The 288,358-nt window shown below is 38.9% G+C and overlaps 2 protein-coding genes and 5 long non-coding RNA genes across 15 annotated transcripts; 5 read left to right on the top strand and 2 right to left on the bottom strand.

Moving 5' to 3' along the window:
• The first annotated feature begins 51,673 nt into the window (after positions 1-51,673).
• LOC132330794 (uncharacterized) lies at positions 51,674-147,662 on the top strand. Its single transcript, XR_009487436.1, has 6 exons — positions 51,674-51,798; positions 135,434-135,485; positions 139,732-139,863; positions 145,411-145,534; positions 147,293-147,365; positions 147,579-147,662. It is a non-coding gene; the product is annotated as an uncharacterized LOC132330794 (long non-coding RNA).
• On the bottom strand, positions 58,494-69,076 carry LOC132330793 (uncharacterized). Its single transcript, XR_009487435.1, has 4 exons — positions 68,644-69,076; positions 63,990-64,071; positions 59,664-60,146; positions 58,494-58,993 (listed from the first exon to the last, which is right to left on the bottom strand). It is a non-coding gene; the product is annotated as an uncharacterized LOC132330793 (long non-coding RNA).
• Positions 147,663-147,824: 162 nt separating the features above from the next.
• On the top strand, positions 147,825-166,585 carry LOC132331243 (uncharacterized). Its single transcript, XR_009487520.1, has 5 exons — positions 147,825-147,883; positions 149,698-154,767; positions 159,862-159,996; positions 160,408-160,577; positions 166,294-166,585. It is a non-coding gene; the product is annotated as an uncharacterized LOC132331243 (long non-coding RNA).
• LOC132331239 (beta-1,3-galactosyltransferase 2-like) lies at positions 161,781-164,305 on the top strand. Its single transcript, XM_059854485.1, has one exon. It carries the CDS (start codon positions 161,785-161,787, stop codon positions 162,895-162,897), a length of 1,113 nt encoding a protein of 370 aa, XP_059710468.1. The 5' UTR covers positions 161,781-161,784; the 3' UTR covers positions 162,898-164,305.
• Positions 166,586-167,051: 466 nt separating the features above from the next.
• Positions 167,052-282,409, bottom strand: KCNT2 (potassium sodium-activated channel subfamily T member 2). Of its 9 annotated transcripts, none has more exons than XM_059854482.1 (30): positions 282,265-282,409; positions 254,054-254,133; positions 248,524-248,623; positions 245,737-245,793; positions 244,990-245,038; positions 243,651-243,710; positions 240,297-240,371; positions 239,723-239,806; positions 239,052-239,146; positions 219,057-219,237; positions 216,832-216,996; positions 215,173-215,309; positions 213,260-213,323; positions 208,491-208,599; positions 203,128-203,236; positions 200,855-200,911; positions 199,618-199,767; positions 198,272-198,501; positions 197,357-197,573; positions 196,008-196,113; positions 195,606-195,778; positions 191,015-191,149; positions 186,379-186,490; positions 182,568-182,669; positions 179,834-179,917; positions 178,400-178,528; positions 176,740-176,760; positions 172,488-172,833; positions 170,574-170,658; positions 167,052-170,250 (listed from the first exon to the last, which is right to left on the bottom strand). In XM_059854482.1, exons 2-30 carry the CDS (start codon positions 254,112-254,114, stop codon positions 170,139-170,141), a joined length of 3,405 nt encoding a protein of 1,134 aa, XP_059710465.1. In that variant the 5' UTR covers positions 254,115-254,133; positions 282,265-282,409; the 3' UTR covers positions 167,052-170,138. The 9 variants fall into 9 exon arrangements, with proteins under 9 accessions (XP_059710465.1, XP_059710458.1, XP_059710461.1 ...); XM_059854475.1 differs by lacking the exon at positions 282,265-282,409 and adding an exon at positions 281,690-281,928; XM_059854478.1 differs by lacking the exon at positions 282,265-282,409 and adding an exon at positions 281,690-281,921 and having other exon boundaries at positions 172,533-172,833.
• On the top strand, positions 170,183-185,137 carry LOC132331242 (uncharacterized). Its single transcript, XR_009487519.1, has 5 exons — positions 170,183-170,299; positions 171,132-171,197; positions 171,669-171,769; positions 172,914-173,071; positions 185,072-185,137. It is a non-coding gene; the product is annotated as an uncharacterized LOC132331242 (long non-coding RNA).
• LOC132331240 (uncharacterized) lies at positions 193,734-228,438 on the top strand. Its single transcript, XR_009487518.1, has 8 exons — positions 193,734-194,880; positions 199,089-199,131; positions 204,525-204,866; positions 204,980-205,102; positions 210,121-210,240; positions 217,752-217,823; positions 225,564-225,653; positions 226,906-228,438. It is a non-coding gene; the product is annotated as an uncharacterized LOC132331240 (long non-coding RNA).
• Positions 282,410-288,358: the final 5,949 nt, after the last annotated feature.

The raw sequence follows: 288,358 nt of genomic DNA, 5'->3' as shown, positions 1-288,358 counted from the left end.
GTGAAAATTTCCAGTCTTTCTGTAGTGAAAAGGATAAAACTAGAATTAATTATTCTAGTTATTCTAAACCTATAATGGTTTGGGGTTTTTTACTTCCTGAGTAGTGAGAACAACTTCTTTTTTGTGTGCCTTTTTTCCCATGAAAAAGCTTGATTTTTTTGGAATATATGATTTGCTGCTACAGTAAATAAATAATTTAAAATATAGAAAAATAAGCTGAGAAGATACAAAATCATGTGATGTGACCAACAGCATTTATCATCTGGCCAGTCTTATGGCAGACCTGTAATTGAGGACAGCATGGTACTTGAGGGGTCCTAAATAAAAACTATAATAGTCCTCAAAAATAAAACTGTTTAAGGTACAGAATTACATTAAGCATTTTATTTTTTCAAAAACTTGTGCACAGCTTTACATTTGCAGGTCTTACTTGAAGTCTGCAAAGATAAAAGTGCCAACACAGAGAGATTAAAAAAAATTTTCCAGGTACTTCTGAACTGTCTGGAATTTGGAAGGACTGTAGATCTTCTGACACACACTGGTCTCAGGAAGTATGGGCAATTCAGATAAGCTTTGAATAATCATCAAACATTTTGCTGCTTACAGCTTATCTTCCATTTCAAACTCTGAAATATTTTAGGCTTATCTGTCCCAACAAAAAGGGAAAGGAGTCAAGGTGCTATCATGGTCAAAACATTGTACAACCATCAATAAAAAGAGGTTTCTCAGTGCTCTGAGACATTTCCTGGTACCTGCACTCTCAGGCTGGGAACTGAAAGTAGGGAGAGGTTTGGGTTGTGCTAATTTAACAAAAGCATTTAAAAATATCAGCTCTTATCTCTAGAAGTGTTAGTCAGTGTGGAGAGAAGATAAGATTTCAATTAACTGGAGGTGAAATATTGGTTCAGTGTGTTTTCTTCCTTGTTTCTGATTGCTTCTTGTTTTCAGGATAGTAAAACATATTTAATAATCATTATCTGAGTATTAAGCAATTATTTTGAATTTGTGCTGAACTGACCCTTTTCCCAACAGCTCTGCTTTGACACTTGGTAATCAGGCAGTCTGGCCAAGCAGACCCAGTTTGGCTGAAGCAAGGGCTGTAATACTCAGTTCTCAGGTAAGTTACAGTGATGCTGTTTTTAGGATGCTTCTTTCTTATATATTCTTATAAATTTCTGTTAAAATGAATTATAAAGTTTTTTTCTTTGTTTTATTTGTTAGTGTACTTCTCAATTGTAGAGAATCTATCCAAATAAGAGTATCAAAAACTCTCAGAGCTATTTATCAGCTTTCAAAAGCAGTTCAAACAGTTCAATGATATTTATGATGAAATTCTTTTGTGATCAGCATTTTGGGGTGGGAATCTGTTTGTTGGGATTTTTTTGGGGGGAAAGGGGATTCAGTTTGGATTTTCATTGTTTGACCAAAAGTTTTCCTAAATAACACAACAGGTGTTTGAAAGTCCAGTGGTTTACTGGTTCTGATACTTTTCAGTGAGTCTGCTTACTCCTGAGACCACTTTGCTCACACCAGTTTTGCTCATGATGATTAGGATGGGCTCAAAGTGGTCAATAACTTGTGACATGTTTCCACAATCCAAGCCATCTTAGACCATGTTTCCATGATGGCTTTTACCTTGTGTGCAGCAGAATCATGATTTCCCTAAATCTAAAGAAAGCCAATTCATCCTCAAAATCAGGCAGCAATGTGTAGAATAGGTGTTTATACATGAAGGAAGAACTCATCTGGATGTCATGAGTGCTATGCTAAATATCATAAGTTCAATTTGGCTTACAGAAATAAGCACATTATTCAAAACTGCCCTGTTTTGCTTGCACTTTCTGTGGGAGAGCAATGGAAATCCCCAGGCTAAAGACACACTGCAGGAATATGTGTGTGATTGCTGACAGGACCAGGGAAGTTACAGCACAAGGGCAAGGGATGAGCTGAACATCCCTGGTAATCAATTGCTCCCTCTTGTCCTCTAAAAAAGGAGAAGGCCAAAATGTTTTATGGTAAGTTTAAGGAGCATAAAGTAAGAACATCTGGAAGTTGAACTTCTTCACCCTTTTATTCCCCATATTGTTATTTATACATTATTATTGTTATTATTAGGTTAGCCTTTCATCTTTCTCAGGTAAAATAAGTAGACCCAAATGCTGCAGTCCTGCAGGTTTTCCAAACCTTCAGTGGTATTTGCTGTGGAGCCCTCCCAGTTTCTGCAACACCTTTTACACTGTGGAACTTGGCCACTATTCCAGTAGAAATTTTATCCTGGCAAGTAAGGACACAAAGGAGATGTTGTGTCTCTTCAATGTGCAGCAAGACTTCTGCCTAACACCTTTTCTGCACTGTCATTGTCAGCTTGGGCTCAGGATTCCCAGAGCTCTCTTTGGCATTACTTCTTCCCAGTACCCTTTCCTGCCCCTAAGAAACATGAGCTACTTTTTTTTCATTCAGTATAACACTCTATACTTAGTCAAAACCAAAGATTAATGTTTTCTATTTGTGCCTGGTTTAGCATCCAGTAAAGATGGCTTTTTGTCCTGACTATTCCACTGCATTACTCTTTGTCTCAATCTTTATGTATCTGCAAATGTGACAATAATTTAATTTCTTTCTAGTGAGAAAGTCACTCATCAGAGTATTAGTCTGGTTATAATATCCAAACTTGGAGGAACTTCTTAAGTGACACCTAATTAAAAGTATTATCAGTCTGTAGGGTCCTTGAGGGACTTGTGATACCCTAAAGCAAACGTTTAGTTTGAGATCTGTTTTGTCTCCATTGGTTTGTTGTATATTCAGATTCCATGCCAAGAGAAAGTTTGATATGACTCAAACTTTCTCAATGACACCTCTATCACATCATACAGAGGGTGATGATGTGATAGAGGTGTCATTGAGAAAGTTTTTTTGGTAAAATGTGAAAGACAGCTACCAAAGACTGGGCAGCTGCTCTTTATTCCAAGTTCATTTCATGATTGAGTCCTTCTTAAATTTTCACATTTATATCTTGTGTTAGGTGTTATCTGTACGTGGTTCTTTCAGAAGAAATTTGTAGCCACTGGCTGCTGTAATTTACTTATTCCTCTCTAGAAAGTAATCAAAAGCTGTCCAGACTTAATGGAACACTTTAATAACTTTAATAACACTTTTAATAACTTTAGGGGGAAAAGGTTAAAAAAAAGAAATCACATGCAACTTACTACACGTGAACTGATAAAACACTAGCTATAAAATATTTTGCAAATTCAAATTTAGTGACTCTTGCATTGTTACAAAAAATATTGAATATAATTTATTTATTAAAATTAAATTTTCTTATTTAATTCCTCTTGAACCTATCCTATTTCCAAAGTTTTGTGAAAGTGTGATTGTAAACACTGCATATTTATAGTTTTTTATATAAAAATATGAGGAAGTTTGGAGGAAAAAACCCTCTTCTGCATAGCAAAGAGAGGGACATTAGCAGTGGTAGGAGGAATGGGAGTTATTGGGCAGGTGGATATCTTCCCAGATCTAAAGGATGATTATAACTGACCTATATTATTAACATCAAGAAGACTTCACCTCAGCTCTGCTCCTTTCTTGTTAGATTTGAGGATTCCTGCCAGTTAAATGTTAAGTCTTCACTGAAAGAGCACCAGTGCTGAACAATAGACCACAAATGGTGCCAGCACCTCTTGCACTTGGTTTTGTCAGGATATCCCAAGTGCCACCTCTCATGAATCTGTGTAACTTCACACTCTAACAGTTTATATCTGTGTAAAGGTCGTTTTTGTAGACTAAATAAGTTTTACAGAAGTAAATCTCTCTTACTTCCTCACTGTAGGCAAACTCAGACCTCTGTTTTGTCCTCTGGAGTTACTGATGTATTTACCATCACTACAAATCCTGGCAGAAGCTGCTTTGCTTAGAGCCTAAGTGCTCTGAGGAGCACTTGAAAAACTGGCAGGGCCCTGAAAAGAGACAGTGGTGCCTTGAGCAGCTCCTCCCTGTGCCCTTTCCTGGCTGGCACAGCCTGAGCAGCACACAGCTGGAGTGTGCTGCTGTGTTTGCAGACAGGCACAGAGGCTTATTTATGTCAATATATACAGCCAGGATTTACATATGTACCTGTAGTATGGAGGTGCAGTGTAGGTACCTCTCACTGACACTCTGCTGTGTCATCTGGCTTTTCTGGGCATGCACACAGAGCACAGCTTTGTGTAAAATGAAAATGAGAGCTAGGCTGTCCCAGGGAAAAATGCTTAACTCATGGCTTAGGAGAAGTAAGGTTTGGAGCAGCTTCCTGATTTCTTAATTGCATGTTATTAACTGTCAGTGAGCCAGTCATTCCTGACAGCTGTAGCAGCCTGCACAAAATGTTAACCCAGACCTACAGTTCCATAAATGCTCTATGACCACTCCTCAAATGTTCCAGAGCAAGAGCAGGCTCCCTCTCCTGCGGGCCACGGCAGCTGCAGGCACCCCTTTGGCTCCTGGGGGAACAGCTTCTGCCCTTCTCACACAGCTCTGTTAGAGCTTGGGCCTTTATGCACCTTGTCCCCACCTAAAACCTGTAAATCCCCCAACCCTGCTGGGGACAAAGACACCATGGGCACCTGCACACCCGGGGCTGGCTCCCCAGCACTGCTCCTCTGGCTGGCAGCGTTGCTGGGGTGGCTTCTGTCAGTGCAGCCTTCTGCTCTCTTGTCCTCTTCTCACTCCAGTATCCCCCCTGACTTGGCAAGTTTTCATTATTTCAACTCTGCTTTTCTACTCAAGTTCAGCTTTATTCATTCACTGTGTGAGAAGTTTAAGGAAATAATAGGAACTGGACATGTCAAAGCATGGCTCAGTCCCAGAAAGTGACCAAGAACCAGTCTGCTGAGCTGTAACTAAGCCTGACTGCCTGGGTGTTCCCTTGCTAGAGGGCACAGGAGAATGGGGGTGAGCTGACTGGGGAACCAGAAAGCATTAGAAACTTCCCCTGGAGTTAAGTAAGAATGGAATTATTTGCCAGGTCATAGTGTCATTCCTCAGTGGCAGTCAGTGTCACTCAGGGAAGCAGTCTTCCTGCATTCTCCCCCAGTTTACTCAGAAACAAGAGAAAATTTCTGGAATTGTTCTTTAGAATATTCATTTATACTTATTTGTATAGCTTTTGGGGCTCTGCAGTTGACAGTAGTATTACAATTGCATTGGGAACGTGGGACTGGACTCACAGTGTTTCACTAAGTGGCTGCCTTCTCCTGTAAATGTCCTGATGCTGTGTGCTCTGGAAATTGAAGGTATTAACTAAAATAAAAAATTATAATTGTTTTTGAAGAAAGAAATCCATAAACTTGGATGAGATTATTTCATTTCCTAAGAATGTCATTTAATTAAACAAGAGATGTAACAGGTTAAGTGAATCACCAGGAGAAAAGAGAAAGACAGCTGCAATGGAAATGCATTTAATTACCAGTAAAAAGTTGAAGAACATTCTAGATATTTCAAATGTATATTTTGTTGAGTAAAGATATGACTCAAAAAAATAAAAAGTAAAGTGGCAAATACTTGTCTGCAAATGTATTGTTGTAGCAGGTAATTACTGTAAAGTCTCAGCTTGTTCCATACCTGTGATGGGTTTGACAAACAAGTTTCTAAAACATTCCCAGCAGAGAGGGCTGTCAGTACCACTGATGTGTGTCTTGTACTTTTATTACTCTGCAATTCTTTTAGGGGAAGATGAAGAGGCCACAAAATGTGAGCATACTGAAATAGGCTCTGCTTGTCACTCGTTTCTTTACTATAGAACAGGCATTAGGAAAAAGTTATTAATTTTTGCAGTGTTGGCATGGTTGTTTTGTCCCTGAAACAATTGATTTTAACCTGAGAAGACAGACTGGTTTGAGCAGCTTCCTAAAAGCTTTCAATGACCATTATGCTTGCCAGAATTTGATAAATCCAACCAAATTTTTCCTTTTGTGAGAAAACTGTGTCAGGCTATGTGTATTCTTTCTTCTGCATATCTTGAGCCACCATTTCACATTGTTGATGTTATGAAATTTCTTATGAAAACATTTCAGAAATGGATTTGCATAATAAAAATTGTAGAGTATAAAATCATAGATAGTATTAGCAGGGCTGAGGCAAATGACATCTTTTTTTGTCTTTTTGTATCTTCCTTTTTAATGCACAGTGAATTGTTGATCTTTCCTACTTCAGAAGATAGATTTGGGGTTATTCTCTACCTTGTACCTTGATATCTTATTGACTGCAGTGCATTATGAATCTTCCTTGGTAGCACAGTCTGGCACCCTACCAAGAACAAGCCATTCCTTCCCTACTCCAGTTCATTGCAGTGTCTGCTTTGGAATGGAGCAAAAGTCCCTTGACAGATGTCCTGACAAAGCAATAATGAAAAGGTCATACCACATTTCCTGCAGCACTTATCTGGTTTTTTTTAGTGGCTGTGTACTGAAAACTAGAGCAAGTTACACCTAATTAGGGAGGCTAAGTTCTGCAATGAAGTGAAGTGTCTTTTATCAAAGTTATTACATGTTGTATTTGAAAATCCTAAAACTCTTAAACTGCATCTTGACAACATTCTTATTCAGATCCAGTCTTAAAACGTTTTACCTTTTCTAAAGATCAAGGTCACAAACTCAGCAGTTCTTTTTTTATGGGGCCTTGGGGCCGTTTTGAACTATGACTACTGCAGGAATTGTTGATTATGATTGAATACTGAAACAAAAGCACATCACAGACATTCTGAGCAAGTCTTCCCTGACAGCACTGTCAGCATATGGAACCAGAACTGCCCAATATTTAATGACAATCATGAAAATACTTGCTTATCAATTATTTCATTTTCCCTTGCTGAGCCATAAATAATTAAAGGCTAATTCTAAAAATACTGCATGTTGGAGCAAATACACCGATTTTTTGGTTTCTTTTATCAAAATCTGATTTTAGAGAAAAAAAGTAAGACTAATTGATGATGATGAGGAAAGTATTCTGTGTCACTATAGAAGAGTAATTTGTTTAAGCTTGGAACAGACTATCTGGAAAGGCTGCAGAAGTCTTGCAGCTGACTTAATTAGTTTTGCTAGACCCATAGGCTGTTAATTATAGTGGCAACAGTGTCATCATTATTTCACCAGTAAAATAGGGTGCTTAATTGTGCAGTTATTACACTGCTTAAAAAAGCCTTATTTATTTTCCTTGATGTCAGACCTTTTCTGCATTACCAATAGCAACAGTAAACTTTGTTACAATCCAACTTGTTCCATATTTTAAAATGCTTGGAAAATAAGGTCCAAAATCAAGCATGAGTTACAAGTCACTAAGATTGTTTCCATCACATTTTCTTCTAAATAGGAAACATAGATTATGATTAGCAAACTTGGGGAGAGTCTGCTCACAGTGAATCTTCTTTTCCTTCTGCTCTGTGTAACAAGTGGAGGAGAGTCAGAATAGAGTGTTCTAATTAAACAGATGCAAATACTGGCTCAAAAAATTTTTTTTTTTGGTAATTAAATTGTTTAGTAATGGTAATTGTTCCACTAAATGCTTACATCTTTCTTTCTCTCTGTTTTTTCTAATCTGGTGATTAATGTGTGACATACTCAGGTCAGTGACCAATCAAAGTTCTCCCTGTGTTCAGGTACCTTTTTTACACAAAATCCAACCAAAATACACAGACTGAAGAAACCAAAAGACCTTTCAACCCTACTCTGTCAATGTCCCTCACAAAAAATATTTGTATGTTCATTTATGCTCTATTCTTAATATAATGTACACTTAAACATGACCTGCTTATATCCTGTGAGAATCTTTTTATTATTGAAAAATAATAAACATTTCCAACACTGGAGATTACACAGCATCAGGACTGATGAACTTGGTTTTCAATAAGCATGAGGGAGTGTAATAATTGAAGTAAAACCAAAGCTGGTGAAATGAAGAAAGTGGAACAAATGCAGCTTTGATACAGTTTCCTAATTCCTCTTCTTATTCTTGACAAGAAGCATACTTGGTTTATTTACAAAGTGAATTTATTGTTATGTTCTTATAATCTGAAACACAGGATTAAATTACAAATAATTTATATTTGTTTAATTTTATTCCAAGAAGATGCAGTGGATTTTAGGACTGAATGTTTCCATGCAGGTGAAGCTTATGTTCACTTCTGCTTTTGTGGGTTTGGTTTTACTGCCTTGACTTTATTTCCCAAAGTTTTTCATCTTTGAGCTAAAGACTGAGATGTCCTGCTGGGGGCAGGGGAGTTGGCTGGTCTGGAGAGCAAGAGCTGCCAAGCAGTGGTGTGAAAGGAACTCTGTGTGACTGGAGCAAGCAGAACTCTCTGAGAGCATCTGCAGAAGCTGCACTGCTGCTGGGGTGGTGATGGTGCTGATGCCCATCATCCAGACTGAAGAGCAGCCAGGGAATCACAAAAAGACTTTTGAAACAATGTAGAAGTACCTTGAAAAGAAATACCAAAGATATTGTGGGGTGCCTACCTTTTGGGAGAGGGAAAAAAGTAACTCTAAAGAAATTCTTCCCCCTCAGACATCACTTACTTGACTTGCTTTTTCTGAAAAGTTGTAATTTCCATCAGTGTCACTTCTACACAGTCTAATCCTAGAGGAGGAAGTGTGAGGGTTATAAAAATGACTGAAGATACAATAGATATGATAATAATGACTTAAGACAGAAATCATAAATAAGAGGAGAATTATAAATAACTGTATTTATTTTTTTTCTCTGACACAGCAAACTAGGGACTAGATTCTTAGTAAAGGAATTGTTTAATGCAGACTCATTTTGTACAGTGGAGGGGGTAGCCTCATCTACCTCAGTGCTGTTCTGAAACAGGCTCCTGAAATTCTTCCAGTTCTCAAATTCCAGGTGCTGTGCTCTACTGAGTTATCAACAATTGAAGAAACAAATCATGTCATGGCATGGAGGCCTATTGCACATCAAGATGAATTTCAAAAGCAAATTATGGCACCAAGGTGATAAAGGATTAGGATTTTATGTGCTGCCAGTGTTGAACCACAATTATCTTAGCCAAGAAAGAGTAATTATTCAAAATAAAACACAATTTGCTGTCAATGCAGACTGCTCAGAATATATGGGGTGTAAGTCTGTCTTCTGTGATGTAAAATAGTTTGGCTCAAAGGCTGAGTTTTGAGAATCACTGTGACTTTTTCCTGTCCTTCAGTTATCAGTCTCTTGGCATGGATAATTTTTCAGGCACTTTAAAAATGAGTCTGCAGAGGGAGAAACTGGTTTTACTCTAAGCTTCTCTACTATCAACACTCATGTTTTTTTCTGTCATGCAATTTTGTTTGGTGCTTTGTTTTTTGGTTGGGTTTTCTTGTGTGTTATGCTCTGTGAATTGGGGGTCAGTGACCTTAGACAGCCCCATGTTTGAATGTTCCTGGTGGACACAAATACAGAGATAGATACAACTGCAGGTACTGGGCACGAAAAATTCTCCTTGAGAACTTGAATGGAGCTGTCAGGGTGCTGTCAATTTGTCCTTTTTAAAACAACAAAAGCAAAACTCTGTACAGAGCACAAATAATTTCTCTCTTGCTAGGTATGGCATTGTCAATAGAAGCAGTGATCCCCTGGATTTGTGCTGGACCAGAACACCTCAGTAAGAGATGAGGGGCTTCTGTCACCTTGGGGTCTCCAGGAATGTGAGGTGCAATGTGTCCTGGCCCAGACATTGCCAGGGAGTTCTTGTGCAAATTCCTCTCTGGTCAAAAACCCAGTGAATCTAACTGAAATATCCTCACCTGAGCTCCCTGCCAGCTACAGGGGAACCCTTTACCTTGATTTTTTTTTAGGCATGAGCATTATACATTATCACCAAAAGAATATAGGGTAATTCAAGTAGGGAGACTAGGCATCCACTAAGTCAGAAAAATATAAGGCAAAAATGTAAGGAAAGATATTGAAATTGTGCCTTAAGATTATCAAATCAGCTTGATAGGTTCATCATGAAGGCACCAAGAGTTTCTTTTCTTCCTCAGTGAATTTCCTATTGGGAGTGCATGGAATTTACATCAGGTACTCCATCATATCCTGCAGACTCTGAATGTCAGGATGCTGTTGTGGTGTTACTCCATGGCAGCAGGTGACAGAAAGAGCATTTCTGAAGTGGCATTCTCATGACATGTATTTTGATAAAGGGTTCTTTAACAATTTTCACTTTTGTGCATAATGTCATTTCATTTTAGTTATATAATGCATTTCAAAAGTTAGTGCATTCTCTGTATTTCCATGCTCTAATAAATTCATCCTCTACAGTTTCTAAAATACAAGAAAAAACTACTTTTCACTGCTAAAACAAAGCCTCTGGCTTGGCATTTTCCTCAATACTAATGTGGTCTGACTCTACTGTTAATAGAAGTTAAAGGCAAACAAGCATGTTAAAGCTATCCAAACTTATCACCAAATATCCTAATCTGTTTAATTTAACTTATCCTTGGATTGTGCATATTTCTTCAGCTGCAACAAACCTAAATCCTGTGATTGAACTAAATAATCCCTTTGTTATTTTATGATTTGGGTATCCTACTCATGCATATCAGTGGCATGACAAATATGAATATTATTTAACAGAAATAAACTTCTAAAGAAGAATTCACGATATAAGAACTCAGTCTGGACAGGTTTGGGTTTTTTAAATGATACTTTAATGGCTTGATTATTGTTCATATATTTCAAAGTAGATGATTAAAACTGAAAGCACCTGTGGTGACTGTACAAGAAAAAGCCCCCAAATTTGTGAAGTGATACTTGGCTTTTTTGCCTAATGAGAAAAAAGCTGTATAGAGTAAATTTACTACTTAGTGTTACACCATCTAGGACAATATTCTAGGGCTGCAGTTCCAGTACTTTATCAGAGAAAATGGAACTCTTGGGGGCACATGCACAGATCATGAAACTTATGAAATGTTGATGTTCCCACAGCCACAGTGAGTTGGAGTTGGGGCTCAGCCCAGCTGCCAAGCTTGTTTTAATATTCACTGAACACAGAAACAGCTTTAGTTTCACAACCAAAGAGTAATAAATTGTTCCTACTGTAGCTGTCACTGTGAGTGGTGTCTCCAAGCAGAGCAGCCTCTCATTAAGGGGAATATCTGGGAGAGCTTACACTACATGTACAGTAATGGATACAGCAGTTCATCTCTGTGGGTTTGTGTGGGGATTGAGTAGCTTGGATCTTTTGCAGTGATTTAAGCACAGCTGTGCTGACAGCAGAGAAGTGTTAGTGATGAAGTCTGGGAGGGATTAAGGTTTATTACTGCTAATCTAATCTAGTTTAATGGAACTCAGATTGACTGCTGTACTGTTAGAACCTTTCCATCTGTTAATATATGGAAGGAGGAGGACAGATCAGTCTTCCTGTTCAGAAACCATAAGTGATCAAAACAATTTCAAGTGGGTCTTTCCTCCCCTCCTCCATCATGTGAAGGGATTCTGGGTACATGAATGGATGAAAAATGCAGAGTACCCTTGGCTCATTCTAATGCTTCCTGAGCAGAATATCAATGGGCAGTGCTGATTTGTAAATTACTCTTTTTTATGTCATATGACAATTTATGGTGTTGTCTCAAAACAGGCTTTAGCAAAAAGAGCTCTTTGCTTTCTCAGATGTTCTCAGGTGTATCAGGCCATGGTGCCAATTGGATTTCAAACCTGCTGGATTGCAGTGGAACCCCTGTGGAGGAACCTGTGACATTCACAGGAACACCACATAAATTCTTAATAATCGGCAGGTTATGCTGAGTACTGATTAAATTATTAGGACAAATATAACTATATTCCATCTTTGTGATCTGGGCAGCTGTGTGAGTAGAAAAGCATTTCCTTGGTAGAAACTGTAGGAGAACTTGTAAAATCACAAAGCAGCACCTGTAAGGAAGGAGACAGATCTGCTAGGCAGCTGTGGGGGGAATGAAAAAATGCAGGCATGCCACTGGTATATTGTGTGTGTGTCTGTAGGTAATAGAATGAGTTATGGAATATCATGCTAAAATGTAAAAATGCCATCCCTAAAAAATTTCCAAGACCAGAGATCTTGTCTTATCATTTATTAGAACATTGCAAGTACACTATTACTGCAGGGTACACAGAGTAAAATGAGAAAAAGAACAATTAGTCTTTCCTGGTTTTTGAATTTTGTTGCTAGTAAATTTTTTTCAGGATGTTTGTGGGGGAAAAGAATGGCAGCTCCTTGGTGAGTGAGTCAGGGCACTAGATGGAGCAGAAGAAATATAGTCAGTGATAGTCAGCATTATGTGGGGCTGAGGGGGTGGAATTTTGGCTGTGCTGAAAAGCTTGGAGACTTCCTGTTAATTTATGTCATTCTTGGTGTTTGTTTCATGAGCCAAAGCTCCCTGGTGTAACTGAGAAGGAAGGGCAGTAGAAGGCTTCTCAGTGGCTGAAACCCCACTCTGCTGACACCTTGTCCTTCCTCAAACGTGTGACCAACAAAACAGTAAAAGATTTTCACTGAAAAAAAATGTCTGTGAAGCTGTAAAATATCATCTTTTTGTTAGAATATTTTCTCCTTGATCTATATATTCTCTTAATGTTTTCCCTATAGAAAACAAAGAAAATGTCCAAGGAAACAGTAAACTCTATTTCATTTTTTAAAAATACTTTTTGAAGACAAGTTTCTTTTTAATGCTTGCCTTTGATCTGGTTGAAAGCTGTGAAATACCAGCAACCCAAACATATATCTGAAATCTTTGAGTCACCCAGTAAGAGAACTTCTCACCTCTCCCCAAAGGTCCAAAGTTCAGCTTTCCTTATTACTATGGAAAGATTGTTAATGGTTCTTATTGAGGACTTAACTGTTCAGTATTGAAATAACTTCAGTACTGAACTTGCACTGTTAACAGGAGCCAGTGCAATGCACATTCATCTACTGCATAGATAAAAATGAGTAATTAACATGGTGCTGTGTTTTGTGCTATTCACTTCAACATAATCCAGTCAAGAACACCCACAGAAACTCAGAATTGTTATAGCTCCATAGGCATTTAAATTCATAGTCTGTTTTGCATAGATAACCTATTTATTGGTGCAAGGGGTATAACTGTGTAGCATATATGCTGTACATAATTAGGATTTTCCAGAGTTTGGGGGATTTTTTCCTCCTTGATTTTAAAAGGACAAAACTTTTCAGAAATTTTTATCCTCTGAAAGTTTGGGAATTTTTGTCTAACTTTTTGAAAATCTTGACCCAAATGTATGGAGGTATTTTGTACCTTACTGTTGTATACCTGGCCATAACAAAGTAGCAGCAAACAAGAGCACCACATAAAGTAGGAATGTTCTTAATCATGAAGATGTATTTATGATTCTCCTCTTGTCTGGTTTTGCTCTTAATCTGCTTTATCAGACCTGGCAATTCCTACTCCTTAGGTTGTAATATTTACAAGAAACACTCTTTTTTTTTAAAAAAAGAGGTTAAAATAAATTCAACTTTTTAATGATTTGTAAGTTTATATAAATGGCAAGTTTAAAAAGAGCTTGATGTGTTTGGATGCATCCACTACTCAAGGCTAGCATTAAGTGTTCTCTGCAAATCTTATTATATGCAGCTCATGAGTGTAATTAACATATTAATCTATGTGCAGATACCCATCTAAATGCCAACACATTTTTATACAGCAATTTCCTTTCTACTCTTGAATTGGTCTTGGGGAAAAAACGTGAAAGAATCTTGGTGAAGTCACAATGGGAGGCATTGAGACTCATCAGTAACACTTTTTTGACTGTTCTTAGTAGATGCACTTTCAGTTGTCTCAGTTTTCAGGAATTCTGAAGAAAAAAAATGTGAATTTTAAAAAAAGAAAGAAATTGTGCTTGAAAATTTTTTTGTCAATTCTTCAAACAAAAACCACACTTCTCTCAGGTATTAGTAGACTTATTTTTGTGTTTGAATAAGGCACTGCTGTTCATTGTTACCTCAACCATTCTGTGATTCTGCAATATCTCTAAATACCCTTTAAAAGTCATCCCCTATAAGTGAAACCTGGAAATCTCACTCCAGTCTTGTACTGTAATGGCAAGTGGGGAGCAAAATGAATCAGAAAATGCAATTGGGTTATGCTCATTTCTTAAATAAAATACAGAGTTATCTGCTGCTTTCCTTAGAGCTTGTTCTGAAAAGTGGCACCAAGGAACTGCATGTATCCTTTTTGGAAGCAGATTGGGGATGTCTGCCAAATCTGTGTGGTCCAGTTAATTCCAGTGGAAACTGCACCTCTGTATGTAATGTAATGTAATGTATTCCTGGCCATGGAACCCAGCACAGCTGATAATGCTTCAGCCTTTTACAAACAAACCAGCTGCAGGAGAGTTACATCACTCTGCTGTGATTTTCTTGAACATGAACAAGAGACAGCAGAGCACCAACAATCAATGAGAAACTGGGACTAAAAGCTTTTGCATTTCTGTGTTAACTGGCATACAAAAGTTCTGTCATGGGGGTGACACAAGGAACTGGTGAAGAAAATTTGAGAATTTGTTATCCCAATTCCTGAGCAAACACCCTTTCTCTCAGAAAATTGATGATCTCAGAGAGCCAGGACTGTTTCCCAGGGTTACCTGTTTCCTCTGTGTGCGTTATTCAGAATCAGTACTGAGCTCTGTGTACTACTTTTGGGGTTTCTTGGCTGGTTGCTTGGTTATTTTTTTCCTCACCTTTACTACACTGAGTCTGAAATGCACTGTTTTGTTCCATCTCAGTATTTTCCTAAAGCGTTTAGTGGATAATATCAAAGAATAAGTAAGTTTGAGCTGCTCAGAGAGCTAATCATTAGCTGCTCCAGAGAGTTCCCAAATGGAAAAGAAATTTGCATTAGAAAGAGAAGATCCAATCATAAAAGTTATGTAATCCAATTATAAACACTTTGTGATTCTGGAGTTCATGGACTGTTTGCCTTATTTACTAATGAGCCTAATTAAAAAGATCCCTGAAGCCAAAAATAATGGGGATAACAACTGTTAAAACACCATATAGTTGCCAAGAAGAAGTGTGAAGCTCTACCTCAAGTCTCCAGTTCTGAAAACAGTCCTGGTTTTAGGATCTACTGTTTCAGAAGGAGAGCAGTTGTACAATTTTGCATCCAGTCTTTATTTCCAAAAGTTTGGAGTGACTGTGATTCGAGGCAAATGACAGCAACTTTTTGCTGCCTTGATTTAACTAAACCAAATGGGTGACTTCATAACTCTGTGCCTCTTGACTTTCTAGCCCTTTATGGTTATTAGTTCTTCCCCTTCAGCATAGTTATATACCTTAGAATTTTTAATATTTTTTTTTTACTGTTTTTGACCAGCAGTTCAAGCCCAGCTAAAATTTTTACTTTTAAGATCAGGGGATATTATCTTTGTTGACTTGGTTAAGGGCAATTTTCATCATTAAACAGTCAATTTTTTCCAGTTTTTTTTTCCAGAAAAAAGAGTATAACTCTCTCTCCCTCTCTCTGATATGAAGACTTGTCTGTCTGACCCACAGACTGGATAATCTGGGGTCTTTCACTCTCAATTCCAGAGAATAAGCAAATTGTCAGAGTCAGAACTGAGATTACTATGAGGAATATCAACAAATAAGTTATAGCTGAGTTTCTTAATGACCCTAAGTACTAAATGTTTGAAAACTAGGGATGCAGGTTCATTTCTAGGTTTAAGTTAGGAATCCTATGAATTCCTAAATGTAAGATTTAAAAAATAGTTATCAATAGTTTAGAAACTGCCTTAGGCAGAGCTGGATATAGCCTTGGGCAAAGGAAGAGAGTATTTTCTCCAAAGAGTCTGTTGTAATAAAAACAGAATAGTAGATGGTTTTATCTGACTCTGCTCATTTTATTCTTTCACTGTATCTCAAGAAGTTGTGGTGCCTGCAGTCTCACTAATTTAAGATTTTTATCTATTCCTACCAAATCTTATCATGGAATAGGACTGAAAAAAAGTATGAGGTAAACGTTGTTCTCATTAAATGGATGTGTTAAAAAGCTGATATGTTTAACTAGTCATTCCAAATAAATTTAGGGTTAAAGGAATCATGTAAAAGACCCAGAAGTGTATAATGATGTTTTGTATGACAGTTAGTGCACCATCAAATTATTGAAAGTGAACATTCCAAGATACTCTTTTGGTTATTTGATTTCATTTTATTTTATTTTATTTTTGATTTTTTTAATCTTTTATTATTTTCCTTTAAATTGCCATGGATTCAGTTTGGTAAATTGATTAGTATGATTTATGGGCTGCAGGATCTATGATCAAACTCAAGCCTGCATTATGAAACAACACTGAACACTGGGCTCATGACTTACTCTGACTTGGCATTGCTGCCCTTTTTTATTGACTTGCCATTCAATCCAGAATATCACTGAGAGAAGAAAAGCACTTCATTTCACTGTGCTAAATGCAATCAGATTTGTACTTTATTGCTGTCTATTGAGAAATTAGAACATAGTTCTACAGAATCAACCAGAGAGTTGCTAAATTTCTGAAATGTATGTTATTTCCTCTGAATATATATTTCAACTCTGTTTTTATAAAGAATTAGAGCAAGTTGGATGAATTTCATACACTGATTGCAGCATTGTCCCAATGCACATGCTTAGAGAAACCTTACAATTTATTGATCTGTTATAGAAATGTTTGTATAAAACTTGTTTCCTCCTGAAAACGCTGCCAGAGCAAGAAGAAAGTGAATCCTCTTAGGAAACAATGTGCATTTGAATGGATTTCACAGGAAAACTGAGTGCTAGCAGAGATGTAGTTGTATAACTGAGTGGCAGAGGTAATACACTTTTTAAAAGATGCATTCAAATTGCCACGCTCTGCACTCGGGGGATTTCTACAAGCTGTCTTCAGAAAAGCTTTGGCAGTGGTGACCACTTTTAGAATGGGGATGTTTGCCATCTATAACAAGCTGTAATATGAAGACAAAACTTGTGCAGCAGAGGCTTTGAATGAAGTGACACCTCTCGTTGGTAGAGTTAGATGACTTGAGTGGCATTCCATTCAGAGCTCAGCGTTTGGTGTGCAGCCCTCAGGAGCCAGCTGGGTGTGCTCTTGGCTCAGTGCAGTGGCTTTCCTTGGAGCAGGAGTTCAGGTTCCAGAACAAAGCCCTGCTGCTGGCTCTGTGCCACTCTGAACCCACGGGGGCAAATCTCTCTGTTCTCTCAGGTGCAAATCACCTCTCATCTCAGTGCTCTGAGGCTCTAATGATTTTGATCAGTGCCGTGGGAGTTGGAATTGCAAACTCTCTGTGTCTGAAGGATACAAAGTTCCTGTGATGAAGCTCAGGCTTTTATAACCAGAACTGAATGAGCCTGCTGAGTACTTGTACAATATAGAGCTCCACAGTGAAATGCATCTTACAGGCATTATAAATCAATTTGGGTAATGGAAAACAAACTACAGGCAGCTGCTATTTGGAATTTATGTATTTTTATTCTTTTTGTTGCTGTCTCTAAAAACATAATGGGAAAGTCAGAAAAACACATTATGTCAGGAAAATAACACTGAGGGCCTGCAGGGCAGTCATAAAGGTGTTTAAATAACCATCTCAAGTGTTTGTGATTAGTAGAAGTAAGTAGAAAAATAGATTGTTCTTAGCCTGTGAATGCACTTAAATCAAACAAAACTTCTAATCAATCATATGGCCATTAGTTTTCTGATCCTAATGTCATTAATATCAGTGAATTGGAAAAACTATTGACATAGCCTAATTCTGGCTTCACACTGTGACAGATTCTTTGCCCTTTACTTACTGGCTCAACCATCAGTCTGCAACTTGTGACCCAACAGAATTTTCTTCAGAATTTACAATGCTCACACATTTGGTATTACTGCTTCTGATTCTTGTCATGTGAACAAGAACTGTGTACTAACACAGACTTTATTTCATCTACTGGCTTCACATTTTCAAGAAAAGTTTTCATTGTTATAAAATTTAATGTGAAATACATATCTGTGGATTATAAGTTCTTTTTTCAAGCAGAAATAAATTATTGTATTATAGTAGCTGGCTATATAAGCTACTGCATGGTGAGAGGAGGCAAAATCTGCATAACTAACCAAAGAGGAAAGAGAAAAGAAAAATTAGGGACCAGAACAGGTTTATTTTTTCTCTTAAATATTCCTAGGTGTCTCTAATATAACATATGCTTTGTTGTGTTATTTTTTAAGCATTTTCTGGATGCAAGCACTTAATCCAAATAGCACATGGTACAGGAGGGTCTTGAATTTCAGGATTAAATCCTACTTATTCTAAGAAAAAGGTAGAGTACACAGATACTAACTAAGCAAATAGGGGAGGAGGAAAGAGGAAAGAACATTTTCACAAAATTTCAGCAGTGAAAGGTACATGTGAATAGACTTGATCACATGTGTACTTCTGCATAAAGGCTCCATTCCTACAGGCTGTTCTGGAATGGCTGAATTTAACTGTGCATTGAAACAAGCCCAGTGATAAAATCACCACCTTGATAGGAATGATTGATCAAATAGTTCCCAAATAGATGTTTTGTTTTACTTTATAGTGGATTTCACAGTTCATGATGGGCATGATATATCAAAAGAGAGAGTCAGATCAGAGAGATAAGGTGACTCAGCAGTACCACAGAGCCTCTGTGGGTTTAAATATAATATCCAGTTCCAGAGAGACTCCCATCAGGTCTGTACTCTCTCCAAGCAATGATGGTAAGGGAGAAAGAACATGAAACACAAAAGATTAAGGAGACTGAAAAGTAGAGTAATAATGGGAAGCTTCAACTAACTTCATAAATTTTGAATAAATGCCATATCAGGACAGAATGCTTGCTTCTGACATATCTAGAAATTGAGTCAGTCCTTTTCAGAGAAATAAGTCAGGAAATGTTCAAAAGTAGATGTAGCACTCAATTATCTAGATCTGACTCAAGATGTACTGGAGATCGTGATGGACTTGCATTTAACTTTGCTATGTAAGAATGGCATCCAGGAAATTTCATTCCTAAAGCATTTTTAAGAGAAGAAACTGCTTAAAGGAAAATGGGAAGAGAGAGATAAAAGGTTAACCTGATTAACCAGGTTGATGATTCTATATGTCAAAGAGCTGTTTCAGAGTAATGTATTTGACATTCTATTGGAGTTAATGTGTGCCACAATTTAGCAAAAAGTGCTACAGGGGTGACAGGCCAGCAAAATTCATCCAGCAGCTTAAGGAGGATTTTAAGGCCAAGCTTAGAGAGTGAAAATCATTTGTGGAAAATAAGAACAGAAAATTGCATCCAGTCCATCAGGTTCAAAACAGTTCAATTAAACAGATTAATTGAACACTAATTTTGAGGTTGAAGATGTTAAAGTCAGAACATTTTATGACAGCAAGTGTTGTAAACAGCAGGAGCTCTGAGATTTGTGGTGCACACAAACACACAAGTTAAATGTGTAGCATGGGTAAGGCAGTAACCTATGTTACATGACAGACATAATTTGTTATATATTATCTGTTACATGTTAGATACATAATATATTGCAATTATGTTCTAAATCTGCTGTACATAACCATATATAGCATGTTACAGCTGCATGAAGCATATAAATAATATATCTAACAGATCCACTGCATATAATTCTATATCATACTTTCTAAATTATCTCTCACCATGCTCACAATAGAAGGCTGTGGCAAGTGCACTCAGGCTCTGGGCTTAGTATTGATTGGACAGTTCTGACCCATCGAGGGCTTTTCAGCTTCAAATCTCATCTATTCCTTTTTTATATTAGTAACTTTTTACTTTTGTGAGTGGAGAATCAGATGCTTTATGAGGAAATTGAGAGTTTCCATTTCTAGAGATTACCTGGATTTTTTCATTCTTTGTCATAGAATCTTATATTTTCAGCTAAAGAAGATTCTATTATATCCTGTATATCACCCCATGTTTGCTTTATGGGCATCTTTCCATTCTCTCTGTGCTATATAAACATATGGAGTGCAGATAAAACTCAGAGGAACAGATCTATAAAGTAATGAGGAGGTAATATTTAAGTCATGGGAGGGATTGCTTGGAACTCCTCCAGAAATGGCTGCAGTCTTCAGTCATTATTAAAAAAAAAAACAAAAAAACAAAACCAGCTATTGCTGCATAGTTTTGTTCCTCTTCAACACCACCAAAATCAGCTTTTTAAATGTACTATCAAGATTTTGCATTCAATGACAACCAATACAATTGTTTGAAAAGAGGTGAGCTGAAGGAAAGAGAATGAAGAGAGAATGAGAATGAAGAAAAATAAGAATTTTTATCTCAGAGAATGATTTGTGAGGTAACATTAAGAAGATAAATACATGCAATCTGAATAAGTGATGTCTGAGAAAGAGCAACAAGCTGAGGGCAAGGGTGAACACTTGGATAAGATGAAATATATTCACAAGAAATGTAATGGCATAATAGAGTGATGGAAGGTAGTGGAATTTTAGTCTGGCTCTTATTGTATTTCTTTGCACACCTCTTTGATGGAATAAAAAATGATGGCTTGATTTAGCAATCTCAGTGAGTTGAAGTTGGCAAAGTAATGACCTGCTTTTGTTAGCAGCTGAGTTTGGAATGAGTTCTCTAAGTAGTTCCAGAACCTTGGGGATTTTTCAATTTTTACTGCTATATTTCTTCCCAGATGTTAAAAACTCCCAACCTGTTATATATTCTTCCCTATGAAGAAAGAAGTTTTCAAAATAATTGGCTCACTAAAAATAAGTTTGAAGAATTTGAAAATATTAGTATTTCATTTTAAGATGTCAGTTTTAATTTTTAGAAAGATCTGTAAAATTTCTGGTTCATATTCCTTTAGAGTGAAGATGGATGGCCCCAGGAGACAGTGATAACAGCTCAACTTGGCTTTTTCTGAAAGTATAATACCAGTTGATTTTTATACCCTGTTTCTTGTATAAGCCTGATAAGCCCAAAATATATGAAACCATTTGATCAAAAAAAAAAAAAAATCTGAATATTTTAGAGCAGGTCCAGAGGAGGCCACAAAGAGGGCTGGAGCTCCTCTCCTATAGAGACAGGCTGGGGCTGCCTGAGGAAGAGAAGGCTCTGGGGAGACCTCAATTACTTCATCTCTTCCAGTACATGAAGGGGAAAGTGACTTCTGATGTGGGCAGGCAGTGACAGGACAAGGGAGAATGGTTTCAAACCAAAAGCTGAAAAATTTAGATTAGATGTTGGGAAGTTCTTAACTCAGAGTGTGGGGAGGCTCTGGCACAGGCTGCCCAGAGAAGCTGAGGATAACCCAACCCTGGAGGTGTTCAAGGCCAGGTTGGATGGGGCTCTGAGCTGCCTGGTCTGGAGGGAAGTGTGCCTGCCCATGGAGGAAGGGTCTGTTGGAATGACATGAACCTTAAGCTCCCTTCCAACAGAGGCCTTTCAGATTTGTGCACTGAGAATTGTGAGAAAGTGAAAAATTGACTTTTAATCCTGGAAGTAACAGGAAGAGAATCTTGCTCAGGATATCTGTATATACATGGGGTTTTGTGATTAAAATCAAAATGGAACAAAAAAATTTCTTTGGAATATTTGCCTTCCATTTTTCAGTGAGATTGAGAACTATTGTCTAGACAATCTCTCTCCTCAAATGCTTTTGTCTGTAGTCAATTTACTTTCATTTAATTATGCTTAGACACATCCTCATAAGGCCACAGCAGAGTTGAAGTCGCTGTTTGCATCTGCAGAGTGATACCTGAATGGGGATTAGCATGGGGATGCAAAATATTGTTATAATTGTACTTTCCAGTATTCTTCTTGGGGTTTGAGTTAGCATATATTAATTGATTTCAGCATCCCTTTGTAGGCAGGCAGTTTGTGGGAATTGGGAGTGGGGCTGCAGCTGAGCCTGGTCTGGAATTGGCTCCAGCTGTGCAGGACAGGTGACTGTAATTAATGGCAATGAGTGCCCAGGTGCTCTGACCAGTCCCAGGGGGACCAGAGGGCACACAGGTGCAGTGCATTTAGGTGGAGGGTATAAAAGGCTGCACTGAAGAACAATGAAGAGCTGGTAGCCTTCGTTGGTGTCAGTTGTGCCTCCACAATCATCCCTTGAGAAAAATCAGTCTGCTGGGAGGTTTTTCCTACTTGTTGTAGACTGTAAGTAGTCCTTTGTTGTCTAATTGTTTCAATCCCTTTTGTCATTTATCTAAGAACTGCTGGAATTTAAAATTATTATTGCAGTTGTTTTCAAACACAATTGGGTGTCAGGTTCATTGCCAAATTTGTGATTAGATCAAAGATGCTCCATTTAGTATATTTAAACAGTGAAGCATCATGCACTGCTGATGAAGTGGGGAAGAGTTGCTCATAATTTATTCTACATTTTGTTTTAAACATAAAATACTAAACCAACTGAACCACAAGCCTTAGGTGAACAGATTTCTCTACTTGTGGTATTTACAGCTTGGGTAAATTAGGTGTACATAATAACCAGCTGTCGACCTCCAGATGTAGTACAGTCAAGCTGTGTAAATTCTGCAGTCCCAGACTCTGTGACTTCCCCTGATGCAGGGCTTGGAGGGCTGCTGTAAATAATTTCATACTGTGTAACCTAATTTCATGCAAGCTTTGTTTTTATTTTTATTTTTTCTAGTAATTTAATGAAAAGCATGTATGAGTAGCAAAGTCTGATTGCAGTGAAACTGTCGGAGCTCTACTTCTTTACAACAGGAGAATGTGACATTGCAACTGCAATGCTTGCAGCCCATGACAGAAAATTAATGAGTGAGGAGTCCTCCCTTTTAGGAAAATGCTTGGTTGTGGTTTCAATATTACAGCACCATTAATAGAGGCTGGGCTGTTCTTCTCCCTTTAGTTTTGTTGCTCAGGGTAATGGTGGAGTAATTAATTTTAGTGAAGTTGGTGAATAAATTGGATTGTCTGACTGACTATCAAAACAGCTGTTCTTTAATGAGAGAGTTTCAAAAGCCTGATTTCTGAATAGGTCAAAAATCCCTTAATATGTCATTTACAGGTTTCTATATGTTCTCTGGTAGGAGATTACTTCCTTGTGGTGTCACACTCCCTGCACTGTTCTCCTATCAGCCCATTTTCCTGCTGTTATTGGTCATGTAATGAGTCATTAATTCTCAAGATTTCCATATCTTTCAGACCTGATGTAGTCTAATTTGGACCTCCCTTGTCATTTAATCATTAAGAATTTTGTGCTTCTTTCTTTTCCTCCTCTCTAGATACCTTTCATAATTTTGAGTTCTCTCCTACTTCTTACTAAAAAACTTCCTCTTATATGAAACACATTTTAAGTTCTGGTTAGACTTTAAAGCATAAATTAAATACCTTTATTAAAAACTAATTACCACATGACCTGCTAGGGCTTACTAAAAGCCAAATGCCAAAGCCATTTGTCCTCACCTTGTGCTTCCACGTGTCTTACTACAATCAAATACAGTATTTCTTGGTCTAAAAGCTGTATTGAATCTCTGATTCACTTTCCAAGTAATGAAGTTAGGATTGTGTTCATTCATCTTCATGTCTTATTACTGTTTTTCAAATCTGTCTGTGGTTTGTTGTGGAAATAAATGAGGAAATAATTACTGATTTTTAATTGCCTTATTGTGCTGTAGTGTCCCCAGGTTCTCAAAGGAAGGGGTTTGCTTCTTGAGTCCCCCTTCTCTCAAATGTTTAATTTGCTGTGTCAGTCTTTGTACTTTGCTCTGCAGTTTTCCTAGAGAACTTGTAATCAAGCCTGACCTTTCATCTTTTTGAAGTAAGATAGAAGTGCAGATTCCAACTGGTTGTCACTCAGTGTGAGACTAAAATGTTGTAGGGAAGAAATTACAGTATGCCTTCTAGCAGTCTCTTTTAAAACCTGCTTGTATGGTAAATGCTCCAGTTTCCCTGAGCTGTAGCCATGCAGTGGCTGAATTGCAGAAGCAAAGCAGCATTAATCTATTTCTACATGATCCTGTACACAGTTTACAGTATAAAACTGTGTGAGTTCTGACTCCTGGGCTGAAACACAAAGAGGGGGCAGTGCTGGCAGTGTAACCTCACAGCCCACACTGCTGCAGTTCCATTGTCAGAGCTGGCAGGATGAGGTGGATCTGGGTATGTTTCTATCAATTCCTTTGGTTTGCAGCATGTACATGAGCTAGAGTTCCTCATTAACTCCTGGAATAATGCAAATTGTTATGTGCTCCATTCTCTCTGACAAATGGCTCTTCATAACCTCTATGAGTTTTTCACATTTGGAATTGAATCCATCCTGATTCTGTGTAAGCTGAAGGTGCTCCAGAAGCATTTGCTGTACCAGATGCAGCTGGAGTTTCCTGACAGGAATTTACTGATGTAGCTTCAGCTTGAGATGAAAGGTGTTGCTCTAAGTGGTTTGTGCTGTTCTTTCAGACATTTCTGTGAGTTAACAGAAAATTGATGAGCAGCTTCCATGCCCATGTAACTATGCATACTGGAATAAATTAAGGGTAATTATATACATGATGATGTGATGAGTGATCAGTGAGGCTCAAGGTGCTCTGTATTAGACCCTCCCTGGCTTTCTTCCATCCTAGGAACCTGCCTCAGTTCCCTACGTTTTGTAACGATCCAGATTCATAATTCATGTTCTTCTCTGGGTGAAATAGCAAACACAAAGCTTCTGCAGAGCTCTAGCAGAAAGCTGTGCCACCTGTTGGTGCTTCACATTCTTCCCTGTTCTTGGGTACCCCTGGGTGAACTCATTTCCCCTTCATTAACCTCTGCCACTGTTTCAATCCAAGGCATTATGTCTTCATGTAATAAGGGACTATTGATTCTTTTTCCCAGTCCAGTGAAACAGCACAGATGAAAAAATATTGTCCCTGTTTCACAATACTGAAAATTGTATTAGAGATGGGTTTCAGTAAGCAGCTGACCAAAAGCACTTGGCAAGTAATGAAAACCTACATTAAAAATAAAAAAAAAATCACTGTTTTTCAAAGAGATAAGATACACCCAAGATAAATGTAATAATTTTTAAAAACCATATGTATTATTGAAGCCAAAACTCTCTCTTAGTACATCTTTTTGCTTTTTTTTGTGTCACAGATTCTGATCAGCAGGTAGCACTAAAAGTTTATGTGTGAGTGAAGTTAAAATAGTGGCATATAACAGGAGTGCCTAGAGAGATGATTTTGGTTTGAGAACTCAACAGTATTTGTTGTATTTTTAAAGTTAATCAAGGAACAAAACCAAAAATTGATGGGTTTTTGTTTTGGTGTGTTTTGGGGTTTGTTTTTTTGTTTGGTGGGTTTTTTTGGTTTTGTTTTTTTTTTTTTTCTCTTTTTTCTTTTGTATTTGATATAACCAGAGGAAATTTCCCTTCCTTTTAGTCTGATACTGGACATGGCTGGAAGGTTTATAAGTGTAGTGTAAATCTCACTTCAGCATGGTACATAAGAGGTTTATGAGTTTATATTTAAATATATGGGCTTATATTTAAATATTTTCTCAACTTCTCCTGAAGTTGAGAAAATATTTAAATATTTGCCTGAGCTTTGTTTCATTACCAAGTGTTGTGTGCCATAAGTGCAGAGCAGATCTGTGACAGGACCAGCATTCAAATACACTTCAGAGGGAGAAGCAAGCCTTAAGAGCAAACTTCCTGCTTCTGTTGTAATACATTTATGAGGTCTGCACTATTAGTTTAATGTAGATTTCTGGGGTTTGAGGGGTGTTTTTCAAGTAACAGTATCAGGAAGAGCTGCCTGTTAAAGACCCTAATCAGCCCCAGTCTTCAGACAAGCAGAGTTGTCATTGTGCTCCAGCTGTTTTGATTCCCTAGCAGCACAGAGCAGATCCAAAATCCACTCAATAGGTTTGTTAAATCGATTTATAGTTGTTTGGCAGTGCCAGAGTGATGGTAAGTGTTCTGCAACACCTGAATACGTACTGAGAAGTTCCCTTTCCTGTTTTTGAATTTATTTTAAATTTGACTCCTAATGAATTCTTTTATGTGATTGCAAATCCAGATAGGATCCTTGCAGTGATCTCAAAACATTGGTATTTCTGGATTAATTTTAGCCAGGATTTTTCTTTTCTGCACATTTCAAAGACAATTCACCTTGAAATAAATGATTTTTGATCACTTAAGTTACTTTGATTTCTGCTCTGAAATGGGAATGGGTAGGTCTGAGAGAGTAATTTTAAACCCTTATTTGTAGCCCTGTTAAGCAGCAGGAAAGAAGAGAAAGCAGATCAGTAATTGGTCTGTGTCCAGCACAAACAGCTGAATTGATTGTGCTGCAGGCTGAGAGGTAAAGGCAGGCAGTGCAGGGCTGGATCTGAGGTACCTGGTGTCAGTGCACACCCCGGGGGCTCTGGGTGTCCTGTGTCACAGCCAGCTTTAACCCCCACGCTCCCATCCTGCTGCTCCTCCAGCACATCCCAGAGCACAGCAGCCATGGCCCCGCTGCACCCACCCTGCACCAAAGCCCCGAGCCAGAGGCTGTGCCTCAGCCCCCAGAGCTGGCTTTGTCCCTCTGTGCCTCAGCACCCAGAGCTGGCTTTGTCCCTCTGTGCCTCAGCACCCAGTGCTGGCTTTGTCCCTCTGTGCCTCAGCACCCAGTGCTGGCTTTGTCCCTCTGTGCCTCAGCACCCAGAGCTGGCTTTGTCCCTCTGTGCCTCAGCCCCCAGAGCTGGCTTTGTCCCTCTGTGCCTCAGCACCCAGAGCTGGCTTTGTCCCTCTGTGCCTCAGCACCCAGTGCTGGCTTTGTCCCTCTGTGCCTCAGCCCCCAGAGCTGGCTTTGTCCCTCTGTGCCTCAGCACCCAGTGCTGGCTTTGTCCCTCTGTGCCTCAGCATCCAGGAGAGCCCAGTGCTGGCTTTGTCCCTCTGTGCCTCAGCACCCAGAGCCCAGTGCTGGCTTTGTCCCTCTGTGCCTCAGCACCCAGAGCCCAGTGCTGGCTTTGTCCCTGTGTGCCTCTGCACCCAGAGCTGGCTTTGTCCCTCTGTGCCTCAGCACTCAGAGCTGGCTTTGTCCCTCTGTGCCTCAGCACCCAGTGCTGGCTTTGTCCCTCTGTGCCTCAGCACCCAGTGCTGGCTTTGTCCCTCTGTGCCACAGCACTCAGAGCCCAGTGCTGGCCTTGTCCCTCTGTGCCTCAGCACCCAGAGCTGGCTTTGTCCCTCTGTGCCTCAGCACCCAGAGCTGGCTTTGTCCCTCTGTGCCTCTGCACCCAGAGCCCAGTGCTGGCTTTGTCCCTCTGTGCCTCAGCACCCAGTGCTGGCTTTGTCCCTCTGTGCCTCAGCACCCAGTGCTGGCTTTGTCCCTCTGTGCCTCAGCACCCAGGAGAGCCCAGTGCTGGCTTTGTCCCTCTGTGCCTCTGCACCCAGAGCCCAGTGCTGGCTTTGTCCCTCTGTGCCTCTGCAGAGGGCATCAAACCCTCTTGGGTTTGCACTGATCACTGAAGAATTCCCTGCTGTTAGTGCACTGTGTCATTGCAGTGGTTGCAATAAAACAGACTGATTGTAAAGCTGGGCAACCCCAGTGTCTGGCAAGAATGATGCATCTGACTCCATGATATCAGAAGGCAATTAATTACTTTGTTATTCTATAATATTCGATACTATATTGCACTGCATCTAAACAAACTGCACAAGCACTCAGCTGAATGAGCTCTCCTGACTGTCTGCTGACCCACAGTCTGGACACGTGCTTGGCCAAGGAAACAAAACACCATCACTGTGGGTGAACAATCTCCACATTGCATTCTACTTGGGCACAACACAGGAGCAGCAAATGAGATAAGAATTGTGTGGCTCATTCTCTTCTTTGCTTCTCTCGGGTTCAGAGAATGTGAACCCCACACAGAGTTTCCTCTGTAATAGAAAGATGTCATTTAATTTTACATGAAACAGTCATTTATGGCTGCTAGTCTTGCTCCAATGAAACTGCTAAAGGGTTTTTAAGATGTGTTTTAAAACTAGTCTGTGTTGGTTCTGATGGGTGGATTCCTTGTGGTCTTCTCTTGGTTTCTGATTGGATCTGGTCAAGCATCCTGTCTGACATCTCCAGATATCATTTCTGTGGCAAGTGTTTGAAGCTTTTATACTGAGTACACACACTGCCATCACACACAGGGAAACCATCTAGGTCTGATTCAGAGACAAGCTTGTCTGAGAGCAGCCTGTTCTAAGAGCTCTATTTTAGTCCAGTTGTTTGTTCTGGGCTCTGTCAGATAAATGTGTACTGAAACCTCTCACAGAGCCTTGCTGAAGCTGAGAACCCTTCTGTATGACTTGCTGCAGCAGGATGAGCCAACACACAGAACAAGACCTGTCTAACAGTCCCATCCCATTGAGCACACCTTAGGTAGCTCTAAATGAAGGATTTGGAGTACTGGAGGCCATGGAGTCACTTCAGGAGGGTGTTTTCACTGAACTGATATATCTGGTTTGTCAGCTCAAAGGAAATCCTCTGCTGCTGAGGGAGAGCTGTTTTTGACAGGAGAGGGGTGAGATGGACTTTGAGGGAGCTGGAATTCTCTTCAGGAACTTTCTCCACTCTTCACCACAAACTCCTTTCTTTCCACTTTGTCTGCTGAGCCAAATGAGAGCATTTGAATGGCAGAAAGCAAACTCCAAGAACAAAATAAAGGTGCTAAGCGAGGAGAGGGCATATGAGGCAAAAGGATTACTTTTTTTAAAGATCAGGGATTATTACGTCTGTTTAGCTATTTAATCCTCATTAATGTTTATGACTTTAGTTTCAGTGAACAAACAAGCTGAAAAAACCCAAAGTGACTGTGTGGAGCCTTTAAACCTTACCATTGATATTAAGGGTTAGAATAGAAGAAGTTACATCTCAATGAATGTTCTGAAGGGAGCCTTCCTTACCTCCCACAGTGCTCTTTGAGATTCCCCTTTATGAGATTTCACAGTAATTTCCTGGGAACCATGGACATGGGGTGTTCCCCCATAGGTTTTGGTATGTGTACATGCCCCTCTGTTTGAGCTGTTGAAGAAGGCTAAAAAGGTTTCCTCACTGAAGAGCCTCCATCAGCTATCACTCACATTTTACAGGTGACTTCATTGCCAGAGTGACCTGACAATGGTTCCTCAGTCCCAGTGCTTACATTTTAGAGTAACTACATGGTCAGTGAAACTGCTCTAAGTCAGTGAGCAGGGATTATCAGCCTTATGACAGACACCCTTAGGAACTGAAGTTCAAGACAGACTAAAGGGAGCAGAGGCCAGCTTTCTTCTGGAGTCCCAATGATGTTTTCAGCTTTGCATATATACAGAGTTCATGGATTTGAATGGTTTGTGACTGTAATTCCACAGATAACCTCACAGCTCCATTTCATAATTATGCCTGTTTCCATAATCAACCAAAGCTTTTATAAATACATTGCATTTCAGGGAAATTTCATAGCATGGTTTCAGTTGGAGGGGAACTTAAAGGTAATTTCATTCCAACCTCCCTTCGTGGGCAGGGACAGCTTCTAGTAGGCAGGGGTGCTCAGAGCCCCAGCCCAGGCACCCTCAACTTCATCCTTATTTTGCATTAGAAAATGATGCATAGAATGCTTTTACATGATTAGCTAAAATGCATCCTTGAGAGAAACCTCTCTGCCATTGCTTTGTGCAGCCTGGAATCACTATTTGTTGTACAGGACCCTCCTTGCTTTAAGAACCTGGCATTAGGACAGTGTGTTTTCCATTACAATGACAAGTACATGTAAAACACAAATCCCACTTGAGAGCCTGAACTGTTTAAAGGGGTTTAGTGTCAGCCACTCATTTCTGGGAGGCTGGATTAGGAATTGGAAAAGATGTTTTTACTAGGGCATTGAGCTGGTACATTACTGTCTATCTGCATGTCAGGAATACAAAGTGTACTGAAAGGCCAGCCTTTTTTATTGCACATTCCAGCTACAGAGAGTCCTTTTTACACTGAGACACTGATGGGTGCTACTTTGAAATGGCTTTTTTTTTTTCCTTGACAAATCCCACTGGATTAATTCATCTTTAAAATAAAAAAAAGAAAAGGCCGTTCATCAAAATGATGTTATCTGACAGTGAAGAGAAAGAAAATCTGCCTTTTGGCTGTTTTTGCTAATCTGTATTTCTTGATGATGTTTTCCTGGACTTGCCTCTCTTCTCACTTGCATGCTTGTGAATCAGGACTGTCTCAGAAATCAGTGATACTACAGCACCCTAAATTTAATGTGAAAAGAGTTTCCAGGCCAATGTGTTTATTTGTAGACATTATTATGTAAGATACTTAAAACTTCTAAATACTTAGTTCTTAATGCATTATTGCACTGGCCAGTGACTTTTAAGATTTAGTAGTATTTCTTAAGAACTGATGTTAGAGAGATTCTGTCATTCTATGTTTTTAAAATTGATCTATTGGTACTTGAAAAAGACTTAAAGATCCTAATTGATTTATGTACCTGGACAAGAATATTCTTCTTTTCCCCTAAACTTTATTAGAGGTGCTGCAACAGCAAGGTTGTAAATGTGCATCTGTTGAGGAGGTAACCTGCACCTGACCAGTGTTGGTATTACTTAATACAATTTCACTGATAGATTATCCATTTGTTTTGAAAGTTTGAACATGTCAGACAATTAAAAAATTAGAAATCTAATCAATAAGAAATTAGAAATCTCCGGATTCTTTTACTGTGCCTGGGGACAAGCAACCTGTGTTTGTGCTCCTGCACTGCTCCAGTAAGAGGGCAGATCTCTCCTGTCCTCAAAACTCAGATTAAAGCTTGCATAAGTAACTCAGTTGCAATCTAGTAATGCTGAATCTCATTAGAAATTGTGTGGAAATTACTTTACTTACTTAAATATTCATCCAAAATAATTCCCACTGCAGGTACCTTGGTGTCAGTACTTTTAAGTCAGATATGTTTTTTCACTCAGAACACTGGCACTGCATCAGAGTGCAGGATTCTTTTATGGACCTTCACTGTCTCACTGGGCCAAGTGTCCTTTTGTGACATTTGGCCAAGACAAAGCTGCTTTTGATAACACAACTCAGCAGAGTTCTAAAAATAACATTTTTCCAGTTAATTTTGGTAACTGCTTGGATCTCGTGGCATAGCAGGTAATAAATTTGTTTTTAAAAAAATGACAGCAGATATTTGCTCAGAAACCTATTTATTAATTTATATTTTCCTCTCACCTTTATCTGCAACAAGTGTAGGTACAGGAATATCTTGGTCATGCAGGTTTGTTTAAATAGCATAACAAGTATGTAATTAATTAATTTAGATTAAGAGATAAAGAAAAACTTGCATAGCTAAAAATTTCAGGGAAACTTGGCATAAATAAGATTAACATGCAGAACTAAAATTAAAGACAGAACTTATTCTTCCAAATCATCATCCCTTTCAATGAAAAAAATGTGTTTTAATAAAGAAAGTTTCCACAGAGTTTGTGTCCATTTATCAAAAAGCTAAGCGCGAGTGGGGACTGTATTATAGATATCTCAAATGCAGTGTATTTTAATGTTATAAATCAGCCATTAGTTTAAAATATGTTCCTCTGGATTTGTTTTTTACAGCTTTACACTTCATCAGACTGAATAAGAAATTTATTGCAAATTAATCATGCTTTACTGTCAAAGAAAAAGGCTGAATTTATCAATTATAAAATGAAATTGCAAGAGAAAGTACATGTGGTAGAACTGTTTCAATTTTTTCTAGGGGTGTATTTAAGTTCCCTCTTGATGGCACAGGGAATAATTTTCAGATAAGTAAGTGCTTTAAAGTCAGATGTAATTCTAGAATGTACTGAAGCTGTTATTCACTTGCTTTGTCTACATGATAGCTTAGCTGCTCTTGGCAATATATGGATGAATTTTGATATAACCCCTAACACATCTAAATACTGTTTTATTTTCCAGGGGGTGTCCAGGTCAGCAGCCTCAGGATTCCAAGGTCAGTTCATATTCTAGAAGAAATTATTAAGCATGGCAGAGATAAAAATAGGATTGTCTCTGATTTTTAGATGAGCTGTTGGTAGGAATACCCTTGTCAGTCCTACCCACAGCTGTAATCTCACGGTGTCGCCTTTTCTTGACAAACATGAGCAAACTTTTCCTGCCTTTGCAGGGTAGAATAAAGTTTAGATCTTCATGCAGGATAATACTGAATAATTGAAGTCCTGCTGACCTCAAAATGAACACAACTGACCATTTTTAATCTCTGCAGAGGTGTGAAGCACTACCTGCTGGTGTTAAGGGTGAGAAGCATGGCATGTATTAATGCCATGTTTCTCAGTCTTTGCCATTTTGCTAAGTTTAGAAATGCTGATGCTTTAAGTACCAAAACCATCTTCCTTCTGACCTGCTCTCAATTTCCTCAGACCAGGCTTGTCCTTTACCCAAGCAAAGCTGAGCAAACCTTGCAGAGCAATTATTATCAGCACAAAGTCATAATCTAAACTGGTAAACTGACTCCAGCCTGGAATACACCACTTGCCAGCACAGTGAAATGTCTGATAGTTTTGTTTCTGGAACTGCTATTAGGATGCTGTGGCAAATATATCACCATCTGAGATGTTTGGAATACCTTTATTATGTGGAAGAACATAAAATATTTTTTAAAATAAATACATTAAAAAATTGGCTATAATAAATATGATTGAGTTCTTTGACTTTCAAAACCAAGCAGAACAATAAGAGATGGAGATTTTCAGAATTTGGATGACTATATTAAAATATGAAAAGCTTATATATTAGAAGATGGGTTTCAGGATAGTCTAGGAAATATTCTGTGAACAAGTAAAGACAAAAACAGGACAGAAATTGAGCAAGAAATAATAGAAACAGATTAATTATTTTTAAATCTTTTTAGTTGTCAGTGGACTGAAATTCCCAAACTATTAAGAGAAGTGGCTGCTAAAGTATATGACTTCTGATTGTCCATTACAGAAAATTGAACTTGAATTTGAGAGCAGACCAGATGTAGTTGGTTCCTTAGTTTCAGGTATTTTATCTGTTCAAATATTTTACAAGGTGCTTATAGTTCTGTTTGTTCCCATCCATGTAGCCCAACCTGGAGATGGCTTTTCTGGGTTGGTTAAAGCCACTTTGGTTGGCTTAAGGAAATGTGTCCTCCTGAGCAGAGCTGTGCATCCAGCTGACCTCTCTGCCCTTGGTCCAAGTGAAAATGGTACATGTCTCCTTTCTTTCTGGAAAAAATATTTATACAAAACATTTTCAATTACTCTCAGTTAAACGTGGGGCAATTTTGCTACCCATTCTCTGTAGCTGTCCCTAAGCTTCAGCAGCTGCCCTGTTTTTAAATGTTGGTATTGAAGAATTTTACTTTTAAGGAATGTACAGTGACTTGGGAATATGAGCTGTGCTGCCAGTGAGTAAGGTGAGCACCTCAGTGAAGCAGCAGCTTCCTCTTGGATCAACTGCTTTCCCTAGAAGTGTGTTAGGAATAGATCTGTGTGGAATTTTGTGATGTCCAGTATTTTGGGTTTGGTTGTTTTGCTTTGTTTGGCTTGTTTGGAATCAATCACATTTGCTTTTGGGCTGCTTTCTGTGTTGAAATCAGTCCAGGCAGTAGCTATCACTATATAGAGATATTTTACTGTTATGTAATGTCTTTTTTCTGGACAGGTACATGCTTGTTCTCCCCTTTCTGAAATAGGTTGAAAGCTGTGTCCCCACAATTCCAAGTGTGAATCCCAAATATTCTGTTTCATTCTGGTGTACCTTAGCAGGGATCTGGTGCTGTTTGTCCCTGATATTCTTGGATTTCAGACAAACTGAGCATATCCAAGGCTGTACTATAGTACAGAGTATGACAAAATTCCCCCTAACAGCTCTACCTCCAGCAGTTTTTCCTTCCTTAATCTCACAGAGAAGGTGGAACTTGCTAAACTTTGCTATGCAGATTATTTATGATAAATATATATTCTATTTAAACTGCATTTTAATAACAACATCAGTTTACATCCTTGACATTCATGGCATAAAATGAGCAGTAGATGAGTAGCATTACCAAAATTTCTTTTTTTGTAGCATATGACTGGGTTTATCTCTATTTTACAGCAACTTCAATGTCAATTCTGTCAGGAAAAATAGTATTTCTGTAATAATTTGATTTAGGGTCATATGTGACTCAGTGAAGGTCAGATGTTCCTGAGTGAATCAGGGAGTTGCAGGTATGAATTTTTGCAAGAAAACACACAAGCCAAGTCCAGTGTTTGTTCACAATGTGTGTCCTTACTGGATCTCTGATGAGTTGTTCTAACTGTATCCAAGCATTGCTTTTTTCCCTGCTGATCTTATGTTGTCTTAATTGATTTCATTTTGACTTCTCTGCTTGGTTAACTGTCACTCACTGCTGAAAAGAGAAGTGGGGTTTTAAAAGATTGTTTTCATCTTTAAAATAGTTGAAATGCTGAATAAGTTACCATCTCTACAGATTAGAAAAAATCCAAAACTAAACCACTGAAGTTCTTCAAGAGGGATTACCTGTCCTCATCGAACTCGCGGGAACTTGGGTGCACTGACAGAGCCATGACTTGCCATTAACAAATGAATGTTTTAGGGAGCTTTTGGTATTCCCTTTACATCAAGAGCTGTCAAATGAAAATCATTTGCTACCACATCTGGACAAGCAATTTAACAAAACAAAGTACATTTTTAGAGTAAATTGTTTTTAGGTAAAATGCTTTGGTTCCTTGCTACTGGTGTTATTGCTGCCTAAGGTTCAGAACCATGAAGAACCAGGATAGCCTCAGTAAACTGGAATTAAGGCTAAAACCAGTTATGATGTAAATATTTAGTCTCATTTTAACATATGTAACTCTTTAGCACATTTTTTCAATGAGATAAAATGGTTGCAAAGTTTTAGAAATGTGTTCTGGTTTATGACTTGAAGAATATTTGCTGTGACAATTCTGTTAAATATAGTTCTTGGTTGGTAAGGAGAGTTTCAGAAACCCTAGGTAAACTATTGATAAATGTAGGCTCAGCTGATAGAAATTTATGTTCCAACAAATATAAAAACTCATACTTCAGTGTTTGCTTCCTAAATTTTACTGTGCCTTGCTTTATTTAACTGATGTTCTTAACTGTAAATTAATGTCAGACCTCATATTTTTATATATATGGAAATTACTGATAAAAAATGCAGTGATTTTCATCATTGCACAGGAACTTTATTTCCCAGTAAAAACACCACGGGTCCTAAACTGTGTAAAAATTCCAGAGCCCATTTAGATACTGTTCTCCTGTGCAGATTACATTCAAGATGGTGAAGAAAATCAGCATCATCGTGTAAAAGCATTGATTTTTTTTTTTTTTTTGATATGTGCCAACTTTGATTGCTGCCAGTGGTGCCAGGAGTAAATATCTGCTTGATGTAGTGCAGGCTCAGTGTGGCTCTCTGTGATCTCTGAATGGCATCTGCTGGCAAGCACTTATGCTGAATTTAGAAAGGAACTCCCAGGAGGTCTGTTAGGAACATGGATATAGAATATTTTCTGACTTAAGATCTCCTTAAAGAAAGGAATAAATCCCACAAGATTTTTATGTTGCAAAACCTACCTAGGAAAAAAATTTGAAATGGCAGTTTTCTGATATAGTCAACTCCAGAATGAAACTTGTCCATAGATATTTGTGTGCATAAAACGAGGCACTGTTTGTAACTCAAGGGATCCTGTTTGTTGTGTTTTGGGTTTTTTACATACACTGGAAGTTGTGAGAAGATATGCTTATGAAACCTCCAGTGTGATAGAGATAGAACTCTTAATATCTACCTCACTTGAATTAATAAATAATACCACAGATATTGTATGCTATCAAATATTAAGCATCTGATTTTGGCAGCTATATCAGGTGGCTGAACCAGCAAGACAGAAACATGACAGCAATAGAACATATGAAATGAATTAATTTTTAAAAGAAAAAGTAAAATGGCCAATGAATTTCTGTTAGGGAGTTAATTCTTTGTTCAAAATTCTTGTATGAAAATAAATTCTTTCACAAGTTTCTTTTGAAATTTATTTAGACTGCAGAAATAAAAATATTTGCCTCCAGGGGTGTAGGTGTGACAGCAGAGATCACTAGAACAGCAATCAGCTGGGTGCTGCCTGCTTCTGCTTCAAATGCTCCTGCTGGGAGAAATGGCTGCACTCCTTGGGCAATGCCAAGGGAATTATTCTCTGCAGAGCAATGTCTGGATAATTTAACCAAGGGGAATTAGCAGTGTGCAGGCCAGTGAGACATCTCAGCCCACCTCTTCCCAGGTGTGAATTTCTCACTGTTACCCCTGGCTGGGACCAGATTCCCTCAGATCCCCTATTCCATTTACATTCCCACATCACCCTTCCTGGAGGAATGGCTGGCAGGGCCTCTGTGTGCTGTAGTGGATAAAGGTCCAGCATTATTCTGGGAAGAGATGTCTGTGACAATGGCAGTGATTGGTCAAGGACCTGTTGTACTTCTCTTTGCAAACCCCAGGCAGGTTCCTGGCAGGCAGTGGCAGATTTCAGGGCTAGAGGGGACACACAGTTCTGCCTTGCAGCAGGAGGACACCTGGGTCTGTCTCTGCCTCTGTCTTTAGGTGCACCAGTTCCATCACATAATGCACCATTTCTGGGCAGAGCCTTCCTGTTGTCATCTTTGGTCTCCAGCTGTGTAATCAGGTCCTTTTAGGTGTGCTTTACAGGTTTTTCACCATATAAAATACAAATGAACAGACTGCCTCATTTTTCAAGATTTCATTAGATCAGAATGAATAGCATTGAGCTGAGTAACTGCAGAAGACACAAAAGTAAGAGGAACCTCCCCCCAGCACCAGTATAATTTTAGTAGTGCTTGCCAAGAAATAGTCATTCAGTAGCTTACTATCTATAATTCATAGAGATACAGTTTATAGGGAAAAGTAATGGGGGTAGTAGAAGAATATGTGTAGATTTATTTTAGTAAATAGTGATTCATCTAAAGGTAGAATTACAACACAACCTGATTTATAACTGGAAATAAACTCAAAATAGTAAATATAAAAGTATATTAATATACTTTCCCTTTTCTATTTCAGAACAACAGCTCTGTTTATTCTGTGACCTCCCATTTCCCTATCTCCTTTTCTGTTTCCTTTGAAGTTTTTGAAAATATTCCCATTGGACCAAATTAAATATTACTATTTAAGAATCCTCTGAACCAAATTAGGCATTTACTCATCTAGATTTTAAAGTATAGATGAGTCACTTCTTTGAAATTCACACATGTAAAATACCATGGGATTATTGATATGGACAGCTCTGTAGAATTCCCTTGTTTTCCTACGGGGTAAAAAAAGGATAAAATTGTAGTTCTTATACAAATATGGCCATTTCACTAAATTCCACAAGCAGCTTGGAGAAAGTGCAGTGGGACTGCAGATGTTGTTTTGGTGCTTATATGTGCCACTGACACAACTATTCTTAGGAGTTTTACCTCCTCTCTGAGGGGTTAAATTCTTGTTTTGTGGATGCACTGGGACAGGGGCCTGCCCTGCCCTTGTTCCACTGCTGTTAAACAGGGATGGAAAATGCAGTGGCCTGGCTCTAACACTGTATTTTCCTGATAGAATGTCTTAGCTCAAATCTGCTGGCTGTTAACTGGTGGAAAAGGAATAGGAACTGGTATAGGAATAAAAATTAGGAGCAGCCACCATGTCCTCTCTTTGGTCTGTAAATGAACATTTCTGATCCACACCTGTTATTTTTATAGAGCAAACTGCATTCTGCAGTAGGATATGATGTAGAGTCCTTGCTCTTAATGCTGGTATCATGAATAAATTAATTTAGACTGAAATCATATATAAATAATAGTATGAGAACTGTGCACTTTGTAGATATTTTTATCACTCCTAGCACTTGACACATTGAAGATGGTACAGAAATCAATGGACATACCTGGCCCAGGGATGCAGCTTGTGAGAGAGTGATCCCTGGATCTCTGATCATAAAAACCACAACATTCAGAGATGTCTGTACTACAAATGAGAATGTTTGTACAGGTGTAGTGGAATTGACCCAGTGAGATATCCTAGCTAGTTAATACTGCAGTAATTAATTTCTGTGACTGGTTTGTTTCTGGTTGAGTGGAATTGTGTAGCCAGGCTGCTGGAGAGCAGGCAGCCAGAGGAGCTGAGCTGGGCAGCACTGCAGACCTTTGGGGGAGATAAACTCCAGGTGAACAGGAGTGAGGACACCATGTCTGGGCACTCTAAACTCCAGGTGAACAGGAGTGAGGACACCATGTCTGGGCACTCTGCCCCTCTGACAAGGGCACAGCTAACAAGGACTTGGCTGGTGAAAGACAACAAGGACATCACCAGTGCAAGGAGAGTAATCAGGAGGTTGTGTTTCTGAAGGGGACCAGGACAAAGGGCTTGGAGTGGAAAGTCTTGCACAAACACAGTGATCTATGAATACTGGTAAAATGGTGCAGTAAACTGGCTTTGCCTTGCTGGCAGAGCAGGGTCTGTGTCAGTCAATCCCCACAACAGGCCTGCTGGCTTCTGGCTGAAGGCAGGAAATCCAGCCTGATCCTACAGCCTAGATAAGGCATTGGAAAGCTTCATCACTGTTAATTATCTACCAACCCTTTGTTCTAAGAGATAAGGAAACATTATTTTCCTTGCTGACATATGATTAAGTAAGATATAAAAAAATATTGTTATTCTTGTGGGGTCATGTAACTGATCAGGTACAGGCCAGAAAATTGAAAATGGGTTTCAAATTTATTAGCAAAAAGTATTGTCATTGTATCAGTTAATCTGAAAAGACTGTGTCCTGAAATGCAGCTTGCCTTTGAAATTACAGACCTGTCTAATTGAAACTTTTATTAACTACAACAGTATGGCTGGAAGGCAGGGAAACACAAATCTGCTGTGTAATGTGCTGGATAAATAGGATACCAAAAGAGCCTTTAAATTTAAATGGGCTACCAAGATCTATGAAAGAACTGACTTTGACTTGCACAACATCAGCTCCTGTTAAATCAGGGCTCAATGAAAAGCTGACTTCATAAAAAATCAACTTTTTTGTTGTTTTTTTTTTCTTCTTCTCAAAAAGAAAGCAATCTTTAGTGAGTTTTAGTGTTTTGGTTTGGTTGCTGTTCTGTTGGGTTTTTTCCCATGTCCCCTAAAGACAAAAGAAATACAGGTTGTAATCTCTCACATGCACTGAACGTGTGTGCCTGCAGGAAAGGAGTGCTAGAGAAGCTGGTAAAATGAAAGCTTGACTGCATATGTTTTTATTAGTTTTCCCTAGTTTTTCTGTATCATTACTCTGTGGTTAAAAATATGTTGATTGTGGCTTTCTCCATTCTTAACAAGCTACCATCTTTATATTTGACTTAATTAATTAATTATGCACACAAAATGCCTTTTAGTAAACAACATTTCATGCAGTACTTTGAAAGCTTTACTTCTATATGTTTACAGAAGGAACTGTCCCTTGGTATATCATCGAAGTCTGATTTCTCTGAATGATGTAAGAAGTTCATGTATTGTGTAAAATCTCCTGAATTAACTGGTAATTTTGAGTTCATTCCAGTAAAAATGTGTTTTTATTTTCCTAACTTTCAGGTGTCAGGCTATAAAAGGGATATAAATTTAGAAATAACTGTTGACTTCTAGTAGAGAACAGCAGGCGTTAATTAGGTGCTGCTGAGGATAATTGGGACATAAATGGTTCTGAAATATGAGATACCATGAGGGGTGTTTACAAAACTGTTGCTCTGAGCAGATAATCAAAATTGTGAGCAGAGCATATCTTTGCTTCCATTTGTTTATGATTCCCTAAACTATTGACTGCAGGTAAGATGCTACACTCAAAATCTAGTTTAGAGGCCAAGGGAAACATGCATTATCTGTGATATAATATAGATGGAAAGATGAGTGGGAGCAAAATTGGTGATAAACACTCAACTGGAAAAACTGTTGTTACAGCTGCTCCAAGTGAAGCTCAGGCAGGGCACACCTGAGAAGCATCTGTTAGGGGGCATTGCAAGTCTCCACACTGAGCTTACAGAAATTCCAGGGTCTGCACCTGGAATGGGCTTCACTGGAGGCACTGAGCTGGGGCACTAGGTGGATCACTTCAACAAAGCAGTGCTGTAGTGCCTCTGAACAGGACTAGGGTTTGGGCCATGATTTGATATTGCATTCACAGGTTTAATAGAAAGTGAAGTCATTTTGGTGTTTTTGTGTAGATTTCTTCATTTAAAGTGGGGAAGGTTTTTGTGGGGTTTTTTTTGTTGTTGTTGTTTTTTGGGGGATTTTTGTTGTTTGTTTTGTTTTTTGTTTTTTTCATTTGCTTCACATACAGTTTTAGTGTATCAGTGGGATTTTGCTGTCAGTGACTGCTCTCCCTCTTTTGGCCAAGGGTACCTGTGCTCTCTGCAGAGAAATACCACCATGTCCAGGGGCACGAGATCTGATCCCCCAAACCCATCTCTGTGGCAGCCTGCCAGCTCCCCCAGGAACTCTTGGTCACTAACAGGGGTCTTGGGCAGACCCAAGCACCCACCCTGATCCTCTAGGGCTGCTTTGTGGTGGAGCTCATTCCCTGCCCCAGGTGCAAGAGTTTGTCAGACCCAGAACTGCCTCCCTCCTTGGGCTGTGCCTTTTCACTCTGCCCTGGCTCCTTTAGTAAACTCTAAACTGAGCCCTCTTCCAGTGCTCCATGGGTTGGCACGATGGCATTATGGCATCTCATCTCCTGGCTCTGCTTCTCTGAAAGCAGTGACAGTGAATAGTGTCTGGTTTGCTATCTGAACACTGAGATCACTCTTTTTCCTCCACTAGAACTATGTATTTCAACTCCTGAGTCTCTTTTTTGAATGTTAATGTTCAGGCATCATTGTGTTCAGGCATAAATTGCAGCTATCTTTTTCTTGCATGCATCACCTTAAAATGTTCAATTACAGTCAATTTTGATTACTGGTTTTATCACCAAATCATTTGTTGTTGTGAAGACCCTGGTGATTTCTAGAAACTTTTGCAAGCCCATTATGTTCCAAATCAAGAAACTGAGCCAGGAACAAAACACAGGGATATGAGCAAATAGCATTATCTCTTCTTGCCTTGAAGTTTCCATGTGGGAAGTGAGCTAGTCATAATTTGTCTTCCAGCATAATCTGCTCTGTATCTCAGAGAGCTCCTCTCAGTCCTGTTAAAGCAGGGTAACTACAGCTTGCCAGGTGGAATACTTGCATGAGCTTGCAGGGTGCCCTTCTGAGCAGAGTGTCTTCCATCTCTCACCTGAATGCCTAAAATCCAGGAAGTACAGTGTTTGTTAGCACATTGTACATTGCCTTTTCATTGCAAATCCTATTCTCAAATGTTCTAGTTTGCCCTAATAGCCAATTGCTAGCTGAATAAAAGCTGTGAGACAGTCTGAGATATGAAATTCTTCCTGCTTGGCCATTAGTTTAATAATTTTTCTTTTCATTTTATTCAGCATTGGTGCAAAATATCCGTGTAAACAGAGATATCTTCAAGGATGGCTCTATCAGCATTGTGTAAAGTCTGGAAATTTATAATAGGAAACAGCAGCATGGGTAACAATGTAAAGCACTTGACATCTGTCCATATTTATAAACACACTTTTCATTTGCTGCAGTTTATTTACTCTTGGCACACACAAATGAAATGTGACAGACACCCTGTGGCTTCTATTGATGAGAGGATTAATAAAGCTTGTTCTTTGATTATGACATCCTAAGCCATGGAGCATGAAGACTTCAGCAGTCATTATTGAGCATTGACACATACTGCATCAGTAATCAGAAATGACAGAAGACAAGGAGCTGGCACAAACAGGGCTTTCAGCTCTCTCTCAGGAGTAGGATTTCATATGACTTTAATGTCATATTGAATGAGTTTCAGACTCATTTTTAGCTGTATTTGTTCTTCTCTAAAGGTGTATCATCTCTGTATACCCATTTTATTGGGATGAAAGCAGTGCATAACACCATGTTGTTAGGTGGTGATGCAAACCATCGTGGCATTGCATGCTGGGGGGTCTTCTATGGGTTTATTCCAGCGTGGAGACTTCATTAAATACCCTTGGCAGGCCTGTGTCTTTTCCTGCATATTAGCAAGGAAAAATATGGGAACTTTGGGCAAAGTCCTGTAGAGTTTGTGGTCTACATTGTATTTCTCACCTACTGCTAGGTTAGTAGTTGGTCTTGTCCAGATCAGCTCACCTCTCTGAGCAGCAAATCCATTCTGTTTTGAACAAACCTCTAAATTAGCAGTTTTAAAGCAAATAAGAAAATCAATTAAAAAACTAATTGAAGTTTCAAGGGTCAGCTTTATTAAGAAAAAAAAAAGGCAGTCCTGACTCTGTATAAGTCTGTAGAACTTTTGCTGCTATTGTCTATGATTCCGCTTAAAATTTTTAGATAAATGCAGTTTGTTGGAAAAATCTTAATGAAAATAATATTATACCAAGGCTTCCTAGTGGCTGTGCAGGGTATTATTTCTTACAACTGTTAAGAACCATCGAAAAGCTGAAAAGTTAATTTTAATTAATTTCTTCCTTTCACAAATGGATGTAGCTGTTCTGAAATGCTGGCTTTTCATCTTGCAGCTATTCTTCAGTTTCAATCTTGAGCAGTTTCTATTGCAAACAAGTTTTTTTTTCTTGAACTTTTTTTTTTGTGCTGTCGTCTTGCTGTAGAGAAACAGGCACAGGGATGACATACCTTCAGCCTATCTTTGGTTTTGACACTTAGGTTTCTGTGGGGTTTTTCCCCCTCTGATTGGAATTTTTTCCCTGTGGAATATTGGCTTCTACACCTGAGAACAATGTCCATTCAGTTGGTACTGCTTTGTTGGCATGGCAAGGTTCTCCACAGGAGTGGGCAGTAGAGCAGGCAGAGCAATCTCCCTTTGGTACTTCCAGTTTAGAGGGGGAAGTGTTGGAAGAGAATTCCCTGCAAACGCCAGCTGCAATTTAACCTGCATGGATAGTAGGGAAAAGGTGTGAATCAGAGCAAGGTGACAGCCTTTTTCTGCCCTGTGAAGCTGCAAACAGATGGCAAGAGCTGGACATAGGTGTGCACCTTCAAGTGATGGTCAAATCGGTGACAATGAAGTGTTTTGCTGATTGAGGCTGCTTGCTCCAAGTGTTTGCTGGGGGATGAGCTGCCAAATGACAGCTGGGTGAAACAGGCTGAGCCCTGGGCCTGACAGTGCTGCATTTATGCAAGTTAGAGGTTTTCTTTGTGAGCTGAGGCCTCTCTCCTACATATGACTGCTCTGTTTACAAATGTTCAGTCCCTAAGTGTCCAAGTTTTCTGAAGCAAATCCACAAGTGCTATCTTAAGAATAAATGTCTTTGTGCTGTGTACAGGGAGATGAGATTCACCTCCTTAGCAGGGAGGAAGGGAAAATAGTGTGAGGAAGCTGTCCCTGTGCCAAACACACACCCACACAAAAAACCCAATAGCCAAAATGAGGAAAAACTCTACTACAATCTTGCTCAGAAATCATTGTATCCAAGTTCTGTCACGCTACCAGATGCTGACATTTGTTGACTACCTACTTGCTAGATAAGAAATGCTTTCCATTTAGGGACAGCCCACTTTTATAGGTGCTACACATCCTTGCAGTGTGATTGTAGCAGGGAACAATAGTACCTAATTTCCTCCCAAAGATCTTTTTCTCTCTCCCTTGTGTCAGAGTGCAAGGCAAGCACCCACAAGTGCATTTATGACTGCTTCATAATCTGGAAGTTCCTCTGTGTGGGGTGAAGGATGTTCCAGTGAGGCTTTATCTAAGCTATCCCTTTGGTAATGTTACATGTTTGGCTCTCAGGAGCTTTATGCAAGGCACTGTCTCTTGTGTCTCTCTCTTGGAATGATTTGCTCAGTGAAATACAGATGTATGTGCAGTCTAATCCTATAAATCTGAGGGTTTTTATGAAATATAGCAAACATTATAATGAACTGAAAATATGGCACTTTTTATTGACAGTGTAGAGTAAAATTTAGGAACCTCACTGTTCCTCAACCCCTTCTTCCCCCACACACCCCTGGCCCTTGATTTTGAAAGACAGGATACTATGTGTGGGAAGAGAAGTGAAGGCAAACAGGCAGGGGCTGAGAGACAGAGGGTGCAGGAAGCTCCTTCTCTGCCTTCTGAGCAGACAGCACAGCTGGCATGGCTCTTACCTGCTGTTACACAAATGCCTGCAGTATGGAAAACAAGAATTAAGTCTGTGTACAGTAGCAAATCTGAATCCCAGCTCAACTTCTAATCCTTGTTTAAATTCATGAATATCACTGATGTGCTAGGAAAAAAAAGCTCCTATTTTGTATCAAACTCTGGAGGTGAGAGAACTCTATGGGTGTGTCATCTTTCTTGAAATGGAGCTGAGCAACTGGGCTTGAGGAATCAAAGGAGCTCTTGTGATACCTTAATATGTTCAAGTAGCTTCTATTGTTCTTTTCTGTTTCTCCTTTCTACATGTTTAGTGGTTTACATATTTAGTTTAAATATAAATGTCATGAGAACTTATTGTGTCATTTGTCACCTCAATCTGAAATTGGTTCTCAGTTTGAGGGTAGTGTCATGTTTTCCAAAAATGTGTCTGTGCACACAGTTACAAATGTAGCTGTACTGAGTTTTCCTTTCATTCACATCAACATGGCTTTTTTCTCATCAATGACTGATCAAAGTGAGGTCTCTTCATAGCTGGGTCACGTTGTCCTTTAGTATCCCCAAGTGTGTAAGGAGCTTTTTTGTTCCAGTAATGCACCACTAAGAGTGAAGCCCCTTGCTTCCCTGCAGTTTAAAGTCATCAGAATTGTTCCTTGAAGTTCAGTGGAATTTATATGCAGAGCTCTGATGAATGGCATATCTGGAGGATCTCCTTTTCTGCAGATTATGTTCATAAATCTCTATCTGTTCCTCATTTTCATGGTTGTTTATTCAATATCTCCTGCAGGGTTTTGTCAGACAAGCACTGAACTTGACAAATGACACGAGGAGTCCTCACAGGGATCAGAGAGGTTATTCCAGCATTCAAAACTGAATTAAGACCAAAATTCTTGTGAAAGGATAATACAGGGTGCTATCAGATGCACTTGTCTTTCTCTCATTCCTCTTAATTAAGGCTGAATCAATTGAAGATGGGCAGATTTATTTGCTCTTGCCCTGGTTAATCTCTTCTCAAAGAGTGGAATAAATGCTCAGCTGATGTCAGTCACTGCCATTCTTGCTAAGGGTCACTGAAATCTTCTGGGCTCTTGTCAGTGCTTTTGCCTTGCCTTCCTGAGTTGGGGCTGCAGAAATCCAGCAGTAGGTCAAGTGATACAATTTACATCTCTTTGTTGTCTTTTGTCCTGTTGCTTGGGCACAATTGGTTCTATTACCAAGCTTTCCTTAAGAATGTTGAAAGGGAGGCAAGCATCAGATGAAAATGGATGATGTGCAGTTGTGGGTGCTTGCCTTGCACTCTGACACAAGGCAGAGAGAAAAAGAATGATTTATTTGTTGGTGTGTGCTGTTACTGTAGAGACTAAATTGCACAGAAATATTTTAGCAAGAGATAAGGAAAGGTGTTTGATCATATAAGAGAATTGGGTTTTAAGGTCCTGCCCATTCCTATCTGCATCTCAGATTAGAATTCCAGAAACAGATCAGGCTGAGATTTTTTTTTCAATTTATTTTTTAATAGAACTATTTTCTGGAACAATAATAATTTGAAATGGAACCAAGGGAAATGCCATAAGGTTTAAAAGTTGATGTGTATGTGTTTATAGCACAGTCAGGCCAGGTGTCTTTAAACAGAGCAAATCTATTTACCTTTATGGGTAGGGTACTTACCAGGCAGCTCAGTAAAATTCTTGTTTGCAGGACAAAGTATCACTGACACTGACTGGGGCAGAGGCTGTGGCTGCTCATATTCAGACACTGTTTATTAAATAAGGTTTAGGAGGTAAACTTGAGTTTCTGAGCTCCATCAAAGCTTTGCTGGGATTCTTTTTTTGTTGTTTATGAAGGATTGATATGTCCAGTCACTTCATCTTTTAGCAAGTTCTTTTACTCTTGAAACAGTAATTTAGCACAAGTGTGATGGACTTTGTGTAGGAGAGTTGCATATGAAATAAACTGTTGTGAGTTACAGTAATGCACTTTGCTTTTATACCTTGACTAGCCTTACCAAGTACTGAAAGAATCTCTCTTGATCACAGCAGACTAACTCAGGTCAGAGTGTGACAGTGCCTTCCAGGGAGAGCAAGAGGGAGGTTGGATGGTGGAACCTTAGTGCTGTTTTCTTGTGGAGGTAATTCCCAAAGGGATCCAAGAGGCTCTCAGACAGCTCTTGGCAATTTTTGTTTTTTCTTGTGTTATTTCAGTGATATTATCAAACTATTGGGGGGGACATAGACTGTTCAGAGCAGCACTAGGACTTGAAGCTTCTTCTGGTAACAGTCCTCATGACCCTGCTGAATTTTTCTGTTTCAAAATATACTTGTAGATAGAATCAGCAATAAATGTTATGTAAAAACACTTACAACTCTTTACAATGCAGGTAGCTAAAGCATTAGTTTATGCCTTGGAGGAAAAGTTTAGGGTGTGGCAATTGCCACAATTAACCCTGCCAGATTTACCTTTAGTTTACCTGTTGAAATCAAATGTGCAGAGCAAAAGTTTTCAGTTGCACAGTCAATACATACATTCTACATTAGAGCCATTAATTTCTGTTTATTTTGTGCCAAAAAGAGCACTTTAGTTATAGGCTGTGACATCTGTGGCTCGCTTCTGTTTGTCAAAGACCTTCCATGTTCTGTTGCTCTCTGTATTCCTTAGCATTTGCTTCTCCATTAAGGTGCAGAATTTTGAAATGCCAATCTGATAGGAGTGAGATCAGTTGTCCCCTGATAGTGTTCTGTTTTGACTATCAGTGGATGATGATGATACAGGTTATCAATATTTGATAAACAGTGCCATTCTGATGTGTCAACAAATGAGTGTTTTGGCAAACACTCACTGAATGATCCTGAGAATAACCTTTAGACTTGAATGACTCAAATTGATTTTACGCTGCTGCAATGCAATCCTTCCAGAGTCACCTGATGCATTATTCTGAGTTCTCTTCTCTCTAGTTCTTGTTCATTTGGATTGTTACTCTCTTTGGATTGGTATTTTAGTAGTGCTCATAGTTTTGGTGGAACATTTGTGTGTGTAGGGGTAGCTGAGGTCATAAATGCCTGCAGCACAAACATTGTGTCAGCTAATCTCTAATCTGAGAGGAGCATCTCCTCAGCTGATGGCAAGTGAAACTCTGAGTGGGGCCATTTCATTCCATCAGGAGCCCAAATGGTCCCTGTTCTCTGCAGGGGTCCATGAAGGATGTGACAGAAGTACCACAGCCAGCCCTGAATTAGCAATGCATGCTCTGCCAGCCTCAATGAACCTGAGACTGCTCACAGCAGCACCACTCAGGTCCCAGGGCTGCATTTACAGTGCTTAGGCAGTACAGAGTGTTTAAGAGGAAGATTTTGCTTCAGTCCACTGCCAATGCTCCTGTTGCAGGGGGACTGCACTGCAGCAGGGCCTTCTTGCTGGCAGTGGAGGAAATTCAGTTCTCAGTCGTGCTCTGTGGATGTTTCCTACGGTCTGTGGGGAATTTAAAAACAACCTTTAATGAGGGGACATGAAATGACAGGTCCAGAGCTTAGAAATAGCTCTATTGCTGACTGTCTGCTTGGAACTGGAGAATGTGGTGCTAAAATAGAGACTCTGGGTGGCAGTGAGCATTAAAAATGGGATCATTCAGAGGCCCTGCCTGCTGCTGCCATAGGGTTACTGCTGTGACAACAGAGCTAACTAAAATGTCTGCATCTGAGCTTCCCTGAGCTCACTGGCATTGATGGCACATATAGGGAAATAGAAAGTCAGCTACAGCTGTGGAATAAGAGAAAAACAAGTCCTAAGTGCAGATTGGGGAATACAATAAAGAGGGATCAAGAATACCTTACACATTATTTTTAGGTCTGTGAATGCAAGGTAGGCTGCACAAGTGTCATTGTTATACAAAACAAAATTGCAAAAAAAACCCAGGAATTTGATAGATGTTGAAACATCATTGCAAGAAAAGAGAAGATGAATACTGGAGAACAGTACAGGCATGAAAAAGATTGAGACTGGGGGGGGCAAAAAATGTGCATTATCTGAGTGAAGAATATAGTTCAAATTAGAGGAAGAGGTAAATCATTACATGAAGATACTGCTGAAGTGGGTAGTTAGGATTTCTCAGTACACAGACAAGTAGTGACATTTACAATTTTTTTAACCTTCACCTTAAGCATCAAAACAAATTCCTAAAGATTTCATAATATTTCATAAATGCCCAGTAGAAATCCAGCATCTTAGTTAGGAAAACAGTTGTTAGCCCATTTTCCTTTAAAAACTCGAGTTCTTCTCTTCCAGAGTACAATCCAAAAAATCTGAAGCCTGGGAGGCAGTACCATTTTTGGGGGGGGCCTTGTAAGGTGATGAAACCCCTGAAGGTGTGGATCCCTGATGGAAGTAAAATGCCTTGAAGTACTTTTTCAGCCAGTAGTGTGCTAAATACAGAATTACATCTTTGGAAGGCACAGTAAATTTATTTGAAATGCCAACCCCCAAAAACTTCTGGGAATATTTCTTTGGGCTTGCATACATTTTTGTGTTCTCCACTCTGGGTGGAGAGGGTAATGAATACACAATTCTTTTTGCCTTCTCCATATTTTTATTTAGTGAAAATATATGCTAGCTTGAACTATGTTTCAAATCCACCAAAAAGTAATATAAATAATAGCACTTGTCTTTTGAAAGGTATAATTTCAGTGTCTCTAGGACTGAGCCTCATCCTTACATTGTGCCAGTGAGGTACATAAGTGAAAGCTGAGACTGAATAAGAAAGTAGATGAGTAGAGGACTAAGGGGAAAACCTGATGTACAGCATGAGAAATGACCAGTTGAAAAAGATGGTTTAAAAAAAACCTGTACTGTTTAGTGTGTCTTTTAGAAATAAATATAGGAAACAGCGATACAGCGAAGAAATTTAGACATCTGTTCACTTATAGACTGAAAATGCATTGAAAGGTAGAAAAAGGCAGTTGTAGTTTTAAATGATTTGTTTCAAACTCAAGTATAAAACTCTAAAATCTGAACAATTTTTTTTTATTATGAAATTTGTAAAAAACACCATAAAGAGAGCAGAACAGGATGCAGAGTAAAGGAGTTCATGCAGGCAGCTGCAGGTTTTCAGTTAACAGACTTCCCCTCAAACTTGTCTGGCTGCTGTGCACAGTCTACATGCTGCACAAATTTATTTTTGTCTCTTAATTTATTCTAACTTCCCCATTATCTAGCCTGTCCTTGCAACACTTTTGAGAAATTGCTAAACCCTGTGAAGCACAGACTAGACTCCTAGATCAGGTTATTTTATGTCTTTATTAGACAATCCCATTAGAACCTCACCAGTGGCAGAGGAGGGAAATATAATGCCATCAGCACCCGTATAGTGCTGCACTCTCCCAAAGTTACTGGCATCAGTAAACTCATCTTACTGCCAAAACCTTTTAAAACAGTCTACAAGCTAATTTCATTGACTTATAAAACTATTTGTACTGAGCAATTCATTTTATGTTCTGCACTGAGGAACAAATACCATCTTAGGTTTGAGTTGACTGCGTTGCTGAGATACCACCCTGAGCTAACTTTGTGTTTTTATGTCCCTGAGGGATTTCATTAAGGTGGTAGAGCAGTCTCTATCAAATATTCATAACCTCCAATAAATGAAGTAATATCTTCCTTTTCATTGCAGTTTGACACAGATGTGTTTGTAGCTGACAGTGCTTGCACAGATCCACAAATTTTTTGCCAATTGGAGCTCTCCTTCATAATATTTTACATGTTGCCATTGTTTTGTAAATTTTTGAACAATGCAAAGATTCCACCCTGTTATAAGGTCTGCATCCTTCCAGACCAGAAGCATCTGACAATTCATATTCATCTATCATTTCTGCATTTAACTACTTTGGGGGCTTTTTCTCATGCAAGATCTTTGTGGGAATGTAATGTCCTATTGCACCACCTCTAACTCAGGCTGACTCAGGTGGAAGCCTATGATCTTCTGAGAGGTCCAGAAATGGGCAAATGAATTGGGTATAAGAAATAATGCTAAATAACCTTGCCTGGAACTAAAGTATGAGGCAGTACCTTCCTAGGATTTCCCATGGCCATGAAGTGTGTGTAATTCAGTTCTGAACCCAGCTGGTTTCAGAGTGCACTTTCAGGAGATGCCCTTTGAAGTTGATGAATCTGATTCTCATTTGCATTTTTATATAAAGGTGCCATCATGCAAATAAATTGAGCTGGCCTACTTAGATGTTTGAAGTTAGGCATGTATTCCTGCACCTTGCTGAATAAGATCCTGACTCTGCACTTCATTGACTTCAAAGCCTTTCTTTTGAATCTCTGTTTTTTCAGCTTTTGCACTGTTTTCAGCCAGAGCTGTCAGATACTCTTTTTTAGCTGACCACCAGTTGTGAACAACAATAGGCTTTTGTTTTTTGTTTTCCCTTTATGTGTGAGATATTGTCTGTAATGTTACTTCATTTTATGTCTTTCCATTGTCATTTTATGTCTTTAATTTATGTCTGTTACACCAAATGCACAAAGTGGGACATAGAGAATTTTCTGGCTCTTACAAGAGGTGGAACAGAACTTTCTACAGAGTTAGACCTTTTGTGCTATTATAGCACCATTGCAGTGATCCCATAAAACCAGTGAAAGGGATGGTTGAAAATGGCCTAAAATGATAAAAATGTAATGTAGCATTGTTTCCTCAGGTGTAGTTTTTGGTTATGCTGTACAAGTGGGTGAAATAGGAAAGAAAAGAAATATTTGAGAATTATGGAGCTGTGAGAGGACACAGACTCTAAATACCTTGTGAACAGCATGGGAGTGAACAATTGTTATGAACACATAATACTGAACCCGTCAAGCTTTACCTGCATGAATCAATGTAAGACACCTGCTGCACCTTGCTGTGTCCTACTGGAATGGCAGGCACTGGGTGCTGCCCTTGGGTTCAAATGCTGGGATGAGCAGATGTCACCAGCCCTGTGAACTGCTGGCTGAGGGGCTTGCAAGGAGGACTGGCTCATGAGCAGTGATTCCAGCATTCCTGATGGACCATCAAATCCAGCTAAACAGGCCTGACCTGATACTTATGGAGGGAGGTCAGCTCTCAGGGGCCTCCAGTTGTGGGCACACAGTGTGTGGTGATTGGGAGTGGGGCTGGCCCAGCCTCATCCCCAGTGGGCACAGCTGTGAGCAGCAGGTGAGCAGCACTGACAGCAATGAGCCATGGAGTGCCCAGGGGCACTGAGCAACACCAAAGGGAACAGAGGGCACACAGGTGCACTGCATCAACAGGAGGGGATAAAAGGCTGGGCTAAAGGACAAGGGCAGAGTTTGCAGGCTCCTGAAGTGCCAGGCTGTTCCTCTGTGTGGGTGAATGCTTGGAGCCCTCTGATATTGTGTGATGATACTCTCTGTGTGTACTGTGGCCATCTCAACTGTGCCATGTGCTGTGACCTCCAGTGGACATAAATTCCATCCTCACTCAATCCTGAGGAGCAGGTCTGGCTGGTGATGGATGCCAACAGTGCTGTGATGGCAGCTGCAGGCTCCTGTCTGAACTGGGGCTCTTGAGGTGCCTGGGGCTGGGCTGAGTTTCTGTGTGATGGTGAGAGGTTCTGGGGACACACAGCTCTACAAGCTCTGGGTAAGTTACAATGAGTAACCTAATGGTTTAGTTTCATAGTTCCTCAGTTTACCTTTGCATGCTTTACTTTATATATTGTTATTTTTAGCTATTGGGTGGTGTATTTCATATTAATGCAAACCTTTAAGGCAGTTGTACAATCTCCTGCTGTCTCCAAAAGACTTCCAGTGAAACCACAACAGGTCTTAAAGCAGCATGCTGCCCCCACAGCTGCTTACAGGCATTTATCTTAGGTAAATATGAAACCACTGCCAAGCACTTTTCAGAGAAATAAGCCATGATGCCCTCTCTGATGCTGAGCTCCTCTCTGGGGCTGACTGAAGAGCAGAATAGTGCAAATGAGCTGCTAATCCCACTCATAGGAGAGAATCCCTTATGGAATTAATTGGGAGGGCAGTCGCCAGGGGTGGCTGTGAGTTTTTGCTGGAGTATGCCACATATTTCAGTTTCACTTCCTCCTGAGGCAGTGTTTTCTTTCAAATCTTGGTTTCCACTGATGTCTCCCTGGTGCACTTTCAGCAGCATAAGTGACACTGGGTGTTTCATCTCCACATTTTCAGGCTAGGTGCAAAACCTGTACGGATTTTTATTTTTTTTCTTTTACAAATATGTTAAATAGATGCATGGGAATTCCTTGACTGCCTTCTCCAGGCATGTTTTGCTCTGGGGAGTAATGCCAGAAATTAATCTTGTAATGAGTAAACTAAAGAAGATTATGGCTCTTGTCCTGTTCTCATTTCAAAGCAGGGTAGCTGCTACAAGTGCATCAGTTAGTTGATGTGAGTGTAGGGAGAAATCTGTTCAAGTGTTACAAGATTGGCATGGATGACTGCTCTGAAAATGCACAGGACGTGGCAGGATTGGACATTTTCTGAGCTACAGAAAATTTAATTTCATTCTGTGAGAGGCAGGAAAGGGAGATGGATCCATTTGACATGATTTTAAAGCACTAGAAATTACTTCCAAATGTGTGACCAGCTGAACAAACAACTGTTGTGTTTGAAAAACTGATCCAGATTCTGATTTCAATTACTGCAGTGTGAACTCACGAAAATTGCAGTGAGTGTGTTAGAATTGCTCTGGATTAAAAAAGGAGTAGGAAAACAATTACCTGGCCTGCTGTGCATTTGTGGGGTGTCCTTTTTAAAGGTAAATGTTATTTTGAAAACTTCTGGAGAAAAAAACCCCAATTTGTTTATCAGCTGGATGTTACATGCATGAAAATATTTTACTCAGTGGCTAATAGTTCTATTATAAATAATAAGTAGTTGTTAGCTTATAGATGGAGAATGCTTCTGGGGGAAAGGTGAATTCAACTAACCTATCAACAAGCAAACAAAATGTAATTTAGTTCATAATTTCTAAGAATACAAAATCCTATTCTACTTATGTGGCTAATAAGTGCAGTCAGAAAGCCTTTCAAAAACTGACAGTACTGCAAATGCCACTGTCCTTATGTTGCTAGATTCCTGAATTAGAATGAATACATTTTTATGATTTGAATACAAATGATATTTGCCAGATGAAATCTGAGTTGTCATTCCATTCCATCAGGCTTGTGTTGTGACTGAGCTGAACTCCAAATCATGCTACCATAGAAGCTGAATAAGAAGGATGAGTTTAGACCATATATTGAATAAGAGCTGCTCTGAAAATATTCAGTGTTTTATAGACCATAGCATGCATATCAGAAAATTTATGATATTGCAACTCATATGCACTGATATTTCCTAACAGCCTTTGGGCTTTTCCAAATTAAGAGTAATGGTTTCTTAAATGAGAACTGTGTTGCACCTCGGGCCAGAATCTCAGCTTGGTTTTGTTTGTTGAAGAGATTTTTGTAGGTGAATGATAGGATAACTAGCATCCAGAGAATTTTTTTACAAAGGATTAATGAAGTAGTTTTTATGTGTTAATAATTTTTAGGTCTCTCTATAACTAATTTACTATATCCGTTCAAAACCCTGGAGTTGAAACGTAACTCTGGAAATTGTCCAGTTGTGTCCTTCAAGTTCCCCAGGAGACCAGTTGTAAAAGAGCAAAAATTCATGGAGGTGGAAGGATTCCATGTATCCTAAACCATAACAAGCACTGTAGTATCCAAAACCCCTTGGTGCCTTCTAATAGAGGTGTACTTTTATGCTGTGCTTGTCTTGAGACCAAGCTGCCAGCATGGAGACTAAATGGAGCTGATGGCAGGACACTGGAATGTCAGGCACAAGGAATGAAATAACCAAGAGAGGTGGTGTGCTCTGGGAGGAAGGCCCAGTGGGTCAGCACAGTGGTTCCAGCTGTGCTGCTCAAAGACAGATGCTTCAGGGCTGTGGGGTTCATTCTGCTTCTGCTCAGGGTCTCTCCCAAAGTTACTCCTGACCACACTTGTTGCAGGGTTAGGTAGAAGAAACTGAATTCGGACTTGTTCATTCTGAAACTCCCCAAAACTGACTCAAAACCTTTGGCTTGGAGACCTGAGACCTCGCTGATGGAGATGGAGATAGCATTGGTTGGCTAGGTGACAGACACATCTCTGCTAGGAAAAAACCCTCAAACCAACCAATGAACCCCAAAACTGAGGCACCATAAGTGAATGGATCTATCTGGATGATTTCTTGCTCTCACAGGGTGTGTTTCCTTATTTCCTGCCTTGTTCTACACGTTTGCCTAAATCCAAACCACTTTGAACCAGCACAGAATTCATAGTTCTGAGTAAACAGTGGAGCTGTTTTCAGAGTCCAGTTTTCTGTTTTATGCTGAATTATGAGGTGCTTCCCTGAGAAAATGCCTTTTATTTCTCTCAGAAATCAATACTTGGGGACCTTTGCAGAGGACAGTGCTGTCCCTGTTGGGAAGCACAGCAATCAGCCAATGACAGCTGGCACAGTCCTTTCGTGGGTTCTGCCCATTCATCAGCAAACTTCTCATCACATGGTCCTTTCACAAACTAAAGTAGCTAAATGGCTTTTTTTCCTACTAGCTGTCACGTATTTCAAAATGTATTTTATTATTATTAGAATATTTTTCCTTGTTTCCACCCCGTTTCCTCCTACCTGATCTACATGCTCTGATCTTGATTTATGGTACTTTGTTGCAGAGCTTTCCCTGTGTTCCACAGGTTTTGTTCCATTTATTTCTATTCCATTGTTTCACTTCCTTGGATGAAAATTTTTCCCTTTTCACTCAATTTTATTACTCTTATTTCTATTTACCTTTGTTCTCCTCAGCAGCTCATCTGTCTTTATTACTTTTTGGGGAGGAATTCACGGTTCATGTTGCTGAAATACTTGTAAATGTCCTGAAATTAATTTTTTTTTAATTAGGATTATGAACTATGTTTGCAAGAGGGAGTTTTGCTGCTGAAAAATATAAATATACTATGGGCCAGGGAAATCTTTTTTTCTTGGAACTCACTCCAAGTGGTCTCTGTCATCACTGGTTCTTAGAGACACAAAATGGAATTAGCAAGGTCTTCTGAGTCTGAGCACTGCTAGGAGCTCATTAGGGGGCTTAAACACCAAGCCCATATGTTTTCTTTGAAATTTAGCATACAATTTCCTCAAGCATCCTCATAATTTCCTCCTTTTAAAATGACGGTTTTTTGGAATATCTGTTGCCTTATTCTGGCCATGATGATGTCTCCTGGTGTTTATTAAACACATTGTGTGTGCAAACCAGACCTAACTGCACAGCAAATTAGGAAATGCTCTGTGGCACGGTAGCACAGCTTTACCTGAAGGTGGAAGATGTGCTCTGGTCTTCAGACTCCCTACATTAACAATAAATCACATTATATGTATATATATATATATATATGTATAAAATACAGGGCAGTTTAGTAGGCCTTCCATAGTATCTTCCTTTCCCACTGGCATGGGGAGAATGAGGAGCACGTAGCAGAGGATTTGTTCAGGGATGCAATGAGGCTGAGTCCCTGCACAGAAAACAGAGCAGCAGGGCTGATCCCATGTGGCTTGCTCAGGGAGCTGGACCCAGGGCTGGGGCTGGAGCTGTGCAGCTGGGACAGGGCTGCACTGCACAGGAGAAGGAACCCTGGCAGAAGCAGGGATGGCCTGATGTTTGGATATATGGGGGCATGAGGCTATAAAAATATCTGAGTGATACCAAGGAGATGGCTGTGTAGGATGTGTGCAATAGCAGGATTTATAAGAGAGGTAACTGGAGCAGCACTCAGAGGCTCAGAATTGACACTGGACTAGTCTGTGGTGCTCAGCAGGTCTCTGTGCTGCTCACACCCTGGATCATGGTGGGGTTTTATAGAACTAGGCTAAGACCCTACAGCTTTGTGTTATGTGCCATAATGCTGGGTTTAACCTCAGCTGTTTAAAACACATATGGAAATAATATTTTTGCTTTGAGATTTTATTTCAGAAGGATTAGGTCAGAAGTGTGTTTGGTACTGAGTTGTTGTCAGGCTGCTTTGGAGGATGCCACTGCCCCTGGGGCTGCTCAGGAGGTGCTGGAGCTGGAGCCAGCCCAGTGGCACTGGGTGCATCCTGCAGAGAGACCTTCATTCAGCACCTTGCTCCAGGGGATCAGTGTTTGCAGTCCAAGGCAGCCCCTAAGTCTGATTCAGCTGCCTCTGCTGAAATGAGGACATTTTTTTCTGCTTTGCTTCGTGGTTTATTTGTTTTGGGTTTTTAAATTGTATTTGTTGGTTTGCATTAATCCTTGTTTTTAGAAGGAAGAAACCAGTAGTACCTTTTCATGCTTTCATTCCCTAATTTTCCCAAATCTACCACACAAGAAGGTCGTCAACAGAGGAAAAAGGTGTAGGAAAATCACATGTAATGTACATAAAACATTTAAAAGATAAACAAATATTTACCTAAGATTGATTAAATTTGCATCTAAATTTGTCAAGGGGTTTACTGGTTTAAGCTATATTGCTATGCTGGATAAATCAAATGAGTAGGCTGACCTTCTCCCCAAATATTAAATACTTTATATAATTTCTTTCTCTAGCTCAACTAAGCAAGAATAGGAAGCACATTATTAAGTGACTTAAATACTCATAGAAGTTGAATTAGACTACTCAGTTTTCTTTAGAAACTTCTTTCCAAAAGAAGTCCTTATTACCTTCCACCTCTTTTATTCCTTAATATTTCTTCCTGTTGGAGACAGGAATGTGGTTACTGCTGTATTATTACACCCATTGCTTGCTCAGGCTCTGTTATACTTCAGAGGATTCTTTTTGCCAAATATTTATAGGAAAGTTTCAGATCCATTCTAAAGCCCTACAAATGGAAAGAGTTGTTTCTGTAGCACTTCCCCATTTAATTGCTTTTAAGGGACTGCTAAGTCCATTAGTGAGGGTTCTAATTGAGAGGAATTGCAGGAAGAGTGACAGGACTTTTTTTTTAAATGCAGCTCAAATTAAAGCAATATTTTTTATTTAATAGTTGGATTGGGGAAGCATAAATATAACTTCTCGTGTTTTGCCATATTTTTAAGGTAAAAAGATTAATATAGCAATTATTTTTCATGTCTAGCATACACATTACTGCACTGCTGTTTGTGAAGCTACAAATTTAGCTCTCTGTTAATCAAAATATTTTAAAAAATGCAGGTAAATAAATTATTACTGCTACGAATCACAAAATTTCAATAAGGATATAATATAGAGTGTTATAAAGGTTCTTGCATTTAGAATATTTCTAAATTGGCTGCATCTATGACATTTAATTATGTTTAGAAACAGGAAAATTTTATTTGAGTGCTGTGGGGAAAAAAAACCATAAAATCATACATTTTCACATGGAAATTACAAAGTAGTAGGAATTAAATATGAGAAGATAATTGTTGCTGTCTCAAATTATAAATACAGCTATTCTAGTAAATATTCTCCTATTGTAGTAAATGTGAACATTCTATTGCAGTAGATGTTGTCCAATTCTAGCCAGTGTTGTAGCCCCAGCAGACCCTGAGCTGGTGTAGCTGCTGCCTCAGCCCTGCCCAGGCTGTGCCTGCCCTCCAGGCTGGAATGGTGAATAAGGGAATTCATGTCTTGGACCAGTCTGGAGCAAAGGGGGCTGAGCCCCAGTGTGTCAGGTTTGTTTGCTGCATTCATGAAGCAAAGTTTAAAATCACAGAGTTCATTGCCATGTGAATCTGAGATGCAAATGGACTGTGACAGCCTTTCCTGGAAAACAAACAAAAAAGTGTGGGTTTTGGCAGGTTGTCCTTATTGTCAAATTTATAAGGCATAATTAAACTCAGTAGGATTCACATTGTAATTAAAATAGGGCAAGAATTTATTCTGTTATCCCATGACACTTTCATGAGATACCCTTCTAGTTTCATCAAATTTTTTTTTTTAAAAAACCAGAAGCCAAAGGGGAAAATGGCAACTGAAGGAAATTTAAAGATGCCAAAATTTGAGAGGCTCAGATGAGATGGGGACATGAGATTGCACCCTTGCAAGGGGTTATGGAATGAGTTCTTCTGACCCACCTTTTCTTTTTTATACTGAAGAGAGGACAAATGGGGGATTGGTAAAACAGGCAGCTTGTGATGGAGGACTGAACACAGATGTGGTATCAGCAGCCAGGAGCTCTTTGTATGTCATATTTTGGTACCAAACAAGTTTGGAGAGACTTAGAGTTTGAAAAAAAAAACCTGGTCTTCAGGATAAGGATGCAAAAGTTAATGCAGAAAATTAAGAGATAAGAAGCTAAATCTAAGGCACATTTATTTGTTTATTCCATGCTTTGTCTGATTTTCACAGCTTGACCTTTGTTTATGAAGCATTCCCATCTATCTGTGACATGAAAGGCACTGAATCTTGGATTCAGGCAAGAAGTGAGAAGGGAGTAAATATGAATTTTCCTTGCTATATAAAAATTCAGGTGTAGAAATAGGTGTTGGTTGAGGACAGTTTAGTGCAATGCCACCCACACATCATCTCCTCCCTGAGCTCAGCATGCATTGAGTGATTCAGAAGGAACAGAGCTTAGAGTTGATCTGCACTTCCTAGCTGGGTTGAGTAAAGCTGACTGCTGGGGTAGAGCAGGAGTTTGTATTCCTGTCTAAAGGAGAAGGAATGCAGTAGCACAGGGTGACCTGCTCTGCTGTGAGAGGCAGGCACCTGTTTGTAGGCCATGAAAAACAAGGAGGGTGTAAGGAGGGCACACTTTCCTTTCCTTTCCTCTTCCATTTTCTCTCTTCTGTCCCAGGTTTCCTAGGGAAGAATAAGGAATGATATCTCAGTCTTTCTGTAGGAAAAGAACTGTGATGGAAAGGCTGCCATCATGAGCACATGGCAGAAGACAGATACCCGTGATTGCCTGGAGAAACTGCTTAAATATGGTAAAGTTTCTTTCCTGCTCAGTTGAGAGGGCAGTAATGTTTTCTCTCAGCAATTTTACGTACCTAGAACTGTATATATTTAAATTTCTGGAAGATGAGCAAAAAATGAATGGACCTGGTAATCTTAATTTGGCTTTTCCAGCCAAAATGCTTCTCTCTCCTATGGTAACCAGTTGTTGTCCAGTGGGCTGTAAGATTCCACCCAGGGGCTGAAATGCAGAGGAAGAAGTGCAGTTCTGGTGTGAGTGAAACAGCAAGAACAGAGCTATATACTCCCCTTGTGCCTGGTGTTTCTGATAGGTGTCCTCTCTGTCCCCATGTGCCTCAGGAACATAACATGGGGTGTTGTGTGTGAGGGGTGCCTCAGCAGTGACACAGGTGTGACTTGAACAGGACTGAGGGGCTCTCAGCAATAACACATCTGAGCCTTCCTTTGGAAATGAGGGCAATAAAGAAGTCTGGCTGTATTTCAGAAGGTGTAAGTCAGGAAATACAGCAGTGCAAGGTAAACTCTCCAGAGTTTCAGCACCTTAAATACTCACCTGCTTATGCACAGCAGTGCTAGTGGGAGGAGGAAGGGTGCCTTCATTGCATCTTGAGAATTGCTTTTGCATTCGTTAATTCAATTTATTTTTTTCCGTGGCATCTTCTGTGTTTGTTCCTGCAGCACCAAATAACACTAAGACTATAGTTACTTTTAAGACCCTCTTGGAAATCAGATTTGTAAAAAAAATTTCATAAAAACATGAGTCACTATTGCAGGAAAATTCCTTCCAGATTAGTTTTCAAGAGCTGTGTTTGGAGCAATTTGGCAGTTCCTGAAAAAGAGCTGGACTTGCCATTCTCTTTGCCCCCATCTTCCCTGCCACATTTCCTAGTGGCTGGAAAAGGTTGGGTTCTTTGGGAAGGTGGCAGTAGGAGATGTACATGTTCTGTTTCCAGTGCAGACTCCTTACTGATTCAGTTTGACTGCAAGGAGCTGTAAAACCAACAGCCTATTCTTCCTCCTCCCCATCAGCATCCTCCTGTGGAAAATGAGACAGGAAAGGAAGCAAGGCAGCAGCATGAGACCCTGTGTCAGTTGTACTCAAATTCCACATGTGAAAGCCCCCAGCTGTGTGGGGGGTTGTGGTCTCTGGTGCTTTTTTCACCATGTTTTAACAGCACTTTTCCATTCATGGTTGCAAGTTTACCCAAATGTTGTTTCAAAAGGCTGTTGCTGGTTATGTAGACTGAGTATAAGCATTTGGGGTAAAAATGCTGGAAATATTTTTTTTTTCCCATTCAGAACTTTGTGTTATGAATTTCAAAATTTTCCAGGACAGCCACAGTGTATTCCTTTTCAGCACAATCCTCCAGAGCCTCCAGAATCAGTGGCTGGCCCCAGCTCACCTTTAGCATGTGTGGTGCTCAGGTGTTTAACCCCAGCAGTGAGATGCAGCTGTTGTTTTGTTAGCAAACCTCCTGCCCCACACCTTCAGGAGTCACAGCTCCCCAGCACATCAAGTCCTGTGCAGCCTGGTGGAAGAGCTCATCAGAATTAAGTGGTGCAGCTCTTGTAATTGCTTTAGTCTTAACCCTGTTTGAGGAAAGTGAAAGCAGATTTGTTGCCTATGAGGAAAAGAGACAAGCAGATTGTTAATGTGCTGTGCTGCCATCTAAAGACCCCAGGAGGTTGTAAAGTATGTTGACACCTCAGAGACTCTGCCTCTGGAAAGTTGAAATCTGTAATTTGATAATTCCTATTCTGTAGCATGCTCTGATCCCTTTAGGAGCAATCACCAGCATATGAATTCCTATGGCTTAAAGAAAAAAAAAAGTACAAACCCCTCAATTTTCCTCCTCTTTTACAATGTGCTCAGGACTTAATTTAGCAAATTGTTCTTCCTGGACCTGCAAGTACCCCAAAACTATCATCAGCTCTACTTATTGCCATATATTTTTCCCATATTTTCATTAAAATAGCCTTTTCTGCAGTTGTTATGGTTGCACCATGCATAGGTGCAGGATTATGGTACTTCTCCCTCTCCCTGGGCCAGGCAATTGCCACTTGCAGCAGGTTCCAGGGCACACCTGTGAGTGACCCAGCACCCACAGGGTCCTTGGGCTTTGTCCTTGGGAGGCTCAGGGCTGATCTGCAGAGTGGCTGTGGGGAAGTCACTCTGTAAGTCACCTCATTATTGCATGGATGCTTTTATCCATGCCCAAAGACTCCAGGGTTCTCTTGCTTGTGAACTAGGCAGAGAATACCCAGGGGTTCGACAGTGATGCACAGAAGGTAATAATAATGATAATATTAGTAGTAATCCCTTTAATTAGAGTGTTCTGTCACTGTGCTGACTCTGTTCTGAGGGGGTGGGACAATCCTCCAGGAAAGACTTGCCAAGTACTTTGTGTGTGCAGAAACATCAGAGAGGACTCAGAAAACATTTTAAAAATACTTAGGTTTTTCCTTTACCTTATGTGTAACCTCTGGTTTCTGTTTGATTCCCAGAATTTTAGTGTACTTTTTTTCTAAGTGTACTTCTTTTTTCTTGGGAAAAACTCAAAAAGGGAACAAAAACCCTTAATGTAAATAATTCATGGGAGTGTATAGTATAGTTGGTTAAAAACAAAACCAATTTTATTTTTAGTTTATGAGCAGGAATGCCTTGTCAGGACAGTGAAAAGTTGAAGAGATTCAGTCAATTCAAATTTGGCATGGCAGCTTTAAAATTACATGTGCATTTGTTTATTAAAGGATGGCTTCTCAGGCAAGCTATTCAAGCCTTTATTGTAATTCCTAGTATTTTTTCTTACTATGAAATATAATTTTATAGTGATTTACATGCTGTTTTCAGAGGAACATTTGAATACTTGCAAGAGAGCCCTTATTAAATTGGTAAAATAAGTGTCATTAAATACACAGCTTGTTGCCTGACATGCCCAAAATGTTTCACATTAATGGATTAGAGCTATATTTATAGGAGCATTAAAATATGTCACTTTTATAAAATTAAAGTTTCTTTACAATCTCACCATTTTTTTCCTCAAACCACAGGCAGACTCATTGGATATTTTATTTTAATAGATCTTCCATGGGCTAGAGAAATAAAGTTCTGTTCTTTGTTCTACTTAAAAATCTAAACGTGGATGTAATTAAAAGCTTGATAAATTCAAAAGAATCTGAGACTTTTCATGTGTGGGAGATGGCTGGAACTGCAAGGATAAATATTAGAGATAAATACAATGCAGGTCCTGATTTGGATAAATTATTCTTAAACGAGGCTGTGTTTAGCTAAAACAACTCAGAGGCCTGTAAATATACAATGTACTAAAGAGATTAAGCCAAGAAAGGGCCAAGATTTATAGATGAGGTGTCTGGACTATAGTGCCTTAATGCTGTATTTTATAGCCAGCCCTCTGCTTTACTTGCCAAAATCATTGCAGGAGATTGTCACAATATTTCATTCTGAGATACACAGGTGTGCCTTGTGGTGTTTTCAGGAATACACTCCCTACAGTCCAGGCAGGGTTCTTTCATTTGGGCATCTCAGTCTGGTTTTGCTTTCAGTTTGTTGGACACGTTTCAGCTGGTCTGTTTTCACGTGGGGCATTGCAGAACAAAACCAGAAAAAGCAGAGAGTTCTGTGACCATTCCCTGTCTCTTTATTCTGCAAACCTCCCGACTGAAGTTTGTACAAACCTTTTTCAGGCATGGTGTAATGTTCTCCCTTTAAAGAAAGCTGGGAGGTGCAGAAGCTGTGCTGCTGAGCAGGTCCCAGTATTCTGCAGCAGCCCAGAAACAATCTGTCATACCCACTGTCCATATTCCCAGCTCTGAAGGAGCTGATTATTCATTCCCTGTTTGTGACTTTATTGATCTTTTGTCGTTCCCACCGAGTGAAACTGATATTTTCTAACAAAATGTAATTTGCTGGAACAAACAAGCAGTCAAGTGCTGATGAAAAGGATTCAAGGCAATGGCCACTGTGCCACTCCACAGGAGTTATGTGGGCCAGTTCTGCTTCCTTGATGTCTGCTTTGCATGCACTTTGTGATGCTCACGGTCCTTATTAGCACTGTGCCTTTTAATTAAAAATAACTGCATTTTCACTTATTAGCCTCCGTGTTCCCAAGCCCATTAATTGGAATTTTCCAGAGTTCTGATAGGAATTAGTCATCTAACTTCTACTGAATTTTAATGCCATTTTGATGCGTGCTTGCAGCAATAAAATATTTCCTGAAAGAGCCTGTTGGCTGAGGCAGCTCTTTGTGTGCAAGTTTGGTGCTGTGCTAAGGAAACTGGGTTTTCACAACTGAGAGTGGGCCCTTAGTCCCAAGAATTTGTAGATTCCTGGGTTGTAGAAAAATTCAGGTATTAATTCTAATAACTGAGACTCAGCCTCTTCCTAAGAGTCTTGTGAGAGACACAAAACCCACATCTGGCACAAATTATGCCAAGTATTTTGTTTGCATCCTTCTTTTTTTTTTTTTTTTTTTTTTTTTTTCCCCTTGAAAATAAAGCTCTAAGAGCAGGAGGGACTGTCCAGGCCAAGTTCTAGACAAAGGTTTTTTTTTGGTTTTTTTTTACTCTAATTCATACATATTTCAGAAACAAAATTAAAATTACATCTCATACAAACTACCCTGCCAGAGCCTCTGTTCCTCAAAATTTACTGCTGTGCTCTTTCAGAGTGGTCAATAGGAGTATTGCTGCTGTAGTAAAAATGCTTTGCCTGACACGTGGAAAGGTTTAGTTATATTTGATCCTGATTAGGAGCAAGGTTATTTATGTTTGATGCTGGTTAGGAATGAGCTGGTTCCTGGAAAACTTCTGCTGAAGGTGTGTTGTGGAAAAAAGAAATAAGAAAACAGTAAGGAGTTACCTGTTTCTTCTCCTGAAAGAAGAAGAAATAGAAGATGGTTTGTATTTCTTGGCAGTGGTACAGCTAAGATAGTATTTTAAAGCTGAAAAAAAGCAAAGTAAAAGTAGTTAAAATTACTTTGAATTACAGCAATACAATGAATAAAAAAAAGACTTGAGTACTGAAGACTGCTCTAAGAAATAGAGAAAAAAATCCTTTGATGCCTATATTCAATATTCATTGACAATTAAGTTAAATTTTTAAAAAGGGAAATAATTTCACAGGTTTCTAAAAATCACTAGAGTGTGCTAGTTCTTCTTAGTTTATATACGTGCAGAATATTGTCCACATTTTTCATTTACCCTCAAGACACAACCTAAACAAATTCAAGAGAAGAAGGTTAATATTATTTTTGGTCCTTTGGAGCGTTTCTATTAATCATATTACTGTGTTTTATTTCATCATTACTTCTACTTCAGTCTTTTTGAGGCAACTTTGGCATTAATGATTTTGTTTGTGGTGACTCTTGCTTTACATTATATTCACATTGCATTTTTGGTATTTAGCATGAAACACCTGGAATTTTTAATTGAATGAGTAACTGAGTGGTTCCTCTACTATTTTTTTTTTGCTTTTCCTTTGTTCTCTTTCAAATCTAGCAATGTTCTTGTCTCTCTTAAAGAAGTTGAATGTCTGACAGCAGAAATAAGGCCATTAAGCCTGATGTGTTTGTAACTGCTAGGAAGCTGCTGCAATTGATTACAAGCCTTGGCTTCATGTTAGTTACTCATTAATCTAAGATTAAAGAAACCATTTTGCACAGGCAAATCCAAGGCTCAGTCTACTCAGTGTATTCACAAACCTACTTCTGTCTTCATGTATGACTTTTAGAATTATCTGCAGTGTTAGAAGAAATCTTACCACGATGTTTTCTTTGGCTGAGGCTGGGGGACATCTCAGGGAGGTCATTTAGGCTCTTGCTTAAGCCCACCCTGTACCCATTTCTTCCTTCCTGTAGCCATTGCTCCTACCTCTGTAAGGAAATTAAGACTAATTTCTAGCATTTCTCTCTGCCTGATCTCTTTGACCCAAGTCCTCCACTGATGCTTTGTGTTTACCAAACAATGCAAAGCACAGAGCTGTTCCTTGTACCACCCTAAACTGGAAATTGGTAAGATGGTATTATCCCATATGAAATAAAAACTAAATAGAAAAGTCTGTATTTTTCTGTTACCTCCCTTCTGCAGTTAATATTTGAATTCATGTTCTTACCCAAGTACTCCAGCAAATAAGGATAGAGTGTTGTGAAAGGAAACAGTGTTGTGAAAATGTGTTTGGGAAGGGCAATGGCATGAGCTTGTGTTCCTTTCTTACAGACAAATGCAACGATTTAGAAATAGGAGACAAACTCCTGACTGAAACAAACTTACTATTTTGTGAGAACAAGGGCTGGGAAACACTTTTTTACCTGATCTTAAATATTGAGATGCTGTCTTACTTCACTGCATATGCATGGACCATTTAATTTCATACAGTTTGGGAATACAGGCATCATTTAGGCTTCTCTGGGACCCTAGATATCAATGGAAACATTAAAAAAATGAAGTAATTGCTCATTTGTCTTAGGTAATGCATTCCCAAATTTGTTTAGTTAATATGTATATGTTGTTCCAAAGCAGATTGTGAGTTTTGTTGCTATATCCTGGTAAATTTCTGCAGATTTCTGTATTTGACATGCGAGTGAAACACTGCCACTCCCAGTAAACAAACATGCAGTCAGGCAAACTGCAGCAAGGAAATTGTCAGCTGTGACTTGATTAGATTTTGGTTTAAGCTAAAAGCTGAAATTTGATTGGCTCACAGCAGAGCCAACTCAAATCACACATGCAAGGAAAATGTAAAGATTTGGTCAGGTTTTTGAATGTTATTCATGCAGAAGTGATTTTAATAATCCTCCTTCTCAGAGGTTAAAAGAGTTTTCATTATGCACACACAGAGTGCTCAGAAATAATCTGTGAATATTTACTGTAAAACCTAATGTTATTCTGTGTGTCAAGGGTGGCTTGTCCAGCCACAAATATTGTCCTCAGTGGGTTCTGCATTAAAGGTGTAGTGGGGTCACCATGGCATCCTGTCCCTTTCTAAATTGTCTATCTTGTCTTTGCTTCTTAGTGGTGGTTTTTGTAGAACCCAGCCCTATTGCAGCCTGAACTAACACACAGTATTGGTGCATTTACTCAGATCTGAAGTTCAGAATAATAATCACTAAAAAACAAAACCAAAAAACCAAACATCTCAACAATGACATCTAAATCAAATTTAGGATTTCTGTGTTGTAATTAGGAACTTCAGGAAAGAGGGACAGCTATTTGGTCTGATTGACCAAACAAAGGCAGCAGTGTGCCACAGTGATTGCATTGTAAGATTAAGTAAAACTGAAAAATAGCACCCAAGAACCATATTGCCAAACATGGATATGCAGTTTTTGGTGTAAAGCAAAGAGGAAATAAACCACAGTGCCTGCTTAATTGCACTTTAAGTGGTGTTTTAAGTTAGGATTGTGATTCTGATTTTGAAATAATTAAAAAATGAATAGCAGATTTAAAAACAATCCAAACCCACCTAACAGAAAACCCCAAAATACCACAGATTTCAGTAAAGCCAGACTTGAGGAAAGTGATGTAGTTGGAGTTTCCTTTAGCTTTCTCTGGAGCCATCAGTGCATCTTCAACCTTTTTCAAAGGAGAACTCTCCAGATGTTCTCAGGTGAGCTCTCTGCCCAGCCTTGTCTTTTGTCCCTAGCTGAGGTGTAGAGGAGTTTGAAGAAAGCAGTCAGAGTGAGGGCACACAGAATGACTCAGGGACCTGGAGGAGGTGTTCAACAGGACAACATGAAAGGAAATACTTGAGAACAAGAAGAGATGGAATTTTCTATCAGTGCCCAGGTCACAAAGGGACGAGGCTCAGTAAAAGCCATCTGAGTTTTCTCTTGTTGCATTTCCTTGCCTAGAGAGGTTGTTGATCCAGTGAAGGACTCTTGGATAGGATGTTCCAAGCCCATTAAATTCTTTGCAGGAATTATATCTGTGTATTAGATACAGAGCTCTATAGTCAGGTTTTTTTGTTTGTTTGTTTATTGGGGATTTTGGGGTTTTTTGGGGGGGTTTTGTTTGTTTTGTTTTGGTTTGGGTTTTTTTTTGGTGATAACTCCAGGTCCAAGCTTATTTTTGTACAACATCACTTCATTAGGGTGTTCAGCCATCTGCTGTAGGACAGTAATGTCTGAAAACTGTCAGCAGAAAGAGCAGGGTATTGAGTTTGGCATGTTTATGAATTGCTAACACGTGTTCAACTTCAAAGTGGTCAGAAGTCATCTTTTGCAAAGTTAATTAAAAAAAAAAAAAGCCTGCTCCCTAATGAATCTGACACAAACCATTAAAGCATTAAATTAAATTTGCCTACTTTGTCACAGCTGGCATTCTCCAGACAAGAAGGTGAAGACCAGCATGTGTCTGGAAAGATCCTGAAGGATCTGTCAGCCTGAGCAGGAGCAGTTTATGCACTGCAGCTTTTGCTGTTCCTGGCTGCAGCAGCAGTAAGCACAGACAAATGAAGTTGTGTGCATCCAGAGTGAAATCCAAGGGAGTCAGCTGAACTCTCCTCTTGAGGAAAGACAGAGGGCACCCTTGGAGCACAATCCCTGCTGGAATTGTGATAGCCTGGAGACACTGGAAATGTCATCAAGAGGCTTTTTTCCCTCCTGCCCTGAGAGAAGAAACACCCTTGCCAAAAGCCTACCTCACCAGTGTGAACAGAAAAGAAAAAAGTTCTATTCAAATGTATTGAACAATAGCATCAAAACAAGACTTTTGTGGAAGGGGGGAAAAATCATTATGCAGTGCTTTACCATCAACCTCCAGTACAGATCTGATTAGATACATAATAATACAGCTTTGAATGCAATAGGTTTAAATTTAGAAAATATCTCCCAGTCTGACCCTCTGCATCATGCTGAATATTGCCTTTTATTGATGGTCTTTTTTTGCAGGGCAATATTATGTCTAATATATTTTTGGTAGAATAATTTTTCCACCAGTTCAATGCTTTCTGCATGAACCATTATCTGTTCAGAGCTTAATTTATTTCACTTAGAATACAAAAAAATAACAGGACTGAAAATTCAGGCTTGTCTTATCAGTAGAGTTTTACAGCCAGAGGAAGGACTAAATCTCCTTAATAAAAATTCTGGTAGTTAATGCTTGAAATGGTACTTCCTATAAAGGCTGTAGATAATTTGATTGTATGAGAATGGTTTCTATTAGTACACACATACTCGGTGATATTTAGCAAAAAAAAAAGAGAGAAAAGCAACACAAGTGTTGTGTAAGTTAATGGTCTATGGTTTACTTTTTTGTTTAAGTTGGAATTCAATTTACTTTTACTTACTTTTTAAAAAGTGCTAATTTTTAACATCTTGAATGTTGATTTGTCAGATGGTATTTTTAATGGAGCCTAGATTTTAAAGCAGTTGTCAGTGTGTTTGTGAGCTTAATGGCTGATCCTTTGAACTTCTGCATTGAGGTGTAAGACATTGAATATCCTTCTCAGAATTTGAATTATAATAATATTAGAATTCTGAGTCTAGGTTTCTTAATTATCAAGGCATGTCATTTACCTTCTATTTGTGACTGCAAAAACTCCACTCCAAGAGCTTGCAGGATAATTTTCTTCACGTTGTAGAAAGAGCTTCTAATGTATGATTGGGCACCTTACAATGAGAGATTTAATTACAAAAATCTGATGAAATACACTTTTACAGTTTTTATAAAAAGAATGCCATAAAAAGAACCCTATCTTTGAATAGGAAAGATTTAGGTAAACCTTTTAATCATCTATTGTCAAGCCTTTAATATTCCCTTTTGTTATCTGACTGGAAGAAATTTTCCATTTTTCTTTTCTTTTTGTGAGATTCATGAGCCTTACTAAATGTTGGGTCACCCAGGGCAGAACCTTTTTCTGCACTTTGAAACAAGAATATGAATGGTTTTTTCACTTGTAATCTGGGTAATGATAAAGAGAGAGATGAACACCAACACCTGCAATGCTGCCTTCATAAAAGAAGCATGCATTTATTATAAAGCTGTGACTTTGAGCAAGTTCCTGAGTTGAAACCCATAAAAATGTGCTGCTGTGCCAGGGATTTTCAATCAACAAGAAATTGCTGTCCTGTAAAAGGTTTCAATTCATGACATAATGCAAAGAGTGTCGTAATGATGTACACTGTATTTCTTGTCTAGAAAAACAAAACTGGGCTGTAAATTTATGTTTATTGACTACAAAACAATGAAAAGATTCTCAGTGTTTGTAAGAAATCCCTGTTGCCCTTTGCATGACTGTTGTGGTACATCACATGAATGCACATGAAGTGACACTTGGGACAAGTGGGTGATGGAACTGTGAAAGGTACTTGGCAAATCCAGAGCAATTACATTGGACTTGCTTTTTGTGCTGGCATATCAAGATATTAGGGTGTGGTTTCATTTGTAACTTAAGCAGGAAGGGCTTTAGTGCTAAAAAATAAGCAATATTGTGACTTTGACATTATTTTGACATCTGAAAATGTATTTTCAGTGTTGAAATACCATTTTAAAAGGAAATTTTCAGCAGCAGTGAAACAATATTCTGAATTCATAGGTGAAAATGCCCCAAGGCCTCTAATTTCTTTGAGCACAAGTAAATAGAAAGCCATAGTTTAAATTTACTCTTTCCTCATTAGTTCTAACAGAAATTATCAAAGACTCTAGGCTTCATTTTGGTTTAGCATTTCATGAAGCACAGGCAAGATGTGCTTCAGAGCCAGCAGCCTATCCTTTAGCTTGCTCTTGGTACTTTCATTTGAGGAGGGCTAAACTCTATTGGTTATCCTACAGACTTTAAAGGGTCTGGAAACACAGATGTCCTCTAAAAAATTTGGCTTTCCAGCAGAGTTCTTTATGCAATTGGTTTGTTTGACTGTATTAGTATTATTTATGTAATCAATATTATGAGTAATTATTATGAAAAAAGGCTCTTATTAATCTGATGTAGTGGGACTGTGTTCCATTAAACTAAAAGCATTAACTAATTTCCACTCTTTTAAATTATTACCTGAGTTATACATTTGTTATCATTAGATGTGATTGTCCTCTCAAAAAATGGCTGTAATCTGTTTCTCCATTGATGGCTTGGGTTTCAAATCATCAGCTTCTTTTAAGGTTTTTCTTATGCCATCAGCTCAGCTTCTGAGATCCTTTCAAACACTTCTGAGGAAATATTAACTTATTTCTCTTTCCATTTTAGTAGGAGCTTTCTGATTGATCAGTACAGAGTGTTTATTAGTACTGTGTGTCCATACAGCTTCTCAAGGGAAGGCCAAGCTCAAGAGATGCCTTGTCTGCATTTGGTGGGTTCTGTAGTCACTCCTAGGTCCTATGTAACTAAGACAGTGTTAGTTTTGTCTACTTTTAATCTCTTTGTGTTTCCTGTGAGTATTCCATCAAAAAGAAGCAGTTTGGTAAGTCCCATGGGGTTACCAACACCTACCAGGAGTTCCTGCACACACAAAGAGGGAATATTTAGTCCTGCTCAATCCTTTCTAGGAGTCTGCTTGAGGAGGAGGTTTGGACATGGAATGGCCTTTAGAGGTCTCTTCCAACCTCAGCTCTTCTGATTTTGTGGTTTTCTGTAGAATCCTATAATGGTTTGGGTTGGAAGCTACCTTTAAAGGTCTTAAAGTTCAACCCCCATGCAGTCAACAGGGACATTTTCAACTAGATCAGGTTGCTCAGAGCCCAGTGTCTGACCTGACCTTTAGTATTTTCAGGGGTGAGACATCTACCCTGTCTCTGGGAAATCTTTCAGTGTTTCACCACGCTCATGTAAAAAATGTCCTTTTTCCATCTAGTCTGAATCTACCCCTACCCTGTGTCCTGTTGCCACGGGCCCTACTAAACAGTCTGTCTCCACCTCTGTTGCAAGCCCCCTTGGAGCAGGGAGAGTGTTGAGTGCTCCCCAGAGGCTCTCATCTCCAGGCTGAACGAGCCCAGCTCTTCCAGCCTGCCCCCACAGCAGAGATGCCCCAGCCCTTTGGGCACCTTGGTGGTCCTGCTCTGCAGCCCCTGACAGATCCCTGTCTGTCCCACACCGAGAGCTGGGCTCCAGGGGGGCTCTCACCACAGTGGAGGGGGTTTCTGGGGTTTCCTCTCCATCAGCCACGCTGCAGGAAGGAGCAGCCCGGGGCTTCTGCAGCATGCTTGGTCACCTGCTGCGCCGAGGTGCGGCGGATGTCACCTGACGTGCGGAGGTGCAGCGGATGTCACCAGACACGCCGAGGTGCGGCGGATGTCACCTGACGCGCCGAGGTGCAGCAGATGTCACCTGACGCGCCGAGGTGCAGCAGATGTCACCTGCTGCGCTGAGGTGCAGCATGCTTGGTTACCTGCTGCGCCGAGGTGCAGCGGATGTCACCTGGCGTGCCGAGGTGCAGCAGATGTCACCTGGCGTGCCGAGGTGCGGCGGATGTCACCTGACGCGCCGAGGTGCAGCAGATGTCACCTGATGCACCGAGGTGCAGCAGATGCCACCTGACGCGCCGAGGTGCAGCGGATGTCACCTGCTGTGCCGAGGTGCGGCGGATGTCACCTGCTGTGCCGAGGTGCGGCGGATGTCACCTGCTGTGCCGAGGTGCGGCGGATGTCACCTGCTGCGCCGAGGTGCAGCAGATGTCACCTGCTGTGCCGAGGTGCGGCGGATGTCACCTGACGCTCCGAGGTGCAGCGGATGTCACCCGCTGCGCCGAGGTGCGGCGGATGTCACCTGCTGTGCCGAGGTGCAGCGGATGTCACCTGGCGTGCCGAGGTGCAGCGGATGGCTGCAGGGAAAGAGCTGAGATACCCAGCCCCATTCTTCTGAGCACAAAGATGGTGTTCTTCTGGTAATGGGGCTTGCACAGGGATTATAATGAGCTCTCTTTAGCCCAGCTTCTCAGCATACCGAATCCTCTGTCCCCACAATCTATTCCTGTGTTTCATGGCTTTGTTTATCCCAATAAGACCATGAAGCTTTGAGAGTGTGCACCATCTGTTTCACACTGTGGAACACGCTGGTGCCAGCAGAAGACAGTATGGATATAGCAGAGATAATTATCTTTCCCTGAAGGATAACCAGTTCTTTCCAAGCCATTTGGTACAGATTGTTGACTTTCTCTCATTTTTAAATCTCCCTTCCTACATCTCCTTTTCTAAATCATAGGATAGGATGTCAAGATTTACAACACATGCCTTCTTAGCAGTGATTTACTATCTTTCTTTTAAATGATGATCCTTGTTGTCTAAAGAGAAAAGCAGTTAAATACCTGTTTCATAGTCTGTTTCCTAGACTTCTTGTATCATTGTCAGCTGAGTATGCTTCGCTTGTCTTTTGCCAACTTGTCTTCAGGAAGAAAAAGAGAAAAAGCTTAGCTGTGCTCCACTGAAAGGATTTTTTTCTTCTATGTGTCATTTCTAAACTATGGCTTTCATTGATAAAGTCACAAAGCAAATTACCAGGTATCAAATAACAGATTTGAAATAGCAAAAGACCAAAAGTATAGATAAGTGATGCTTATCTAGTGCATAAATTTATGAAAGCCTTGTTTATCTATTGCAATAATGGATCTTTTCAAAACCACAATCAGTGTTTTTAGAACACTGGGGGGCAGACAAAGGTTCTTCTCCTGATGTCCAACTCATAATGCTCTCACCAAATACCTTTTTATGGTTTTGGATAGTGACTTGTGACACACTGAAATGACAGTGCAAGTTGGTTGATGTTTTTGTTTAACTCTCTCAGGAAAAATCCTGAATTTGCTTGGTTAATCCCCTCTCACAGTAAAGGAGTCACTTTCTGCTCCATTCTGCTATTCAAACTGCTCCTGTCTTACTGACTCTCCCTGTGCACATCTTAGTAGGAGGCTCAAATGAGCTGCTTTTCTTCCTTAGACACTGGAATAACAAAGTCTCTCTTTCAATAAGTGTGCTTAGATTCTGATTCACTTTACAGTTACTCTATTTTTTTTTCCCTGACATGCTTCTGCAGTAAGGCAGACATTTTATTTGAATTGAAGAAAATTAAATATGAATATTTTAAAAAAATAATCTGTACTTACAACTTCAAGTTTGGAACAGTAAAAATGCAATACATTAAAATGCATTTCTCTGATCCCTATAATGATGTGAGTCCAATAGTATTTGTATGTTCTTAGCTCTTTATGCCTGGAGTAAAAGGCTGGATGGGTGCTACAAAGAGTTGAGCTGGTTGAGAATGAAGTTAGATCATCAATCTTGTTTGTGTTGAGTAAGGTCAACACCAAAGAAAACAGGGAGAATTACACTTTTCCATCTCTGTGTTCTGACTTTTGGGAGACTGTGAATTATTTCCTATACAGCAATTATAAAAAGCCACAGCTTTTACTGTCTCCAAAGTGGAATACCTGAGTGACAGTCAGGCTATGTGCATTTTGGAAGTGGCAGACAAAATCCTCAGCTGCTGTGTGCAGTGTACAGCCTGCTCACTAAATAACTGTAAGCAGTGGAAAAGGAGCAGGGCCCTGAAGCCTGGAAAGCTTCAAGCAAACAATTTGAAATGTAAATGTGTTTGGGTTTTGAAAGTAGGAATATGCTTTTTGGGGTTTTTTGTTTTATTTACTTTTGAATTTTTTTGGTTGTGTTTGTTTGTTTTTTGTTTTGATTGGGAGGTTAATTGGACAATTGAGATTTTTCGGATAGTCTAAAAACTATAGAACTCTCTAAGCCTTCCCCCCCAGTTATACCCAATTATTGTAATTGATGTCATTAAAGGAGTGCTCCAAAAATACTGATAATCACCATTTAAAATTCTGATCTTTGAAGCTGGACTGATGCACTAGTGAAAAACAGAAGATACAGAATTTTGAGCCATGAAAGAAAATACGATTTTTCTAGTTTGTCTTATTTTTGGCAGTCGGGTTTTACACTTTTTTCCTGTAGGCTTTATTAATACTAATTGAACTTGATGAATGTTTATAAAAGACCCCACTCCTAAGTATTTGGTGCTTACATAACTTCAATTAAAGAACATACCCTCCCCACCCACTGAACAGGCACTATTATAGCATAGCTTTGAAGTCTCAACACTTGTGAAATGAAAAACAAGGTGGAAACTGTCCTCCACTTCTCCTCCTCTTCTCCAAACCACTAAATCTCAAAACTTTTGCAGTGCAAAATACTTCCAGGCACTTTTCAAGCATCACAGAGAATATTACTTTGAAGAGAGAATCCTTCTCTCACCTTGGTCTATAATAGTTTCTGCTTTTGCAATTCACCTTGAAATAAATGGTTTTTCCTTTTTTTAATTTCCTTTTTCTAGACCTGTCACCAGCTTTTGTAGGCTCATGTCCATATCACAGTGTCACAATTTAACTTACTCTTTAATGGTTTTTAGTTTTAGTAGAGAGGCTGGCATTGACTTTGGGCTAGGAACCAACCATTTTCTGCTTCTCGAGTGTTTGTTTCCATGACATGGTGTAATGCTCTTGTGCACTGTTTTTCTCACTTTCAGGCTTCCACCCTCCAGCTTTATATAGCACCAGCTTTAAATAACTCTATCTTCTTAGTAAAACCTATAAAAACTATATCCTACAGTTGTTCAGAAAGTTCCAGTGTGAAAAATTGCTTTTCAGACTCCCATATACATTGACATACCTAGATTTTTGTACATAATAACAAATTAAGTATTTGTATTGTGTACATTCAGTTCTCCATCAATGAATTGAATCATTTAGTGAGGAATAAGTCAGATCATGTTTACAACTGCCTTTGACCAAAACAATAAAAAAGAGTTTCAAGATTCTCAGGAGAACCTGAAGCTTCTCAAGGGCTGCTTGTATTGAGCTCACAGAGTGGGAACTCATTAAAAATAAGAAGCTTATTTAGATCATCTTATGATTCTGGCATGGTGACTTGATGGATTGAGCCAAGACTCCCTGGACAGTTTTGTTGTTCTGCTGGATTCTTGTATCCAGCTGGCCTGGGGTTCTGCCTGATGACTCCAATTCATGTGTGATGTTTCCTTCAATTATTTGAAGTTCTGTGCAAAACATCACCAGGAGAGAGCCATATGGGACAATTCTTTCATCTGCAGGAGGTCTGTGCTCACAAAGTGTCTTCTCTGCTGAAAAAGGGTAGAATTTGCTTCTAAGCCAGGAGCTACCTGGGGAAGCTGCTAAGACACCCCCGTGCCTCTCTCAAGGTTATTGAAGGATTCAGGAGTGCCTGTCAGGTGGTAAATGCCTGGCACAGGCTGCCTGAGGGAATCTCTGGGACTGGCTGAAGGTCTCACCTGGAGAGTTCCTGTCACAGTCGTGCTGTGCCAAGTCAAGTAGGGTATCAGTTAATCACCTCCTCTCAAGCTGCTCCATTTCCTCCCATGGAGGTGGGCTGCTAAACTTCCTAGGTAATATCCTGAATTTCCCATGTGTTTGCTGACAGCATTTTCTGGTGCTAGCTCTGGTATTACCTAGTACTTTCTGGAGCTTTCAAAAGCAAATACAAAACCCCACAAAGAATAATTGTGTACTGCATTGGGATACCATGTTTCTCCGTGCTTGGACCTGATTCTTCTCACACATACAAGCAATGATGCTATCTCTCACTGTATTTTAAGGGGTGATTAATGGCCTCTAAATGAAACAGCTTTGCATTCCTCAGCCCACAAAATGCAGGAAAAAGTAGTCATATTGAATAGCATGCTACTCTGTTCATCCTGCTTAGCTGCTCCAAATGAGAAAAAGGTGGTGTAGAATACAAATTCTTAGGTTTGCCTGCCTATAGGATTTGGATTTGCTTAATGTGAAAACTGACATTTTATACTCCATAATCTGAGGGTTTTCATCTAACATGACTAAAACCCCCCACGTAATTATGTATTCCAGGTAAAAGTTGTTTTTAATAATGCATTGAAGGTTTCAGAAAAATCAAACAAAAGTGAGCTGAAAGAAATTGCACTAGCAGGAAAACCTTCGAAGCAAACCCAATAAGGAGATAGAAAAAAACCAAAACATTGTGACTTGGATTTCTGATAATATTTTTTATTTGCAACTAACTTAAGGTTTATTGCTTAAAAAAATGAGCTGAATAACATGAAGAGAAAACGAAACTTTGCTTGTAGTCAAAACAAAAAATTCCCATCAATTCAGGACTCTTATCAGCATGAGAGATGTTTCAGAACAGGCTGTTTGGGGAAACAACTGTCATGTTTATGATCAATATCTGTAAGGAAGCATGATGTCATGGTTGATTCCAAACCGTTTCCAGTCAGTGTTTCTGGTTCAGTAAATTTCATTAGTAGATACTTATCAGGCTGCTGTGCCAAGCATTGGAGCTGTGCCCTTCCAGCACAGCTCCCAGGCAGGATGCAGTGTGTTTGACATCTCCCAGGCAGGATGCAGTGTGTTTGACAGCTCCCAGGCAGGATGCAGTGTGTTTGACAGCTCCCAGGCAGGATGCAGTGTGTTTGACAGCTCCCAGGCAGCATGCAGTGTGTTTGTGTTTGCAGCCCTTCCAGCACAGCTCCCAGGCAGCATGAAGTGTGTTTGTGTTTGCAGCCCTTCCAGCACAGCTCCCAGGCAGCATGCAGTGTGTTTGTGTTTGCAGCCCTTCCAGCACAGCTCCCAGGCAGGATGCAGTGCATTTCAGAGCTCCCAGGCAGGATGCAGTGCATTTCAGGGCTCCCAGGCAGGATGCACTGTGTATTTCAGCAGGTGTTCCACGCCCCACAGAGTGCTGGAGAGTCACTTTTGGAACTGCTTGCTTGTGCATTTTCTCTGCATGGGGTGGATGCCTGCAAGAGCAGGCAAATGGAACGCATTTCCTTCCCACAGCTGTGTTTGGAGTTGTTTGGATGTGAATCAGAGCATGCCGAGTTGCTGGGATTTCACTTTTAGTTTTTCCAGCTCTGATTGTAAGCTCATGATTTTAATTAACTACTTCTCTTTGCCTTGTAATTAATTCTTTCTTTTGCTTTTATGATCCCTCAGTCTCATCCTCTATTTTTGGGTTCCTGTAATGCATATATCATTGTATTTCCAGCCTGCATACGCAGTTTGTAATTTTGGTGCTAGTCCAAACCCTCAATTAGGTAAGCCATATGTTCAGAAAAGCAGTTTCAGAGCACAACACGTCAAGAAATCAGAGCCCTGAGCTAACGTTCAGCTGATGCAGTCATTGCTGCCTACCTCCCTGATTTGAGTTTGGCCAGGTGCAGAGCATTTGGGGTGCCTGATAAACTGTTCTTTGCAGCCCAAAAACTTTAACCTCTCACACCAGTACGAGTGGTCACTGAGCCAGTAAGGGTTTGTTGTTATGCAAATTGTTGTGCTTCTGTTGCAATCCTGAGCCACTGCTGTTTGCAGTGCCCCACTCTTCCATAGTGCTTTCTGGTAGTATTAAACCAGGAGAGGGAGTAAAGACCTGGCTTTAGCCCATAAGAAAGCCAAGTGTCTCTGGCAGGGCTGTGCAGCTGTGGGAGGTAATGCAGGTGTTGATTCTAGGAAGAATTTAATGCTTTGCTCCTGATTGGTGGCGTGGGCTGAAGGCAGCTCATACTACCTAAGGAGAACTTTATTTTTCCAGTGACCTCCAAATCTGAAAAGTGGAATTAATCTATTGCTGCTCCTGTGTGAATAAATGATCAACTGCACATATGCTAAAAGCTGTTTGGTGACCTGCACCTGCTTGAGCAATGTTCCTAAAATCAAGTTCAGTTTCTCTTAAAAAAAAATTCATTAAAGAAAAATGGGGTTCCTCAATGAAAATATCTAGATAATAGGAGATAATTTGTTAAATCTCACTGTTATAGAATTGCAGTTCTGGCAGAAAGGCACACAGAAGTGCAAGAATCAGCTCTCTAGGGATGCCAGTGGAGACATTTTTAAACTAAAGGGTACTTGATTAGCATTCTTAAGTAGACAAAGGAGATCAATAAAGGCTATACAAAATATTACAGGACATTTAATTAATAAGGAAATTAAGAGATCGTTATAGGATCTTTCTTTGGTGAATTGAAGTACAGCAGAAAACCTCAGAAAAGGAACAGAAGTGGATTCCCTCAAGAGGCAATACTAAATTTGCTCCCTGGAGTATTGTGGTTGATAATTGCTCTGGGAAATTTCTGCATTATGACAAGAACAAGAAATTAATTTCATTGCAAATATTTTTCTTTTATAAATATTTTTTCCCAGTTTTCTAATAAAGGACTCCAGCTACTCTTGGCTAGAATATGGTAAATTTGTGAGAGATTAAGATGATTGTATAGTGTTTGCCATGTTTATGTATCTGCTTCTGTAGAAAATGTCACTAAAGGAATGGGGTTTAAGAAAACTTGGGCAGTCTAAAGCCCACAGCATTCTTGGAAATATTATGGAGGGAAAAATGGGTGTGAAGGGCAATATTTACCTGCAAAGATTATTTTGGGAAGTAGTGTCATGAAGTGCCCAGACATAGAAGTAGTCTGGTGTTATTTGTCAGTTTTATATTGGGTATTAGGAGAAATTCCTTCACCTGAAGGGTGATGTAGCACAGGAACAGGTTTTCCCAGGAAGAGGTTCAGTCACCACTCCTAGAGGTTTTTCCAAGAGGTTCAGGTGTGGCACTTAGGGACAGGGTTCTGTGGTAGCCAGGCTGTGTTACAAATGGGTGTAATGGATAAGTCCTTGCCTTTTGCCCAGGCCTCTGGCAGCAGGCAGGAGCTTTGCTGAGGCAGCCAGCACCCCAAAACACCCTCTCTTTGCCAAGTTCTTTAATAATGGCTGGTTCAGTTTATTATAGAGTGAATTATTTATTTAATAGACACCAAACTAACAGACATGAGACTTAATACTACACAGGAATAAGGACAAAAAGAATCTACTAGGAAACAAGTAGAGCACTGAGTTGAAGGTACCTGTTGATGTTACAGCTAGCAAAGAATTAATGTAACTTAGCATTCAGTGTCCCTTACCATCCAGTGGTTGGTGGGACACACATCAAGATCCTCACCCTCATCCCCAGGGAAGTAACCATGGGATCTGTGTCCACACTCTGGGAGAAGTCTTGAGCTCTTGTTAGGGTGTAAGAGGCCTCTGTGATAACTCATGTGTTTTTTATAGTTTGTAAAACAGCGTCTCTCAGTCAAGAATACTCCTTGTATCTCTTCCTACACCTGCTACCCTGACTAGGATGTTGATTCTGAGCCCTTTTGGGGCCAGAGATGCCCCCTGGCTGGGCCTTTGAGCCCAGGTTCTGTCTTTGTGCCCCAGCTGTCTGTGGTGGGGAGGAGGGGGGGGTGGATGTCCTGCCACACTGTGCTGGCTTGGCACTCGGAGGTGGAGCTCCATGATCTTAAGGGGTTTTACAAGCCAGGTGATTCTGTGATTTCCTTCTGCAGGGTCACAGTCACTAAGCCAGCCCAGGATTTGGATTACCAATTGTCATTTGTCTCTGGAGAATGTCCTGCACTTGCAATCTGCATGAATATAACATTTATGATTGGAGATTCAAGAAAGGGATGTGAGGTTCTTCCCAGTACAACTGGATAGAGAAGGTTATACATGATGTTCTTTATCTAAACATATAAGTTTTATTTTCCCAGGGAGAGTGGGGGAAAAAGGTTAAAAAGAAGAAATTTTCTCAAAGTTCAGCTCATATGAGCAAGCCAGAAAAGCTAGAAAGGCAGGAGGTTAACTTCTTTATCACATAGAACATTTCATATAACATCCTTTAAATCTCTGTAAATTAGGAGCTATAAATGATCTATCAAATGATTTATTTTCAGAAACAATATTTTATATGTCTGTTATAATTTGTACCTCTTTTAACCTCATTAAAATCCAAGGAGATCTATTTTTTATGGCCAAGGGAATAGTGAAGGACAAAGTAGTGTCTGTCATTTTAATACAGCAAAAGAGTTCTGCAAGTCATTTCTACTGAGAGATATAATTGGTGTGCAGTAAGTCTCATGAATTGCCATTGTTATGAGAACTAAAGGACATTGGATCAGCTAATTAGGACTTTACAAAAGTCTCTCATATAGCAACCCCAAAAAATTAATTGGAAAAATATCTATGTGATAATGTTATGCCAGTATATTCACAGTATATTCTAATTACTTCCTTCATTTCATTTGTTTCACTATTTCTTTTTGCTTTCTCAGCAAAACTGACAATTTCCATTTACTCACACACATATTGCTGTAGGCATGTGTGCTGTATTTGAGAAGGTATATTTTATTGTGGAATTTACCAAATGTTAACTTTTATTGTGAAATTATATCCATTGTTACAGAGGGATTATTGTTAAGTCACCTAAAGTTCCTCCTGTTCTGGTTCCAGTAAAAATGGTTTTTTTTAAAAAAATCAACCTGTTTAAATTAATGCAGAAGAAAGAGAACAAGAAAGGATTTACTTTATCTGTAGGAAATAGCCAAGTTTGTGAGGAAATGTATTTTAAATCTTAGTTTTGTAAATCAATTTAGTTTGACATTATGACAAATGCTTGATGTGTTATGATCTTAAAACCCTCTAAAGACAAAGCTGCTGCAGAACTTGGTGGTTTTGTCCACTAGGTGGGATGAGAATTTTGAAGACCTTTGGAAATAGGGAGCAGAGCTCATAATGTTTAAAGGATCCTTTGAAAACTCAGTGCTGAATACATACCCAAAGTAAAAATAAATATTTTGAGGGTTGGGTTTTGTCTAAACTTTTGATGTTGATCTGGTTTTCCCTGATGGTCCTTACCTGTCCCCAGTCTCAAATCTCTTTTCCTGCTGTTGTCCACAAAGGTATCAAGAAATCCCCAGAGTGCACTGTAGGTTTGAAGAAATCTGTGAGCAAGTTGAACTCAGAGGTTTTACAGCCTCCAAGAAAAGCTTTTGGCTGAGGCAGACAGTGCAACATTGGTGATGGCAGCACTTGTAGACACTGAGACAGGAACTCTTGAAATGAAGGGGAGAAGCTGATGGGAGCAATGAAATGCAATTGTGTGCAGTGTGCTCTGCTCTGACCTGCTGTCATCACCCCCTTCCTAAAACAGCTCCAGCTTATTCACTTTTAGGTCAATTCCAACAGGGAATTCTTGACTGGATTTGTTTCCAGGGGTTTTTCTGCTGTGCTCTCCAAGACCATGGCAGGCTGGGAGGTGCCTGGGGATTGTCCTCCCGGGGTGACCCTGGAGCACCGTGGAGCTGCTGGAAGGCTCAGAGGGATGGGTGAGCGAGGGCAGGGGAGAGGGGAGCTCTCAGTGTGAGGGGCAGCATCTGTCAGAAGAGCAGAGAAACCCTGGCACATCTGAGATCTGGCTAAACTGGGACTGTCCCAGGTCCTTGGACACGCTGCAGGCTCTGCAGTGCCAGGGTCAGAGCAGGAATCTGAAGGGAAGGTCCTGTTCTGTGCTTGCAACAGGCTGAGGAGAAGGGGTCCCCTTCCCACTTTTGTTTCAAGTCATTTCTCTAGTTCATGGATTGTGCCTCTTGTCTGTCATGATGAAACTTAAACTTGAGATTTTCAGCTTTGGTGAGTCTGATGCCTGTAAGGACAAAAGGAAGGGCACAGGTACATCAGAGCTGGGGCTTGCTGAAGGGAGCATCAGAGACACTTTTCCCACATTTGAAGTAGTCTGTGTCACAGTCTGGCAGATTCTTTGCATAGCTCTGCATATCAGCAAACTGAAATGTTTGAAAATTGACTGTGTCCACATGGAAAATGTTTGGATTCACTTAAAACTTCCAGCAGCTTTATTCAGTAATTGAGGTTTAGTTTTTCTGGAATGTTTGTTCAGTATCAAGCCCAGATTCCCATTCTTTATAGAGCTATAACTGGAGAAAATAATCTGGAGCCCTGAACAGGAACTGTAGTCAAATTTTGTCCATGTGACAGACAAGCAAATGACTTTTGCTATTCCTTTCAGTGTCTGTGACAAATTAAATGAGCTGCAAAATAGCTTTGTTCATCTCTGAGAAGGAAAATAGGTTTACAGCTATTTTAAAAAGTTTGTGTGAGTACTAAGGTAAATTGACTAAATTAGTTTTAGGATATAAATGAATTCTAAGCATTTGCACAAGAGATTAAAATGTACTTTTGCTGTCAAACATTCTGCTGATAACTGGAAAGGAAATAAATGTAAGTATGACTGATTCTGAAGAAGCTGTTTGCAAGACAATAAAGAAGCAAGAATTGCTCTTTAAAAGTGAGTTGCTCAGTTTCCTGCTACAATATTCTCGTGTTAATGCCAAAGCAAAGTTACTAGGTATTGCCACACAAACTTTTATCTTGTCAAACTGTTTGTTAGATCACCTTGTAAAATAACTATTATTTTATCAGTTGTGCCTGGCTGCTCCAAAATGAGTCCCCTTTCAGGGACCTTAAGAGTGCTTTCAGCATCTCCTTTTCTGTCACCAGGCAGGTTCTGTGTTAGAGCATGCTGATACAGTCTGTGGAGAAAGGTTGTGCCTAGAATTAAGGACACTCTTTTCCTCCACTTTGCAACTTCCATAATTTCATTGAAAAATCTCCATTTGTTCTAGAATGGCATTTTCACAGTGTTTGAAAACATGGAGAAGTCGCTGTTCAGTTTTAACTGGAAACAAAGCCATTAGCAAATCATTATTTTCACCCCTCCTCCTACCAGAACCATTTCCTTTTCATAAGACTTGTATTAGGATTAGTAGCAGCATAGAGGAGGAACATGTGATTTTGATTATGCAATAAATAAGAATTTTTGTTGTATTTAGGGCATATGAAAGGTCTTATCAGCTGCTATACTAAATAAACTTTCTTTTGATGTAGTCCCAATAGCCTCTATTATGATTGCAGAACAGCCCTTATCACTTGCTAGTTGCTCTACCATTATGTTTAAAGAATATTTTCAGGTTATTAAGTGTTCTCCTAATTAGTGATCTGCTTGCTCATACATTTAATTATTGTTTTATAACTGGATTAATCTTCTTGCAGAGTTACCCAGAGTTGTTTTTTTTTCCTCCCTTCCCTTGAAGAAAGGCTTTATTTGGTACAGTTTTCCATGTGTGGATTTACAGAATCAATCTTAGAGAGTTAAACTGTGACCTCAGTCCAAAAGTGGAGTCATGCACTTAATTTTAACTGTGTAAGTGCATTTTTATACTTCAGTGGCAATGAATAGATGCTTAAAGCATGCAATTGGGAATAACTGATATGGTGTGGTATGGGATTTAAATCTGAGTCAGAAGCACATAAATATTATGGGTCTTGAATAAGCAGAAGTTGATTTAACAAAAAGTGGTAGTAGGGAAATTGATTTTGGCATGTGCTTTATTGATATGTTAAAGTTGATATCAGGGAACCTTACAAATTATAAGGACTAATATAGTCCAGAAGCATGGTGTGAATGAGTTTGGTAAGTAGGAGAAAGAAAAGAAGAAAACAGAAAAATACACTCTTGCTATTAAGTCCATTAAGCAGACTTAATGCCCACAGCTTTCCCAGTGGCTCCTTTATTCCAGTTTATTTATTTCCTTACTTACTATCGATCTCCCAGCCTGTGCTATGGGATTAGTGTCTCTTTGAAATGCAGGTTTACAGGCCAGGCTCTGTCCTGTCTCTTTGAACATTTTCTGCACTTGGATGTTTCATTCCAGGCTGATGACTTTGTACTCCAGAGAGCACTTTTTCCTTTAGATGCATTTGTTTTGAATGTTCTCACTAAACATTGGTCTCTCCCTTTGCACCAGGCTTCTGTCTCAGCTCTTTGCCAGGTCTTGCTGTAGCCATGGCATCCCACTCTTTGTGACAGTGTGGCCCTGAGTCAAGCTGCAAGCTTGTCCTTGTCCCAACACTGTTGTCATGAACAACGGTGGCACCCCAAATTTTCTTTGGGTATTGTTTATCAGTCCTTATTAGGCCATTTGTTCTAACATTCCTTGCTGTTGTTTGAAAAGTTAAAACCATTGAAGGCATTTCTTGGAGTCCAGCATTCCTGCCTTCCCTTTGAGAGGCAGGTATTCACTAAGAATCATCCACACATTTGATTTTGCACAGGACAAAGGGAGTCAGTGATGTTTAATGGTTGAAGAACTACAAAGCATGACAGCCTCCGAGACCTAAGAATCAGGGAAGCCAGCTGTTACTCTGCTGAGCTGCAGGCATAAAACTTCTTTTTGTTGGCTGTTTCTGACATGCCCATGTGTTTGGGCACTGCTGGAGAAGCCACTGGTGTGTTCTGAAGGGCACAGCAGCTTGTGCAAGGCGCTGCAATGCAATGGGTGGGGTGTTTGCCATCTCCTTTATGAAAGGATTCCTGTGTGTGCTGTGCAATGCAAGCAGGCTGCCCGTGCTCACAGAATGCTCTGAGCAATCCCAACATTTGCTCTGCTGGGAGTACACTGCTCTGTCACTTGGTGTCAGCAGCTCAGGAGGCACTTTGGGCGCTTGTGACAATTTCATCTGCAGTGCTTCACTCGGCAGGAAGCCTTGCTGGGCCACCCTGGCTCCCCTGCGTGTCACCTTGTCATCTCAGAGTACCACATCATAATGTGGCTGGCTCTCCACGTGCTTTTCCCCTGACAGCAGCTGAAAGTGCCTTTCATCTGGAACATGACTTCTGCAGCACAAAGGGCCATCTTAGTAAACAAAACAGTCTGTGTTTCCTGCCACACCTACTTTGTTTCCTACTGATTTAAAAATTAGTTTGCCACTTGACTGGCAGGAATATCCTGAGTAACACTTACTGGTGAAAGGTTTAAATAGTTTCTACTGAGAACCATATTTTAAGTCATTCACCAGTTTACATCTGACTGTGCTAAAGCAGTCTTGTTCAGTAATAGAAGATGCTCTGCACTGCTTGCAAAACAAACCGTGGGTTCTCTAAGGTTTGGGAGCATCTCCAGGTATCTGTGTAGAGCCTATGGAATGTGCTTCTGGACCTCAAAAGGGAGGGAGAGCAGTGAAGACTAATCTGAGTTGTTCTCAATCCTAAATATGTCAATCTGTGATGGTTCAGCACTGGGTTCTTTTGGTTTGGGTTTTTTTTTTTCAGAAATTATTTTTTTTGTGTCAACAAGTAGAGATGCCAGTGAATAATTTGCAAGTAATGCTTAACAGATGGTCATGATCTTTTAAATTGCTTGAGGTTGGAACAGCATAGTATTCCTACATATGGATTAGTATCTAGGGAGAAAGGGGGTTCATTTGGTCAGGAAATGCATCTTCAGATAAAACCAAATCACACTTAATGTGGCTGCTTGAATGCCAGTAACATATGAAACAAACCAATAAACAGATTTTTATGCACAATTTTTGGTGGAGAAAGGAGAAGGTGACAATCTTGGAATTGTTTTTCATTGGCAGGGTTTCTTTAGCTCAATGGAAAGTAAAATGAGATGGTGATGATGATTTTAAGAAAATCTTTGTACTTACTTGTAAAAGATTTATTCAAGATAATGAGACAAAAAGTACTCATAAAGATATGCAGTTTTAGGAGAAATGTCCTATACCATGTTTGTATAATGAGGGGTAATGAAGTAAATATTTTTGCCTATTCCATAAATAAATGTAAATCCCAGGTACCAATAACTCTCTTTATTACACTACCCTTCTCTGTCCTAGATTCAGGTTCTAAGAAAGCAATTTTTGTAATTTCCCAACTAAGAATTAGGATACAGTGGAGGAAAGACCAGTGGCTTCTCTTCTCTGCCCTGCTGTAATCAGAAAGAAATCACTGAGTGTTTCCCTCTCTCATATGTGAATCTACTGAGACACAGAAGATAATGAATGACACAATGACATAAGAATTGTTCAAGGCTTAGTTAAAATCTCATGGACATTCCTTAAGTTGAACACCAAATTCTCACACATTACAGCCTGATTGACCAAACAGACCATAATAATCCTGACTGTTACCCTGGATTGTTCCAATCAGATCTTGAAATCCCTGAATACTCCTTAGAGCTGATAGAGATGTGATTTACTGAATGCCTGAATAGACTTGCAGAGTTACCTGATAGGCTGTATGAGAGCTGAAGAAGACAATATAGAAACATTGGTTTTTAAGATTGATAATTAATAATTTCCTCTATAATTGAATGACTGTGGGACAGGAAAAGCCAATTTCCCCTGCATATAAAACCTGAAACAAAACCTGGGGAAATTCAAGGACCTGTGGGCCTTTGGGTTCTTCCTTTTTTGCTCTGAAACAATGTTCAGAACATTCTGGGTGCAGTTATTTCCCAAAATGAGCCATGCACAAGCCATTGCCCACTCAGCCTTGGGCTCAGTTGGGTTTCCTAAGGAGTGGCTGCTGTGATGAGCAGAGTTGTCCCTTTTCAGAGAGAAGGCAGCCTGGTAGAGCACGTGCTTTCCTCAAATCCACATGGAATGAACTCTGGAGGAGGAAGGAAATCCAAGCAGATATTCAATGGTTAGGTGTGCCCATAACAGAGCAGCAGTTCTGTCAAATTGTGCACTAGTTCCATTCCCTGCACTGCTGTGGGCTTGACATTGAGAGGAGATAAAGCACCATTTACTTGTTGCCTCAGGCAAACTCATCTAAGCACCATATCAAGTCTATCCAGTACAATATTGCTGCTCATGTGTTTAAAACGTGATGGAATACATTCCACCCTCAGTTCCTGTGTGACAGACAAAGTCAACTCAACATTTTCTGTGAAGCTGATGATGCACTGCAAGCATCCATTTTAACAAGTGAGAATTATGGTATACAGTGTTTTCCCATATTTTTGAGGCATTTCACTTTGTATTTGCCTATACTCAGTGAATGGATTTTCCTTGATTGTGCCCAGGAGGGGGAAAATATTTTCCTAGTAACTAATGGTCTCTGGTTTTTGTAATTCTAGTCAAATTGATGTTTTCTCAGACTGAAGTAACAAGAAGGATAGGTATTGACAATAGATACTGCAAAGTGGGACTGTGAGAAAGGCAGAAATATGAAGAGAAATAGCAGCACTGATCAAATGAGATCAGCTGTTTCTTTCAGTTTTAATCATAACTCAGAGCTAGATTCTAGGGAGTAATGAAAGGTGTTCCTGTTAAGAATATTGGGTTTGCACAAGAAGACTCAGCTAAACAGGGAGGCAGATGAACTGGCTTGGTTTGGGGAAATAAGCCTTCTGAAGCTCTGGAATTGGGAGGGGGGGAGATGGAATATTGTGAACATTGGGGTGAATCTGAGAATATAAATTATTTTATGGTTAGAAAATAGTTTTCTCGTTATGGCTTTTGTCAAGGTTACAACATGTTTCCCTGGTAATGAAAAACATGGTTGCAACCAAAAGGGAAATTTTCACTTTCTTAACCTCTGTTGAAATGCTCAACCTCAATTTTCTTCATAGCTCTACACTGAAAATGACAAACCAATATAAGGTTGTACAGTCCACCATGAAGTTGGCTGCTCCCAATGTTCTTAGCTTCTCAGCTTTCCTTTAGATCACCATTCCTTTAGGTCACCAAATACATTATCCTGCTCTCTTCCTTCTTCTGCCATAGCAGTTTCAAGCCTAATTAAACAAAAGATTAATGAGGGGATAGCTGTTCTAGCTGTCTGAGGCCTGATTTGAGAGGCATCCAGTTTGAAGGCAGCAGCTGAAAAGCTGAGTTGGATTTAACAAAGATGCAGAGAGTTGGAAGTGCTGTGCCTTAGCTCCTGACAAAGCTTGACTGCTGATTAGAGGTTGCAGTCCCTACCCTGGGAAGCTCTGAGCCAGGCTAGAATGAAGAAAAGCAGCCAGAACTTCAGAGCTGTGCTTCACAAATGGGAGGTGCTGGTTTGAAATCCAAGGATGGATCCATGAGAGAGATCCCAGATCAGCTTCAGCCCAGGAGGGCAACTTTGGCAGGCAAGGGATGCTCCCTGACTGAGCCCTCTGTGCTGCCATGCACAGAGGAGCCCTGGGGCTTTCCTGCCTGGTGAGAAAGAGCCTTGGGAGGCTGTTGGTCCACTTAGGTGTCATTTAGGCAGGGAACTATTTATTTAACTTATGTGAAATAAGCAGGAAAGGAGGGTTCTCCTTCCTACTTGCAGTACCCTGTGTGTTTTTCACTGAGACTTAGTGAGGTGCAAGAAAACAATACAGAAACCAAGGAAAAGATGGATCTTTCTCTAGCTTACACTGATTAATGCTTTTAAATGGTGAAAAGAGGAATGAGGGGAGTCAGCTGATAAGAACTGAAGGACAGAAGTGCTTAGTGCTATTTCTAGAGTAAGGGCAAGGGTGTCAGCAATGTCATGAGGTCATTGAAGAGAAGTGTCTGCCTTTAACATCAGGGGAATCATGTAAATGTAGGACTCCAGAATGTGATCAGAACCATTAGATTGATAATTCATTTTTATTCACCAAGAAAATTCATTTCTCTTTTCAAGGGAAAACAAGATCTATGAGTACTGGAAAAACACTAGGGATTATTGAAGTATTGAGAAAAAAATCCTCCTTTTAATCAGAAAATCCTTGTTCCTCTAAGAAAAATTCTTAATGCTACACAGTCCATGATACCTTATCTCTCCTATCTGCAGGGCTGGCTTAGATGGAACTTTTTGTGGTCATTGCCAGAAAAAGGTCTTCCAACACATTTTTATGTTAACATTAGTATGCCCCAGATCAATTTGCATACAAGCAGCACTGACTCACCCTGTCTTTCCCAACCTGCCTGATTTTTGTGGCTAATTAGATCAACTTCCTGTTGCTCAGCTTAGGGCTTGTCCCTTTTGGTCTTTTAAATAATTAATTTTCTTCAAAAGGTGAACTGTGATTCCAAGGCCCAAAACTCAGGGATTGTTCATACCTTGCAGGAGTAGATTTAAAGAAGTTTTCTTTGTGACTCATGGACCCTGAATCGAGCTAGAGTGTAATGAGATCTAAATGGAAAAAAGCAGAAGGGAAATAAACTTACCTTTGAAATGGAATATACTCATTTGATAACAGGAAATGTCATTCCTAAAGATGTACTTGCAGCAGCCTGAGGAAGATGGCTTTCAAAGGGAACTGGCTACTTTGTGTTTGGATGTTTTTCAAAATTAGTTTTAATATTAACTTCAAAAGTAGTTTTGGTATATTGAGGATGTTTTTGCTATGAAAACAAATATATATATTTCGAGGAAATATGGGATAATACTGTATCTTGAAAACTTTTAAATCTAACAGCATCAAGCTCAGGGAGGTCTGATCAGCTTTTGTATTTTGTTTGTAGATGTGGTTTGAATAAGTTCTTTTTTTTTTTCAATAGAAGCAAACCTTAACAAATATGAAAGGAGAAAAAGTACTTTTGTGTCTCTTTTCTTGCATTTTAGTCTTGTGAGCCAGTGGTTGAAATGAATTTGTGATCTACAGCATTTGCTGTGGTGGGAAATATTTTATGTGAAATGCAAACCACAAAAGTGTTGTTATTTTTGAAGCACTCTCAAGTGCAGTTCTTAAAGAAGAACCATGGAGTCATAAAGATTTTCTTTACATCAGGGTCACTGCAGCTGTGTGAAGGGAAACTTTAGAGGGTCTGTTGGCTCTGGGAACCTGCTAAGGGTATGGTCCAGGAAAGAGGGCAATGAGAGAAATTGTTTTGAAGGCTAAAAAGCAGTGAAAGAGAACTAGGATGTGAGGAGCAAAGGATAAAATAGAGAATGAATGCTTTACAATTGAACTTAGAGTGAAAAGTAGAGCAGGAACAGGAGATGCATAGAAGATTGGGATGAAAGTAGGATGAGAGAGATTCTTTGTCAGGATAAAGCAGAAGAACAGGAGTATTTTTGGAGCCTAGAGTCTTTTTGGAGTCAAGACAGAAGGAAAATTATGATTTGGGGGCTTTGGATAAATCAGCAGGTGGTGGGGATTTTAGTTGGTTGGCTTTGGAATTTAAAAGCAGAAGAAAATTCCCATGTTGCTGAGCTGTCAATCCTTGTATCTTAGGCAACAATTTAATGTCATTCCTTTTCTAATGTCTTCAGATATGTTCAGTCATTCTATTCCAAAAAGAGACTGCTAAAATTTCATTTTTCCCATGGTTTGAAATTGTGTAATATTCAAAGTAAATACACTCCTGACAGGTATACCCATTTTGTAGCTAAGTTGAAATGAGTTGATGTGCTACAGATTATTTCAGCTGAATGCCTCAGGAGGAAGTGAGCAAGGCAAATAAAAGGAGATATTGATGAGAAAAGTGGCAGTTTAGCTGCAAGGAAGAAATGGAGAAGGGTATATTTGCTTTTAATATCTGGAAACCAAGTTTGTAATTTACCTATTTAATATTCTTGGGATGCTTTTGGCCTTATTTAATGTTTCAGGATTTCAGAAGGGCAACTTCAGAGCATCCTGAAAGAAAACAGGCACTGTCCTTAGGTTTGGTTCATAAATCTCTGATAGAGAAATGTTCTTCAAATGATTAGGAATAAAAAAAGAGGTGGAATCAGGGGTTTGGAGTTTTTTTCTCCTTAGAAAATAGTAATAAATAACTTATGCTGAAAAAATACTAATTGTTGGACTAGTTTCTATGTAGATCTGGTACAGTAATGGAAAGATTTTTATTTGATTTTCCTATATTGTAAATTCTTTATGTTCCTCATGATTTTAAAAATCCAGGATATTCCTGAAAAGCAAAGGACAAGGTCTTAATAAACAAAGAGAATCTGTGACCCAGAAATGAGGCTAGAAAAGAATTTCTAAAATAATCTTTCTTTATATTATTCATTGTACAGTGAGTATTTTACCAATATTTTCTTAACCTGTGAGTATTCAGTATATTACTCCTGGTTTCTGTAAATATATTCATTAATTCACGGGGCAAACTGGACAAACATGGGTATAAAATACACCTGTTTTCATTTTCCTCAGCCATCCATTACCTGTGATGCAAAACTGGGCAGCTGAATCAGGGGATGTTTTTCATGTAATCTAAGTAAAGGGCTGATTACATTTTTGGGGGGGGGGGAAATAAAAGCCCAGGCATTTAGCAGAGAATTTCCAGATTATGTCATTCATTTGGATAACTGAAAATATTTAAGATAGGAGAATCTTTTCAGCTACTGAGCAAGCCAATATTTTTAGAGTAAATGCTCTGCTCCCACAGTGTCATGCAGATATGTCTGCTGAAGACACAGGTAAATTTTTGTGCTACTTGTCACTAATGAAATCAAAAGTTTAAAAATATCCTGCAACCAATCTCTGCTGTCAGCTGAGTAAGATTAAAAGGTTTTTCAGTGCTTTTGTTGCTAAGTTTTCTATGCAATTATCTGTGAGTGCTGTTTCACAATCACTCAGAGGCTGTTCCCTTTGCAGTGGATAATGGTGGATTGTCCAATTTTCTGCTAAGTTTTCAAGCCAGAGGCAGGAGCAAGGTTGGACTTGCAGGATGTCTTGCTGAAAATAGAATATTTTGCATTGTAACAAGTACCCTCAAAACAGAGTACCTTGCATGAAGTTGGGAATGGAAGAGAGGTTTCCAGTAGGATTCTCTTAAAGAAAAGGGGATTTTTAGAGGTGACATTTGAATAAATTTTTTGTACATTTGGGATTGAAATCAGTAGTATAAAGACATCTGATCAGGAAACAATGATGAAATATCTTGGATTCTATCACAGTGCAGGATTCTTTTTCATTCTAAAGCAAACCTGTGTTCATCATCATTCAATTTGCTGCTATTTTATTCATGAAACATAGTAGTGTTTTATGATGAGTCTCAAGATTTTGCTGGCTGCACTATCTGTGTGTCAGCATAATGAGGCAGAATAGTTACTGAGGGTGCCTAAAGAGGTGGAACAGTAAAATAATTGTGACATTTAGTTGTACATGATTCTAGAAAAAAGGACTCAAATGGACATAAAACCTGATGTGGCTGTAGAGTGTTCTGTATGGGACTGAACTTCTTTCTTGGACTTTTATCTCTGGAATCCTTTAGAGGATTGTGAGTGATATAGTCAGTACTTAAGGAGCTTAAAAATAGATTTGTTCCTTTTTCTTTTCAGATAGACTGATTTTGTCAAAGGGTGAATCTATCCCTGTTTTCTAGGAGCTTTCTGTTCCATTCTAATGCTTGCCTTCTGTCAAAATATATCTCTCAAAATATATCTCAAAATAGATTCTGTTTAAAAACTTCAAATCCTGCAGTTTTGTCTAAACTGTGGACACTGCTGTTGGTGACACTGCAAGCTCTCTGCAGCCTCTCTGACCACAGGGGTTCATTTTTGTTCTCCTGTCTCTCTTGCTTGTGTTACCTGTGGCTATTACACAGGTGTGCTATGGTTGTGTGTTCTGAAGCACTTCTGTAGAGCTCAGAAGAGCTATAGAGAGAAATTGAACAACTTTTCCTGTTCTTACAAATCACCAGCACACCAGCTGTATAAACAGACCATCACTTCTGCAAGTAGGACAACCTGAATACATAGATTAAATCTGAGTTCAAAGAAGCAGAAGTTCTCTAGAAAATAAAAAGAACAAGCTCAAAAGAATGTATCTTTATCCACTTCTTTTTTTGTGTGAGGTTAGTATTGGAATCATCTGGAAAAGACTCACTCATGTTGAAAATGCAGATTGTCAAGAATTTTCTGTACTGCTTAGTTCATGATTCAAAGCTCAGCAACAGTAAGTGCACCATCTGGACAGCTAATGACTATGATATTTTCTGAGTTCTCTTACATGCTTCCCAGAGTGTATTTTTCTCATTTATGCACCTTTGTCAGTCAGTGTTAAAGCTGACCAGTCACCTGGTTATTTAGGATTTCATTCTGGGGAGGAAGATTGTAGATAATGCTCCTTGCTCACAGCAAATTTGCGAGGCAGTGTCTCTTCCATGCCCTGTTAGCATTTCAGTTTGTGACACTCTAGGTATCTCTAAGGTATTCCAAAAAGGATTGGAAAATTGAGGAAATAGCTGGGCAATGCATGAATCTCTTGTTGAAAGCTGTGGAAATGAGCCATGAGGATTCTGGTGCTGCTTATGATCCACTGTGCTGTGTTCACTCAGTTCAGCTGCAGTGATCTCTCTCTGATTCTCCAGGAGAAAGGCAGAGCTTGTAAATGAGTGAGCACTGCCTGCAGAGCATGATGAACTCTGACAGCTTTTCCTTGCCTGGTGGAGGTAAAAATTGGTCTCTCAGCAATGGAAACAATGCAGGCAGGGTCAGTGCCACCCTGAGCAGGTGGGGAAGGTGTAAAGCACAGGTGGAGGAGGAAAAGGTGGCATCTTTACCAGTGGCAATGTCTTTTTGCACTTCATGTGTAGCAGCTTAAAATCGATCTGGAAGATGAGGTCCATGGCTTCTGGATGCTGCATCCTTGGTTTTGTCATTCACAGTTCAAAGTTCTCTAGAAAATGGACCAGAGTGTGCAGAGAAACTGAGTCAATTGGAACCACAGGCAGAAATTAGTGTGAGGACTTGGGTTCAAGGACTGTGCCAGAGTCAGTTCACATTTAAAGGCTTCCTAAAAATGGATTTCTGAAAGCAGGGGGTTTGTTTTATTTATTTTGCATGGAGAATTTTGTTCTGAGCTGACCTAAGTAAGCCACCAACAGAATTATTTGGGGAGTCTCTTTTAACTTTCCCTGATGTTTCCTTGAGGACTATTTGGGATCTGCTTGTGAGGCATTTGGGCTGCTATACCTGAGGAATTTCTCATCTTTGCACATTGCTTGCATATGTGGGTTCTGTTGGTCTTTGCTGGTTACTTGTTTGTGCATGTTGCAAATGAAACCTTTCTTCAGTCTCTACAATACTGTTTTGCTAGTGTAGTGGATCAGTCTCATAATTCAGGGACTTATGCAGCTGAGGATTAAAGAGAAATTAATAGAGAGGTCTGACACTTTGTGTCATTTTAGCTGGTAGGAAAGCAGCTTGCTCTGTCATTTCAGATGATTCTGTCATTAATTAATTCAGATGCTACCTCCTTAGACACTCAGATGGTTTTTGGATCTGAAAGACTGTGAAAAAATAAAGGACTCCCTGTGCCTACCAACTGTAATTTGCTTTGTCTCCACTAAGCCAACTTTGTGCAGCATTTGAGCTCACTTTTTGTTGTGTGGGAAGAATCACACATAGAATGATGGGTTGTCACAGTGTAAAAAAGTAATTCCTTAGCCACCAATCCTTTTACTAAGTGAATACCCTGAATCTGAACCATCAGAGGGTACCTAGTACTTTCAGCTGCTGTTATAATCTACAAGTCAATAGTTTTCAAGAAGTCATTCTTTTTCAGCAGTAACTAATGTGTGAAATTGGTAAATATTTATTTCACTTCCTACATGTGTGAACATCATTAAAAATGTGCAAGATCATGAGACAGAGGGTGAATGAGAGCCTGTCATTATGGGCTGGGCTGTGTATATGTGTGCACACATTCTGAAGCATGCCACACTACAGTGAAAATTCAAGTTCACTTTATGAAAGCCTGAAATGCTGTAGCACTTTAGAGGCTGAAATAGAATTAAATATTATCAGATGTGATCCCCTTAGTTCTGACAGCAAAAATTGAGATTGGTGGTTAACTGAACAAAACAGATGCTGATTGGAAGTGTCAGCCTTATGTGAGATTTAAACTATTTAGTCATTTTTGTAGCTTGTGTAGTTGGCCTTGCAGGTCTCTGAGGAGATTAGCTAAATCAAAGCCAGCCTGAATGAAGTCTCTGGAAATGTTCTTGTATTTCTGCCATCCCAGACTTGTATAACAAATAGTTTTACAGGCAAGCTATCCCCCCCCCCTCTGAAGAGAGAGGCATTGTCCAAACCTGTGTGTATAACCTTGCTTTTCCAATTAAAACTGCTGTCTTTATGCTTGCTCCAAAGCATTTGACAGCCAGCCTGAGACATCCCCTGCTTTGAATGATTGTTATGCTAGTTCCCCTTTGCCTTTAATGTGAAAGGACCTGTCAAAGTCTTTCAAAATAGTAAGTGCTCTTAGAATCACTGATAAAGACTTCCCTCCACCTAATGGCATGTGTTGTACAGGCTTAAGCTCCTGAGTGAGGAGATTGCCCAGTGCCATGAATTGCTGAAAGCAGGAGCAGGAGCAGGGAGGGAGCCTGTCAGCAGACAGGACAATATTATGTGGCAGATAAGAAGGGATGTGCTTTGATGTGGATGTGTGCACACATACATTATAGATATACATATATACATACACATATATTTTATATATATATATATATATACACACACATATATATATATATATAAAAATAAAATATATGTGAATGACTACAAGATCCCAATATTTTTGCTTCCATGCTCTTGTGTTCCTCCTTTCCCTCCCAGGAACCTCTCCTCCTGGCTAAGTGGCCTTAGATAAGTTCAGGATGGAAAACTATCACAGCCCCTATACAGCTGTACCCAGGGATGGCCTCACCCTTTAGCTTTTCATTTCCATTCACAGCTACACAGATAATTCCTTTGGCAAATCTCTACTTAACTATTGCCAGGTCTATTTCTGAACCCTTTTGAGTAACAGATCCAGTCTCTGTCAGTGATGATGTCATTATCTGTACTTCACCTTGCACTTAATAACTAATATCCTAACTAGTAGCTAAATAGTTTAAATGAATGGATGTATAGAATGGATGTATAGCATTTTGTTTCCTTTTTTCTCCCCCTTTGTATGTGGCTTTCCTGTGAAGCAGATCATTCTTACCTCTGAACACACCTGCTGCTCCTTTATTCTTACCAGACTTAAGTTTTCTGTGCTCACATTTCTGCAGACACAGAAATCCAAACAGAGGCAAAGGAAAGCAAGCTTGGTGTGCTGCAGATGCACTGGATTTGGAAAGGCTCCTTGGGGTGCAAAGGCCTGCTGACAGAGGGTAACATGAGATAGGACTTCACTCCTGATTAAGTCGTGGTAAAATTACTCCAAGGGTCTTAGCAGCCTGATTCCAGTGAAATGTGAACCATCTGAAATGCCTCCATGAAGTAAGTAATGGATGCAGTTGGTTGCACACTTAGTGAATAGTGGAGTAACTTTGATTTGCTGTTTCCTGTTGGATGTCTTGGAATGCTCTGTGCATTAAGGACAAACTGAAATATTAACAAGTGGTCTGGAGCAGGTCTTAAATTAATGAAATAAGCAGAATTTAGTAAATGGAAAAGTTCTGCTATTTGATAAAACTGACAGTTATTGGAATCACATAGTAAAGCCATCCAGTTGGAAAAAATCAAATAGTCCACAGTTGCCTCCAGCATTTTTTGGACTGAATTGAAATGGTTCCTCAGAAAATTGTAAAATAAATTAATGCACAGAAATGACCACACACAGAACTGTTTTCCTTGGCATGCTGTTTATAGCCTGAGAAAAAAGAAGAAAATAATGAGTTTGGTGAGCTAAGTGACATCTGTATTTTAAATATTGCTGGTTTTGTAACTTTTTTCCCATTTGCCATGTTCCTTTGTCACTTAAGAGAAAACAGAAATGAATACTAATTTGGGTGCAAGTAAATATTTGATGTGTACTATTCTTTTCTTTTTAAATCAACTTCATGGTTTTTTTCTTTCAGATGTGATACTTTCTCACTGTGGCTTATTCATTATGACTAAATAAATATGGATTTTTTGACAATACCTGGCTTAAAAACATGTATTGCCCTAATGAGCCTCATAAGCCTTCTTCATTTTATTAGAAGATATTTTATCCTCTCATGGATACTTGAATTATCTTAAAACAAAACAAAAACCCCCAAACGATCATCAATAAAAACAAACAAGATTCCAAACCTATGTGGGAAACTTATAAGAAATTCAGTAGTGACAAATGAAGGGCAGCACATTTGGATGAGATTCGTGAATTTCACAGACATAGGGTGAAAGTCATGGGGAAGAACAACCCAGAAAGTTCTGTGTGGGATTTGGACTCCTCCTTTCAGTGAGAAAAGCCAAAAACACCATAGCATCTACCACAATGGAAAGGAGGGTAACAGTTTTCATAGCAGTGTGATAGCTAAATTTTGTGTTAATGTTTTCATTGCAAAACCTTTTTTTTTTTTTTAGAGATCTATTCAGCAGTGAAAATGTCTTCTTCATGCCCTCAGCCTAGGGTATTTCAATTAAAAAATACTACAGATAACAGTTTAGCATCTTACTGCTTTCTATAAAGCAACAACAATCAGCAGCAGCTCCACTGTGGTATGGACTCAGTGATCTCCCAACCTCACCATGCTAAGAGGTTTAATGTACTGTGAAATAATATTCTGCTTGAAAAATGGGGTTTATAGAATTATCCATTTGTGTACTTTCCCATAGAAAAGTGGATTTTTTTGTGCACACTGGCTGCTGCATGAGACCCTTGCAGTGTGAAGGAAGCTGCTGACAGATGCTGAGGTGCAAAAATGAACTGCTGGGGGTCTTGTTCTCTTTAACCTGGACATGGGTAGCAAATGGAAGAATAACACAGGTTGGAAAGGGCCTAAAGCTGCTTTGAGCATTTGGGCCTTCTCATTTTGGTAGTTTCTTGGATTTCCTTGCTCTGGTTTGTGATAGATGCTTAAGATGCACAGGTTGTGTTCTGGTGGCTTCACTCCATGCCTTCTTTAGGAATAAAAGGGGAATTTATTAGGTGCTAAAAGGAGAATTTATTATGTGCTATAATATCTTATTGTGACAAAAATAATTAAATTATACTGTAAAAAAAATTAGGACAGGAAATGTGAGTGGTCCTAGTGATAAGATTAAACTGACAAAGTTAGAAATGTTATAATTAAAGTAGATGGTTTAAGGACTGTTCATAAGCTAAATAATATAATGTTGTCCTGTAAAGCACACAATGTATCCTACAAAAACCAAGGAATACTCCCTGGAAGAAAGCAATGGTTCTTGGATGACAGTCCAGGAAATCATTTAGGATTTGGGATGCTTTGGGCCAAGGTTTAAAGGTGTTGCAGTTATAGCTATTTCCTATTGCAGTTTTTCTGTTTTTCCCACAGCCAGCCAGGTTTGAATCAGGCTGTTGGAATACATTTTTAACTCATTAGAGAGCAGCATTAAAAGTCACCATGAAGAACTAAATAGACATAGGTTGATTTTCTGTTTGGTATAGGAGTAGAAGCTTTGATGTTGATCATCCCTGAACCTCAGGTCCTTGCACTGAGGTGTCTGTAGGGCTCAGAGTGTCCAGGGTGTCAATTCCTGAGAACTTTGGCAGAGGCAAGAGGAGCTGTGGGGGAATCTGAGCAGAGAGAGCAGCCTTGTGGTCCTGCTGGGGGTTCCTGCTCTATTACAGCCCCCAGTGATGCAGCCCCAGGGCTGGCAGCATGTGCTGGGGTTTTCCAGTTTGCTGTCCCACCCTGGGTCACTGTCACTCCCCAAGGAGACAGGTTGGTGCTGGAGCCCTGCAGTTTGAAAGGTCCCATCCACCAGTTGTCCATCCTTGCAGGACAGCAGCACAGAGCAAAAGCAAAATGTTCCAAAGCTGGCTTTAAACCAAACAGGAGCAGCCTCGTGGAGTTCAGGGTAGAACCAGCTCTTCTTCAGGGCAAACTCCCAAGCTTTTCTTTCATTGGGTGGTTTTGTTTTGGTTTGTTTCTGTGGTAGTTATTGCTAATGCTGTTGTAGTGCAATACTTACCTCCTTAACACTGTGTTCCACGGTCTGTCTTGGTAGTTTAGTTCATCTTATTTTTTTAATAACAAATTTATGTATGCCCACTGAGATGCAGTCCTCCCCAGGGAATTCCTATAAACTCTTACCCTACAAATAACAGTCTTATTTTTCTCTTTGCTTATGCCAATAAACCTTATCTTATTTTTTCACTGCAGGGAAAAATCTGTATCAATTTTTGCTATCTTTTCCCTCAGAAGCTCTTTTCATGCCAATTAAGACCTTCAGATTTTAAACTGTGATGCATTTTTTCATGATGAAGAAGTGTATATTCTATGCTGATCACCTTCTTTCTTTGCTGGCCCTTATCAGTATCTGTGGGCTGTTCCTGTGGGACAGGGAGGATTTAGGCTGTTTAGAAAAACTGATGCTGTAATACTTGCTTAGCTCTTGAAAAGAAATGAAGAAAAATTTCAATCATTGCTATGCTGAGGAGATTCTGAATTTATCTCTATTAATAAAATTGAAAATCAATAAAAGCTAAAGCTACAAGCTTTTGTTTTCAGGGTAGGAAAAAAAACCACTTAAAACTGTATTAGTAGCTATGCAACTCTGAAAGTTTCTTCAGAATGGTGAACTAATAGTAATATTTCTAAGATGTGCAACAAATTCTGTGAAGAAAAGTAACACATTCACTTGGCTCACCAACCAAAAGACTGTTTGGTCATCCCACTTGAGAGGGTCAGTTCCAAGGTTATCCATGCCTTATCCTTGGCAGTGTTCTCTCACTGTGGGCAGGGTCATTTTGCCTCAGCCCCAGCTCTCTGCAGCACAGTGACCCCACCAGGATGGAGCTCCACCCTGAGGATGCTGCTGGCAGGAATTACCAGCCAGGGTTCATTCCTGGAGCCCTTTGAACATATGGAGCTTTAATTGCTTCAGGATGACTCTCCAGGCTGGTCTCAGTGCAGCTCTCAGGGGAGAGGTGTCTGCAGCCTGGAAATAGCAATGATAGGGCTTAATAAGCCATATCAATAAATAAAGTGTTCCTCAGCAAGAAGACCTTATTTAAGACAGATGATGTGTTGATCAGTTCATAGAAACTCAGATGCAGTCATATGATCCTCCTTGATTTGTCCTTTCTAGTTTTCTAGTTCCCATTTGGGCTTTTCTCATACTGCTGCAATAATTTTCAGCTTAACCTTTTAATTGGCAGCTGCTTTGCATTTTCAGGATGTAAAAACTTTAGATTACATGGTGTATGAAACTTTCAGGTTCTTGTTTTCATGTCCTGTGTGAAAGGTGTCTCTTAAACGTGTGTTTTTCCTTGAAATGCAATTGATTATGAATATACTCCTCCCCCTACATACACCAACACTAAAATGCACCATAAACTATTTATATGATCCTTGTTCAATGCCTTTAACACAGTGATGGAGGAAAAAAGCACAGGCACAATGATTTTAAAGGTTTTATGCCTATACTTCTCCCCATTTCAGTGATGTGATTCAGTAGAGTCTCCACAAATAGTTGCTGGATGTGTACAATGCTTTCTGCATCATTTTGTGTGTTTGTGTTCAGAAGTGCATCTCAGCCTGTGACAGATGTCCTCGACAAACAAAAACAGTTTTCTGATTTTAAAGACCATCTCAAATTCATCTGCAAAATATTCTTGATTATTGCTATTATTGTTTAGCACTCTCAGTTTAATTCTCTTCTGTAGGTTTCCTGCTTCAAAACCTGAGATTAAACATAAATGTCCTTATTAAAAACAATGGGTCTTTGAAGATCAAGCTTTTAATTTCTAATGTGTAGAGTAATCAGGTGTGTGATTAAATGCTTGGAAGATGAAAATTGCAATGTAAAAAGTTTGTCTTGAAAGGGGCTGAAAGTATGAGTTTTCCAAATAATAGGCATAATTTTAAAATCCTTTATTTCATCCCCAAAAGCAGAATTCTTCCCTAAAACCATTGTGTAGAGTCATGTAGAGTGTTGGTGTTAGGCATTTGCTTTTAAGCAATGCTTTGAAAGTTTGTCCCCTTAGAGTGGAAGTGGAATAAAACCCAGTCTTTGTACTGATCAGAAAACCACTGAGGAAGTCTTCATAATTTTGTGCTTTCATTCTGAAATGCACTCTAAACCCAGCAGGATGGCATCTGGCTCCAGCCAAATTTTCAGAGACATGCAGTGTCACCTGAAGCTGCCACCTAAAAGCAAGCTTGTTCTTTGAAGGGACTGTGGAAAAGTTACTCTCTTAAGCAATGTGTTTGAAACTTCTCTGTGAAGTATTGGAGATTGATTGAACTGAACTTTTCATCTCTTATGGCTGCACACCTTTGAAAAGGGGAAAAAGCCCTTCTTTGAGATGGAGAGGAAGGAAATGTGCAGTCACACGTTTAAATTTAAACCTCGTGTTTCAAACCATCCCCTGGGGAGCTGCAGGGCTCTGTCCCTACCCCTCCTCTTGGGATGTTCTATTTTGTGATTGTCTGATGGAAAATGCATTTGAAACATTGCCACCAGAGGAACCAAATCACAGTGCCCTCTTCCAAAGGTGGGAGCTCAACCTACTGATGCAAAAGAGTCACGAGTGTTCCTACTCACCCACTGTCACTGCTGCTGTTGAAGCTGACAGAAAAGGGAGAATGTTTAGGATGCACTCACTCTTACCCTTGGAGGTGTGTGTTTTTCTGCACTTTTACATTGTGCTATATGCATGAATTAAAGATATTCTGAGCCTTATTTATTTTATAGAGCAGATGTGTAAAACAAACAGCTTTTGCTATGTTTTTTACCTTTCCTTCCTAACCCCACACCATGTAATTCTGAGAAAGATTTGAGCACAAGGAAATGTCTGAGCAATTAAGTAGTTCTAGAGCAGTTCACTATGACAGGTTGATGGAATCTTGACTGATCTTATGCACTGAGTGATTTGCCCTTGTCAACATTTAAAGGTTTGCAAAAAAATACTGAGAAGAATTTTAGGTGCCAGCAGATATTTAGGGCACATTTCTCAACCAACTAATTTAGGTATCTCTCTGGCTTAAACAGGAACTTGCAAATTTGTATTTAAGAGTTTAGATTCCCTTTTTAAGTGCTAAAATCCCATTATTGCTTTTAGCACAATGTCTAGATAAGGGCTTCTCTAATGTCTAGTTCTTACATTTATGCATTGACTGTAAAAGCAGTAAAGCAGTAATGGCTGCATCCCATTCTACTGGCTGGATGATTTGTCCTTGAGCTGGAAACTATTGGTTTCTTGCTCTAGTAGAAAAAAAAAAAATTGCTTCATTTCTATAGCCCTTTTATTTTTTTTCCACCAAACTGTGTTCCCCTTGTGGGAGCAGAAGTCTCAATAATACAGAAATTTATATTCAGTATGTATGGTTTAGAATCCAGGGAGGGGGGTTTTCATTTGACTTCTGCTGATGACTTTTGATCTGGTGCCACTCTTAGAAAACACTGACATTAATCAGGATTACATATTGGCAGCATTGAATTTGATAGGATTAGACTGGTAATCCTAAAACATAAACTGCCTGTTAGGAGATGCAGTGTAATGTACAAATTCTCAGCTGAGGGTGACTGTATCAGGCTCACTGCAGCAGCACAGAGCTCAGCAATATAAATTAGCTCATAATGAGTTTCATGTTGCCCTGACCAGTTTATTGTCAGTGCCTGAAGTAAATAATTGAAAATGTGCTTTCAGTTAAAGCTTCTCTGTGGTTTGCCTCATCCCACTGATATTATCTAGCACAGACTAACTTGATTCTTTTGGAAAATACATTTTAAAATACTCTCTCCCAAAATGCTTTGAGTGTGCAGTGTCCAATTCTGGGCCATCCCTGGGAGTTTTGGGGCTCAGCAGTGTCATTTCAGTAGCTGACACATAGCTGGCTATGGCAATTAATTGTGGTTAGAATACTCTGACTTCATCTTCTGCTCTCTCCACACCCAAATTTCTTCAAGTCATTATTATGAAACAGTTCCTTCAATTCTTTTTACTATATGTTTCACTTGATATGTCATAGTTGATTTATGATTTATTTTTTTTTTAGCTCCTATGATGCCATTTTTGGGAGGACAAAAAAATTACAAAACCATGCATTTCTTGAACTGAATTATTTACACCATTTGGCCTGTTTCTTACCCCCTCTGGTTTTTTGGCCCTTGCTGGTTACTCTCAGTCTCAGTGACAGAACAAATGCTGCCTTGATAGCAAGGACAAAGCATGTTCTCTGTTGCCACCACTGGAAAGTAATTACACAGCTAAATCAGAGGAGATGAAAAGTACAATGCAAAGAATTCTGAAAAATAAGCAGGACATTAACTCTTTGGAACATTAATTATGTGGAAATGCCAGTTTTTGGCTGGCTGAGGTGCTCCCAGGCTGTGATTGCAGTTTGATTTATAGCAGTGTAAATCAGGAGTAGCTGGAGTCGGTGGCGTAGCAGGGGTGTGAAACAAATGGAACTCACATGTGCACTCGGGATTATTCCCAGTGTTACCATCAGTCAAACACCAGCATGAGCCACACCAGTAAAACCAGGGCTCTGCAGCTGAGCCTTGCAGCCCTGTGGAAAGCAGCACTGGCAGCCCCAGCTGCAGTTTCTGCTGTGTCGTGATGCTGAGGGTGAGAGTCCAAGTGCACCCAGCTTTTAGTGAGACCAAGAGTAAAGATGTGAAATTGAAGATACCAGAAAAATATAATTTTGAAAGAAAACCACATGATATATGGAGGAATAAGCAATGAGGTGTTAAAATATCTGTTGGATATGGCAGTTGTTTAGAGCTTATGGGCTTTTAAGCTTTAAGGGCTTACAGTGAGAGTCAAGCACAGAAAATTGTGAGGGGACAGTGATTTAAATGCCATTCCCATGAGTACTTGTACCAGGCTTAGTAACATCACCTACAGGAGAAGAATAAAGGATAAAAGTAACAAATGCACACACGTTATCAGTTACATAGAAAAATAGTTATTTAAAACCTAGGGAGTTTTCCTTTTGTTTTTCTTTATAATTACTGAGTTTCACTCTGGAGCTTCTGGAGCACTGAAACAGTGTTTTTTCTCACCTTTCTCACCCTGCCCAATGTCAGAGTTTCTTATCTTGGCAGGCATTTCTGTATTGTGCTGGTTATTATGTGTACCATGACTCTCTGGTGGTGTGGGATTCCAGCTTGAAGCAAGTGATTAGGAGCTCTCACTGAATTTAGATGTCCAAACCCCTCTCTAGCTTTGGAACTAGAAATACTTTGTTTATGGCAATGATGGACTTTTGAAGCTCCTGCTTGGTTAAGTATTTTTCAGTCACAGAAGCTTCTCTTGGTTCATCTGTGTGGATTCCCTGAGTACCTAAACTGTACTTAACTGTGCATTATCACCACCACCAAAATACAGAAGATGTGGGCAATAAAGCTCTCAGCAACTGTGATGTGCTTTCTTCTGAAAGTACATACAGCTGTATTTTTGTGCTTAACTGCAATTTTGTTCTCACTAAAATCAGCAGCAACCCTGAACTAATTAGCTCTCATTGCATGCACCATGTGCACGTGCATGCTCAAGGCCTCAGTCCTGGCTTTGCCATAATTTATGACCTGAAGCATTTACATCAGTTGACTGTTGAGGGCTCTGTTGGATAACATTCCCTGTCCCAGTATAGTTAAAGTTTACTGCTTTACTGGATCAAATGCAGCAAGAATTGTTTCATCAGCTGTGTAGAAGCAGGTGATTAATTTCTCTTCTAGATCTTGCTGCTGGTTTTTTTCCTGAGCTAATTTCAATATCATTTCATATAAACAACTTACAGCCTTGACCTTTCACACTTTCTGTTTGCATTTGTTGAAGAGGTGGAAAGGTTAGTTCAAACCTCAGGATTGGAATTTGGTTTTAGAAATTGTTCAAACACATTACACTATAACTGCAATTAAAGTTATAACCTGGGATTCCATTAAATGCAACAAAAGCCATTCATTTAACCTCAGCCTACCATAAAACTTCTCTTCAGGCTGAGCCAATTCCCTGCAGGGCTTTTGCTGCTAATTTATGAAAAGTGTCCTTTTGAAAAAGGAGTGAAATTTCTGCTCATTCAGTCATGTCCAGTTCTGTAGTTGTCACAACTTGAAAAGCTTAAACTAATGAAATTCATGTTATCAATTTAAAAGCCTAAAAATGGAATAAAAGTGGAAAAATTGAATAATCTTCAGGCATAACTGGCTCCTCTAGTGTTTGTCTTTAGCAATATGAACAGGTCTAAAGAAAATACCTGTATTAAGGTTTCCTTTAACTTCTTATTCTCCTGTATCTATCAGACTCATTTGAGGAAGAAAATTAACTAATTCATGTCATAAAATGCCATAGAAGCACCAATAGTCACAGCACCCAATTCCTTATCTTCATAAACAATATTGTATGAGATATGCAATATTCAGGATACAGTGAAAGTATATCTAATGTGCCTGTCTTTGAATGCTTTCCATTTATTGTAGCTTTCAAAAAGTTGGAGCAATATGGGTTTCATCTAAAGCTAGTATTTCTATCTAAAAGCTGGTATTAAAATTCTTATTAGTCTGTCACTGAGAGAAGGGAGGCAGGATCAAAGGTGCTGGAATTTGGAAGCTGCTCGGGCTTCTGACGTCATTTTATTGTGTAGTGAGTGCAGTCATTCCCCTTATACTTAGTCTTTCACACATGTGAAATAATTTTTAGATATTTTTTCCTTCTTTTCATGTAACTTTGATCTCTGTGAATGTTTTGTATTACATCTTCTCAATGATGAGAATTACCAACAGTTTTAGACACCGCCACTTAATTTAAAATATTATCATGCTCAATTTCATTTGGCACTGCACCTGTAAAATGCTTTTTTTTACTTTAGATAATAGCCTAGAATATTTGATTTTTGTTGGAAGGTTACAGTATTTGATGCTTGTTTTAATGTAGGCTTTGAAAATCATCTTTAACATGCTTGTGGATTTACCCAGTAAGTAACTTGTAAACAGAGGGGATTTTCTTCCTGATGTTTGGAATGGTTCCAGAACAAATCAGTGCAGTGTGAGTCAGAAAACTTTATTTTAACTGCAGGGCCTGTAAAGATGTCTTGTATATGAAAATGGAGCCCAATTCTCTACTTGCTATATGAAGATTTTAGAAAATTCTCACCACCTGAAATAACTGAATTTCTCCTTAAGATGTGCAGTGGAAGCTCATCTGCCCAGCAGAAAATTATAATATTTGCACAATCCTCCTTTGCACATCTTGAGGACATCTTGACAGGCCTTGCTGTGAATGCAATGAAGCATAAAAAGAAAATTCTGTTTAACATGCCTTTTAAAAAAGAAAACTATAAGATAGAGACTACAGCTGCTTGTTGCCTGCTACCATGGTCCTGATTCTCTAAACCTGGAAGTTCTCAATCTGTAACAATATCAGATTGCCAAGCAAACCTTGTGCTTGTCTTTCACTCTTTTGGCATGTCTGAGCCTGTGAAGATTGGGAAATTCTGGGGGGAATTCTCCCAGCTTAAAAACTTGTTTATTTTGAGAAGCCTTTTGCCAGGTCTCTCTTGCCCTCTCATTTCATGGGATGTGCTGTAATGCTGCCTGCTGCTCCAAGGAATACATTAAGGCTTTTCTTTCACTTGGTGTTTTGATCTTTGCCAAGGAACTCAATGTTTAGTCTCTGTAAGAAGTGGGATTTTGGCCTGTTTACAAGACTGCAATAAAGGAAGTGTGACAAGATGCATTTTCCACTATTTCATCTTCTTTATGAGTGGATTGAGAGAAATTTAAACTGCAATGAGAAAAAAGAAGTGCCTGGAGCTTTCCACGTGACATGCACAGGAGTCAGACTGTTTTCAGGTTTAGAAGAGATGCTGGGAATCCAGAAACTGAGCTGAAGACACTGAGCATCATTAGGAACAGATTTCTTCAGATGTAAACACTTAACTAGATTCTTATTTATTGCAGCAACAGTGCTGGTCAAGTTCTTCACCTGGCCCTTAGATTGCAGGTTGACACAGGCTGGTGTGGGAAAGGTAGAAACACTGTAATAAACCACTTATCCAGAGACACAGCTCCCAGAGATGTAATTGATTTGAGAAGTCCAGTAGGAAAAACAGAATGCATTTTTTAGTGTCCAGCTGTCCTGATTGTGCCAGCTGTCCCTGTGTCACAGGCAGGGATTTCCAGGCAGCCACATCCTGCTGTGTCTGGCCAGGAAATGCTTCCACAGGAGGGGATTCACCTGCACCACTGGAGGAGGCAGGACCACCAGGCAGCTGTGCAGAGTCTCTGAACTTGGTACCAAGAATTTTCTTGGAGAGTCTCCCTGAAGGTCTCTCCTTTTCTTGTGGGTGCTGGTGGTTTGGTTTTCATGCAGTAACAGACTTTTTTGGAGCTTGTCTTGACTGGCTATAGAGTTTCTATTAGGAGGCAGGTGCTTTTGGTTTAAAACACTGCTGCTGTTTGCTATTGGGAAGATAATTTTGGAATAAGAATGTGATTTGTGATTTCTATGTCTGCAGACCTTTAAACAGAAAATTGAATAACATCATGCATTATTTTAATTCCTGGTTTTGGCAATGGTGACAATAGAGGTAAAAGTGAGCAATGTCTCCCTAATGTACAAATGCTGAGCCTTTGAGGTCAAGTTTTGTAGAGAACAGCAGTGCATTTTGACTTTTGCCTGTTGACTTTTGGATCCCATGAACTTACCTAATTTCAGAAGCAAATTTTAACTGCGAATTATTTTTACTTGATGTTTTCCATTATTTATTTTCTCCTTTTGAGCTTTGGTGATTGTAAACACCTTCACATGGTGTTTACATGAGCAAGCATTTTCAAGTAGTCATGTTTTTAAACCCTTTCACTTTCTACAGTGTGGGATGCTGTTTCCAGTCTGGAAAATCCTGCATGCTTGGATCCTTCCACCTCCCTGCAGGAACATAGGAAGTGTCTGTTAAGCTCTTTATGGAGCTACTGACAAGGGAAGAAAGCCCTGGGTCCCCCAGCCTCTTCACACAGGTTTTTGTTTGTTTGATTTTTTAAATTTGTTAAATGTATAATTTAGTTTCAAAAAATGGAGGAGGATGGAATGATGAGCAGTCATCAGAGTAAAAAGAGTCCTTTGGCTAAAAGGCAGCTAAGATCTCAATTTTTGTTTCTTTTAAGATAACAGCTGTCTGAGTTCTTAGGAAAACGAGATCTGATCTCAGAGCAGCCAGTTTTATCATTGTTAAAATGACAGATGTGCCAGAATCTATATTAGAGCTGAGATTTGGAGGCTGAAAGTCGATTTTTTTTTTTTTTTTCTATGAGACAGTTATAAGTTAGACACAGTTTGTGCAATTCTTAGAACCTGAGGAAGGTAGATCACACTGAAACAAAAATGTTACCATCTTTACACCTCACCAAACCCTCAAAGTTCAACCTAAATCTATTTTTAGCCAAGTGACTATTGCTCATCTCCTAGAATCTCAGGTTTGGTTTTGCCATTGATGGGGGGTTATAGATAAATATGGTCAGATACTGATTTTGCCATTAGTCACCAGCTCTGCCAGTCTTCCTGAATACACACACACAAACACTTCAAAGAAAGTTTGTGTTCTAATCCCTTCCAAAAATGTTGTGGTCTCATCTTAGTGCCTGATGCCAGAGAACTGAGAAAGTAATTTGAAGTATTGAAATTTATGAAAAGTATATAAATTCAAACTAAACAGTGAGAAAAAATTGCCATTAATCAAGTATTAATATCTATACATTGCATTTTAGGATTTGTAGCATAACATTATTATAATGAACATAAAGTAATGACAATAATTGTGCTGGTGTTTTATAGTGCTAAATTAGTATTTGTGGTTAGCTCATTATTGCACATCTCTGGTATAGCAATATGTTTGCTTGGCTACCATCAGAAGAAACCTGCAGGGGACAAAATGAAGAAGCTGAATAAACACTGATTGTGCTGGCCAGTTTTCAATGCCTTCAACAGTTGTACATTCTGTGGTGCAATGTCTCCTGTAATGAAGTGTTTCAATAATGTTTCGTTTTATGGAAAAGTTGTGTGCAATAAGCAGTTCCTGGCTGTGACAGTCTCCTGGTTCCTGGTAAGGGCATTGCTCTCCAGTACTGAACTGTGTCGATTTCTGCCAGAATTCCCTCTTTGTTTCAGAACCTGGCTGTTGCTCAGTCTTGAGCAGAAAGTGCTGGTAGGTGTGAGAAGCTGGATACACCAGGCTTGGTTCTCTTTGCTGTTCCTCTGATGGAGAGAGCTGTGCCCTGCAAGGAGCAGGCTGATACAATGGCAAATCTCTTTTTGTGCTGCTGAAACAGCAGGAAATGGACTTGTGAGTGGGTAGCAAGTTCTGACTTTGCATGGGCCTTCCACTTGCAGCTCTTGTGTGCTGCTGACTTGGCCCCTGTCTCGTGTGTGTTAGGTGTGTTTGAGCTGACCCCATCCTGCTCCTGCCGCTCTCGTGTTCTGCATTGGCAGCAGCACCCAGGCTGCTTTGAAACTCTCTGATTCTTACCTGCAGAGCCTGCTGTGTGCTCTGGGCATGCTGCAGCTGCCTGGCAGCAGCAGCCAGTGCCATTTCAGCAGTGCCAGGCTGCCCAGCTCCTGTCCTGCCCGTGAGCTGCACTCTGAGCCCCCAGAGCCCCGAGGCAGCGCTCGGTGCTGGAGCTGCAGCAGCTGAGCCCCGGCCCCTGCAGCAGCAGCAGCAGAACTCTGGGCCTGCTTCAGATGGCTTTTGACTCGTGTCTGAATGACTGAAAACAGCATTGCCCAGCTGAGTGTCTGAACAGCCTGGGAAATCCATGGCAGAGCAGGATGCATTGGCATGATGTGAGCTTTGCATGAAAATAACAACGTGCACATGCACCTGCTGCATCTGAGCCAAGAGCCAGTGACTCACGTGTGCAAGGTGCTTTGAATTCTTTGGGTAACTCTTTTGCTCTACAGTACAGAAACACACTTCAGAAAATCTCTCTGCTTGGTTGTGCCCTGATACTGACTGGCAGCACTCAGCTGCCAGCTCCAGAGGAGTTTCCAGCATTCATTAATCCCTTATTTCCTACCACAGAATAGCAAAACTGTTGGTGGCTTTCCAATACTCTTTTTGGAGGGTGAACTTCTTTTTGAGATTTAAGAGACTTTCTCTCTTTTTGTTTTGTTTGGTTTTTAATTTAGCATGATGACATTGTTAAATATTTTAAGAATGTTACATCAAATTTGTGTGCTTTAGCTTCAATGCTTAAACAGTTTTTTTTGTTTTGTAGGGCAAACTCTTGGTTTACTTTCTATTTTGTGATAGGCTTTGTATTCATTTAACCTAAGAACATTGCATTTAAACAAAACCAATCAATTTTGTACACAACATGCCCAATCTAAGGTTATCTTGTCCTTGGTAAAGATAGTATAGATCTTAGAGTGGCTCCTTTCTGTAGGGCATTCCAATGTCATGTAATTTAAGATTCTTTTGATTAACCTATTGATTTGGGAGGACAAAGGGTAAGCTATTTTTCATTTTCTTGTCCTTTTTTTTCTGTGAGTTTGCTTTCTTCTTACAAGTAAAAGTAGAAAAATAAATTTTCAACATAATTTTTTTGCCTTTGCTATTAATAGTTGCGTGGAGTTTTTTACTCACCAGCTAAAAGTCTTTAGGTAATAACAAATTTGTGAATCCTTAAAAAGCCAGCTACTGAATTCAATAGAAACATTTTTCATAAATACTGAGAATATGCAAGCATTATGCTATATCATTTATTTTTAATGATCTGTTGCCAGAAATTATAGATTTTCCTCAGAAAGAGCACAGTGTTAGCACTCTTTAGCCCTCTGCTGAAAAGTCCCTGATGAAAAGAGCTGTGGTGTTCCTTTAATTGCCATGGAGAGTACCTCAGTAGGTGGCAATAATGAAAACCAATGGAGCACTTCAAGGACTGGAGGAAACTTTGGTTCAAAATCCTGGCTCAGGATTTAAAATTAAATTTGATCTGCATTAAAATTAATTTTGTAGGGTCCATACTCCTAGAAAATCTGTCTGACCTGTAATGTCAGCTCTGTGCTTTAAACACCATCTCCACAGTTTCTGGATATTGTCAGTCTGCTGTAGAGCAGATAAATTGCATTAATTTAACAACTGCATGGGACTTTGAGCAATACAATACAATAACATTTTATTGTAATTGTTTCATCTAAAGATTGTTTCCAGGTGGTTTTCCCCATACAAAAATGATAATGCAGCATACACTCAGAGTACATCCCAACCAAAACACAGTCCCAGTAGAATATATATCCATGATGATTAGTGAGAAGCAGAATTAATATTTCTGAAAGGTTACACTTAGGAAATTTTTCACGATCCTCAACATGCAACAGTGTAATTCAACTAGCTGTAACCATAAAAAAACATGGCATAAATGAATATAGAAAACTAAGTAATTAGACAGCAAGAAAATAAAAAGGATTGTTTGGGTTTGTTTTTTTTTTTTTTTTTGTTGTAGGTAGGACAGAAACATAATTTGTCTGAGGGAGATGGGAGCAGATGTAGGAATGGGCAGCAGTCATTTGTCAACATGAGACAGCCATAATGGTAGCATCAAGAAGGAAATTATGCTAATAAAAAAGTCATGCCTCATGATGCCATTATTAGTTGCCTGTGATACATGAATGATAATGAGAATTACCTCACTTCTAGAATTTCTAAATTGTTCTGCAGCCTGTTTGTTTATGTGTTACGTTCTGCTTCACAGTCGGCCGATTTTCAGCATTTTCCCAAGATTTTAGGTTGTAAATGCCTTAATTATAAATGCAGATATTGTTTCACATTTCCATAAAACTTATTAATCTTTTCCCTGAGATGTATCCCCATTTATTCAGCCACAGGGACTAGCAGTTCCACCATTTCTGTGCTCCAGTTTTCATCCTCTGGGAGCCCAGAACTGGCATTCTCTTTCATTTGGGTCACAGCAGAAGTAGTGATAAGAGACATGGTTCAAAACCAACCTTGTCTTTCCAAAACTGCACACAAATTATTTTATTTAATCTAGCCCAAATCTGAAAATTCCCCACAGAATTTTCCCTGGATTGTAGCACAGGATCCAAAACATTTTTGAAGATGACCTGAGCAAAAAATGTCATTTTGAAAATTGACAGATCCCAAATAGGGATCTGTTTACTTTAATACTGGTAATAATAAACCCTCCAGTTTGTTCTATGACCAAATACCTCAATCTAGACTACTGGACTAAAACTTTTCTGGATTTATTTTTAAAATGTATTTCTCATTTTAGTCAATCTGCTCCTTAACACTTACAATGTGTACAAAGCTGACATAATTCCAGTGTGGCAATTTTAATAATTCCCTGTAAATTTAGAGTAGCTGAAGTTCATTTCTAGCCTATCATATGGCATGCCTGGTAATTCCAGAATGAGAGATTTGAGGTGGTTGATTCTTTTTCTCAGATATTAGGGGATTTAGGGGGAAGAGGTTTTTTGGTTGGGTTTTGTTTCTTTGGTTTGAGTTCTCCTTGTTTCCTTCCCAAGCTATTTTTTCTTACCTGGTGGGTGTAGTGCCCCTTGTTCTTCTCCCACCCAAGCTGATTCTGACTTGGAGTTGTTCCATAGCCAGAGCTCCACGTGACTCTTTGGCTGGTTTGTTCTGTTAGTGCTGTCTCTGAAAAACAACATAATTTCAAACTCAATCCATGTCTGTTCCTGCATTACTGGGGCTGCATCTTGGAGGTCCTTGATTTTCATCTTCTGTTGCTTCAGAATTTTGGCCACCTGTCTTTTTCCTTTTTCATCATTTGGAATTATTTGACAGTCAGTTTTAGTGAGGTAAAACCACTTCAGCTGCTAAAAATTATAAATTATAATGGAGGACCTGTCAAGAACAGTCACTGGTTTTGCTCAGCTTCTGGAGAAGCTCACAATGGAAAGTGGCAGAAGACCCTGAATATTTGGCAAGAAAGAAAGGGGTTCTGAAAAATTAAACTACTTGGATAAGCTATACTTATCCTTCTAAAATTTGTAAAATAAAAATACTGAAAAATTACTGACCAATAATCTATTAGTACAAGAAAGATTAAAGCCAGGTTTTAGCACTTCCTTTCCCTTTGTGCCATTTATAATTAAATTATCTGTGATTGAAGGGGCAGGGAAAGCTTTCTCAGTGAGAGCAATCTGTTCTCAAATCTTGACAAAGTTAAAAACCTTTCACACTGAATTTAATCAAATGGTTAATTTCAATTGAATAGTTCATCTTAAAGGTGTTTAACACGTGCAAACCCTGCCTTAAAACAGGTAAAGTATTTAATGAACCAAAAGCATTAAAATGGTCCTCGTGAGGCTGAGAGATGAGAGTAACAAATAAAGAGGTGACAAGGGAGATCATTCCCCTGTGGGAATTGGCACAGGTCCATTAAGAGTCAGCACAAACTGACTGGAGGTGTCTCATTACCCAAATTTGTGGACAGCCCTGGAGTGATTTGGTGACAGGCAGGAAAATACATCTGTGCTAGGTGGATATACTCAGTTACAATGAAAAAGCATCTTAATTTGGAATATTCTTTTCCTTATTTTTTTCAAATTATGGCACATTCCTGCTAGGACATGCTGCAGGTCATGAGGTAAAGCCTTTGTTTCCTGTTCTGATGCACAAATTCAGAGAGAAGTTTTCTGAGCAATTAGAGTCATTTTGGAACTCCAGATCCAGTGGAGACTTGGTTATGAGCTGTGTAATTGGCTGTGCAGAGCCAGCTGGGAATTCAGCATTCACTGTGTGCTGCTCGGGGTCCCTGCAATGCTTTGGGCTGTCACCAGGAGTGCATTCCTGGGCTGCAGCTGCCTGCACCAGTGGAATTGGTCAGTGTGCTCCTACTCCACAGCCTGCCTTGTCATGTGCTGTCTTGCTATGGACAGTCCTGGTTTTTTTATTTTCTCTTTAAAGAATTTTCATCAGTTTGAATAGAGAAGTCAAACTTCTGGACTCTATTACCAAACATTTTGTGGTAAACAATGCATTTACCAACCTGATTTATGAATTTTTGTTGCACACCTCTGTACAGTTAAGATGGTTCCATAAAACACAAATATAAAAGATTTCTTCTGAGTCACCCTCATGTTAATTGTAGGCAAAAGCCATATTCAGAAAAAGGTTGGTGTTGAAAGAGCTCCCCTGTCTTTACAGTGCCTGTGAAGAGCACATACAACTGTTCAGTTTAATTTAAATTATGAACAGCAAATTTGTCATTATAGCTTTACAAATCTGCAATATCCTATTAATTATGTTTTACCTCTCTCTTAGGTATTTCATAATCCTTGCTGCAGCACAATGCATTTTTCTTTATTACAATATGTTGCTTAGTAATGCACCAATCTCTGTTAAAGTGCAGCTGCTTGTGCTTGTGATGGGTGTGTGTCTGTGCCTGGAGGATGGCAGCAGAGATTGCCTGCCCCCCTCTCTGTGATGCACTGAGGGCCCTGGTTTCAGTCCTGCCTGTCACAGTTGCTGTCATTAAAAGGATGATTGCCCTCATTATATGCCTTTTCAGCCTCTGGAAATTATGAATTTAAAAAGCCCATATGCACAGAGGGAGAGGGGGAGCACTCACAATATTTAGGGAGTAAAAAAGAGCAGAGGGCAATCTGCATTTGTCTTTAATGACCTGCCCCTGGTTCAGCCACCCTTTCTGGCCAAGCTCTGCCATTGCAGGCTGCAGTTTCACAGCCCTGTGTCCCAGCAAGCCAAACCCATTAGGGCCATGAGACAGGACTTATATGGTTGTAGGGCTGAAATGTTCCATTCATAGTAAGATTTCTATTTTTAAAAGTCCTATTAAAGAATGTAAATGCCAATGAAGGCCTTATGTGATTTTTGGTTTTTCTGGGCCCCCATGAAAAAGTGAAAACACAAGCAATACCATCCACACACAAACTACCCACAGGAATTGTGGGTGATGCTGCTTTTACCTGTACAAATTAACCCATTTTCTTCAAGCTTCTTGAGCTCTTCTCCTCTGACTGGCCCATCTCGTTGTAATTAGCACCTGCATTGATATCTTGTAGGAGAAAGACAGTTCTTTGGAGGCACATTCAAACTAGCCATTGACAGGTGAGAACCAGAAACTCAGCTTTTGATGATGGGTTTGCATCATCATAACCATAACTTCTGTTTCAAGAATAATGTCCCTCTTTGCTCACCTGCTGTTAAATCACACTTGTTACCTCAGAAAGAGCTGCTGGAAAATGACTCAGCCCAGCTGTTTTTTCTAATATTTACACTTAGACATGTAGATTCTGGCTGAGAATGAACAGCATTTCCAGACCAGTGCTATAAATCTGTATGGTAGGTCATTGCATAAAATAAAGTTTGGTTCTGCTAATAGATTCCTGTCTGGCTGCTGTTACCTAAGCCATGGTTTACTTCAGAGGAAGAGCTGAATTGCTGCCCCTCTGGGTGTTTTCTGCAGCAGTTCTGGAGCTCACTGCACCACTGCCTTGAAACTCAACTTATAAGCAAAGTTTGTAGGAAAGGGGCAAAGAATGTGAAAATGATGGCAAGGAAGGTTGCTTAAAATTAGGCTTAGGACAGAGAACTAAACAGAAAGAGCCAAGCAGCTAAAGACCTTTCTCAGAGTATGACTGGTCAGTGCTGTTGCTGGGAGGAGGGTCACTGGGTCACTCTTCCCTGCACCTCCTGACCTGCTCCTCCTCCCTGCACCTCCTGACCTGCTCCTGCAGAGCTGCTGTTGAACAAACTGCTCAGGTCTGAGGGGTTTGTGAGGAAAACCTTATCTACAAGTTTAGCTGCAGCTCATGAGAGACTTTGAGAGCAAAGAGTTGCAGGCAATGGCCTGAGTGGTTAGTAATGGTGAAAAGCACCTCCTGACCTTGCCAAAAGGTCTTCTTTGTGTCTGATCAGCTCAAGAAAAGGGAAGAGGGTATTTTGGTGCCTCAGTCAGTAGTGCAGTATGAGCAGGAACTTGAAACAAATGGATCAGTCCTTCTGTGCAGAAATACTCCAGGTTTGAAGAGAATCTGTGACTCTCTTCAGACATTGGCTATGTGCTGAGGTCCATGGAGGTTTGGAGCATTGGCTTTGCAGTCCTGGTTTGCTTTGTGCAGCCACAGGCAGCTTTCAGCCATGCTCTGGTCTTCCTTAGTGACCCCAGACTTCCATGGGAGGTTTGTTGGTTTCCAGGCTCTGAAAGCAGCATGAACACCCCCCCATCTTCTGGGTGTTCTGGCTCCTGTGCAGAGTCATGGGGCATCCCAGTGCTCCACCAGCCAGCAGCCCTTTGCAATCTGCAGAGACACTTCTAGAGCAGAAGAAATTGGTGACAAAAGAAATGTTTCATACTAAAAAAGACTCTGCCTTTGAAAAGGCTCCCAATCTGCAGGGGTGAAGGTTTTGTCCTATATGTGGTCAGCAGGGGGTTTACTGTTTAAATATTCCTTGAATGAAATTCTATGAAAAGTTTACAGAAGCCCATATTTTTTCCTTTATAGTGTTTGTATTCATTGATGAAAATACAAGTAATTAAATGGGAATAATTAAATTGAATCTCAGGACTTTTTTTTCTCTGCTTTGCTTGCAAAAGTGAAGGAACTGAGTTTGTTTATCCCAAAGAAGATAATAGCAAGAGGAAATCTTCAATTTGGTGCAGATATGTGCAATAATTACCTGTGTTCAACAGTAATCTCTGCTTTTCTCTTCTTAGCATAACTATTCTCAGAAAGAAATGAAACTTTGATCTGGAACTTAGAAAATTTTGTTGCATGTCCTGTAGTTTTTTATGAAAATGCCTGTTTTCATGTAGTATGACAAACTACCTCAAATTCCTGTTTGGGCTAAAATGTTACTTCAAACCAGTTACATGCTCTGATTGGAATGTGTGTTAGCTACCATATTTCATTTCAAACCCATTGAAATTATAGGTGGTTGTTAATAATTAAAATAACCAGTAGAAAAGCATTGGATTTGAAGGCTGAGAAAGCATTTTGTCTGCAAATCTCTTTGTATTCCACTTTGAAATTATCCCCTGATGTAAGAAAGAAAAAAATTAAATCCCTTTCCCCATCTTTTTCCCCACCTTTTAAATTCAGAATAAAAAATAGGCAGAATACATTCAAATCATGTTTAGACAAATTCACTTTGTAGTTCAGTGCAGCCTACAGGCTAAATTGCTAGAACTACATCAAGTTAAATGCTGTTGAATGAAAGCTCATTACCTGATCTCAAAGCCTTTGCATCTACACAGTTTCAATTTGTGCAACTCATCTTAAATTGGAAAATACATTATTGTAATTATAAAAAATATTTTCATTTTTGAATAATTTTTTCTTTAAAAACATTTATATCCCTGGAGTTCAGTAGCTCTCCAAATTTATGTAATGAAAATTGTTTCTCCTCCTTTTCCATTTCACAGTATATGGAAATTGTTAATAGTTTAAAGAACAGATTCTGTCCTTTTCTGCCCTAAATGAATATTTTCTTTGTTTGTTTGACTTTGTTGAGGCATATTTGTTATGAACCCATGGATGCAGTTGGTAATGGATGTGGATCACTGTTAATGCAGGGAAAACATAAGAAATATATCCAATGGAAATTACACTTTTTCCTCCTCAAATAGAAGGAATTTTTTTTACTATCTGCAAAGAGATTTGCTAAAATGTGTTGGCTTCTGTTGTTGTGGAGGTGGTTTTGGGGTTTTTTAGCTGCCTAAAAGCTCTCTGAATGACAATTTCTGTCTTGCTCTTCACCAGAACCCCTCCTGTGTCACCTGAACACGGTGGTGAGCCTAAAGCACAGCTGGGTGGGAGAACATCACCAAGATAATTGACCATGCTGGGATAACTGACTTCCCTGTTGGAAAGACACCTTGGGTAAATTGCTACCCAAATCCTGCTTACACTCTTCAGTTCTTTCTTCATGTTGCTCTTTGTTTGTGAAGTAATGACTGAAAAGCATCTGGCATAAAACCACACTGATGGTGGGGAAGGCAGCTCGAATTAGGATAATGAGGAGAAAGTATCACATGTTCACACAGTTAGAAGTGTTTGTCACCAGAAATACATCTAAAGAGAAGTGGTCTCTCCATGCTCTGAGGAAATCACCCATCTGACTCTTTTCAAGCAGAGCCTTCTATTCTTTACCTTTAAAATTTGAGAGAAATTCTCCATTAGTGTGCAAGTTGGCTGAGGTTTGTTGTCTGCTCCCCTTACTGTGTACAATATGCTCTTTCTTAAATGCATTTTCTTTTGTTTACATTTTAAAATTTCTATTCATACCAAAATACAACCTTTTAAAGATGTCTTTCAAATTCTGGAAATAACTCTTTCTTAGTGACAGGTAATGAAAGTATTCATAGTAGTGCAAATGATCACTGTATGGTGAATAGCAATAAATTATCAAAATAGATTAATTATGGGAACAAAGATCTCTTCAGATGCCCCAAAACCTCTGGCTTGCTCTTGTTGGATAGTTCATGTTGAGTAGTCCAAAGGATAGAGAACTGATATGAATGAACAGTTATATTTCTTACACAAATGTTGATCTGTAATAAAATGAGAATCTTTTTTCTAATTATAGATACTTTGGGGTTTTGGCACGTCTTGCTGGAGCCAAACTTGTTTAGATTTAGATACAGCTGTTGTAAATGAAAATCTTGACAGTCAGTAGAACTAAACAAATTTACAGCAGGTGAAACTTTGCTCTCCTGCTGGGCACACCCTGATATACAACTTTTTCTGTTAAAGATACCTCTGTGCTGCTGAGCACTACAGCCATTTAGAAGAATTTATTTTTCAGCTGTTGAGAGCTGAACAAAACATTTTTTTTAAAAGCAATTATGAAGGGAAGGTTCCTGATTTCAGATTTCGTCACCTTTATTTTCATCTGTCCAAGAAGTTTAAGATACCTGTCACTGCAGCTACCTCCCCAAAGGGAAATTTCATCTTGGTGGCTTTCTACCTGTACAGTGTGTCTTTTCTATTGGACTCTGGCAGCTTCTTCCCAGTGATGTGAAGGTGTTCCTTCCTGACCCCACACTGTCAGGGAGCAGTGCTGTCACAAGTAATTGTTCTGCTCCTGTTGTTGTTTAAGTCCATGGGAACTTTGCTACTTGGGAGAAATCTGATACAAAGAGTGGGATGAGGAAAAGAAGAGAAAAGGTAATCCTTGAGCCTTTGAGAGAGTTAGGTTGATACAGGAACAGCCCCGCTGGCTGGCTTTGACCTGGTTTTTTTTTTGATTCTGAAGGCAGGAGACTGAACTGATGAAAATTGCTGCTGATGAACTGTGGAGAAGGATAAGAAGTAAGAGGAATGGCACATTCACTTGGTTGCTTCCCCTTCCATTACATTCTCTGTTACCCAATATTTTTAGGTTTTTCAAAAAATGTTCAAAGTAAACCTGAGATCTTTTACTTTACCCTTTGGGGAGAAGCTATTTGTTTTTAACAGGATTCAATATTTATAATTTATTACTAATTTCTTTCAGGGAGTGTAACTTTTCAAAGTAGCCATAAAGAAATCATTTCAGAAGATTCTGCAACTACTAAGATAACCCTGGAGGAAATGAGCAAATGGCTGTTAGCCTTTTGTCCTCTTATCCAGAGAGTTCCCATGGCTGTACTCCATCAGATAAACAAAAATAGAATGGTTTTCTGTTAAAAAATATTTATTTTCTTCACAGAATTGTGGTCTAAACTAATTTTGTAATGAAAATATTATTTTGAGTGCTGATCATCTCTGTTTTTCAAAGCTCCAGACTATGAACCTTGGACACGTGTTCTCTATTGCCATAGGTTTCAATAAATAAAATGTTTTAGGTACATGGGAGACTTTCTGAGGTGTTTGACCAGAAAGACTCAGGGTTTGCTCCAAAGCTGACTGAAGTGTGGTGGGCAGGTTTTTTTAATTTCTGTTTATTCTTTTTTACTTCTCAGTAGGAAGCAGAAAAGTGCAAAGTTTCTCGAAAGCCTAGATTTTCTTTCCATTGTTCCATGACAATAAACTCTTGCTGTACCCAAAGTGGCTGAACTTGGGTTCACTATTTGGCATATTTTAGCTCGAGGATTGGCTCTCAGTTTGTAATGGGAGTTGAACAACCAATGTGTTTTTTATAAGGTTTTAGCATGGGTGTATCCAATAATAATGCTTGAATTTCAGCTTCAATAGAAATTTCTAAAATAAGTGTAAAGTATAATTCTTTTATTTTGATGCAGTCCTAAGCCACTGTAAATTCTTTGGACACAGGAAAAAATATGAATTTTATTACTTCTCCACTGATTTTGAAGTAGAGTTTGCATTTACAATGAAGTCCTGCTACCTAAAATACTGATTTTAACAAGTGTATATATTAGAATGCTAATTTCCTAATTTAACATTTTTATATATTGGAACTGTGCTCTACAAGAGCTCTCATTTTTCTAAATAACAGAAAGCTTCTGCTCGCTACCATGTGAATTAGGTCACAATAAATAATGCCAGAGCTGCTAAGAATTGTGTGCTCCAAGTTATTCTGTCTCTCAGCAAGTCAGGGATGGGTTTCAGGCCAGTTTCTAGGCCAAATCCCACCACATTGGTTGATGAGATACTAAAAACCATCAGGAACAGGTTTCTCATGCATTTGCTGAGATTCTGCATCAACTCAGTGGAAGGATTCTAACAGTTCAATCCAGGTCTGAGCTATTAATTAGTGTGTGCAGCATTTACAAGGTGCAAGAAGGAATTTCCTTATGAGGAACATGAGTAATTGAGATGTGAGGTATTAGTGAAGGTCTGAGATTACAAGATTAAGGGGAATGAAAGAGCAAGTTATGGAAAACTCAGTTGGTTCTAAAGCAAAAGTCCTTCTTGGTTTCAGTGGCTAAAACAGGATAACATTATAACATCATTTCATGTAGACTGAGGATGTTGGGTGGTTTTTTGTTTTGAAGAGTTTCAAAGCATTTGTTACAGGTGAGATTTGCAGGTTCAAATCTCTGCATTCCACTTTTGGCAATCCAGATCCCCAAACATCTGCCCTCCAAGGACATGCATCTGCCCTGTGCTCAATAAAGTGGCACACCACAAAAGCCTTTGAAATTCAAAATAAAATGTCACTGTAATGTGACCTGCTCTTTGCTGGGAAATGCATATCTAAGCAGCTTCTGTGGTTGTTCATGAAGGTTTCAGGCAGATATCCCCTCAGGAGCTGTGAGTTTTGCTAGAGTGTGTGATGATATTGTTTATTCAGGTTAGATATCAGCATTCTTTACAGCACTACTTCTTTAGGCACCTGGGACTATGTATAATTGCTTCTGTAAACTTATTTCACTTCTGAGTAGATTTATTTCCCTTGCTGTGTGGAAATGGTTCTCCTTAATGTGCAGTCACATCTCCCTATGGACCAAAGCAGTTGTCCAATGCCAGTTTCCTGTGGTTCACAAAATTTTACCTTTGCATTGCAGGCAGGGCAAGTCAGCTGGAAATTCAGAGTGCCAGGAAGGAAGTCCAGACTTACTTTGCAGAGGGAGGTTCTGCTGTTTCACTGATCTGAAAAGTCCTGTGCATCTCTCAGTGGTTTCACTTTGCACCCAGGTTTGAACATACCCAACTTTATCCTTTCACGTGTAATAAGAAAATACTCTAGTGTCAGGAGTGATTCCTCATCTTTTATAGAGGTTGATGCTACCAAGTTACTTGTCACTGTCTTGTGACCATTTCAGGTACCAGCTCTGGAATGGTTTTTCTTTTGAAGGAGTAAGTTTGGGGTTTTCCTTAAAAGAAGTTTAAACTACTCAGAGTTTTTGATCTCTGGAAAGAAATTCACAGTTTGACAGGCTGTTTATGGAGGACTTCTCATCCCACATAGTAACCCAGAAGGAAAAAAAAGTTTACAGGCTTCTCTAGGTTCAGAAAGTGTTGATTTTAACTTTGAGCATTGTATGTTGAGCAAAACTAAATATGGCACCAACTGGCATGATTATCATGAGGTAACTGGACCCAAGGGATTAGAAACATTTGGCTATGTGTACCTGTAAGAACCCAGAATGTAAATGATAATAATTACTTCACAATAAAAGTCTGCAGAGCTGCACCTTATTTCCCAAGTAGCTTGAGGTTAGCAAAATGCTTTTGGATTCTTTCAGCAATTTAATTTCCTTCATGCCCTAAAGTTACTTCTATTAACATCAGTCTGATGAAGGAGTGAAATGAACAAATGCAAATATAACTGACTTTGGTTCTACAGATTCAGTGCACATTTGTAAAGAAAATGTTTATGCCCAGTACTGTTTAAATATTTCTAATTTTTTCAAAACCAATTCTGCAGATTCCTTCTGCAAGCATTCAGTTGTTATTATCTGTAAAGTCACATTTCACCAAGAATTTTAAGCAAGCCAAAGAATTTTGATGCATTATGGTCAGAAGATGAAGAGGCTGGGAGGAATCTGCAAGATAGCTTTGAACACTTCAGCCTTTTGGCTGAGCTTTGCATATCTTGGGTATTTTACTGTGGTTGATATTCCTCTGCCTGTCATACCAATGTAGCCTCCAGTGCTGACAGTGACACTTTGTGTGCTAGAAGCTCCTCACATCACTCAGACTGCCAAGTGTGGGGCAGCCTGACAAGGGAAAGGGAGAAACCTCCAGGATCCTAAAAAATGAGAAGGATGGTTCATGGCTGATGTGGTGGAGCAGGCAGCTCTAGCACTGCTCTCATGATCCAGTAGAAGAAAATAGCACTTGAAAAGTTCACCTATGTTCTCTTCTGTGCATCAGAACTTCCACAGGAGTGAGATAAGGAGCAAGTGTCTTGAACCTGTATTCAGCTCATAATTGGTAAGGACTCTGTGTATGTTCTCTGCATCTTTGGGGCATAAAATTTTCATTTCTCTTCTGTCAACAAGCAAACTTTTAACTCTTCGGTTACCCTGAGCCAAAATGAAGAGAGTGCTGTCTCATGGTGTGGGAATTTGTAAAGTACACCTTAGAGCTGCCTTGCCTTTTGCCCCATGTGTCCCAAGCTTAGTTTATGTGCAAGTCCCAAGCTTTTTTATCTGCAAGTGCTTTGGGTTTTTTCTGTGCTTGTCAACTGAAGTATTTCACTTGTAAAGGCATTGCAAAGTTAGATGCCTGCATTCGTACTTCCCTTAGATTTAAGGCTTGAGTGGAGCAAATTATGCTGCTGCTGGTGGGGAGGGGAGAATGGGGGAGAGAAGAAGGGGGGGGAAACCTCCAAACCTTTGATCATTGTGTTTTCTCTTCCTTTTGGGACTTAAGAACAGCTTCATCCAGTTAACCCCCTTCACAGGGTGCTGTTCAGCTCAGTAGGTGATGGCACAGTTCTGCAGTTGTAGCTGTGAGTGAAGGTACTTCTCTACCTTCATCTTTCCTCAGGAATTAAATATTCTCTGGCTGCACTTCTGTGACTAAAGGAGTCATTTTTAAACAGATCTGAAATGTAAAAGTTTTTTTTTTTTTTTTTTTTCTGCCTGTGAATATGCAGGAACTGGAGATAAGTTTTCTTTGCTAGTTTCTGAAAATGTAGGTTCAATTTGACTTGCTCTAAAACTTACCTGTGTGTAAGAGTACAGCTGAACAGTGTTTGCCAGTGCAGTGCTGGCCAAAGTTTGCACAGTCATTCATTATTTCCACCACAGAAATATATCATGCTATTAGAACAAAAGCAGGCTCTCTTTGTAACTCCAGGAAATCAAACATCAGCCATCCAAAAGTAATAGCCTGTCATTACATTCCTGTTTATCACAGAACAAAATTGTGCTCTTGCTGACTTGAAAAAGATCCCTGGAGTAAATGCTTCCATAACATACATAAATCATGTTCTCCATCTAGTAACCTAATGATATTTTGGGGGTGGCATCATTAGCTTTCCACATGGTATTTTCCCTGACAGGGGATGAAAACTCTGTTCTAATTATCCAGGAACTGAATAGAAGGGACAGATAAATAATATTGAATTAATTTTTTTATTCTCCTTTCAGGAAAAATCAAGGAAAAAAACCCCAAACAACACCCTTCTGGGGCCTGATTTTTAGTCTCAAGGACCATGCTTTTGAAATGAAAATATTTCATTTTTTGCTTGTCGTTGTTTATTTGTATAGATAGGGTGGAGAAAATACTTGGGATATTGTCAGTGTGGTAGATGGCTGATTTGTCTTAATGCTTCTTGACAAACTGTTCAGGATGTTGATCAAAATCTAATTGATTTTCTGTTTACACAATCAGTATTGTTTCCCCAAAACCACTTCTTGTCTCTTGTCTAGGTGGGCTTGCAGTGTCTTTCCTTCAAGAAATCCAAGACACATTCTTTCCATATATTACTTTATTAAATCAAAACACAAAAACTTAAATGCTTTTAAGACAACTGGAACTGCTAATCTGTATAAGTGTATTAATGCTATTTACAGTAACCAATATAAGCACTACTATGAGAGAACATAAACTAAATTTTGGGTGTCACCCAATGTAGTACTGTAATTTGTGCCACAGAATTATGGTTGCCAGTCTGGCTGTTTCAGCTCTAGCAAGAGGGAGCAGTTAAATGTCCCTTGATCAATGGAGCTGCCCCATTGCATTGGGGAGGGAATATTTTCTTGTGGGAAGGATGACTGTGACTTCTGTATCCTTTAAGACTGATCTCCATAGACTGGAGATTCCAGCTGGAATCCCATGTGCTCTGAAAACAAGGAGATGCCCATCTTAAGGAAGAAAATTCTGAACAAGTGCATGTCACTGTTTTTCTGACACCACTCTGTACAGGCAGACTGACTCCCTCACATGGAGAAAGTGGGGTGCAGGACAGATGGAAAGTTTGGACTACTGATAGGAATTTTGTGTCTGAATTATTGATCTCTAAATTTAATGAATTTGTTTGTCAGTTACAGTCTTCCAAGCTGACCCTAACTTTTCCATTGCTGAAGCAAATTTCTGCTTAACCATAGCACCTTTGTGAATTTTTAACTCATCCTTTTAATGCCTTGAAGTGCCCCCCATGCTTCCCTTGGAGGGTTTGCACAGACTGAGCATTCCTATTCTCTCAAGTAGATTTTGGATTCAAGTCCTGCTAAAAGCACATGAGGCACTTGCACTGTCGTGATAAATCTTGGTGTCCTGCCCATAACCCACAGAGTTCAGGCAGCAGGGTCAATAATCACAATATCATGAATCTTTTTCCACAGTGGGCCTGACTGGGGTGATGTGGGGATGTTGGTAACTGTTTGTTGGTACACAGCAGTGCTAGCACATGGCTGTGTTTCTGCATGAACCTCCAAGCCAAGCAGTGTTACAGAATTTACAGAACCAGAACTCCCTAACACTCACTCCATTAGCCCCTAATGACAGCCATTCCTGCTTTGTTACCCTCTGCTCTGCCAGCTCTCAGTCTTCTGTTATAAAATGAATGGAATTGCTGACATTTGAATGTCTTCTCATCCATACTCCAGATCATTACCTGTATATTCTTTAATGATTTCCCCACACACTTCATGCAATTAAAGACATTAGCAATTTGTCTTTCTTCTAGAACATTTTGAGGAAGCATACATCTTAAGGCTATTTGTGTCAAAACATTATTGTCCCCTCTAATTTGCAAAGATTCCTAATTTCTTTAAAATATCAGAGACTAATTTAGCTATTTAAAAAACCCAAATGGCTTAAATTTTCCCAAGTTTTCTTTGGAATGCTGATTTTCCTTGAAGCTGCTCATCTGTATCAACATAGTGCATATCTTTTCAAGCCCAGAAGGAAAATTTTTGATGCTTGTTGAGAGAAAGTAGTTTGATGGATTTTTAGATGCCTTCTAGATTCTAGTATTAAATGGAAGGTGTTTAGTGACTGTTCTGCCAGAAGGCAGGCATTTCCATGCATTTCTTGTGTGTGGCTTTCTGAGCCTTCTGGACTGACAGAACACCTTGGTATCATTTTATAATTTTCCCCACTGAGTATCCAGGTTTTGTTCATTGCACAGCTTGTCCTGTTTGTGCCTTTTGTCTTGGTTGTTCCTTGCCCTCCCCTCCTGCCATGTGCAACAGTGGCCATGCTGAAGCAGTTCTCATCACAGCTGACCAGGTGATGAAACTGTGCCCAAAGTTAGGATCCAGCCTGGCTCCCTGTGGTGCTGTTTGTCCTCAGTGCCTGACAGGAGAGGGGCTCTCCCTCTGTAGTACCTGGCAATATCATTTCTCTAATAACACTCTTTGGTTTTCATTTCTTCTAGAGAGATGGAAGGTACAGTATCTAAGCCATTAAGTCAGATATCATTGTTTCACTTTTCACATTTCTGCTTTTGATGGACCCTTGTGACTAGGCAGGAAGCCAAATAGATCAAGGTTTTTTGTTGTTGTTTTGGTTTTTTTTTTTTTTTTTTTGTTGTTTTTTTTTTTGCTTTCATAACAGAAATATTCTTTTTCTACTACTTAAGTCTAATGGCTGATAGTCACAATTGTTAGATTTTTTTTTTTTTCTGGTGAATGCTGTGCAGTAAATTTTGTTCCAGTACTGCAAGTAGAAGCTGGGAGTTCCTATTTTACAATTTCTGTTTCATTTTCAAGTCTTATAAATGGAAATATTGCACTTGGTTATATATATATATATTTTTTTTTTTTTTTTAATTTCACATTTAAATCTCTTTTAACCTGTGTCAATTCTATTAAAATTCAGAACAGGACAAGTGGCAACCAGGTTGTGATATTTAGAGGGGAGAACTGTCTGTTTTCCATCATAAATCAATAGCTAACAGCTATTCATTTCACACAGTCCATCAAAGAGCCCCTGCATGATTGTAATGTTTTTCCCTGTGAATTTTAAGCAGTGAACTGAACATTTTACATTCAAGAAACCTTTGCCAGTCCCAGCTTCCTTATACAAAACAAGTTTAGTGTCATCCTCTGTATTGTTACCTGTGTTTGAGTGCCAGCTGACAAACTTCTGAAGCTGGTCAGTTTTCTCTCTCCTTCAGATGGAAAAGGAAATGTTGAGGGGATTTATTTTCAGCTATTGAGAGATATCACAGCAGAATCCCCCCACTGCCCATTTGGTTGGCTCACAAAGTGAATTCTGCTCATGCTTCTAAAGCGCTTTGGAGTTACAAAATGTTCTCCAAGGGTGTTGGAGCAGCTGTCAGACAGCAGTTTTTTGTTTTATACCAAGGGGCTGCTCTGCACCAGGACAGGCTGGAAGGGTGGGCCAAGCTCAGCTCTGCCAAGACCTGCATGGCCAAGGGCCAGGTCCTGCACCTGAGTCACTGCAGCCCCATGGCTTGGTCTCTTCTCCCAGATTGCCACACCAAAGGGCTGTCAGCTCTGGAGCCTAGGGAAGTGCTGGAGTCCCCATCCTGGAGGAGCTGGAATGAAAGAGGTGCAGCTGTGGCTCTGAGGGCCGTGGTTTGGTGGTGAACAGGGCAGTGCTGGGACAATGATTGGCCTCAGTGATCCTCAAATTCTTTTCTGACCCAACTGTTCCTGTGGTAGTCTGAGTGAGTACCACACCAGAGACAACAGCACAGCTTTCACTCAGGGAACAGCAAAGTCAACATGACAGGATTCCACATCAGAATCTTCCCCTTAGTTTGGGAACAGCAGACCCATGTAATGCTGGGCAGCTGGAGCTGCAGCATTTCCTAGCCTGGAGATGTAATGAGCCATTAGCATGCTACACTGACTGGAAATTGTCTTTATACTTCAAAAGGAAAATGGAGATGAAAAAGCACAGAGATGAAACACAAATTTTCCCTATTCCTCAGTTGTTGAAAATACAAAAGGTCACAATTGAAAGCTAAACTTAGGTTGATTCCTGGTGAAGAAAGGCTGTTTCATCTCTTCTGTCTTAGAGAAGCTTAGATATTTAGGAAAACATTCTGGTACCATCTGCAGCACCAAGTGGGTGAGTGGCAAGCTGTTAAGAAGGATGTGGATTTCTGTTTTGATGTATGTTCATCACTGTTGAAATTCAGAGAGCCATGCCAAAAGTATTTTGATATAAACATAATGTATTTTTTAAACATTAAATCCTCACTTATTTCAAAAACAAATTTCCTAGCCATTTGTATAATGAGCTTTATTTCTGAGTTTAAATCTAAACCTTTAAACAGAGTTTCCTGGTACTTTACAGGTTTCAGAAACATTTGCTGTCTTAAATGAGTACCTTATGTCAGAAATTTCCACAGACACATCACTCTGAGGTAACTTTTCATTCTGTGAAAGAAGATGTCAGTTAGGTATAGCTGGGAGACTGCATCAGAGTTCAAAGGCAGAAATCCTCACTTTTCCAGATTAAATCAGTCTGGCATTTCAGGCTTTGTTCTGGTTCTGTTCATTACGTGCCAAGAAAGTTTAGGTGCATGTTCTAAATACATCTGGTTATTTATTGAAACTTAAATATTTAATTTTATCTTTATCTTGCTTAATTGTTGTATATGGCTCTGTCTTGGGTATTTCACAGATATGCAGATGAGGATTTCTGAAACAACATGTGATAAGAACCTACCCTTGGAAATGGAGAGTATCTGCAATGAACTGGAATTTTCGAATGATCTCATTATCCTAAGGATTTTTCCTTGCACAGGCCTGTGGGAATATGCCCTGTAGCAGGTGTAAATGAAGACATTTATTTTTCATAACCCCATGGCTACATAATAAATGCAAAACGTTGTTTTCCCCTTAGAAGGAAAAGTCTGGTTTGCCTCTCGGTAGTTTGCAGGAAGCCATTTCACATTTTGGAAGTGAGATGTTGGGAGGAGTTTTTCTACAACACCTGAGCCTTTGGCTGCTGCCTCTCTGAGGCTTTGACATCCACAGTGTGGAAGTTCTTAGGCCCAACTGCATAACCCTGTCCTTAGGTCAGTCCTTGGGTGCAGTTAGGGACAAAAGGTTTTAATGCTGAATTTCAGGTCCCCAGGGCTTCTGATTTAAGGGGGGAATTTGCTCTCCTCTCATAGCAGCCAGCAATGCTTTAGACACACCTTCTGTAGCCCCCCAAGTGATGATCAGAAATGTGTTTATACTTAAATATTTTATTCTTTTGTGAGTGTATAAAGCATAGCAAAGCCTGACCTTTCACCTCTAGTCAGTTAGAAAAAACCAACATTCTTAAAAACAAGCTAAAATACCAGAAGGATGACATTTGGGAGCTGTGTAATTAACTGGTTCTTGCTCATCCTGGTAAAGCAATGTATGGGTTTGCTCTTAGCATGTTGCTCTCAGAATTACTTCTAGTGTTGGCCTGAGTTATAAAGTGATCTTATTCAGGAAACAGTTGGGTGAGATGAGCTTAGGTGAAATCTGCTGCAGAGATGCTGAAGTCTTCAGCAGGCTTACAAGTGTAGAGGCTTGCAGGGTTGATGCTTTATCATCTGTAGAGCACATGAGATTGAACATGAAACCTGCTCCAGGTGACCCTGCTTGAGCAGGGGGTTCTTCCAACCTCAACCATTCTCCAGTTCTGTGTCCCCTAATTGTATTGAGATTTCTTTTCTTGCCTTTTTAAAAATAATAATTCTGTGTAGAGAACAGGCAGTACCAGCCTTGGTTAGCTGCATTTCTTTATTACATTTCTCCTGAATTCTGCCTGGGTTCTGAGGATGGCTTTCCTAAGCCGTGTCCAGCATTGGCTTGAGTCCTTAGAGGTGACAAATGCTAAAGGAAAGTTGCTGCTTTCATTCTGTGTCCTTTGTACTATGCAGAAAAACCTGATTTCCTGCAGGGGTATTCAAGCTGTGCTGCTGGGAATGTCTGGCTGGAGAGCCTCATATGATCCCTTGGGAAGTGATGGAGTAACAGTGCTGGAGAGTGGTTAAAGAGCTCTGAAATGGCAAATGCTGTCATTTTACAGACCCTGTCCTTTCACAGCAGTAGGCTGTGTGAGAGAGGGCAAAAAGCTTCCTTAAAACTGAAGTTCCTGTGGCCTGAGGAAACTGTGCTTCACCTCTTAGCAGCAAAGTAGAAAATCCCAGAGTATCCCAAACCAAGCATTTACAGGCCAGTTACAGCCTGCAGAATTTGAGTGGAAGTGCGTGGTGCCATAAATACTAAGTGCTATCACTTAACTCAGCTATTAGGTCTAATTAACTTGATGTAGACTAATAATAACTTAATGGTATATTCCTTGGAACTGGAACATGACAACATTACACCCCTGTTGATAAAAAATGACAGAATTATGTTCAATTACCTGTGGGCAGATAGAGTTGTTATTAAATCCTGCTATCTGTGCAATGCAAACTCACATGTGTCCTTGGAAATAAATTGCTTCCCCAGTACCAGCCCCCATTCCAGCGAGGCTGCTGTGTGTGTGATGAGCTGGAACTCTGCCTTGCTTTGTTTTGAACATAACAGATGTGCTGCTTCATCTTCTTGTACACAGAGCACATCCAGGAACCACTGGATTTTCCTGCTGGTGCCTGATTTCCACGCTCCTCTGATTTTGAGTGGGCTGCTGAAAAGTCCTCCTTTTTCCAAACTGGGTGAGATCAAGTCCACAGCAAGTATTTGAAGGGAAAGAATTCTTTGAAAATGCTGTGTTCAGACTGTGGATTTGGTTGTGTTGGATGCAGAGACACAGGCAGAATTATGCTGCCTGCTACCAATAAAGTTACAAAATAAATTTGGCAAAATGCAATTCTAAATTGTGAGCCTACATGTAGTTTACCTCCTCAGTGGTAACAGCTTTATTGTACACAGCAGAAACTGCAATGGAAATCACATCTCACAAAATTATTGCCAACTGAGAGCTAAATTTAGGAATCCATTCAGTTTTCCTGTTAATCAACTGTGCTTGATAAAATAGACAGTAGTAAATTAAAATTGCATATTAGTGAAGTTGCAGTTATCAATTGCTGTATAAAGATAGCACTGGTAAAAATCAATTTGTTGCCATCTTTAATTAGCCTTGTTCTATAGTATAAATGTAATTAAAATGCCATTAGTGGCATATTTCTAAAGAAATCAATTCTATTCATAAAATATTTCTTACAGCAACAAACAAAACAAAAGCCCCAGCTAAAACAACAAACCAAAAAATAACAGCATGAGGTGGATTTTAGTGAGCTATGCTGTAAAATACAATCATATTGCTCCCATCTGTATTATTTTTGCAGTCAGTTTAGAAATGTCAGAAGGCCATCAGAGCTGTCTGAATGCCTAATCAAAGTAGAGCTGAATTTCTACATTAAAAACAAGATGCAAATGGATTTTCATGTTATCCTTTATCTTTCTCTCTGAATTCTTGCTCAATTAGAGTTTTATTGCCTAGCTGGACCTAATCTTTCAGGCTTTTAATGTAGGATTTTTTTTTTTTTTTTTATTGGGAGGATTTCATACCTAGAAAAACAGACTCTAATCAGCTGATCTGAATAACACCCACCTATGCATATAGAATTCCAATAATGCTCCTGGAACTGCTCATGGGGCAACTGGGAGCAGCAGCCTGTGTTTGTGGGGAGATTAAAAATACCACTTTTCCAGTATTGCTTAGCATGTAGAACACGTCATGCAAACCCCAGTGCTCCAGGGAAGAGCACACATTCTGCTTTTATATTCCCATTATGCCAGGAGCTTTGTGAACTCATAAGCAAAAATGCTATTTTCTATGTTCTTGGAATGTAAAACAGGCAGCAGGCTTGAAAAAAATCATCTCTGGAGTTGTGTGACCTATTAAGGTTGTGTGTTTAATTAATGAAAGAATTTGTGAGAGGCAAAAGAATCCTCCATTCCTGTTAAGGCTGGGGGTCTCTGTCAGGACCTGGCAGATCTGAGATTTCTTTTGCATTCAGGACTGGTGATTTAGTTAGTTTTCCCTAAATGAAACTATTCCAGATCTGTGATGCTGTGTTCAGAAATAAAACCTCATTGGTGAAAAATAAGGTGGTATTTTCACAGGCAGATCACTGGGAAGTGATTAGCAAGAGAGAGAAAATGAATCCAGAAAGCAGCAACTCCCACCTCTTTCATCTTCTGAATGTATAAAAATACAGATTAAAAAGATGCATATCTATGGAAATACATATAAAGCAGTTTATTATCCTCAAATATACTCAAGCCTGATTTCCAGTTTGTTGAAACTGATGAGAATTTTTTTCCAATTATCTGTAGATCATTGCTAGGAGATTGATTGTTCTGCATCCAGATTTATGGACTTTGGGTTTTCTATCACCATATGAAAACATTCTTTAGATAAAGATATGAAAATTAAGGTTCTCATTGTTTAATACTAATCAATTTCCTTTTACATGGAGCTCATGTTTTTTCAACCTAAAATTTTGTGGCACAGCATGAATAATTCTCAGTGGATGTGAAGGATCCAAAGAAACTGCACCTGTTTTATTTCATGTAAGGTTCTGTAACAGTCTGCAAGTGCACAACTGGGCAGTTATGTGGGTCTAAAACCCCAATATCCATTAACAGGCAGTCTAATGTTTGCTTGCACTGCAGAATGAAAATAGCAATTTCTACTTTATGATGCTCTCTTAGCAAAGAATTTTCCATATTACCATCAGTCTTTCTTTTCTATCTGACTGGTTTCTTTCTGGAGCTGTTTGGGGTGTTTGTTTGTTTGTTTTGTGACTTTGGGTTTTTGTTTGTTTGGGTTGGGGGTTTTGGTTTGGTTTGGTTTATTCCCCTCTGGGCTTTTTGTGTTTTGGGTGAGGTTTTTTTTTTTTGTTGTTATTTGTTTGTTTTTAAAGCAATCTAAAGATGCAGTTGTGGTTGTGTGACACCAGTACTTTCATCTCAGGATGTCAGATGTGACAATTAACCAGTGTTTGGATGCTGAGGAACACAGCACTGGTGGGATTCTCACTCTCTATTCTGGTGTTAGGCTGACTAAATGTGATTTGAAGGCAGTCAGTGACCACCTCCCTGCAGCCAGGGGCTGTCAGTGCTAGGGCTGGCCCATCAGGAGCACAGAGCAGGTTTTGGTGGTGTCACCACTTTAAACTCTGGTCTCCACTCAGTAGATCCCTTCCCACACTGGTGTGGTTCTGTTTGTATCTCTGTGGGTGTTAGTGGGGGTAGGAACCTGTCCCATGAATCATGGGCACAGTCATTAGTGGCAAACATCCAACACTAATACCCATATTTTAAAAATGGGCTCACAGTTCCTTTTGAGGTCAAAGACTTTGGGTTTTGCTTTAGTGTTTGGGGACAGGCAAATTGTCACTCCTTGTTCTATATTTATTTTAATTTCTTCTAAGTGTGCTGCGTCTTACTAAAAATGGAATTTCAGCATTGCCCTGTATAAACCAGCTGATGGCAGTGCTGGAGCTTGCTCTGAGGCAAGGGCAGTTGTGCTCGGGGCTCCTTTCCCAGCTTTCAGCCATTCCCTGTTTCCAGCTCTCTCCCTTGGCAGTGGTGGGCTCGGTTCTGCCCCTCCCTCCCGTGCTGGGGGCAGTGGGGTGCTCTCCCCTGCTGCAGCTGCTGCTCAGCTGGGGAGGTGAGGTGCCTGTCCTGGGGGCAGCACTGCCAGCTGAGGCAGCAGCTGGGGATCTCCCCCGGGGTGCCAGTGCTGCATGGGCAGCTTTACCTGCCTGGGCTTTCAGTTCTGCCCCTCTCCTCACTCTGTTCTGTCTGAAATTTTTATTGGGGGGGGTTTTATGACACTGATTCATCTTGTGCAAACCCTTGGCCCTGATATTCCAAGCGGTTCTGGATCCTTTGTACTCTGGAATATTTATAATGCAAACAAAGTCCCTGTCTGGATACAAAGGGGGTTCCTGCCTGGCAGCTCAGACCATCAGCTGTTGACAGGATTCTTTTACTTTGTTTTGTGTCTGTTCACCCTGTCTCTGACACAGGACATGCATTAGTTGTTAGTGTGTTTTCCTGTACCTCTGGTTGTGAATGATGCCTCATGGCTGCACATTCAGCCCAGCCTCAGTTCAGGGGAAGAAAATCTAAGCCTAACTCAGATACTCCTATGTAACAATTATATTATATTATATAAAATAACAAAGTATAGCAAATTATATTATATTATATAAAAATACAAATTATATCATATTAAATAACAAAGTCATCAAGCTGCTGTAGTTTATCCCCTGTGCTTCCCAGGGCTGGTAGGCCCTTCTCTGCATTACACACTTCTATGTTCATTTTTAAAAGCTCTCTCTGTCTAATGTACAGAAGTACTTCAGTCTCCTGCTTGCTGGGATTTGAAGAGGATTGCAGGCTCTGAAGCTCTTGCCTGTTTAGATGCTGCAGTCTCAGTGATGCCTTTGACTTGTAGATGCAAGCTGCTACTTCGTGGTGTTTCCTTCTCAGCTGCTTTTTTTTTGGTGTTTTTTTTCAGGGTACTGTTTCCATTCATCTGTCTTTTAAAAGAAAATCACACAGTTAATTACCAGAGCACCCAGTCCACCATGTCAGCTAAAAAAAATCATGAAACAGTGGCATATCTTCCCTTGACTGTCTCATTGATGGTTTCCAGTACTGCACTATAAATTGTGGTAAATTACAGAAATAATAACTAAATACTGCATGATCCAGTATGGGGGAAAATCCTTATATGTTATAACACTTCTCATGGAAGGATCTCAGATATTATGTGCATCTCAGAAGAGTTAAGATGGCTCAGCTGGACAGAGCTGACCTACCTCAATCAGGAAGAAGAAAATTCTTTCACTTCCATACTTTCTAATTATATATGATGTTTGAATCAATTACATGGAAACAGAACCAGGGATGTGACACTAGTTTGCAGATTTCACATTAACTATGTCCAATGTACATTAGGAGAAAAAAATGTGAAAGAAGGCTTTATTGAACACAGTTTTACATGATGCAATAGCCATCGTGCATTTTTTTGTGGAAGTGGTGATCAGGAAAGGAAACAGCAAAATCATCTCCACTGCTATAAACAATTAACACTGTGCCCTCACGCTGTGCTGAGTGTATCACACAGCTTTTAGCTGTGGAGAGTCTTTTTTATACTAATGAGCTGGCTTGACAGAAAGTTTTGGGGCTTGATTTCAAAGTGAGAAGAGAGAGTGCACAAAATTTCTAAAGTGCTGCTCTTGCAAGTATGTGGTATAAGGGGAAATAGGGAGGAGAGAGAGAGTTTCATGTGTTGTGATGTTAGGCACTGATTAGTGTTCAAAAAGTACTTCTAAGAAGCTGCTGCAACTTTTGCATTTGTTTTCCAAACCTTTCTGACATTTTTCAAGTTGTTTGATAACAGAAGTGAGGAATGGCTGCTCTGCTGTCTTGGCTCTGCAAAGACAGTTCAGCTGGGGGGAAAAAGGGAGCTGGAGTCTCCTCCAGCCTGTGCATCAAAGGCTTTCCAGTGTGAGGTGTACTTCTAAAGTTCTGGTCAAGGTCATTATCCTTGATATGATTTAACCTGGATATTATTCAGTTTTGTAGGCACTTGTGAAATAATTAGACATGATTGCACTGATAACTCGTGAGCATAGCCTGCTTGAGGCCAAACTGATCTGTAGGGCACAGATAAGGTCTCTGCTTGCTGAATGAGGAGTACTGCATGTAAAAAGGGGGCCTACAGATTCAACTTTGAATTTTAAACATGCAAAACCAGAATTTTTATGACAGCAGCTAGTTTTAGCTATATTTTTTTAAAGTCACTAGTTGGGTAAAGTCCCACGACTCTTCAACAAAGTGGTAGAAAATACTTTTCTCTATAACTTCATATTTGTAGGAAGTGGGAGACAAAGAGCTTAAAAAATACAGGAAGTGTCCTTCTGTTGGAATCTGCCTGGAATAGTCAGCAATTAATAATGCTGCATCATTCAGACATAACCTTTCCACATCCTGCCTGGACAAGCTCTCCAATTTTAGAGCACATTACTCATTAGATGTAGTAGGTCAGAGGATAATGTTACACTCTAAATCAGCCTCTTCTCTAATCTTTCTGAACCTTTAATGTCTTCTTTCACACAGAAATGCAGTTGTCAACCCTTCAGCGTCACAATTTGCAGCAACAGGATGAGCAGTAAGTATATTTTCACCCTTTTTGCTTGCAATCATGAAAGAAGAAATACCTGTTACCATTCTTTTTCCAATCCAAATGGATTATTAGAGCCAGTGAGAAGTGAGGGATGTATGTTGGGACCTCATTAGAACTGCTTCCAACAACTGCACATTTCTTAGCACCAGCTTCTTAAGGACAGAGTTTCATTAGCAGCTTTCATCTGTGGATCTTTAAGAGGTTTAATTACTTAGTAATAGTTGTGCATTACATTAATTAGTTAACCCATATTAGATACCTTTGTGAAAGACCCAAAATATTTTTAATCTTCGGTAGGGAGAAGTACTGTCACAGAGATTACCATTATCTCACAAGGCATGTGTGACAGACTGGGACAGGGGCACTGCAGATGACTGACCTGATTTTCATGGATGTTGCATGTGTGAAATCTAAATTGGCTCTCCGGTTCAGTGACCTGGGGAAGGCTGCTCTGAATGATTTGCCCACAGCTGCTCGATGACCCTGATCATTTAACTCTCAGTCCTTGCTGTAATGATACAGCAAGCTTTGCTCTAATGGGAAAAAATACATTTTTCAGTGCCATTAAGACATTTCTGTCACATAGAAAAGAAACCAGTGGGTCTCTTCATAGAAGAGAATCCAGCAATATTTGGATAGAAAATCCAGTGTACCATGTTTCATTGGTGAAAATTAATAGAAATAGGGAATAAATATAGTGTAAATTTTAAAAAGTATGACTTTTAAACACCAGAAAACACATTGCTGGACAAGAATGAGCCAAATGAGAGGAAAAGGAACTGCTTTTCCAGTCTTTCTTCAGTTAAAATAGAAGTGAATTTGGCAGAAGTTCTTCCAGTAAAATCTGCTTTAGCATAAAAGCACTGCCACTGAAGCTAATGAAAAAACCCTCATATTTTTACCAGAGCTAATGAAAAACCCTTTTACTTAAGTCAGTGTGCTCTCTTATATTATCTGCAGGCTTTGCACAGTGTTTTTGCACTACTTTATCTGAGGTTTTCCCACTTTATTTTTTTTTTTTTTCTGTAAAAGAAGGGTAAACTAAAGGCTGCACCTGTAAGATCTTGAGTATGTAGCAGATGACACAGAAGCATGGCTGATACTGGTGGTACTATCAGCCCAGGGCAGCCCACTCTCTTATTATTGGGTCTGGCTTACAGGAGAAGATCTCTTACCATATCTTGGGAGGCCTTTTCAGTAATAGATAATGAATTAACTAGAGGGAGGTTAACAAAGCAGTACACATCAGCACATAAACCTCTTCCATTAAGCTCTAACTGCATGAATTGCCCCTCTCTCTTTTTCTTTTAGAGATAAGAATAGATTCATTAAAGTAGTTCTAAATATTTTATCACCTTTAATGTACTCGTGCAGACAAGACTTTGCAATGCAGCCTCAGACATAATTCCTAAATGAGCTCTCTCCTTCATAAAACCTCTCATTAATCTGTCTAAAGGAAGATGTGTGTCTGTCTGCTCAATACAACCACTGTCAAACCTGAGATGTGTTGGTCTGTGTGTAATAAAGTAAAGCAGCCTAAACTCTGTAGATAAAAAAACCCATTAATGACAGGATTATAATTCCTGAAGCTAATAGAATACTTGCCTTGTTTTCTGAGGAGAAAAAAGATTCTTGGGGTTTTGAAGCGATGAATGCCTCTCATAATTAGGATGAGTGGTCATGGAGTGCACTCACTGTCCTTCTGAAAGAGAGAGAAATTCTCCTCCCAAGCAGTGGAAAACTGGACCTTTTTAAAACCATCCTGCTTAATTTGCTTCTAACTCCAGGGGTGTGAGTGATGAGCCATTGTCTGTGGAGTGCCTAATCACTGTTTAGATTGCAGGAGTTAGCTCAATCACTGAAAATGATCTTCACTGACAGGACTTGTCACACCCTGTGGAACAAATCATTCCTGGTTCACTTGGGTACATCTCCTGCCCAGCAGATGGCTTCTGTCCTGTGACAGACAGAAGGAGGCCACACAGAGTGACCTGTTCCAAAGGCTCCTTTCCTGCACTCTGGGACAGTGCTGCAGTGTCAGAACTCATCCTCGTGCCATGACAGAGCACTTTGCAACCATCCAAGACATTTCAGGCAGAGTGGAGAACATTCCCAATGTGCATCCAGCAGCCAAATGAAAAAGCAGCTTGGATTTCTGGAGAAGGGCTAGACAGACGTGTGAAGAAAGTTCTATGGACAGATGGAAGCACACTAGGTAGAAACAGGGATTTTAATGGGAAAAAACCCAAAAACTTAGTCTCAGAAGAGCAGTGGAGGTAGAGAATGTGACCCTGGGACTAAAATGTTCATGGAGACATAGCATCCTCTATCTCCAGGTTGTTGTGGGTAAGGAAGTAAACATTTGAAATCTGCAGTGAGAAGCTGTACCTTTATAGACTCTGCTCACACTCTTCAGTGGTCCATTATAAATCTTTATTTTACATGAAGGGAAGTGAAGGAAGGAAAGGTTTTCCTGATTTATGGTAGAATCTACAAGTATTTAATGTTTCAAGGATGGATCTTATCCTCTCTTGGTGTAAAGATTTTGCCCTGAGAGGCAGAAAAAGTGATACTAGCCAAGTTCCAATGGCTTAAGAAAAGCCAAAGCAATAAAATAATTAAGGTGGATTTCCTGCTGGCACTGCTTGCATGGCCAGCTTTAGGTGAGGAGGACAGCCAGGTTGCTGCTGCAGTATGCAGGATTTGGTGTATGTGGTGTATGGCACTGAGAACTGGGATCTTTGGAGCATTCCCAGGGGCAGGTGGCAGATAGCTAATGAGCAGCTCCTGGAAGAAGGAGGATGCTTAATCATCATTTGAAAAAAATAAAAAGGGGAGGGGTTGTTGTTGTTTTATTCCAAATGTGAACTTTTCATCATTCCCTTCTCATGTATAAAGGAAAAAGATGAGTGTGTTATTGCACAGAACATGCATTTTATTTCCCTGTGTTGTTGGGTGAGGGCTCAAGCTGGTGCTTTTGCACAGAACCAAGCTCTGTTTCATAGAGTCCTTTATTCTGCACTTAGTCTGCACAAGGTTTGCAAAGAAATAAAAAGTGTTGCATACCTGAATGCAGTGGTGATGGACAGTAAATATAAGTGTATGTACATCAGTGCCTGATGCTCCCTGAATAATAGCCAGAGAATCCAAATGGGTTTTGAAAGGGTAAGTATAGGTACTTTTAGAATTTCTAGTTTATACATAAATACTGATAAGTTCCACTAAACAAACCATTAAAAATGCTTTGAATGCATTAAGATTTCTTACTGAAAAGCCATTCCCACTCTCCATATCTTGGTGCTGGTTATACTTTTGTAGTAATAAAACAAGAAACTTTGTGAGGGAGATTGTCACCCAGAAGAGTGTGGAGTGTGATGTTTGAAACATGAAGGACTTGAAGTGATTTCCAAAACAGAGGAAATTGGGGGGAAAAAAATCAATGTAATAACAGCATTGTGTGGAATAGACAAACATTTTTCTTGTTGCACTTTGCTTTGACATTCACACAGTGATATGTGCAGAATATTTAAGAATCACTGGAAAGAGCTAACAGTGACTTTGTCCACATGAAGCTTGTCAGGCTGGTTCTGTGGCTTGCTCTAAGTGCAGTCCTGTCAGGGATCCCATACCTGGGAATTCCTGCAGGACATCTGCATTCAGCCAGAGTTTAGCCACCAGAGAATGGGATATTTTTAAGGGTACCCCCAGGTTTCCCATGGGAAATGTGGAAATCAGCCCAATCTGGCAGGGGACAGCTGCACCTCTGGTGTGGCTGTGTCTGTGCAGGACACCCTAAATGGACAACTCACTGCACCAGCCCCACCGTGGCAAGAGTTCCTCTCTGAGCCAGGCAGGAAATGCATCACAGCTCTTGCTGCAAGGCTCAAATTCAATCCAAATCCTCCACTTAAAGCAGGGGTTTATTCGTAGAAATGTTTCAGAAAAAATAAACATCTGAAAATAGGAAAAGGGCCTGGAAACCTTCATTATTCTATGTTAAAACATCTTACAAACAGTATCACTTTTTTAAAGCAAGTTCTAATTATATTTTTAGCTTATAATACCAGTATTATATATTTCCTATATATTATATATATACATAATATTATTATATAGGATATATGTGGTGTTATAATACCAAATATAAAGTTAAAAAATTATCTGCTTGGAGCAAAAGAAATTGTCTTCAGCTAAATGTATTGCCTTTATGAATTGTAATGTTTTCTTTTAGAATCAAAGGAAAGCCACATTTTAAATTCTCCGAATCTTAGTCAAGTGGAGTTCTTGTTCTGCAGACAGCTCTGGGGAAGAATCTGGAAATATGAATATCATTTGGAGAGGAAGATGGGATACTGCTCTTAAGGTAATGGTGAGAAAGACAAAGGTGCTCCTCCAGACAAAGAAAAAAACTTTGCTGCTGCCAGCAATTGAACGCTCTTAACCAAAGGCTGAGGCTTTTTAAAAATCTTTACATTGATTTGGGACTTTTATATTTTTTTGATTTATCTCTAAATGCCATTCAAAAAATAATTGTTGCAAATGTTTTGCAGAAATGGCTGTTTCAGTGGTGCATTGGAGACTGAGTCATTTCACTGTTTCAGACAAAATGATGTGCACTGAAGTGGCTGCTGCTGCATGTGGGAGACAGTGAAAGCTCTTTTCTTCATAAATTATGACTAAGCTGAGAATAAAGTTGTGTGCCAGGAGAATTTCTGCTCCTTGAATACCTTTTTTCCATAGGTTTGCACTGATGAGTTTATAGAGCTGAATGCACAGGTGTTTTTGTCCTAGTTGGAGGAAAATGGGAAGAAATGCAAAATAACTTTTTTCATCTCCTAAAACTTTAATTTAAATCATGTCAATTACCTATGATATTTTTATAATAAGGTAGTTTGAAAACCTTACAATATCATAAAAAGAGACTTTATTTTGAGCAGATAGTTTAGGTGGTTGTTTTTTGTTTCCTTCAATTTTGTATCTGAACAAGTATGTGGTACCAAGTAGAAGCCAATCTGAACTCCTTTGGATTGTTTAATGTAGCAAAAATCAAAAATAAATTAGAAAATAAAAAATAACTTGATTAAAAACATTCCCTTGCACCTGGACAGGACAGCAGCACACATTTCCCTTCTTAGGATTACTCTTTCCTTCTAAATATTTCCATACCTTGTGCAGAAATCAGTGACTTCCAAGAGAAGTAACCTTATTCCATCTCCACCATGGGATTGGAGGAGCTGATTGAAACCTGTGATTTGGGCAGGGACAGTTTGGAGAGGAAAGGCAGCACCAGCTCTGAGGAGGTGGCAGACTTGTGACTGGAGCCATCAAGGACGTGGCATCTCTGGAGTGATCCCTTCCCACAGGTTTGCTAAATGGGAGCCAGGTGTCCCTATCAGCCAAGTAGGCTGAAGTCTATTTTATAATCCAGGCCACAGAGGACATCCATATTTTAAAGGATTTCTTGAGGAAGGAGTCCAAAGTCCATCCTTTTTTCCTTGGTTGTTTTTCTTGCAGCCACAGGCAGAAGTTACTGCAGCCAGAAGTGTCACTGAGGTGACTTCCAGGGACATTCCCCTGCTGGATCCCACAGCAGCTGGCTTCTGCCTCCCTTGCAATAAAACCCCAAGCCTCTGATGCACTGGGGAATCAAAGCCATTAACTCCTACAAACCACAGGAACTTTTTGAAGTTACCCTCAAAGATGATCAGCGAGCCACTGAAGGATTTAATGGATCAGTGAGGAGATAAGCAGAGATTTCCACTTCCATCCACAGCCTCCTGAAACAGGAGCCCTAATAGGAGCTGTGTTATCAGACCTCCATCTCCCCACCTTAAGACCTCTCCATGGCTCACAGGAAAAACTCAGGTCTCCCTGATGCTGTTTCACAGCACTGCTTTGCTGGTGCAGCAAATCTTTGCTAGATTTCCTCAAGAATGAGAACAAGGTGCATTTTCCCCCTCATTCTTGGCACAGTTATAATGAAATACCTTGAACAGATTCTCTTGCTAATGAATCTTGAATAGAGAATTCCAGTTTCCTGACCCCTGCCCCTTACAAAGCTGATTTCCTTCAGGGACAAATGGGTTTGTGTGGGAATTCATCATTTTCTCTCTTCACAAAAAAAAAAAAAAAAAAAAAAAAAAAAAAAAAAAAAAAAAAAAATCTCCAACACAGAAGAAAATTCAGTCTCTGAGGATTTTTGAAGAACACAATTCCTTCTGCTTGAAATCTTTATCAGACCATCTCATTAGATGGCTCAATCTACTGCAGGGTCTTTACCCAGCTGCTGCACAGGCTGAGGGAGCTCATTGCAGGATTTCCAGCACCTCCCTTAATCAGCTCTCCTAATGAGTGCTTCATGATGGAAGGGGGAAGCAGAGAGGCATTCATATTCCAGTTCCTCTTTGAAATGGTTTCACCTGAGCTTTCCTAAATGACCTTCAGATTAGGTTCCTAATAACTTCTAATTAACACTTTCCACATGCTGCTCTCCATAGGAAATCTGCTGTCTTGCTCCTTCCCAATGCCCAGCAAGTATTGTATCCAGTCACAGCTGTGACACAGCACTGGTGGGGCCACCCCAAATTTATTTGTCTCAAGATGTGCAATACAAGTGCAAAATACGCCTCTAGAAAAAATGAATTGATAAATTTGTGTTAGATGTGCAAAGTATATTTAAAATATTCATGTTTATGACAGAATGATTTTTAGCAGATTTTTGTTGGAGAGTACTAAAGGTTATTATGAATGAGTCACGCTGCAAAATCTGTAGAGATAAATTTCATGTCTTTCATAATCACTGCATGCTGAGTTTAAAGAAATGCATTTTTTACATTGGCAAAGCCTTTTTTATTTATCAGGAGTAATGTTGTTTTTCATACAATGATAACCATAATTTTGTGCAGATTTTACAGCTAAAAGTAGCTAACTGGAATAGCAAATTTCTTTTTCAAGATTTAAGGCAGAGATAGTTCTATCTGGGTATAAAATAGGCTTTTCCCTAAAATTATTCTGTGTGAGTGCAAGAGTTCCCTTATTAACAGGCAAATCTATGATTTCATCTACTCTTTTCTGATGAATCTTTTATTCTGAAATCCATTATATATGTAGGTAGTGGAGGATTGAGATGTAATGATAGATCATTTGCCTGAGGTCCAAGCAGCAATGACATGCAAAAGCCTTCTAAGCACAAACTGTGGCTTTGGACAAAAAAAAAAATGCAAGTAGACTTAATAAATTTGAAAGTGTGAGCTGCAAAAAAGTGACATTCATAAAATGTGAATGGAGAAGGACTTAGAAGAGGAACTTTTAGCATAGTGAGAGATTTTACAGGAATTTCTTCCTACAATTCAGGCATTAGGAGATTATAGGGCACGACACAAGAAGGTGGTAAGTTTGATGGCTTTGTGATATTTTTTAATAAATGTTACAAAATGGCACCACTGCAATTCAGAGACAGTTGTAGTGAGGCAGTGGCTACTTTTTTTTTTGCATTATTTACAGGATGCATTGATTCACCAAAACACTAAAATTTCTCTATGGAGTTACCAAGTGACCTTCTACTGAGATGTTTCTCCATGTGCTAAAAATACTTTTAAATTTTTAAAATATTTGGTTTAGAACTGACTTCTCAGTTCTTACCTAAAAGCAGCATGACTTGGAGAGCTCAGAGACCCCCAGTCTGTGAACAGAGCCCCACAGCACCATTACCATTTATGGCTCATTGGGGCTATAAATGGCAAACTGCTCCAAGGCTTCCTTTCCTCTTACAAAATGATCAGTATTATAGCAGTGCTCCTCAGGGTGTGTGCCAGCAGTGTCACAACTCACAGCATTCCAGCAGCAAGCTGGTGTGCTCCTTGCATGGCAGTAATGAACAGATGGCAGACTCTGCAACAAAGTGCTGACTTCAGACTTTGATCAAACAACTCATTTCACCACTTGTCAATTGTTGGGATTTTTTGAATCCTGATCAAGATTCTTTAGGAGCTGAGTGAAGTCATTTAAACCTTAGGCTAAGGCAAGTGTGAATTACTTTCTTGTTCTGTGTTCTGTATTGGCACTTTTTTCTGAAAGTGAGGAATTATCTATTGGAAGTCATGATTGGAGTAGGAAGGAGCTGTGCATCCAGGCAAGAAAATGTCTCTTTTTATGTGTGTGTGCAGCAGCTCCATGACTGAAACCACAGCTCTCACGTGAGCTCACGCTGAAGGGATTGTCCAGGACAAGTTCTGAGTGTATTTCAGACCTCCTGTCCTATCCCAAAGATATAATTTATGTTTTCCCATCCCAGGAGTATTAAAGCACAACTTGTGGGTTTAAGAGCGTTTGAACAAAATGAAATCTGTCCTGTAGCAGAGACCTGACATTCCCTTTTTCCAGTGTCACCAATCTCTATGAAATGTTATGTCACTGCAACAAACGTGTCTCATTTCCATTGGATCTCTTCTCTGCCTCTTCTGGGGTTAGTGATGCTTCATTTTGGAAGAAGTTGTCCAATGTCTCTTGTGCTACCTATAGTAAAGTTTCCAGTCCCACAACTTCCCAGAGGCTGGCTGGTTCTTCCTGCTTTTATTCCAAATGCAGCACACAGAAAACCTGTGTGCTATTCTGTGCCTATCCTTGCCTTTGTGGCACTGTCACTGCAGTTATTTCAAGTCTGCACTGCCCTGACTTCATCAAGTACCTACATCCAGTATGCTCATTTTTATCTCTCCTTTTTCTACCCATAGTGATTTGTTGGCTAAGTATTAATTGTTTAGCTGGTTTTTAGTTCTACTGCTTCTGGTTATTGCAGCTTTATGCTAGTGCAGCTGTAGGTGGAACTGTTTTAGTGGTGAGAAGTGCTTTAATGCCTGTCCTATTAGAAAATCTAAAGAGCTTGACATTCTGTGTCCAGTTCCACTTTCTAGGCAGTAGAAACTAAACTGGTGCACTCTCCTCAGTTCTTGAAGTCTGGGGATTAAAAATCTGTGTTATTCTGCTGGGATCCACATGCCTAGGCTCATGGGAAGAACAGATATTCTTTCTAGAGGAGGATTCTTCCTCAAATTTCATGACAGATAAGTTATGATAACACCTTCAAACGTCAAAACACCTATTGAAGTTATGACAAACTTCATATTTCTTCAAAGTGATTCTGAATCTTTTTTAAATATCAGCAAAATCCATTTTTCTCTTACAGTGTTTGGGGAATGGTTCATGAAATGCCAATGTGTACCTGTTAAGAGGATCTACCAGAAATGCTGTTGTGGGAATAGTCACAAAATCTACTTCCTAGGCAAAAAACCTAAGAGTGGGAATGCCTTTAGGTTTGACTAGACTGGTCACCATAAACAAATTCAGTTCCAAATAATAATAAAATTTTTCCCATTTTCAGTTAAAGCTGTTTATCATTTGTTGCTAAAGTAGGTCATTAGCAAAATCAAATCCCAAACATCAGGTTAGAAAAAAAATGCTGTTTCTGAGTCTGACTCACAGACAGAAAATCTGTGACCTTTGAAGTCTTCAATTACTTCCTAGAACCTGAATTTTCACCTCCAAATTTCTTTACTGAGCTTACTAAAGAACTTAGAGCAATCCCTCAGCTAAAGGTCATGGTGTTGTGTGGTGTTACCTGGGGTTTTATTATTTCCTCATAAACTATGACATTTATAAAATGTCAGCAGCTGGAGAAATCAGGGCTATATGAACATGGGGAAAGAGTAAAAAAAAAAAAAAACCAACTTGTTTACTTTGGCAATTCCATCAGTAGTGGTTCAGAGTTATGAATGTAATCAAAACAAATAATATTGTTTACAGATATTATTAATTACTGTCCTGGCTTGCCAGACATTCATGTTGGTACACTTAGGAATAAAAATTAATTCATACCATGCTTTATTGAATAGAGTGCTTTTGCCTTTTGCAGTGACCACAGAAAGCTCTCTCCTGCCAGAACTAACAGTACATTCCACTTTCTGATCCAGCCAGGGCTGATCCACACTCAGGTGACTCATCAGGAGAAAAGTAGATCTTCCTCATATTCTATTCAGGTAATGCAGAGGTTATTTTGGGGTAGGAGAGTGACAGTGACAGATGCCAATGCTGGAGCTGGCAGGAGGCAGTGTGTGAGATGATAAAACAGGGACAGCAGAGGGGCACTGAGGAGCAGCCCTGGCTGCAGAAGGAGCTGCTCTCTCTTCTTGCTGCTGCCATCAGTGCCTGGTGCTCTCCTCACCCTGCTGGCCCTGCAGCCTGACTGCCCATTGACCCTCATCCCAGCTGGTGTTTCTGTGAGGTGAAACAAAACCCTCTGCCTGCTAATCCCTGTGCACAGGCACGAGGTGATCACACACTGATACCAGTGAGGCACTGAGTGCTTGAGACCAAATCCACCAGTGCAGAGCCATGGAAATCCTCTGCCTTCAGTTGTATTTATTTACAGTTTGTTTCTTTTGATTTACAGCGAGATTGGGATCAGCTCAGGTGACCAGCCTCTAACTGCTTTTCCTACTTCAACCTGGTTAATTTACCCTAATGCTTGATTGAGCATCCTCTAACCCCTGATAAATACCTACTGAAATGAGAGCTAGAGAGAAAGAAAGAATCTCTATATTTTTAAAATTTTTATCATCAGTGTTTAGTCCCTGCAGTGAGTCAGGGAAAGGAGCAGCAGCTTCACCTCCATACTCCTTAATTCTGGGTTTTAGATAGATGCACTGTCTGCATGCCCAGAGCAAGGCAGGAGGATAAAAGGCTTTGGTGAGAAGCAGGCAGAGACCTGGGCACAGCTGAGGGGGAGCTCCTAAAAGGAAGATTTACATCTCCTTGAAACTATTGGTTTTGGTGTTTTCCTGTTGGAGTTACAAGGGGAATGTGCAGCCCTCCTCAGGAGAGCTTCGAGCCAGGCAGGAGGAGACACAGTCCTGGGGTACCTGATTGAAATTTTGGAAAGGGATTTGTAATCTGATAGAGAATCAAGAGTTTCTGGTGGCCTTTACCAGAGGCAGAAGCTGATTAGAAATTAGGAGACAGAGTGGATAAAAAGGTGGAAAGGGGGCAAAAAGGGAGCTGATAGTAGGGATGGGGAAGTAAACTGAAAAGCAGAGAAGTGAAAACAGGGGTTACAGGTATCCTGCAGGGCATGTGTGGCAACTGCCTGATAATGATTCAGCTGGCAGAGATGGAAGTCAAGCACACACCAGGATTAGGCTGGCTGGAGCATCTGGAGTCATGTTGGCACAGGGGCTTTTGGTGGACTGGGGGATATCTAGCCAGGTGAAAATCTAGCTAAATATCTAGCTGAAAATCCCAAGGACTTGTGATGCATTTTAAAACAAAAATTTTGTTTAATACATAGGATTCTTTTGTCACCTACACTTCAAGTAATAAATAATAATAACTAGAAAAAAAATCCAACCTTGGGCTTATCCTTCTGTAAGGTTTTTGATGACTGGATTGTTATTGAATTCCAAAGAATTTTTCTGATCACATGTTCATTGTGCAAAATCTACCTGCAGCTTCCTTCTGCTCTCCCCCTCCCCCCACAAATTATCATATTGATAAACAAAGCTCCTCTATAATTTATCTGTTTTCAGTTAAGATCAGACCTGTGCCTTACACCCAGCAATGGAACTGATACTTCAGTTCTAGTAATGCAAATTAACATCTCTGTGGACATTCTCTTTTATTTCTGGGTATCACTATGGTATATGGAATTCAAGTGTGACTTGACATTAAATAGGTGGAAAATATATTTTAACATTTTAGAGCATTTATGTTTATACCTAACTGCAGACTTTCTGTTACAGTACAAATAATAAGCATTAATTATGTGATCACAATGGAAGAGAATGCTGACCATAACAAGAGGAAGGAGCATGAGTAAGTAAACAGTGAAGACAGGGCTGGGAAGGGATAGGATATATTTCAGAAAATATCATAAATACATTTGTTCACATCCAGACTTGTTCTCTTGTCTCCTCTTATTGTCAGTGGTGAGAAACATGGCAGAGATTTAATCTTTTTTCTGAAATTGGGATCTAAACTAAGAGGCTCTTTGTCTTTTTAAAATATGTTTGTTATTCTATTTGCTAGCTAAAATTGGTAACTTGCACTGAGAAGCTGATCCAGGTGTGTGGTTCCTGAAAGGACAGATGAACCAGAATAAAACAGACTCAGTTATGTATTGGCAGTGAAAGGCAGCCAAACATCCTCCATGAAACATGGGCTTCATTTTCTGTACTCTTTGGTCATTCAGCAGATTTGTGGCTGCAATTTGGTGCCCCTTAAATTGCATTTTAAAGCTTTCATTACTTTGTTGTTTTTTGGTTCTTTTTTTTTAGGAAGTGAGATTCTGATCCCATTATCAGTGTCAAATCCTTGGAGTTAGAGTTGCCCAAGTAAGGAAATGGGGTGTGAGCAGTGAGTATTGGCCTTGAACAATGGGTTGATTATAGGGTTGTGCTCTCTCTGCTATGATGTCATTGCAATGAGGTATTGAGACAAACATGGATTTTGCTAAGATACTGATGAGCATGGAGTAGTTTTGCACCTTTTCCCAAATACATCTGTTTTTTCCTTGTTTAATGCAGTGTGCTGACTGTTGTTTTTGCCCAGTCTCCCATGGTTTCTGCTAGGTGCACTGGATCTTTTATTCATTCCAGCATTCTCACTTGTTATCCTTGAACTGGTAAGGCAGCTTCACCTGCAGAGGAAGCAGGTCCTGTAGAGATAATGTGGCTTTTGAAAGGAGAGTTGATTGTCAGCCATTTCTTTACACGAGTAGATGTGTATGGGAGAGGAAATAGCTCATCATTTTCCATACAACAGCAAGGTTCAGAAGTGTTTGAAATAGACAAAGTGTGATCATTATACATGATGGAAATTTTTCAGTATTTATTACTAATATCTATGATGACACTCAGCCATTTTTATTAATCTGGTTACACTATATTCTTGAACTTGCAGTTTACAAATCCTCTTTACTTAGGGTCCATGTAACCTGTAGGATCAGTGCTGATTTTGTGTAATTGGTAGCATTCATCATACAGTGCTGGTTTTGCTCTCTGCTTCAGAACTTTTAAAGCTGGAAAATAATATAATATTCAGCAATTTGTGATACTTTGAAGAGACAATTTATATCACCAGGTTTAAAGATTCATGACTTGATTCTATAAATCACACTGAAAAGATTGGTTCACCAAGTCAGCCCTTGTCAAATGTTCTTTGAACTGAGAATAAAGGGTTAGAAAAATAAAACCTTCGTGGCCTCACAAAGAAAAAAATGAATTAATATCAGTTCTGTGCCTCCAGCTGTACTGTCCCTTCATATTGTTGTACAGCTGCCTCTGTCAGCACTTTTCCATCTGGGTCCCATTCTTGCTCACACTGCCTCACCTGTGAGCTGAATACTCATGAGCACAGTGTTACAGGACTACTCTGCTGCAAAGGCAGAAACTTTTTCAAACCTGTTTGTCCAGCTTCTTAAAAATATTCAAGTATTTATTAGCTTTTTTCAGACTTTGTCAAATTTCACTGAAATAATTCACTCTTTCTTTGATTCATCTGGATGCTGCTGGAATTTGCTAAGATAATCATCCCAGATAAATGCAATGTCAGAGAGTGACCAGGAAATGACCAAAAAAAATTAGATTGAAATCAAAAGTTCTGGAGCACAGAGTATGTTGTGGGCTCAGCCCTTTTCTCAAGACAAGAAACACATCCTGTAAAGTGAGAATAATATGAAAGTCATTATAATAACGTTATCATCTTCCCATGAAAAAAGAATCAAGCACCACTGGACTGAATCTAAAAGAGGGTGCAGCTAAGAAGATGAAGCAAAGTTTGTGTAAGATAAATCTCCACAGAGCTAGAAGATCTAGCTAAGATGTAGCTTTATAATGGAAGTGGGACTTTGGAAAGGGATGTCATAGTAGGCAGCCAGCTGAGCACTTTCAGTCAGACTCACTTTCTCCCACAACATCAAAAGCTAGGTATGATTAAAGAAAATGGCAGCTGAAGTTTGGCTTTCAACAATGTGCAAAAAGAGGACATGTATGAAGTTTTCTGAATTAATTCCTGCAATGCTGTTTGAAACCTTTACACAGCCCTGGACTTCCCTCTGCCCTCTACAAAGGTAAATTGGGAATATTTTTTAATGATTTCCATTAATGAAAGACACAACCCCTCATACACCTGTTTGCCTCTCTTCCAGGATGGTACCTGAATCCTGCTGTCTGCCTTGCAGCTACAAAATACTGCTAGCACAGGCTCAGAAGAGATGCAGAGGAGATCAGCCCAGTCAAGGTAGTCATGGACTTGAATTCTCTTTCTCTCCCCTCTCCTGCCTCATCACTCCTTGAGGCTTACCCCAAACCTGTGTTGCTGCTCTTTGGGCATAGCCATGTGACAACAGCTATGGATATAAACCACTGCTTTTAGCCTCCTTTTGGCTGCTTCATCGATTATTAATTATTATATTATTCATATTGTGTCGATGCTGTTACACCAGTCATTGATATTATTATATAAATTATTCCAAACATGTATTTTTTCTTTTCCAAACTTGAGCAATAGAGACAAATCCAGTGCTTCTTCAAAGACAGAGGAGTCCCTCTTGACATCATTCCTTATCTGTAACCCCCTGCTGACCCCCAGCACACTTCAACCTGTAGAGAACAAATAGCAGCATAACACTGACCACTGTCCCCAGAGCAAGGGGAAAATGAACAGCAGCAGCAAAACCTCAGACCCAGCCACCTGCTGTGAATTCAAGTGAAACTGTTTTAGAGCATATGATCCCTCTGTCCTTAGGTGTTCAGAGAGGGATGCCTTTGATATATAGCACTGATAAGGGGCTTATTCCATTAAGCCACAGTGATTCTCACTTTCATGCATCATTTGACAGAGAAAATGAGAATTTGCAGAAATAATAGCTAATGTAAAGTAGATCATGTCGCAGTGCAGTTAGACAGGTAGGAAATAAAGCTTATGTATGATTTCATAGAGTGGTTTGCACATCTTATTGTATGTGCACAGAAGAGATCCTTTAGGGTTGTTTTTGTTCCATATAAACTGGTATGAACATTGGGTTTGGATCAGGATGTATCCTCTCAAGAGAGGGAAGGGTTTCAGTTTCACATAAATATTCTTACACAAGTCATAAAGATTAAATTAAAACTGGATGAAGAAAAGGAAAGCTGGAAACAGAAGCATGAGGAAAATAAAATGGTAGTTGACTTAAATAATAGCTTCCTAGTTCCACAGCCTACTTACATTTTCAGACACACACAGGCACCACCTTAAAGCTGAAGTAATGCTTCTGTGACATTTTTTTAGGGCTATTTCAAAAGCTTCTCAAAGTAGTTCTCACCCTGCTAGCTGAAGCTCTCACTGAAGAGGGATTTCTTCTCCATGCATTTCTACTTATGGGAGGATGGCATTATAAATATTAGGAAAGTGTATTTTAATTACATCTTTGATTCTCAAGAACAAATTGACAATGGTTAAATCATTTGTTGCACAGTGAGTTTTGAAAGTCACTTGCAGTGGCAAAATACATCACAGCCTATTCAAATTTTCAAGATTTTTGGCCACATCATAAGCTCTAAGGTGGTGGATATTTTATTCCTGCTGCACTTCAGTGCATCCATAACTTGATGGCCCTTGTGAGCAATAATGTGAGTTGTCTAGCAGAAGAACCATTTACTATTATTTACAAAACTGCTTCCACAAGGAAATAAAGTGACTATGGCAGCTTCTGTAAGGAAGGAAATCATAAGTGCTATTTCAAATTGTGGTATTTGCATAGTTGTGCATAAGAAATTAGGGGGGTGGTGTTAGGAATTTGATTATTTCCCACACTTCAAGATATGAAAGAAAGGAGGGACAAAAGCTGCATTCCAGCAACCCATGCTCTTAAAGGAAGGAAATTTAGCTTAAGGAAATTTAGTTTTTCATGGATATGCCTCAAGTTTTTTTACTGATCCTCACAGTTTCCTGGAAACTTTTCCTATACTCAGAATGTTTCATCTGGACCAATAAACAATCAAAACCTTTTAAATTTATTTGAAAGTTGGTTTTCCCCTCTGCAGCCCTTAAATAGAAGATACAAAGGAGAAAAAACAAAGTAGGAGTGTGTGTGTATTGGTTCAGTAAGTGAAGCAGTGTCCTGGGACATGTGAAACCAAACTGGTCAGTGTGGTTTGGAGGGAAAGGTTCTTTTCTAAGCCCATGGAGATAACACCAAAACAGGTGAGTTAAGGGACTCTGCTACATGCACAAGCAAAGTGAACAGCCAGCTTGTAAAAAGGACATGCATTTTTCATCAAAATTTAGTTAGAAACTTCCAACTGATTGTTATTTTTGCCATAGAGAAAACAATAGAATACTTTATTACTTCTATAAGATTTTCTTTACTTCAGTCCTAACTGTGAAGAATAAGCAAGTTTATATTAAAATATTGTCAGATTTTCCAAAGGTCTTGCTCCTTTGTTTATAATGACCTGCTTACCTCTAAACTTAACACACATTGGTGTTGTTACTGCTCTCAATGCTCTGTTCCCCTTGCTAGTCCCACACACTGTTGTATTTCAGATACATGCAAAGGCTGAAAATACCTCATTGCTTTCACAGTAAGGAAGAAATTTGCAAGTGGTCATGGAGTTCTAGAGTTGCAGCCTTTGCTCTTTTAGATCACTTGATCCTCTGAGGATAGCAGGGAGCAGTTGCTCGTTCTTCCTTTTTAAACTTTGATTGAGAGAAATACCCAACAAAGTGCTAATTCTGAGACCTGGGAAAGTCTGTGCAGCATCACTAATTTTGCTTTCCACTGCTTCCTTTGCTGAGTGTAGCTTCCCTTTTTCTGCTACTTCCATGTTATGACAAATAACTCCTACATTTCAAAACTCTGGTTCTCATTATACATGACAGTGATCTGCAGTACAGAACTGATTTATAGACCATGTAAACAAAATATAGGAGCTCAAGGTATGGTAGAAAATGGAAGATCATTAGAACTCAGTAGAAAAAAAAGTGCACATCTAAATACTTCTTTCTGTACTTGCCTTGAGGCAAAGTTTAACTATATTTTTTTTAGCTACTACATTATTTGGTGTAGCAGAAACCACTAAGAGAAATAGGGAGAGCATAACAGAAGAATAATGCAAGTCATCAGAACAGTCATAGGTTTTTACTACTTTGTATACTAATTTTAGAACACTGCAGACATCATTGCTTTCCTAGGTCAGCCATGTGCATCAAATATGCTGTAATAAATTTTTCATAACTTCCCATTCTGTTGCTCACATAACTTCCTAGTAGCCATCATAATCTTGTCTTTAAAACATAGCAGTATAATCCAGAACTGTGACGAAAATGTTCTGAATCTTTGACAAGGAAGTCACAGTTCAACTTCATGTTCGAAAGCTAAATATTTTTAATGGCTGATCTGATCTTTTTTTGCAGTGTTTGAGAAAACTGTAGATTAAACCCTCTCTGTTGTTCTCAAATGAGGTGACCTAACTATGCTTGTACAAACAAGTTCACACGACTCCTGTGATGTGAATTCCAACCCAGTCAAGAGGATCCCACAAACTGTGCTAGGAACCTACTCCACTGTAAATACCACTGTAAATACCATGACCTAAGGAAAAGGGTATCTTATTCTTCATCTCAGAATCCAGCCTGAGATGTGATCAAAGAACTGAAAAGTACCTCCTTATGTTAAGTGTAATGGACTGAGTACAGTGTCTTGATAAAGGTTCACTCAATTGCTGTGCTCTCCTTAATGACCAGGAAAGGACACTTTCTTCAAGCTTTGTAGAAGGGATTTTGAAAATTGAGTTTCTGTCCACAGGAAGTGAAACTTCTTTTGAACCAGAAATACCCATGAAATCATTTCAGTGCAGTCAGCTCAGTCATCACAACCATTGTTTAACAGAGAAGACACGTGCATTTTCTCTTGGCATGGTTTATGCATAAATTCATTCTGAACCAATGAAGTTTATTGGTAAATACTCCAAATTTACTTTCTTGTACTGCTTTTTAAAGTACTCAGAAGCATGTACTGTAAAGACTGCATGATACATGCTAAGAATTTGTAGCCACAAGGCTACTTTTTTAAAGACTGCTGACATAAAAGTAATGTTTTTTTTAGGTACCAGACTAAAATGAAAATTTAAACACCTTTTTTCTACAGGAATATAAAACAATCTCTTATTTTCTTACAGTGGAGTATTTTCAGAGGAATCTGTTGTAGGAAATAATGATTTGGCTGTCGTGGACAATAAGGCAAACTCAGAGGCTGTAAAACAGACAGTCTTCCAATAAAGCCTGAACTGGTACTTGCAGCTGGTTTATGGAGACTGAAAACATGGATTTTATGACTCCTCTGTTGCGTGAGCTGGGTGTTGGCCAGTGACCAAAGGGAATGTCCTCATGGGCCACTGCTGCAATCAGTGATGCTGCAGCACCATCTACAGGCCCGGCTGAGGCTGAGGCACGAGAAAGGAATTCCAGTTTCCCCCGCAGAGTAATTGTTAGTTCCTCTTTGCACTACTACATACAAGTACTTTAGTTATGGATAACCAAAGGACAGCCTGCAGAGCACCTCATCCCAGTGAAAACTCTTCTGCCTGCTGTGTAACCTGAGCATTTGGGTGAGTGCCAGAAAGGTGAGTCCTGTTTATACTCATCCTTCAGTCCAGTATGATTTACGTGACCATTTCAGTGCATGCTTATTTTCAGTCTAATGGAGGATTTAAGACACTGTACAAACCCTTTTTTCCCCTTTTAATGCAAATTCATAATATGAGAAAAATCTTCCTTCCCAGAATTTCTTTTAAAGAATCAGCTCAGAGGTATTTTGGGTTTAAGAATACTTGTAAGAAGTTCCTGTTTTGAAGCACCTTTTACATACCAAAATTTTGCCCTTTTATGGCCCATTCTGCTGAAACCTGTCCAAACGAGACAGTGCAACTGCCTGACAGTGGCAAATATATGACAACTTGTTAAATATCTCCTAAATTAATCCTTCTTGACTGTCAGGACTGAATCCCTGGGGTCTAGCAAAAAGGTGAAGGATTTGTCAGGAAGAATATAGTTTAGATATTCTCTCCCAGGAAAGTAAAAATGACTTTAAATTTTATTTAACCCTGCTCTTGGCATCTTCTCATTATTTTAGGAATGAAATGTGATGGTATGGTTTTGAAACAGTTATGCCAGAGGACCAGACACCTTTGCATCTGGATTTGCAGATGTCTTTGGCCAAGTTAGATAATGAGAGGTAAGTAGATCACTGTGCTGGTATTTCTTTGGAATTGTCTAAAAATGAGGGTTTAATCTGTGTGGAATTCATGGCATAGTTTCCTCAGTAAGAAATAATTCTTTACATATTTTTCATTACAAGCCCTGAATGAAGATGATTTCCCCTTTCATTTATGACAGCTTATCTTTAAAGGTTTAGAAAAGAAGCACAAACCTAAAAATCCAGATGGTGAAGCCTGTGCCTGGATCAGGTAGCTGTCAACAACCCTGGGGGCTCCAGTGGTCTGCATCACCGTGTGTCTCCTTGAAATACAGTGTAGCTTTAGATAGTGAAATTATTTACCAAATACAGCAGCACATGGACTGGAACTCAGATGTACACAGTTACAACTGAAGGTCTCAGCTAATCTCCAATCTACCCTCACAGCACCCAAAAATCCACTGGTGCCTGTGTTTCTGAGGGTCTCTGTAGTGCCTCTGCTCATGCTCACAGCAGCAACTGTGTGGGAAAGGCTGCCAGCTTCTCCCCATCTCCCCTAAAGTCACCTCTGAGTCAGAGCAGTCAGACAAGGTGACATTTGGATTCATCTTCTGGAGATCAGAGGAGCATTCATGGCTCCTGCCTGATGTGTGAGTGACACTAAAATATGTGGCAGCACCCGCAGGGAGATGAAGGCAGCACTCTGTCCAGGAGAGGAGAGGGCTGGTTCAGTGCCTCTCCCAGCCAAGGGGGTTCTGCTTTTCCTGTGTTCAGGCATCCTGTGCTGAGTCCATGCCCTGAAGAACATGGGGCACACACGGTCCCACTGGTGCAGGAACGTTCCCAGCCCCTGCAGGGAAGGAGCCCCTTGAGTTACTGCCACTGGCAGATGAACAGAAACACTCAGGGCTTCCCATGTGCACATCCCCCTGGGCAGACAAAGGTAGGAGCTCGAGTTCTAGCAAATACTGAAGCTTTATAAATGTCATTTTTAGCTGAATTAAATTACAGACGTAATGATTAACCAAGAAATGAGGCAAGAAAGACTTCAGCATCCTGCAGCTTTTATAGGGCTCCACAGAAGGCATTAGGAGACACTAATCCTGCAGATGAGTTGTTTATGAACTACCCACACATAAACATCCATAATTAAATTTATGTTAATTTTTGTTGTAACTGATCTAAGTAACTCTTTATTGTCAGAACTTTTAATTATAAAATATAAATTAGCTAAACATCTCTAATACAAATAGCTATTCTAATTTATTCCAATAAAAACCTAGCCAAGTACTAAAGTTAATAAAGAGAAGTGATGCAGTTCTGGTTCTTCTGCCCATGATAAATTTAGTTAAGAATCCAGACACAACTGCAGCAAACAAATATTGAAGCTCATCTTTACAACCTCTGTCTAAGCTACCTTTTCTTTGTGTTGAAATATAAACTCTCTCCTTGCTGAGTCCAGATCTTGAACTGAATTTTCACACTGCCCTATCTACATGTTAATAACAGTAAATTATAGTAAAGATAAAGGAGATAGCAAATAGCTGTAGCACTATTAATTACTCTCTTTACTAAGCTCCCAAGTACATAGCTATAGATGTACTAAATAGCTACTGTTCATAGTTAGAGCTGGTTTGCAGTTCTCAGGGATACTGTGTGATCAGTTAACAGGATAAGGGCTAACTTTGTTCTCGCTCATTAAAGCTGGAACAGCAAACTGTGTAGTGAATCACTTCCTATTACTCAATTACTTTCACTTTCCACAACCAAGTGGCCCAACACCTGCTAGTTACCTGTCTTTATTTTTGCAGTAAGCAGCTATTCTGTTTTGAATGGCCCTGAAACAGAAGAGAAATGTAGATGTGGGAGGATAACCGAGGAAAAGTGTGACCAATAGCTGATTCCTCACTGCAGTGAGAGTAGCTGCCCAGTTGGCAGTGCACAAAGCTGGATTCAGCCCTAGTCATTTAGTCAAAGAACACAAGGAGAAAATACCCAAGGTCAACACAGCATGTGTAATAAAATCAGGCTTCACATGCAACTGAGAACTGAGAAAGGAAGAGCAAAGTGCTGTCTCGCCAAGCACGTGGAAGTGAGGGCTCCTGGGCTCTTGGGTAGCAAAGGCACTGCCACCAGTATCAGCATCTTCTTCCTGGCAGACACTCTGGGGCACTGGCACTTTGCCACAAACTCCTCTCCTTGTCCATCTCCTTGAGAAAAGCTGGTGCCACTGACTCCTAGCAGGGGCATTAAAAAGGTGAGTGGTACATGAGAGAAGAGAGGGAGATACCAGGGACTGCGTGCAGAACTATCTTCTTCACTCCCCTCTTCACTCCCCCCTTTGCTGACAAGGAATTAAACTAGTAGCTGTTTTCTAATAGGAGACTTTTGCTAGACTAACAAGAAATTCCCCTTTTGTCCCATGACAAGCTTTATTGCACCTCACTTCCATAAAAGCAGAGAGGGAATTATGCTGTTTATAGGTGATTAATTTTATGGCAGCCATATTTCCATATGTACTTTAAGTTAAAGAAATTATTTTTATAGCAGATAACTAGGGACAAAGGGACAAGCAAATTCTAAGATAGCTTAAGATAGCTGTTGCTGTTCACTTCTCTTTGGAGACTATTTTTAAATCCAACATACACTTATGTAAAGAAAAAAAGAACCTAAAATTCTTCTTCAATTTCTCACATATTTGGTTTCTTTTTTAAAAAAAATTATTAATATTCCAGTGCAGGGGTGGGGAGGGGAGGTGCTATTCCTCTGTAGAATTAGCATTTTGATGAGATTCTCTCTAGTCTAGGTGTAATTTAAACCAGAAAAAGACATATACAAAGATTTTACACTACACTAGCAGGTAAATACTTTATACATCTCTTAAATTAATTCCATATGCTTCTTAAATATGTGCAATTGTTATTAATATACTTCTTCAGTGCTTTATGCAAAGTGCTTGATTCTCTTCACAGTTAATTAAGCCCTTTGCTGTTCAAATTGCTGTAATCATTGTAACAGGCAGTGCTTTTAAGGATCACAGACCATGTCTTTTACTCATAAAAATCTTTTTTTAAATTTTGCAAAACTGAGTGTAGATCTTTCCAACAGTACATATCAAGATAATTTTATTTTCTCCCTCTCTTGTCTCCAGCCCTGCTCCATGTCACACCTCAGCAGCAATGTTTAGATGCATTTCTATGTGTAACCACAGAAGGGTTGCCTGGGTTCTCAGGGAAGCCAAATGGTGCAGGAAAGAGGGAGCACCAGCAGCTCTCTGCTCTTTGTGTGGTTTCAAGAAAGCTTTTTTCACCTGTAACCCAATAAAAAACAAATAGAAACTGCAACATCTCTGCTTCCCTTTGCAACCACCAAGAGCAAGTGTCACTGCGATGCCCAAGCTCATCCTCCAAATACTGAGGATGTGGGATTGAAATTCAACAGAGGGGTAAAAAAGGGGGGTGGAACAGCTACAGGTTCATCTCACAGACTCCAGGGCTGTCCCTGGGAGCCCCTAGCTGCCTGCAGGAGGTGGGGCCAGGACTTTGCACAGCCTGCTCTTCCCAAGGGACCCGTGAGTCTGCGCTGAGCCAAAGGGCAGCGGCACACGGCGGAGCCCTGGCAGAGCTCCTCTCCAGGAGACACTGCCTCCAGTCCAGGTGGGTGCATCTCCTGCTCTTCCCCCACTACTCCCCACCTCCTGCTCTTCCCCCTCTTAGCCTTTCATGGACATTGCACCTAAAGTCTGGCTTAACTAAGCCAAGGCTAAGTAGCAGAGATGCTGTGATGTTTGCCAAGTGGAGGTTTGGGATTGAATCAGCCCCACCTCGTGCTTCCTGGCAGCCTTCCAACACACCTAGCATTTCCTCAAAAGGTTACTTAGAAATTTGCCATTTGTGGGAGCACCTGCAACAGCCTGCACTTCAACTCCTTACTTCAAGAATTTGGGAAAATATCAAAGCATTGCTACGATGTGAGGGGTTGCTTTTCTTAGTTTTATATCCTTCCAAAATCTGTAATGGGATAGGGTAGAATTAGAACATTGTGAGGTAGATTTTCCCTCAAGAGCTCTCAAATCTGTCTTTTCTAATAAATAAAGAAAAGATAACATAAACAGGAGTGTCAAGTACCATATTAATTTTACCTTTTTTTTCTAATGCCTTTCCTGCTTTACTCCTTTTCAGTCACCTTCTTCCTTTTTATTATTTTAATAAGGCCTAATTATGGGGAGGGGGGGAGTTTGGCACATATGAAGTCATTTTAAAATCTGAATGTAGTTAAATGTGTGTGCATCTGAATAATCAGTGTATCCCAAGGCAACCTAATATGCACTGCATTTTGCTACACAATTGGTTTTAGAAAATAATTTTCATAATTACAATTGTTTTGGTTTAATGGCATAGGTAATTATTGTGGGCAAGCATTTATTTCTAAAGTATTGTTCTTTTTTCTGTGGAAAAAATTTAAAGAAAGTATTGTATTTTGAGAGCTTCTTGGCATTTTAAAAGTCATAACCAAGATAAACTATAACTATTTTTGAAGACATAGGCATTCTTTAGAAGCATGAAATTTTCTATTAATCTTGTAATAACTCAAATTGAAACAATAAATATTCTAGCTGCCTCTTAGAAAAGTCTTCTCTGAAGTTTCTGTTCTTTCCACAGTGGAACTAGGATTTCGTCTAATGGAATTGCACTGTCAAAATGAACAGAAGTCAAACACTTAGACAAAATATTTTTAGCTTCTTCAAGAAAACTGCAGTACAGAAGTACACTTGGAACATTGAAAATTATCTTCTGCTCTTTTATTTTCATGTGCTGAAATTCTTATATTTCAAATTACAGTAAAGCAGTTAATTGGAACAGAAATGCCTCTCGACTTCTGATGTCATGGTGACCATGTTCTTTCTTACATAACTTTGTTTTTTGGATCCTGGCTGTTTAATATGTTATGATGTTATATGTTTCTAAAGAGCTAAAAACATAAGAAGATTGCTAGAGCTAAGCTATTATTTGCTGTGTTCTTAATGTTTTAGAGGTGTGTGGTACATGTGAGCTGCACTGAACTACTGACCAGTTTATCACAGTTTATTCCCCACCCACATTTATTTGTGCCCTTTTTTCTCTCAATCTCCAGCAGCTGGACATTCCATGCAGGTACTTTGGCCCTTGGAGAGCTCTCACTGGAGGAGATTTGCTTGAACAGGAGGAGGAATAGGGAGGGACCTTAACCCCCAGCCCCATTCTGCTGCTGAAGGGGCAGGAAAAGAAGGTGAGTTGAGCCCAGGAGAGGATAGGGAGGGAGGAGCTATTGGGTTTTATTTGTGTTCCTGTTTCTCACTATCCAAATGTATTTTAATTAGCAGTACATTTAAATTCATCTTGGCTGGCTTGGTTCTGTCCTAGATGGTATCCAGTAAGTGATCTTCCTGTCCTTTACCCTGACCCATGAACTCTTTCATCCTCTTTTCTCCCCTTGTCTTCCTGAGGAGAGGGGAAGTGGGGTGAGCATGTGGGTGAGTGTTTGGATGCTGGCCAAAGGTTATCCACCACACATTATTTACATTTTGATTATACAATATCTGTTTTACTCAGATTAAATTATAGTTGAGCATAAATTGATGTTTAACTTTGCATTTCTATTGCATATTCTAAAATTATTAAATCAAATCTCTTTCTATAGACTGTCTCTTCATTGCTACAAGTGACTGAGTATTTTTAAACTTATCAAATAGAAAGATGAATGTCCTGCTGCATTTTCCTTTGTGTTAATACACAATTCCTCTGGAAAAGACTTAAAACAGAAAGTCAAGGACCTGTGAGCTTGTACTCAGGTTCTCCATGGGAACAGAGGTAGGATTTCTGATTATTTCAGTCCTCCTTAATTTATAATTTCTTTGTGGAGCAGCAAGAAACTTCTAAAGAATCTACCAAAAAAACCACATGGTTGTATGACTGGGATGAATCTACACTTTCAAAGACGATGGTAAAAAGTGTTTAATTTTGCTGTTTGATTGTGAGCTACACATTGCATCTGTTAAAAAGGGTTTTGGTACAAAAAAAATCTGAAAAAACCTGATTCACTCTACTTTTGTATGTCCCTTTCAAATACATGTAGAGACCAGAAAAGCACTTGGACACAATTAACTTGCCCTTCTCTCCAGGTGGCATTCTTGGGTGTAGGCACTTCATGGGGTGAGGGATGCATGTGATTATCTTCTTCTCCCTACAAACTGTGGAGCATCTCCAAGACTTAGATAAATTTTTGTGTTGTTTTGTTGAAGGAAGCCAAAATTTGAAACTGCCTGTTAGGGAAATCACAAAGAACTACCCAGAGCTCTGTATGTGCACAGATCCAGTATTTATACTTCACCTGTCTGCAGTCTGGGAGGCTGGGATCCTCAGCTGAAGCCATTTGAAATGTATGGATCTAGAGCAAGACAGTTGTTTTGGGCATTCTTTACAGAGATAGTTGCTGGCAGGGGGCTCTTCATCTCCAAGTCTGTCTGCATTAATGTTCTATAGAGCCTAGACAATCACTTTCAGCCATGCATTAAATTTTTGATTTATCATAATAGCCTCCAATGCTATGAATCCATAATCAATCATAATATTTCATTAACTCTGGATGATTCAATTATGTGCTAACTTTTTTAAAGCCTACAGGAAGTTAAAATGTCTTTATATTTTACATCTATTTCAGTATTTAACTATTGATCTGAATAATTTCTGTTCTGTCTGATGAAATTAGTACTTTTAATAGTGTATTTATTTAGTTTCATTTATTTCTTACTCTTTCTATCATACTGTATTTGTCTTAGGAATAAAAACCTGGAAATTTAATACAGAAATTATAAATTTTTTTTGTCTTTGATAAAAATGTTTGCAATTTATTCTAAAATGAAATAATAGGACTCTTTTAATAATAACAAACTGAAAGGAATCCTGAAGAATCAGAAGCCTGAAGGCAGGTTTTATCTTTGTGTCACAGAGGAAAACAATTTGCTGCTTTTCTGACAAAATATCTGCTCTTCTTGTGCATCCTGTCACAGCTACCAACATGAGCTATTGTAGTGGATTCTTCTCTCCCATGGAATGCACCAAGAGAAGCCTTTTCCTGGTTTTCATCATCTCTTTTACAGCAATATATTTGATTCCCTATTTTTATATTTATCACCTCACCGCTCTACCTAAAAGTGATGATCTTCCCATGGAAAGCGAAAAGAGTTTACTAACAAAAATATTTCCAAATTTCAAACAAATCTCAGGGAAAGAAAGCGGAGAACTACCACCTGAAAATGAGCAATCAGGGAATAAAGCCACACCCGCTGTGACACAGCCATTTGCATTCCTTATTAATGAAGAAGAGAAGTGTAAAGATAGAACCCCTTTCTTGGTGTTGCTGATATCAACGACAGCAGCCGAGCTCCAGCGCAGAGACGCCATCCGCGGGAGCTGGGGGCGCGAAGCCGCGGTTCCGGGCGCGGACGTCGTCCGGCTCTTCATGCTGGGCAGCGACGCCGCGGGTGACAACGGGGACGTTCTGCTGAGAGAGAGCGAGCAGTATCACGACATCATCCAGCAGGACTTCCTGGACACTTACAACAACTTAACTCTTAAAACTCTGATGGGCATGAGCTGGGTGGCCGCCTACTGCAGTGGCACGAGGTTTGCTATGAAGACAGACAGCGACGTTTTTGTCAACACGATGCACCTGATTGAAAAGCTCCTCAGGCCTCTCCCGCCTCCCACACAGAATTATTTCACAGGCCATTTAATGACAGGGCACGGCCCTATTAGGAATAACACCAGTAAATGGTACATGTCAGAAGAAGAATTCCCAGATAACAGCTACCACCCTTTCTGTTCAGGAACTGGCTACGTCTTTTCTGGAGACCTGGCTGCAAAAATTATAAATGCTTCTTTAAGGATTAAATATATACATTTGGAAGATGTTTACGTAGGGTTTTGTCTTAATGCAACGGGAGTAGAAATAACACCACCTCCTTATTCACTGTTTAACATACACAAGGTCCCATTTTCTCCTTGTGTGTACAATGAATTAATTACATCTCATCACGTTGAGCCACATGAGCACATACTCTATTGGGAAACACTGCAAGAGAAGAAACACACGTGTAAGAAAAGAAAGGTCCATCCTGGAGCATCCTAGGATGGGATGGGCAAAGCAGCAGATGTTTTCTTAGTAGGAACAGAACATCTGTGTAACGATAACTTTCGAGGTCCATGGACATCCTGAATCAGGCACCTAGGTTGTATTATGTTGAATTCAAAGGACTTTTCCTCCATGAAGAAGCCATTCTCTGTTGAGTGAATACTGATTTACCTTATTTAGTTTTGGATGAAGCATTCAATTAATTTTTAAAGGCAGCAAGAGACCATATCAACCCTAGTGAAGAAAAAGCAAAGACGACGCAATGAAACTTGTTCTTTCATTAAAAACTAATAGGTTAATGTGTTAATTTTATACTGCTTGGATGTCATTTGCCTATGTACCATTAAATGTACTCGTGTGGCATTCCAGTGTGACTGAAGAAGAAAGCATACAAGATATCCTGTGCTGGGGAATTAGTTCCAGAAATGTGAGCAGAAACTGCTTCCTCAGAAAATCTGACATTAGCATTTTCCAGGTCTCAGTGCCCACAGTGGCCGCTACTCTCTGTGGTCATATACACAAAGAAAACCTCACACACAAGATACCACTTGTGTGTTATCATGGAGATGTAATAAAAAGAGGAAAATTAAATGCAGATAGACTGTCCTGTTACTGATATTTTAAATTACATTTTAGGGCATTTGGCTGTGTACAAAATATCCTCATAGTTAAGTAAAAAATAAGATGATGCTTACTAACCTCAGAGGGTAAACGTTTCAGTCCAAATCCCTATCAGATGCACATGGGAATCAAAATGTCAATCACATGAACACCAAACACTTCAGCTGGAAGTGAGAAAGTGAGTATACATTATATGCATCCCCCGTGACATTTTGTAAATGTACATGGTGGTGTTTCATGAAGAAACCCCTAAATCCTGCAGTGCAATCCTTCTGTGCTCTGTGCAGCTCCATTCCACCCAGGACTGACAGTGGAACCTGTGGTGCAGCCACAGAATGCAGTGTGTTTCTCCCTTACAGGAATTTGGTCTTAAACCTTTTGATTAAGGAATATTATTACTTGGCTAATACTTACACAGGACATTTTTTCTACTTCAAATGGACGGTTCATCTGGACTTTGAAGACTTTTTTGCATTTACCTTGGGAAAGATACAGCTAGCAAGGACAATACTCCCTCAGGGCTTTCCTGGCCCTGAGGTCTCCCAATATTTTCTAAATTTTTAAAAGTCTTACAGCAAGTTGTATTTAAAAAATGAGTCTTTTTGGACATGTTGATTACTTCATAGAAGCCATGACATCTTGTGAGACATCTTCAGAGAGGCTTAACCTGGAACAGAGACTAGACAGCTAAGAAATAAAGTAGGTATTTATTAAAAGGCCTCAATGGATATACCTTGGGCAGCACAAGAGCCTGCCCAGGGCTACACCCAAGATGGACCCAAAATGGTCACAAAAGTGGATGATTGGTCACAATGTCTCTCACTTTTATAAGCTTTGGTCCATTTGCATATTGGGGTTAATTGTCCAATTATAGCTTTAGGTTATGAAGTTCCATCCTCCTTGTTGCTCTCTTCAGTTCTCCTTTGTTTATACTTTTGGGCCTGAAAATTGTAACAGTTGTCCTTGGTCTCAAGCTGGAAAGGGACTGTCTACCTACCTTGTGAGGAGAACTTACTGACACTTCATATTGAATTCCCCTAGCAGTGCAGAATCTGAAAAACATGAAAGCTAAAACTTAAGGCATCGCTTGTACAGCTGACAACCTGACCTTACATTAAACAATGCAATGAGCTCAGCTCTGAAATCTGTTCCCTTTACCTGGGTGGGGAGCACCATGTCATGCATGATTGTGCAGTAACAACCCATGATGGTGAGCAAAACCAAACAAACTCAACCCTCACATGTTCTCCTATTACCTGGATGCAATAAAGTTCTCCAGGTTATTCAGTAATTCCTGAAGATGGGGTCCCAGCAGAAAAGGACTTGGGGGTGCTGGCTGAGAGCAGCTGACCAAAAACCAGCATGTGCCAAGAAGGCCAAGGGCATCCTGGCTTTTATCAGGGATAGTGTGGCCAGTGGGACCAGAGAAGGGATTGTCCCTCTGTACCCAGCACTGGTGAAGCCTTACCTGAAATCCTGTGTCCAGATCTGAGCCCCAGAGTCCAAGGAAGACTTTGAGATGCTTCAGTGAGTCCAGAGAAGGAAAACTGAGCTGGGGAAGGGCCTGGAGCACAGGTCTGATGAGGAGCTTGGAGGAAAGGAGGCTCAGGGGAGACCTTATCACGTTCTACAGCTGCCTGAAAGGAGGCTGTAGAATGGTGGTTGGTTTCTTCTGCCAGGCAACCAGAGACAGCATAAGAGGAAATGGCCTCAAGCTGTTACCAGGGAAGGTTCAGGTTGGCCATCAGGAAAAATTTCTTCATGGAAAGAGCTGTCAAGCCTTTGAATAGGCTGCCCAAGGAAGTTGTGGAGTCACCATTGCTGGAGGTGTCCCAAGAAATGAGTGAACATGGCATGTGGCATCCAATGCAGTGGCTTAGTTGGCATGGAGGTTCTTGGTGAAAGGCTGGACCAAATGGTCTTGGAGGCATTTTCCAACCCTAATGATTCCACAATTGTATAAGATAAGGTAATAGAGGCTTCACCACAGCCTGAAGCTGAGGGCACAAGCAGCATGATCATTAACATGCATTAAGAGATACTTGCCAGCTGTACAAATAAAGGGCTATAAAGATACTAATTCCTTGCTTTTGTTTGGAGTCTGTGGAGTCTGCCACACCAATGTACAGTTATGGAAGCAGTGGGAGTTTATAACTCTAGCAGGAATAAATATTAAAAGCTATAGACTTGCCAGCAAAATTAACCAGTTCATCAGCCAGCCCATACTGGTGAAAGGATACAAGAAGTAGGAGAAGTGATCTAGAGAAGTTTTCCTGGGATCAGTAATTGGTGTTCTGGGTCTCAGTGATTAATCAAATCATTAATGTTGTACCTGTGTGCTTTAAAGGTACCAGAGCCCTGTGCTTCTGCATCCCTATTCAGGATGCCCCAATTTGTCTGAGATACTTCCTGCACTTACTCCTTCGTTTCCATACTTTGCCTCCCGCTCTCTCTGCTTGTTGATGTGGGCCAGCTCCAAATCATAACAGTTTAAACTCGAGATTTTGTAGAAAATTTAGTTCACAGGAATGTCAAATACTTGCTTTTTCACTTAAGTAGAAATATTTTCCTTTTTAAGCTTCTTAGGAGTTTATATTTCTGTTGAATTACCATTATTGGCATCCTTGCACTGGCAGTGGAGGCAATAATTAAGTAGATAACAATATTATCATTAATATTTTCAATTAACTTCAGAAAATGAAAAGAAGCAAAATCTGGGTCATCTCTTGTAACTTAATATGAATGATTAATTATTTTCCTGTATCACTGCAGTGCATATTCTTTGTACTAAGCATATTCCTTGTACCAAGCACAAGGAACAGTGGCTGAAATTTTGAAGCGCTGCTCTTTGGAGCATTAATTCATTCTACATCTGTTTCAAGGTGGGTAGGGTTGTTTCTTATAGAATATCAAGAATATGAAACCATATTTTATGCATATTACTTAGTTTTATAGGTTCTACATTTATAGCACTGCCTTGAACAAGTATTTTTATAACTTTGATGTACAAATCCATGTACCTGCATAGAGCTGCTTCATGTTATTGATTCATTTTCAGATTTTAGTGGCTGGTTTCCATTGGATATCAAGCAGAATTGAAATCTCATGTCAGTGTTCCAAAATTCCAGAATGATTGCTTTCAGCCCTAGCTGTCTAGAAACTAGAGAATTGTGTGTTACCTCTGCTGCTTTTGGTGTCATTTCAGTTTTCCTCCACTGCTGGAGCCTAACATTTATTTGTTCTTTAGCTTTTTTTGGTGCATGGGTGAATAAAGTTGTGTAATATTCAGAAATATGCATTTGTATACCTGGAAGTTGTTAAAGTGTAGTTGTGGTATAAAGCTGTTTGAGAGAGAGAAAATATCTATGCTGGGAAATAACCGCTCTTAATTTCTGAGACAAAATGTCAAACTTCACTAATTCATTTCCACAGCAGGTTTTAAAAACTCAAGAACTTTATGCTTTTTACTTTGTAGATGAATTCATGTGTGTTGTGGAATTGGAGTGAAACAGTTAAGGAAACACACTGAATGCCGTTAAAAAAGTTCTTGTGACTTTTTTATTGCAGACTAGGTAACACATTTTCATAGGTTCTGGCTTTGCTGGAGATTCCCTTGAGAATGAAGCAATTATTATCAGCTAGCACTTCCCTCTCTGGGTCTGTGACTTGGGTACCAAACTGCTTTGGCAGTGCTAAGGCAGTGCTGGGGAACAGGGCCATCTTTGCGTTGTTGATAGAAGTGAGCCAGGAGGAAAAATACATACGGTTAGCAGAGATAGAAATAATCTTTTTTTTCACAGCTCCACATTTCTCCCTCTACTTAGTGAACTGTTGCTTGCTCAATCCCCTCTGTTCAACAGTCATTTGACTCTGCTCATTCTAGAACTTCATCATCCCTTCTCCAGCACTGAGCCTTGAGACTCCCGTTCCTCAGTCTGGTCTCCAGCCCAGTTAGGCTTGTGTTACATTTCTGATAATCATGATGAGAAAAAAGTGTGTGAACATAAGATTGCCTGTAGGATGACCATTAAAGAATCACCTCCCTGGCCACTGAGGGACTGTGCATACTGTCTCATTCAGGGTTAATGTAGTGGTGCTTAGGCTGGTTTTGGGTGATCAAAATCCCACTAGAATGCAGTCTGTGCAGATATTCCAGAGGAAGCAAACCTGTTCTGCTTTCAACATGAAAGACAGCATTATTCTGAATAGCTGAACTTTGTGGTACATTATTCATGGGTTATTAGAACTTCTGCTTCATCAGAAGCTGCTGATAGCTTTTACTACCTTGCTTGTCTTCCAGCAGATTTTGAAGAGAACTAAGTGTTTGGTTCGCCAAGATTGCCTTGCACTCATTTTAGGGACTCCAAGTGTCTCCAGCTGTCTTTGTGTTTGCTTTAGCAAATCTTCTGGGGCTAATGAGCAATTAGAAATTCATTAAGCCTGGAGAAATACCGGGTCACATTAGATACCACTATTCCAATCCAGCTGAGCAGCAATTCTGCTGAGTTAAGTGGGCAAATGGACACACCTGACTGCTTGTTTCTGCTGCTTTATGGGCTGTTAAATGGGAGGACTCAAGGCCTCGCTATGGATCCTTTTGGCAGAGTCCTTAAATCAGTGGTGTGTGCTGTACACACACAGGAATTCCTGTGAACTGTGACTCAGGCTAAAAGCAGGATATCCAGCTTGCCTGTTGGAGAAAGCCATGGTTCTGGAAGCCTCTCTGCCTCTTTGAGACTCCATCAGAGAAGCCTTCAGAATGCAACAACAGACCCTTCTAATATTTTGGAATTAACATTTTTAAGAAACTTGTATTTTTTAAAAAAATATTCAATTGGAATAGAGTCTTCTCCCTGAAAGTATTAAAAACAGAAAAGTTCTTCACACTGCACATGCAAACTCTTCTGGGTAACTTCTATGACAGGTCTTGGACGAGATCCTGTACCATACCCTCTTTCTTTTTCTTTCTGAAAAAGTGCAGACTTCAATCTGTGCAGCTGTTTCAATTGTTTCTTTGTTTCCCACAGTGCCCATTCGAAATACTTTATCTGTGAATAAACTAGTGAATGACTCAAGTGTGGAATAATGGACTCTAAGCAGAACTACTGAATTGTTAAACCTTGGAATCATTAAGAGGAAGGCAGGAAGTAAAAGCAGATTTTCTGTCATTCCCAATATGAACGTGACTTGATTTCAGAATCCTTACAATGCTGATAAACAGGCTCACATCCAGGAGCTGCTTACTGGGCAACTTGGTTGTGGTTTCTGCTTCAGAAATAAAATATACTTATGCCAATTAATATACAGGAGAATAGAAACAGTTTTGACTGATTTTTTTTTTTTTAACAAATAGGACATCAAGGGAGATCAGAGAATAATAATTTTTTCCATATTAGACTATCTGCAAAATTACTTGGTTCTATGTGGACACTTGCAACAGAAGGGGGTTTAAAACTTCAAGTATGTTCTTCCCCATTTGTGACAATGATCTTGAAAGATCATGGACAGACATGCTTAATTCTGTAGAAAACCTGACCAATTGTAGTTGCTTCTTACACAAGCAGATGCTTTCTTGAGTACATCATGATGAAGCAGAGGTTTTAGATCCATAATGCTTTTTCACACTATGTGAAATTACAATCATTTTGTGGAATGGGTTATAAATCTCTTTAATCTTCAGTGAGATACATAATTTAATTTAAAACCTATCACTTTTGGGTAATCTGGATACTAGACATGAAATGCTATGGACAAACTGTAGTTCTGGCATAGTCATGAAAATGTTAAGGGCTTGTTGTAGGAATCATTCCCTAGAGGGATGCTTTCACTTCTGTGTTATAATCTACTCAGGTTTCTATAGAAAAACCCACCAAGGTTCAAAGGGTTGTGTTTCACCTGAGCTACCACTGTATGCAGCTTCACACAGTAACTTCCCAGTTTTTTGCCAGTGTTGGGAGAGCTGCCTGTGTGAGATGAGAGGGACTTTCCTGCAGCTGGGCTCTTCTGCATTGATGTGTCTCAATCTCAGCCTCTGCAGTGTGACCAGGTTGTGTCATTCAGCCTGGTCTGTGCAAACCCAAGGAACAAAAACCCAGGTTCTGGAGGCTAAAATGGGACTGAAACGAATCTGTGTTAATAAAAATGGGTGACAGGCTGAGACTGAAAATTATTTCAAAGACCTAATTGTTGACACACAAAGCCTTGTTGGCAGCTTTAGGTATTAACATATTTGCTACTACAAATCAGGCGTTGTCTCTCTATGGACATCAGATAATCTGACTTTGGTCAGAAGCTCAGTCACTGACATGCTGCCACCTAAATATGCTTAGGAGCACCTCAGCAAAACATGGTAGAATCTGGCATTTGTTCATGTGGGTTAAATAGCAACAGGTGTCATCATTCTGTTAGGCTGACAAAGTTCAACTATCATGAACAGGCCACAGACCTGACAATCCCTGAAATCAGAGTTTCTAGGCACCACATTTCTGCATTTGGTCACTTACCCACTGTCATTTTGTTTCCAAAATCTGAATAAAATATACCACTCAGTTTGCAAAATGGTTAGTGGAAACAACATGTGTATAAAACTGTCTCTGAATGCCGTGGTGAGTTCCAAATCAAAGCTGTGTCTCCTCCCTGGTGTCTTGTCCCACTGTATTGCAGAAGCTGTTCTTTCGGCTGGCTCCAGCATTTGGAACATAAGTCAGTGGGTCAGGTCGGATCAAGTATCTACAAAAGGAAACCACAGCTGTTACTCAAACACATGGTGCAAGCCAGGGTAAGTGCACACAGTTGTTATGTTGAAAAGACCTGAGCAAGACTTAGAGTTACTTTGAAGGAGCTTGGTTTAGTTCCTGGGGTAGCATTGGTTAGATTTTTTCGATTTAAAATACAGAGTAAGAGGAGGATGACAAGTTAACAACATTACAAATGTGTGTATCATGTATTTATATTTGTATTTTAAGTATATACATATGCAGTATAATTAGGTATTTCTTTAAATAGAAATCTCCTTTTTTTTTTGCAGGTCTTGTGACTATGCTTTAACTTACACTATATCATTCAGCTCTAATCTTGTATCTGGAGAAGGGTTGATCAGGATATAGGAAAGGGTGTTCTGATGATCGTTCATTTCATCTAGAGGACAGGGGAAAAAAAGTACCAAGTAAATTACATTTACAAATGAATTGTGAGAAGCATTACTACTGACACATTAATTTGATGAAAGTTCATAGAGCTGCAAAAAAGTGTATGGTGTCAGAGTGATTTCAAATAAGTTCAGCAATTTCTTTTCAACTGTACTCATATTGAAAATACCTGACATTATCAGGTTATCTTTTGAGTTCTCAGCTGTAAAAGCATCCTGTTTTCTAATTTTTTAAAAATCTTCTGGTTTTTTTCAGTCATAGCAATTTGAAAGTTACCCAATTTCAGTGTGACTTAGCAATCTGTCCTGCAGCTTAGGTGAGTTTCTGGTGAGCAGGGACTCCTGTGCTTGGCTGGCATCAAGTTCAAATGATGACCAAGGTTAAATGCAGGTGTGTGGCATTCTCATCCATTTCCAGATTTGGTCAACATAAACCTTTTTTCTCCTTTTTCTATTTATCTAGGAAGCACTTCCCTTTTATCACCCGTGCCGAGGGCTTGAAATGTGAAGGCTATATAAATGGAAATTGGTATGTGTCTTGCATTTTTAACTGTTCTCCTAATGATGGGTTGAAATGAAGGCTGATAATTTTTATTTTTAAGGTTTAAGCTACACTTTTGTAGCTGCCATTGCAATATCTTTTGTATAATTTTCTCTTGGCACACTCCTTGGGCTGCAGCAGTGAGACTGGTTTTAATCTTATCAGACTAAAGAGGAGAAGCAAAAGCAGAGGCAGTGCTTCTGTGTTCAAAAATCCTCTGTAGCTTTTTAGGAAAATGTATAACTCAGAATCAGATCAATGTAATCAGGTAAAGCACTTAACTATCAAGATTTTGCTGCTTTGTAGATGGTATCTAATAGTCCTAAATTTGAGTAATTAAATGAATATTTACTTGTGGCTTTTAAGTAGGATTTGAAAAGAAAAGCAGGATTACAACATAGTGTTCTTGTTATTAATATAAAAATTAAATTTCCAAAACATTTTTCTCTTTGATCAAAGGTTATTATGGCCTGTGAAACCCCTGGAAAATATTTAGGCCTGAATCTTTCTGCAGAGAGTTGTACAGAAACTTAAAGAAAGAAGGCATAGAAATTATTCAGGTGGGTTGTGGAATAAAGAGCCTGTATTACATATATAGAAATTCCTGGTGTTTGTAGGAAATTAGGACCCATAGTCCTGGGGTTTCCACCCAACATGCTACACAGCCAAGGCCAGAGCAAGGCAACCTAGGTGCATGTGTTTAAAAGTGTTACAGAGTTCTTGTCCGTAGCTTAAAAAACCCCAAAACAAAGCTACAAACTAAAAAGCAGCCTGACATCAGCCTTGCTGGAGAATGATTTGATGGATAAAAATGGCATCTAAAGACCTAGTGAAACATGCTTTCTAAAAATGACTTTCATATGATAATTTGGCATTATTTTTGAAAATTATGGGGAAAAGGCAAACACCCCTCGCATATAAACAACTCCCTGCCCTGACATATGAGTGAACTTCACAACAGCCCTGACTTCATCTTTATTTCAAGAGCTTTGTGGAAATATGGTGCAGCTGTTCAATGACTGGGGAATGTTTATAAATTCACCATGCAAATTTCATCTACTAAATATAAATGTGACTGACGTGCTGCCTTTTGAGCCTTCCATCTCAGCACAGGAATGGGTGATAATAGAACGCATTAAAAACACTCCAAGGTACTCTTGGTAAATGAAAAAAAAAAAACCAAAACAAACAACCCAAAGCTAAAGTAACAAAACAAAAAGCACCATCATAAACTTAGTATTTTTGTTTTGGGTCCATCATTTCTTACAAATGGTTCACCTTGCACCATGCTAATGTTGCTACTGAAGTACTGTATAGCGGTACCGTATCCTGCTGGAGAGAGGCCCAGGTGCTTCATTCTGTTCTTCACGAGTTCAGCGAGCTCCTGCCTTTCTGACCTCCTGTAGAGGTTCATTCTCTGCTGGTTGATCTTCTCAGCAGTTTTAGCAGAGTGCCGGGGGGCCCTCCTGCTCAGGCGCCGTGCCCACTGCATGCTCTTCCTGCGCAGCAGCGGGTGCTCGGACTGGTCGCTGCAGGTGGAGTTCCGGTGGCTGCCGCGGCAGCCAAACTGCTCTTTGGTGTCTTTGGTGTCCTCCCAGTCCTCCACGCTGATGGAGATTTGGGACTTGAAAGGAAAAGGGCGAGAGAGATGAAGGGCTGTGTTAGATGGAAGCAGACGAAGATGTTCTCTCCTCTTTCTTACAGCGCAGCTGGACATGGGGTTTGGCTGCAGTGGAGCTGAGGGCGTTCAGCTCTTCCTTCTTAGCAAGTGTTCCTGAATTGGGCACCCTTTACTAGACTTGGACTTTTCATGTAAAAAGCTCATTTATAACTTAAATACTTTTATCAAGTGCAAAAAGCAGGTAAGTGTTACTTTCTGCCCAATTGCACTGTGCTTCTGAGAAGAGCAAATTTAGCCTTCTGATATTGCTCTTCCTGAATCTAGGAATCAGTCCCGAATGACTTTCTTCCCAGTCTGCATATTTTCAGAAATCCAAGTTGTGTAACTGCTTTTTACACGTGTGTTGTGGATTCATTAGGTAATGGCTCCCTTTGGCTGCAGTGTTTTCAGTACTCTCTTATGACCACAGGTAGAACATGCCTGTTAACTGTGTCTCGAATTCCCAGGCCTTCCTGACCTTCCAGCACACATGAAATTAGCATGCATAACCTTCAGTGTGATTCAGGGCACCTCTTGTGAAAGCAGTAATTGATTCCTACCATAAAGAATAGTGATATTACTCATGTAGTGACAAATCCCCCCTCTAATTAAGAGCCAAAATCTGTTGCTGTGCTGCTGTGTTTTCCTTATGCCACCCAAATAAGACCAATGGTATGTGCATGTACAAGTACTGAAATAACACAGGTGGATGGACTGCAGGTGTATTTCTAACATAGAAAAGTTCCTAGAGAACATGACAGGAAATATTTCAAAAGATAAATTTTAAGATAAATTGTTTCAAGGTGTATTCTAGATTTAATGAGCAGTTTAATTTCTACTTTCAAAACCACTTCCTTAACAATCCTGAGTTCCTCTTGTGCTATTTGAATGTCTTTTATTGACATTGAAATTGAAAAGTCCTTGATGGTGTCAGTGCAAGCACATTACTAGGGTACTGGTCACAGATTATAATATGGTGAGTGTTTAAAGTAAATACATGAAGTATAAAACAAAGATGATGTAAATGAACAGGCTGAGTTTGTGGGAATCCCCTCAGACAGAATATGCTGGTAGCAATCAGTGAATGAAGGAAATTTAACAGAGGAGCTGATGAATATCCTTTGCCCACTAACATGAAATCTGAAAGCAAGATTCTGTTGACCTCATTGGTGCTGTACAACCTTTCTGTAAGAGGCTCACCACAGATCTGTGAGGTTTCTGGAATCCATAAAACAGTATTTGATATGAGTAAGCTGGATACAATATGAAAGATACTTGCATTTTTCACTTTTGAACAAACGAGCTTCACACTATTTGTGTAAAAGAAAAAAGCAACAAACAAACCCAATCAAACAGCAAAACAATCAAACCCCATAATTAGAACAGTACAGATGTTTATCTTGTAGCACTTCAAGTAAAATCACATTTTTAATATTCTAGACTAGGATCTTGCAATAAGCCTCAAGTAAAGACCAGATAATTTATTGAGGCTCTTCAGCTTAGTTTGCAATAGAAAAGGGATTTCTGGTTTTTTTTGTTTTTTTAAACAACTTGATTTTTTGAAGGTTTGTTACTGACTCCACTAAGGTTAGGGAAGAAGAGAGAACCTGGATCCCTTTGAACAGGAATGCAATTTGATTTTGGTGTTTGTTAGACTCTCATTTTGGGTTTAGGGGCATTTTACAGCAAGGACTAAGGTAGGCAGAGTACATTCCATAAGAATGCTACTTATGGGTAGGAAGGAGCTATTTGGTATGAACAAATTGGTGTTGGTATGAACTGAGTGTAGAGGATGGTCTTGTTTTGCCTTTCTTCCTGCCTGCATTGGCAGCTTTCCTTGTCAAGCTCTTGACTAAACAAATAACCAGACTTGGTGGCACCAGTACTGTAAAGGCAGACACCAATTATCATCACTGCAGGAGGGTAAGTCACTTCTTGAGCCAGAGATTAAAAGGGAGAGGCCAAGTGAAAGAACAAGTATTTTGTTTCTGTGAAATCTGTAAATTCTTAGCTTGAAGTTTTGAAACATAGGTGAGCTGAAAGCACAAAGGAAGGTGATAAAGCTAAATATTTACTTCAGCAACGATGAGGTTTTTATCCTGCCTGTAGAGAAAGCTGTGCAGAATGGCCCCTTTGCTGTATGCAAGAGGAAGAAATTCAGCTTTAAAGACAAAGCAAAATCAAAGCCCAAACTATCTTTAAAAAGCAGCACAAAAGTGTGTCTGCCAGTGGCAGCTGTTAAACAGGCAGAAGATAAAACTCCAGTGCAAAGTACTTCTGTGTGTCTCCCTCTGTTTTGACCAGTCTTGACCTTCATTTAAAAATACTTTTGTAATTATCATTACTTTGAGGTTTAATTGTTTTCAGTGAGTTTCATTTTCTTGTTCCATAGCAGGTAAATCTGTTGCATGAGAAGCATAACTGATGACATGGTGTCACTCCTGTGCCACACAGAGAAGAAACACGTGCCTTTAAACCCTTGGGTTTTTTTGCTTTTTGTTTTCTCAAGGCAGGTTCCTGTCTCACATATCCACTGTGTGCCCTGAAGGGTGTGATTGCTTACTTGTGCTGCCAGACAGCTGTGACCTACATTCTGTTAGAGCATGATGCTCTAACATAATGTTTCATGGCCTAAAATCTAAACATTAGGCTGGTCAACACATGGCAGGAATGAGAATGTAGTCACAGACACACCAGTGTACATATTTGAGATGATGTGATTGAGATATCTGTGCTGATAACACCCAGCACTGATTCACTTCAGATTTTTGCTCCCTTGCCTTGCTGCTCCCTGGGAGCTGTGTGTAAGAAGTGAAATAGTTTGAAGGTGTAGTTTCATCTGTTCCAGTCTGAAGCAATGACTTATTTTTCACCTTACTGCAAGTTCTATACTAACTAAATTTTACTGCTCTGCCTACCAAGAGTGCTACTTGCATCCAGGGCTCTAGAAATGCTTTTCTGCTCCAAAATCTGTCTAAACCACTGCTAAGTACAGCCACATTTTCCTTTTGTGATAAACCTGAGGATTTTTCTCCACTAACATTTAATGTGTTAAAGCTCAAGGCTTTCACCAGATGATATTTTCACCGTAAGGATGCTTTGTTACCTTCAGAATTCAACAGGAGCAGGCCCAAAAGGAACCAGAATTCCACAGGACATCTTTGAAATTCCCAGTCTGTCAGCTTGTAGATTTTAGCAAGCTGTTTGTGTCCAGAACAATGTTGCTTTAAGATCCATTTACTTAAGGATGATCCATTGCACAGTTCCATTTTCTCTGAGGATTTCACTCCCACAGTTGAACCAGCTGTACAGTCTCTGGCTGGGACTGAGTTACATTTCTTCATAGCAGTCTGTATGGGACTGTGTTTTGGATGTGTGATGATAATGTGTTCATGATGGGGATGTTTCCCTTACTGCTGAGTGGTGCTTACACTGAGCCAAGGCTTTTCTGCTCCTCACCCATCCCACCAGCAAGTGGGCTGGGGAGAGCACAAGAAGTTGGGAGGGGACACAGCCAGGACACCTGATCCCAAATGACCAAAGTGACATCCCCTTATCCAGAGTGCTTTGCTCTGCAGGAACAGGTGCAGAAGATGAAGGAATGAGATGCTTGATGGAGCTCTGCTTTCCTGGAGATGGCCAAACACCCCCTGCCCATCAGAAATGTGTGCAAACTCTTTGCTTTGCTTTCACACGCAGCTTTTACTTAAGTTATCAAACTGCCTTTACCTGAGCCCAAGAGATTTCTCCCTTTCAGCCTCCCAGTTTTCTCCCCATCCCACCTTGAGGGGAGCAAGCAAGCCAGCAGCTGTGTGAGGCTTGCCTCAACCAGGACACCCAGAAACAGGCAAACAATTAGCAAATACTTACTTGTGAAGCCATTTCTCGTGACTGACAAAGGGGGAAAAGAAAACAAAAGACAATTTAAACAGAAGTGAATCTAAAGAAACAAATATGGACTATTAAACAGGAGATACAGAAAAGCAGCCTATAGGTAATGAAAAAAGATTTCTTATCTCTTTTATGTATTTTTGGAGTGTAGTGGAAATGGTTTGGGTCATAGGTGTGATAGTCATTGAGAGGCAGGCTAGATTCATTTCTTATTTAGTTACTGGGTCACTAAAAACTTGCTTTAATTTTGAAGAAGTTATGAGTATCTGTCAACAACTGCATTTTCTTCACTTAATAAAGGATCTTCCACATTTTTCCAACACCTGACAATTTGAAAATTTAACTAGGAGGTTTCTCCAACTTCCCTTCCTTAATACTCTACCTGATTTAACTCAAATTCTTTGTGAGATTACTACTGAAAGTTGATAGGAAGTAAGAGCAGAACTCCTCATTCTCTTTTTGTGGACCTGAAGTTAAAGACCCAGCCCTGAATGTGAGAATAAAGCATTGCCATGAATTTTATCTCATCCTTCTTTAATGAATTCTTAAAATCTAGTATGTCCTCTCTTTAGTGGAAGGCTGTGACAGACCTTTTTTTCATTTTAGCAGTGAGGCTGACTACATTCTTCTCCAAGGAATGATTTTGATGGCTCATGTTAAGACTGCTATAGTTCAAAAGAGATTATTGCAGTGAAGAGTCCACTGGCTAAGCTGTAAAAGCCACCTGCAGAGACAGTGATGGTCCACAAAGAGATATTCCCATGACCTGGGTGGGATCTTGCACAGCTTTTTTATCACCCTTTTATAAAACTAACTTCAGCTGAATGTACTTCCTCAGGAACAAATCTTGCCATTAAGCATTATATGCCTAAATGTTTTCTAATATTTTTCTGAAATATGGAAAATAAAATATAAATTACCTATCTTGGAAATTAGTTTAAACTATGTCTGAGTATTTCAGAAGAAAGGAGAGACTCATTGCTCACTGTTGCATTTGAAAGCCATGGTCTAATGAGATGGCAGTACTAATGGTCATGTAAACAAATGGATAATACACGACAGAAATCAAAGCTTCCCAAACAAAAAAAGTATGTTAAATAGTCAGGAAAAAGTGTTTTTGTCCTTTTTTATAAACAGAGAGATGGAGAAATGTACACATTTATGTGGCAAACACAGAAATACATATATAAAATATTACCACTGTTCAGCAGCCAAATTTAGAGAGACCCCACAATACTTTGAATAACACTAACTAGAAATGAGCAACAAGAGAATGAGTTAGAAGGTCAGGTGAGCAGTGAAATGCCACTTGTTTTGAGACACAGTGACATAGTGAAATGCCACCTGTTTTGAGACACAGTGACATAGTGAAATGCCACCTGTTTTGAGACTGGCACTGTTGGCACAAGGGCCAGAGGGCCTGTGAAGGGTTTGGTACAAACCCTGCTGTTAGTGAGCACAGGGAGGTCAGAGCAGCGCTCACTCCTGAGCTGTGCCCAGCTGCCCCTTGGCTCCCTTCCATCCATTCCCAGCAGGGCAGCACAGGAACCAAAGGCCAGGTGTGCACTGGCCCTGGGCTCTGCTGGGGCCTGGGGCTCAGCCTGGGTTATGTGACCAGCCAGCAGGGTGAGTGACCCACCTCAGATGTTGTGAGCTTCTGGGATTCTGTCCTGTAGACTCCAATTGGAATGTCTCCTGTAGAGGAACAAAGCTTCTGATACAGTCTGGCATATGTCCTAATCCACAGATCCTCTTCTGTGATTTTCATCTGAGCAAATAATAATAGGAGGGAGCAATTTTAACTCTTGGGGGTTTATCACTTGTTCACGATGCTACTCATGAAAAAAACCCCAAAACTAAACACCAGCTGGTAATGATCCCAGTGTAGTGTTGAACCTTTGCTCTACAACAAATCTGCAACTTCTATTGAGTTTGTCAGACTGTTTCTTTTGCTTTCTCCCTGTTTAGAAGACATTGTAGTGGAAGCAGTTTAGCATTATGAACTTCTGTCTTGGTTTAAGATTACTTTAAATTTACATGGCAGCCTTCACCCAGTGTCTATTTTTGACTAAAATATAAATGAATAAACGAAATATTGTCATCAGTAAGAAACTGGTGTGGACAGACTGGAGTGCATGAGTATTTTGAATTTGAATTTTGTCCAGCAGACTGCAGGCTGAATATGTGGGAGGAAGTAGTACACTAAGCATAAGTGGCATAAGTCTTACATGAAGCTCACTTACTTCATTACTAACTTTATTTTAAGATGTATGAGTTCCTTTTTGGGGATTCAATTGTACTTTCAAGTGTTCTTACATTCACTGTAATGAAGCTTAATGATTGGCCAAGAAATACATATTTTTTTATTGAAACAACTTTTTTAAACCATCATTGATACCTTCCTGCCATTCTTTATAGATGGCCACAAAGGAACTTGTAAATAATTCAACTTGTGGTGATCTGTTTGCTACCCAGAGTATAATGGGTGTGGGAGGAAACAGAAAAGTGGGGTTTATTTTAGTAAAAATTACTTCCATTGTGTTTTTATTTGTGTATATACAAAGTTAAATTGCATTGGGGAATACTGACATATATACTAACAAGATGACTTTTGAACTCCAACTCCTAGTCATTTAATACATCTGATCTTTATATAAAAACTACTCATGGCCTTTATTGCCCATAGGAATGGGGATTGGGAGATAGTCCTGGCTGGGCTGCACAATACAGGTAGTGCTGCCTGGCTTTTATTTACTTAATTTTTACACTGGTTGCTGAACTGCCATTGCTATTTCATATAAAATGCACTATTCCTGTGTTTTCCTGACTTTCCAGTTTTCTGCAGAACAGAATGCCTTGTGTTTTCTCGAGGAGATGTTTTTGCTGTGGAACTAAAAAGGCACATGTTTTCTGTTTAATTTCCTTGTCTTCTCACTGATGAAAAAGGGAACAGATGGCCTTCCTTGAACTTTCACAAAAGGAAATGCCATACAAAGAAAGTTGAAGTATTTTGCAGACAGTACAGAATCTTCTCTGGTTCTCTGTACTGATTGGGTTTTTTTTAATAACTTACAGAACAAAGAAACCCAGATCCTGGTGTGGTGTCAAGTCCCAGCAGAAGTCTTGTGATAGAAATCATATAATCTTTCACAAATGACTGCAAGATATTTTAACAGGAGAGACAAAAAAAAAAGAAAAAAAGCTTTAATGAACAGAGGAGTAGGCAACCATTAGCACTATGTATGACTTTCAAAGGAATTATACATCTGTGTTTACAGTCCATCTCTTTAAGTAACTTAATCACCTATTCCTTTCTTTTGGCTGAACTTATATAAAGGAAGTTCTCCTAAATTGGCTCTGCATGTGCATGCAAGGAATGTACAAGATTCAGCAGACTAAGGCATACCAAGGCACAGGAAAAGCAAAGATGGATGTGTCAGTGGAGTGAGGTGTTAGCCCTACGAGGTGTGAAATTATAATGAACTCTTCTGTGCATAAGAAATGCTGGCAGATGTTAGATGGCTCTGCAGTCCTCAGTGGGTCTCTCTGAGGTGACACTGCTACTATTTTATTCAAATGAATAATCTGAAGGATTCTTAAGGGTTGATATGCCTTGTTGCTCTGCTAAACAGTGTTGCTATTGGTTAAAAGGTAGAAATTAAGTTTAGTGTAGAAGTATAGATTAAGACCAGGAATGGACATTAGAGCAGATAAAATCACAAATATTTCTCCTCCTGGGTTGGGCTGCTGGAATGAGAGGGCCAGGGGGTGCCCTTCTAGCTGTGGCTGAGCTGTTCTTTGCCACCCTTGGAATGCAGCACACACCATAGCTCTGCTGGCTTCCTGCAAATGCACAGCTAACCAAGAGGTTTTCACAAAGAAATACCTCACAAAGGTGTTACAGAAATGCTTTAGAGCTATAGAATCTGGATTTGTTCCAGCTCAGAAGCTAGATGGATTTCATTTGATACATAGTGATTCAACTATTTTAATTTTTGTACTGGTAGTCTCCCAGTTGTGATGGGCTAAATGCCAAGGAGCATCTCAAACAAAATTTGTTTGCAAATTAAACATATTTGTTATTTTGGCAGCATCATTTCTGCCATGAAATTTTCATGAGTTTAACAAGTTTATTCACCAGGATTTGCAAGATCAAGTTTTCCTTTTTCAGTCACTGTCCTAAAGATAATTCGAAGGCTTTTCTTTCAGCCTGTAATGGGAAGGACCCTGATGTTCCCCATGTCATTTGCTCTGTTTCTTGCAGAAGAAAACCACAGAAAATGGGACTATGAAAAAGAACAAAGAGCTGCTATTACAGAATTTCTAACTTGGAGTAAGGAAGATAATTCTAGAAAAATGACAGTTCACCTATGAGCAGTAGCAGTTCAAAGGAAGGACAGGTAGAATTAAAGTGACAATGAGCATTTGAGGCTTTTTGTTTTAACACTTTCTGGTGAATGGTGTTACTCTGTCAAGTCACTGCATGACTATTCGTGTCTAGGAGCAATTATAAAATATTGAACTCATTTATGTGCTGGCAGAAGCTGTTGATTAACAGATTTGTTTCTATATATATGTCTGGTATTTTTACTATATTTACTATATTATTTACTATATTTCACTATATTTTTTTCAGTATGTGATGCTGATATTCTGGGGCATGATTATGAAGATGTTTTATATGCAAATACATTTATTTCTAGAACCTTAAAATATGTATGCCCATATACATGACTGGTTTTTTATATTAATGGCTTCTTGAGAAAAGTTTAGCTCCAGGAATTTTTCTATTTATGTTGGATTTGCCTTCAGGAAATTGATTTGGAAGTAGAATTGTGATGAAAGAACACCTTTCATGCCCCAAATTACCAAGTAAATTCATTTCCCTGCAAGGATGTTTTCCACCTGAGTACCAAAGCTCCACAGGCTACCCCCAGGTAGAGGCAAGGCAGGAGGCTGCTCAGGTGAGCAGAAGATGTGGCCATGGTGGTGTTCCTGCTTATGTTGTGTGCCTTGATCCTTGCAGGTGGTGCTGAGGGCTGCTCCTTGGGTGTCCTGGTGTGTCACAGTGTGCAGAAACCTGGGCACTGCTGAAGACTGAGCAATATTGGCCTATTTTCCACCCTGAAACTAGCAACCACTGCCTCCATTTGCCCTGACTGTATTTTCTGATATTTTTTCTTCAACTCTCTGAAGCTGTGCTCTTCCCTGATTGCCACTGTCATCACTGCTTCCTGGATTCTGAGCCACAAGGTTGAAGAGCTGCCTTTTCTTCCCCCACTGTCTCACTGTAACCACTGAATGCATTCCTTGCAAGGCAGGCATGGCTTACTTTACATCTAATGCAGAAGAGCCTCTGCAGGTCTAGTCAGCATGAGTAAAAGAAGAGGACACTATGAAGCAATTGAGGCCTTTATCAGCAAATGCAGGAGATTAATAAATTACATATTAAAGTAATTCTGTTCCTTTCTGTTAGGGACACCATGTGTGGGAATGGGGACTCTGTTTTTTATTGCAGAGTACAAGCCCTATTATTCTATATAATCTGTAATTTATGTAGGCCTTATCAAAGCTATTTGACTGTGGAGAGATACATTAACAGTATCAAATTATCTAACATCAGGGTGGTTTTGGGATTGATAACTGAACTAACACATCAAGCATGCTCCATTGTCTTTTGCCATTGATTGCTCCCAGTATAGACACACTTTAATGGATCCTGTGGCAGAAAATAGGGTCATCTAGCAATTAAGGACAATAAAATGGATGGCAATACTTGTGTGAAGTCACATAACTGTTCATAGTACCTGATAAAGCAGTGTGTCCAACATGCTGATGCTGAAAACCCTGCCAGCAGCAAAGGGCAGTCGAAACATAAATGCCAGGTTAGATCCCTTCTCCCGCTCTTTCTGTTAAGGATTTAAAACACAGAAAACAGTTTTAATGCTGGTTTTGGAAGGACTGTAACAAAAACATGAAATAGATATTATCTTGAAAGAAGTCAGAAGTGTAAAATCCCTTTACTCTCAGCATAGTTTTTTCCTACAGATATGCAGCATCTTTGTTCAACAGCTGCAGTTTTTCAGGTTGAAAGACATTGATCAATGTATGTGTTGTTTCAGTTACCACATCTCAAACTGCATGGGCATACTCCACTCAATCAGTTTTAAAAAGATGGAGGGATATCAACTGTGCTTAGCTCCTGTTAACCTGCTCCAATTCCTTGGTGCTGACAGCGGACTGTCATGCTGGTCCAGGAACAAGAACAGGAAATATGAACAAAATCTGGTAGAAAAGGGAAGAAATGGCCCAGGGGTCAATCAGTGCCCTGGTCCTGCTGGCCACACTCTTCCTGGCACTGACCAGGGTGCCATTTGCCTTGTGGCCACCTGGACACAGCCTGGCTCAGGCTGTCAACCAGCACCCCCATCCTTGAGCAGCTTTGCAGCCACTCTGCCCCATCCTGCAGGGCTGCAGAGGTGATGGTGACCCAAGGGCAGGACCTGGCCCTTGGCCTTGCTGACCCTCATACGACTGGACCAGGCTGGTTTAGTTTCCTTCCATCTCTTCTACAGCCTTGCTTTTCCTTTATTCTTGCTTCAAAGAGATCAGTGAGAAATATAATCCTACTTTCTTGGATAGAACAAATAAATTTTCTGGTGTTGATATGGAACAACTTCCCAAAAATCTGTCAGTTCAACAGTCAAATTTGTGTGCTAATTGCTTGCAGAATTTTAGAATTTATGTAAATTGTTAGAGATCTATATAAAATAAGACACCAATAATAAGAGGTACCAATCTCTTTTTAGAATTCATATGTCATTATTGGTTTTTATTACTTAATGTTCATTCAAATCTGTTTAATACCTAAATTATATTAAAGAAAAAAAAAAATGGAGACAGGAAATAGGAGGCCCCATCCTGAAGGTTAAAAGAGCAGCCTGGCTGGGCATAAATCACTGCAAATATAGTGGCCATCCCAGATAGATTTCTGCTCACCTAACATCTGTGTGCTTATCCCATTGGAACACACAAAATCACAGGATTGGGTTTGATTAAAAGATATAGGGACTTGTACTTATTTCAAAATGATCACTTACAGCTTTAGAATTTCTATCAGTAACACCTGCAATATTTACTTGGAACAAGACCATAGCCAACGGAAGTCTGAATCCTATCCAAAACACTACAAACCCTTTCTTTCAAGAAAGAGGGAGTGGTTACCTCAGTTTTTCTTATGCAAGACAAATGGAGAACACAGATGTCAAGTTTAGAGTGTGGGTGTTCTGTTTTTCCTTTTCTCTGTTGTATAAAGGCCACTGCTTTCTCCTATGTCAGTGCTGAGTTTACTGTCAGATTTATTTATCTCTAAAATGAGAAAAGTTGCAGCTGCTACAGCAGATGGACATGTGATTTGTGTATCTGTCTTCTGCAGCCCATTAGGTTGAAAAGCCAATTTTGCAAGTGTGTTTCACTGCTACCTCAAGGCAACTTGCCTGATCTCCTCAGTCTTTCTGAAAATGAGGCGCTTAATGCAGAAATAACAAGCAACTGTGTGTTTGACTGCTTTAGGTAATTTTTACTGGAGTTTTTAATTGCCTTTCATTTTGCATGAGGGAGTTCTGAAACATCAAATGAACTACAGCACCACCTGTGAAGTTCTCCCTGCAAATGTCAATATGAAGTGACTGGGAAATATTAACAGCAGGCAACTGCAAGAGCAATGAAGAGAATGTTCTTTCTTTAAGATAATCTATCTACCTCTGTTTCAGCAGAGCATAGTTTGGATAGGAAGTTCATTAAATGTTCAGCTTCCAACCTATCTTCACAACTTTTGCACAATAAAGTAATCAAGATAGTCAAGAAGTTAAAATATTTTGAAGTATTTAAAGAATATTTGCTTGAAAAATTAAGGAGCCCATGTGAAGAAAGAAAGAACTGAGATAAAAATCCTGGTTTTGCTGCATTGAAGTAGACAGCCCACAGAGAATTCCAGAATCCCAGTGGAATCAGATTAAAGGAATATGTTAATAAATAATTTCAAAACCCCTGTCAGTCATAATACACCAAGACATTAAGCTTGGTTCAAACACAGTGTGGAAGGCCCCAGCCAGCTGTTGGCCCCTGGAAGAACTGGCAATGCAGATTCCAGCCAGTTGTAGCTTATCCTTCATGGATTTACCACGGAGGGAGGAACTGCAGGAGCCCCAGGGGCAAGCCTTAAAGGGTAGTGGGGGTGGCATTATCCCAGCAAAGCTGAGCCTCCTTCCTCAAACAGCTCCTCTCTAACTTTTGTCTGGTTTCCTCACAGCTCTCCAGGCTATGTCTCTGCCAGAACACCACCTAAACACAAGATAAGCCTTCATGCTACTACAGGTAAAGATAACATGTCACTAAAGGCCACCCAGATATTTACATCTTGTGGTCAACATGTAAGTGTGATATTCAGCTCAGTACAAGGTTTACTTCTCATCCTCATCCTCTCATCCACACAGGCTGAATTTTGGCAGCATTCATTTCCTCTGTAAGAAACCAGACTGGGAAGCAAAGTTTCTATGGAAAGGCTCTTTTCCATGAAGTAAATGTGAAAATTACCTACGTGAATATTGTACAGTAAATAGTGAACTCTGAAATCCCCAAAATTTAGGAAATTTACAGTACAAGTAGGAAATGGAAATTATCTGTTAAATCTGTATAATGGTAATGATTTTGGCGTGAATTCAAATTCACCAAGATATGTGAGATATCTGAGGTGCACCACAAGAGAACCCAGCAATCACAGGGATTGATAGACTGATAGGGAGAAAGAAAAGAATGGAGTGAAGGATTTCTGCCCTTGGAGACTGTCACAGTGATATTATTTGTCTCTCACAAACTCAGAATATGGTGGGTAGGTCAGATCACCAGGGAAGATTTGTGAGAAAGAGGACTGTCCTTGAGTTTAGAGACTTAAACAGATGCACAATATTACTTCCTATGCTCCACCTGCTTTAAGTAACAGTATTTTGAAAAAGCAGATTAAATTTATCTCCATACAGCCACAGTTCTACAATTTGAAAATGCCAAATATACATATGGAATATGAAGGTTTTAGCTAACATTTAAGTAGTGTTGCTGTCCCTCTCATCAATCTGACAGAGAAAAATTACTGTTTTCTAACTGTTCCATTAATGCCAGTATCTCCCACAGATATACAGAAATGTGTACAGAAAACACAATTATAGTGCCTTTAAAATGAAGAGGAATTAAGAAATACATTATAATAAAAGCTGTATGTTTAAGCATTGAGTCAGTTAAAAGATTTTCCATGTTAATTGCCTGTGTCAGCCTCTTGGACAGCAATATTAGCTCTAAATATTCAATTATCCAAAAATATTTCATTTTCCTTGATCAAATTCCACCAGAGAGCTGGTTGATTAATATTATATTGTAAAATGATTAAATCAAATCAAACTTTATTATGAAATGAGGGTAGAAATTTGAAAAAAAATATCTTTTACAGTAGTTCTACAACAATTAATCATTTCACTGTTTCCACTTGTTTTGTTTACAAAAATCAGAAAAAGTAATAAAAATATAACATTTCAACTGAGGGTGGGGGGAGGCAAACCTCCTTACCTTTTCCAATTTGGACAGAGCAAGAGAATAGCAGTCTTTGGCTCTGAACTGCATGAATCTCATGTTGGCTGGATGAGTTAGCTCGGTGATAATGCTCAGGCTGGAGAACAACCTGCATTTTAAAAGAATGTCATGGTCATACTTCTCATTATAACAGTTCACAGATGTAAGGCTCTACACAAAGCTGCAGCTTGTGCTCGTGCCTGTGTTTTAAATGAAGTCCCTGAACCTGTGGTGGGTCTGGGCCCAGTGAATGCTGGTCCAACAACACATTCTCTGAAGAATTCACCAAGGAGCACACACTGAGCTCACAAAATACTTAAATGCTACAAAAAAAAAAACTTAATTTGATTATTTTATATTTAATAATTGGTACAGTATCACAAATCTGAAGGAAACAACAAAAAATGCAAAAGTTTAAAGTTTGTACTTAGTACCTGGTTGCATGTAAAGTATGACTGATTTATGTACCCTTTCCAGTTGGTTCTTCTTTCTTGAGGTCTGTGTGTATGCTGTGACAACAGTCTGAGCAACATAGATGAAAATCGACACTCGTGGGAGTTGCTGAGAAAATGTATGTTTATGTATACTTATGTTCTCATTTTGAAATATTTACATATACAAAATATTTATAACTTAGCACCAATTCAGGCTTCCAGTACCTAAAAGCAGTGAAGAAAGCTCTACTGTGAACTGACTGAATTACAAAGATTTTCAAGCAGCATACTCAAGACCCCCTCCCCAGTACTCAGGGCTCCAAGAAACAGAAAGAAAATCATAGTTTACACTATTTAAATAGCAAACAAGTTGGAATAGAACACATATTATTATTTAAATCTTTACAGATTGTGTCAGAAAATGAGATGTACGTTTGTAGCCTCTTTTGCTGAGCCTGGGGAGACTTATCTACACTTAGCAATAGGTAATTGTAGTACTAATTACATCATTGATGTGGCTTCTGTCTCACTTTCCATGGAAGCTGCATTTGGTGAGGTAGTGTGAAATGGAATTCAGTGCACCCTTTTGCAAATCTTGTCCTTTTCCCTCCCTTTTGCAGGGAGAAACATCACTGAAATGACAATTCAAGCAGAGCCTAAATGTGGGGAAATGTATATCCAGACTGTCTGCCAGTATGTGTTAATCCCACATTGTATCTGAAAACTAACACTACAGAATTCAGAATTAGGAGCAATAGGAAATTAAAAGCTGATCTCATGATAAAATATACACAGCAGGAAAAAGGGCAGGCTGCAGTGTTTCTCTTAAAGATGGTTTCATATCTTTCACCAAGATATGAAAACCGATTTATATTAGGAAATCAGTTTCAAAACTGGCATTGGTAAAATATTTTACTTAAGAGTGCCTTTTAGCTGAATTAGGGGAAATTGCTCTCTAGGAAGTCAGGGACAGATTGCATCTTGCCCTGGGTGTAAGGCACACTGCCTGCCAGCTTTTAGCACTGGAGCAGGCTGCTTTGGGGCAAAGATCTCTCCCTTTACCCCATTCTAGTAAGAAAGGACTGGATGGGGAAGAGAAGGCTCCCACCAGCCTGATGGGAGGCATGGCTCGCTGTTGAACTCATATTTGGAAATCAGACAAGCGAGAGAGACGTGTAGCTCTTTCCCAAACCACAATGACAAACCCAGAAAATCGTGGAACGCCATTAGAGCACCTCATTTGGTTTATCTCTAAGCTGGTGATGACAGCTGGATACCAAAACACTGACCTGTTATGCACTGCTGCCAACAGGCTTCCTGCAGGATTTGAAACACAGCCCTGAAGAGGTTAACTAATAAAACTTGGTAGTGGTACAGACCTACTGCCTGGGGAAATGAGCTGTTTTTCTGAGGTGGGCTCACACCTGTCCACAGGGACTCAGTGCTTGGCTTCCTGTTTAATTTTAAAAAGTGGAAAGCATCATTGTGGTGGTGTTCACAGGGGTCCCAGGACGAGGGAAGAGATGAGAATCTTCACTCCATGTTTCAGAAGGCTGATTTATTATTTTATGATATATATTATATTAAAACTACACTAAAGGAATAGAAGAAAGGATTTCATCAGAAGGCTAGCAAGGAAAGGAATGATAATAAAATCTTGTGACTGACCAGAGAGTCTGAAACAGCTGGACTGTGATTGGCCATTAATTAAAAACAACCACATGAGACCAATCAAAGATGCACCTGTTGCATTCCACAGCAGCAGATAATCATTGTTTACATTTCCTTTCTGAGGCCTCTCAGCTTCTCAGGAGAAAAGATCCTAACAAAAGGATTTTTCATACAATGTATCTGTGTCACATCTTAAGGTATAGTCCAAGACTATTAATTTCTGCTCTTATTTTTAAGCTGTGATAACTTGTGCCTAGTCAGTGTGCCCATTTGAGTCACACCTCTGTACTCCTGTGTCAGGTAAGCCAGTGCTGTGTCAGTTTTAATTGGGATGGCACAGCTTGTAGCCCTAAAGGTGCTGATAGCCCTAAAGGTGCTGATAGCCCTGTCCTTTTAAACAATGCCTCTGCCTTCCAGGGAGGGGGGCACACTCTCCTGGCAAAGCAGGATTGCTGATTTTGTAAATCTGGGAATAATGACACAACTGCCAGCCTGGGCTGAAGAGCCTGGGTTACTGCAGCTCTGCCATGGCTTTTTTAGGCCTGAGTAACTCACACCAGGGGTGTTTAGATCAGGCTGTACCCTCTGAATGGTTTCGCCTGGTGAGACCAAAGGGGAGCCTTTGTCAATGCTGTGATATCACTGAAAACAGCATATTAAATCCAGGGCCTTAAATCCCCCTTTAACACCACAGCTGGTGTCAAGTGCTCTTGCTCTCTACCATGTCCAGTCTGTTCTTCATTACTTTCTGGTATTAGGTATTCATAAGTAATGAAAAAGCTTTCAATATGTTTTTAAAGGTCATTTAGAAAACTATTTACCTTAGTGCAATGAATGTAGTTTATTTTGTAGAACAGGTGAATGCCACTACTTTATGCCTCTTCCCAAAGCTTACTTATTTCTACAACTTTTACATAATATAAAAATGCAGTGAAATTATTATATGTGTTCTAGGGGGAAAAAAAAAGAAAACCAATTTATACAATACACTATTTGTGAAAGTATGCCAAGTTTTATGAAAAAGTGTTCAGTCCTAAACCAAAATATGTATTTTAATTTCCTTTGATTGTAAATAGGCAGTGTTAAAACAATACTGACCCAGACACAGAGTTTATACACGAGTTAAAGCTGCCATCTAGTTGCAAACAATGTGCAAGACAGCTGAAGGAGTGTACAGTAACATCTAATGGCATACCTATGGTATGAAATTGCCCTTTGACAAAGTAGAACACTTTGGGAAGTGTTAGGAAGGGAAAAACCAATTTTACAAGTTTCCTTTTGATACAACTCCTTTTTCCATTTGGGGTAAAGTGTATTTCAGAAAAAATGATACACGTGAAAGAGCTCAGTGAGTGCCCTAGCACTGGGGTTAGGAGCACATCTAAGTGATGCCCAGATAAAGTTCAATTATAGTTTCAACCCAAATTTCATAGGTGTGAGTGTGAATCACACACCTGTGCAATTCAGAAACTGAATGTTAGAAAAAGACAGAATTAATGTTTCTTTTGCAATGCAGATTTTGCTTCCTTTGAGCACATGGAGAAATGCAAAGAGCATTTAACTGCATTCTCACAGAGCTGCATTTACAAAAAAAAGCTCCTTTGAATTTTAATGAGCTCAATTTTCTAAACCACTGGATTCAAACCACTTTACTATGCATCTCTCTCGGGTCTTTTGTGGAAGGTTTGACACAGGAAACAGGTAATTGCAATAAAAGCAACATTGACTCATACTCAATTTCCTTCCAGGTCTTATTAGGATGAACACCAGGAAGTGCTAGGCTTCCAGATCAGGCAGGCATTTCATAGCTGACTCTGTAGTGTGTTTTGTTTTGTGTGAGATTTTTTGGGTGTTTTATTAAGAAAATAATATTTTTCTTAGCCCAAAGCGACATATTTTCTTCATACTCACTGAACCAAGATATTGAAAACAAAGACTTTAATTAGGAGAGTTGTCAAAAGGAGCAGCAAATCTCATTTTCATCCCAGACTCCTCAGACTGTTTACTAGACTGATCATGTTCTGCTCTCATGACTCTTGCCATGTTGGTGTCATATGTAATGTTGTATATATGTACCTAAAAACCTAACTTTTGTGCAAAACTAGATATTCAAAATGTGAACACTTAGTACTAACTTCACAGTGATGCAGTGCTTACCTTTCAGCATTAGAAGGATCTGCTTTTCATTTGGGCTTTAGCATTACTGTGAATTTCCTTTTCTCAACTATCTTTCGTCCTAAGTCTTCAAGAGTAACTTTATTTTCCTTCCTGTAAACCTGACAGCTAACTTGTAAAATGAGTATTTCATTTTGGGATGCAAAGCATTTTATTTGAGCTTTGAGGAGAATACCTCAGGATTCTAAGTGAATTGCTAAGCAGGTTGGGAAAAAGTTTGCCCATGTAACACACAAATTCATGCAAGGGAAAACAGAAGTAGAATAAAAAAAAAGAATAAGCTCTTGGCACAAGAGGCATCAAGTATTTCACAATTAATAAGGATGTGTAGATAGATTGCAAAAATGCTTTACCTGAAGAGGGTTTGAACATTCACAATAGTCTTGGCATCTGCCATGTAGTCTTCCTCAGCACTCATGGTGCTCTCCTTGTCCACCACCACCATATTAGCTGCAAAGGTGACCCCACACCTTAATAAGTCATCTAGGCTTTTGTGAAGAGAAAGAGGGAGAAAGAAACAAGCAACTTAAATATGGAACACCTGAAAGATTAGCCATGGGCTGGCATCTGCAAATCAGCTATGTAACAACTTCTAATATAATCAAGGATAACTTCTTAATTAATTGGTAGAATAGAATATAGAATCTACTTCAGTAGGTTGTTACAGTCCCTCTCTTTTGTTAATGATAAATTTATTTCAATTTTTTTTTTTTTTTTAATAAGCCTTTAACAGTTACTTGGGAACACTTTGGCCTTATCCACTGCAACAGATTGCTCCATTGCAGTTACATTTGACAATAGAAAAACCCAAATAAATGTTTCTGGTTGTTTGTTCCCACAGTTTCATTTTGGTTTCAAAATATTAATTAATTAGCTGGAGTGTTCTCAGGGTGCTTTTAGGAGCAGCTGCAGAGTGGCAGAACCTTGTGCACAGCTGGGAAATGTTTGTGTGAAGCCCAACCACAGAAAACACTCACAGACAGCTGAGTTACAGTTCTCATCGTGCCTTGTAGCTTTGTCTCCAAAATGAAGCATGTTTCAGCTGTTTTAACATCAACATTTTCCACAGATCCTAAGCACCTTTTGACAAGTGTGGTGGGTTTTTTTAACAATTTATTTTGGAAGAATTGATATTCATTATTTTTGAAACTGTGCAATATCACTGATGGTTGACTACAACAAAAGAAAAACTGATTTGATGTGATCTATGACCAACTGCAGTGCATAAGTAGAAGTCCAAACTTTTTTTCTGAATAATTTCTGCTTTCTCAGACTTTCAGTTGATCCCTGAAAATAGCAGCATATTCTGAAATACCCAGATTTTCTGCATTTCAATATTTAATAAGTTCAACAGCAATTCTTATTTTAGCAGTTACATGTGGTTGGCTTGTGGAGAATTTGATAAATGCTAATGTAGAAGCATTATAATTCTAGTTCTCAGGGACCTCTAGCTAAAGGTTTCTCAAGATTGACTAGAGTTCTGCACAACTGTGAAATCTGCTCAGTTACAGATCTCAAATTCTTCCCAAGGACTGGGGGACAGGTACCTACTACTTGACATATTTTGATGAAGTGCATCTCTGCTATGAATTTTGGTAAAGCTGTTTTCTTGTGAGCCATCTACTTCTAACAAAAAAAGAATGGTAAATGAAAGTCATTCCTTTGGTGATTTTCTCTAAGAGATGATGATACTTCATTGCTGGTTAACAAATTAAGAATATTTTAGATACTTATAGATGGTAGGTGGTACTTTGAGAATGTATTTTATACTCCTTAAATAAGAATGTAAAATTTGCATATATTACAATGTATTTCCTATCTACAGATGATCATATCTATTAGTACAAGATTTAGAAACAAGGTGAGGAAAACACAGGAAATATGTATGAACTATATTTTTAAAAGTATTCTTATTGATGACAACAGATGTCAAAAAAACCCTCTACAAACTACAGTTGCTTATTGCACCAGGAATTAAAGTGATTTTTGTGTCAGAAAAGATGCAGAAGTTCATGCTGGTATTACTGTGAACTTCTGAATTCTGAATAATCACTTATTCCCAAGACTACATGCTTCATTTTTTTAAAAATGCATTTAATTCTGAAAGAACAACAAAACACCACTAGGGAGGGATTTGGCAATTTCCATTTTGAAATAAACTCAGTAAATTTAAACAAAGTTCAATTTTCTACATTAGTAAAACAGGTTAACATCTGAGTTATTAATTACTTTGAATACTTGGAGTATTCCCTCTTGAGTATACATTTTGATGCCGTTTGGGTTTTGTCTTTTCCCTTTTATATCACCTCCTTACTAAAATTATCTTATATTTCCTTTTTAAGGTTGGGAAAAAGGCAACAATTTAATTATTTTGCCATTATGAGTTTTTTTTATAATTATTATGTAATTAATAATTAAGAGTTAATAAAGTAGTAGATATCAATAACCTGTGACACTTTCTTGCTTTATGTGAAGTAAACAACATTTCTGTGGGCTCTTTGTAAACTTCACAAGAACTTGGTGTCACCAAGGCAAATCTGTAACTGTATCACTATTATAAGCAGGAAATAAGCTTTGTGATTTTTACAGGGGGAAATTAATAGTATGGGCTTGTAGCCCCAATTCAGAATGCACTATGTAGTGAAGCAGTTTTCTTTCCATTTACAATCTACATTGAGGTGTTTACTAAAATATTCACGAGTCCTTGCTCTTCTCTTGTTTCTGCCTGATTTTCACATTAAAGTTCTGTTGCTAAACCTACATCCATACACATATATTAGCAGAGGTGAAGACAGAAATGTAGGAGTAAGTGATAATTTAAGTAGTGGAAGATGAAGACTTTTGGACACATTCAAGACTGTTTACATTCTGTAGCTATCTTTACAAAACCTGAGTCAATAAATTCCAAGAAATTTTAACTCAGTACAGACTGACACTAGAATCAGGGCAATAATCTGTTCATTTGTAGAAAGATATGAACTCACCTAAATAAGTGCTAAGTGTGTTTTTGAACATGTCAACTTGTGCTCCCTGTCATGCTTTTCCCTAATGAGCTCCTTTCTAAATCAGAAATGTGAAATCCCAAATTACAGCAGACAGACACAGACTATGCATGCAGAAAGCTCATCTCCAACTACAACACACACAGCAGAACATGCAGTGACAACACACACAACAAACCACTGAGACTACAAAGGCAAGTTTGCTAACAGTTACTTCACCTACTTGTCGATAGAGCCCACCATGTAGTAAACCATTGGAAACCAACAGATTGCATCCAGAAAATGCATATCTGGCCTAAGCAGCAGATGGAATTACAAAATGAAACACAGTATCACAACAGCAGCATCTCTTCCAAAATATTTTAATCAACTGGTCGTTTGGGGTTTAAAAAAACCAAAACTTTCTTAAACTTTGGCATTATGATGTCAGTTAAAGCAGGAAATAGGTTTTCAGAAAGCTGTGAATCAACACTTTGCTGTGATCATAAAGAATGATCAGAATTAACATGCTTATATTAGTAAATGCACCTCTAAAATCAGAAATGTTATGGCACGGGACAATTCCAAATATAAGAACAAATGAGTAACGTCAAAGACACACTACCAAGTTATTATACTCCAATGGATGTCTCAGGAGGACTTAAAATAAGCATCAACAATTCTTAATTAAAATGTAAAGTGGAAATCAAATCATCATTTGGGTTTTGTGACACCTACTGCTTTCCAGCCTACTCCCTTTCAGAGGAGTCACTGCAAATGCTGCACAGGGAGAGACAACAGTAAGGGTGCTGGTTTAATTAGCAAGCAGAGCTTTTACTTCACAGTAATCAATCAAAAGTGTGTTTAGCTATCAAGTGTCACAGCAGCACTGAAGTGTGTGAAGTTGGGCACTGTGCTGGCATAGGGAGCTGGCACTAGAGGGCCCCCTGTGCCCATGGCTTTGCTCTCACAGTCAGTGCAAGTGATTTAGCCTCATTTAGGCTTCTCAGTTTGTGTAATTCACTGTATGCCATAGTACCTACATAAAAACCTTCTGTTTTGCCAACACAGGTGGCTAAGGAGCTGCCTGAGGGAAAGTGGGACACTTCACAGCAGGCCTTTGTAGAAAAAAATCACTTGAACTGCAACAGATCGACACAAATTGAAGTGTCAGCCCTGGAATCACAACCTACAAGACATTTTCACCTTCTTAGCTTGTTCTACTATTCTGTGTACAGGTAACCTCCATTTCTGTGTCTTTCAAACTGTGATTTTAAGTAGCTGAGCTGTACCAAAGTGTTGCAAAACAAACCCCAAAAAGCTAATTAATGATCAGATTTTAAATGAACCAGTCTTGACAAAAGCAAATTTCTATGAAATATTAAAATCAAGCAATGAGAAAAATTCCAGCAGTCACCAAGAGATATAAAAGTAACAATAATACTGCAGGTTTAAATTTTCATCCATGGCTTTAAATAATTTTAGATAAAATGTGTCTGTGGGTGTCCTTTTGGCTTAAAGAACTGTTTGAGTGTAGAGTTATTAAAAATATACCTCACTGGTCCAGGCCACTAAGTGCATTGTGTTAAGTAGGTTAGTGCTGTCATGTAGCTGTGAAACTGTTATACAGCTTGCTTTTTACAGTGTTTATTAAGCTATTTAATTTTAGCAGTAACATTCACATTTTTGAGGATAATTTTAAAAAAAACTTAGCTGAAACATTGGCCATGAAGAATAAGAACATTTAAGTTTACCCTGGCCATTAGCAGTCAATAAGAGGTCAATTTTGTATATGTCAGTGAACATGCAGCATGATTTTTGTCACTAACTTTTCTCAAAGGTAAATGTGCCATAATGTTTTTGATTTTTAGCTGGCCATGTGAAAAGGGGTCATCTATTGAATAATGGTAAAATGAGTTTAAAACTTATCAGAAGGGGGGAAAAAAAACCTCTTTTTCCTTACGGGTTATCCAGCAGTAATACAATGGGGTTCAGTTCTTTCTTTGGTCGGTAATAAGCTCTCAGTGGGACAATGAAGTTGTATAAGCCATTTCCAGCAGTTTCTGCTGCAACTATAATCAATTTGTTTTTGAATCCATAGGCTTTGGCATCTTCATAGTAGTTATGCTGGCATCCCTAAAATCAAAGTAAAAAACAAGTTCAGTGGGTGTGAATATTGTATCAGATGACCCAACAGAGACCTGCTTAGACATAAACACTTGGTGATGAAAAGGAGGAGGGAGTATAGTATTATAGAAAATACTGCACAAACTTCATCTCTAAGGAGCAATCAGAATTTAGCTCTGCTCAGATGCAAGAGGCAAATGAGAGTGTAGGATTAGCCAGTAGCAGAAGCCCCCTTTACCTTATCTAGTCTTAGACAACAGAAGGGTACTTTTTCATGCAGAAGATGACAAAAGGTGGGAGAACTTCCAATATAAGGAGAATAAGGAGGATAGCCTTTGGCATACCTAAAAAAGAAAAAAACCATTTTTCAGTACAGCCAATTACCAAAACACAGCTGCCTACACAAGTGTTTTATGGGATGTTTATCCATAGTCCAAGTTTTAGACCAAGCACACAGAATGAACTATGTTTAACGGAGGTCAAAAGAATGTATTTTGCAGCCAGCTCAACAGAACTTAGTGAAAGCTGCCATGCAATTTTGCTTGGGTTTTTGAAAACAGCCTGTTGTATCATAGTGTGCTGTCATAGTGTTTTGAACTGGAAACTTTTAAGTTAAAAAAGGAAGAAAAGAAAACAGAAATAACTGTACTTCTGCTCTTACTTCTCCATTTTTTTTTCAAAATTTACCAAGAGTGAGTGAAGTCATTACCTTTTAGCTTTAATAATGTACTTTCAAAATGTCTGAAATTAATTCTAAATGGCAAACCCTCTTCCCAATGAGGTGGAATTTCCAATTGGCCTTAGTGTTTTTTACAAGAGACCTTTTAAATCCTGCTGTTTCAGTCTGCACATTTAAGATTACTTGTCCTATTAACTTTTTCTCTGGAGCTTGATAATCTTCCCTGGGGCTTCTCACACTTGCCATCGGTGGAGATGGGAAACTCTGCTGGCTGAGGCACTGGCTTAATTGTGTATTTCAGTTTTAACACCCCTGTCAGCAATCCCAATAAACATAACAGCTCATCTGCACAGCAAGATTGAATCTTCTGGGTTTATCTGAGTAATGCATCATTACTTTCAGTAACACACTAACAAGCATTTTGAATTAGATGTGATAATTTTGTCCTGTATTACTTTTTTGTCATTCCTGCATTTTGAAGTCACACACCCAGCCCCAGCATTCAAAAGCCTGTTGGATGATCTGATTGTCACTGCATTCTCATGACAGGAATACTTAATCTGTTTACACATTTGTTGAGTGCTCACTTAATAATTATAGAAAGTAATTTTAAAAAAAAGGCCTTAATATATGCTATAAATGCACTGCAATACATGACTACAGCTTTTAGAACTGCCAAGAGAAAATCTCCAGCAAATAGAAGAGTTTATCTGCTGGGTGTTTTTGTATTTCAAAGTAGGCTTATGGCATTCTGCTAGCATTTCCTCGATGGGAATAATTCCATAATTGGACTTCACGGGACTTGCTTCCTCCAAGTGCTCAGACTGACCTGCATTTCAAAAAAGACTGTCGATGCTTTTCCTAAATAGTATTAACTTTTCACTTGGTTTGACACGTAACACACGTACTCAAAGCCTGCCGAGAGTTCCTCGTCGGAGGGGGTGGTTTCATCCTCGGACTGGTCGCTGAGCAGGTCGCAGGTGGGCAGGGAGGAGGAGTCGGCCACCTCCAGCACCGGGGCGATGCTGGGCCTCCTGGCCTCCCGCGCGCCCTGCGCGGGCAGCGCCAGCGTGCCACCGCTGGCCCCGCGGCAGCCCGTGTCCTGCAGATCGATGGCCACGGTCCCTAGGGCAGGGAAAACATCTCAGTGCTGCTCAGAACGGCGCTCCCGGATTCACTGGGGACTGCCCAGCGGCACGGCAAAGGACCGACAGCAACCCGGTGCTGCTTGTGGTTATTCCATTAAAACAAAACAAACATTTCCACTGTACTCAAGGAAAGCAACACTTTTCCTGACAATTAGTCTGTGTCTTCTTGTTAACTACCTCTTTTACATCATACTTTATATAATCAGTCCATATTAATATGCATCAACAACCTGCAGATTTTACTTAAAGTGTTTTATAAATTAAAGGAGCTCATGAAAACTTCTTACAAACAATCAGGTATGAATGAAAAGAAATACTCATGGTTTACCCACTGGTTTTGCTTTGCATACACTTCATTATTACTTTTTTATAGCACAGTCTTAAGTAGTTTAATTCCACCTTGTCAAGTAAAAGAGAATCAAATTCCATTTGTTTGTTTGGGGGTTTTGGTTTTGATGCTTGTTTGGTTTCGTCTGGGTTTTTCTTTGGTTTGGTTTGGGTTTTGTTGTTTGTTTGTCTGTGGGGTTTTTTTAAATATGAGGGCAAATGTTTGAAGTTTTTATATTAATTCTTTCTATTCATAATTTTAGTTTCTTAAAAGTTAAGGAAGATGCTTTAAAATGTACTACTCATTTAAAAAGAATGTTGTGATGTAATCTTTTTTTTTTTACTTACCCATGCTGGCTATTATACTGTGTACTGGTAACCTAGATGCTCCATGATACGATAATTTTGATTCATGGTTTTTTCTATGCTTTTCTTGCTTCTTAAAAGCAGAATTCTCTTCTTTGGTGATATTTATATAAAAGCATATATCAGTAGAACTCATGATATACCGAGGACCTGGATTCAGCAAAATGTTTTTGTTATCTTCCTTTCTAACACCAATCAGACAGACTCCAAACCTTAATTAGAAAAGGAAAGGCATGGTTCATTTTGCATAGTCCTGCAAACACCAGAATTTCCATTGTCAAAAATGAACCTCAGGTACATTTTTATTCTTTGCACATTATGAACATTTGCAGCTTTCTGGATGACAAGAATGTTTGAAAAATGTGTTCTGCTAAACAGGCCACATCAAATCAAGCAGGTTTTATGAGCTCATGAATTCCTAGGCAGTTGAGTGTTTTTTGTAATGCCCATAATATTCTCCTAATGTTGTTCTAGTTGATTTTTTCTGTCAGATGAATAGTCCTTTTTGGGAAAATACTGGGAGAAAAATGGATACACGATATGAAAAATTATTAATCATGTTAAATTGTTCCATTATTTATAAGTCATGGAAACCATTTTCATAATTCATTTTTGCAATTCACTCTTAAAAATGTATTTGATTAGTGATAGAAAAGAAGGAATTACAGAAAAAAAATCTCTTTCTCTCCTTGATTAAGTATGAGAATAAACCCAGCATTTAGGGTTTGATAAATGCTAATTTTATCAAATATATACAAACATACATGATTTGTGTTTATTTTGCATGTTCATCTCACAGAACAGCACAGGAAAAGTGATGAATCATCTGCACCCTAAAGCAGGTATGTTATCATCTAACAGAAAAAAGAGTTTTATGTTTGAACAATCACCAGAATGTACCGTGTGACACCTTTAAGTTGAACATTTTCCATAATATGAACAAGCCACAAAGGAAGCCAGATTTCCAGCTGAGCCCTAAAAAAATTTTAAAAAACCCTACACCCTCCCACCTATTCACTTCTAGATTGTTTTGGACTTGGAAAAGTATTGTTGTTCTTGAAAAACCTTCATAAAGTGCCTTTTTTTTCTGGTTGTCCAGCTTATCCTTTATATCTATAGGACACTCTTCTTCTCTTAGACTGAGATGGGCTGTTCAGGATGAACACCAGCTCCAACTAACAGAAATATATCCATGGTAGTGGCCAGATAAATAAACCCAGGAACAGATCAATGTGCAGTACTGTGCCTTTAGTGCAGAGCTAGGTTGCAGGCAAAACAAATAATTATTTCTTTGAACTTTTGAAGGTTGATAAGAAAAATAAACATACTTTTTATGTGCATGGAAAGAAGCATATGTGAAGCTCTTCCCCTCATACTCTGCAAAAAATGTACTTTCTTCCAGGTTGATGTGATACACTTCATTACCAGAACATCTGCCATACATTTTCTGCCATTGTTCTGGTGATTGCTGACTCTCCCTGAAACATAAAAAGATTAATTTAACGCTTAATGCAAAATTCTAATTAATCAGAATGGTATTTCCTGTCAATAGAAACTACAAATGTCTACTGAAAAGGTCCCATAGGCCAATCTGAAAGAAGTATTTGAGATCAATTATTAACTATTATCTTGGTAATATTGTAAGTACAGAGATTATATTAATATATTAAAGAGCATTTTCTGCTAAGTAATAGACATATGAGAGTATGTACTTTAATATCAGGAGAGAGGTGGCTCAATTACTTTAAATCACACCCTAACAAAAAGATCCATGGCAGCTTGAAGCTGACAGGTAAAACCAGCAGCATTCTCATTACATTCATAAAGACAGTTTCTTCCCATGCTTCGTGGCAACTCTTTGGTTCCTGTCTGTGTCATTAATAACAACTTAAGTAGGAAAGAGTCATTTATCTTTGGTCATTTGATATGTAAGAGAGATTTTTCTGCATTTGCTTATCACTGATCTTTACACTTTCTGGGTATTTTTGGTTCCTGTGTCTTGTAGGCTATTACAAGTGCACAGATTCTTTTCTCTAGTGCAAGAAAATAAATTACAAAGCAGATCACCCTTTACTCTATGTAGCTGCTGCCCTTAATGCAAACAGTTCAGTGGAAATTTCCAAACCTCAGCAACCCCAACACTTGTAGCCCTGGAGCTCCTGGGAACTTCTTGATGAAGTTTCATGTGGAAAGAAGGTTCTGCCTGCATGATTTTCACTGGAGGTAACTGATGCATACATACACAGATATGTGCAGATAGGTCATGAAGCTGACAAGTGTGTCCTGTGTTTTGCCACTTGGAGTGAAGATCTCAAGATCCCAGGACATGCTCCTTTAATGCTCATTTTTACATTCTCAATACCTTAACACAATTTGTATTGTTCTTCCATTTACCATGTTTCTTCACTCTCATCATGAAAACATTTTGTTTCAAGATGAAAATAAGTAAACAGTTTTTGTTGCAACACTGTAAATTGTGCACTAGGTATAGAACAGCAGAACTGGCCATGTAATTTCAGAACATTTTCCCTTATTTTACTTTTCCCCTTAAAATAAAATGGTCACCTGTTTAATGTCTGCTTGGTTCCAGTGAGTTGCCTGAAAGCTTCCCATGGGGCTGTACTGTAAAGATCACATTAACTTCAAGTCAGAAAGGTTATTTTCTTTCAGTATTTTGTATCATCAAACAAACCCTAATAAAGTTGTATTACTAGTTTAGATAACCAGGTAACACTTACAGATAAATGTTAAGATTATTAAGATTGATAATGAGATTATAAATAAGATTCCATGTAGAATTTTGGTGTCTCACAGACTGAAATTTTGAATTCCACAAACAGCTGAGAAGATAACAGGATTATTTACACCTTCTTAACAGGTATTTAAAATTTGAATGTGACATAAGGTTTAATGCAGGTATTAAAAGCAACCATGATAATAAAAGGATAATTAAACACAAACTAATGTAAAGGAAAGCAGTTCACTATTAACATTGGAAGTCTATTTAACAAATTATTTTCATTATGTAGATCTAATTTAGTATTTGGTTTATAAATACATGTATATAAAATTTTTATTGGCAGTTTAAATAATCTGTTTTAACCTGGTATTTTTACTTAGCCTAACTCAACTGCTCATCTGACTTCATCTTTCATATGCATAAATAATGGTAATTTCACCTACTTCAACAGCTAGCAGTTAATTTACCTCTTGTTCAACAACAGAATTCATCTGGAAAAGCAAAAAAACAACCCTCTGTGAACTATAAATTGGTCAAATCCAAAGCAGCTTTATGTCTGCAGTACAATGACAAATGTCCTTATTTTGGAGTCTGTCTGAGAATAAATGCTCTGAAGAGTGCTGACTACAGTAGATAAATAATAACTAGACTTCTTCACTTTTTCAGTCTTTCTCTATAAATACAGAAGAGTATTCTTACAGTAACATATAGTGTACATTCTTACTGAAACACATTATTTTAATCCTTCTGGATTCAAAGTAATGCTACAACTATTTGTGCAAAAACGTTTTTCTTTTTGCTCCTAGTATACAATGGACCAGACTAGAAAACAGTCATTTTTACTATGCTGGTTACATCTATTAATGCTGATTGTAAAAGAAATCTTAAGCACTTCTGAATTCTGTGGCAGTTACTTTGCATCACAGTTGGGAATCTGTAAATGATCAATGTGCCTGTGCTAAACAATGAAAAACTGAAGTTCCTAAGTACAGCAGAAAACATTTCCTTTTTCTGTGTCTGGTTTTGTGCTGAAGGAAAATTCCCTGACAGCTGTTAGGAACACTGCTCCTCTTTGACATGCATGTAATATGAAATAACTGGAACAGGCTCTGGGTTCTGTGCATGTCACAGAATTAAAAGGTGGGCAGATAAAAAAATGCATACAGAATGCATTTCACCACAGTGCTCAGCAGGTATCCAAACAATGTTTTGTTGTCTTCCTTCTAGGAGATTCTAGTGCACAGTGCCACTAGAATCTTGACATTTGTTGTTCTCAGTAGTAACAGTTCCAGGAAGAACTCCTGTTTTCCCCATTCTGGGCAAAGGGGAATACTAGAAATGTCATATAGAAGGTTAAATAACTCTGCTTATAAATATATATACACTGGGTTCATGATTACTTGAAAAAGAAGTTAGCATGTTACAAGACTTATGTAGAGTATTTGCAGCTATTCTATTTCTACAAATATATTTGGAGATTCTCTCTTTTACTGCATCTGTGCCCACGACATTTCAATCAAGAACACCTTATTATTCCAAGAATACAGCATAAAAGAGATACACCAGATCTGGTAACATTATTTTAGTGAATTCAGAGAAGTTCTACTGTGACTGTGCAGTCTGCAGAGACACCATAATTCTGCACCCCTTCCAGCAGTGTGGTCATGTTAAAAATAAAAATCATGTATGTTTGTTTGCCTTTTAACATACAGGCACAGAAGAGCAAATACCATATATCATCAAAAAAACATTTATTTTTTTAGTTCATCGAAACACACCTTCCAATTAACCTATTAGGACAGGTGTTCTTAGGACTTGGTGCTCATAAGTAGAACTTTGTCTTCAACCTACTAAACCAGAAATTCAATTTTTTCATATTTTAGATGGTGAAGTGGCACAACAGCATGCAACAAACTCTTAAATACTGGGGGGAGGGAGTCTTCTCTTCAAAACTATACTGCCTTGAGTAAGGCATTTTGATGTTTTCATTGTGCAGAAAGTTCCATTTTCTTTTTTAAAACTGTACTGGTGTGGGAATTCAGGGTAAGCTGTTTTCCAACCATCAGCTATGACTTTTTCTATGGCAGTATATACTTACTGTCCCCTGGATGTATGAACCAGCAGAGTGATTAATGTGGACGTAGCTGGACATACACAATTTAGAGCTAGCATAGCATACTTGAATTCCTCTTCACATACAACATGATCTGTAGGGAAAAAAAGAAGGATGCAAATTGTTTTACAGAAATACTTTCAACTGAACAGAATTATCACTTCTTTGTCTAGGAAAATGGTGAAGATGGATCAATCAAAAGTTGGCCCAAGATCTTCATTTTCTGCTTGAACCTTGGAAATCAGCTGTGTATGATTTTTCCTGTCTGTGCTGTCTAACATGGATGGCTACTGTTTTAAATCCAGATGACAGTTAAATGCTCTCCAGTGCTTGCTGATGGCATGAAAAGGAAATAGAAATTATTCTTTAATGTAATTCCCATATATGTGTGACAGTACTGAAATGGCTATAAAAAGGGACAAGCACAAAACTTGGAACTGCTTGTCAGTGTAGAAACATAAAGTCACAGAGGTTTTGTAAAACCATGAAGGCATTTAATACTGTGGCAGTTTTTTCCCCTCTGAATTTGGTTTTTGGTTCTTTTGATGGTTTCAGAATTTGCTTCTAATCAGAAAGAATATTACAAGTAGTACAGCTGATGATCAAAACATGAAAATTGCTGAATAAAGGCAGGCAAACAACCTTCCCAGCTAGACCTGAACTCTGCACATCTGCTTCTGGTGTCACCAAGGTGACACTGAAATCCTTAGAACCACCTTGCCTCTCTAAGCTGCTTTCCTGACAGAATTTACAGTATAGCTGTAAGCATGACACTTCCTGAAAATAAAAGTGAAAGCATGTTGTGCCTTCTCTGTTCCTTTTTTTTTGAAATATCAAGAGTCTTTTCAGTAACAGAATCATTTACTACTGAATTGAGTAATTAATTCTTCTATTTTCTGAAGATCAGGGCCTATTTAAATGTCATAGGGAAGGGATGAATTTAGTTATATAAAGACACTGTCAAATATAGGACAAAATGAGATTTTTCTTCCTGTAAATATGTTTCAGCTGTAGCAATTAAATATTTTCTGCAGAAAGTTTTTCAGCTAGAAATATGTTCTTTTAGTTGACCATATGCCATTAATAAACCTACTTGAATTTCAAACCAGGGATTTTGAGAGGGTAAGGCATAGTCTGTGGCTTGAATGGAATATATGCAGTCCATTACCATTAGGGAGATGACAAAGATTCATGGAGGTGAATACCAACTTCCTGACACTGAAAGAAAGAGAATTCTTGCTATTTTTTAATTTGTATAGGATTTTGCCAAATAACCTCCACTTATTTATTGTTTGGAATGTTGTGATATTAAGGCTAAACATTTTGAAAATACAAGAACAAAAAAATACACAGGGTAATGATTTAATCCTCTGTTATTTCAGATCTTGTATTTGAACCCAACTGTAGATGCTGGCCTAAATATATACAAATGGAAGCTCATAAATCACAGATGGCACAATGAAGATGAAAACTGTAACTTCAGTCCTCCAGATGCACTCTACTCTCTAACATCTATGGTGAACTTTCTTGGCAAGTGTTTATGTAAAATATCATGTTTTAAAAGAATACAGCACACAGCAAACAGAGACTGCTGTCCTACAACAGCCTTTTAATCATGTCTGTAAGAGATTCACGTGGTGTTGTCAAGTGTTTTTACATCAGGAGCCTTGGAGCTGGACTTGTGGACTATTTTTGCACCTGTTGGAGACTCTGACCTTCTGCAGGTAAGTCTTGTATTAGACACAGACCCAGTCAAAAATGCTTTGCTCATTTCTCCAATTATTTGACAGTTTATAGCCTTCCTAGAACATTAACTGTGTTTTCTGTGTGTGCTCAGGACTTGTATTGAGGAGGATCACACAGAACTTTGTCTGCTGCATCTTTCAGAAGTGAGCAGGGAGGAAGCAGGATGAGAGCTCTCCCCCTCCTCAGGTCTGGGGCATCAGTCGTGGTACAGCAGGTACCAGAGTCAGCAAATTTCTCATGCAGTGTGACAGTGAGGCAGCCCAGGAAATTGCAGTTTGTCTTGAAGTGAATATTAAATATGTCAAATCAGCTTGACAGAAAAAGAAGTATTTTGATTGAGTTTATACTAAAGAAATATTACATGTAGAATTTCCCTAAGTTTCTGTTGAAAATATATTTTGACAGCAGTTTTGTTGCTAAGTCTGTCTCAAATGGATGTAGTAATGCAGTGGGGTGAGTTATGGTTTCTGTGATGTTACTGAGGATAAAACAGACTCAAAATACTGATTTATGCCTGCAGCAGCAGTCATGTGGTAAGAATGACCTAGACCTAGCACAATTATTCTGAGAAACCTTACTTTTGTCAATTTGATAAGTTAACATGACCACTGCCAGATCTGATAGAGAAAAATGCCCATCCATTACCTCTAGACTATTTTTATCTGTAATTGGACAGATTAATCATCTGCTGCATTTAATATCCATTTAGGTGAATCTGGACTATGTTTCTTTGAAATAAACTACTGAAGCTTTTATGTCAGACTTCAACTATCTGTGCTAATTCATGGGTGTATTTTGAATAAATAGAGAATGTCAAAATCCATCCCCATTTCCTGGAATTGTAATTATATATAATTTCCAAATATTCACATATACACACACATACACTCAAAAATTATAAAAGTTTTAAGTTCAGCTCAGAAAATATTGAATTTAGTAGTCTCTGAATTGCATAAATATATTGCCCTGCTGTGGAAAATCTTCACTTTATTTCCCATTTGTGCTGAAATGCAAGGCCAGGAGCTTGCACCAAGGGTACATGGCCTTTTGTAGCCTTGTGTGTTTGAAAGAAAAGTGGGAAGATTAAGAATCTAACTGCCAGCATTATTGAAAGAAAAACTGGGCATGTCAAGGCATTTTTATATTGGAAACTACGAGGGAGAAATCAAAGTGTTTCAGCTTAAGAGATAAGATAGTTCCCCATCTGATGACGGTCATGTTAACAGTGGCTGTGCATTTAAAGTGTTCACACCTTAAACCTGCAAAGGGTTTTGCTGGGGCAAACATTTATGCCACTGTAGCAATGTAAGCAGGTTAATATTTTAAACAAAGTAGTTAAAATCCACTGTAAAAAAAATCAGAAGGCACAGAATGCAAGGATGTGTGTGTGGCACCAGGTGGAAAGTCAGGAAACCTGACTTTCTGACAGGTCATATGAGCCTGGCCAAGGTGCCTTCATTCTCTTGCTTTGAGGACAAAAATAAGTTCTCATTGTCTCATTAAAGACAAGGAGGATGTTTAAGTCTTGTTTACAGGATGGGAATGCATTAGAACAATTCCTTTTCCCATATACTGTTCCTACTCCTATAGGAACATGCAGTCAGTGTCTGAATTTCAGGACTGCCTCATGCAATCCAGGAGGACTGGTCAACCTAATATAAGCTGCTGAGAAAATGGGCTTCTAGTGCTTTATACATTTTTAATGTAGTTAAATGCTAAACTTTAGTTAGGAGGACTATTTGGTAGTATATCTTCTAAATTCAAAAACTTCATTTTTGACAGCTGTAGTCTCTAAACCTCTGTGTAAAGGAAAAAAAAAAAAAAAAGGATGAAGAAGAAATCCTATTACTGAGTATTTCAGGTTTATAAAAACGCCCAGTATTGTTTTGGGAAACCTCTGGAAGAAAATAGTCATTTTTTCAAGGAATATCAGATTTAAAAGAAGCTTTTACATTAAGGCAGTAATAAAGCAGCCCTGAATCATAATAGGAAAAGCACTTAGGAAAATGTTCCAGATGGTTGTGACAAATTTCACTCGTAAACACTCTGGACAGGTCTGTAGTCTGCAGCTCCCACTGGGTACATGTTTCAGGATGATGAAGTGCTGGGTGACATTAATACAAAGGGAGATCCTCTCAGGAAAATGTATGCCAACTAATATTGTTCTCATGGCTCCAGCAGTGCCTAACCATCTGCAGTAGGTGAGCATCCAGTGGTGATGCTGAAGGAAATTTTACCAAAAGAGGTTTTCTGGGTTTTTTGGTTGTTGTTTTTTGGTTTGTTGTTTTGTTGGTTTTTGCTTTTTTTTTTTAATATGGTCCAAATTCTATAACACTTTGAACAGACATGAAAAATTGCCTCTTTTTTAGAAGTCTAGTTGTATATAAGCTCCTACAGAGACAAGCCATTAGGAATAATGAAACTCTCTTAAAAGCACAATTTGGAACAACAAATTAACACAGTTACTGATAAAGGAAAGCAGCCATGGCTAAGGGAGCAGGGATTATGTTTGTGCAGGCTGGTTTTAAGGGGGAGATGAAAAAGTACCATCATTCTCATCACAGCATGAACCTTATTCCCCTCTGTGCCATTTCATAGCTTGAGATTACACTTTATAACTTCAGAACTGCTACTGATGGGGTTTCTTCTTCTTTCTAACCCAGTGGTAAATTCCGTAGCTTTTAAAATTACAGCTTTAACTGTTGCTCTGGAGCTGTTCTGCTGGAATTTACTTTCTCATCACATTCTGGGATGATGGAGGAGACTAATATTTTCCATAGAGTTGTTTTTATTTTTGCATGAATCAGCAATCTTTTCTTCCTTGGAATATAATTCAAGAAAATTGAATTTTCAAAATTGTGGCTGAAAAGGAAAGCTGCTCTTCTACTTCAGAGCTGTTTCTCCAAAAGTATTTGTGTGTTTTTGCACATGAGCATTTTTACATCTATGTACTTGCATATGTGACTGTTTGGATATAGACAGAAAGAAAGAGGAATATATAATGCAGAGAAATAGTCTGTCAAACACAAGATGGTAATCTCTTCTTACAATAGTGGATTTTCTCAGATCTCTTAACATCATTTTGCATTTTATGCCATGGTTTCTAAGGCATGCATTTTACTAGATATAGATATGAAATTAAATTATATGTCTCTTTCCAAAATATTTGCAAGTAACTAAAATCATGTTTTCCATACCACTTGGTAAAAACCAGTCTAATGAGAAGATTCTTCCCTCAATCATTTGTTGGACTAAATTTGAATAGATCTTCTTATACACCCAGAGTAACTATGTTTTAGGAGAGAGAAATTAATTACAGCCATGGGTACAATAAGCTGGAGACTAACCTGGATCTGGAATAAAGGAGTACTTATACATCAAATAATCATACTCTCTATATTATGTAGCATAAAACTGTTAATTCTTAAAAGTGTTTGTAAGTAAGTCTTTACCAGGGCTAGGATGTGTATTATTTTACAAAACTGCACATCTAATCAGTTTCTAAGTAGTGAATGTGCCCAGGGATTCTCACTTTGTTGTGTTCATGAAACAAACTGTCAAACACCAATGAGTGCTTCAAATGAGAACAGTCTTCCACTTACCTGCAAACTTGATGTGGAATTTATTCTCAGGCTTCAGGATCTGAACATACAAAGGACAATTTGGAGCAAAGTCTTTAACTGCCCATGCTCTTAAAATAGTTTGGTGATCCTAGAAGAAAGAGTACAAGGGGATGCCAATGAAATAAAAATATGTCAGATTAGAAAAGGAATCTATTATCAGACTTGTCCATTGAAGAAAACTCATTTTAGGACCATGTGGCACCAGCTGGTATGGATGTTTATGTGCAAGTTATATAATTACTATTACTTATTAATTTCCAGCAATCTTCCACTAATAAGGTATTTTGACCCTCTCCTATCTTTCTGCAAATGCTAATGATTGTGCTGTTTGGAAAGGGGGAGCATTTGGATATGGAATGATTGTGTGAAAACTTAAGATGGGAGTGATTAGTCATGTCTAATTAATCAAGAATTATGTAGCAGAGATGTCCTTCCAAAGAGACTCATAATTAAAATAGCATTAAATGATGACATCAGGAACTGAGAGTTTAAAAGTGTGGGTAATTCTAAAAATATCAGTTTAATTAAAAGCAGATCTGAATTTTTGTGGAACTAAAACATTTGCACAACGGATGTCAGGATTTAGCCAGCTATTAACCAAAGATTCCAAGAGATTTTTCAGGCTGTTAGTTTTTGTTCTTGTTACCACATGGCAAGAATGAGTTAACTGCAGGGTGAACACTGCTACCCATAAAAGTCATCTATGTGATAGTGCATTCCTGTTTTGAATTCTGTGATGTAAGACTAATTCCAGGGTATCATCCATTGGTTTTCATTTATTTCAAAACAAAAAGAAACATTTCAGAGCAGTATCTAGGAAGCCATTCCTGGATTGAATGCCTTACCTAGTCAAGAAATTGGTGGTATTTAAAGATAAAATGTAAAGAATGATTCATTATGTTTGCAGCATCAGCAGTAAGAAAAGGTTTCAGACTTGTGAACACAAGGGAAAATCTCTGCCTGGAACAGAGTGTAATTGACATTTTCAAACCATAATATTTTATTATTAATTGAGATGTTACCAGGTTTTTCTACTAGAAAAACTAAAATGGAGTCACAAGAGGATGGCAAAATATCTTATTTCATACTTTTCTTATTAGTAGTTTTATAGATGTAGGATTGCTCTGCCCAGCCAGGAGATTTAAGAGCATGGGTGTAACCTGCTCTAGGTTTTCCTTGTATGCAGCCACTTTTTTTTTTTTTTACTTTTCTATAACATATGGCAAGTTATCCTCCTCAGGATTTTGTTTCTGTGTGCTGTTGGATTTTCTTCTGTTTTTCTTAAGGTAATGACACAGCAACACAGTTTAGAAGCAGCAAATGACTGGGTAATGTGCTGTCACACAGCTATGCTACATGCCTAGTAATATAGTTATCTCTAGGTTAGATATTTTCTTGGATTTTTTTAATTACAATTTTTTTTAAAGCCTGGTTTTATCAGAATGTGCAATAATTGTTAAATATAAGAATAAAGATTTCATTATAAAATGATTCAAATTACACTATTTGGTTAAAAAGTGGAACAAACCTAGACCCATAGATCAACTCAGTGGGTATGCACTGTTAATCTAGTACCCTTGCATTATTGTTTCTTTTTTTCTCTTTCCAGCTGGTATATCCATGTGTTTGTGTACAAAAGCTCCTTATTTGGTTCCCAAATTTTTTGCTCAGTTATTCTCCCAAATTCCACTCTGAAGAAGCACTCCAGGGGAGAGAAAGAAAAATACAGGTTGGTACCTTAAGTGATTTCTTAGATCCAGTCTCTTCATACATATTGTGGCTCTCTGTTGTAAAATGTAGCAATTTCTATGCTATATTGCAGTAACTTTAAAAAATGTTCACCTTTCTCCCAATTCATGGTATATATGTACACACAACCAACAGAGGTAACTGAAACAAAATTATGCTTCTGTTCCCATTATTAAATATTTGTGTCTTTGGAAGGTGAGGGGAAAAAAAAATATATCCTCTTCTATGTGATCTCCACACAATGAACTGCACTCAGTGATCAAAAATTACCACAGATACAAATGGTGATTAATATAGAAGTGATATTTAAGTTCATGTATGAAAATCTGCAAGTTTTAGAGTGGGTGTATTTCAATCACAAGAACTCAAGGAAATGCATTTAATATGTATTTTGAAGTAGCTCTGTTAATTGAATCTCTTTTTTGCCACACATACCTTGATAAATTAGTTATACCCTGCTGTTTGCATCCATATTGTGATGCCATTAAGGCATTGTAATTTAGATTGCCAGTACAGCAGAGTCACACAATTTGATTAATGAAAGGGGAAAAAAAAAAGGTTCAAGCTTGAATTGGACCATCTCTGAATTTTCAGAAAGCCTGGGAACAAAGCTGTGAGCAACAGCAGAAGTGTTGTCACTAGAAGCTATTAACTAACAAAATAGCAAGCACTGAACAGCCAGGGGTGTCCATGGCAAATGAGTAAATCCTCTGCTTGAGCATTGGAGCTGGGGGGATAAAAACCCTCACAGGCCTCAAAAAATCACTGGAGTAACAACAGCTCTTCTGGTCAGGAATCTCCTCTTTTTATTTTGACAGCTGTCATGCATAGGAGAGGATCCAAGGCTCTTTTAGCAGTTTGTCAGCTTCTCAACAACAGCAGGGTAAAGTCAGTGGTACTCATACAGACTGTTACTTGGATGACAGCTGAACTTCCTTCAGCCCTGTGACAAACAAACCTTCTGTACACTAACGTGAGGCTGGAGCAGTGTAGGAAATACAATAAATTTCATTTCACAGCCCTAGGGGGCAGTAAGACAAAATAGTTTTTAAAAACTTTTAGAATTTTCTACTTGCAGTATAAATAATTGCATTTCCTGTGAAAAGGTAATCTGACAGCAAAGGAGAGAACAAGGCAGAGGTGGCATCTTGTTTCAAAGCTTCAGATGCCACTGACCCTGAGATGTCACTGTGGCCCAGGGGAAGGGACCAGGAGAGGGTCTTTGGTGAGATGTGCCTGTTTGTGTGCTCCAGGTACAAAGAGAAATGAGATTTGACAGAAGTCTGCAGTGGCAGCTGAAGGGTGCCAGGTACCATCCTGGTGTTTCCTGAGGGCAGAAAGGAAGAGCTGCAGTGGGCCATGGCTCCAGAGCCAAAGCTGCACCATGCAGAGCCCACTGCCTGCCCTACAGCAGAGTCCAGCAGAGCTGAAAATTGGCTTTTCTTTGCATAAATGCTGAAGCTGTTATAAGCTGAGATGAACAGCTGACTGGTGGTACTGCTGTCCTTAATGCTGCATAAACCCTCCCAGTGCACTGTAAATCACACTCTGATTTTATGGGATTTCTCATTTGTAACCACTGTGCAACTCTCAAGTACATGATGTGAAATGAGATGTTGTAGCTGATTTATTCTGAATTATGAAATCATGGCTGATTTAGATAAGACACCCGGGCTATTTTGGAATTTTTCAGTCTCCTAGAAGTTACAGGGATTTTTCCAGGTATTTGCAAGAACTCCTGCTCGTTCTTACCTTTAAATAGCCCAGACCCTCTGTCACTTCCAAGCAGTAGGTCAGCCTTGCTTGGCTACTCTGGGATTACTAACTGCCAGTTCAGTGGCTTTCACTGCTGTATTTTCAGGAGTCTATTGCTGATGAATCAAATTCAAAGTCCTTAGGTCAGTAAGTTTAAATGTCATAGCAGGAGCACAGGTTTATGTCTCATGGAACTCAGTGAATTTCTGCAAGGGCTGGGTCCAGAACAGGATCTTAGCTAAGATCTTTTAACTAAGTTCTGATGCCAGCTGAAGTAGCAAATGATGGAGATATTAAGTAATGTTACAGATATCATGCAAAGCTCTCATTTCCCATTTTTTACTATATCTGTTTTCAACACGTAGAAAGATAATTGCTATTTCTTAAAATGTAGCACCAAAGCAGTATTTTTAGTTAAGATTGCTTAAAATATAGTTACTGAATTATAAATACTGGTTTCTGTCTTGTTAGCCAATTTATAAGCATCTTCAGGGATACTCAGTCTAATACTGAACCCCTTTGGAGTTCAAGATTGAACAGAATGAGGCAAGACTGCAATAATTTATTGTAGTGCACATGGTGAAAAATTTCAAGTTATGTCCATAAATCCATCCTCAGTGAAATTTTTTTCTGGATATCTGTGATCAGTAAATAATTTCATTAGCTGGAAGAGTTCTAGTTCATACAGTTTTATTCTTTCATCACAGATGCCCTGCACAGAAGTTGGTATTAGCAGTGTTCCTTTGTGGACAGTAACTTACCTGACTGCAAGTAACAACCAGCATGGGCAAACCTATAGAAAGTTATTTGAAGAATCTTGCAGTTTTTCATTTTTAAAAATGGCCAATATGAAAAATGGTCAAATAGTCTCATATATACTGGTTACTTGTATTAGTCACAAATTTATTTATGAAGTTGAATTCAGGCTTTACTTCATTAGTTCTGAATTGCTTCTGAATTTACTTCATTAGCTCTGAATATACCAGTCAGTTGATACCTGTCTCTTTTCTGATTTAATAAATACATTCTGATTTAATAAATAAATTGAATATCTAGAGCAGTTCAGGTACTTTGAATATTGACAGAGCAGCATTCTTGGAAGTGATTAATGACCAGTTATCAATGTAGCCATTATCTACTATGAGAGTACTTTAATGCTGTTCTGCCCTTGTTGTATAAAAACCCTGAGAGGGAAGTAAGGGCAGTAAAACCTGTCCAACCTGTCATTTCTCCCCCCAACTTACAGCTGCTGTCCTGTCCACCTCACAGCGGCTGCTCAGGATGAAACAGGCTTCAGCATTGTCCATCCTGGAAGAGAGGAGACAAACCTGTCACAGCCCAAGCTGGTACCCACTGGACTCGTGTCCCACAGTCAGTCTTGCACAGAGAAAGAGAACACAGACAGAGTTGAGTCTGTTCTCATCTCTTAGCCTGCTGACAGTAAAAGCTGTGCCAAAGTAGTAAAAGCAGAGTGGCCTCAAACTTAATTTGCAAAGTATTTATCTGCCATGAGTATGGCAGGTGAATAAAGAGCACCAGTCTGCCTGGTGTGCAAGAGTGCAATATGCACTCTTATTGCTGGTGAGAATGAACAAGAGGGGCAGGTAATGACTTGTCTTGCCTAGTGAGAGCAGGAAGTTGGGTAGATGTACAAGAATAATGTGTTTGGGATAAATAGCAGACATGTCTGTGTATATATGCATTAAATGAACTATTTCCAGTTCATGGTGTCTTTGATTAGAAGAAATCATATTGCTCTGTGAGCAATTCTGTGAGCAATCAATTGCTCTATGAGCAATTTCAGCTAAGCATAGGAGTAGCACTGGGAAGAGAGGGTCTTTACCAAAGTTATAGGAAAGAAAATTCAGTAAAATTAGAAGAGATTTTTTTGCAAACATTCAGTCTTTTCTAATTGGCTATTCACTATTGATGCAGTCACCCAACTGTTGGTATTCCTTTACTTTTTGGTGTTACCTTTATCATGTTATTTTGACATTGGTTCACATATAATATAGAGATACATTTTGATAATGAGACCCTTCTTGATTATTTTTTTGTTGTTGGTAAACATTACTTAATTTATTAGGAGAATTTTATCATGAGCCTTGTTAGCTCCTCAGTACATTATGTTCTCATTAAAAAGAAATGCACCAAACATCTTGGGTACTGGGTTATATTTCACATCCAATGTTCTATTAAATTCCCACTATGCTTCTTCCCTCAGGAGAGGTTGAAAATTATTCTGTGACAGGTACATTCAATTACATGTTCTGCAGGAAAAAGCACAGTTCCACAGCTGACTACCTCCAGGTTATTATAAGTGAAATTCAAGATTATATTTAGGGAACAGCCTAATTTTAATTCTTGTAATGTGTAGAACAAGTGTCAGCTAAATCCACATATGAATTCCTTCTTGAAATCAGCAAGAAAGCAAAAAGGAAAAAAAAACAAAAGAAAGAAGGATCTCTCCAAAAGAAAATTTCTAATTTTGAACAAAGCTTTCTTGTCTTGTCAAATTTTAAACACTGTTTTTCAGTGGCAGAAGTCTGAGAAGGTAACACTGCTCATGAAGCTTCTCACAGATGAGATTCTTGGAAATAACTCCTCTCAGGTAAAGAATGACACAGATAGCCAGAGAGGTAATGGCTTAATTTTAGTTATCTGCAACACAGAGCAATGCAGATGAGTTAAATCAGTTATGTGCTAAGAATCACCTTTCCCTATCTTTGGAGAGTTTAAAGAGATGACCCTTCTGCATGAATTTCACTGTGAATTCCTCTGCAGCTCAACTGACTGAGCACTGGAGGGAGGTGTGTGTGAGGAACTCTGCTTGACTGATGTGTTTTGATAAATGTCACTCACAATTAATTGGCAGAGAGCATCTCTTGGAAGTATGTGGTAAGAGGAGGGCTCTGAAGAGTTCAGGTATGTATAGCAGAATAGTTGATTAATGTTACCAGCCTGAACTTAAAAAAACCAAACTGTACATTGGGTTCAAAATTTCAGATATTAAGAAAAACAAGTTCTATCAAAGAGCTTTGCTTCACCTTCTAAACAAACACGGCCTTCCTTCTAGCACAGCTTTCTTTGCTTGTTAAACTTATTCACCAAACAGTATGAATGAAAAAGTAAAAAAGAATGGACAATATTTGCCTACTTAGCTCTCAATAGGTCTTGATCTTTTAGGGCTGAGCCTTGCAGGTAGATAACTCTTTGGGACCACATTGGGATTTGTAACACCCTTCGGACCTGAGCATCCATCTCCGTAGGACACAAAATAACCACATAATAGTCCTGTCAAAATAGGGAAAAAAAGGGGAAATAGTCATGGTTAATGTTGCTGGAGAATGAGTCAGAAGTGACTTGAGATGTCAAAAATGTCTCGGATAAGACGCTGACAGACAGAATTTATTTCCTCAAAATTTCTCCTTCACATTAATGGGCCAATCCAAACTGCTTCCTGTGCTACTTGGAAAAGCAAGGATGGTTTGAAGGATCCATAAGTGCACAAATGAAAAGGAGGGAGAAATGGAACATGGGAGAGGAGAGTGAGAGCTTAGGCCAGGCTGGTCATAGAAATATTCCTTTCTGCAACACAGAGATTTCTGCAGAAAGCAAAATGGCTTTGGATGCAGTGCACCATCTGTGTCCTTCAGCTTCTCCATGCACAGAATCATTAAGGTTGGCAAAGATCTCCAAGATCATTGAGTCCAACTCAATTTCAGCTGTGAAGGGAATGTATATCAGCCCTTTCAAGTTACCTGTGCAGTATAAGGGCTTTTGTTCTTTGTTTCCAAAGTATCACAGAGCCTGCTTCATTCTTCAGCTTAGTTAAGGAAATGTTGTGTTTCAATTTGTGTTTGTACCTATAAAGAACTGTATTTCTTTGTGCAATTGCTTATGCCTCTTACTGGCTAATTGTTTTGGGGAGTATTTTGGATTTGGGATTTGGGAAATTGCTGCTCAGCCATTTGAGGGTTGTATTTGTGTGATTCTTAGAGTAGTTAATGAAGCATGATACCACAGGTAACTTAGTGAAAGACATAGAGAAGGTTTAGTAAAAGGCAGAGTCTGTAGCAAAGGCAATGATAATAAATCCAAATTGATATCTCGTGGAAATGAGCTTCTAGATGTTCCATAAGCCATATGACAAGTTTGCATTACCTAGGGAGTATGTGTGCACTAACAAAATTCTGTCTTTGTCCCTTGAAGTACATGCATTTATTTCTTCATTCCCACAATTCCAAGAGGATCTTATCTCTGCAATCCTGGACAATGTGCTCTAGGATGACCCTGCCTGAGCAGGGAGGTTGGACCAGATGACCCCCAGTGATGCCTTCCAACCTGACCCATACTGTGATTCCTTACGCTGGCAAAAAACAAAGCAAAATGTGAAAACCAAAGGATGTTTTTAATTGTGAGGATTTTTGGATCTAGTCCCAAAACAGTGGGAAAAAATAATTTGAGTACCTTTCATTTATTTTCCGTTTCAAGGTAGAAAATCTAAGGAATTTTCAAGGAAATACCTGTTTCTAAAAAGGCTGGCACAATTCAACAAGACACTAATTCTACCTATTTAGTCTTTTCCCCTCAATACCTCAATTTAAAATGCCTCCAAACTCTGAATCTCAGCTTCTTACTACAGGTATAGCTTCCCAATTCAACGATCTATTCCCAAAATCAATTTTATGACTTTGGAATAATTTCAGAAACTTTTCTTCAAACAAACAAACAAAAAAACCCACAAAGAAAACAACAACAACCAAACAGTGTTTTGAGGGGTTTTTTGGGGGGTTTATTTTTCCATTCTCAGTACCTGCAGTCTGGGGTGGGCATAGAATTCATTTAAGAAATCCATGAGTAAGTCAATCTTCAGAGAGCTCACACACAGCACGACGTGCTTTTCCGTCTGAGCTCTGTATCTGCTGTAGTTTCCTCCGGACTTTTGCCTCTCCATCCACAAATATGCCAGCTGTTCAAACTGCAAGAGATGCTGGTTGTCAGTGAAATAGAGACCAGTAGGTGAGGGCTGCAACTCTAGAATGACTTGGCAATGTAGCATTGTTCATCTCACACCCCTATGAAAAGCTGCCCTTAGCCCCATTATCTTTTTCTTTGTAAAATGTTCTCTAATAAGGGGATCGCAAACCACAGCAATAGTGCCAGAATCTATCACACACAAACAGCAGTAAAAATTCATTAAATTACCATGGGAATACACTAAATCTCAGGAGTTTAGAAAAGAATGAAGGCTGGTACCTTAATCCTTTAAGTATTTTATGCCTCTGAGCTCTCTTTTTCTAGTATTGTTACATAATTGCTTCCCTCGTATGAAAGGTTAAGTTTTCACACACATACTGTGAATATATCTGGAAAGAGGCACCATTTTCTCTTAGTTTGGGCAGTAACTCTTCCCAGACATTTTATAATGTTCTGAAGGTGATGTTCTGTAAACTCTTTTATCTGCCTTATAATTTTAGATACAACTTAAACACACAGCAGCTGTTCATACAGAATTTTTGCCTTTGTCAGCTGAACAATATATGCAGGTGTGAGAACACTGTAGCAGTCTGTAAAGAAACACACAGGTACCAGTTCAAAGCTTCTTGTAAGTAACACAGGCTTAATATTGAGATCAATTTAACTGTATGGCTGTGTGATAGCATCTTTTTCTCCTCCACCTTCCACTGATGGAGAGACTGGATCGTGATAATAGCTGATTTCATTTCATTGCAGGGCTCAGGAGAGAATGCCTCCTACTCCATTATGTGTATGGAAAACTATATGAACCCCATTATCACTACAAAGGTAAAAAATCAGTAGCTAATAATAGGTAAATTTATGTGAAATTCCAGTAGGTTCTAGGTTATTTACTGCTCCTGTGCAGCTCTCGGGCCTGAATTATGTATCAGAACCACCTTAAGGATGAAATTTCTATGTCCCAGGAAATTCCACATTTCTTAAACAGAGCACATTTTAGTTTTCAATAGAATATATATTTTACTAATTTTTTACTGAGTGAGAATATAATTGTGGTGGTGAATATGGCTATGAATACATACATTCAATATTTAATTAGAGTGCTAAATAACTTCAAGAAAATTAATGCTGAAAGCTTGAGCTTCCACCCTCCCAGGGCTTGTGTGTTGTCTGCCCACACTGAGCTTTAGTTCTCTGCCAAAGAAGCAGAGACTGGAAACTATGGCTGTGTGAGAAACTTTGGAGCTTCATGGTCTAGCAGGTCTACTGTAAGCTTTGATAAAAATGCAGAGTGCCTCCCCACATCCTCTTTTTCTGGCACAAGGGCTGGGTTATCACCCTGTGTGGAACAGTGAACATCCTGGCAGGGTTTTCCATGTAACCTCAGGGTTTCTGTCACCCAGCCTCACCTAATGAGCTGGAAAACACTTGGTACAAATTTGTTAAAGCTGACTGACTCCTTGAAATCCTTGGATTTTCATAAATTGCTTTTTCCCTGTTGAAAGTGTTAGAAGTCCTAAACTTAGGCAGGCATGAAAAATTCCTAACTGTGCTGCTGGCTCTGTGTGCATGTGTTCCATACACAGCTGTGAACCCAATTTGCTTGAGTTGCAGATTTAATGAGATTTTTTTCAAGTTAGCACTGAGCTGTAAGAGTAAGAGAGGAAGTGGAGAGGACCAAGATTAGAAACAGGGAGAGCCTGCAGAGGAAAAGCTGTACTCAAAAAGAAAGTGCTGGCTACTGTTGTGGGTTTTTTTCTAATTGCTCCATTAATAACAAATCCATATCTCAGGATAAAGGAAGGCCTCTGTGGTACATGATTTGTGCAGAAAACTTTCATCAGCACTTGAAAATTGTTATCAATGCCCTGTTTTTTAGTATAAATCAAGAGTATAGGAGAACATAGGGGAAAAGGGGGGGAAAATCACAACAGGAGAGATAGATGGTTCTTTTTTCTGACATTTTCTGTGCAATAATAATAGTAACAATACATTATTTCAGTTATTGTTCCTTTGTTTCAAAAACAATTCTAAAGAGAAAAAAAAAAAATCCACATTTACCTGTATGGGCAACACCACAAGAGCAACACAGATCATAATGACAACAAGCAGCTTTGAAGGCCATATCTTGGGTGTAACATCCCCAAAGCCCACAGTAGAAAATGTCACTATGCAGAAATAAAGGGAGTCAAAGAGAGTCAACCTGTTTCCTGCTCGTTCCAGATGCTGAATTCCACAAATACTACGTAGAAAAGAATGAATAAAGACATGAAAAATAAAAACTGTTCAAGCTTGATGATTATATGTGCAGAGAACTATTTTCAGAATTCATAAATTGCTTAGCAAAGACATTTTTTTCAAAGAAAAGTAAAAATTAGTATCAAAGCAGAAGTGCTATATTGTTACAACTTTCAAGAGTCATTTGTAATAAAAGAAACACATTTTTGGTTATTCTAATATGACAGGCACAACTGTTGCTAGGTTTTGCTTGGTGGCTGTTGTGAAGGAGAGGTGGTATATAGAACATCATGGATTGATGCAATTCCTTTCTAAACCAGAACAAAACAGATGGTATAGAGCTGCCACCATTCAACATTTTCTATAGATATGTTTCAACTTTTTCAGGGAGGTTTGCTGCCATGGCCAAGAAAACTGCACATACAGCTTTCTGTAAATCTGTCTCTCTTTGTGCTGGTCCCTGGCCCTTTCTGTGCAAAGTTACTGATGTGAACCAGTTAGGAGAGCACACGCTGCACATTGGGAGGTTTCTGCTGGCACAAATGGGTACTGACTGTCTGGAACAAAGTGAATGTGAGAACTGCAGAGTACTGAATTATCAGAGGAAAGAGCATCCAGGGTCAGCCTCCAGGTAGGAAGTGGGAGGTGGCAACTGATGAGATTCTGCTCACTGCAAGTACAGAGTAGAAATATGGGGCTGGGCTGGGTCTGTAATAGCAGAGCAAGTGGAGTTCACCCCTTCCAGTCACACATTCCTGAGAAGAAGTAAACAGCAGCCCAAGTTAACTGGTAATTACTTTTTTTGGAATAAGCATGATGTGCTTTTGGTTTTGAGAAGCTGTAACAGAATCTCTCCAGAGGTCATCCTGCTATTTCAAACATTGCAGATTTCAAAAATATTTCACTTTGTAAATATGTATCATGGCAAAGAGCTCCCCAAGCTTAAAATATGATCTTCTTTGATACAGTGGAATTACTTAGTTCAGTTCAGGCTTTTAAATTATATGCACCCATCTAAAAAAACCCCAATGTGTGAATCACCCTGAACAGCACTTTTCCCCCTTGGAGCTAGCAGGATGATTTCTCCTCAGAGAATTAGATAAATAATTAATAAATCATGCCATATTCCTCAGTAATTATTCTAGAACATACTAAATATTATTTCTTCATGTATGGTATCCAGATGGTAAGAGTCCCTCATTAATATCTGCCATGGGAAGACCTTTGCATCACCAGGGAGACCCTGTGTTTATAACAGTGTTAGCAGTTGTTCTTCTTTTCTCTGTTCTGTTCTCCAAATATAATTTAGCTGTGGGCAGTGGCATTTCCAGAACATATGGATCAAATTCCCTGTTTCCTTTTCACAGTTCTAGCATTTGTAGTTTTCACACATCTCAAAATGTTCTAAAAAGGGTGGGCTTTTTTCCCTGTTGTTTGCCTAAGTTTCATACTTCAGTCAGAGCTGATATTTATATTCCTATCCAGTTCATCCCACATTTTTCACTGGAGTTGTAATCCAGATCTTCCATTATTTCACTATGTTCACAGTTTTGCTGGGGTGGTTTTTTTGGTTTTTTTTTTTAGTAAAAGGATAATTATATTTTTGTCCCTGAAAATACTAACAGAAGGACTGTAAGTAATTATGCTAATGAAGCTTTCTTTTGGTCTCAGACAAGGAAGTTTCTCAGCTAAAGCCTTTCCTAGTTTTAATATGAAATAATGAAGTATATTGTAAAGGCACTGAAGCATGGAAAAAGGAGCTATTTTAATATCAACATTCACATACATTACATGTAGTTTTAAAAGCAGAATGGAGATGGATTTTTAATTCTTTATTTTTATTACTCCTATTCACCTGTGTGCATTTTCTTCTTTCTAGCTGCCTTTTGTGGATATATCCCAGAAACACCTTACCTTCACTTCAGGAATCAAGCTCATAAGGGCCAGGAAAGCAGCAGTTACACTGAGCCAGGGATATGGTTCCCCTCCAACAGGACTAGTACACCACTGCCCTCAGCAGATTAAATATCTGCAGATGGGGTTGTATTGAACCATAAGGCATGAGCCTATCATTGGTGGAAATGTAATTTTTCTGGTGCTCATACCTGGGAAATGGCTTGGTGTTTGTAAATGCAAAAGGGTCAGCTTTATTCCTTGTGTCTGAAAGGATGGATTAAAATATAAAAATTTGGTACCTTCAGGCTGGATTTTTTTCTAATTTTCAAGGACTTAGAATTGTTTATTTATTCATATTTTTGTAAAACCTTAATATTTTTAATAGCTTGATGATAGAAAAATTCAGGTCTTGAATTATTGTTGTTGTTGTTATTAAGATTTCCACAGCCAGCCCACCCAGCTGAATTGAAATAAGGGAATATACCATGAACCATTGCAGCCTTTTCTTAGTGAACAACAGAATTCCCACTGAATTTAGTGAGATCAGGATTTCATTTGATCAGCTCTACCCCCTTACAGTTCTATGTACTCCTATTTCTTAAAGCCATCAAAATAATGTGCCTGATCCAAAATGTTGTGGATTTAAGATGTTTCTCATTGAACTTAGAGGGCATGAGCCAGAGCTTCACACATTTAGTTAACAATATTAAAGTCAGCAAGACAAGGGAGCTGCTTCTTTGCTGAAGAAGAAATTCAGCTCTTTTAACAACTCGTTGGTCAAATTTATTTCTTTCCTCAAAATTATTTGCACCTCATTTGCAGTTCTGCCAAGCTGTACTTGAAGCCTTCACTCTGCATACAAGGGAATGATAAATTCAAAATCAGGTTACCAAGTCTGGGTGTTTTGGTGCTCTGCTGTTTGTCTTTACTGGAGCCAGAGAGCACCAAACTGCAGAAAAAACTGTTTTTCAAAGAGACAGCTTTAAGGGAGTCTAATTAAAAATTAAAATACTACCTCTGTGACTACTCTCCCAAGAATATTACACTTTCAGCTCACCAGCTCTGTCTTTAGAGAAATGTTACTCAGCATTGATAGCACATTCCCATCTGTCTGGGAATTACCTGATTACACTGCAGAGAGAGTGCAGTGGAACATCAGTGGGTGCCCAAGAAGCCAAGTCCACATGGATTAGTTATTCCATTCCCCACCACTCATTGACATCTTTGAATGCATCCCAATTCCTAGGTGAACAGTAGTATCAGCTTTCTTTTTCAGAAATGAAGTGTTAATCATTACTTTCAGCATAAATTCTGCATGTAAAAGTACACTTCTTTCTTATGTTTCCTGACATAAGGAAATGTGCAGTAATTCAGGCTTCATATTTTGCCTGGTTTGATATTTTTGGTGATATTTTTACCTCCTTGTTTGCTTCCTCTTCCTCTTTCATCTCCTGAAGTTAAGTAATTTATTTAGTCATCCTTGGATAAACAAAATTATTTCAAGCAGGAAAAGAATGACAGTAAAGGCAATGCTAACACCTACTTGTTTTTGTGGAGAAAACAAACCACAGTAATAATCAGTACACAGAGAGTCCCTAGTGAAACAAGGCCAATTCAGCACCTTCTATGCCAATTTTAGGACTCCTCTGAATTCAGGAAGGTTGTCTTTTCACAATGGATCTAAGGGAGCCACTCACAACAAAACAAAATTGCTTCAATGCAGAGATTTAGTATTTCTAAAAAACCCCACAGAAAGCCAAACTGTCTGCTGAAGGAAAAGTAGTATCACAAAATGTATTACAAACATCCAGAGGATAGAAGTAATATTTCCAAACACTCTGCTACCACTGCACTTGAAAAACAAAAAGTAAAGAGAATAACATGTAATCTCTGAAGATTGGTAATGTTTATTTTGGGTATTATTTGAACTCTTGAGAGTTCAGTCTCTGTTTTACTGGAAGCTTTCTTTCTAGTTCCAGGAATCTTTGTTTGCTTGAGTATCTTATGTGCCAAAACCAACTCCTGTTTGTAAATAAACTGTCTTTACATGTACTACAGAAATAAATCCTGCAGAGTAAAATAATCCCTGAGACAGTCAGTTTTTGATCATGCTGCAGAAGCATGTCACAGAAATGGCTGTAACAAGAACCATTTGGATGGCATTTTGCAAACACTGTACATTAACTATCCTTATTTATAACCAATTGTTTGGAGTCTATTTGATCTCAAATTATATTTTCATTTGTCGGCATTGACAAATTAATTTGATTTCTACATTTTCACTTCTAGAGAAAATTACTGTTTACACATATTGATTCTTGAGGTCTAGAATAATGCACCAGAGGCTGAGCCAAAAGTCAGAGCTGCTTCTGTGTGCTGAGGATTAGGCAGCAATTAGCAGCACTTTTCTTTGGACCTGTACCTTTGAGCTCCACCTTGTGTAATGACTCTGCCATGTTTGCAGCAGCTGGCTGAGGGGACTGGCTAAAGGATGTGCTGAAATCCACATGGATCCATTTTATCAGGTTCTGTGTGGTTCTGGGGCAAAGGCTCAGTGCTTCTGTACTACAGAAGCTACACCTGAACTAACTGACAAGCCCAGCAATCCTGCTTAAGCAAATGTCCTCAGCAGTTTCTCACATCTAAAACTCTGAACAATTTCCTCAGATCCTACCAGAGAATTGTGATGCTAGAAAAAATTAGAAATTAAACTCTCATTATTTAATTGTCCTATACTGCCAATTGTTGTTAATGTTATTTTAACAATTTATGAGCCTACTATCACAGATTTTTTTCTTTTTTCTTTATGAGAAAAATTGGAATGAACTATCAGTCAACAAAAATGTTGACAGACTACTAACTCTAGCAAATATTCATGGGTAAAGTACAAATACAGTGAAATACTGAAGAAAAGGACCATGTTGACTTTCCAGGAAATACAGACCAGCATTTGAGACATATTTTAGCACAGTAGTGACTGTAACTGCTTAAGGAAACTTCCTCAGTCTCTACATCAAAATAAAATGTACCTATAGAACATTTCATTCTTCAGTCTCACTCTAGAAGATGTAGTATCTCATAAAAGTCTGTTAAATTTATAGAGGTCTTGCTTCAAAAACTGGCAAAAGGTGCTCACTCCTTGCCAAAGATGTTAATATTAAGCTGGTGCCAGTCTTAAATCCTTGAACTGAAAATGGTGTTGGGACTAATGCTGTATTTGGAGAATGCCCTGCTTTTTACAGAGGAAAACAGTTTTTCATACTAGAAATTGTCTCTGTGGGGTGTTCAGTCTTCTCTAGAACATCATGTAGAGCCAGATGCAGTTTTGTCCCATATTTTAAAATCAGACATTATGGAACAGCAATTCTCAGTGTGGAGAGTTAGTATTCACATGATCATTAGACATGCAATTTTCACAAACTCTGGGCTGAATACTGATATAACTGGAGTGACACTAAAGTGCATTTCTTTTTCATTCCCCCTATCAGATGCACATGGAAATACTGTCTGTTGACTTCTGAGTGACAATACATGCAGAAGGTGAAGCTGTTGGTAATCACCCTGCTGTGACCTAAAAACCTGATGCTTTCTGACAGAAACCCTGACTCTTGTGTAAATAATGAAGAGGCAAACAAAAAGAACAAGGGATATGCAGAAAATGCAGCAAGTAAAAGAGAGAAGCAACAATCACAAAATACTCTGACCAATAATGAAATGCTAATCCCACCCAAAAACCCTGAATATGAGGTTTTAACTTGATAAATAATGCTTCAGTTTTTTCCAAGACTTGTGCCTCTTCTCAGGTCTTTTCTAAAATCAGTGGGTTTTTTTCTAATTTATTTTTTAAAAGCAATTTTCCATAAACAATATTAAAATAGAAAAAAATCCCAATAGTTTAAGTAGATGTACAACTTTCATAAAGTTAATATGACAGAATTTGGTACAATATATCATATAAAATATATCAAATTGAAGCATTACAATGAGAAGTTGCTATTTTCACCTTTCTTTCCACATAAAAGGATTTAAAGCTGTAGGAATTACTGAATTTCATGACAAAGAAAATATTAATTGTATACAAGACAGTGAAAGAAATGAGGGAGAACTGCTGACTGGAAAGATGAAGGTTGTCATGCTGCCTTTAAAGGAAATAGGTAGAGAATTCCCTTGCTGTTCTTAGTTGGCAACAACTGATCTAACAAATGCAGCAGATCAGCTGCAAGGTATTCCCTGACAGGACAAAACAGACACTGGACATTGTGATTTCTTAATATTAATGGACAAAAATTGTAACAGTCTCAGGCATTTTTGCAACTCTAATGTCACTGCATCTGACAGTTCAGCATAAATCTACTTTTCAGGATATATTTTTCTCAAAGACCAGCATTTATTTACATACAACACTGTCCTTTTCTTTTTTTTTTTTTTTAACAGAATCACAATAGGGAAGGGGAAGACTTGGATTAATTCAGCAGGCTTTGAATCAAACTGTTCAGTTCTGTGGGACTTGGAACACAAGCTGAGGTAAGGACGATGAATTTACTTTCACTACACAACAATGCCACCATGTCAGAAATTGATTCAGACTTTCTCTTCAGATGGAAAGGTCATTTTTGTTTATATTCCAATTTCATCTTTATCCCCAATGATGATGTTTGAGGATATGATCATTACTTACCCATGGTGTCCTTTATAAGCCTTTTCCTTCCCCAAAGATCAGAACATTATATGCAGCTAATGGTTGCAAAAGCTCAATTTATAAAAATAAACTCTCCCCCTAGGAACTCATGTGACTTCCAGCAACTGCAGAACATCATGTTAAGCAGAATAGGGTATTATGAAATGACCAAGTGTATGTAAATATTTGTTGAAGCTGGGTGAGAACCTTTCTACTCCTGCTGCTGCCTTTAGTGGGATAAGAAGAGGAGCTGCAATTAAGGAGCTCTGGTCATTGAGATGCACCAGCAGGGTCCCTCTGTGGGCAGCCTTCAGCTCAGTGTGTTTCCACAGGCAGCTCTGTCCACACTTCAGCCTCTAAGCTCAAAGGGGCACCTGTATTTGTGTGTGCTTTCAGTCTGCCCCAGAGCTTTGATGGTAAACTAAATTTTGGCAGCCCAGCTTCAGTGTGTCAACACTGTGGCACCCAAGAGCCTGCTGGAGCCTGAGCTCTGGTCTGCTCACACAAGGAGTCAGGAACTACTCAGGAAACAGAATCATGCAGTCACTACTTAACCACCAGATACTCCTCACCTGCAGAGTGCTACAGAATTAGGTGACATTCTATACCTATCCTTCCTTGGGAAGAATAATTAAGTAATCTATTTATAATATTCAAAAATGATATGTGTTGTGCTGGAAAATTCAAATTCAAACCTCTAATTTAATACACCCGATATGTTATGCTTTAGAACATCATGTTTAATGTTTCTTGCAATAGTTTTGAAACACTCTTATGGTGTAACAGTTGTTAGGCAAACCACCCACACTCCCTCAATCAAACTGAACTAACAATTGAAAGATTCATTATCTGAGTATTTGTTAAATGTGCACAAGAAAAAGCTAACCCAGCATGTAGAATATTCTGTTAGCTACTGACAGAAACCTTTTGTTAATTTTCAACCTAACTCAAGTCATGGCATATTTTAATGTCAAGTGGATTTAATTTTATCGTTAAGTCAAAATTTTCTCCTTATCAGATTTTGCATTTTCATTTGATTTTTAAGGATATTCATGGATCGTCCTTACACTGACATCCATTTTTACATCTCCTTGACAGCCTTTCATCTGTCTGCACTTTGAGTGCAACTTCTTTTTGCTGCTCTCATTGCTGCTATTGAAACAACTGCTTCAGGACGAGCCAAGTTACCTTACTCCAGCTTCAGCATTTTATGGTTGCTAGCACCATAAACAAAAAAGAACTTAGAAAATACCAAATAAGTAATATTCAGGAAGAATGGACTTTCTTGCAGTGCTTATCTTGCTGTGAAACTGAAACCAGTAACAAATACAGGCTGGAGTGGTCTAAAACTTGCAAGTGACTCAAATCAAATGCCTCTTGTCTTATCCCCTTTAACCACAACCATGAGGCATGCAGCCCTTTGGAAAACTCACAAGTGGTATTTCCCTTCCCAGCTTAAATTTCCAGAGACTTTGGGTAATGGGAAACTTTCTATTAGCCTCCCTTTTGGAAACTGTAAATATAGAAAGAGTGTTTAAGATAAAAGGCTGTAGTCACATGAGGACAGTGGTGTACATTTCTTGCATTTCAAGATGCCCTGTGAGAACACTGAGTCATCAATGGTCTTTGTTCTCAGGGTATTTCCCTTCAATATTTTGGCTGTTACATGCACAAATTTGGCATCATTGAAGCTTCTTTCATATGCCTAGGTGTTCTAAGTGTTGGTACCTCTGTCAGTGAGGTCACTTGCACAGGAAAGAACAAAGGCCACCAGTTACTGTCAGATCTGTAACCTCCCTGTCAACATTAGAAATAGAAAATCTGGCCAATAATTACAGAGAGAGCTCTGCAGCTTGCCAGCAACGTTTGCTGGATCTGGGCTACAAAAGTAAAGCCTCTGCATGTGTGTTCAGTTTGTCCTCAATGTAGCTGCTACATTCTGTGACAGCCTTAAGGCAAAGACAGTTCAACCAGGCAGTGAGCTAAATGGAAGCATTTGCTGTGCTGCTGCTTTGCAAGGGGAGTGTCCACCCAGCTGCTTAGAGGGGTGGCTATATGGGCAGACCCTAGAAAAGTGCACTGATATATCCAGTCTGTCCACTCAGAACACTGCCTGCAGACTCCTGATGAGCAGAAGGTTCACTGCAGAGTGCAAGATATAAAGGGGTGTATGGAAACTGCAATGTCATCTAAAATATAGCCTGGGTTTTTTAAATACTCATATGGTATGCTTTGGCTCTTTTATTTCATAACAATTGTTATTAAAAAAACAGGAGCACACATGAAAATGTGTGCCACGGAAATAAATTTTCCTTGTTTGTATTCCTTGTGGAAAGGTGTTTTTACTTCAGAGTCACCTCCTTGTTGACCTACAGTCTTAGGTAGAGACAAGCCTTTGGACAGTGACCAAGGAAACAACTGGCCTGTGAAAAAGATATAATTAAGCACCAGACTTAATGCTTAGGTTTGCTAAAACACCAGAAAGTGGGGAAGTGTTAAATAGAGGTTGTGTAATGGGGTGAAAATTACAGGAGGTAATCTGTGAGGAGATAAAAGCAATATATTCTGTCATGCATTACAGACTCCTCTACGGTTTGAGTTCCTGCTTGGAAACCCAGCAATTCTTTTAGTCATGAGCCAGAGGGCTTGTACACCTTGAACTCTCTGTGTATTGTTCAGTTTGATCAGCAAGCTCTGGGATTTCATCATCATCATTTTCCTCCTCCTGCTCCTCACTACTGTTAACACTGGTTTCCATTAAAATCCAGTGATTTCAATGAAATATTTGAGTGAAAAATCATGAACTTATAATACTTAAAGAGTTTGCTGAAAGTCAGAGAAATTTTCTTTGGGACACCTGTTTTGACAATGTGCTTGCTTGAAGAAAAATTTCCAAGTCTAATAATTTCTTTGTCTGAAATTCAAATGGATCGATACATATTATTCTTTTAGAAATCATTGAAATCCAAAACCTCACAAGAACTCTTGAAATGTGAGGTTTAACTGCCTAACAAACACAAGCACGTTTAGGAAAAAAAAATTTAGTGTACATGATTAATACTCATCATCTAAAACAAGGGCACAGGTGGTGTCATAATGACCAAAAAACAGGAGACGAGTGAGAAGGGGAGCTTCATCCAGCTGCCAGGAAAATAGGATTAATGAGCACAACACCAGAGAGAGGAAGGCAGGGAGGAAGAAGGAGGGACATCACTGTCTCTACCAGGACTGACAGCATATTCTATAATCTCTGGTATGTTTTGTCTGGCATGTTTTCCCCTTGATTGCTTATCCCATGGAGAATATTCAGTAAGATTTTATTCTTACTACAAACACACACACTCCAACTAGTAAAATTAGACTTTCACTCTGAATATTCAGGAGGAAGCATTTCGTATTTGCCTTAAAGTTGGCTGAATATTTTGTCCATTTTTTTTCTTTTATAGTTTTAGAATATTAGTGAAGTGAACAAAAAGAGATCAAGTGAAGGAGTACAGTTAAAAGATGACCCACAGTCAATCCTTTTGCCACAGGTAGACGTAAAACAGAAGTAAATTTCTTTACTGAGAGGGTGTTTGGGCACTGCAACAGGCTCCCCTAGGAAGTGGTCCTGGCACCAAGCCTGTCAGAGTTCAAGAACCATCTGGACAAAGCTTTTAGTCATATGATTTAGTTTTAGGTAAACCTGTAGGAGCGGGGAGTTAGACTTGATGATGGGTTCCTTCCAACTTGAAATATTCAGTGATTTATCCAATTTTAGTAAATGCAAGTACATGCCCATATGTAGCTGTGCCCTCTCATCAGTAACTTTATTTTTAACTTCTTTGCGGAAGATATTTGCATTTACTTGTTTTTCCTCTGCTCATCTCTAATGAAAAGAAACTTGCAAAATATTTAAACTGTATTTAAACCAAAAAGCAGATTAAGTGCTCATTCTCAGCAGTTGACTAAGGCTTGTCATGTATAAAAGCCAATGGTAATAATGGCCTAAAATGTAAAAAAAATTAACTGAAATGGAATGCCAGAAAGAGTTTAGTTCTGAACAAAGCCTGCAGTTCCAGCAGACTGTAATGCATTGGGTACCTTTAAACAGCCTTGTCTCTGCTGTGATCCCCCACCCCTTCAGCAGGAGGGAATGCCCTGCTTGCTCTGCAGGGTCATCACAGTGCTCTGTGCCCAGAGGAACTGACAATCACATTTCATGCCTAGTGGTACATTTGCAGTCTATGAAGTCAACCCATGGCTTGGTCTTCAGGTTTTACTAATGAGCACGGATTATTTTTAGTGCCTTGGGCACTTCCACTCTAATATACACTTCTATATGGCAGAAATGCACAACTTCCAGAAATGTGAAAAAACACAGCTGTGTTTGAGCAAAGAATGGGGGAATATGTTCAGCTTTTGGGATGTATCTGAGTTCCTTTATAAATACAATTAGCTATTTTACTGAGGTTGAGATAACACAACTCAACTAATATACAAACTTCTTAAACTTTTTTTTAGAAGGTTTTAATTGCTAGTGGAAGTACAGAACTCACTAATGAGAGTGCTTTTTATTTGGATTATACCCTAAAGGGTCTATACTGACAAACTATTGTTTTGTGTGTATTTGCCACCCAGTTGTGACACTCTATGGCTGACTGTGCCTCTGCTCTTCACTTTGAAAATCATCTGTCAAACATTATAGTAATTTCTAATGGAACACCAACTATACAGAATAGATTTATTTTTTTTTAATGCATTCTAGATATGATTTTTTTCTTTTAAAAACCATGGTAAGTGCATTAAAATCCTTCTTTTTAGATGATCTCATATCAAAACCTGATCTCTGCCAAAGCCATTGAGATGTGCTTTCAACAAGCCAAAAAGTTATGCTTAATACAGACACAGAGTGAGTGAATAGTTCCTGGAGGCTGGTGTCAAGATCTGTTTGTATGGCCAAAGGTATATCAAACTTTTTTAACTCTTATCTTTCTGATTTGAGAAATATGAACTTTGCTAAACTTCACACCCTTAAAACACCTTTGGAATGTGAAACAGACAACCAAAGAGAACAAAGCACTGAAGAATTGTGCTGATCCCAAATCACCATAATGCCCACTGGAGAACCAGAATAACTGATGGCATCTGATAACACAGTTACATGGTTATGTGTTAGCAGAAACCACTACAAACACCAAATCTTTGTAAAGTAAAATAGTTTATCAGCCTAATAAATCAGTCAATGGAAGACATATTTATTTTTTTAGGTCTGCATGCTAATGACAACTTCATTTTTGAGCCAGGAATTGTGAGTGATGATGGTTTGATGCCAGCTACTGAATGGTGAAGTATTTACCATGAACATAATTACTCACCATTGTTACACTTGGCATTCTGTTTGCTACTGTCTAAAATGATAGAATATATTCAAAGACAGCATGGGAGTATCACGTTTTTCTTTTTAGTGTAAAGAAAAAATAAAACTTATGAAATGTAATGCCTTCTTGTAAGGAAAGAGATGGAAGACTTGAGGGTTCTAACATTTATTTTGTATATCAAATTGACCCTTTAAGGGGAACTTTACCTGTTTTTATTTAAGTCTTCCCAAAACCTAAGGTTTATTTTGCCAGTATGATCCTACAGTATTTCACATCCTGCAGACTCTGGTTACACTCCAGATCAACTTTCATTCCAGCATTTTATTTTCCAGAAGCTATTCTTGTCTCCCTTGTTCTGAAGGTAACAAACATCTTTTGCATACGTAACGTTTACATTTTCACGCAAGGGATCTATTTACAAGCTTGTGTGTTTATAAACCAATGGAAAGCAAACTAGAAAACTTACATCCTAATAATCTACATGCCTGCTCAGTTCACCTCCCTAGGTCAAATCCTTTCATCTGACTGCATTTTTCCTGTGCATCTTTGTCCAGTGTTGATAATTTTGAAGACATGCACATCTCAAATGCATATTGCACATATTAAAATACAGTAATTGTTTGGGTTTTTTATTTGGAATATAGCATTCTATTTTTCTTAGTTGTTCCTTATTTATCCTTGCTCATTGGACAATCACTTCTAGATTTTCTCCAAACCACATTTTATGACAGAGAAAGCACATTTTGCTAAATTTAGTTTTTTAATTTTACTGAGACATTACAGATTACTCACAGTGACTCTATTTTATGCTTTGTTCCTGCAAAGGAACAAGGACAGGAATGAATTTAGACCAACTTTGAGGAATTTTACATGTTGCTTTACATATGTTGGCAAGCCATAACTAGTTAATATTAGCAATAAGCTTGATTTTATTACCTCTCACAGAATTCAAAATAAAATTGGTGGAGAAAGAACACCATAGAGATGCAGTCTTAGAACTGTATTTCTAACAGTCCAAATGTTATATGACTCAAAATCATTTGCTTTTTTTTCCTCCATGTGTAATGGTAATTGGTCTCTGCTGCCAGGACAAGCTCTGCTTGTCATGGTATCTGGTAATATTATTACTCTATTGCAAGATGTCATGATAATAAAAGCTGAAATTCTCCCAATTGCATATTCAGAGCCCATAATGTTTTCCAAAATATTTTGGCTCCCTAATATTCTCAATGAACCTTAATTAAATGTAGTCAAGACTATTGATGTAAATATTAGCAGCACTTATTTGAGAGAGATTTTTACATCCCATGGAAGTCACCGGGGAAAATATTGGGAAAGAGCCCGAGTGCCATTTTATCTCCTCCTTGGGCAGGGGCTTGGTTTTGAATATATGATTTGCACTCTCCTTAAATATGCATATTTTGATTACTGAAGTTTCAGTACTTCACATGGCATGAAAAAAATTATTAGAAGAGAAAGACAGAAAAATGCTTCAGAGAATAGAAGCTGGAACTTTCAGAAAGGTAAGTGTGTACTTCGATGTCTGACTCCCACCAAGAGCAAAGGCCTGGCAAGAGAGGATGAAAATTCTTCCCAGTGTCAATTTAAAATATTGATTTATAGAATATACTCTACACAGAACAGACTGTGAAATTGCAATTACATTAATTGTCAAAGGAGGATTCACCTGACCTATAATGTAAAGGTACACACCTTATTGTACTGAAATACTCAGATACTGTGTGCTACAACAGAGAACAAAAAATGTGGATTAGTTAATTTTGCCTTTCAAATTTATACAAATTTAACTTTGCCCACCATTATCTACATTCAGTTTGGAACAACTGATTTTCAGATTAACAAATGACCTGCAACCTGGTCAAATTAGCAAAGTTTGTAGCTTGAAAAGATCACAAGTACATGTAGCTGACTCATTTTCCAGGGTGAAATAAAAGAGAAATCTCTCAATCACACTGTTTAATTGCTTAATTTTATATTTCTATATATATTCCAAATAGGAGAATTTGCTTATAAATAATGCTGTTGATACTCCATTTTAGAGAGGCCTTGTGAAGGCAGCTTTCTGAGCTATCATTTAGTCTGATTGTTTTTTATTTTGAGCAAAAAAGATGACTACAAACGTATCTCTCACACTAAGAAGATAATTGAGATTGAACCTTCTAACCTTCATGACTTTTTTCCACAGATCACAGTAAATAGACTACTTAAATTGTTGTTAATTTCGCTGGTGTCTGTGTCTAGTTTTAAATATTCCATTACATCAGTGGCACAGAGAATTCCCTGCATGAGCCATGGGAAAGATGCTGACCTAATTATTTTAGAAATAACTATGTAGAAACATCTAAAAAGATTAACAAAGGAAATATTATGTCACTACCAAATTAATAACTAAAATAGCATGAAAATCACTGTATAATTATCTAGGTTTCCATAGAAACTGTCTTTGATGGGTAGCCAAAAAGACTGCTGATTGAGCTTCAATACTTCTGCTCTCCCTGTAATACATGACTTCTGATCTGCCTTTCACAAACAGCCAACCAGCACACATCCTTATCCTACAATCTTCAGCAGCACTCCTCAAAAGCACTAATCACCCACATGCTTTTTTCAGATCTGCACTCTTGAACTTAAATATGCAAAAATATTTTAAAAGTGTATTATTACAAATACAGAGCTAGCAAAAAAGAAAATTGTACATGGTAATATTTCTGTTTTGTCACAATACAATAGTTGCATAAAAATATGAAAAGGCATTAATCAAAGAAAAATTGTGGGTTTTATTTCACTCTTTCATGGTACTTTTCCATTACATTTGCTCACCTTTTGAAAAGCCTTGGCCATTTAAGTACTAATCATAGGCATGTGAGCAAATGGATCCCAGTGCTAGCAATGGTGAAAGAAGTGTGGCTATCCCATAAATTCCAAAAGAAACTCTAAGAGTTTTATCTGAATTTCTTTCATTTAAATAATCAAAATTGGCAACTATTTTTGGCAACACTGTTTTTGCATGTGTCTCATACAGCAGATATCAGCAGAGTCACCTTAGAAATTTCTGTACCTAAAAGAGGTAAACCCTGCATTCAGCATGTGTTTCTCCTACCAAAGCTCACAAGAATGTTGGCCTTGAGTTCATGCACTCAGTTTTTCCCAGAAGGCAGTATTTCACATAAACTCTGGTTGAATTTATAGAATATTTGCTCACAAATAGCAAGTGGATATTTCAGGAAATGCTTTGCTGTTGACCTCCCAGGAGCTGCACAGCCTTTCCATCATCCCCTCACTTAAGGAAGTGTTAAAGCAGTGTCTGAACTCGACCTCAATTTTCCTTGCACACATGCACAGAGAAAGCTCCCATCCAGGCTGCCCTGGTTCCAGGAACTGAGCAGCAGGACAGGGGGAGGGTGGGATTGCTCCAATGGATGTGGAAGGTACTGCATGTGCCACTGCCCTACTTCTAGATCTACTTGCTGATGTTTGGAGAGCGCTGCACTGGAATACTTCAAAACAGAAAACAGAGACCCCATGTTTGAAACATACAGGTTCCTGACAGATCTGCTTGGTTTCAGAGAAAGAAAAGTACCACTGCTATTACTTCAGAGCTTTGTGGGATTCTTGTAATAGTGGAATAATTAATTTTGTATTATTTACAGTTACTTTGAACTTTCAATTAATGTTGTATAATATTCTGGGATTTAAATTCTGAAACTCTTGTTTATTCTGTTAGCTCCTGAAACTTCACATACTTTAATACTTTAGAATAATTGGATTCTAAAAGGCAGAAGCCCAGTGTTATCTTGTGCTCTCCTAATATGCAGAAAATCTCTCTCAATCAAACTGAGACTGGTCCTGAACACTGAGACTTATGTACAGCAAAACATAACATCACAGAAAGAACTGCAGACCCAAAAATCCACATTTTATTTCATATTCCATAATCCACCAACACTTTTCATCCTACTTAAGGCTAGGCATCTTTCTTGGAAAACTGCCATTTGGCTCCAGTCACAAGCAACACAGAAAGGTAAAGTCAAGACCTCCCTAGGGTGACTTAGCTCCCTTCAGATCACCTTCTGAGGTGTTTATATCTACTGATTGATAATAAAGGGAACTGGAGCACTGAGATACCTTTTCCTCTCTAAAATCTTCTGTGATTAATCTTTTCTTGGTTGGGTGGTTTTTCTTCTCTGGACACATTTGGAATTTGGACACATTGTTCCAAATCATAAGGTCCTGACTTGTCTGGTTTGGACTAGATCACTGTTGGGATTTGTCCTCATCCCTTCAAGCAACTTACTCCTACTGCTTGCTCTGGATGAGAACTGTGAGTGAGTAACTGCCCTTGAGGCTACAGTACTGGCATTCTACAGGTATTCTGTGAGTTACTGTGTGGAAACATCCTTATTTTCTGATGCTGAAAGTACTGAAGTGTAAAAACATGTCAAGAATGACCTCAGTGAGCTTTCCATGAAAGCATAAGCAAAGTCTGGGCAGGTTTGAGTATGAAAAAATAACTGTCCATCTCAAAGAATTTGTAGCCACTTCCTTCACAAGCTAATCACTCTACACTGGTGATATATGACTAACACTGCTTTAAAATTCAAAATAACGCTTAATAGATGATTCACTGTGTCACAGAAAGATGCCTGAAATACTTATTCACTGTTATTTGTCTTCTTGTACAGTTTACAGAAATAATTAGTATTCCATTTGACAAACAAGTGCAAACATCCATTAGCTTAATGACACAACACATGTTATGACTAGGTCTATAACTCTCACTAGAACACTCAATAGTAACTGCTGAACAGTCTGTCATATCGGAGCACACATATTTTAGTAGCTGTAAAATTGCTCTGGTTACAAGGCCACTGAGATGCTAAAGAAAGAAAATCATTGGACTGCCTAATTTATCTTTGAAGTCAGGAAATAAGAGACCAAAAAAAAAACCCTTGTATGTAATCTATAAATTACAGATACCTGAAAATGGTCTTGTAGATTTACTGACCTGCAAATGAGTTCCACCCCCACATCCATAAACAATTATCACTAAGGAGCAAAGAGTGGAGTAGAGCATAAATTTTGTTGTGATTACTGTTTGTTCTGTAATAACATTGAAAATTGTCAGCTCTATACAAAAACACAGAAGAAGCCTTTTTCTACCATACTCTAAGTGCAAAGGACAGCCTGAACATTGGTATCTAAAAACTGTGAGATTAGCCAATCAGTTGTAACCTCAGATAACTTATTTTTTTAGTTTTCATTGGAAAACTTCCACCTCAGTTGTAAGACATAAGGTGGCATGTGCCTATCTTTGTAACCACTACTTACAAGATTCTGATGTGGAGATGTAAATGATGGCTTTGCAGATGATGCACGAGGTGAAATTCATTTTCTGTGGGTTTCCTGCTAGTTATGGTAAAGTTATTTTGAAAATTCTTATTATATGCAGACAGGAACAAAGCCAATGAGGAATCTTTCTGGGCTTCGTACCATCTTATAAAATCATGTAATTCCCATAAAAAAACTCCATTCCATCTCTGTCTATGTGTCTGCCAAAAAAAGGTGGCTTTGAACAGAAAACCCTGTGTTTTAAAGCTGGATTGGCTTCACAAGTGCTGATGTTGCTCTTGCAGCAGATGGCACAAGCCTGGCAAGCAGGAGCTAAGGGGGCTGTGGGGTTTCAATTGAATCCACCCAGGGCTTGAGTGTCAGCAGGGAGGCTCCATGAGGGCAGCTATCAGTGCCAAAAGCACACCATGAGCATGTCCCTCATCCTCTAAGGGGAAAGTGCTCTGCTACTGAAGGCACTGTACTAATCCAGGCTTAGTAATTTTGCTTTACTGAAGCCATGGCACTACATGGAGCAGGGCAGTGTTTCTAGATGGAACCAAAGCATGCTCATGAGAACAGACTGGTGATGACTGAAAAGTTTTGTGTGTTGTGCCAGTGCTGGCTCCCAAACGTGTTTGGGGCTACGGACCTGGGTACTGCCTGCCTTTACAGAAAACATGAAAGATCAGTCTGGTGAAGGCACCCTTAAGTGCACAGATTCCAGCAGTGGACTTGGGTCCTCCTTCAGCAGGAAGGAACTCATATTAGCTCTAAATGATGTCTATAAAATGAAACACTCTCTCAAATGCGCCATAGACGTAACATAATCAAAGACTCTAAGTTAATTCAGTTGGACTGTTTATAGAGGTTCTTTTGGGTATTTTAAATATATAATCAGTAGTATAAAGAAAAAAGGTGTAAAAATGCCATTATGTGTGTTCACATAGACAAGGGTAGCAATCACTTGAACACAACTCCAGTCTTAGAGAAGCTGCAGATGTTTGAACTACCATTCTCAGTCAAAAAGTGCTTTGTTTCCTTAGTTACTGCATTACTGGGTGTCTTCATCTCATTTGGCTTATTTTCAAGTCTAGCAGGGTCAGTCCTAGGTCAGTAAATAATGAACTGTAATGAAGCAGTATCTGCAGCTGTTGAGCCCAGCCATAATTACAGGTGAGCTTCCCACTTCCTGCATGCTTTACTGTCAGTTACCACAATGCCTGCTGGTGAGCAGCATTTCAGTAAAATATTGAAGTAGGCAGGTAAAAAAGGGGAAGGAATATTTGCTCAATAGCCCCTTGTATTGTAAAAAACTAAAAAGCAAAATTAAAAATATCCAAGTCCTTATGCATATAAAATTACGTAACATTCAACAGGAGATTAAAAATCACCAAAAATTCATTACTGTCTGGAACAGGCAGCATTTTTTATTAAGCATGTGTGTGGCCCTAAGACAAAGGGTAAAATTGGACCATTCATTAAGCCTGGCTAGAGCAAACTTCTCCTCTAAAAAGCCATGTGCTATGTTACACTTATTACCAAAAGGGTTAGGCAGCACAATCAGAAAAGCAAGCTAGAGAAATAAAGTAAGAGAAAATCTAATTACTGTCTCCAAAATGACACACCACACTTTATCAAAGTGCTGACCTAAAGGCATCTTGTCTGGCAAAACAAATACAGGTGATTTAGCCTTTCCATAGAGAACCATCTTCTCTCTTCCCTGTCCTCTAGTACACCAGCTTGTATCACACTGTACACAGCCCTGTATTCCCCCTGAGTATGATTCTCAATTCTCAGGCACCACTGATGAGAAAGTTCTGTATGATGAGAATGTTCTGTATGTTAAGTAAACTGCAGAGCTGTGCAGAGCTGTGTAGCCATTCTAATCATGTATTCTCCTTCATGTGCCTCCAGCCCTGCCTAACACCATATCGCTCTGGCACAATGTAAACATGGGGCAATGGAGTGGTGCTTCCTCAGGATGTAAATTCAAGTTTTTCAGGTCTTGCAGCAAAACATTCTTCAGAGTAATACACTGTGGTTGTTTGAACCTACCATCCAGTACCATCAGTACTCTAGATTAATGCATTCTACACTGTAATCTGGATTATTAACAGCTATCCCCAGTAATCCTTAGGGGAATGTGACTCGGTCAAAGTCTTAAGGCTGAGGTATTGCACATTCTTCTCTGTCCCAGCAGACAGAGGAAGGTGACCTTGGTGTGGGTCAATATACTTCTGTTGCTGCTCTTCATATGTGAGTGACTTCTCTGCTGAGGTTGGTATATATGTAAAGCTCCCCCCTGCTTCATCCTGTGTTTTTGCATTATCTGTGTTTCCTTCCTTAGAGTGAGAAGGATTCCTTTTCCCATGCATGCACATTCTGTTTCCAAACCCAGTGCATCCACACCCCAGCAGTACAGGTGCTAGTTAACACTTTCACTGAAGTGTTTCACCCTTCTTATTTCACTGCATGGTTTCCACCAGGCAAGCCAACATGTCTAATAAAAACAGAGGGGATCTGGCCACTTACCAAGTGAAGATGAGACATAGTAAGGTAGATATTAAAATGAGGACTTGGTTAAACATTGCAGACTGTGTGCGTTGGATGGCTCGGTGAAGATCATTCTGTAGTAAAGGAAAATAGGTGTTATTTTTGGGTTTGAACCAATAAGTCAGGATCTGATTCTGTAGAGGAAATATGCAGTACCCTGATAGCAGTGCAGTCACCCAAATTCACTTAGGAGTTTGCTGATAATACAGAAGGTGCAGAAGGGCCAGCTGTGAGTCTGTGATTATTTAAGTAGTTCTTTCTCATCCCAGCACAATTCTGATCCTATTGCAAGCTGCCTTGAGGTCTGCTCATGTCTAGCTTGCAAATTACAGGCTGCAAGGCCCAATTATGGACTAACAGTTGAGTTCCCTGCAATTGTGTATGAATGACAGAGTAGCAAAAGAACCATCCACAGCCATTTCCTTTATTGGCACAGTAACAATTTATACTAATTGAGATTTCATTGCACATCTTACTTTTTTCTCATTTTGATGCAGAAAGCAGTTTAGTAATGCTTGACCATTTGGATAATCTAAATACAGATCTGGTTAGCTTCCTATTAGGGTTAGACTGTACTGCCAAAATCCCACTAAAGACAATATACAAAAAAACCCACAACTCTAGAATATTTATTTCCTTTGCATACTTACAATCATATTTTCTAAAGCATGCTTTGCCAGCCAGCAATTTAAAAATACAGGAATAAACAGGTTTCTTAGGACTGGCCAGAAAATCTGCAAGAGGAATTAACAAATTCATTAGGAGCTTTTCTGATAGAGCTTTACTATTCAAGCAGCAATGAAACACTTGGGAAAAATACTTACTATTAATGTGTTTCTAGCGTGAGATTTGGCTTTAAATAACATTTTTGTCTTCCTTTGTGATTAACCACATGCAAGATAATTAGATAAAATAGGAACACAGTTTTCACTGCAGGCATGAGTGATTCTTACATTTCTGCAACCATCTGGTTTATTTTATTGATTGTGCTGTAGTTTGAGTTAGAGGGTTTTGGTTTTGATTGTGCCCATGGAAGAAGAAGTGGAAAGTTATCTGTATGACTTTACTCCAGCAGCAAACTGTCTTCTTCTTGTTGGCAAATTTCTGCTCCCATAGGCACAAACTCATCATTCACATTAGAATAAAATTTATTTTTAAAAATTAAGGGTATTTGTGCAGCTATAGAAGTGCAATGTGCAAATGTATTAATTCAAGTATGTTTACCGTGATGATGAAAGGGACAGCATTAATTATTTCCAGGAGAAAGGGTATTCTCAGAATTTGTTCCCAGATATTTCCCTTCAAAGAAAAGGAAAAAAAACCTCACAATGTCACAGTCAGCTTACAAACAAATTTCTGACGAGAAATACATGTGATGTCCCAATGAAACACAGGAAGTCTCTCCCACACCTGAAATTCAGGAATATCATTCATTTCAGATTTAAACACATGTAACAAAAGTGAATATGGAATATAGATCACTCTGGATCCTTTTTCCTACAGTCTATCATAAAGTACTTCCCAGGTAAAAGATATATACTTTTAAATCTCCTTCCTTTCACCCTTTCCATTTATCATTTATCTTTACTTTGTATTTTTTCTTTCCCAACTGTTTTGGTGAGGGAAGTAAAAAAAAAAAAATCAAGTGTTTAATATTTGAATTAGGACTACAATATCAAGTTCTCTGTTTCTGCCACCAACAGTTCAGAACAGTGTTGTTCTGAACACTTCAGGGCTTTTTGGAACTTGATCTTGCTTCCATGAAATGAGAGGTCTTCCCCACATATTTCAGTGAAGTGGCATTGATCTTTTAATTTGCTTACTGCTAGCAACAGGATGGGGATAATTCTACTTTTTTCTAAATTTGCACAATGGCTGTGACTGATTAAATGTTGAGATGAAAATCCACATATTAGAAAAGGAAGTTGAACTTCAGTGACTTACAGCTTTACTAATGCTGTGTAGCAGAACTCCATCATAGGTAATGCAATAATAGTGTAGCACATACCATGGCAGTATTACAAGAATTTGCAGGAGAGCATTATATTTTCAGTTGCAATAACATGTTCGTCTTCCCTGAAAAAATAACCACCTGATACAGCCACTGAAAATGAAATACAGCCTCCATATCATATATAATTCTTTCTCCATTTTTAACTCTCCACATCTGGAAGCCACTATACCTCAGGGACAGGGATTATTGTCTTCCATGTAATTGCAATTGGTTGGAGTCAGACATACAAGTGAAATCATGAAATCATCACCTCTCTGCAAACTGAGAGGGTTTTGTGTGAAGAGTAAAATCAAAATCAAATCTGATTTTTCAAACTGAACCATTTTGTGATTTCACAAATTTCCTCATTTTTAATGTTAAGAGTTTCCTCCTCTGCATTACAGAGAAGAAATGTCACATAATTTAACTGTGCAGGCAAAGTGCCAGTATGGACGGGCTCCAGGTAATTAGGGATGTGTGCAGCTGTAGGATTCTGGCTTCCACATGGAAATGCATAAATGCATCATGAGTTCTGCAAAACTGCCTTTTGCAGTGAGAATGTATGGTGCTGCTCAAAGCCCTGAGAGTACCTGAGCACCAGGCATAAGCAGGATTGCCAGATGTCTGTGGGAACTTTTGACAATGGAGGTTTTTGATGCAGACATCTTTCAGAATTCTGGCCAAGTATTACAAACCTTCCTGTACTACTTTAGGCTGTGAGAATGCAGATTGTAAACCTTCCATTGCTGGATCCAAGTGATCATCATCTCAATACAGTGCTACATCCTTTGCATTCCTCTCCATTTAAAAGCTATAAAAAATGCAAATTCACTGTATCATAGTAGCACGATATGCTACTCTGCCCTCGCTACTCTGCAAGTTGAATCTTTTCTCATATGTCATGGACCAGGTATCAGAAAGGTCAGTCTCTCAGAGTATTCTCTCAAATGACTGCTTTATTCATTTTACAGGTTATTTGTGAAATCCTAGCAATGAGCACTCCAATGCAAACACAATCATCTTTTTCTTGTTTTCTCATTTGTTAATTCTCTGACTCTTAGAAGTTAGTTAACTAAATGGTGAAAGCTTTGAAAATGTTTCCATAAAATAAGTAATCTGCCACAGATTTACATGAACCAAGGCACCTTTGGTCACTTTTGGTCACCTTGGCTGTGAAGAAAAGCCTTACAGTGGGTGAAATGACACTACTCTTAGCTTCAAGAGAATGGTGTACATAAAACTAGGAAAAAAAGACCAGAGGAAAGAAGGTGTTTGCATCAAGTGAATTGATGTGACTGACAAATTTTGTTGTTCCTCAGATTAATCCTTTAGTTCTTTCTCTTAAGGGGAGTGAAATCACAAAATTGCCTCAACTTCTGTGACAGGTGTATGCAGCAAATCAGGGTAGTGGAGCTTTCCATCCATCACACGCTGATCAGTGACTTCTCATGGAAGCTGAATTGCCAAGAATTCATCTTTTGTACCACTGAAACTGATACAAATCACAAGCAGAATGGATGAGGATAAAATGCTGCCCAATAAACTCAGGAACAGCAGAAAATGTGATTTCCCTTTACTGTTTAGACACCAGGATATAAATTTTGGAGTATTTCTGCCATAATTGATTTGCACTTATAACCCCAACCTTTAAATAATATATGCTCCAAGGGTTAAGAAGAATAATTTTTAGACATCAGACAACTGCAATTGTCTTAGCATTACTGGGCACTAAGGAAAACATTTATGCCATAATCACTCTGTAAGCACACTGAAATACAAGTCTCTAAATTCAGCAGTGGCTCTGATAGCTACTGAGTGTCAGTAATACAAAGTATAATACAAAAAAAAAATTATTCCCCAAGATATTTTCAGCTTTAGAAACCAAATACTTTCATATTTTCTTTGGTAAATGATTTCAAATGCTTTTAGTGTTTTTCTCCTAAAGATACTAAAAATGCAGAGATAGAGCAGAAGAAGATGGAATGAAGAAAACTGAATAATTATATTAGAAAAAATTAACTTTTAAAGGAGAATGCAAATACAAAAATACATTGTATTCATATCAAATGACTTCAAGATATTTTGAAAAGATGTTCCCATAGCATCACACGGATGAATTACACAAGTATGTAGATATCCCTTTTTTTTTTTTTTTTTTTAAGTACTGTCTTGGCCTAGTTTTTCTGGACACAGTTTTAGAGGGCTAAACCTTGAATTATATGTATTGAGTAGCTACAGCTTTAAAATCTATGACAATTGTGTCCAATACATTATGGACAGACAGATTAAACTGCACAACTTAAAATCAGTGTCCAAAAATCAAGGTCACTTTTGAGAATGTGTTTTCAAACTACAATGGAAAATAATGAGCATTTAATTGCTGACTTCCACTCTTTAGATATTAGAGTTTGCTCATAAATTTGGGAAAGGGGCTGCCCGTGTGACAATATGCCATCCTGGAGAAGTGTGTTTTTCTCAGCTCCCTGCTTGTACACCAGCATGGGCACAGGTACATAAACTTTATATTGAAACATTTACTCATTATTTTTTAATGAATTCTGCCTAAAGTAACAAAGAGTACTTACCTTGTAGCTTAGATAACTTAGCAACAGAGTTTCAAAGAGACTTATTACAGCCACAGACACCTTAAGTGAAGTGAAAAAAATGTGCATTAATACCAGCTTCTAGAGAATAGATATTAACATTACAATGAAAATAAAAGATTATCTAAAACAGCTCTACCACGAATCCTCTGAAACTCTCTCAGCTAAGAGCATTTTGCTTGAAGCTTAGATATTGTTATTTTTCTGAGTTTCATTTATTCCTAAACAGTACCAGAATCTTCCCACATGACAGAGAGAAAGAAGATGTAAATAAGCAAACTCAGTCAGCTCTTTACTTTCTTGTGAAGATGCTGTGAGTGTGGAATAGCAACTGTTTTTTCTTACTGTGTATAATGCAGAAAGTTGAAAGCAGATAAAAATTTGACAGATGAATAATTATTGATTTTAAGATTTAAATGCAGCAGAGCTCAATTTACCAGCCTCCAATTAGATTATGTGGTTAGTGCGTGTATTGAAAAGTTTAAAATAGTTAAATAGTCAGATATCAAAATAGTAAAACAAAATACTTTATAGATATAAAGAATTTACTGATGTTCTTTGCACAGAAAGTATTCGTGTTTTAATGTGTATCATGGGGCTATTCCATCAAGATGGATTCTACCAGGCTGGAGCCTGAGGTCAAGCCTCAGGATTTTAAATTTTAAATTAATGCTCCCTACAGCTGAAAACTCTGAAGGGTGCACAGTGTCTTTATGTAGAAGTAAAAAAAGATGCTATGATTCGGGAAATAATTAAAATATACAAAATTATTAAAATAGGCAGTCAAAATATATCAGCTTCTCCAAAGCTGATATATTAATAATTTTAGATAAACTCAGGCTTTATTTTCAAATAAATTCTTACCCTTACCCAACAGACATATTAGAAAAGGGTTACATGCATAGAAAAATAATTATCTCAGTATTTTTAAATTACATTTATTAATCTGAATGCTAGGTCAAAAATTATTCAAACTGTGCAGATTCTACCATATTTTCCAGGGCTTCTTCCCTTATAAAATTGTGTATTACATAGAGGTGCAATCATTGCATTGGCATGGCACCAGTCATGGTTATAGAATCTAATGGCATAACCTTTTTGGAAGCTTAAGTAGTAAGTTTTTTCTTAATGAAAAACCACATTTCACAGAGAGAATCAGTACAGATCAGCTGATCTTTATGCTTTTGCTGTACTTGGTGGTCAAGATTTCCTTGCTGACATCAACATTTCCAAGTATCCTTTAACACTGCTAGAATTCTGTAAATCAGTTTCATCTGCAGTTGTTACATGGAAATAACTGAATTTGTCATTTACATATTACCTGTAATCCCCATAAAGGTAAGCTTCGATTCACCCAAATAATGGGAGACCTGTTCATTACAGTAGGGAAATAAATATGAAATTAATCATAATCTGGGGTTTCCAACAAAACAAAACAAAAAAAAAGTTGTACATGTGAATGCAAATTAGAGCAGACTTATTGAAAAAAATTCTCAGTATTAAAAACTTCAAATCAGTAGTTACCTACTAAGTATTGACATGTCTTGTATTTCTAATCCACAGCAAATCATTAGGTTCCTGTGGGAAACTGACAATCCTTTTGTGTGAACAATTTGCTATCTATACAATGATATAAATGGTACCTAACTCTTAGGGGCTGTGATATCTTGGAAGAATCCCATCAATGCTAATAGGCACTTGATACAGCCCCACTGGAATGGGACACTCTCAATGGCACAATAATTTCCTGTTAATCATTTCTGTTAATCATTTGCTGCTACTCAGAATTTGTTTTTTTTAAGTTAAGGGCATTCTTTTTTTATTTCTGCAAGGTATCAGCATTGATGGAATGCAGATCTCACATGCATCCAGTCCAGCAGTTCACTTTGCAATCAAGAGAAATAATTAAATATTAAATGCAGTTTGTAGATTCAGAAATGTAAGTCATAGAAACATCCTACTATATGTTAAAAAGCCACCATTCCAAATGGAAATGGATTTGTCCTCCTGTGTTCCCTTCCCACCATTCTGTGGACTTTTGGGTTGCTGTTTTAACTTAGGAACTCACCAATCAATTGTTCCAGGTGTGTAGTTTTGATTGGAACAACTCCGGTTTAACTCCTTACTGATAGTTGCCATACCATCCATGCAAAGTCCATTTCCATTAGCAAATGTGTGTGGGAACACAGTCATAAAAACATATGGGAGGAAAGGGATATTAATTACATCATTAATTGGTCTATGAAATGCATGCAATAGTTTGAAAGCCAAGGCAATCAATACAGACATTTTTAAAAAAAGGAACTTTTAGAAAGTACTGTATGTGTTCCATATCTGTAGATAAAGGAGTGTGAAGCATTCCAGGTTACATTTTTTGAAGATTTCTTTTCAAATTTAGGAAGAAGACAACTGAAATGATACTTTGTAAAGATGAACTAAGTACACAATATATAGTGAAGATAAAGAGACCCTAGAAATCCTATCCCATGGACAGGCTGTGATACAAAGAGCACATTCTCAACAGGAAAGACTGCAGCAAACTACACTTGCTAACCTCTTTTGAGGATGTAAGGAGGGCTGGAGATGCATGCAGCAGTATTTCAAGTGCAAAACTGGTGATACCCAAGGAAAAATATTGGCCATTATACACAGGATGTAATCTTGCCTTTAATTGCTGGCACAATCTTCCTTTCACATGGTCATATAAGGATGTGGGAATATATCATTTGTAAATGATGACAATCATCCTTGGCAAGCGAGGTCAGCAGAAAATAAAGGGATCAGCAGCTGTATATGTGTATGATCTGAACTGTATATGTACCAGCTCTGAGTGGGGCAGTGCTAAACTGTACCCATTAATAAGGATGCTTTATGTCTTGAGCTCTTTCCTGTACACCTGCTGTGCCTGAAGGAGTGAATGAAAGACCCCACCTTGTGCAGGCATTTCTGAAAAACAGGAAATAAATCTGATGAAAAGGATTCCTCCCATATTTGTCACTTTAAAATCAACCAGGTGAAAACATTTTTTGTTTTCTCAGCATGCTGAGTAGTTTCTTTCATCGGGCTGTGACACAGTACCTAGAAATTTATTTTTTTTTCACATCACCACATCTTCAAGAATGCATTCAAGCAGGAGTTTTGGTATCAAGCCCTCAGGATCTCCAGGGCATTAATAGGGTGCCATTTGTTTGTCTGGCACAGCTTCTAAGATTAGGACCTTAGTTAAGCAGGCAGAAGGACTTACCTGAATTTTCTCAGGCAGACAAATGTTATTCAGAGACAGAACACACCAACTACTCTCTTAGATGTACCACAACACCATGTAAGGGAATAACATGTATAGAAAATATAAATACACTCTCTGGTGAATTGTAAAACACTTGGATTGAAGGACATGCCAGGAGAAGTGTGAGGCATTCAGCAGTCTGCAGATGTATATGAATATGCATCTTGGCACATAAATACAAAAGTATATTTGGCACAAGGTCTGATATTCTAACCTGTCCTGCACACCCAGACAGAACCATGCAGTACAATATACTCAGCTGGGCTCACCAGAGGTCTCATAATGAAGGAACTGCAGCAAGCCAGAAACCATGATTAGATGGAAAATGCGAAATCCCTGAGCTGCTAATATGCCTGAATTTCTAAGGATGGATTCCCTCTTCTCCACAACTTCTTCTGGAAACTTTACTGTTTGTTTCCTCTTATTGAAGAGCCATTTTAAGGTATTTGTAGAGCTGTTTTTACAGGTCTTGTTTTTCAGGGAAATTTCTTCACGGCCCTTTTTTGGAACTTACAATTTCTCACAATAAATTTTGACCAAAAAAATTCTCAAATGTATGTTCTGTACTTCCTATTCACATATCCTTCTCTCATGCACTGCTGAATAAAGCAAATATTCTTAACCTCTCTTTCTTTTGGATTTCATTCTTGCAAAGTAGAGTATTTCTTCTGGCACTAGATTTTTTTTGGTGTTACCCTTCCTAGATATAACTGATATCCAAATATTAAAATTAGAAATCAAACTCTGTCTGCCCCTTGCCTAAAACTGTGTGAAGACTGCTGGTTCTATCATCCTAAGCTGAGTATTTTTAATGTGCTTTGTTTCTTTCAGCATTTTAGGACAAAAGAATCAAATCAAGTGAAAGGAAGTATGTTAATAAAATGTGATGCTTATTAGCATTAAAAATTGAAGAGATTCAATATTCCTGGGATATAAATACAACAGAAGTACAGGATTACATAAATTACAATTTCTTCTACATTTGGTGATTAATTGTGTAACACATTAAAAAAAAAGGGTGATACAGAATACCATACTGGCAATTCAGGGTGTGCTGCATCATTCATTATATCCATAAATCATCGTGAGTATAGAATGTACCTTTGGTCTCACTATTCTGAAGTGTTTAGAGAAAGCAGAAGGCTAGAAAATGATCATCAATATCATCTGCATGAAAGCTCAGTTTCACATATTTGTCTGTCCATTTCTGGAATCTGGGGTTTTAAGTAATTTAAGCAAAATCCGAAAAGAATTGTTGCATAAACTGGGAATCAGACATTTGCAATTTTATATAGAAATGTCATGTAATATTACATCTAAAATATATGTTTGCACAATTACATCTGATGCACAATATCTAAGGAGAGAGCCAGGATTATTTTAGTGGTAAAGGGAAAAAATAATACTGTTATTTTAGTACTTATTTCCATTCACAATGTAAGAGCAGCTTTGTAATTCTTTCAAAATATCTGGAAGACAAAAAAAATCCTTCATGTATTTAGTAATTTATTTCTTATAACTTAAATAATGCTTTGAGAGCAGAAATGAGGAAAAAACCCCAAACATTACCATCCAAGTCCTTGTGCAGGATCATCCAGGAGCACACGAACTATATATAGGAAACAGCTTAGGAGCTTGAGAGAGAAATTGAATAATCGTATTCTCAGACCTAGAGAGAGAAGAGAAGAGAAGAGAAGAGAAGAGAAGAGAAGAGAAGAGAAGAGAAGAGAAGAGAAGAGAAGAGAAGAGAAGAGAAGAGAAGAGAAGAGAAGAGAAGAGAAGAGAAGAGAAGAGAAGAGAAGAGAAGAGAAGAGAAGAGGAGAAGGAGAAGAGAAGGAGATGAAGAAGAGATGAAGAAGAAAAGAAGAAAATAAGTTCATGGATTTTAAAATTTCACCAACCTTCAAGGTAAAAATAAAAGGAACAAGAATAGTCTTTCAATAAAAAGCAAATATCTATATAACCAGTCTATATAACTCAGCCTGTTTAACTATGCAGTCACTTGTTTGAAAGCTATTCTATGCTGTTAATCCTTCACTGATGCCATTCTTTGGGTCTTGGGTAGTTTGAAAAGTTTTCTTTCTTGGGAGGAGAACCAGAACTACGTAATGCTTTTTGAGATACAGGATATAGCAACATGAAAGAACACACTTTCAGCCACAGGCAGGGGATATCCAGTGGCAAGCATTTAAATATTAATATCTAAAGAAGTCTTCATACAGTAGTTTCACATACAGAATATATAACTCTATTCCAACTTATAAAATATTAAACTGGAGTTATTTAATGCTGAAGTTGAATAACTATGCATTCAAGAATCAGGACATCTAAGTCATGCTGAATGCACAACTGAACTGAATCAACAACTCATTCTACAGACCATGTAAATATTCTAGCTGAATAGACAGGCCACGAATACTATCACAAAATATTACACTATTTCCCACAAACATGGGTTTAATGCACAGAGACAGGATTCCTTCAAAGGGATCCACATGGACGCTTACTGCTATCACACAGGCAATTTATTTCACTGCCAATTGGAGCCCTTATCTACTGAAACTGAACTTTTTTATGTGATTTTGCAGTCATTAGAGGATTAAGGTTTAAATTTTTAGTACTGCTCTTGAATTCAGCAGACTTTTTTGCTAGTGTGAATATTTTCATCTGACTCTTAGTGGTAAGCATTCATTTACTAATGAATTTAAAACTGTTAATTGACTAATGTTAGGTGACTGAAGGTCACTTAGGCAATATTATTTTTAGTCTTGCAAACTGAGAGTCCAGTTCTGTGTGGCTGAGCTCTTCTATCCAAAGCAGAATTCTCTGAGTCTTACCCAGATGTGACTTCCCTTGTCCCAGTCACAGCAAGGACATTGTGCTTTATTGTTTTGTTGCAAATACTTCAGCAGGTCTGTTGAACTCAATGTTAATATTTTTGTGGTTTGAGAACTACCCAAATAATGCATACCCAAAGCTGTGTGCATACATTCCCTTCTAAGGGGTGAATCACAATCATTTTATGGTAATATTACTTTTTTTTCTTTTTAACTTTACTCAGTCCTAAGTTCAAACTCAGTAAAATCAGATAAAAGTGATAAATCAGTTTTTATGTCTACTAGTTCCTTTCCCATTAAAATTCCATCTACTACAAACACAGAAAAATAGGAAATGGATTCTTAAATATTTTACCATGCAACTTCTGAGCAAAATCTTTAGGTTTATTACATAAAACTGCTAATTACTTTTAACTGTGAAGTTGCAGTTATCACATAAGAAATGGATGGACTTTTACAGCACCTTGTTTTGTGAACTAAGGGCTAAAATCCTGTGAGAAGTCCCACAGCTGTTACTGGCAATTGGGCTTGATAACATGAACCTGAGGATTCCTGCTCCCCTATTAAGAGTAACTAGCCACTGACTATTTATTCCCCAACATGCCTGAAGGGAGGGAAGGACAGAAGGAAGCATGGAAATAAGTTTTATCCTATTATTCGACTTGGCTATTGCTCTGATGCTCATCTGCAGCTTTTTTTGAACTGTTGCTGAAGAAAACATGATTTATTTGTTTGTCCTAGGCCTTTTGTAGAAGTCTGCTGGAATATGAATGATTGCTCTGTTGGTTGCCAGGCTATTGCAACTAGGAAAGCAGATAAAGTTTAAAACAGCCCCTAAACATAAACAAACAAAAAACCTACCAATTTTGTATTGTCTAACTTTCTTGGGCAAGTACAGAAGCCTGTTGTTTTTCTCTTGCTTTTTAGCTCTGTAAACGTTATTCTCGGTGTGAAACACTTTTTTTCTGCATTGATAACAGCCTGGTTTCTAATCATCTTTTGAAATTACATGTTGGTTTAAATGGCAAGAGAAAATGGTTCTTTTCTGATTAAAAGCTACATCAATACAGCAGACTGACGGTTCAGCCTGCTGCCCTAAACCCTTAACTCTCAGATCTGAGTTCTGACAGCTCTGGAACTCAGGCTCTGGATATCTCCATAGGAATGGCTGTTTCCCGCAGAATGGGAGGCAGGGTTTTCAAACCAGCTGTGTTTGCATCTAAGGGCTTCAGCAGAGAGTGCATTTTGTGGCTGGGGTTGTTTATAAAGCAAGGCAAAGTACAGGTTCTGGAGCGTAGGTGACTGGGTCAGTTACTAAAATATAAATAGGAAAAACAGGCTTTAAGTCTGTCCTGGGTCACCTCTCCTTGCTCTGTGTGCCTCAGCCATTAGTGACGTATGCAGTCACCCTTGCTAAAGTTTGGGCCATTAATGCAGGCCTAAAACATGCAATTTTTCTCTGATAGAAAGATTCTGCAGCCTCATAGCTGGGATTCTCTTGTGAGTTGGAAGCAATGCATGTTTTCCACTATCATGGGGATGTAGGATTTCAAATGTGGGAAGGAGGTGCACAAACACTACAGAAGGCATTTAAAACAGGTTTTCAATCATTATTCTGGTACAAAGGCAGCATTTCATATTTGTTTGCTTCCTGTCTATTTTTGTTCTGTATTTCACATGCTGTCAATGGATCAACATCGTCTGCTTGACTTGATTTCTTTTCCTCCATTCAGAGCCAGATTGCTTAAGTAGCAGGGTCATTGGCACAGAATATCTCTGTTTTGAATATGAGTGGTGCCTGAAACTTGTGTTCAGCTCCACCCTTCATGCACTGCTATACAGTTATATATTGTTTACTGGGAATGCAATTTCACTGTGTCTGTGTAAGAAAGTTGTTACATACTCTTGTCTTATTTAAAAGAACAATTGATAATAACATTTCAAAATCTATTTGTTTTGTGTACTAAATAAAACCATGTCCAATCCTAACATTTCCTTCTCAGTTTAAATAAGTATTTGCTATTTTTGCAAGCATTTAAAGTATAGAGTGATACACTATGTTTTACCACTTCTGACTGTGACTTTCACTTTTATTATAAATTCTTCCTGCTCTTCTTGCAAACATTTTTGTAGATTAAATGTCAGATTTAGAGAGTTGGTCTAAACAGAGTGACAGATACCAGGTGAGGATTTTAGAACTACCTCCCATTATTCCTTTCCCATAAGTCACTAATAATATTGCTGATTTTCAGCAAAATTATTTCAGTGGCAGCTGGCTTTAGGAGCTGGGCCAAAATATGCTCTTAATAGTTCATATGCTAGTGATAGTTATCCTTATCCCCTCTTCACTGACTTGAAACTTCACTTATCTTTTCCCTTTGAGATTTATTGTTGGCTGTGGTAATCCAGTGTGTGGCCCTGGCAAGTTACAAGCAAGTCATGCTTGTATGACTATGTCATTTTCTTTCTCTTTTTTTATTTTTTATTGTGAGGGTGCTGCGTGACACCTTTGTAAGATATTTTTTTATACAGTGTTTGAATTTGATTAGACATTTGCTTGCAGAAGATTAAGTGGAAACTAGATTGACATGAGACACAGATTAAAGCTTGTTTTATCAGTTTACACAAGGACAATACTTAATAAAACAGTTGATATTTCAAGTTACTGGCCCATATGTGATTTAGATCAGGACAATATTCTGTAGAAAAAGCTTATAAATTCTAGACCAGACTGCTCTGGTTGGCAAAACCATGTGATATTATCAAAAACTGTTTGGTGAACAGGTTTGACTTAGTTACACTATCCAAAACATTTTCTGATCCTACTGACAATTTTTTTCTCAATGACAGCAAGTCCATCTTTAATTTGTGAAGGAAGGTTTTTAGTGCTCTCACTGAAGGCTGTCTAAAATCTATTATCATTGTTTATCAGCTCCCTGGTACCTCTGGGCAAGAGACTCCTCCTGTTTCCGTGGAAAACTGAATGAGTACACTTAACTGTACTGAGAGGCAGGTTACAGTGTCAGCAGCAGCTCTTTGGAGGCTTTCCTTGGGGAGATTCTGGTTCTGAGTATTTGGACAAGAACCAAGATCTGCACAAGCAGAAGGAGTGCTTGCACTTATTAATACTGACTAATTTGGCTTGGCGATTTTTCTTGTTACTCATGGTGCCTTTTTCTTCTTTTTTCTTTCATATTAGAGGAATATTTTTCTTCCTACACTTGGAAAGTAAAAGAAGCTTAGCCAATAAAATTATCAAGTTCTGTAATATAAAGCTAGTTTTTATTTATTGCTAGCTGTTACAGATTGAAGACTTTTTGCTATGTCTTAATTTTGAAGGCTTGATCTAGTCTCTCCAGTTTTGTTTGTCTGTGTATTTTCAGACTGGGACATCAAAAAAATTCTTTCTTTTATTTTTTCTTTTATTTTTCCAGGCACAAAACCATGAAACAATTTTAACTGTACAAAGGAAAAAACGTATTCTTTGTAGTCTAAAAGCTTTATGTATAAAGCTATTGTAATTTTAGTTCTTTGCATGTGAAAGGCAAAGAGTGGTAACTTCAGTCCTGCTACACAGAAGAAAACTGAGGTCAGTTACTGATCTTCTGACCTATGAGCTCCACTGTTCTAACCAAGATTGGATAATATTCCATGTTGCTACCCACTTAGACCAGTTGCACAGGTAGATTTCAAAAGATGAATATCTTAATTCCTCCACATTACTTTCTTCCATGATGGCCAATGACATTAAGCACATATATCAATGAAGATATACTTAGGTTGGACTGTACTCTTGAGACTAAAAGTTAAGTTAGACTATAGGCTAATGACAGGGCCAACATTTCTGAAGTACCACATCCCCAACAGTCTCCTTTCCAAACTTTTTTTTTTTTTCAGTGCAGATAGTTTGAAATTTTAGGAATACTTAACACTTCAAAAAGCTGGGTACTTTTGCAGCTTTTTTCCTTTACCATTCTGAGTGTCTTTCCTTTCCTAGTCACAAGGTCATGACTTATCAATGAGCATTGCTGCCACATCATTGCAAATTAGTCAACTTGATCACGACACAGAAATAAAATCATGATTGTATTTAACAGTTCATGACATCACTAATTGTTTGATCCTGCATGAGCACATGATTTTCAAGTTTAAATATTTTAACTCAGAAGAAAATTAATAACTTCACTGTTGCCTTCAACCGAATTTGATTTTACTTAAAAGTATCACAAATATGCTTAGCAGAAATTAATCCCACTGCTTACTTGATCTTTGGTTTTTGATGAAGAAGAGCTTTAGTCTCTCTTTAAATGTATTTTCATTCATATAGAATTCAACTTGCACCCTGAAATAATAAAAAAAGAAAGTATTACGGTTGGCAATGAAAGATAATAAATCAATATTTCATAATAATTTGTTTCCCTAATCATCTATTCTTGTTATAAAACTGGAGGGACTTATAGTGAGTGTTCAGCCAAAAGCTCACTTGGCTTTGAATGACTAATGTTGAAAGGTTAAAAAAAATAAAATAAAACAAAAAAAAAAAAAAAAAAAACCAAAACACCACCAAGCAGAAGACCTTTCATTATCCCCTTTACATGCAGAATAATTTTCATATTACTCAGTGTACACTGGAAAATAAGAAGGCTCTATGCTTTTGGGATTTTCATTGGATGACTGTTCTCCTATTTTCATGTTAGTAGGGAAGATTTCCTTGATGTCCAGCTTAAGCCTCCCATCTCAGTTTAACTCCTTTCCTGTAAAAGTGACATTTTAATGATCTTTTTCTGTCTTGTTAATGATTTTTCTGTCTTGTTCATATTTCTGTTGAATGTTCATGTTTCAGTTCACTTGTTTGTACTCACCTATCATCACCTGTGTACCAAACAAAACCACCCTCTCTGAACTTGTTTTTGTCACCATGAAACAGTGAGAGTTGAAAGCAAAATTATGTTGCACTCACACAATATTGTACAGAAAATAACTCTCCTCCTGATTATATTAAAGCAACAGGAGCATCTTTCCTCCATTTCCTCAGATCTGCCTGGATATATTTCATCTTTCTGTCCCTCAGTTCAGCCTGAGTACCACTCATGCAATAGTTACACAGACTAGAAGAGAGAACTGTTGCAGGGACTGGCCAGGGAGGAAGGTGTGTAGCAGTTCCGCAGAAAACCTCGGGCTCTTCAGAGTTGTGGAGCTCCAGTGCTTGCTGGAAGATGAAAGCAGCATCACTCTCATTCTCACTGAAGTCCCTGCTTTACCCAAATTACTGACTCTCCCTCCCCAAGCCAGTTGTCCCCCAGCAATGAATCTCTACCCCAGCACATCTGTGCCTTCCTGAGCAGCCAGAGCTCAGCTGGAGAAGATCTAGTATTGCTCAAGAATAAAGTAACATCACACCAGTGAGTTCATTGCCTATGCCTCCCTTTCTCTGTAGCTCGTCATGTTTTGCACAGCTGCATGTACTTTTTCTGTTCATAAGCATGCTTGAACTTTATTTCAGCATTTCTTCTCAGCAGTCTTTCATCACATAACTGTACTTCAACTACTTGGTTTTATATGTAGTCATATTCTTCTAGCAGAATCCTGACTTGAGTTTTTCCCTTCTTGCATGTGAAGCCTTTTGCTGAAACAATTTTTGTACAATATACTGTTGCCTGAAGTGTCTCTCAAACAGTTGTCTATACCAGATATTTCTGTACACTTTTGGAATTGATGGGCTAGTTACTTATGGGCTTAGAATGGGTGACATCCCGGGCAATGTGACCTTTCAGGCCTGCCTATTACCAGAAATTTAGGCATATCACTTTGTAGGACAGGGTCATAACAAGAAGGCTCTGTGATTCACTCAGTGAAGTCACTTAATTTTAACTAGTCATTGCCTTAGGTGTGTTTTATTGTAGTGTTCCTTCTAGGATGGGTAATTACACTACTTCCTATTCAGAGGAAGCACAAACTCAACCTTATTTTTAAGAATCTTTTTTCCAAGGTACTTACTGTCATTAATGCAGTGACAGTTTTAGTGGGAAACATCTCCCATGATTTGGCAGCTGCCACATGCTAAGTGTACATACTTAATCTTCAAGGATATATTTCAAGAGGTAAACAAAGTGGCACAAGCTCTTGAAGTAAGGGATGTTACTGAAAAGATGCATGGTGGGTTTGGTTTTTTTTTTAACACATTCTGAATTAATCTATCAGCATTCTGGTAAGAAAATTTCAGTAATCACTTATCATGAAACAGCAACATGTTAACAGTGGGCCATGATTTAAGGATGAAGAGGGAAGAGCATGTGGGAGCTAATCACCCTCCTATCACCAGCACTATGAATTGCTCTGATGGCCTTCTAACAGCTGTCTGCTTGGCTTTTCTTAGAAACCTGTGCTCACAGGAAGCTGGGATTCCACAGTGCAGCAGTTTCCATGGCAAAATGGATCACAAATGCTGCTAATGCCACTTGTGTGGCTCCTTCTCTATCCCCTGACTTCTTTAAACTTTTGTAAAAACTGTAGTGGCCTTCTACATTTGCAGAGATACATTATCACACATCTGTAATCAATGCACTCTCCTGATACTCTGGCTATCAGAGAATATTTCCCTTTGTTGCCTGAGGGTTGCTATTTACTAAGTTAAATATGACTGGCTGAAGGAGTCTCTGGCAAGAAGAGAAATCTCTAAATACTGATCTTTCCCAAGACTACTTTTTATTTCTAAGGAGAACCCTCATTCTATTTAAATGTTCCTTACAATCTTTAAATGGTTAATGTTTTACCTCAAGTATTTGCTCTTTTCTGTATTTCTCCCACTATGAAGTGCAGCCTAGCAAAGGAGGTTTTTGGGAACCTACAAAAAATAAATTCTGATCCCCCATTGAAATATTGAGAACATTTTGTAGCAGCAGTGGTAAAGGGCTTGAACAAGATTTTTCTGGACTAAATTAGTACAGGTTATTAAGGGTGTTTCAAGTGAGGGAGTGAAATTCTTGGGATGCACTTATATCAAACTTGATTACTCTGTTGCAGGATATTTGAAATTTGATTGCAAGCAAATGGTTTTGACAAAATGGCCCACCACACAGATTAGGGTGATAGGATATGTACATGCAGACCACCTGGCCTACAGAATAGATTTGGGTTTCTTCTGTACTTATAGTGTAACTTGAAAATGTAGTTTTAATGATTTGTGCTACATGTTTATCTTCCTGTAAAAGATAGTCCACCCTAACCAGAAGGAAGTCAAGCTGAAGGATTAAAATGCTATTCCTTCAGAGTGGTTACAGGGAGAGAAATGGTTGATGAATGTAAAGATTTTGGTTATGCAGTCAGTTAACAGCTTCAGAATTTTTCAGTGCAGGTAGCTGGCATTGAATATTCCATGAAAAGCTTTTGGATGCTAAAAGAACAGGTCTTATGTTTACTGACTTTTACTTCAGCTGTGTTAAAAATGCACAAATACATGATGCACCTGTAGCAAAAACTACTGAAGTTATATTATTGTCCTGAAAACACAGAGTGGTGTGTTAAAACTCAACACCATTGGTAGTGGTCATCACTAGTTTAAACCTAAACAGGGATGCCACTGCTGGTGGCTGTAAAACACTGGGACCAATCTCTCTGTGCTCGGGCCACTTAACTCATTTTTCCTGCATTTTCCCATTGCTATTTACAATGTCATTCTAACCCCAGAGCCACACTTTACTATAGTAACAGTATGATCTTGCACCCTCAAAGGTACAAATCGTCGTTCTTTCATGTTAAAAACCAGATTTGGCAGAAATAATCACTTCACAAATGAAAGTATGAGCTGGATTTCTCACTACGTGCATGCCAAGAGCTGTAAATGTTTATGTTTACTATTTATTGATGTTGGAATCAAGAAAAGGTATTAAGTGTACAAACAGAGCCAATCTGAAGAAAAACACTTACATGTATTTAAATCTGTTGTTTCGAAAAGGACATCTCATTTTTTTCCTACAAAGAAAGCCTCAAAATAGGAAAGGAATATGGAGGTTTTTTATTGGGATTTGCCAATTCAATATATGTGAAATCCTGTTAGATTTCAGACCTGAAAGCTTATTATGTAGGGTATAGATGGGTGCTTAAAAATGAAGCACCAGAATTGCTAAAGTCAGCTGCTATTATCAGATCTTATTTTACTGCAGCAAAAAAGGAAATAGGTATTTTTTCCTTATAGCTTTCATGAAAAGGATTAGTGTGTTTTCAGGATGACTGTCATGGGTAACACTTCTATTTGAAGTTTTGCAAGTTCTGAAGCACTCAGAACTCTTGTTTTAAAAGCACAGTAAGCACACTTACTGAAGGTGTTTGCCATGCACTGTGCTGGTGAAATCTAACTTTTGCAATATGGTCCTGCATTTTCTTAAACATGGTTCTAACAAGTGCAGAGTACTTAAAACTGACAGGTATAAGGTCATTTTCTGATGGGGATTTGCATCAGTTTACTAGGAACAAACCAATAAATATTTCCAAGCACTCTGCAGAAGTGTGTTTGTGCAGTATTGTCTCGTAGATTCTCTATGATATCTGACACTGGGAAACTACATGACAGAACACAGGTTCCACAGGGATTTTTTAGTTAGAAGCTTCCTTTCATATCAGTGAATCTGAGTTAAACTCTTTAGTGATGTTTTTCCAGGCATACCTATATTCACTTGATGTAATTGGATGTTAACATCAACATAAGTAATAGATTTATAGATAGCAGGTGTTACCAGTGTCACTGTAAATAATTCTCTGCTTTAATGAAACAGAAAAAGCATAAGCTAAGTTAATAACAAGCTATAAAATATATGATCAAGGATGCATAAATAATCTTAGAGATCAGAACTGTATCTTACGCTCAAATTCTTTTTAGTGTCTCCCTACCACAAGTGCTGCTTTGATTGAAACAAAACTAAGACAGCAAAAAAAACTGGCCAAACCAAATTTTTCAGCTTGCACACAGTAAAAATTTGGATCTGCAACTACAAAAAAATACTTTCTATGTCAAGGCAAACTTTTCCTTTACTTAACTGTTCAAACATCAAATGCTAAAAAATTCAGCCCTTAATTAAAAGTATCTTCCTTACAATTTAGACAGTACATGTCTATATTTTTATGGATATAAATAGAAATGTATCTTGAAATCTGAATGCAGCCAGCTTCATGCTCCTTTTTGCAATCAGTTATGTAAAACTGTCTTTGTGAAACCAATACAGGTCTATGGCAGCAATTTAATATTACAGCAGCAGAGAGAGGAAATGACACTATCAAACATTTCTGTGGAAAATATCTCAATTTTTTCACTCCTTTGAGGGAAAGGTTTTTAAGGGAAGACTAACAGCAAGAGATGAGACTCAGCAGCAGGTAGCATGCATGATTTTCAATCAATTAATAATACTTTTGTGTTAATCCCTTAGTCACAGTCTTGCACACTCAGAAGAGGAAATTATCTCATTCCTGCATTCATGAAAATCCATCAAGAATTCACCATTCTAGTAATGGTGTTGTAATAAAAAGAATGAGTTTGCAATCTGTAATTGTCTTTAGAAATTTTCTTAAAGGAGAAAATATACGGATGCTTTACTGTGGGAAAAGAAATCTCAAAGTAGTTTCCCTCACACACTTGACTTTTTACTGCAAATATACTTTTCTGTTGTAAGCCTGTTAGCTAAGGAGAGAAAGTTAATAAAACAAATGTGAATGATGCATTAAGAAATAGTGCACTTTGAAGCTGAAGTTTCAAAGAAAACCACTGAAGGAAGATGCTTAGTAGATTTTTAAAGACTTTTTTTTCCATACAAGGTGAGGAAGTGGATATTTTGAAATATTTTTATTGCATGTAAAAATAGCTCCTTTTAACTTCTGGGCAAAAATACTTCACATGTAGGATATATACAGCACAGAGCTGCTGAAATGAAAATCCATTATGCAAGGCTTTTCTACTGGCTAAGTCTGAGTAACAGGATGTGCTCCATGAGTTTGATTCCAGGCACTGCTCAGTTTTATGGAGTTGTGCCAATTATCCAGACCTGAGGAGCAGGATAGTTAATTTGTTGCTTTTTGTTTTCTTTTTATAATAGTGGCAACTATTTGTCAAAAAGAGACTTGAAAGGAACTTGTTGAAGTCAAGTGTTCTGTGATAGCTCCTTTCTGCCAGCCTGGGTTTAATTGTATTAGTACATTAAGATCAAAATACAAAGTAACCCATTGCAAGCTATTTTTTTGTACTCTATTCCTCTGTATCACAGCTGCTCATCCCTTATCAGTGGTTGATCTAAAACAAAGATCCTTCTCCTGCAAGCCCAGCACTCTCTCTGTCCCCTCTGTGACAGGTGAGGCACACACAGGGTCAGGCAGTTTGCACGAGCATCTCACACACAGAAATTACTGTTCTTAGAATAACAACACATCTCAAGTTGTTGAGTTAAAATTTAACAGTACTTTCTACTACAGGATTTTAGTGCTGAGCACTGCACACCTTTCATTTGGAGGTATTTATTTTTGCTTACCAAACCTCTGTGTGTATGCAATGCTGCCAACTAATTGTTACCTCAGTAAGACTCTTGTTCTCTCAAAAAAACCCCATTAATTATTTTCCCAAGCAGACACAGCCATGTCTATGCTGAAGAAAGCCTGCAGGGTCAGGGGTAGTTAAAGGATTTTGGCAGCCCTCCATCTATTTGCCTTCTTGCCCCCAGTCTCTTTCTTTGGCTCTCTGAAACCTTTTCCCTGTTACTTCATCCATGCTCAGTGTCCACAGTTTACTGTCCATAGTCCTCTCATTCCTCCTCCTCCTCCTTCTCCCTGTTCTTCCACCCAAATTTTAAGGAAACCTCCAGTCCCTTCTTCAACCGTTCCTTTTCTCTAGTTCCTTGCAGATTTCACCTTTTCCTTCTTCCTCTGTGGCCTAAACAGTTTCACTATTTGACTTGAAAACACTGAGAAAATGGCACACTGTCCCACCCATGGGGTTTTTTTCTTTGCTCTAATTCCCTACACAGACCTTTGCTTTCAGCACATCTTTCTTCCTTACACTCTCACCATCTGGAATTGTAACTCAGACTCTGGACTTCACTACTCTTAAAGTTATCATTTCATGACTATGAGAAATCTGTCTTTTGAGATGTTTACCTTTTCTCTCCTCTTGAATTATTCCCTCAGCTTTCAGTCTACATCAACTACTGCAGATTAGGATACCCAACCAATATCAGGGCTTTACTCTGCAGCACTGCCTAAATGCCACATGGACATCTCAGTTTTGGTGCTTTGGCCCTTAAAAATCCTTCTTCCTCAAGCCCAACAGGAACTTAATGGTGACCCCTTGTAAAAATATCCACTCTATGTCCAAAAGAGATGCATGGTAGCGATGGAGTTGAGTCACTCCTACCCAAACACTGAACATGTGATGTTATTTCTCTGTAGATTTTATTTTAATAAGTTTTGATTCAATTTGCCCCCCATTTAACACTTTTCTCTTAGAAAACAAGCAGTAAACACGATGAGGGACATTGTCATGGAGATTATCCAGATAAAGATAGAAACAGGTGTTCAGAGAAATAACAGCCTCAAACTGTTCTGGTAGATTTTGTTATGTCTAAAGAATTACATGAATAAAAATCTTAGAGGCTCATTGCTTACTTTAGGTATGGCAGTTTACAGGTCCATACACCTTTCTTACACGTGAAGGAATACCTGTGAATGAAACGTGCCATCTTTGCTTGGTTTTTGGTTTGGTTGGTTTGGGGGTTTCTGGTGTAGGTGTAATAGACCAGAGCTTAAACCAGCAAGAGACACTGTGTGAACTCTGGTCTCCTGTTAACAAGAGAAAGGATAAACCCATGTCTTCACACTAAGGAAATGCTGAGCAAACTCTTCTCACTTGGGTCCCTTGCAAGTGACTTGAGTTGCTTCTGATTACCCCAGAAATTCAAATCACTATTTATTTAAACTCTACTTCTCATCTCTAAGTCTCTGATTCTTCTGTTACTCCTCTTCAGTAAGTTATCTTTTAGTTCTCATTTTTCAGGATTTCATCTTTTCAAAAACAGCAAGTAGAAGGCTGAGCGCCTTGGTATCCCCACAGATTAGATGGCTAATCCCAGTTTTATTTTTACTTTGAAATAAGGAGATTTAATTTTCTGAAATCACAGCAGAAGTAAAGCAGAAGGAAGTAAAAAAGCAGATGGATAGAAAAATAAAAAAAAAAACCACCAAAAAAACTTTGTGGGTGAATCTCAATCTGTCATTTTAAAGTATCACATGACCAAGTGTAAAATATTATTTTAAATAAGACTTGCTAATATGCTACCTGAAACCAGAACCCCCTTCCTAGCAGATTTGATCTAATCACTGAGAATAATGGAATATTCTATTCACTTAAAGCTGAGTAAAATAACCAAATAGGAAAATATCTAGTTTGAATATTTTTACTATTGCTTAAAGCACTTAATTAGTATTTTTCACCCAAAATAAAGGTAAATTTCTTTCTATGTCAACTGTACATTGTATTTTACATTGTGTATTTTACATTTAATTGAGTGGTCAATGTGAGATTCAATAAAGCATATTGACTTTAATTCCACAGCTTTTTATTGTCACCATCTTGTTCTATTATTATTTCTGTTTGGTAGCTTTACTTCTTTTGTTCTTTTTTACTGTATTATGCTAGTTATACTTGGCAGTCTTCAATTATAGCCAAGGATTTATTCAGTGTTTCCTGAAACAAATGCACAATACAATTATATCAAGTCAGAAAAATGTATTTTGAAGGCTTTGGGGTTTTTTCCAAACTCATATATTGGGATTCAGTAAGTTAATCTACACTTCTCCCAATGACACAGTAAATTATAGGGGAATATTAGCCTTACCTACCCAAGAGGAAATAGAGCTTTATGAAAAATGGTCTTAAACTACAGCATTCAGTGTGAATTTACACAATCTTATATGGAGTCTTACCCACTGATTAACATTTCATAAGGAGAGAAATTTCAGAAATGCAATGTTCTAAGATAGAAATGTCAACATGTCATGTCAAAAACATGTCCTTTTTTTCCCTCTGAAAATTTTGTTCAATGAGGTAATTGTATTTTATATTTTCTTTACAGTTCTTTAAGTAGGAAGTAGACTCAGTTTTTCCAAGGAAAATGCATTCACCAACCAAAGCATTGTTTTGTTTTCATTTCAATTTTAGCACTACCTGGGATTTTTGGCCCAATTAAAATAGAATGTGCCTTCTGTATTTCCTCTAATGTGATAATAAGATGATGCCTCAAAGCCTGACTCACATAATTCTCTCAAAAACTATTCACTCTGTGGCAGAAAAAATCTTGCAGGTAAAATTCATCTCCAGTGAAAGTTTGGTACTCAGTCTACAATTCACCCCTGCCCATTTTTCTGCATAAGCAATCCAGGTACAAAGCTACATTTTCAGATACCAGTGGACTTACTGCCACTTCACAGGAAAGTAAGCAGTGAAACTTCTAAGACACAATAACCTTCATATACTTAAATCTGACTTAACCAGAATGAAGTTTTAGTCTTCAGTGCTCTTATCTGTAGCCTTTGTGTGCAGTCTCCACACCTGTGATACACGCATCCTTGATTCCCATTATTTGACCTCTTGGCTGTTCCCTTCATCTCAGGAGATGCAAGGAAGATAAGTGCTCAATTTCACTCCCTGTTATCACCTTTGCTACTTACTCCCTTCCTCCCATCCCTAATCCTCACAACTTCCTCTTGCCACCCCCTAGCTGTCAGCACAGTTTGCTTTGTCACCTCCTCATCCCCTCCGGAGAGGGATGTGATGAGTGTGGAATAAGTGCCAAAGCTGCTCTCCAGGGCCCTCTGCAGCAGAGTGGCTCAGAGCAGCTCATACTGCACAAACAAGGCTGGCTGAGATGTGCTATGTGCAAGGTAAATTCTTGTACATATCGACATTGCAATGTAAACATGTTTATTTATATAGGACTGACAAGATTATGGTACTTCCATAGAAATTTTCTGAAAACTGTGCTTGACGGGTGCCTTGTAGTGCAACAGAGTGTAAATAGAAGTCCAAATCACTATTGCAGCAGAAATCCACAAAGGCCAAAATGATAGCACTTATTATTTCTCCAGCTGTGTCTTTAAAAAAACCACATAACTAGAAGATAAACAAACAGAAACATAAAAGTTTGAGAAAAAAATGTTACAAAGGAGTCACAGTGAGCAACCACCTCAAAAAGGCTTAAGCACAGGTTTGTGGAAACAGCAGCAAAGCCTTATGATGTAGCAAATAGAAGCAGCTGCCCCATGATTTGAGTGTCTGTAGTAGCAAGCACACAGTGTCATCAGGCTCAGGCTGCTGGAGCAGAGGGCAGAAGGTTCCCTCTCTTGCAGCTTGCAGAGCAGCAAAGAGCAGCCCTGACAGGAGGACAGGGCCAAGCCTTGGGCTTTGGTTTGAGCTTGCTATTCGAGAGCTTCTGCCAGAGCCTGGCATTGCAGAGGGGCTCAGGACATGAGGTGTATGACTGATAAACTTGTAGGCAAGGGCATACACAACTTGGGAATTGTCTGTGCTTGTGTGTGTGTGTGTGTGTGTTCAGCATGGACTCTTTTATAAGTATATATTTAGGACCTCTGCAGAAACAGCAAAATCATTAAGGAATAGTCAGCTGTGTGCTTTCACTTAATCATCTGTGGGATGTTTATCAGGCTTTCAGGAGAGTCATTTAGGCAGTTTTTAGTTTACAGAGACAGTAGCTGTTTGATTTACATTTGGAACTAGACAGTTGATTATTTATGAACACGTAGTTCACTGCTCTCAACAATGTGACTGCTTGCCAGCTATCATTAAATCTATCAGTAGTGACCAACCAACACTTGATGTGCTCATTATCAGATAAACCACCAGTACAGATTTGTGTACAAACCAGATACAAACTCCACATCACCCAAGTCAGGCTGTGCTGACTGTTGGCAGACAGCAGTAGGCACATTGTCAAGTGAGGCTGTTGTTTTATGACCAGTGGAAGAAGCTGCCATCTGTACAAGTGAGGGAGAGTGTCTCTGCTCACACCCCTACAAATGGGTGATTTCTACATTAGTCTGACTGGCACTTTGCTCTAACTGGAGACTGTCTATATTCTTTCCTTTGGAGAATTTCAAGCAGATCAGTTTGTTGATCATCCTCATCTTTGTGATTCCTACACCTAATGTAAAGGTAGAGCAGGAGTAAGCACTCTGGGACAGTGGAAAAAACAGACCCCTAGTGCACTTGCAGTGTTTGACTGACAGTGATTGCAGTCTCTTTGCACTGGTGTAAAGGACAGCAGAAATTTGCTGCCACAAATTCTTGCATGTCCAAATAAACAAAATAATGGGAAGAAAGGATGGGTGGGGAGACAACAACCAAAAGCTCTGCTCTAGGATTGTGCAGGGTGATTGATGTTCATGGAACTGCATTCCTAACTGTGATCACAGAGGTAGTTTTTGCAGAACACCTCACATTGTTACCTGACCACATTAATAACCATCCATTCAAAGCCCTTTTCACAAACACAAGTTACTCCTGGCTAAGATGCTACAAATGCTTTTCTGCCACCTTTTCTTAATGACACTGCCTGTAAATGTTAACTAACAGAAAAGCTCCAGAGCACATTTTAGCACTTCAGAACACAGCATGTGGACCACTTGGGTGTCACTGGGAAAATGCTGATGACTTGTTTCAATAATAACTATATTGATGGTAAGAACAAAATTAAGATTAAATGGAAATTTGTAGAAATGAGATATGTTGATGGAGGGAAATGTTCAGAAAGGGAGTATAAAAGAATGAGGCTATATTAAAATCAGCAACAGTGTGTTACTTGCTCTGCTCTTACATTATTTCCTTTTATGGCTTACCACTGTCTGCTAAATAAATGACCAAACAGACCAGTTCATTCTGCTAAGTAACAGACTAAGTCTGCCTTTGTGCAGACTCTCTTCAGTTTTAAAAGAAACCTAATTGAGGAAAGACAAATATGGCTGGCAAAAAAAAAATAAAAAATTGCAAGAGCTTTCCCCCTTTTAACAATGGCATTTATAAAACTAAGAATCTTAAATTTCAGCTGTGTAAATTTACAGCCTCAACTGAAACAGCATTATACACTGCTAGGTTACTAAAACAAAGCATTCTGTAATTCCCTATTTCAATTTGTAGTGTTTATAAAATCAAAATTGATCCTTTTACAGGCGTAGTCAGAAGTGCAATTCAGACATACAAGAAGGTGCACAAACACAGTATTCCCAAAAGGAGGCTTTTACAGGTCATATTTTTGTGCTAAACTGATTCTGGAGAAGCTGCAGATAGCCAGAGTCAATAGCTAAATCCCCTGTCCCACACTACTACACAAACACAAATCTACACCTGAAGGCTATTGAGCCACTGCTCTGCCCAGGGGAAGGCTGTGTTCCATTTATTGCTGTAATCTTGGCCATTTCTCCTGCATTCATTCTTCCATCTTCATGTTTGCTGTCTTTAAATGTCTTTAGAAAACCAAGCCAAGCTCAAAACCCTCTAACAGTGTCTCTCAAGTGTCATATATCTTCCAGATTAAGGGTTGTTCAGTACCCTGAATTCTTCATTGTTCAATTCATATTTGATCTGTACATCCTGGTCCTGTGCCCCATCTACTCCCTGCACACGGCTTGACTTCTGCCCCACTCTTTTTGAGAGGGGAATCCTGTGCTGCTCTGTTTCTCTGCAGTGTCTAGGCTCCAATGCCAGACTCTGAGTTGACATATTTTGTAACCACAGATAAGAGTAAAGTTAAAAATAGCAGGTAAATAAAACCACGGCAAAAGGCGAACCAAAATATTCTCATAATGTGCATCGAGAATGACAAAAATATAGGTACTGGTTAGCATGTCAACAAGAGATGAAAAAAGAATAAATGGCACCCATGCCAAGATCTACAAGTTGGATTAGCCTGGGAACAAACTAAGAATGAAGCAAATGACAGATATAAATAGACTATGAGCTGTAGCACTCTGCTCCATTATGAGATAATTGGAAGAGATAGATAAGGGGGAAGTCTAAAGCGAACATCATGTACTAAAATTTTCATAAGGCATTTCAAAAGGTTCTCTAGAGGTTGATACTGAAGGTAAAAAATCACATGCTCATACAAAGGAAAAGAAGCAAACAACACAAAAATTAAAATAAACATGTTCTGATATATCATAAAGTGAGTGCCTCGGATCAGTAAAAATACTTCAGAAATATGCCAACTTTTTGGATTTTTAATATAATAAATCAGCTTAAAAGTCACAGAGGAAAAGAACCTACTGAATAAGAAGGTAACAACTTGAAAAAAAATATAGCACAAACCCCTGTTTCATAAAAGAATGTACACATAGAACGAACAGAGAGCCTTCTAGCAGAATAAAACAGGTAACTTCTTATTGACATAGCAAAGCAGAGGCTGCTTGCATCTATAAAGCAGAAATAAAGCAAAGAAAAATTAATCTTTATTTGCCTTGGAACCAGACAACGAGAACACTAAAGCAACAGCATTTAATAAATATTTTTCAAATTGTATACATCTACTTAGTTGAACTCAAAGGAATTGTAAATCAATATACTTTACTCTCTTTCTATGGTGTGTGTATATATTAATTGTTTAGGTAAAAATGTGTTCATGAATATTTATTAACCAGACTCTGACCTCTGTGCATCTGGTCATAGAGATGCTAAAAAGACCCATATACAATTGCCCCATAAGCAGACATATATTCTGCTACACTAAATGAGATTTTTCCTGTTTGTCTCACCACTGGCTAAGAATTCATCTTCATATTCCATAAAGCAGGAGCAGAGGTAAGAACTTGGATTTTTGTGCTCACTTTTCAATCTTCATCCCTTTGTTATAAGGAAATTAGTCTGCTTCAGTAGCTTTTGAAGCTCAGGTTTCCTGATATTCTACTGCATGCACCCCTTCCTAGGATTTTATCTTGCAATGCAAGTGGAGGGTATATATTTTTAACAAGGGAAAAGAAGTATGAACAATTTCCAGGATTGTGCAACTTGGAAAATCAAACAGTTCCAAGGCCTTTCATAATTTTTCTTCCCTTTCTAACAGCTCTGTCCATCTTTCTCTCCTGGTACCTCTGTGACTGAACCAAGGGTCTGAAACTGTATTGTTACAGCTGGAAGTCTGAAAAATGATCTGAAAGGCAATGCAAAGCTTAGGACTTGTAGTTTACCAACTTCACTGGAAGAGCAGGAAGACAAGGGTTCTGTTGCTACCTACATTTTACACATCTAATCCACTCATTTTATCATAGGCACTAACAGCAAACACGCCCTTCTCTTGCATGTCTGTGATTCAAATCCCTGCTGCAGCCTGGGCTTCTCATGTTGTCTGTGGTCACTTGCTTATTTCAGCACTCTACTCTTCAGCTCTAAAAGGTTTCCACAAAAACTACAAATAGATAAAAGTTACAAAATCAGGCTCTCATAGCTCAGAGTGCTGTGAAATGTACATCATAGTCAGTAAAATGTGAATGAAACAGTCTGAGTTAAAATGACGGAGTGTAAAATGCCTTGTCTTCAAAATGCTCTGGATTCTTCTCTCTAATGAAGCTGTGCAATAATGGCTGACTTGGGGGAATTTGATGAGAAAGCTGCAGCCAATTCAGTCTAGACTCAGAGATGAAATAAATTAGTCTACCTGGATTTTTGGTTTTGTTTTTCTCAGAATCTTTTTTTTTTTTTCCAATTCTGCACAGTTGAAAAGGAAATTAGTATAATTTATCAATAGACTAATTTTATTCCAGTTGACTGTATTGAACTATTTTTCCTCTGGAAACGGAAAAATGTGCCTCAGATATATTCAAATATACTGTTAAAATGCATTCCTATTGTATTTATGGAGTCTATCTATGCCAGTATTTCAGCATTTATCCAGCCATCCCACTTATGCTGCCATATAATGGGTGAGATGATCAAATACCAATGAGAAATTTTCTATACCACTCTGGCTTCTCTCTATCTTGCCTTTAAAAATCACCAAATTTTCAATGAAGCTACTGAACTAACTTTAAACACATATGACTACATTTTTTTTATTCTGAAGAGCAACTTGACATGTAATTTTTTTTTATGCTTATCTTTGTAACAACTTATAAAAATCTCAGCCAGACTTCAGAGTAAGATTTAGATCTTCTGTATATGGTTAAAGAGCTTTGTAGTAATTTATGAGAGACTTCTTTGTAAGGTTAATGAGAGCAGAACTTCCTCTTGGCTACCTAAATGCTACCTACTTTAATGCTAGCTTATCTCTGATAATAAATTACATTTTAAAGTAAAAAGAATATTTCAGTTTATTATTTGGCACTGTAAACTTCAGCCTGGGGTACTTTCCAAATTAAAATTAGTGAAATTAAAGTAATTACTGGTCATACTTTGGTTCTTAATATTATTAGTTTCCCAGACTCCTGATCCTCCAAATTAGCCAGTTTACATTCTCTTTAAATAATATTTGAAATGGGATCTGGTGCTAAGGTTTGCCAGAAAACCAAGTGCTACAATATGCAGTTATTATTTTTATATCTGCTGTATCTGCTTGTTGTTTAGCATTGGACCTGTAGAGAGGTTGTATTTACAGAAGCACCCAAAGCACCTCCATCCTCAGAATACTGAATAACAACAAATTAGCATATTCTTTTCAACATTTTGACTGATACATGTCTTATCTGTGAACCTCTCAATCTCCTAGAATATTTTTAGATTGTCAAATGCTGGTGGCTAAGCTGTCACCTGAAATATTCTATTTAGGAACTGACAGTATGCATTGCCATTTAAAATATATAAAATAAGAGGGGTACACTGGCAGAATGCCCCATGAGCCTCAGTATAGGGTAGCACAGGATAGTTTCCAATTACACATGGAACACATATATTCCAATTCCAACTATTCATACATGCATCCCAACTCTGTAGGGGCTGAAAACGTAGTCATGCATTTATCATGACTCATTTATCAAACTGAGACTTAGAGTAATAAACTATTATCTCACATTTGATAGAGAAAAATTTAGCACAGAATTTACAGGACTTTTGTTTCAATTGTGTTTCTATGTTACCTATTATGCCTATATTTATTCTAGTGATAAAGGCAATTGAAGCTAGCTTTGAGGTTTCCAGATATTGGGAAATCTCTGCATTATATCTGCTGCCTTAATAAGTTACACTGGATCAAGGTGCAATAAATGAAGTTGATCAGAAGTCATGATACTGTATTGCCTGGTACTTCAATGGAAAAAAACCTCTTCTACTAAGACTGAGACCCATGAAATGAACTCCTCTTTAGGAGAAGGCAGTACTCAACATGAAAAGATGAAAATCTCTCTGCAAATTACTTAAAAAGCAGTTTATATGTGCCCCAATCCTCCATAACTGTCAGGACACTTTCTGGCTAACTTTCTTCATGTAGATTTAGTAGGTGTACAGTATTTCAATGACACATAGGGAATACAGCTCTGGCAGTAATGTACACTAGTGATGGACAATTAGTACAAATGCACTTTAGGGGGCATGGCAAGCTCACAGGTAAGACACTGGTGTTTGGCTTTCACAGTTTCATAGTTTCAACTATAGATCTGTTGGAGGTGGAGTGACTAGGAAAAGAGGAGAGCATGGCAAATAAGGAACAGAGCTGCTATTAGGGTTTTTTATTTATCTGTAAGGAAAAACACCCAAAATAATACACAATGATGTTTAATTTTTAGAGCTCTTTCTTGATTCTAATCATAGCCAGCAGTATTCCCAAAGCAGAAATATCACTAGTTAATAACAGCACTCTTAAAGGTAATAATATTATATTTCTACTATTTTTAGAGTTTTTAGTAACTAAAAATATTACGCCATTATCTTTTGGATCATATTCCAAAATTATGTACTGACCATTGTCACAAAACACGCAGGAGCATGGAATAACATTACATGAGATCATCTAATTTTTCCTTGCGTGCTTATTTCTTCTCCAAGCTACATTTTCCCTTCTAGGTGGAAAGGATTAGGTAGGATGCAAGACAATGACACCACAGGCAATACATAAAGTTAGTTTAAAAGCTTAAGTCTTTTTTTTCTGTACTCTGCTCGTTTCCCCACCTGTCCACAGGTTTACTTAGATTAAAAATATTTGTTTATTACAGGGCAAGAAATTATGGGAGCCATGCCTGATCTGGAAGGGAAAAAGTCATAAGAAGTCAAATGAAATTTGTCAGGAACTTCCCACAGACACCTTAACAAGCCTAGAAAGAAGTTTTCTGAGATTCCATTTATAGCTGAAGTGTTAAAAAGTGAAAAAGAAAAAAAAAAATTATACCACATATGCTTTTTACACATGCCCAGGAGCAGGGTAACTTTATAAAAAGGAGTGTCTTTTTAAAGTTACATATTGAGACAGTCCACATATGCAATCTGGAAACACTTAGACAACACCCCAAAATATGCCATTAGAATGCCAACAACTCTGAGAAGTAATAGAGGGCTGAATATCAGATTATAGCAATTTTCCTGAAATGGTGGGAGCTGTGCACAAGCACACGTACACAACAGGCGAGTATTTAACAGATAAATACAAAGAGAAGGAGCATTCAGCAAAGACTCAGGAAAAGACATAAACCAAAAACCCAGTACTTGACAGGAGGTGTCTCTCCTGATGCTTCCCACAGAGACAGTCTCTCCTCTCTTCCACAGATAAAGGTTGTGGAGACTCCACTTCCTCTACCAAATCATCAGGAAAAGAGTGCTGATGACATTTCCTGCTGATGACTCCTTCCAAAAGAATTGCACCTTGACACAGATCTGTCTTCATTCTCTAGTATTTAAAGCTGCTTTGGCTCCAATGATGGCATCCAGATGGAGGATAAAACATGTAGGATTTCTGAAGTAATACTTGCAGCTTAACACACGTATACAGTGCAATATATCTAACAGTGGATTGGAGTTGATTCCTTCCTTTCAAATGCAGCCTGATGCACAGACATGATTATTGTTTTACATGGAAAAAAATTACAAAATTTTCATATAAATTATAAATGTCTTATTAAGGAGTGGCAATGATTCAAGAACTCTGAACGCTTAATTGAACAAGTGCTCTAAAAGTCATTATTATCTCTAAAATGTCACCTGTCTGATACTGTTCTCTCCACAGCTAACAGGGTACACATAATTACTTACTTCATATAAATCTCAGTCTCCTTACTCAGAGCGAGCTATTAGACTTCCTGATTAATCATAAGGCATGGTTTTAATTATCTCTTCATTAGTTTTAGAAAAATTTAAAATATCAAATTTCACAATATTTTAAAAGTTTAATTCTGTCATCTTTATTCATATTAAATAACACTTAGTACTCTCTGAAGTAAAATGCTGTTCATCCATTTTATGGCTGGCAGAGTAGTTTGCCCAGTATTTAATTTTTCAGAATAATGACGTCAAGCTTTCAAAATGTGCCTTGTGTGTACTTAGAAAAATCATTTAGCAAGTGCCTTCACAATACTGGCATAGTCAATGTAAACACTATTTTTTCTCCTTAAATATAACTTCCAAATTGAATGCATAAATTTCAGATTTTGCTGGCTTTTTTGCCAGTCAGGTTATTTAAAATCCCTATAGGTAGCTGTATCAGTAAGGTGGGTCGGGACAGGTGCTGTTCTGTCATCTCATTTGCAAGTCTGACCTAGGCCTTAGAGCTGATCAGATTTAGGTGGGATATGTGGACACAATGAGGAGAGGTCTGTGTTCATGGACAGAACAGGTTGTATGGATGCCAGCAGGTCTGACAGCCAATTCCCCAACGTCTAGGGTGATACAAGAAAGCACAGTAATATTCTCAGTATTCCCAGTTCTCTCCATCTGGCCACTTCTGTCACTGTAAAGTGGCTCTGCCATCCCAGAAAGGGAAGGAATTTCCAAATGGTCAGTTCAGCTTAGCCTGAAGTCAAGTAGCAGCAGGGTGCTACACAGCTCTGTGTTCCCACTCATCTGCCTTAGAAGACATCCACCTTATAATCTTGGTAACTGTGATCTTCTAATAGCTTGTTCTTATTTGAAATTAGGAGCAAAACCTGAGGTCTTCACAACAGTCTCAGACTAGCCCTTGCTATATCCCAGCACAGTGCCCCATGGAGGCTCCTGAAATTCTCCTCTCTGCTCAGAGGTACTTCCTCCATAATCTGAAACATTCCCAGGAGCCAGCCTTGTTCTTCCTACATGAAGGGCTCTGGCTGCATCACACTGAAACCCCAACATTCTGAATCACCAGTTGAGCTGGTCACAGTGACTGCCACAATTAATTGTCTTAAATGCATTCATAATGCTGCATGAATTTAACTCACTTTGCTGTTCTTTTCTGAACTCAAACTGTGATTTGTGAACTGCCAAAAAATAGAAAAAAATGAAGGGAAAACTAATCTTTAAAATTAACTCAGTGCATTTTGATTGTTGTTTGTACCATTTAGGCTAAATTGTAGTTTTCTTGCAATCTGTGGTCAATGCTGGTACAAAAATGAATAATCATGTGGGTCACTGTTTGAATGCAGTCCTCAGTGTCAAAGAGACACAGGACATCTGCAATGGCTCTCGTGAGATTAGCTTCTCTCTGATGAGAATTTTAGGTGGGTGAAAAATCTACTTAAATTTTGATAGTCTTTATAAAATGAGGTTGACTAATCAACATCTGCCCATCACAGAGTAGCTTGCTCTACTTTTTCTGTTTGTATTATGTTCTTTGAATTACTACTGAGAGAGCAAAACAGTAATTAAAGACTGGACATTATCTACAAAAATTGCTTTTCAGAAGATATTTGTTGAACTGAAACCCCTCTGAACAATGACCAAATTCTAGACTGCTGTACACAGTGAAAACATTGCTTGCTCACTTCTCAAAAGGGTACATTGAGCTAAATATAGAGCTTAGCCTTCAGTCCCTCTGTTAGAGCTGTCTCTGCTCGGTGGTGAGAACTACAGGGCAACAGTGATACATGACCAGTGCCCTCAGCTTCTTTGGAATTTGGTGTGAAGATGAGAAACTAAATCCCATTCCAGGGTCAGGGAATGCTGTGCACCATATCAACACAAGCTGTTATTCATGAGCGACAAGTAGAACCAGAGTTTTCCATTTGCAGTGCAGCTGGTTGGGGTTTTTTTCCCATTGGCATTTGGTTCAGATTAGGTTTGGTAACCCTGGTTTTGTCTGTATTGCAGTGTTCTTGAGCCACAAGGGCAAGAGAAAGAGAGGAAAACATAAAACCTCTAGAACATTTTTGGCTATTCAGAACAATAAATGAGCAAGGCCATTTTTCAATGTTTACTCCTTATTACATATTTTAACAATCACTATGCTGTGAAGGAGGTCTGTAAGTTATGAATACAGAAAATGCCATTAACTTTAACATCATAGAAAGCTAAAGGGCAAAACACTTTTCTTTACAAAATGCCAAAGGGGTTTGACTCAGGGTACAGAATCCAGACTTTCCTGGCACAGCTATCCCCCAGTGAGGACTGTTGCTCAAACTGTGTCATTGCCCCTGCCAGGCACATGACCCTTGTGCTGGTGGCTGCTGGAGATGCAGTTATTAATGGCTAAACCTGGCAGGAGATTTGTCACACCCAGGCACAGGGGTAGGCAGCTTTCTCTTTTTTGCTACCTCAGTAGACAACTTGCACTGATCACAACCTAATGCCTTCCTTCCACATCTTCCATAGCTTGGTACGTGGCAAGACAGGCACAGAAATGACAGAGTGGGCAACCTGCTTTCCACCACAAAAATATTGCACTTCCTAATAGGTATCTCCCTAAGAGGAGACAGGATTTGTCCCTCAAGATACCTCTGAGTAAATAATAATATCACTGTTTTTATCTGTGAGGATAAACACTGGGTTTTGTCTCCTAATGACTGTTTCTGTTTTATTGCTACTTCCCACCAGGAAGTTGACTGCTAACATAATTAGCAGATGATTGCACGGGGGAGGCTGAAATCTTTAACAGCTGTTTTAAAGCATTCTGCACCAAATCTTCTATGCTGCAGAACACTTAGAGCTCTTGAATGGCATTCTCTCCAATGACACAGATTATGGGACCATGGAGTGGAGGCCTCCAGGAAGGACTTAACTTGTTCATTTACTTGGAAAGAAGGTGAAGAATCCACATTTAAAGTGTTTACTGGATTAGTATAAGCATTTGGGCATACTGTGCCAGAATTCAGATAAGATAAAAGATCACCTTTGATTGTGAAGTCTAGAAACTGAACGTATAGCACAGAAATGGTTAGCAGATTTTACCACTTTACTCTTTCTATAAAAGAAAGTGCAGACATTTCTGATGCTCCAAGTGATCTATTTCTTTGTTACAGGATAAAGGGAAGACTATGAATCAATGCTACCATTTGTTATACAAGAGTCACTATGAAAGAAAGGCAGAGTGCAGCACAGAACTTACTATTATAAAATAGTCTTAATCGTTGGGTGTGATAGAATAATAATCATAAAATTAGGAGGGAAAGAACTGCTTTAGCTCCCCATGGAGTCTTATAGAGCCTGCCAGATGTAAAGCAGTATGTGTCAATTTGCAGATGGAAAAATAAGAGCTTTAGCAATAAATCTATAATTAAGTAATGATTGAAGTACCAAGTACATTTACAAACTGTGCATCATGTTGTCCCAGAGGAGGAAAACTACTTGGTCTGTGAGAGTTTTCAAGATGAGACACTTAAATGGTTTGTGCAGTATAAAACTTCTGCTGGGATGTGCTACCAACATCTTCTTTGGACAGACCTAGTCACAGCAGCACTGAAATTAATATTTCCATATCCTTCCCCAGTTCTACAGTGTGGGCTAGTTTAAGTGGAATACAGGAACACAGAAACAATGCATATGGTAAAACACAAGTTAGAATGAGGCGAATGGCACTGCCTGCTAAAAAGCATTACTTCCTCTGCCTCCACACAGGGGTCTGATCTGTTACAGGGACCCAGTCAAGACCAATTTAGAAGGATGGTGAGTATGGAAATATATTAACAATTTACTTTCCTGGGCCTGTGCTCCTAACCCTCCCACAAGAGTGTAAACTCAGGCCTTTTGCTGCAGTAAATGCAGCAGTTCTACCAACATCAACTTTTTTCTTTATTTTTTTTTTTTTAAGCAGTGAGAAACAGCTTGGCCTGTACACACAGCAAGCTTTTTCAGGGTTTAGGAAAACTCAAACTTTTCAGCTACTACTGTGCAGAGTCTGACTGAAAGGTATGAAAGCACTTGCTCTCTTAGAGAATTTGACTGTTAAGATCTTGTGCAATTTCAATCAAAATCAAGCGTTTACATTAGAGTTTAGGCTTCTAAATCTCTTTATGGGTTTTGAAAATTTAGTTACAAGGGCAAATTAAGATAAATTTGACAATATCTGCTCAAGTCCTTTTATTTGTAGCTTCTGTTAAAGGAAAGAATTCCTGTAAGCTAACATGTTTTCTAAAATGAGGATGCCAAATTGACTAAAGTATTTCTTGAAGAAAAGAGAAGGATTATTTTGAAGAAACTGTAATAGAATTTTCTTTTAAGGAAATTATAATAGAATTTTTTACAAGTTGAATCTAGACTCAGTTGTTTTAAATCACTTGAATCAGAAATGTGTGGGCTTTTTATCCCTTTTTAGTTTAACAATCTCAGGTGATTTCCAAAAGGAAAGGCAAAGGGAAGGCTTCACTCACTAATTCACACCGTGAAAAATGACTGTTCAAGTGCCTTCTGAGATTTACAGTGGGGAGCTGTTCCTTGAAAGCCACCAGTCAACCTGACAGCCAGCAGGATACAATTGTCCAAGTGATGTGTGGAGGTGTTCTGTATTATGTGAATCTCCTTCCTTTCCAGATAGGTGGTAATGTGCATTTATGCAGAAAGCACACCAGAATGGAGGGCTGATTTTAATTTAATTCTATAAGTACTCAGTGTAAGAACAGTTCTTACACAAAGGTAAAATTTAGCTCTGTAGTTTTAAAATTAAAGTATATACTGTAGCAAAATGACTCAAATTTTAATCTCAATACAGAAGCAGGATTTGAAATGAATTTCCAGTACCAGTTAATGTTCTTGTTATATCTGTACAGAATAGAAAAAAAAATTACAGAATTGGAAAATGTAAATTTTTGTTCCATGACTGAAACTGTAAAAATATCTTGCAGCAGCACATAGAAAAGTTATGAAATCGGATGCTTTGAAGGTGGGGGTTGGACTACCCACAAGTTATCTGTTCATATTGTTTCCTTGGGCACTCCAGCTGCCAAACCATTCCTGCACAGTTCAAGACATTTTCGTCAGAGCAGGCAGAGGAGAATTTGAACAGTTCATCAGAATAAGCAGCCATGCTTCAATGGTGGGAAACATTCTGGTCTTGCTAGAATTCACTAAACCAAACACAGTTTTTATATCTTCAAGAGCTTCTAAAGAAAGGATTAAATGTCTGGGCATAAATGATTTAAGAAATGTGAGGTAAACTGTGCTCTGCAAGATACTAAAGGCCTTAATAAAAAAGCAGTGATATGGAGAGAATGTAAATGCTTTTCATTTTTAACTTGGAATTCTTTCTTTACACCTCTAGCATGCTGTGGTTTGGCTGTTTTGAAGCATGTGGTAACTATTTATGTACACAAAAACCTCTTCATTGTAGCTTTCCCAAACTTACACGGGAACCTAAAAATAAACATTCTCTTTTATCCCTCCTCTGCAGCAATTGACCAACTTCGAACGTGTCACCTCTTCACCAGGCAGGGTGTCCTCTAATTTTATTGGTGTAGCCTTTCAACACAGCTGGTAAGAATAAGGACTGATGATCAGGAGGGTTATGAAACATTTCATTGCATAGTTTACTATTGCAATCACAACATAGTGAAGTCTGGCTGAATTAACAGGTGAACAGTTGTGCTATCCACATGAGTTCCCCCTCTATTTCTGCTCATTTCCCAGCAGCCAAACCGAAAGGTAAATTTCATTATGAAGGTCAATAAACATCTCAGAATATCCAGCAAATCAAAACAGTCAGTTTCATTTTCAGATACTTTCAATAATGAAAGCAAAATGCAGATTCGCCAAGGGACATTAGCAATATTTACAGAACAAGTGAAAAAGTCAAGGATCCAATCTTCTCTTTATCCTTAGCCCAGTGCCTGGGATATTTCCAAAGCCAGAGGAAACCTGAGCCATTGCCCTACTTGCCACAAAATTCACCCACTTGACACACACACATGCTCTAGCTGCCTTGTTCTCCATATAAAATGACTGCAGTGTAGCATCAAACTTCATCTCCAGTTTTCAAAGGGAAACAGGTTCCTTTGAAAATTAAGCTTTGCAAAAACCAAAACTGGTCTTAACATCCTTTTTTTCGGAAAAAAAGGATGTTAAAGCAGCAAATTAAAGAATGCCACTAAATTATTCAAAGTAGCTTTCTTACTGAACGAAATAACTTGTCAAAGATTCAGCATGTTCTTCTGCACACAGCAACTTCTTTTATGAAAAATAATACACAATCCAATTTGGCGGTTTGTGGAAGATGACAGCCCAGAACCCATCTGCTACTGAAGCCAACTGCAAGGCTGGCTAGGAGTCTAAGCTATGAAAGCAGAATTTCTGGGGGGAGGGGACAGAAATGCAAAGCAGTGAGATGGATGTTACTGTATTGAAGAAATGCAGGTGAGGAATGGATCATGAACTAGATAGCTAAAAAAAAGAAAAGTCTGAATGAAGCTCCACTATAGAAGTCCCCAGGAAGGGGAAAAAAAAAAAATAGAAAGCTGTCTTCAAACAGGTAGATATCTAAGAATAAAATTCCTGAATGAGAGTCCTGTTACAACCAGCTAAGCATTTTAGCACATGTACATTTTATAAATTAACAGAATCAGTTAAAAGAAATAGGTGATCAAACTCTCGCCCTATAGAAACATAACCACTAAGGTTTCAAAATTGAACTATGATTATGTCAAAAATATATATTTCAACAAAAAGAGGAGAGGTCACATAATTTCAGTAACATTTGTTATTAAATACTACCATGTGACATATAATGGCAAACTATGCTATTAAAACTGATTTAGTGACACAGAATCCTAGATAAGAGGAATAATTCCATCTCCTCTCTGCTCTAAAACACCAACAAGCATCTGAAAACCAGGAGATGGATCCTATCAGCAAAAATCAAGCATTATTCCAGAAAGGGCACAAGGGAAGGAGAGAAGAGATCCCCCAAGGATAAACAGACTGGGAAGATCAAAAAGAGAATGGAACTTACACAAGACAGAGTTTGGCTGGTAAGAGACCAGAAGTTCACAGATGGAAAACCTCACACTGCAACATCACACTGCCAGAGCTGAGAGCAAGTGGAATTAAAAAGTTGCAGTGAACTGGAAACAGGCAGAAAAATATTTGCAGCATCTCAGCCAAAGTCCAATAACTAAAATGAACTATCTTGATCACGTGCAGCCTATAGTAGCTATAAGGCTACTTTAACTGTGTTCCAGTATGCAGATATTCCATTCATAGTTAACAGCCACTCAACTGAAGGGTTACAAAAACCTTTATATTGCACACTGCTTAGAATAGAATACAAAGGATGTGCTTCACCAAAACCAACCAAGAACCATTTACCTAAGAGCGCAATGAAAATAAAGCAAATATAATATATATTTGTGTATTACCAATCTTGCAAACTAGTAAGAAGCTGATCTCAGGGTCCCCATAGGTCTGCAGTCTTCCTCATTCAATATTTCTGGAAGTATGTCTAATATTCTAAATATTCCACTTGACATTATTTCTATGCAGAGCATGCATGCTTTTTCTATAATGGAGAGCAATATTCTAGCAACATAGGAAGGAATGAATACTTCAGTATTACACATGATAGCCTCCAGTTCAGAAAAGTAAGAATCTGGACAGACAAACAACAGATAATACACAAGATCTTGGTAAGAAAGGCTCTCCTTCAGTTCCAGCTGGTATCCAAAAGCACTGCTATGGTAACTTGCAGAGCTGGAGGAGAACGTGCTGCTGTCACAGCCTCATGTAAAGCATAGTCTTGCTTGCATTGTGGGGAATTCCCTGCACACCTTCCTACCACTGTGCAGCTGTGCCCAGCCTCAGCACAGACAGTGCATAAAGATCTAGAAAGCCATTTACACTTTTATTTTTCAGATTGTGCCAGAGATCTCTCTTGTAATGTTTGTTGGAATATTAATGAAATAATTAAAATTGACCATTAATTTTTCACCAGTTCTTTGCTGGAGTTTCCAAATGGTAACCATGCTCTGGGAGACTTTTGTGCTATAATTTTGCTATCAAGATTGTATTAAGGATTATTTACTTTGATTTTGTTAAGTGCACATAGACCTGAAATAAACAATAGCTAAAAGGATGCTCTGGGTTGTGCAGTTACACTATTTGCTGTTTGAGACCAGATCGTGCTTCTTCCATAGAAGGGAACTTCATGAAGTGCAAGTCAAACAACTGGCATCTGGGAAGTACCTGACAGAAGTTTAAACTAGAGACGGAAAAAGTGTTAAACCCCAGAGTGATCCAAAAAGGTATACAAAGCATATTTTGTAAATTTTAGCCGTCAAAACCCAAAACAAATAAAAGAAGTTGTTAAAATAAGAAAGGTTGTGGAGTCTTTTCCTATGCCAGTAGGAAATGAGATGCAGGTGAAAGGTGCTAAGACTGCAATTTCTAAAATCTCAAAGGATCCAAAGTAATGACTACATTACAATATACTTATCATTTTTTAAACAGTAAAAACATGCTTTGATAAGCATACTATTTAACTCTCCATTATGTAGTTACAATATTGTCATTTCCAACCAACAGCATTCATTTTTGTGACTATATTATGATGTCATTAACTATTTCATAACTGTCTGAATAAACAGCATTTGCTTAACTGCTTGAATGTAGAGCATATTCTCCTCAACAAGGGTAATATTTAGTTACATATTTGCATAATCTTGTGATCAACAATCAATAAGAATCTATCTCTCCTTGGAAAAGTAGTGAAAATCTGACGAATGTAGAACAGCATTAAAATCAAAAGTTTCTGACTGCCAAGTTAAAGACATACTCTGACAATTCAAATATCCTGAATTAAAATCTATCCAATATGTTGCCGATTTTGCTTTTCTGACATTTGACTACAAGAGTGTGATAGTACAAAGTGGACATGACACATAATTTTGCAAGATGGGATCATGTAATAGTCTATTGAGACACAAGCTTGTATAGTCCGGCAGAGTGGAATGATGCTGGTGCTGTTCATGAACGCTGTTCATTCAACATCTTGAAACTGGACCCACATGCACATGGTTTGCTTGTTTCTTTCAATGTAAAGAGCTCTTTGTTTATGATTTTACGGAAAACATTTGACTTGAAACAAACAAGTCTGTTTCTATCGGGTGTGATTAAAGACGCTGACAGACTTGAAAGAATTCATAAAGGAATAAAATCACGGCAGTTGCGTCCATGCCTAGGATCCAGGCATGGAAAGAAACTGCATGTGAAGAAGCCCCGGTATAGGACACCGAAAGCATACCGCAATTATTTGGACAAACGGGATAAGCATGTTTTGTTTGGGACGCTTTCACAGGGATCCTTACCTGCGCTGCTCCCGCCGTGCCGCGGGAGCGCTCCGCAGCCCGCGGGATGCCCCGCGCTCGCCCAGGGGCGCCGGCCCGGCTCGCCCCGGCTGCGGCGGGGCGCGGCACCGCAGCCCCGGCCGGCCCTCGCACCCCATTCCCGGCGAAGTTTCCCCGGGGCCGCGCTCGCTCCGGCGGGCGGAGGTGCCCTCGGGGCGCGCTGCCCGGCCCCGCCACCCCGCCGGGGACACCGCGCCCGCGCTCACCTGTCGTCGCTCTGCCAGCCCTGGTCGCCCAGCAGCAAGTCCCGAAAGCGGTACCGCGGCGGCAGGGGCGGCACCTCGCTGTCCAGGTCCACCATGCTGCCCGGAGCGGGAGGCGGGGGCCGGCCGGGAGAGAGGGGAAGCCCCGCCGCGCCGCCCGAGGAGCGGCCGGACCCGCCCGGGCGCGTGGGGGGCAGGAGCGGCGCGGCGGCAGCGGCGCGGGGCGGGCTGGCCCCGCACAAAGGCGCGGCGGGGCTGTCCCCGCGGTCCCCGGCGGCTCGGCGGGAGCCTCTCGCCCCCAGGAGCCAAGTCCCGCCCCGGGGGGAGGCAGGTGGCGGCGGGCGGCGGCCTCGGCGGCGGCGCGACCGCCCCCCGCCCACGCCCACCCTCGCAGCGAGCGGCGAGCGCGCCGCCGCGGCCCACAACAAAGGGCCGTGCTGCGGCCGGGCCGGCGGCACCACACCGGGCTCCGCAGCTGCCTCACCCCCCGAGCAGCTCCCTGCCTCCTCCCCTCCTCCCGGGGCTGCTTCAGGGGTGCATCTTTGTAGGCCCCGAAACGTGAGGAACGGGTGTCTTACCTCAGGTAGCGCCCGCAGAGCCCGCTGTGTTAGTGCCCGTGGGGTCATTGGGCACGGCTGGGGCTGCCACCGCCTCCCTCGCCCGCTGCCCGCCGTAACCTGGCACACCTGGTCACAGCCAGCTCCTCTGGAGCGCCGGGTGCGAGCCCGCCGGGCGTTCCGTCAGTTTCTGACTCTGCTTAATTGCTCTTGGACCTAGCAGGTGGTGCGGGCCCTGTAAAAAAGAAAAACCACAGAGAAGTTGAGCTATTCCCATAGTCGAGATTTGCAGGTAATGCCTGTGAGTGTGAGACACTCTAAAAGTACTTTAGACACGCAGGATCAGCCCAAGTATGGTAGCCTGGAGTGTATCGCATAGCAATGTGCCCTGCTGAGAATCCAGCTCTGAGCTCCATGCTGTGATACAAAGATTTCCTCAGGTAACCAACAGGTAGCTCAATTCAGGACTCAGATTGTCTCTGCTGTTGTTACAGTCATTGCATCTTTCCTTGCTTCTTTAGCACAGCTTCGGTGATTGCTGTTTCTTTAGAGAGTTGTGGTGTAGACTCCCTGTAAAACGCTGGGATCACTGGAGTATGATGCTTACCCTTTTTCACAGCTTGCTGCACTCAGCATTTACAATGTGCTTCTCAGAAAGCCTTGTTAGGTGAAGCAAAACAGATGTATGTGGCAAGAGTTCAAAGGTAACTTGTTCTTTGCTTTGGCTGATATCGGAAATAAGTAAAATAGTGAATTATTCTGCATCTGCATTCTTGCCACTTTTACCATGCTGTGTTCTGAAGTCACAGTTCTCTAAAAGTCTAATTTTAAAAAAGTCCAGGATCTTTCTTCAGAATATTTGTTGTGTGCTGCCCGCTTTATTCTTTATCACCTGCTTCCCCAGCTGAAGGGGTTCTCTCTTGTAAGAAAACATTGTTTCCTTTCCCTGCCTATCTTTCATCTCACCAAAACATTAGGTGGGGTGAAGCCTGTGTGTACAATGTTTTGTTATAAAAGCAAAGCAGTTAAGCTGACTTTCTGAAGTCTATGAATCCTAGACTGGCTGAGAAATTAATGGTGTTTCTACTCTATCTTCTAGCAGCCTCATTAATTTTTCCACCTGAGTTGATTAATTTAACATGTGTTTTCATACTTGAGGAGCTAAGTAGCAGGAGAAGCTTTTGCTCTTTTTCTACCATGGAAATGCACTTCAGACAGGTAATAGCTGAGTGGGAAATGAGCAACCTGGCGAGCAGTTGAGCAGAGCTAATAGAAAACAAACTCATTACTGAGGCTATAGTCATGTAATTTATACAGATGCTTAATTCTGTGCTCCCAAGTAATAGGAACTCTTTGCAATGTAAAATGAGTTTTTACATGTCTGACAGTGTGATGCCTGATCCCCCTGAAAAGCTCTAAGTGTATAAAATTGGGCAGAAAAGAGGTTTTAGTCAGCTAAATCCAATATTTTGATTAGTAACTCAAAACACTTGGGCAGCTTTTGTCTTCAAGCAGAGGAGACACTGAGTCATCTGCTTGGAGACAGGTGCTGCTTATGAGCCATTACACTGGGTCACTGTGCTCAAGCCAGGTGTTCCTTGTTAGGTGTTTGTGCTGAAGACAAGCTGTGAGCCACACTCGGGAGCAAATGTAGGTTTGTGCTTTTGGGATGGTTCTGGCCCTGAGAAATGTCAGAAGCATCTGTGACCCTGACTTGGGGACTGAAAATAGATTTAATGGTTCCATCCTTTTTTGTTTGTCAGAGTGGGTGCAGGTGGGTAGCTCTCAGTAGTTGACTCTGAAGTCTGAGAAAGAGAGGGCATTTAAGAACTGTGTATCTGAGTTTACTGCTAGTGTCTGGGTTTAAATCCTGGATCATACTCAGCTACAGAAAGAACAAAAAGAAGTATTTGGCCTTTCTTTTTAGGTTACCATATTTTGGATGGCATATAGGTAAAACAGATTGAAGCAATGCAGATGGCTTCTGGACTTCTTGAACAATTGGGGTGTATATGGAGAGAAACACGGGTTATTAATACTGTTCTTAATTCAAGATGTTCTGCCCTTCTATCTAAATCTGAATTATGCAGTCTTCTGTAATAAAGTAAATCAGATTACCAGGTTAGGTTTTGCTATTTTGCTCAAAATGCTTGCAAGATTCTCTTCATAATTAATCAATTTGATTACTGACGCTCATTGGGACATTCTTTAGTGATGGTATTGATACCTAAAATTATTCAGGTAAAACAAAGCCAAACTTTATTAGAGTTGGAGAAGCATCTTGGCCATGATAAACTGCTCTTTTTCAACTTCTAAATGTGTTGCTGGTCACCTGAGGTGCTGAAATAGTCCTGTCCTGCCAGACACAGTTCTGCCCTGTTCCCTCCATTGATGCTCCAATGTCTACCATGGCTCAGAGACTTGTCCTCCCCAGATGATGAGCTTATCCCCCCCAACCATTGTTTTATTCTCCTAAATATTAGTCTGAGATTTGGGGAAGAAAGAACACCGGTAAATACAATTTTTTTGACAAAAGGGTGAAGAAGGACGAGGCATCAATGCACAGTAGCTTGTATTTATTATCCTTTCAAGGAAGATAGTCTGGTATTGTCTGGATGGCATTTGGGTAACTCATGCACAAGGCACTGTAAAGTGTAATCTGGGCAGAAGTGGAAAATGGTCACTGGAAATTCCCTCTCTGCAAAGTTTGTGTGTTTATTTTTTATTTGCCTGATAGTGTTACTAAAGGGTTAGGCAGACTGAAAAATTGGTTGGCTTAAAAAAAAAAAAAATCAAGCTCATTTTGAGGTTTTTTCCCAAGTCTCATTTTTAAAAAATTTTCTTCCCCAAAATTAAGAAGTATCTGGATGTTTGTGTTTCTTTTGGGAACTTTAGAACTCTCACATTTCTGCCAGGTGATCAGTTCTCACTCAAGCATGTCTGTGTGGCTTTGGGTTTAAGGCTAGAGCAGAGAACTAGAGTACTGACAGTGCTGTCAGTCCGTGGAACAGTTCTGCACCTTTGGGAGCTGAATAGAATATTCAGAGTTCAAAAATTATTTGGGGTTTAGATTAGTAAACTGTACTTCATTAATCTTTTATTTACTTAGGCTGCAGTTTCCTTTCCAAAATAGTCTGTAGAAAAAGGCATCATGACTATATCTGTTAGAATGTACCTAGATGGGAGTCTGAAGAGTCCTTGCTGGTAAGTACTCCTTACATCAGAAAACTGAATTTCAGCATTCAGAAAGGTATACTTCTCAGTTAGAAAACAACATTGTTTACTTTTTAAATAAATTTGTTACCATCTTTTTTTTTTTCCTGGAGCTTTCGGACATCAACTGCAAAAGCAATCTCAAATCTGAAGTACAGGTGCCTTATTGGACTAAAACTGGCTGAGCTAGGCTGAGTCTCTCAGCATCCTGGAATCTGAATGCATCTGAGAGGTTAAACCAAATCAGGAGCAAAAACTGGTGAGAGGTGTGTTTTGAGGACACTCCCTGTTTACCACTACCTTGGTACAGGATTGTTATTTAATGATGTGGAGTGTAGGACTAAAGACTACATCAGTGAATGTCTGAATGGGTTTAAACTCATTGACTACAGTTTTGAATTTTTAAAACTACTGCACACTGATAATCCTTATTAATGGACCTGGGCCAGGAGGCATTGAGTTGGAGGAGGGTACAATGACCTGAAAGTTCTCTAGCCTTTGGTTTACCTTTACCCAGTAAAGGGTGCTTCTTTGTGCTTCTTGAGGCTGATGGAAAGCAAAGGGATGTTGCTGAGCAGTGCAACATTTGCAGAGCCCACAGCACTTTGAGATTGTACTTTTAGATCCTTACCTCCACAATATCTCGTTCTTGCACATTTTCTTCATGTAATCTGAAATAAAATCTCTTAGGCCCATTTTGTGTGTCAGTTACTGCTGGGTGAGGGCAGCCTGTTTTATCTTCTCCACTTTTGTGACCATAACACCAAACCATTTATTTCCATTTCAGCTCCAACAGCTGCATGGACTCTGCCTTAGTCCTTTGTGTCATTTCCTATTCAGATGATTACTTGTCTTCCATCTTTTCCTAACAGTCTCTTCACACACATTATAATGTTAAAGCATCATCATTTTCTTACTTCTCCCTTGCTGCAAAGAATTGTCACTGCAATCCCACTCTTCTCTTTCACATCCCCTTCTCAAAAAGGACTTGCTAGGGAGTTAGGGCAACGGTAGCTTATTGGGTTTGTCCTTTTTTGTTTGCTAGTTCAAAGGTGCTTTTGTTATACCTTACAGGACTCTTGGCTTTTGGGAATAAGGCCCATTTTTGGTTTATTTTCAATTTTACAGTACAGTCTGGGGGGTGAGATCTAAGTATTACCATAGGATAAAAATGACAGTGTAGCCCAGTAAGTTTCTGCAGAAAGAAGTGCTTGTGTCACCTCCTTGCTGGGTAGCTGGGTCATATGCTGGACTAGTAACAGGGAGAGTTGATGGTAACTTTAATTGTCCTTTAGGAAAGTGCAGCCATTGGGGGAATACTACTGATAGGTAATAAAACTTTGGAAAAATAAAAAACTTTTATAATCTCCAGACTGCTCCATGCTGTTTTTTGGTTTTTGTGTTGTTTTGGTTTTTTTTAATGACTATTTATTTCTAAGCAAGTCTTGCTATTCTTATATGCCTTTAAATCTTTATTTATCCCATTTACTTTTTATTGTCTATTTTGCACATCTCTTTATTTTATTGTCTGATATACCTTCCAGAGTGCAATGCTGCAGTGTTTGGAATGGTTTAAACTTCAGGGGGAAAAATGTTCTTGGAGTCCTCCTATCTTTCCACTTGATTCCTGTTTTTTTAAATGGCTGTGCAGTAGCAGACTGTTCTGCTGGCATGAAAGGTTTGATAGTGATTCAGAAACAGTAACAGACTGAAATAGCCCAAAGTGAGAACAGAGTTTTTAAGGTCACTGTAAAGCTCCAAAGCTAGGGCACAAAGCGAAATGAGGGATTTCAAATTTGATAACTCCTCTGAAAGCATTAAAAAAAAAAAAAGGGGGGGGGGAGGTGGTTTGGTGTATCTAATTGAACTGCAGTGTTGGTAGGTAGAAGGCATGTTTTCCAACAGCCCAGTGAGCAGGAGTCTGCACTGCAAGCACAATCTTTAGAGAGTTGTTTGAGACACAGGGCATCCAGTATGACCTGATCCTTTTATTGTTCTGTGCTAAGGCATCAGAGAAGAGATCCGAAAGGGACAGTGCACACTTCAGGGCCACCTGGGGCCTGGTGCACTCCAACCCTCTGGCATCTGTGTGACCTGGAAAGGAGCTGTAGGAGCACGAGAGCAGCAGCACTGCGTCACAGGAGAGCAGAGCAAGCTGCTGGGAAGTGCTGATAACCTGGGAATTGCCTCCAGTAAATCCTCACTTGGCTGCGAGTAGGAGGACTAACTTCATTTCAAAGTAGGGTTACTGACAGCTGCTTTTATATAGGAGGAGAACATCTTTTTTTGCAAAGAACACCCTTTCAAGTAATTTTCGCTTCACTTTTGAATATAGAGCACCAAGGCAGGAGAATGAGGTGGTACTTAAACACAAGTAATCAGAAGTGGATTTATATTACTTTTAGAATTGGACATGATATATCGCCTGTCTAAGCACGTGCTGTTATCTAATTTACCTTAGAAGAAGCTGAAGGAATATTCCTAAAGAATTCCTAATATTGTGTTTCTGTTTGCAAGGGTGCTCCCATGGCCCATTCTTGGTAAAATGGCCTGAAGAGCAGCAGCTGTTAAGACAGGAATGCAAGTTCAAGTATCCAAACCTCTCTGAGAGTGCCTGTGGCACAGCTGATCCTGTTAAAGGGAATGACAAACCGCTAGGGGGTTACTGAGTTCTGAAATAAGGGAAGGGCCCATTTGGAAAGAAATGTATGGGGCAAATGAAATTGTAACAGGAGGGAAAACAGTGGGAATGGAGCAAGTGGTCTAAACCAGAAGAGGTGGGTTTGACACTGTTTGTTGTACATTCAGCCCCTGCCATCACAAACTCTGTGTGCACATGCCAGCAGCCTTTGTCCTGCTCGGGCAGTGACCGGGCAGGTGGGACAGGTAGGGACTGGCAGCT

The sequence above is a fragment of the Haemorhous mexicanus genome, chromosome 9 (assembly GCF_027477595.1).
Source record: "Haemorhous mexicanus isolate bHaeMex1 chromosome 9, bHaeMex1.pri, whole genome shotgun sequence".
NCBI lineage: Eukaryota > Metazoa > Chordata > Aves > Passeriformes > Fringillidae > Haemorhous > Haemorhous mexicanus.
This window is presented reverse-complemented; position numbering and strand designations above follow the sequence as displayed.

What these genes read in the sequence shown, in the direction of transcription:
- LOC132331239 (XM_059854485.1), top strand. Translation starts at nt 161,785, where the DNA reads ATGAGCTATTGTAGTGGATTCTTCTCTCCCATGGAATGCACCAAGAGA.
- KCNT2 (XM_059854475.1), bottom strand. Translation starts at nt 281,784, where the DNA reads ATGGTGGACCTGGACAGCGAGGTGCCGCCCCTGCCGCCGCGGTACCGC. An exon ending in CTATGTCTCATCTTCACTTG is followed by an intron (nt 219,238 to 239,051) that starts GTAAGTGGCCAG and finishes TTTTCTACGTAG; the next exon opens with TATTTGTGGAATTCAGCATC. An exon ending in ACCAAGCAGACATTAAACAG is followed by an intron (nt 199,768 to 200,854) that starts GTGACCATTTTA and finishes TTTATGTTTCAG; the next exon opens with GGAGAGTCAGCAATCACCAG.